The sequence below is a fragment of the Rhipicephalus microplus genome, chromosome 4, assembly GCF_043290135.1.
Source record: "Rhipicephalus microplus isolate Deutch F79 chromosome 4, USDA_Rmic, whole genome shotgun sequence".
Lineage (NCBI taxonomy): Eukaryota > Metazoa > Arthropoda > Arachnida > Ixodida > Ixodidae > Rhipicephalus > Rhipicephalus microplus.
In genome coordinates, this window is record NC_134703.1 from 11,850,577 (window position 1) to 12,138,934 (window position 288,358).

The 288,358-nt window shown below is 45.7% G+C and overlaps 6 protein-coding genes across 9 annotated transcripts in view; 4 read left to right on the top strand and 2 right to left on the bottom strand.

The window, feature by feature from the left end:
* The first annotated feature begins 217 nt into the window (after positions 1-217).
* LOC119171626 (uncharacterized) lies at positions 218-63,539 on the top strand. Of its 2 annotated transcripts, none has more exons than XM_037422408.2 (7): positions 218-356; positions 3,451-3,616; positions 26,389-26,570; positions 35,364-35,426; positions 51,682-51,856; positions 60,912-61,090; positions 61,447-63,539. In XM_037422408.2, exons 1-7 carry the CDS (start codon positions 351-353, stop codon positions 63,223-63,225), a joined length of 2,550 nt encoding a protein of 849 aa, XP_037278305.2. In that variant the 5' UTR covers positions 218-350; the 3' UTR covers positions 63,226-63,539. The 2 variants fall into 2 exon arrangements, with proteins under 2 accessions (XP_037278305.2, XP_075748304.1); XM_075892189.1 differs by having other exon boundaries at positions 3,464-3,616.
* Positions 63,540-64,057: 518 nt separating this feature from the next.
* LOC119171627 (protein disulfide-isomerase A5) lies at positions 64,058-70,130 on the bottom strand. Of its 2 annotated transcripts, none has more exons than XM_037422409.2 (8): positions 69,909-70,130; positions 69,623-69,817; positions 69,414-69,552; positions 69,275-69,337; positions 69,117-69,212; positions 68,918-69,043; positions 68,224-68,260; positions 64,058-64,239 (listed from the first exon to the last, which is right to left on the bottom strand). In XM_037422409.2, exons 1-8 carry the CDS (start codon positions 70,030-70,032, stop codon positions 64,126-64,128), a joined length of 894 nt encoding a protein of 297 aa, XP_037278306.2. In that variant the 5' UTR covers positions 70,033-70,130; the 3' UTR covers positions 64,058-64,125. The 2 variants fall into 2 exon arrangements, with proteins under 2 accessions (XP_037278306.2, XP_037278308.2); XM_037422411.2 differs by having other exon boundaries at positions 69,925-70,000.
* A 3,015-nt stretch (positions 70,131-73,145) lies between these two features.
* Positions 73,146-76,154, top strand: LOC142814123 (uncharacterized). Its single transcript, XM_075892052.1, has 3 exons — positions 73,146-73,493; positions 73,596-74,213; positions 75,974-76,154. The coding sequence occupies exons 1-3, from the start codon at positions 73,327-73,329 to the stop codon at positions 76,152-76,154; spliced, it is 966 nt and encodes a 321-aa protein (XP_075748167.1). The 5' UTR covers positions 73,146-73,326.
* A 4,676-nt stretch (positions 76,155-80,830) lies between these two features.
* On the top strand, positions 80,831-128,058 carry LOC142813850 (checkpoint protein HUS1-like). The gene is made up of 8 exons (XM_075891814.1): positions 80,831-81,107; positions 81,237-81,364; positions 81,478-81,654; positions 81,715-81,822; positions 94,183-94,257; positions 104,151-104,250; positions 125,957-126,064; positions 127,762-128,058. Exons 1-8 carry the CDS (start codon positions 81,056-81,058, stop codon positions 127,845-127,847), a joined length of 834 nt encoding a protein of 277 aa, XP_075747929.1. The 5' UTR covers positions 80,831-81,055; the 3' UTR covers positions 127,848-128,058.
* Positions 128,059-144,304: 16,246 nt separating this feature from the next.
* LOC142814171 (ataxin-7-like protein 3) lies at positions 144,305-157,741 on the bottom strand. Of its 2 annotated transcripts, XM_075892191.1 has the most exons (11): positions 157,529-157,741; positions 157,145-157,260; positions 157,006-157,019; positions 156,744-156,912; positions 156,155-156,237; positions 155,250-155,309; positions 154,940-155,014; positions 154,807-154,832; positions 147,833-147,951; positions 146,056-146,213; positions 144,305-144,595 (listed from the first exon to the last, which is right to left on the bottom strand). In XM_075892191.1, the coding sequence occupies exons 1-11, from the start codon at positions 157,595-157,597 to the stop codon at positions 144,456-144,458; spliced, it is 1,029 nt and encodes a 342-aa protein (XP_075748306.1). In that variant the 5' UTR covers positions 157,598-157,741; the 3' UTR covers positions 144,305-144,455. The 2 variants fall into 2 exon arrangements, with proteins under 2 accessions (XP_075748306.1, XP_075748305.1); XM_075892190.1 differs by lacking the exon at positions 157,529-157,741 and having other exon boundaries at positions 155,250-155,306; positions 157,006-157,160.
* Positions 157,742-173,220: 15,479 nt separating this feature from the next.
* The window catches only part of LOC119171529 (DC-STAMP domain-containing protein 2), a 134,518-nt gene continuing 19,380 nt past the window's right edge, over positions 173,221-288,358 (top strand). The window contains exons 1-8 of the mRNA XM_075892053.1: positions 173,221-173,504; positions 185,180-185,415; positions 199,519-199,689; positions 207,512-207,613; positions 233,023-233,220; positions 245,088-245,165; positions 246,575-246,788; positions 285,329-285,428. Of these exons, the coding sequence (XP_075748168.1) occupies positions 173,221-173,504; positions 185,180-185,415; positions 199,519-199,689; positions 207,512-207,613; positions 233,023-233,220; positions 245,088-245,165; positions 246,575-246,788; positions 285,329-285,428 (1,383 nt within the window). The remainder of the gene's footprint in view (positions 173,505-185,179; positions 185,416-199,518; positions 199,690-207,511; positions 207,614-233,022; positions 233,221-245,087; positions 245,166-246,574; positions 246,789-285,328; positions 285,429-288,358) is intronic.

A 288,358-nucleotide genomic window follows, 5' to 3' on the forward strand; every position in this document is an offset into this window, starting at 1 on the left:
ATTCATGCATCAACAGCTGCACAAAAGCCGAAACCGAAACTGTTTGTAATGTAGCGCCACCACAAAAACCTGCTGCAGCCTGAAAGACTTGAAAGCTCATGGCCGATCCTGGTCCCACCAATGGTAGCATTAACTCTATGAATGGTAGTTCTGTGGTTACTAGCTTACTGCTGTTTGCAATTCCGCAGGGATCGCCGATAGGCTGAATTTCGCATCTTACTTCGTGATGAAGCTTACGTAGTGGTTACAGTTATGTTTTATTATAATGCTGACGTGAGCCCGTGGCTCCTCGGGGACAGCAGTCTTTGTAAATAACTGCGCGAAGCAGCTAAAGGAGGACCGTTCTGCGGATGCTAGTAAGTGTTTAGTGTTTTGTGGAGAAATCAGGAATTTGTGCGCATTTTTTTTTTGCCAGATAATGAATGCCGTTTGTGATCGCTCCATTAAATACATAGTACCCGTGCGCATTGTTCACAGAAAGAGCAAAGTGTGTCTGCAATGATCGTTTGTTTAGTTTCTCGCGTTATTGAACAGCGTTTATTAGCATGCTAGCTCACTCGAAGTGTTGTGACAAAAAACGTTTTGAGTGTGTATCTGCGTTCTCCGGTACACAAGTTGAACAATTCGGCAAACGCTCTTGTTTTGAGGCTTCTTTATTTTTGGTATGGTCTCCAAGCTTTTCGATGCTTATAACAACTTACTTTTGCTCCGCCCGCCAATACTCTGCGGGAACTAACCTTCGTAGAGTTTAGTTTCAAGCTTTAATTATTTTCGATGCTTGCTGTTTATGCAGGTCTACCATAAAATTTCTTTTAGTCATGTGTGTGCTGTTCTAAATGAACGCGAATAATCTTGACCCAACGTAGACGGCACTTGGGCTTCATGTTCGTTTGTGATATTTTTGTCAAGCCTGCAGTTTCAGCTACACTGAACATCACGGCCGCTTTTATGAGCAGGCAGTTCTATGCAAAGCTTGATGTGCGCATGTTGTTGCATGATAAATCGCGCAATGCCCCTGTTATGTAGCGGAAAAAAAGGTATTGGTGATATTGGTGATTGATGGAAAATCCTACTACTTTTCTGTCAAGTGGGTGTAGGAAACGCTGGATAAGAAAGGAATTAAAGGTTATGCTAATATAACTGTTTAGTGATGCTTTGTATTAATCATAAAGTGGTGCTTAACGTTCAATGTAAATAATAATAATGCCAGATACATTTTCATGTGGACAAAATTATCCTTTAAACATCACGTACCATTTACGACCTTTCAAAAGATATGTAGATGCAGGCACACCTGTTCTTGTTCCTGAAGTTAGTGACAATTTGTAACTGCTTGCAGAGGCAGGTTTACCATCAGCTGTAATAGGTGTACCATGTTTCTCTTGAAACAACACTGATCGCCAGCCGAGCTTTGGACTCTCGAAATGTATTCCTCAATATCAGTGCCAGTGTACTGATGTGTAGCAGTAGGTAAGCTCATTCCCTACTAGTCATGCTGTCATTGCTGATACCTCAAGGAAATATCCTGGGACTCTTGCTGTTTATTTTATGTCAGTAGTGTATCATATAGGGGCCAAACAAAATATATTTGGACAGATAATTCAAGGCTTCTTCTCAAAGCATGCATTGTCTCCTCCCGGTTATCAAATAAACAATGCAAAAGACTAGTGCAACAAACTGTTCTCTCAAGGCAAAGGCTATGCTAAAATCGGAGCTCATTCTTGTTTGGCCACTTGATAGAGTATTACACAAGGGGTGCACAACACTTCAGTCTGTGGTATTCACGTCGGTTCTTTTATTTAGCAGAATGCATTAATGAAATTTCGTTCCTGTGTCACTAAAATTATTGTCCATAACAGTAATTTGCCTTCACATCTTAACTTGATTAGAGAAATACTACACAGTTTAATTTAAACATATTTGTGTGATTCAAAAGGAAGCAATTTGTCGTAGAATGTGATGTGTGCACTGAGAAGTTCCTCAAGGGTATTCCCTTAAACTCGGACGGACTGTCGGTAAATGTGTCATGTTGGCGCAATTTTATTTCAAGGAACTCAATGTTCTATTGCATCAAAGAAAATATGGTAATGCGTCAATTTGCTTACTTTCCAGTAATTTGTCTTACAGTGTAATTAAATGTCTATTTAGGCTAAGGTTGGTGTTTTTTTTTTTTTGCATGAAAAGATCGAGTCTCAGATTTGATAAACCTGTGCTATTTGTAACCGATTATATTCATTTTAAGCCAACGAAAATTATACTTGATGTATCCCGAAAAGCAGCATGTCGAACATAATGGTGCTCTCAGTAAAGTCTTAATATGCAAGAATACACATCAGAATCCTTTTAAATCACAGCACACTGATTATGCAGAAGGTTTGTTTAATCTAAAGCTCAATAAGCAATGTCCTTCCTTAGCCACTAGTCAACATAGTATCACAAACAAGTTCCAAACACAAACATGGCCACCGTTGCTGAGAGGGATATACTGGTTTCTGCTGTCTATTCTTGTGCTCTAGGTATGACAGTTTTAGGTATGATTGCGAGCATGCGTTTTTAAGTATGTTGCCTAAGAAGAGAGACAGTGTCTATTCCATAACCAATAATTCACACTCATCCTGTGACAATGCACTAAGCATGAATGGAAAGTCTATGTCATGTGGTTGTAACAAATTAACCTCCTCAGACATATTTTTTTGGTTGGTAGGTGCTGCATATGGAATATTCATTGGTGTTTCTTGATTTAGTTAATTTCATCTATAATTTACTTGTAAAGGAGCTATTATAGTTTGATATAGTTTTTCGTATTGTACTTTACACCATACCAGACTTCCTTTAGAAGTTTTAATTACTTGATTCCAATGCAATTTTGTTGTATTGATGTGATTGTTGTCTATGTTCAAATGAAATTTTGCCACTTTTGCATTCAAATGAAATTATGCCACTTTTTGTCTACATCGGAATTTGAACAGACATAAATTGAGCTGAAAAGTCTCACTCTTCACCTAGTAATTCATTCATCAACCAAATTATGCTTGGAACACCTGTGATCAGACATAAGCCACTCAATTGAAAGCAGTTCAATGAAATCGACTTGACTTGTTGTGCGCAGGTCAGCTCATAAAAATATCAGCGGACTTATAATCTCATAAAGAGGCTGCTAATTCCTTAAAATAGGCTTCATTTAAGAAAAAATTGGCGTAAAGATGTTTTTCCCTCTAGTTCTCTGTTAGATTATTTTTGCTTTTCACAGATGGGGCTATTTTCGAAGTAATCTTGTAGTGAAACCTACAACAGCTAAATTTACTTTATGCAAACTGTTTATATGACTGTCCGCTCTTCTCAAAAGGACGTCCAGTGACCCGAGCTTTAGTTGGAGGCCTGTAAATGAGGCAGGCGAATCCCGCATATGCATGGTACGCGAACATCACACTGAGTTTTAAACGGAAGCAGTTTGTGCTCTCAGCAGGGGGCAGAGAGAGCTGGCCCAGTGCAGATGCTGGTAGTTCCTGCCGTGTGCTAAGCATGGAGACCTCGCCTCCAGGAAGGGCCCTTGCGCAGCCTTTCTTCTGCCGCCACGGGCCATCTTCACTGAATGTTTCTTCGATGCACAGACACGGCAAGTACCTTTTTAACCATTTTTGAGCTGCAACAGAGGCATCGGAAAGAATTTGTCCTGGGGCAGTGCGAAGACATGTTGCACCATGTTGGGGCAGAAGGTTGAGTGGGTAAGCGCTCGTGTGGCTTGGAGGGGGGTCAGTCAAGTGCACCCCCTGCAATTGGCAAGATTAACCCACTGCAGTGGTTTTGTGGTTCTCGACTGCAGATCGCGGAATCAAACCCCAGCTGCAGCGGCCGCATTTTCGATGGAGATAAAAATGTTCGCGGCTGGTGCACTTCAATTTAAGTACACGTCAAAGAACTCCGGGTGGTCAGGCATCTCTCATTATCATATCGTGGTTTTGGGACGTTAAACTCCATGAATTATTGAAAGAAAGTTCAACAAGTTTCTCAGACATTTATTTAAACCAGCCATTTTCCAAATGTAAGCAATTAGCTTGAATTGTGACAGTCAATAGCGCCCACAACATTTGGATCTAAGGAAAGCAGAGCCTGAACAGGGCCTGGCTTTAAACTAATGTTACTTCGAAACAACATGTGCTTTATTCACTTGTCGTATTCCAGTGACATTATGGAAGTATTTGTGAGAAGTTTCTGTGAGATTGCTGGGATATGATGACAAGGGCTGGTACATATATGTGTGCTTTTGAACAAATCTTTGACCCTTCGAGCATTGATTAAAAAAAAAAAACTTCATTACAGTTTTTGAGTGTGTGAAGCCAGAAAACAAAAGTGTTAAAAAATGGAGGAACAGTATTTTGGTGTGAGTAGAACTCCTTGAAACACAGGGTTGTGTCCTATCGCAGTCTGCACGTAGGTGGCATCTTCTCCGCATGCCTTAGGCGGAGTTACCTCTGTAATTAAGAAGAGTGTCAATAAAGACGGATATCAACTTCCAATGCCCCTGCAAGAAAAATTTGATGAAGATAAAAATCAAGTTTCGCACACCTTCGTTGGATTCGCGTGGCGAAACCAAAACCATGAAAGAGTGTTGCCCATTGGCGTCAAAAAAAACTGTGCAATGTGTTGACCCTAGAAACTAGTACGGTTTTCTTCACAAGAAGGTCGTACAATTATATCCAACACTTTCTGTAAGTCCTAGAAGGTGGCAGCACATCCTAGTGAGCATGCTTTGTTCTTACAACACGAAACTTCAAGGGGAGGTTGGAGAACGTACCCGTTCAGCAGAGACACTGCAGGACAGAAAACATTTGTCGTACAGGTAGGGCAAGAGCACCCAAAGGGGTAGTGTTATCACCTGTTATGTCTCTTTATTTTGTTAGTTCATATCTTTATGTAATCTTTATATGTCGCTATGCTAATCTTCCCACCTTTTCACAATTGTCATTTAATAATTTGACCATGATAAAGGGTGGCACTCTATGTTATGGGTAACAATTATGCATGACAGTACCCTTAGAAACTGCCCTAGCATTATATAGAGGAGACAAGGGTCATTATATATAGAGACAAGGGCCATTATATAGGGGAGAAAATAAGAAATGATTTCATATATTTGCATGACAGTGGTAAGTAAAGAGCTAAAACACTAGTCCTTGTGTGATTTCAGGCTGTATTTTAACCATATTTATAAACAAAGGAGGCACTGATGGTCAACTAGAATAAATACTTGAGTGAGCCATGCTCTAAAAATGTTAAGTATCAAAGCAGAAAATTATGTCGGCAGACTGAAATGTTCACCTCAGAAATCGGACCTCTGGGGCTTTTAGAAGTACGAACTGAACATAACGCATCTGGTAGATGGCAATGTGGCAAACATACTCATCTCCATTTGTCTGCTTCCTTCTTTGGAACATACTTATGACGGTAAGCATAAAAAGGGCACAAAAAGTGAACAGTCCTGCTGTCGTTTATTTTCTTGTTTTTGTGCCCTTTATTGTGCGGACCGTCATGAGACTGGTGGATGGCAGCCGAGATAGCATAGAAGTCCTAAGGCTACGGATACGATCAAACAGGTACAATTGTCAGCGATTCCACTGCTGCGACAAAGTGTAATTTAATTTACTGCATCATCCTGATAATATTAATACCAAACTTCACCGAAATCCCGAGTTTGGAAGCATCTCATTACTGGCAGTTGCCACGCTGGCTCATCAAAACATATTTGAGTTGTTCTCGGGGCCATCAATGTCATAATCATGTACCATGAATTATTCTGCTGCAGCAGTCACGCATGTGTCTCACATTATCTGCGATGCTGTGATCTGTTGTGCACACGCGCTGCCATAGAGACCCATGAAGGTCAATCGATAGTGTATATGTTTGGCGGCAATACGTCAGTGGATGTTGCCTGTTCCACAAATGCTGCTGATAGTTCGTCTCTGGAGTTGCACGGATGCATTTTTCACTGATAACGCACATGCTTCCAGAATGTCTGTCACTTCTATTTCTGAACATTGTGGAATGAAATCTGGGAGTGGCATAGAAACAGATGTAAGAGAGTTTTAGTTTAGCGCGCGCAACGACTTAGCGCACGTATCGCTCCAGAGAGAGCACGGCTGCGCATGCGCTGTACGCAAGAGAGATGCATGTGTTTGCGCACACTAGGAATGCATACACTAGATCTCGGCTTTTAAGTTGCACATGATACAGTCATCGGGTACCTTAGCAGTGGCTCACGCGAGATCTTCCCCTGATGAGAGCATGAAAACCAAGATGGTCATGACCAACAGCAGCACAAGCAGCTGTGCGGTCATGGCTGTGAGTAAATCCTGCGTGCATTTTCCGATTGCCCTCGATTTAGAGCTCCTTGCTTACGTGAGGAGCTTAAATTCCGTTCCCAGACCCCGTGAAATGGAATGTTATCGCTGTGAAAATACAGGAACTGACAAGAATGCCTTTCAACGCCCGGAATGTCGGCAGACGGACGGCCCTGCTCGAGAAATCTTGGCATGTCTCATGTCTTGACTCATGTCAACTATAGTTGACTATTCTAGTTTATTGCTTAGTCACTAGGTGGTGCCAAGTAGCACTCCAAGAGGGTGTTGATGTTTAAGCACACTTCATGTGTCCGTTGTCGCGTATGCTAAACTAATACTGCTGGAAGCAGCCTCAGCTGTAACGTACGTAGCACGCTAACGGTTGCGCACGTACCGCCTTGCGTGTGCTAAACTGAAACTCTCTATAACGAAAATTATTGAATTTTCGTGCTTTGTGTCCGTACAAGATTGTGTTAATGGTAGGAATGCGTTGGCACTTTTTTCAAATATACTTTATCTACTGATCTTCATCCTGAAGAGCTTTTTCGTAATTCCTTCCACCAGCAAATCCAGGTTTGTAATCACTCTTGCTGTAAACACTCCATAAAAGGCTTGCCTCTTAGATTCCTGTATTGAGTGGGCCAATTTGAATTTCTCGCTTGCTTTTTTTGAAAATTCAGTTTTGTTACGTACAGCTGTCAGAAGCAGGCCCATTGCTGATGGCCCTGCTGTCATAAGGCTCACTGTGAATCAACTGCACCATGCTACACACACACACACACACACACACACACACACACACACACACACACACACACACACACACACCCTTAGCTTTCTAGGCTAAAAAATAATCACAGTATCGCATTCATTGCTTTACTCTGTAGGTGGGTGGGGGGAGGAGGCTGTGTAGCCCAAAATCCCTAGTTGCTTGTATATGCTGTCTTGAGGCATCAAGAGACTGCTCGTAAACTTGCTGTGCTCTCAACGTTTACTTCGGATTTAGTGATCCGACAGCATGAAAACCACTCCAACCAGTGTTCTGTTTGTCATGAGTAAGAGGGCATGAGGCTTGTGCCAGGCGCTGGAACGTGTCCGCAAGACTCTCATTGTTGCGTAGACGCACCACGTTCTTGTACTAGATTGGCCGGACAAAGTCTCGTGGCACGCAACCCGAGCCGTAATAGAAAATCCAGAAGTGTGAGCTGTCACTGTGCATTGGGGCTCAAAGCTTTGAAGACGTCCGAAACCAGCTTTACTACAGCAACGGGAGATGCATAGCTACCCGGTTTTGAAGGATGTCGGAGTGAGAAGCCCGGGAATTGGCCGTCGACCTCGGAAGTGCTCCGGAGTGAGGCTGCCCGGACTTGCCGAATCCTTGCCCAGCAGTTCCTGGTAGACTTGCAGCTATCCCACTTAGCGCTAGGATGGGAAAAGCCCACACAAGTCAGCAGAGTGGGCCGGTCAGCAACGGAGTCTATGACGAGCTAAGCGTAGCCCAGCAAAGCTGAAGATAAGGATCGGGACACTGGAGACGAGGGCAACTGGCTCGGTCAGCGAAAAAGACCTCAGTGGTAGGAACTCGCAGAGAATGTTTACATAGGACTCGACTAAGCATCGACACAGCAAAGGGCAACGTGGCAATGCGACAAACTGTAAGCATGTTCCATTATTGAGATGCCATATTCGCTTAGAAGTAGGGGCTAGGGTTTTGAATGGATTTAAACTGGGCTACAGCTAGTTTGGTTTGATTATGTACAGGCTGTTACTGGAGTAATTTTGTGTACTTGCGAGTGTTTGTTTTCGCTTTTGATTTTTTGCCTTTTATTATCTTTTGGGTGATAAAGTGTGTTAGTTCGCCACACCCGTCTCCTGTGTCTCTCTTAGTTCCATCCTTTGCAAGCGCTTCCGAGATAAATTTGTGACATTGAACTGGTGAGTCTGCCAATTAAATGTCACGAGAGCTCGTTTCTTGTGCCCTTTTCTGCCCTCTTGACCTCGGCACTGCTTAGTTACTCAAGATTGGGTTAAAAGAGCTGCTAGCCTTACCTGGTAGAACAGTTTAGTTTTTTAGTTCCTCCTAAGCTTGAAGCAACGAATGCGATACCAACAAATGATATTCTTTTATGAAGTAAGGCTTGCAGGTAGCCCTTTGGATCCGATCACGTGTAGCTCAAACTGCGGCTGGTTTAAAGGCCTCTCCAAGGCAAGCAACATTTTTAGCACAGTCCCTTCTCGCTGAGCACATACAAGGGTGCCTACTGTGATGCCTGCCAAGATAGCGCATGCACTGGCGATCGCAAGTGTGCCCTTAGAGTCAATTTGTGATATTGCTGCCCCCCACTTGCCCCCTTACATTCTTTCATGCAGCAATCCACGACCCGCCTAGCACGCTGTGTAGTGTTATCTAGTGCCCCCACTCGTGTGCTTTTACCCACATGTAAAGCACGTATACGATGTGTTGGAGGATGTTATGGATTTGGACGTTATGCAAAGTTTGATGGTGATGGCAAAAACCAGACGCTGGCTTTGGCCTTGAAGTCGTCTTGGGGGGAATGCGTTAGACCCAGTGGGCGATTGAGGTATTAGTTGCTCCACCATGTCTACTGATAAAGTACTCCAGATTGTGAAATTAGATGTATACATAGAGTATACTTTTGTTAATCCAATATTCTGTTTATTTGCTAGTGTCAAAAATAATTGCATTACAGGTTGTTCCAGAATGCTCAACGGTATGACCTCCTTATTTTTGTATTATCGAGTGAAAAAGGGAGTGCTCCTGAGATTACCAATGAATCGAAGCTCCTCACAAGAGGCCCATTATAAATATTCTGGCCCGTGAAAATTAATGCAACTTGCTTCTCCAGTGTTCTCTAGGACTGACATTATCGTAGCTACTTCAGGGTACTCCCAGAAACAAAATTATCTGCTTTAATGTGCTCTAAAATGGAAATTTTCACTGCTACAAAGTGCTCCAAAAATGAAAATTTCACTGCTCTATAAATCCCCCCAAATATGAAAACTTCAGTAGTATTGTTCAGTTAAGTAAGTATAGAAATACTAGAAAACAGTGTCCAATGAGAGCCCTATCGAGAATAGCTAACTGCCTCTATGGCATGAAAGAAGCCAACCTAACTGGTCTTGTGCAGGCCTTCTTTTTAGCTGAATAGTAGTACCATATCTGAACTTTAAAGAGGCCCTGCAACACTTTTTGAGCATGGTCAGAAAACGGTGCCGTTTGGTAGTCGAGGTTCCTGAGAAAACGCGAGCCTAATATTATCATAAAGACACAGGTACGCAGGTACAAAATAAAGCATTTACTTTCGTAACCCAAGGGCCAGAAACGCGAACACCAGAGCACGCACACACAGAACTACTTCGTTGTCCTCCTCAGAGGCTGATTACTATAGTTGCCAGCGTACCTTGCGTCAATTCCCCCTTTTGAAGAGCGATCGTCCCGGTTGATTGACTGAGATGCTAGAGGTGGCCATGAAAAAAAAAAAAATCACGTCAACGAAAAAAAAAAAAGCCCACTCTGTTGTGGATAATAAGGAAAAAGTTCGAAGTGTTCATAACTCGCGGGCGTGGTACGGTTTGATCCGTACTACATGGACTACTTCTGGGCGTGTCTTCGGTTTAAACTGGTGTCAGAGCTTTGGGGAACTACCTCGTAATTCATGTCACTGAGGCAGCGCACAACTTCGTAAGGGCCAAAGTAGCGTCGCAATAGCTTCTCCGAAAGCCCACGATGTCGAACTGGTGTCCACATCAATACATTGTCACCTGGTTGATAGTGGACGTTCCTTCGGCCTTGGTTGTAACGGCGAGCCTCGATATCTTGCTGCGTGTGAATGCTGTTTCGTGCAAGCTGGCGGGCTCCCTCGGCTTTCTCGACGAAGTCGTCAACGGTGTCATTTCCGTTGTTGTCCTGGTCCACGGGGAGCATAGCGTCTAACGATGTTGTGACGCGACGGCCATAAACAAGCTCGAATGGTGTTAGGTCTGTGGTCTCTTGCACAGCGGTGTTGTAAGTACGGCAAAATTTCATCCCACGTTTTGTGCTCTACGTCAACATACAGAGATAGCATGTCGGCCAGTGTTTTATTTAACCTCTCCATCAAGCCGTTCATTTGGGGATGATAAGCTGTTGTTTTCCGGTGGTTGGTGTGCGTCAGCTTGGTCACTTGTTGCAATAACTCTGCCGCAAATGCTGCTCCGCGATCGGTTATGAGAACAGCTGGTGCACCATGACGCAAAACAATGTCGTGGAATCTGGCGACTTCAAAGAATCTGGCGACTTCAACTGCAGTTCCCTTAGGCACAGCTTTGGTTTCTGCATAGCGAGTCAGATAGTCGGTTGCGATGATTATCCACTTATTTTCTGAGGATGAAGTAGGGAAGGGACCAAGAAGATCCATTCCCACTTGCTGAAATGATGCTCGAGGTGGATCTAAAGGTTGGAGGAAACCGGCGGGCTTTGCGGGTGGAACTTTATGTCTCTGACAGTCACGGCAGGTGCGGACATAGCGCTGAACAGACGAATACAGCTGTGGCCAGTAGTACTTCTGTCGGACGCACGCTAATGTCCTAGCAAAGCCTAAGTGACCGGCCGAAGGATCGTCGTGGCACTCCTGCAAAACTTCCTCACGCAGTGCCGTTGGAACGGCGAGGAGGAAAGTTTTTTTGGCTGCTCTCAAGATTTCTCTTGTAGAGAACATTGTTCCGCAGGCAATACGACCGCTCGAAATGGCCGGCCGTACAGGTAGGGTCGAAACTTGCTAATGGCCCAAACGACTGCTAGGCACTCTTTTTCGGTCTCTGCTTTTGTGAGACTGCGGCTCGCGTAAGCGATCACACGCTCTGCGCCGTTCTGCCATTGAACTAAAATGGCTCCGATTCTTACGTTGCTGGCGTCTGTGTGGATCTCGGTGTCGGCAGTGTCGTCGAAATGTGCCAGCACTGGAGCTGTCTGCAGTCGATTGCGCAGCTCTATGAAGGCTTGTTGTTGTTCTTCCGTCCATACGAAAGGTACATCTGGCCGTGTCAGTCTTGTAAGAGGTTCTGCAATTTTCTAAAATTTTTCGACAAAACAGCCGTAGTACACACAGAGTTTGAGGAATCGCTGAACAGCCTTTTTGTCTCTAGGACGAGGGAAATCGGCCACGGCAGCCAACTTCTCCGAATCTAGTCGAACACCCCCCGGGCTCACCACGTGGCCGAGAAACTTGAGTTCCTGATAACCGAAGTAGCACTTTTCGGGCTTGATAGTAAGATTCGCTCTCCTTATTGCAGTGAAGACATTTTTTAGCCTTGAAAGATGCTCGTCAAACGTGCTTGAAAACACAACGACATCATCCAAGTATACAAGACACGTCTGCCACTTTAGTCTAGCTAGTACAGTGTCCATCATGCGTTGAAACGTGGCAAGAGCGGAACAGAGACCAAAAGGCAGCACTTTAAATTCGTAGAGCCTGTCAGGCGTCACGAATGCGGTTTTCTCACGGTCGCCCTCGTCAACTTCAATTTGCCAGTACCCTGACTTGAGATCTAATGATGTAAAGAACTGGGCGTGGCGTAGACGATCTAAGGCGTCATCAATCCGTGGCAGGGGGTAAACGTCGCGTTTTGTGACTTTGTTAAGCCGTCGATAATGAACGCAGAAGCGTAGTCTGTTGTCTTTTTTCTTTACTAAGACAACAGGTGACGCCCACAGACTTGTCGAGGGTTCAATGACGTCATCATTCAGCGTTTCTTGAACTTGACGCTTAATCACCTCTCTTTCCTTCGGGGACACAGGGTATGGATGTTGGCGAAGAGGCCGCGCCGACTCCTTGGTAATAATGCGGTGTTTTGTAATGGTGGTACGCTGAACTTTCGATGCTGTGGAGAAGCAGTCCGAGAATTCCCTCACAAGGTTTAGTAGCCGCTCTTTTCGTGAATCTGGCAGGTCTGGATTAACGTGAATGTGGCTTCCCAGGTCAACACAAGCTTTTGCATGCGGTGAAGTCGTATCCAATGTGCCAATATCGAAAAAGTCGGCGATTTCACTGAGGAAAGCGACAGTAGTCCCTCTAGGGACGTGCTGAAACTCATTGCTGAAGTTGGTCAGCAGAACTTGAGAGCGTTTATTCTCTAACCGAACAAGGCATCGGGCTATGCATATGTTTCATTTGAGCAGCAGCGGGATATTTGCCTCTGCAATACCTTCATAGTCGTTGAATTCATCAAAAACATCGCAGGCTGCCAAGGTGAACGCGCTACTCTTCGGTGATAACGTGACGTCATCGTCAACAATTCTCAAATCATTGACGTAACAGTCGTGAGGGTTGCGCGCTAAAGCGTGTGCCGTAGAAAACGTCACCTGCAACTCTTGCAAATCAATCACGGCTCCACTATCACGCAGAAAGTCCAGTCCGAGAATTAGGTCCCTTGAGCAACTCGGCAATATTACAAAATCTCCGAGATACATAAATCCGTGAATACTGACTCGCGCTGTGCACCGCCTCACCGGAGTGAGAAGATGGGCCTCCTGCCGTACGTATGTGCGACCCAGCCCACTGGGTAGAAACCTTCTTCAGCCTGCAGGCAAGACCCATGCTCATAACGGAAGTGTGTCCTCCAGTGTCAATTAGCACCATTACTTCTTCGTCGTCCAAGTTACCGCAATGTTTGATGTTGCCACTCTTCGTACCACGTTTGACTGCGCCTGTACATCTTTTTGCTGCCGTCGCTGTCGTCGTAGTGGAGGATCTTCCGTAGAGTCAGCGTCGGCGGCCTCACCTCCGGAGATCGCTGAACTCGGTTTTCCCGACCTGCAGGACTGGGTGAACGGCGTGTCGGAGCGCCCCGTGAATAGGCTGGGCTCGGTGACCTGTAGCGAGCAGGCGACGACGAGTGAGGCTCTTGCGACCCATGTTCGATACTGCGACGATTCGAGATGAAACTCTCTATTTCCTGCGGTCGCTCGCCAGGTCATGGACGAGGGGCATTAGGCAAAAATCTACGGAGACCCACACAACGGTATGGACATGTTCGGTAGACGTGTCCGCCTTCCCCGCAGTGGAAACAAAGGGGCCTGTGGTCAGGTGTACGCCAGATGTCACTCTTTCTTGGTCTTGCTTCGGCAATCAACCGTGAGCTGCGAGGACGGAAGCCTACCTCCATTTGCTGAGCGTGTCGCTCATTGGGGTAAAATACGCTGGTGGAACTGCACGATGGAGGACGTCGCACTGCTTCCGCGTAGCTCATCTCGACGCAGTGCCTCTGTTGTGGTGCCTCGGACGGTTGGGGAGCGTGAACGGCTTGCCGTAGCTTGGCGCGTACCATCTCCGCAATGGAGAACTGCTCTACAGGTGAAGCAGTCACCTGCATCTTTTGTAGCTCTTCCTTAATGAGAGCTCTGATGAGCTCTCGCAATGTCATTGCCGAGAGTGACAGAAGTGACCTCACTTGGATGTACACCCCGGTTATACTGCCTGGCACGCTGTTGAAGGGCCCTCTCCATGGCAGTGGCTTCCTCATGGAACTCCGCAAGTGTCGCAGGCGGGTTTCGAATCAGGCCGGCAAAAATCTCTTCTTTAACACCACGCATTAGGTGGCGAACATTCTTGGATTTGGACATAGAGGGCTCCGCACGCCTGAAAAGCCGATCCATATCCTCTACGTAAGTCGTCACCCTTTCGTTAGGGCCTTGAACCCTTGCCTCTATAGCACGCTCCGCTGTCTCTTTCCTGTCCTCTCGGGCAAATGCCTTGAGGAACTGCCGGTGAAACTCATCCCATGACGTAAGCGCTGCTTTATGGTTCTCAAACCTATGTTTTCGCAGAGTCCTCCAGGAAGCAGTACACATAGCGTAGCTTACGCTCCGGGGTCCAATCGTTGATGACGGTGGCCCGGTCGAAATGCTCGAGCCAGTTGTCAACATCTTCAAAAGCAGCTCCGTGAGATGTCTTCGGTGTCTTGGGCTGGTTGATAACCAGGTGCGCTGGTGCTGGCGCGGTGACGTTAGGCGATGTTTGATTCATAGTCCTCTGACGTTCAGGCAGCAAACCGTGCTGTGGCTCGAGTCCCTGGAGACGACAGCTGGAACGTACGTGCACAGGGGTAAGCTCGGCTGAGCTACTCGATGGGCTTGCGTCAGGGGTGCTCTCGGGGGACCGTATCATCTACCGTACCCAGCACCTCCACCAGAAAATGTCACAAAGACACGGGTACACAGGTACAAATTAGGGCGTTTACTTTCGTAACCCAAGGGCCAGAAACGCGAACACCAGAGCACGCGCACACAGAACTACTTCGTTGTCCTCCTCAGAGGCTGGCTACTATAGTTGCCAGCGTACCTTGCGTCAATATTATAGGGCATCACGTGGCCTGGAATTGACAAAAATTCTCAAAGCTAGCTAAAAACCACTTTAACTTTTCTCGACAAATGACACTACAGACTCAAAAATCGGTTTAGTCACAAGCCAGTATCATGCAATTGGCTGATTTGAGCATGGTGTGCGTGATCACACTTAAAAGCCGCGCATTCGAAGGAATAAAAAAAGAGAAAGTGCTCAAAGTCACAAGGCAAGCGTGTTGCACCTTCTTCTCTTGTTCCATTCCAAGAGAGAAAGTAATGGCAGCTTACAACAAATATTTGTTACTTAGCTCATACTGGGCAGATTATGAAAGTTTTCAAGGCAGTCAGTTCGTGAGCCAGTAAGCTTCTTTACTGAATTCATTTCATGGCCACTTGAAAAAGTGTAGCCAAGAGTGCAGGAAAAGTAAAAAAAAAAAAGATGTAATGATCATACAAGCATATAAACAAACCTTAAAACTTCTCTTGAAGGGGCCCTGAAACACTTTTTCAAGTAACCATAGAATGAATTCACTGGAAGAGCTTATTGCCTCACGAATTCAATGCGACAAAAATTTTAAGAATCCATTCAGTGCGAGTGGTGTTGCAAAGATTTGTCGCATGCTGGAATTGCATTCTTTCTTCTCTCGTCCCAACGAAAGCACAGGAAGCTAAGCAGGGAGGGATGGCAGGGGCAAAGAAAATACGTCACTTATGCCTCATAACCTTGAGCACTTTTTAATTTTTTTCTTCAAATGCGCGGCTTTTTTAGGGTGATCACGCGCACACACGAAGACAAGTCGCGACTTCCCGCTGCCATCTCTGTAACGACCGAGTGCGCCATGTTCAAATCAGCCAATTGCTAATAGATGGGCTTTCTACGAGTGATTTTTGAGCGTATTCCGTCGTTTGTCGAAAAAAAAAAAGAAAGCAATTTTTAGCTGACTGATAATTTGTTGTAAATTCCAGGCCGCGTGCTGCGCTATAATATTATGCTCGCGTGTTGTTGGGAGCCTGTGCTACTGATTGGCAGCGTTTTCTGACCATGCTCAAAAAGTGTTGACCATGCTCAAAAAGTGTCCCTTAAGGGCAACCAACGACAAGATTATAGCACTAAGAGCCTTTGACCAAATAGAGCAAACAGACTGGCCAGGGAAAGCATAAAGGTTAATTGTGGTTAACTTGTGCGAATCTCAAAACGAGGAACACAAAGACACAGCAGATGTGGTGGAACGAAACCAAAACATTGTGTACATTTATTCAACTACTTTTTACGATATCGCTAGTTGAATCAAACAAGTCACTAGTGACAGGCTAAAGGAAACTTATGTAATATTCCTGAATACACTCAATCAACATAACAAACACAAGGTAACGTGAAGGCAACGTCACCAATACTCGATTCACCATGACCAACGGAAGACGACCCCACATTGTCGTCTCCTGCAGACCCCACCGCAGGAGACCTGCACCCTGCTCGTCGCCCCACTACTGAAGAGACTTGTTCATGTTTTATGTGTCAGCCATCCAGTCTCTCTTTCGGGCATCACTTTTCGTGCTACCGCACTAACCATAATGATGATGATGGTGCTGTCTATTGCTCAATGGTTGTTAACCTTAAATGGGGCCTGTCCACGAGACACGTGTGCACCACGAGGTGGAAACAACTTCACGGGGTGTGATAGCACCCCCACAAACTGTAATGTGACATAAATTGCAGTGGATGACAAATCACACATTTCATTGATGGGATCTTTGAGTTATGCATCCGATGCTCTACCAATTAAGCTACCATATTCTCTGTTGGCTATTTCGATGCAAGTATCCTTTGGGAGTTAGCCAGCACTACTCATAGCCCAGGCAACAAATGCGGAACACTTTTTTTCGCCAGAGGGCATCACACAGCACATGATCGTTGCATGAGATAGCAGCTGATGCTCGTATGCTAATTTAGGGCACTAAGTCTGCTATGATGAGGCTCTTACTGTGAATGAATGAGAGGATTTTGGCCTTGTTTATTGTTAGACACAATCAAATGGCTTGAATGGAAAAAATTAGGCCAGGGAAAGCATAGGAGTCCATACTAATACACTTTATAAAGCTCATGAAGCGTGCCTTTCGCCAGCAGCCTCGCCCGTGCATGCCTTTCTTCATAGACTGTTCATAAGCCTTCAATGGACTGCTGAACGTGCCAGAAAAGAACTTGGTAGGCAAGGAGGCCAACTGGCTTCTCTTTTTGGCTCCAGAGGTGTTTTTGTTGTAGCCCATGGGAAGGGACTCTACCTGGCGTCCATCGTAAATTTCTCCTCCCTTCCGCTTTGTTCGGACAAACTACTCTGGTCCAAGACTGGTCTGAAGCATTTTTTGTGTGAGGCACTCTATACACCAGCCATGTGCTGAAACATAACTGTGGAACTCCACACTTCAGAAATTTTAGTCATATTGGAGATTAATATCCTTGAATTCTCTTGCCAATTCTCATGTAGAAATAGTAAGTCCTTCCATCTGTCCCCCTCTCCAGCAGTGTCGTGGCCCTTGCAAGTCTTGCTACTGCGGCCCACTAGCTGAGGTGAGCTTTAAACCTGTGTTGTTAAGAGAACCGCGCAATACGAAAGACTATGCAAAGGCAAATACTCGGTCAAATAACCTAGGGTCCACCCTAGATTATTCATACTCTTTAAGCTCTTTGACTGTTTCATGCGTGAATTCCTACTGTTTTCTAGGTGTGCTCATCACTGACAAGCTCAACTAGTCTGAACACATCACGAAAGTAGTCGCAAAGACATCGAAAACACTAAGCTTCATTAAATGCTTCCTTGTTTTATTCTTGAGTTCCATAAGAAAACTTGCTTATGAAGTATATGTCAGACCTAAACTCAAATATGCCTGCACTATACGGAGCTTACATAAAAAAATCTTGATTGAATTATTAGAAAGCATCCATAATAGGGCTGCCCATTTCATCGATTCTGAATATAGTCGTGCTATAGTTGTGCTATCAGTGTTAGTGCTATCAAATCATCCCTCGGCCTTGACTACTTAGCCCAACGAAGAAAAACGCTGCGTCTAGCACTGTTTTATAAACTGTATCATAATCATACTGAAATTTGAACTTCTATTTTAATACCACCTGTGCAAACATTCCTAATTCCATGAGTGTGCAGCGTATAACTGACTCTACAACCGCATTCAATAAGTCCTTCTTACCCTTGGCCATAGACATTAATTGTTCATCAACGTGATAGTTCGAAATTCAGGCAGTATCAGCTTAACTGACTAAGTGAAACAGCAGACTGCTTTACTTCACCAAGAAGCTGGAAGCTTGCTACGAGCTGCTCTTTTTTTTTTTTTTTTACTATGGTATAACAATTCTGTCCTGTACCTCCTCATTTTCATTATTTTATGGTAATGTGCCTAAAAGTTACATTATTTCATTGTTCTCACCTCTGTAACAATGTGTAATGAAACCACTTTTCTTTCTAAACCAGTCCAGAAATCATTTTGTAAATTTGCTATGATATTTATTATTTTTCCTTTGTTGTGTGCTTGTGAAACCACAACGCAAATACTTTGTCAACACATGCAGGGACACTTAGCATGTGTCTTTCTTGTTTTTATTTTCGGTTGTTGCAGTGCACAGAGCTAACATGCCTCTTTTTCTTTGTAAATGTGACCTTGCATGTATTTTGCTACTCCCCCCCCCCCTACTCCTATTTAATGCCCCATCAAGGGCCCTTAAGGGATCATATATGGTGATGATGAACCTTGGCATAAAGTACACGAAACAGCACAGCATCAAGACAAGCACAAGTGTGTGTCTAGGCTGACGCACACTTGTGCAGCATGGCCATTGTGGTCGTAGGCAACTATTGCCGTATTTACTCGAATCTAGGCCGACTCCGATTCTAAACCGACCCCCATGTCCAAAGCCAAGGGCGGGGGCGGGGGACAACTTACCTCGAATGTAGACTGAATTAAACAGTGAAGGCAGTGTTCATAAAGATAAAACATTTATTTAACATAAAGATGAAACAAAGCAGTTGGTTCATGACGCAAATAACTTGAGAAACATACAGCTGCTAGTCCCCGCAGGGGCGTCTGCATAAGCAGGCATTTGGTGTGTAGCGACTTCACGAACCCGAGCTAACAAGGAGGTTTTGACTCCCTCCCATGCCTAGCCGTGCGTGGCTAAACCATGTTCGGGAAAAAGGAAATTCTGGGGGTTGAGCTGACGCTAGGTACTTGGACCTTCATGCCCCCCCCGGCAGAGGCAACGCACCCCTTTGGCCCCAGCTCCACGTAGACGGCACCCTTGGGCTGACCTACTCAGGGGAAATCGACAGTCACCTTTTCCTATATCTCTCTCCTTACATCTTCGTCTTTATCTCTCACTTTTTATCTGTCCTGTCATCTTCTTTTTTCCGTTTACTTTCAAATTTCCTGGCGGCGATGCTTAACCCTGTGTAGTTACCTAACCTTGGGTAGTTATATTTGGTTATAGCGACAATGCATGGCTGGCGTTTCAAAGTGCTCACTATTCAACCTTGTAGCGTCCCCTTGTTGGGCTCTGCTGTGGGTGGCCACCATCGCCGCTGAACTGTACACAATCTGTATGGCCAACTTTTTCCCCTCTTTCCCTGATTGTTGCCCGAAATGGTGGTGCACCTATGAACCGTTCCTTTTTTTCCAAACCAAAGCAGTATTTCCCCAAGTTTCATGTCATGCATAGCCAGAAAGAGAACAAAACAGTCCGAGAAATCTCACCTTTTCTCTTGTCTCGAAAACCCTCGCCGAAGCAATCGGCCCAGGATATTGTGTAACCAAGTAGGGAAGTAGCGACCTCCTTTTGGAAGTTCGCGACAAGCTCCAATATGACAATTTACCTAAACTGGTAGCGTTTGGGGATGTCCCAGTTTCAGTGGGCCTACACAGGTCAATGAACACAGTGCGCGGTGTGGTCTCTGATGACGTCTTGCTTGGACTGTCCGAAAGTGAATTATTGGAAGGCTGGCAAGACCAGAATGTAGTCAAGGTCTAAAGAATAATTATACGACGAGACAAAAAGAAAACACCCACAAAACACATAACCATGACCTTTGGTACCAGTGACTTACCTGATTCAATTGATACTGGCTACTGCAAGCTCCATGTCAGGCCCTATGTGCCAAACCCTCGCAGATGTTTCAAATGCCAGCGCTTTGGACATGGATCACAAAGCTGCAGAGGGTGTATACTTGCGCATCCAACGAGCACGCATCAGATATGTGTACCTCAACAACATCATGCTGTGCGAACTGTGAAGGAGACCATGCTGCCTACTCGAGATCGTGTCCAATCTGGAAGAAAGAAAAACAAATCCTTGAGATTAAAGTGAAGTTCAATCTGTCCTTTTAAGAAAATGGTTCTTCATTTATCAGTCCAGTCCCTCCTTCGCCGATGTGACGCGCCAGGGCGCCGCGCTGCATCGTTCCGTGCCCGTAAAAGTCGTACAGAGTGAGACTGCAGGCGCGCCACAAGCGCCCCCGGCTGGAGCAGCCAGTACTGCTCCGCCACCTGACAAAAAGGGCTGAAAGACTCCCCAGTCTGCCGTACCCCGAGCCACTGCAAGCACAGTGAGGCCCGAAACCACCGTGAATGTGTCTGTCGAGCAGGGACCATCCGCCACCTCACAAGAGGTGATGGATACAAGTCCCACTCTTCCGGTGCCCGAGATGCTGAAGGAGTGACGCAGCTTTTTGGAGCACACTAAAAAAGAAAGACTATGCATTACAGGGCCTCTTAAGGAGCCTGTAACCTAAGGCAACACTTCTGTACACACAGCACCACACAGATTAAAAATGACACAAATGTCTCATTCGAACGTCAGAGGACTGCTGAAAAACCTTGATGATATTCAAGAACTTTTATACAAACATACACCAAAAGTGCTGTGTGTACAATAGACACACTTGAAACTGAAACATACGAACTTTCTACGGTATTACGTTATATTTCAAAAGGATCGGAATGATGCAGTCGCATTATCCGGTGGTGTTGCCATTGTTGTGGATCCAGGAACTGCCTGTACACATTTACGACTTCAGACATATCCTAAGGCAGTAGCCGTCCGAGCCGTTATCTTGAACAAACTGGTCACAATTTGCTCTATTTATATACCTCCTCAGCACCAACTTAATAAACAAGAATTCCATGCGTTAATTGATGAACTTCCAGGACCGTATCTTCTCCTTGGAGATTTTAACGCACATAGCAGTCTGTGAAGTGACTCACGCTGCGATGCATGAGGTCGTCTGATTGAAGAGTTTTTTTTCTCGAGAACTCTGGCGCTTGTCTCCTCAATAGGAAAGAGGCAACATATTATAGCCTCGCCAACAATACCTACTCATCAATCGACCTAAGCATTGTATCTCCATCGCTTCTTTCCCTACTTCACTGGAAAGTCATTAATAATCCTTTTGGAAGGGACCACTATCCTGTAGTTCTGAGCTCAGCTGTAGCAAATGAATGTCCTCCGCAGGTTCCCAAATGGCTGATAGAAAAGGCCGATTGAGACCAGTTTTAGAAGGCTGCTAGCTTAAGTTAAACCGACATATGCGGTTCTAGCTTAGATGCAGCTGTACAATATTTTACTGCTTTTCTTATTGAAGTTGCAGTTAAGTGCATTCCGCAAACATCTGGACTGGGCGGAAAACGACGAGTCTTTTGGTGGGACAGTGAATGCCGCAATGCTCGCAAACAACAAAACAAAGTATGGAGTCTGCTGCGAGACTCACCAACCGCCGAAAATGTTGTCAATTTTAAAGATATCAAGTCCCAGGCCAGGAGAACACATCGACAGGCCAGGAGGGAGAGCTGGCAGAGGCTTTTATTTGGAATCAACTCATATACCCATGAAGCAAGAGTCTGGAGCATGGTCGGTAGGGTAGTAGGACGAGAAGCACATCCTCTTCCTCTAGTAAACACACAAGGCAATAGTTTGGAAGACCAAGCGAACTCTCTCGGTGCACACTTCGAACAGGTTTCCAGCTCATCCAATTATAGTCCAGCATTCCTACGATACAAAGGAAGAATAGAAAAACAGAAAATAGAACAAAAATCCCAAAAGAATGAGGCATACAATGAACCTCTCGTCTTAGCTGAGTTATAAGCATTGTTAAACTGCTGTAACAGAACCGACCCAGGCTCCGACCGTATATTATACGAAATGTGCAAACGTCTCCCTCCCGAAACCCAAAAAAGCTCTCCTTTCTTTGTTTAATGCCATTTAATTTTTCAGTGAGATCCTTCCACTATGGAAAGAAGGAGTCATTATTCCGGTTCTTAAACAAGGCAAAAACCATCTTCAGCATCAAGCTACAGGCCCACAGCATTGACAAGTCGCCTTTGCAAGATTTTTGAAAAAATAGTAAACAGACGACTGATGCATTTCCTTGAAACAAACAGCCTGCTTGACCCATGCCAGTGCGGGTTTCAAGTGGCTAAGTCCACTGTTGACCACCTTGTTTATATTGAAACACAAATTCGTGATGCTTTCATTCCTAAAATATTCTATTGGTGTTTCTCGATATGGAAAAGGCGTATGACACTAAGTGGCGCTTTGGCTTACTCCGAGACTTGTTGCACCTAGGTGTGTGGGGCAAAATGTTGGCAATAATCGAAGGCTACCTGTCTAATCGAACATTCCGTGTTCAAGTGGGCACTATGCGGTCCCGTACATTTGTTCAGGAAACAGGAGTGTCGCAAGGCGAGGTATTGTGTTGTACACTTTTAATAGTCAAAATGAACTCCTCGGCCCTCGTTATCCCCCAAAATATGTTTTACTGTACATATGTTGACGACGTTCAGGTCGGTTCCAAGTCCTGTAACCTCTCAGTTTGTGAACGTCAGGTTCAATTAGGTTTGAACAAGCTCTCTCAACGGGCAGATGAGAATAGTTTTAAATTGAATGCACAAAAGTGTACCTGCATCTTGTTCAGCCAAAAGAGGGGCGTTCATCCCGGTCCTGAGATTGAACTGCATGCTCAACGTCTGTCTGTGAAAAAGGAGCATAAGTTTCTGGGCCTAATATTAGACACAAAACAAACCTTCATCTTATACGTCAAGTATTTAAAAGACAGGTGCTTAAAAATCATGAATATTTTGAAAGTGTTGTCATGAACTACGTGGGGCAGTGACAGGAAATGTCTGGTGAATTTATTTAAAACCTCGTACGCATGCCTCTGATTACGGTGCTATAATCTATCAGTCTGTCACATCATCAGCCTTAAAGATTCTCAACCCTGTCCACCATCCAGGCATTCCCCTCTCTACGGGGGCTTTTCGAACTAGCCCTGTAGAGAGTCTGTACGTAGAATCAAATGAATGGTCGCTCCATGTGCAGAGATGTTAGCTGTCTTTTACATACTATTAACGCTTACAAGGAATACCCCGCTCACTCCACAATTAATAATCTGTCCAATTGTACCTTGTCAATAACCGTCCTTCGCTGAGACAGCCCTACTCACTTCGTGTCAGGAAGCTCGCTGCGGAAACAGCTGTGCCATTTTTAGAACGTTTAATGACTACCGCAGTATATTTGCCACCATGGAAGTGGCAAGTTTTCTGCGATACATCTTTCGTGGAGGTCACTAAAAACGCACCTACTGCACATATCCGCTCACACTTCCTCGAACTCCATCACAAGTAAACTTGCCCAGAATTTTGCACAGATGCTTCACAGTCTCACACCGGTGTGTCCTGTGCAGCTGTTGGCCCATCTTTCTCCAATTCCGGTATTCTGCACTCCGAAACAAGCATCTTCACTGCAGAGGCTCACGTGTTATCTGTGGCCGTCAAGTATATTAAGGAACTGCAACTACAATGCGCCGTAATATACACATATTCCCTGAATGTAGTAACGGCCCTTAAAACTCTGCGAAAACATAAAAATTCTGACCTTGTGTCTTTTTACTCTCTGTTATGCACGATCTATGCTCTTAAACGTCATGTTGTAGTCTGCTGTGTGCCAGGGCACCGTGAAATCGCTGGAAATATGTTGGAAATATCCCATAGGTGCTGGCAGCACCTATGGGATAAACAAACAGAAAACAAATTACATGTTATCAAACCGAGAATTGTAAATTGGTCAACAGTATCCAGATCACGCTACACACCAGTCACACTTACAAGACTACAGATAGGACACACACACTTGACACATTCATGCCTGGTGGCCATGCACCATTGTGTGAGAGATGTGGAGAACCGTGAGCAGTTCTCCACATCCTCCAGTGCAGGGATTTAGATTCTCTCAGCAAAAAGCATTTTTTCCTTGCCCTACCGACAACAGATACCCTTGCACCATCAATGTTCATCGGTAGAGAACCCCTTTTTCCTCATAAATCATTGCTGGCATTTTTAACAGATGTACATACTTTTAACGTCATATACCCAGGTGCTCCGTAGCACGATCTCTGAAGAGAGGTCACTGCCGCGGTGGCTGCATCATCGTTATTGTCTATCACGACGTTTCGCCATTTACTATTGTTGCACATATTTCACGTCAATATCATTTTTCTAATGCTTCTGTGTTTTTACTCGTGTTGGTGCGAGGAATTTCAAGGCCCTTTTACAGCTACCTATTATAATCATTGTTCGCATTACTTGACCTTAACTTGATTTGACTGACCTGGTGCTCTTTGGCTATGAAATGGCCCTTGCGATAAAACACCACACGTCATCATCATCATACAGCTGCTAGTCCTGTTGTGTGTGTTTCTTTGTTGTCATGTTGTCATGCTGCTTCTAGTTATTTGCATCATAAAGATGCAGCGCTTCTGTAGAGCCGTTGTCGCTGCTTCCCTCTTCGCTGACTTCTTTGCCCCCGTATTCAACACTGTGCGATTCTCGGTGCCACTGAGTGCATTGGATATGCCGCACTTCTTAAAAGCGCTCACAGTCAAAGTTCCCAGGTTGTCATCCCACGCTGCAGCCCATCCAGCGACGCACATTTTTTTCGTCCTCTCCCAAGTCTCGCCCCGCATCAACATTGTAGGATGATTCTGGCCCCGCCGCGGTGGTCTAGTGGCTAAGGCACTCGGCTGCTGACCCGCAGGGCGCGGGTTCGAATCCCGGCTGCGGCGGCTGCATTTCCGATGGAGGCGGAAATGTTGTAGGCCCGTGTGCTCAGATTTGGGTGCACGTTAAAGAACCCCAGGTGGTCTAAATTTCCGGAGCCCTCCACTACGGCGTCTCTCATAATCATAGAGTGGTTTTGGGACGTTAAACCCCACATATCAATCAATTAGGATGATTCTGCAGCTAGAACAACTTTCATTTTATATGCAGCACTATAATGATGTCGCCTGTTTGGCGCTATTTAGCTCTACCACACACAGACCACTCAAAGTGCGACTCGAATGACAAAATGACAACACTTGCCACAAGATCAAAATGGCGGCCTCACGTGTGTACTTAAGCGAAGTGTTGGCTTTGCTACTAGCGGCTATAATACCGTCTAGGTGGCACTAGCTGTGCACCACTTTTCTGAAAGAAAAATGGCACTTTAAGATCCTTGAATCTAATACCCCTGTCACACGTGGCAACTTAAGTGAACTTTGAGTGAGTGTATTTCCACTCACAAAGTGTCATATTGGCGTTTCGAGAAAACGAAGTGTACTTTAAAATTGATGGCAGTGGCACTTGGTGGAATTGTAGGGCAACATATATCTGTTGTTTTCGAACCCGTGTCTCATTACTGGACTACGTTGTCTTCATTGTAGTAGTGCCAGTGGCGCACACCTTCGCAAATGACTAGAGAACGACTCACCTATACTTGTGTAAGTGTGTAAGTGTGCAAGGAAGTCAACAACGCGAGGTATGCAGCCATTGCACAGCATGTGCTGCCGCATCTCCCAGGTGGATGTGGCCGCAATCTGCCCAAGGGTAAGAGTAGTGAGGTCTTTTGTTGTATTATGACTTGATTTAATACACAGCAGTATTTATTATAACCAAAACAATGGTTTGAATATAGTATGAGCACCACTTTAGGCAGGCAGCATTGTATGTCTGTGGAAGCCAGAGGTACCGAGGCTACACACTTCGTTGCAGTGAGGCAAGGTTGGGGAGTGCACTCACCGGCAAGTGTACTTTGCAGCGAGTAAACTTTCTCGTGTGACAGTGCACAAATGACACTCGCAGCAAAGTGCACTTGCTCAAAGTGCACTTAAGTTGCCATGTGTGACAGGGGTATAAGCCGACCCGGGAGTTTGATGCAAAAAATTAAAAAAAAACTTCAGCCAAGATTTGATTTAATATGGTAATAATGATAATATCTGGGGTTTGATGTCTCAAAACCATGATATGATTAAGAATGAGAGAAGCCATGGTGGAGCGCCCCGAAAATTTCAACCGTTTGATTTTCTTGCTCAGTACACAGGCCTCTAGCATTATTTCGCCTCTATTGAAATTGGCCACCGTGGCACGGACCACTGCTCCACCATGGTGGGTAGGATTCAAAATGTGGAAGCAGCAGAATAATTGGCAATCACATTGGCAATATAGTTGTATAAAACTCTAATGTGGATGAAATATATCGGAGAAGGCTATTTAATTAAAAACATACCATGCTTACCTGAATCATATTAGGACTAGGTAATGTTAGGCTAGGCTTTTTGCCTTCATGTTGGAGGAGAGCACTTTGCTGCGCTAGCTTGAGCCTTGATTTACTTGCAGCTGATGCAAGGTCATCCCTGTGGCTGATATGGCTACGCAAGTATGTCATCCTCTGCCTGGTATGCGGTGGATCTGCTGTCTTTGTTGGGGTGCTCTTCATCGCCATTTACTTCACCCTAAAGTCTTACACGTCGTCACTGCAGTTTTTCGAAACCATACCCACCTACGTACCTGCCGCGGTGGTAAGCACAAACAGTTTGTTCTTTGATGAGCTGGAAGCTCCCACATGTGATGCCATTGATTTTGACATTGCTTGGATTCTTCATTGCCGTATAAGGACTGCTTTATTCACAAAACGGGCCAGAAGACTGAATAGTAAAAAAGAAATAAATAAATGCTGACTTTATTTATGAACCAATTGTTAGGTTGGATGGAAAAATTTACAGCATGCTTATTTGGTGTTATTTTTTAGTGCCTCAGTGATTGGCTTAGAGACCTTCATGGCTTTTCTATTTTGTATAACAATAAAAAGCATTCTGTCTGCAACCTTGGAACAGTTTCTCTAGAAAGAGGGCAGAAGTTTTAAAAACAGAATTTTTTTACTTGCATTAAGTCTTCTTCCATTGGTTTGATGAATGTACACAACTCTGGTTGGTGAACGTGATGGCGATTATAGTGTCGGTGAAACTAAAAAACTGAAACCCTGTGCAGCTTTTTCAGACTTCATCGAGGTTTTTTTTTGTAAGGAAAAAATTATCATTGTGGTCATTTACAGCATCCAAATTGTCAAATAAAGTATTATTACCATGGTTTCTCCAGCTCTGTCTAGTCAGCCTAAAAAAACCACCGCAGTTGAGCGGAAGAGTTGGTCTGTCTGGCAACATTGGCGTGCGAGCATTGTAAACTGTAGTGGTTCCACTCATGCTGCTGCTTCACAAAAGAAGAGAAGGTCCTGCTATCTTTTTGTAGCCAGCATGAACGTATTGGAGAAACAATGTGATGGCACAATCTTCTTCAACCTAAGTTAATGCGCAGTTTACGCATGAGGACTCGCACATCGTGACTAAACTATGTTGGATTCACGGGCCTAATTCCCGTGCTGCTGTTTGCTCAAGAATTTTTTGTTTGTTTCTTTCTTACGAACTGCGCTAGATGCAGTGTTCGCGTGTCTATGCCCTAAGCGTGCATGCAAATGCGCCGCCACACCGGGCACCTTTTTGAATGCGTGAGAAAAAAAGGCAATAAATACTCTCTGGTGCAGCCTCAATCTACGTCAAGTGTATAAAGTATAGTTTCAAGTTACACATGTTTGTTTTTAAGCAATGTAAGTCTACTTATGAGGATTTCTTGTGCTACCAGTAGATTGACACTAGTGGTTATTTTTTGTAGACTTTGCACATGAAATTAAAATTATAATTCCTCTTTTCTGGGACAAAAGCATGCTCATTGCTGCTGATGTGATCAATGATCTTCTCATTTTTTCTACAATCGCAAAAAATCTTTAGAGTGTTAGACCATCCCTTTCAGTATGTGTAAGTAAAGGCTTTTCCAGCTGGTCATTTATCACAGCTGTGCTTAGCTTAGCGTGCTGCACCATAGCAATAATGAACGGGTCGGTGTAATGTTGTCTTTCACTTTTTCTGAATATGTACTATAGACTTTCGTTGAACAGAACATGAAGGGACCAAGCAAATGTGTCTTGTTCATGGAGAGATGAACAAGGGCGGAGAATCCAAGCATGAAACCAATCGTGCTAGAGGAAGTCGTTAGTTTAGTTAAAGCGGAAGTTCCGTTTAACAGATTTCCATTTAACGAGAGTCTACTGTATACTACCTGTGCTTTTGCGCCATGTTAAGCCAGTTACGTCTAGTGTGGGGAAGACTCCTTACAAAATATTGCATGAATAGATGGGTAGGAGTGGTAAATTCACTGTGGTCAATGACCATTAAACTGAAGTGTTGCAATGCTAAGCTTAGGGATTTGGTTTTAATCCTGGCTGTGACGGGCCTGAATTAAAAGAGCATCAGTTTACTTCGGTGTGAAGACTCTGCGACATGTAGAAAAGGCGATGATATGGCAAAAACTACTTTAATAAACTGAGTTACGGCATCAATACATTCATGGTGCACACGTTCCTAGAAACCACATACGAAAACGCATCACGTCAAGCTCAGCATGTAGCACAAGGTTGCCGAATTACTTGCTGTCTCACATCCGACCCCTCTTTTTTTAAATGCTCGATGGGCTTCTGACATCACCCCACCCATTTTTTTTTATGTGTCATAGTCTAGGAGCCACCAGGGCGGCTGAACGATACACCGAAGGTGGTCATGATGGCGTGACTTGTCGTATGTATTGTCCCTGGAAATAGAAGTAGATAGCTGAGTTGACAATCCCGAAGAATCATCACCTCCGGAAGCATTGTCAAAAACTGTCTCGGCTTGTGATCCGTCAGAAATATTAGCCATCGAAGTGCTAGGCTGGAAAGTCTGGGCTTGAAAAAGGGCTGAATCAATGTATGGCTGATGGAACTGCTTCAGTCGGCTGACATGGGCCACCTTTACGTCGGCTGCCGGAGAATTTTCAGTATCAGGATTGACACGGCGGATCACAAAAGTGACAGGTGTTTTCTTTTCTGTAATCTTGTACGGGCCTTTAAATGTCGGTGCGAGCTTTGTTGTACCATTGGTGATGGGCTCTTGACATAGGAGCCAGACATACTGACACCCAAGAAATGTCTTGTCTTGATGGGATTTGTCATGGGACTTGTGACTTTGTTGTGCTCATACAGTGTTTTCTTGTGCTTCAGCGCGAGTCTTTGCAAGGTCCAAAAGTCTTGCTTTGAGGGTCTCATCCCTTGGACAGCAAAATGTTTCTCTTGGTAGCTTTGGAACATAGCCATAGAGCAGTTCAAATGGCGAAAACTGTAAACTGGTGTTGAGACTTGTGTTCACAGCAAATGCGGCCAAAGTAACAGATCAGAGTGGCACATCTTCCTAAGTACTGAGACGAGGGTAGCATTGCTTCTTTCTGCCAGCCCATTACTTGCTGCGCAATAAGTGACGAAAAAATGCTGGTGAATTCCATGAAGATGAAGAAAGCGCTTGAATTCTTTTGACTCAAAAGAACGACCATCATCTGACAAGCAGTGGTCTGGATCACCGCAGCAGTAAAACACAGTATGCAAATGTTGGATTACTTCTCTCGTGGAAGTAGTGGAAACCGCAGCAGGAATTATAAAGCGTGTGGCAAAGTCTATAACATTAAGTATGTACCTGCTGCTGTCGGTGCAGGGCATCATCACGTGGTCCAGAGCAACAACCGAAAACGGAACCTCCAGTGTTGGCATAAATCCCATTTTGCCAAAATTCCTGTTCCCTGGCCGATAATTAATCTGACATGTCTGACATCTTTGAACATACTGTTTTATCAGAGACGTCATCTTGGGCCACCAGTAGCGTTCTTGCACATTCTTCAGCGTACACTTGGAATCCATATGACCACTATATCATGTGCCACTTCGAGGACTGCTTGGCGTAACTTGAGTGGAATAACAATAGTCTTCAGGCTGGGAAACGTGCGACAATACAGTATGTTGTCAATGATGACAAAATCTCGAGGTGCACCATTATTATCTAGTAGACGTTGGCGTATGTCAGAACACTCTTCATCTTGTTCTTGAAGGTGGCAAAGTGTGACCATGGGTTCAAAGACTCCACAAGAAAGACGTGATAGCATATCAGCGATCACATTGTGCTTACAAGGCTTGTGTTGCACAGTGAATTATAACTCAACGAGGTCCGTCAACATGCCGGTAAAGCGCCATGATGATTTCGTTTCTGAGGTTAGGCATGCTATGGTCCAGTTGTCTGTGAGAAGACAGAATTTTTGGTTGAAGAGATAACTGCGAAATTTGTGACAAATGGCCCAATGTACTGCAAGACGCTTTCCTACATTGCTATGCAGTTTTTTTTTCAGAGGGGGACAGTCCTCTGCTGGCATACTCGATTACGACATCTTTGCCATCTTGAGACTGTGAGAGTACTGCTCCAAGGGCTGAGGCAGAAGCGTCTATGGTCACAGTTGTTTGGGCAGAGGGATGAAAATGGCCAAAAATAGGTGTGGAAGTGAGGGCTTCACGGATGATAAAAAGGCTGACTCCCATTCCGAAGACCACTGAAAAGCTCCCGTTCTTACAATGTGTTGAAGAGGAGCGACCACCTTGGTGAAATTGGGGTGAAGCGTTAATAAAAGTTTGCAGTTTGAATCTACGACAGCACTGCCTTGGAAGTAGTATGCAGAAGCATCTTCAAAATGCTTTCTACCTTTGTTGGGTTTGGATGTTTTCCGTCTTTCAAAATGACAAAACCGAGAAATGTTAGGGATGTAACGGCGAATTGGCACTTACGAAGCGAAACTTTGAAACCACCGTTCTGCAAGATTGTAAGTACTTCATCTACAAGTCGATGAATTCCAGAGAAGTTGTGGTAAAGAGAAGAATGCCGTCTAAATAAACTCAAACTCCACGTTTTGGGTAACGAGGCTGCAGGCTCTCGAATACGGTGTGCATAGCCTTTTGAAATGTAGCAGGAGCATTCTTGAGTTCACATGGCATATGTGTCCAGTGAAATGTGCCACGATGCATGATGAAGGATATTTTGGGTTGACCTTGTACCCCAATTTGCCAATAAGCAAATTCCAAATTGAGACATGCGAACAGGGAGCAACTGGAAATGTCATCCATGATATCATCCGCACGCGGAAGTGGCTGTGCAACACTAATGGTTTGTTTGTTAAGTGGTATATAGTTTACACAGAATCGCTTTTTTGTAGGCTGTGAAACAACGACAATTGGAAAGGCCCATGGGCTGGAAGATGGCACAATAATACTTTCTTCGAGAAGCTCTTGGCATTGGCGCTCAATGAAGACTCAATCCTCTTTGCTGTATCGGTGAGGTTGATGGGCATATGGCGATGAATCCAGCCCAAGCTCGATGGCGTGTTCTGTCCCTTTGTATAGGCCCAAATTATTGTCGTCAGTGGCGAAGAGGTCAAGATACTGACGCGCAATACGTGTTAAACTGCCATAACTTCTTCTTGCAGCTGTGGACCTATGTGAGCATCACGTAGCTTGTCCAACGTAGCATCATTTGTGCAAATTGTTGCTGCCTTTGGTTGAAGTGGCTGCTTTCTAGGCAAATGTTCATTGTGTTTGAGGGATAACTATATGAGGTGGTTGTTGTCTGGCAATGGCGAAAACTGCAAGCAGCCTGTGGGAGACACAGTTTGTTTAAAGGGAGCCACAGGACTACTTGACAGCACAATGGCACTGGACATCCGTGGTAGCACCTTTTATAGGCATCGCATGACAATATCCCTGCCAGGATGGTGAATTTCCGTTGGATGAGGCGGTCGGACAAGGAGCTCAGCGCAGGCGGCCTCAAACCAGTCCTCTCCGAGGATTAAAGGCGAGGGATTTCTAGCTAGAACTGAAGTACTGCCGAAATATGCCCCACGGTGCCACTTCGGGAACTAATTGCAAGGTAATGAGTGTCTTGTTGATCCAGGGTTAACGACAAAATTCAATGTGGTGCTGATGTAGCAGTTGGATTGATTTGTGAAGAAGCTATGTCATTCCTAGAACCAATCTGCAGCACAGGCAAGAGAGGCACTCGTAACATTGATGATTTGGTTGCAATGGGCGACTGACTTGAAAAACTGAGGCATGCTTTATAGTTCGGTCGAGTTGGGTGGCGATGGCAAGAAATGCGCTCGCAGTTGGTGGCCACTGTGCAGCGATAGTTGTTGCCATTTGTACGTCGCACACGCCCTGTAGGGCATATTCAATGCGCTGAGGATCTGTCAGTTGAACCAGACATCTGTAAATTACGCGCAGTTTCGCCAAAGAGTAGTCAATGAGGCTCTCACTGAGTACTGGATGCATCTGGTTACTCTGTTCTGCCACTACAAAAGCATAAGTTTGTCTCTAAACTGGTTTTCAAACACAGCTTTAAATTCTCCCACGTGTCCAACTGGTTTTTTGCCACGCTTTTTCAATCTGCTGCAGTGCCATGGAGCTTACCAAGCGCTACGGCTAGGAGAGTAGATGGTGTCCATGATGCTAAGCCTTGAGTACGCTCGAGTTCTTCAAGACACTGATGAGCTGAAATGCTACCGTCACGACTAGAAGTTGACAGCGAGGCCGAAAGGCTGGGCAACGTAGTGATTTGAACTGGAAACGTCGGCCGTTGTGACGTCAAAAACAGCTGCCGTAGGTTACTCAGCACTTGCATACTTAAACCGACTGTGCAGCTGTCGAGTAGGGCTCCTGAGACGGTTGACGGTTCCGGACAATGTCATGAAACAAGCGTTCGATTATGTCTTCCTTTGAGCCAGTTATCTCCAGGTTACGGGGCGAAAGTTCATGGCGTGTAAATACGCTGTGAACCCGTGGAGGTCTTCCACAGTGGTCTCATTTCAATTTATCAGCGGCATCGTGGTCGATGGACGGGCGGGCAAGCTCAAAAATGGTTTAACGCAGGCAAATGGCAGAAATGCGAGCCGCTGGTACCAACCACCAACTCGCGCAAAGTAAACGAGTGGCTCGGGCTTCCGCCGCATGGTTCTTCGACGACTGCGCCAAATGTTTATTCTTTATTCATCTTTATTCATCAGATACCCCGCAGCACCCGAAGGCGTTATAGCAGGGGGGTTACATCAATAAATGACGTACATCTCCGTTCACCGACACGATACAACTTTGTTCACTCATAAATAACTGAAATACATTTTCGTTCACACACATAGTAGAATTTGTTCACACATAATATAACTTCGTTCAGGTTACAACACGGGTTTACAGCAGTGAATAAAATATATCTTCGTTCCCACTATGTACTTGCATTTCAATTAGCCTGTTCCACTGTTTAATCGTTCTAGGAAAAAATGAATTGGCATACATGTTCGTTTTAGCTGGGTATTCCCGAATTTTGCAACTATGATCAAAACGTTTTGAAGTGTAATGACGGTTGTGTAGATATATTTCTCTATTAATTCCAGTTTTATTGTAGTAAATGCAGTAAAGAAATTTTAATCTCTGCTTCTGGTGGCGGTCAGAAAGACACTCCCATCCTAGCTCAGCCTTCAGTGCAGTGCAGCTCTCCCCCCTTCCGTACCGTCCCAAGACGAACCTGGCAGCACGATTTTGTAATTGTTCCAGAGCAGCAATGAAGGTTACCTCGGCGGGGTCCCACACGACACAACCGTATTCTAAGATAGGTCTGATACAAGTAGTGTATGCCATACGTTTCAAATTCACATGCGAACATCGCAGGTTTCTTTGAATGAAATTTAAAGCTTTACCAGCTTTGGCTATGAGAGTGTCAACCTGAGGCCTCCATGAACATTCAGATGATAGTATTATACCTAGGTACTTATATGTACTCTCTTGTTTCAACTGTACATTGTTCAGATGGTACTGTGACTGAAATGGTTTCATCTTTTTGGTAAATGAAATATGTACACACTTTGTTATATTCAAATTCATTTTCCATTTGGTACACCAGCTATAAATGAGCGATAAGTCTTTCTGAAGTTCTAATACATCATTGTGATCAAAAATTTTTCTGTACACAACACAGTCATTCCTCTTTTGTGAGGACATCATGTGTGAGGACATCATGAGCATAGAAAAGATTATGATAGATTATGATATGACGAAAATGACTTAAACTGAGCTACGGCAACAATACATGCGTGGTGAACGCGCGCCTAGGAGCCACGTACAAAAACGCGTCATGACAAGCTCAACATGTAGCACATGTGAGACAGCACAACATGTAGCCAATGTGAGACAGCAAGTAATCTGGCAGCCCTGTGGGCTGCCAGATTACTTGCTGTCTCACATCGGCTTGTTTGCGTGTCAAGGTGCTCAAAATTAATCTTCACTAGAAATGATTTGCAGCAGCATACAAAAGTGGGCAAATTGGCTTATCTTCGTGCTGTAAAATGCAGTGCATAAAGACTACACTTTACAAAAAAGGGAGGACAAGTGCTGCACGCTGCATGATTCTATCCTGGTATGAACATGTAAAAACCGAGAACCGATCAAAAGATTAGATGCTTGGTGATGAAAATAAAGTTTTTCTCTTCCATTTCATGCTGGGTGGTGAGGCTCAGCGCATTAAGTAAAATTACTTAATGCTATTAGTGAAGGAAAGAAGTGTAAATGTAAGGGCTGGTTTTCTTTGTTAGATACACTATTACTGAGAACTAACCGACAGTGATGCCGAGGAAAGTGTAGGCGATGTTATTGGAAGTAACTGTAATCTAAATGTGAAGTAAGAAAAGCTAACTTAGGGACCGAACCTGCGACCTTTCAAATAACGAATAGCACGTTCAAAGCTACACCAACTGAGCTACGGCAGTGCTCATCCCTCCCTCCACTTTATAGGGTGTGCATTTAAACGTGGGAGCGTCAGTCAGCGCTGCCAGTAGCCATTACGGCAAGCGTGAAACACTTTTTTTTGCCTGTTGGCATCATTGATCTTGTCACGAGCCGGCAGCTGACCATTAATTTTTCGCATACTACCTGAAGTCACCAAGCCTGCTAGAACGAAATGAATGAAGGAAAGAAGTGTGCTCACCAACAGGCAAAAAAAGCATTCCACACTTGCGTAATGGCAGCTCACTGGCACTCCCATGCTTAAATGCACATCCTCTAATGTCGACAGAGAGATGACTGCTGCCATAGCATCAAATGTGTCATTCGAAGGTCACAGGTTCGGTTCTTGCTGGTGGCAAGTTATCTTTCCTCCCACTTTTGTTTATTCGCATTTACCTTACTTCCAACAACATCCCTGACTTTATTGTCTGTTAGTTCTCATTAATATTGGGGCTGTTAGATATTTTTGATTTGGTGTCTGTGCTGTGTGTATGGATTTTTACTAAACAAAGGAGCAACTAGCGAGGTGTGCTGCTGTAGGTGCTTTTCTGTTTACATTGTGTCTGCCTAAGTATGATTTTCCTTTTTCTAGCTAATTTTGACTGGACTTATGGTTATGTGCTTTGCCAAGCGAAGGAACCGATACACTTACTTGGTGAGTATGGTAGTCTTTCTTCTTGTTAGGTTGAATTGTGTCATTTCCGATGGAGGCAGAAATGTTGTAGGACCGTGTACTCAGATTTGGGTGCACTTTAAAGAACCCCAGGTGGTCAAAATTTCCGGAGCCCTCCACTATGGCGTCTCTTATAATCATATGGTGGTTTTGGGATGTTAAACCCCACAAATCAATCAAATCAATCAATAGGTTGAATTGTGCCGAATATGTCTATTTCAGACACCAATCATGAACTATTGTCTTCAGTGTGTATAACTTGCACTACTTTATTTGAGGGTACCTTTCTATTACAATAAAGATTAGGTGGTAGTGGGATTTGATTTGGGCATTTCTTTTAGGAACACATGTTTGATTTCTGGCTGTGGTGGCCACATTTCGAAAAAACACTTGTGTACTTTAATTAAGGTGCATATTCAGTTTCAGTTTATTTAGCTATCTTTTTCAGCAATCATGTTAAAGTACAGTGATTCAGTGTTTTCGTACTATGGCAATGGTCAACCCAAAGCAAAATGTAAATCAGATTAAAAAGTGAAAAATATGCAAAAACAGGAATTAAAAGCTGCTAGAAAGCAGCTTGACGAGATTCCTTACCCTGAGCAGATTGGTCGCAGACACGTGGTGATGTAAAAAAAAAAACAAGCGAGTAAAACAGAAAAAGTACAAGAACGCATAACACAAGCAAGTAAAATATCAACAAATTTAGCAGCAAACTTCAGCTGCAGACATAATGTAAAATCGCAAACACTGAAAGAATGCGGCATAATATGGGAGAGCAAAGTGAGAAGGAAATACAAAAGAACATAATTTATATATATAAGAAACACTACATTGAAACAGTATGCATAACGAAAACACAAATACATGAAACAGTTCATGTTTCTACTTGTGCATATGTAAAGGCAAAAATGCACTTCTATTCAAACGAATTATCAAATTGAATATGATACTATAAAATAATACATAGTGAAAATGAACTAGAGAATAATTGATCACATTCCCAAACTCTCTGGGGTTGCTAATTAAATATTCTTTCCACTGCTTATTTGTCAGCCTTTGTTGTTTAGGTGATTCAAAAAGTTTCGCATGATATGCTCAAGACTTTTAAGGCCGTAATTCGTTCGCGAAAACGGTATTTGCCATGTGTCTCTTTTCCTTATGTTGTAAGGTGCTGCGGGTGCCTCTTTGAGCTGACACAGTGTCAGAAAATTGGTTTTACTTTTCAAACTATGTTTGTATATCACGATATATCACGATACCCCAGGTGTTCTATGTTAACCTTTAATCCCTCCACTAAAGTGTGTCATAATCACTTCATGATTTCTTTCATAGTGACTTTTTTTCGTATTGTTGATCTCATTCTCTGCTTTGCCTCTCTTAAACTGCATAGACATTAAACTGTTTATCTGCTCCGTGCACCGCATGACTTGCCCAACTATTCTACTACCTATTGTCTCAGCTATCAATTATGCTGTCCAAGTTATGCGTATTGGGATATATGTGTCATGAAATTCTACTTAGTATCGCATGAGTCTAGTGCATCTTGTGTCATTCTCAGTTTTATGCTAGCTCACTTTGTCATCTTCCAAGTTACAGCCCCCATGAGTTGGTGCTGGTTGAATACGTGCACGTGTGTGTGAATATACACACACACGCATGCACGCATGCGCGCGCGCATGTGTGTCCTTGGCGCAATATATATATACTATATATATATTGTGTCCGTGGCGGCAATATATATATACATATGTGTATATATATATTGCCGCAACATCTTGCCTGCATTCAAACAACGCGCCCATCACCGCGCGCACACAGACACACATGCGCGCCACCTTGTGTTGCGCTGAGACGATGATGGCACGAGCACCCAGCTGGACCCGGCTGATGTGCGCCATGTGCTCAGGACTTCTCTGGGAAAGGAAGAAGAAGGCAGCGGAAGGACATCTTTGATGTTCGACTGAGACGTTCTACGACCATAGTCACCTTGAGTTGTGGGCACAGGTTCGCCCTTTTCATAAATACATTTTATTATACCCCCGAGTCCTTTAACATCGCTACATTTCTGGTGGACGTGCTTGGTAATAAATCGAAGCCAAACGAATGCAAGACAGCGTAGCCCCGACCACCAGCGAGTTGATCCTGTGGAGCTGACACCTGTGCATCAGAGGACCAGTCACAGAATTCAGTCCACTCCACTTCACGCCAAGGGGAACTCAGTCAAAAGACGTCACCATCATGACAAGCCAGGTAACACTACCGGTGACAAGCCAGGTGATCAATCAGCCTCACCAGCCGCCAGTATTTCATGGCGACTCGTATGAAGACGTAGAAGATCGGCTGAACCTCTTCGAGCGAGTGGCAAGTTTGAACGGTCGGGACGAGAAAGAGAAGCTCCGCCAGGTATACTTTGCTTTGGAGGGCTTTGCAAAGACGTGGTATGAGAACCATGAAACCACCTTTACTGTCTGGGATGAATTTCGGCGACAAGTTCTGGTTACTTATGCCAGCACGCATCGCAAAGAAAAGGTGCAGGCTGCACTTGAAACCAAAAACCAACTCACCAACGAAAGTGTCGCAATGTACATCAAGGACATGATTCTCCTGTTCAAGCGCGCAGATTCCCATATGGCTGAAGATAAGAAGCTGCGCCACTCCATGCGTGAGGTGAAGCAAGAGCTATTCGCTGTTCTCGTCTGCAACCCACTACGAACAGTTGTGGAGTTTCATACGGAAGCGACAGCCATTGAGAAAACGCCAGAACAGCGGGCTCGAAAGTACAATCGGTACGTAAACTGCGCACCTGCCAATGTCTTCTTTGGAGGCCAGCGAAGTGACATGGAAGGTCTGTGAGAACTCATCAGATCGGTGAGCAGGAAAGAGCTCAGCAAGTTGCAAGCACCCCGCATTACAGCAACACTGTCTGTCATCAACGTAGTACAAGATGAACTGAGGCAGATAATGTGCGAACCAGAACGTGAGCCACAGCCGATTGAACGCATCTCAACGAACTCTGAAATACTTAGACAACCCGCGACGCACAGCAATGCAGCAGTTGCGATGGCCGCTCCTTACCCACAGTTGGTACGAAGCGCCCCACGTCCACTGGAACCGATGTCTACGTACTTGCCATGAGCCCGTAATGTAGCTCGCTACGGGGATCAAAGGCCCCGGAAAAGTGACATATGGCGTGACCATGAGCGCAAGCCTTTGTGTTTCCATTGCGGGGAAGCAGGTCACCTGTATAGGTTCTGCCCTTACCGACAGGCAGGATTAAGGGGCTTTCCGTTGTACACACCATGCCCTCGAAACGGTGAACGGTCAGTGGAGATCGAAAAATACCTGTCCACATGCCAGAGCCCACTCACTCCACGCCAACATCAGCCAAGATCCCCGTAGCCCAGGCGTTACTGATCACCCAGCCCACGTGCTTCCGCACGGCCTGGGCACTGTTCTACAAGCCCGCACTTAGAAAACTGAAGCAAGCGACCTGTGGAGGTGAGGGCGCTGATAACTACAGTTGCGAAGATCCTCCATCACGGTTTCAAGGTGACGCTGCTGTGTTTACAGAGACAGACAGACAACCCGCACAGCAGTGCGAAGATTACTTCAAATTCGCGGTTAAAAATAGACAAATATGAGCTGAATGTTTTAGTTGACACCGGCGCTGATTATTCGGTAATGAGTCGCAAATTGGCAAAGAAACTGAAAAAGTTTGTGACGTTATGGAGTGGGGCACAGATACGCACGGCAGGTGGTTACACTATTACGCGCCTGGCAGATGCACCTCAAGGCTCGAAATAAGAGGCTTTACTTACGTTGCTGACTTCCTCATACTGCCGGACTGTTCAAGGGAGCTTATAATAGGACTGGATTTTCTGCCACCCAATGGAGCCATAATTAATCTGCGCAGATCCAGTGTAACGTTTTCGACCGTACAAGCTATGTCGGTGAAGGAATCGGAAAAGTGACGTCTTACTGCTCAGCGCATTGTTGATGATGTCACAGTGTCACCACACTGTAGTGTAATGGTGCTTGTCGAAAATGAGGCATTTTGTGACCACGAAGGTATAGTGGATGGAAATGTAGGGCTTTTTTTAAACAAAGGAATTTGCATGGTGAGGGATCTTGTTCACTTAACGAATGGCCGCTCAGTTGTCCTCCTTACAAATTTTGGGAATAAATGTCAGCACATTGCGCAAGATATGGCTATCGCCTATTTTCACGAGTTCTGCATGGCAACCGAACTATGCAGCTTAGCGACAATGCCAACCACTCCACAAGAGACCTGCAGCGTCGATGCATCAGTTAACGTCAACCATAGGCTCCCAGAATGTCAAAAGAAACGTTTGCCTTTATACAAGAATTTTCGGACTTCTTTTCAACGTCCTCTAAGGTGCGACACACGGCTATTGCAATACACAGGATTATAACAGAAGAAGCCAGGAGACCGATTTGCCAGCACCCATGTTGAGTATCACAAAAGGAAAGAGACGTCAAGAAACTACATTTGACCAACATCTAGAGCGAGCACAGTATTACAAGCCATTCGTTCAGCAGTCTTGACCATCAACCCACTTCCATTGCCATTTCTGTTTTGAAGAGCTGCGATTCCTTGGACATGTCGTCAGCTCCGAAGGCGTTCGTCCAGATCCCGAAATTTGCATCTATATTTGCATCTTTCTCAATTTTTCCGTCTCGCCCAAGATGATTATTTTTCGCTCACAACCAACGAAACCGACGCCGACGTGAGAATTTCTGCGAAACGAACTCTAACGCTGTAGCGTTAAAAATGGGCACAGATGCTGTGCCGCAAGGATGGGCGGCTGACTCACAAGTCCGCTATATGTGAGTGACATTTTGAGGCGGACGATAATGTCAAATATCATAAGTACATTGAATGGGAAATGAAATACTTCCACCTCGAGGAAAATGGTCGCTAGTGCCAAAGACATTACCTAGCTTTTTTCCCGGTCTGCTAGAGCGCATATCGAAGGCACATGTGACGACAAGAACAAGGAGGTCACACACACACACACATGCACGCACGTACAGACAGACACACGCACCCATACACACACACACACACGTGCTAGGGATGAGCTCATGCCAGAAAATGAAATAGGGAAGTCATGGTCATGGAGTCGGTCGAGTGATTTTAGCGACGACGCATCTCCGGGCAGATCAGACGTCTCGTCAGCTACACCGTTCGCGCTCAATGAAGCGATGAACAACTTGTTGCCTTCCGCGTGCAGGAGCCAAAAATTAATCGATGATGCCGTGTCAGGGATGACGTGCGGTGTTTTTCTATTGCAGAAATCTTGCACCAAGACCAGCTACTGCGAAAAACTGTTATTGTGGAATGAGGTGGTAGCTCTAGATTGTGCACACAACCATTAAAGTTCATCGTAAACACTGTACAGTGTTTACAAAGTGGCCTACTAGCTTTTTCTGCCTGTCTTATGGAGGCCACTGCTAGCCAGAAAGCCTGCAAAGGTGGTGAAAACCAGAAAACAAAAGGTCCGCAACCTTTCGAAGAGGTTCGCCCGTGCGGCTGCCTCAAAATGGAAGAAACAAAAGGAGATCCTGGCTCTTGAGCGAAAGCTTTCCGCAGTTTCGAATGAGAGAATCGAAAATACCCTTGCTGAGCTTCCTCATTTGCTAAGGCTTTCATTTATGACATCACTAATGTAACGAGTGTTCGGCAATAACCCAGCGAAATTATTCGAGAAAGATAGCTAATACTTTAGCCATCTTTCGCGCGAGAGTTGGCATGCTAACTACAATTTTTTTATACCCCCATGAGAGAATTCTCTTGCGAGAAAGATGGTTGATAACTACATAATATAAAAAAATGGCACCTTGAGCAAACTGTATTTCTAAAAAGTGTTTTCATTATAGGGCAGGCCACTTTTGGCTGGGACACTTTGCAGGCCGACGAACACTGGAAAGAACGTGAAAGATGCACAGCTGATTACAAAATAAAATACGCTTAAAATGAGCCACCAATATAAAAGGACGATTGCATACAAACAACTCGTCCTGTGTACTTCTATTCTGGCGTCTTGTGTTTCGCGCACTCTATTTTTATAATGTATTGCGAACTAGCGCCCAACACAAGCTTCTCGGGCATAGCCGATTCCGCCGAAAACAGTGTTCCGGGCACTCTTTGTAAATATATAAGTAAAGAAATAAATAATAATTAGTTTCCCGATTGGAAAGACTCCCGACGTTTAGTGGTGATTATGAAACAGATGTTTTACAAATTTTCGTTTTTGAAGTGTTTGAGTTTACCGCTCAAGTGTCTATGGCGAATCTCGGTTATCACGACTGACGAGAGTCGCGTCGAGAACGCGAATCACTCGCGCTGCAGCAGACGACGTGCGGGGCTTGAAGCAAAATGGCACAGCAGCGCCACTAGTTCTCGCGTCGACCACCACAGCCACTTCAGAAAGCGGGCGCCTACGGTGAGCTCCGAAACTGACCTGGTTCTAGTAACGTTGGCCACAGTGGCCTCCGGCGCCTGTCTGGCACACGCGTAGTGAGCCAGCGGTGACGCCATCCGCCCACTCGGCGGTTGCAGCCAGTACTGCTCCGCCATCCAAGAAAGACCCACCAACCTCCGGGCTGGGGGCCGCGAAGGTCTCGTCTTTTGAGGCGAGCTCCTCAAAACAAACGCAGCGCTTGCAAGAGCACGTGTCCAGCGCCTCGCAAGAGGCAATGGACACAACACCGAGCGTGAGGGCGCAGCCAGCGCCTAAGGATCGGCGCGACTCCGTCGACCGATCCAAAAAAAAAAAAATCTCTTGTCATGGCCCCTGGAAAGGGTCCATGAGCTAACTTTCCATCCTTGAGCACACAGCACAAAACACATCTAAAATGGATACACAGATCTTACAGACTTCTCCATAACCTCGATGATATTAGAAAACTTCTTAATAAACATACTCCAAAGGTGCTGTGTGTTCAGGAAACACATCTCAAGTCCACACAAACAAACTTTCTAAATCATTATGTCATCTTCCGCAAAGGCCGTGACGACGCTGCCGCTTCGTCGGGCGGTGTCGCTATAATAGTTGATAAAGTTGTTGCCTGTAAGCATTTAAACCTCCGAACTTCTCTTGAGGCAGTTGCTGTCCGAGCAGTGCTGTTCGGGAAGCTACTAACAATTACCTCTATTTACATTCCCCCGTGCTATCAGCTTTCAAAGACACAATTTCAAAGCTTCATTGATGAACTTCCTCCACCATATATAGTCGTTGGTGATCTAAATGCACATAATCCCCTATGGGGTGACTCCCGTTTAGATGCGCGAGGACGCCTAATAAAACACTTTCTGTTTTCCTCAGGTGCATGTCTACTAAACAAAAAAGAACCACGTATTATAGCACTACACACAACACATACTCTTCTATAGACCTGAGTATTGTCTCGAGTGCTATAATTCCATATCTGGAGTGGTTCGTTCTCAAGAACCCTTTTGGGAGTGACCACTTCCCGATTATGTTAAAGTTAACAAAAGAAGATACATGCTCGCCTGACTTTCCTCGCTGGAACACCAAGTCAGCCAACTGGGAACTGTCTCGAGAAATTACATTTTTATACAGAGATGAGATTGCTGATTTTAATATAGACAATGCTGTAGCATACCTAACAGGTTTTATTATTGACGCTGCAGTGAAATGTATCAAGCAAATCAATGGAATGACCGATAAACGTTGCATACCATGGTGGAACGACGATTGTCGGAAAGCGCGCAATAGACAAAATAAAGCTTGGAGACTACTCCGAAATTACCCAACGGCTGAAAATCTCAACAATTTCAAACAGGTTAAGTCCCAAGCCAGAAGAACGCGTCGTCTTGCAAAGAAAGAAAGTTGGAATAGGTACATCTCCGGTATAAATTCTTACACCGACGAAACGAAGGTTTGGAATAGGGTAAACAAGTTAATGGGTCGGGAGTCACACCCCTCTACCTTTGGTAAGTAGCCGAGGGGAGAGCCTGGAGGAGCAGGCGGACTGCCTAGGTGAACACTTTGAATACGTCTCAAGTGCATCGCACTACACAGAAACGTTCTTCAGATTCAAAGAACGCGAAGAGTGGCAACCCCTTAAATCTAAACGTCCATCCAGAAAGGCTTACAACTGCCCATTTTCATTAGCTGAACTTAATGCATCTGTTGCGTACTGCAACAACTCGGCGCCAAGTGGCGATCGTATAACGTACGAAATGATCAATTATATTCACCCAGAAGCACTAAAAACGCTCCTAACCCTCTTCAATACCATGTGGGAAGCTGGATATATTCCATTGTCATGGAAAGAAGCGATAGTCATCCCGGTACTTAAACAAGGCAAAGACCCATCCTTGGCCGCCAGCTACAGGCCAATAGCGTTAACAAGCTGTTTATACAAACTATATGAGAAAATGTTAAACCGGCGCTTAACCCACTTCCTAGAAAGTAACAGTATACTATACCCTCTTCAATGTGGTTTCAGATAGGGGAGGTCGACAATAGACCACCTTGTTCGCATAGAGACATACATCAGAGCTGCATTTATTCATAGGCAGTTTGTACTTTTGGTATTCTTATACCTGGAGAAAGCGTACGATACCACATGGCGATTCGGGATTCTACGCGATCTTGCCGCCATGGGCATCCATGGGAACATGCTAAACACAATTAAAAGTTATCTGTCTAACCGAACTTTTCGCGTAAAAGTGGGAAATGCTCCATCTAGATCATTTACCCAAGAGACTGGTGTTCCGCAAGGGGGCATGCTTAGTTGCACTCTCTTTCTTGTAAAAATGAACTCCCTGCAGTCAGTCATTCCAAGCGCGATGTTTTATTCTGTGTATGTTGATGATGTCCAGATGAGTTTCAAATCATGCAATATGTCTATCTACGAATGACAAGTGCAGCTTGGAATGAATAAATTCTCTAAATGGGCGGATGAGAATGGTTTTAAAATAAACACCCAGAAAAGTACTTGCGTACTCTTCTCCAACAAACGAGGGGTAATGCCACTACCAAATATTGCGATCAAGGGAGACCAACTCTCTGTGAGCAGCGAGCATAAATTCCTAGGAACCACTTTAGATTCTAAGCTCACGTTTATTCCCCATATTAAACATGTAAAAATGAAATGTCTGAAAGCGATGAATCTCCTAAAGCTCCTATCACGTACAACATGGGGTAGTGATCAGAAGTGTCTCTTGAATTTGTACAAAAGCCTTGTTTGGTCGCGCCTTGATTATGCTTCTATAATTTATGCCTCTATAATTTATCATTCCGCAACGCCAAGTGCTTTGAAAATCCTAGACCCCGTTCACCATCTGGGTATCCGACTGGCAACCGGTGCTTTCAGGACAAGTCCGATCCAGAGTCTCTATGTAGAGTCGAATCAGTGGTCACTCCACCTACAGCGATCCTATAGCAGTTTCACTTATTTTATAAAGGTACGCGCAAACATAAAGCATCCTTCTTATTGAGCTATAAACGATATGACCGCTGCCATCCTCTACCATAATCGACCCGCAGCGAGAAAGCCGTTCTCTTTGCGTGTGAGAAGCTTAAGTGAGGAAATGGGTGTTCCGCTGCTAGAACTTTGTTTTACGCCCACAACAAAACATTTACCGCCGTGGCAGTGGCAGCTCATACACTGTGACACTTTCTTTGCCGAGATCACTAAGCACGCACCAGAAGCACATATTAAAATGCATTTCCGACAACTCCAGTCCAACTACTCATGCGTAGAGTTTTATACCGATGCTTCTAAGTCGTATGCAGGGGTGGCTTATGCAGCCATCAGACCATCCTTCTCGGAATCCGGTGTACTGCACCCGGAAACAAGTATATTTACGGCTGAGAGTTATGCACTATTGTCGGCTGTGAAGCGTATACGGAAATAAAACATACAAAAATCAATTATATTTACAGACTCCTTAAGCATCATAAATGCATTAAGATCACTTTTTAGATTAAGAAATCCGGTAATAATTGAGTTGTATTCCGTCCTGTGTACTGCGTATATGTCCAACCAGCATGTTACTATTTGCTGGGTACCTGGCCATAGAAGTATCGAGGGCAATGTGTTAGCTGACCAAATGGCCACATCAATTATATTGCGTGCTATTAACCCCACCGCTACTGTCCCTGCAATAGATCTAAAACCCTTCCTACGTAATAAACTGCGAAACCACTGGCAACGCTTGTGGGCCACAGAAATAAATAATGAGCTTCACTTGATTAAGCCCCGGTTGGGTTACTGGCCCTCCGCTACAAGAACACGGCGAACTGATGTCCTATTCTGTCGCCCTCAGAATAGGACACACTTATGGTACCCATAGCTTTCTGCTGACTGGCGATGAACCTCCTACTTGTGGTAGATGTGGTGAGAGGCTAACCGTCCTCCATGTCCTCCTGGAGTGTCTGGAAGCTGAAAGTGAGAGAAAGAAATATTTTGCTTTAGCATACCGCTATAATCTTCCTTTACATCCGATTATGTTTCTCGGTGAAGAACCGCTTTTTGATGCAAAATCAGTTTTAAACATTTTAAAGAATGTAGTAATTGAATGTTTTTAGCCCAACATTGAATGTTTTTAGCCCAACAGGTTCATAGCGCATCCTCTGTTCAGAGGATGCCGCTGTGATAGCAGCTTTCAATGAGCCCAGGCCTCCATGCTCTTGTTTTAAGGGCTCTGTTGAGGCACTGGTGCTCCATGCCAAGTTTTTATTTCACATACATATCACTTTTAAACCATTTTATGTCTCCATAGCATACATCATTTGTCATTGCCATAATTTTACTATATATATATTTTTACGCACCTACAGCGACTGTTTTTTAGGCCAATTTACAGCCACGTCACATCTGTTTTATCTACACTGCACATCGCACAGTTCATTATCATCGCTCTGGCGCTCTTTGGCCACATCTGGCCCTTGTGCCAATAAACTCCACTAATCATCAGTAATATTTCAGTGAGCTAATTTGTCTTCGTGAAGATATGTTTTATAACGCAACGGAAGCATTGTCAACAATGATATATATATTTATTCCAATAGTTTCGGGAGAAGTCCTCCCTTTGTCAGGAGATGAGTTAAACTAATGTAGACGTTCAAACTTATTTGCTGCCGCGTCGCCCTCGCCTCGAAAGATGTTTGCGAACGTGAGAGAGAACTAGAAAAACCGAAAAAAAAGAAAGAAAAAAAAGAGAAAAAGACAGAAAGAACTAAAAAGACAACGTTACAAAAAGTTTTGAAATAACAAGGAAGAACGCAAACAAGTCTTTGAACTGTGAACAACGAAACCAGACTGTGCACAGTTCATATCTTGTTCTGCGGTGTAATTTTATACGCGTTCCATATCCGGACCGAGGCGTTCCGATCGATGCATCAAAAAGTCGGTGGTCCATATCAGTTGCGAAGATGAGAGAAAGTGAATAGCCAATGTGGGAAATGGAGGCCTGCGTTACAATTTTAATGTCGGCTTGAGGACCAATTGAGCGCAATAGAAACGTGAGGCGTCCAGCGTCTCTGTTGTACGCGCCCCGTGTCTCTGACGGACGCATCTGATGTCTGCGAAGGACGCGCCCAGTGTCTCAGCAAGTGATACCAGCACGCTCGTAACACCACGAAGTGAATGATTATGAGTGGGACGAAGCTTGAAAGGGTTTCATCGGTAAACCATGAATCCTCCATCTCTCCGTCTGTCTGTCTTCTGTCTGCGATGACACAGACAGACAGATGGGGTGGCTACGACAACGGACGGGGGATTGAGCTACGGCGTAAGTGCATGAAACCCGCTGCGGCATCATGTTCTCAATATACCCGAATACTGAAAAGGCGCGAATTGCTTATGTTTCAATTCAATCCATGCCACCTCGCAGCCATTTCAATCCATCCGTTTTGTTTGGACGGTCTCTCGGACTGTTGCTTAGCCTCCATCCAAAGAACGGACGAAAACAGATATATGACACCTTGGCTCACGTGACATAAAACGTCACGGCATTTGCCACGACTCAGATGAGCCAATCACGAGTGACTTGATGGAACGGAAAGTCTCCGTCCGTATTTGGAATGCGTATAAAATTGCACCACTGATCCTGTGCTGGCCGGTTCTCGACGTGTGTCGGGCTACCCAAAATTGTCGCCGCGGTAAGCAAAAGGAGACCGTGCGCTGCGCTTGAGGGAAGAGTTTCCCCTTAATAGAAAGAGCTGACCCATTAGAGCCGACCTATTAAGGGGAACTCTTAAACCTCAGTACTAAATATGCAGTTCTTTCAGCTCGTCAAAAAACTGAAAGAGCAAAACATTACAGCCAGTGAGGATTTTTTGCCTGCCACACGGCAGGCTTGCAAACAGCTTACTATCTTTGCAAAAAATCAACCCGGTGAATTAAGCTATTGGTTACGATACAAAAAATTTGTAATCAACAAGAAACAGTGCGCATACGACCCTTAAAAGAGCTTTCCACAATGCCCATGATTAATGCTCAAGCACACCATGGGCACATACATGTGTCACTTACAGCCAATGGTAATCAGTCAATCACAAACATCTACACACAAACTGCTACATAAGGGGATATTCAACAAAAAGTGTCCTTTGTTTTTTGCCACATTCATAGCAAAATGTGAACTTTTATAATTCGTAGTTAACGCTTATATCGTAGCGTTAACAGAAACATTTCTTCACTCTGATATTGAAAATGGCAAAACAGCACGACACTTTGAAATATATCGTCAAGGTGGTGGTGTGTTATACGTAAAGATCTACCTTCTCACGCTATCAATGTAACAAGCACTTTAGAGACCGTCTGGGTGACGGCCTCTTAATTGTTCTTGGTATTTGCTATCGTCCTCCTAGCCTAACACAGTGAATTACACGATGTGCTAAATTTTGTCGCTTCTAACCACAGCCATCTTCCTATTCTATTGCTCGGTGATTTTTAACCGGTCGTGCGATCTTCCCTTCTTTCTTCCATCTTTCTTCTTGACTAAAGATTTTCTAGACTTATGTTCTCTTTTCTCATTAGCCCAGCTTGTTAAGCAGCCAATTCGGATAACAGAGTCATTATCAAACATTGTGGACCTTACAACTTGTACTGATCCTGACATTGCGCGCTTGCCTGGTCTTAGTGGCCATGCCCGACTTTTATTCAAAATGAATACAGTTCGACCTATGCTTTCTAAACAAAAGGAAAGTATTAACGATTACAAAAATGCTAAATATGCTGCTATAAACGATGAGCTTGCAGTCTTTCTTGATAACTTCATGATCGGATTTGAGAGTAATAATGTTGAAACCAATTGGAGCAGGTTTGTAGCAAAATTAATTAATTAATTAATAGCTAAATGTGTACCTGTTATCACCATCAGTACGGATTTGAATTCTCCGTGGTACAACGAGCACTTAATGCGTTTACCAAATAAGAAAAGGCATCTTTTCAAGTCCGCTAAGAATTCACCTATGCTTCATCACTGGACAGATTACACGACAGCAGTGAACCAATACATAAACACAGTGAAAGAAGCAGAATATGACTTTCTGAGGAACACTCTGCCATTGACACTCTTTAGCGAACAAAAAACAAAAAAAAAATTTGGCACACGAATAAACCAAGCAATGATCATATCACCTTGACTGTATCGTTCAGACAACACCATCTCTGACTACGGATGCTGTGATGAAGTATTTTCAAATAATTTCTCTTACAGCACAAACACAGCATGCCAACATTGTGTACTTACAACTACACAACCTTGCTTCCGGTACAAATAAACATTGAAATTATTTTCTGCCCCTGGATCCAACCAAATTGAAGCAATGTTTTTGAATATCACAATGACCTATTCATCTGTCCTCCTGACAATGATATTGAGACATTGACGCTGCTTCTCTTCCATCAGACTGGAAAACAGGGAAGGTTCTATAAATCGTGTAACAGGCATTCCCCTTTTAACTACCGGCCAATCTCGCTTATTAGTACACCATGCGAAATTCTCGAACATATCCTGTTCTCACATATCCTAAACTTCCTTGAATCCAATTTGTTTATTCATCACAACATGGCTTTCGCAAAACCTACCCCTGCGAAACACAACCAACGTCTTTTACGCACAAACTACGTATCATTCTAGACAACTCTTCATTTGCCGAGTGCATGTTCTTCGATTTTTTTTAAAGCATTCGACAAAGTTCACCATAAATCAATTCTTTACGAACTTAGTATACTTAACATTGACTCTAAACTTTCGACCTGTATTGAAGGTTTTCTTTTTACCCATATCGATTCGTTTCTGCAAATAACGCTATTTCAGGACTGTAAAATCTGGTGTTTCACAGGGTTTTGTGCTTGGTCTTCTTTTTTTTTTAATTTAGATGAACGCCCCGCTGCGGTGGTCTAGTGGCTAAGTTACTCGGCTGCTGACCCGCAACCCGGCTGCGGCGGTTGCATTTCCGATGCAGGAGGAAATGTTGTAGGCTCGTGTGCTCAGATTTGGGTGCACGTTAAAGAACCCCAGGTGGTCAAAATTTCCAGAGTCCTCCACTACGGCGTCTCTCATAATCATATGGTGATTTCGGGACGTTAAACCCCACAAATCAAATCAATCATTCTTGCGTTTCCTCAAATATTCATCTTTTTGCAGACGATAACATAATCTTTAGGAAAATAACTTGTGACAATGACATTACTCTTCTTCGATCTGACCTTAACGCAGTCTCATTATTGTGCAAGGATTGGCAAGTGAAATGAACATAGCTAAATGTAAATTTATGTGAGTTACCTGATCGAAAACAATTCAACCTGTTTACAGACTCATTAGTGAACCATTAGAACCTGTGTCATTGTCCAATTATCTTGGTGTGCATATTGCATCGAACCTTACCTGGAATGGTCATGTCACACACATTATGAATAAAGCAAATAGCATGCTCGGTTAGATTTGTCAAAATTTTTTAAGATAACCTCCTTCCTAAAGCTTCTCTTATACGAAACACTAATCAGATCTGAACTTGAATATGCTGCGTCAGTATTGGATTTTTTTCATGAAGATATCTCACACGCACTAGAAATGATTTTGAACAATTTTACTCGTTTTATTTGCTCTCAGTACAGTCGCACTGCCAGCATAACAGCAATGAGAAATTATCTTAATTTACAGACTCTCGCCTCTTGGCGTAAAACACATTGTCTAGTTCTTTTTCATAAGCTTCACCATCATCTACACTAATCAGCCCTTCGCAGTACATTTCCAATCGACTAGACCATATACATAAAGTCGAAATTTCACCATGTAGAACTCGGGCATTCTTGCATTCATTTATACTGCGTACATCAAAAGAATGGAATTGCCTGCATTAGTGACTCTGATTTAATGAAACATGGTTTACCAGTGACACCGAATTTTTTTTTCGACATGTTGTACATGCTATGTGCCATTTTATATGATGTATGGCCGTATTTCATTCTACACTGCTTCATTACGTTACTATTATTTATTTTCTTTGTGGTCTTCTGCCAATTATCAATGTAAATATTGTTCGGTCACTTATTGTGTTATTTATACTAATAATCTTTATAGATTGTGCAAATTTATTCTATTATTGTATAAATTGAACACATTTTTTGTAAATATAACCACTTCCCTCTGTAATGTCTATTGACCCTGAGGGTAAATAAATAAATAAAATAAAGAACTAATTAGCTTCTCAAACGTCTTGATCCGGTTCTGCATTGAGGCAGAAATGCTTTGCAGCAGCCAAAGTGACATCAAAGTGAGTGACGTTTTTAATATGGACTATAAGGTGGTTGTTTATATTCGGAGATTGTAATCCGTGACAATTTATGGCATGCTGATTTCTTAGAAATCGCATAATTTGCATGTGTTTGAAGATATTCATAATCAAATTTTGATTCTTTACCACACCAAGGGCCATTGCAAGAGCCTTATTTAGCTCTAACTTCAAGGATCAGTAAAAGGTAGTGATTGGGAGGCAAGAGCCTGGCTCGACGGGCGCATCTTGGAATAAAGAGGTCTTTTATGGCGAAAGTCTTAGGTGCCTCATCTAATGCGAAAACTGACTGTCGGCGTGCAGCGTTGGTGCTGTCAACATCACAAAAAAATCTTTTCCTGATGACGTATCACGTTGTCATGACGCTTGGTCACAGCTGGAGGCATAAGTGGATGGCTCCTGTCATCTGAGGTGAATGCATTATCTTGGTCCAGGTGAAGTTTGCGGGTGGCTGCTGCCTGACTTGTGTGCTCCTCTGCGTCGTCATCACCGTCACGACCACAGTGGTGCACATGAACCGGCTGCAGACGCTGCACAAGTGTGATTACTCAGCCAAGGACAGGGCCTGCATGTGTCTGTCGGCCATCGCTGAGACACCCGCCCACGATGGTGAGCTTTCTTCGAACACACGGCTTTTAGTGAAAGCCAGCTGGTGAATACAAACTCCTGATGAATACAAATTCATCAGGAGTTTCCCAGGGTTCTGTGCTAAGTCTCCCCTTATTCCTGCTTTATATTAATAACCTATGTACCTTTACACAGTTCTGTTTTGCAGATGACTGCATCCTGTATTATACTGTTAAATCTCTGCTGGATCATGCTGTTCTTGACAATTTATTTTCTCATTTTCAATGCTGGTATAAATTTTGGCAAATGAATAATAACTTCTTCAAGACGGTCATTTACCAGACGTTCATGCCCGTTGACTTTTGTTTACGGTTTCAACAATGTTAGCTTGTGCAGGGTGTTTGAACATAAGTGCCTTCGTATCCTTCTGACACAAAATTTATCATGGTCCAAACATATTGATCTCGAATGCAACAAAGCCCCAGGAGTTTGGGTTATTTACATCTGTCTTGCTCCTCAGGAAACCAATACGTAAAGATCTACCTACATACTAAACACTTATTTAACCCATTCTCGAATATGGTAGTGTGGTTTGGAACCCCCCATAAGAAAGATGACATCAAGAAACTAGAAGCTATTCAAGAAAGAGCTGTGCACTTTGTGCTCAAGAGATACGACAGGGAACGAATTCCCTTCCCCAGCTAGGTCTTACTGCACTCGCGAAACGTCGCCATGTTGAATACCTAAAATTTCTGAACATTTTAATAATTCCTCTCGCTTCAGCACTCCCGAATCATATCTGAAATTTTCCAAATCTTTGTCTATGAGGAATGACCATGCTCTTAACATTGCAACTTTTTTCACTCACACTGGCATGTACAAATACAGCTTTTCCCTTCAACTATAGAAGCCCGGAATTCGCTGCAGGGAAGTGTTCGTTCACTACCCCTTCAAGAATTTCTGGAAGCCTGTTGATGAATGATGATTTGTTCTTGCTGTGTTTCCCACTCCTGCAATAGTCTCATTGGGGCAGCAGTGCTTAAAAATAAAATAAAACAAATAAATAAAAACTACAGCAAGCAATTCACACTAGACTGATATCGGCGAACAGAGCGTTGGCCGTCCATAATCTGATCCACGGCAGCACACATTCGAGTGTTATCATTGGTGGCCCCATTTGTTCGGGAATAAACCCAGCTGCTGGCGTTTTAGGCTCAAGTCTAATAGATTATATGAAAACTATTCACATTGCCCTCTCACATTCTAGAGCGGATTGTGCAAGGCAGTATCTACACATGCAATATACCGGCAACATAAAACATAGAACGCGTGTCGCATGATTCTTCTACCCAGATATTATGTGAGGCATAGCCTTTCCACTGCTGTGTGGGCCCACTGGATTGCCCACATTTGTGCGTTTAGATCTGCGCTAGTTAGCGCCCTGAGCCATCGCTCCTTAAGAAGGTCTAACCCTATATTGTCCTCTCTGTATATTACTGTGACTTGTGTGCACTATGGGCCATATCTGCGTGCTCATGGTTACAGAGGTTTCTGCTTTTGCGGATTTGTCCCAACCTACTAGCCTAATCTTGTTTTTTCCCTTCGTGGTGGGAGGATCTCCTCAGCCGATCCTGTGATTGCACCCAGGTCCTCAAAGGTGTTCTCCCAAGTGAGTCTCTATGAGGGCCGATTCTGATGGGCGAGGCTGGCTCGTTGAGAATGGTTAGGCCCGTCTTTTCCTTTCCTTGATGATATCTCCGCTGCATGTGCGGAGCAATAAACTCTGTTCTTGCCCATGATGGTCATCGTTTCGATAATTCATTCTTGAAAATTATGTATTAGGCCCTTTTTTGAATGGGGTGCTGTATACGCTCAGGACGAAAGTGCTGCTATCCCTCTTGCTGCCTGGCGCCACTTTTATGAAGATGTCTGTGATTTGTGCCGTTATACATGGGATAGCGACCAGCCCTTTCTACATTAATGTAGTCACTACTATGCCTCTCTCCCCGTCGTTCCTTGTGCCCAGTCTGGACTTGAATGTGCAGATTGATGAATGCTATTGTGTCTTGCTGCTTCTGCAGGTGTGCTCGACTAGTGAGCTGGCTTGCTCCTAGAGTTGATCCTCATTTCTCCTTGCAGTCCAACTTATTTATTATACCAAGTACGGTGTCTTAAATTTAGCCCGGAAAGTCCGGTCTGCTATGGGGTGTACCTCTCCGCAGAGCTTGCACTTGGGTGTGCATTCGTGATTTTCGGCAGGGTTTTCGGCAGGGTTTGTGGCACCACACCCGGGGCAGGACTTGTCTTTGGCACATGCTCTTAAAAAAGATTTATTTGTTTCCTGTCGAGGGAAACTCTCACCATGATGCTGTTGAAGTACGCTCACACCCTGTTACCCTGCCCAGTCTCTTGGCGTATGCCATTGCAGGGTTTCTCGTGTTCTCCAGTGTGCACAAGCTGATCTTATGTGTCGAATCTGTTCTGGTGCCAATATGTACGCGTTGGTCTCATATTTGTTCCCGTTGATTCCTTGGTTTTGGTTAATTGTGCTGATCACCAGAATATTTTGTATAGAGTTGGGACAGATTGGGATGATTTCGTCGCTGCTTCATAACGTATCGCTTCGTCAAGGCTAGCTGCGCACATGTTTCTGGTGTTGAGATCGTCCGTTGGTCTGGTGATTATCTTGATGTCATCTGCACGTAGCCCGGGCATTTGCTTGCTAATAAAATCTTGTTCACAATGCTTGTTTCACCTCTGTGCATCAGGCTTCACGAGTGGGTGCCTTACTGTGCTGTATCTTATCTAGGGCTCGAACGGCCCTTTTTTTGTATGTGACTTTTGCCTCATCTACTTCCATCTCGGAGGCACTTTCTATTCCTTGGCTTACAATGTGGCACTATCAGTCACCCTGATGGAGGCCGGTGTTGGCCTTGTCGGTGTAGGCTTAGTATACACACACACAGTCTCTTGCCAAGGTTCTCGATGGATTTACTCTGTTCAGTGGTGGTTGATTTCAGATATTTGACTTAATATGACTGCGGAAAACATTGGTAAAAGGTATAGCCGATGTGAAGTGTGCCTGCAACATTGTGTTGAGAAATGAGGCGCATGAGACTTTTTTTCCTCTCATTTTTTGCTAAATGTAGGTGGAGCCATAGTTTTGATGATCGTATTGCAAACTAGTGCTCACGTGTAAGGGTGCGCTGAAGTTGGAAGAAGACAGCGGTGCACACACATCTCACTTGTTTCATTGTCGGGTAATTTAGTTATCAAGGGTGTAGGCAGAACATCCGTTCAAGTGTCGCACAGGACGTTTGTATCCCTGAAAGTTATCGCTACCTGATGCTGTAGCAGTTTTACTGAAAAAAGAGTTGTCTGTGTATAATTTGTTCACTAGGTGAATTTCTGTGGTACCAAGCTTTTTCTGAAAGGGTGCCCTTTCTTTCAGCATGCGTGATAAATGATTTTAGTATGAATGCATAGGAATAAAGGCAAATAAGAACTGTACAGCATGATGAAATAAAGAAAATAAAACATGTGTCATTATTACTGAGCTGGATATTTGGCAATTAACTGGTGAGCTTGATTTGTGGTGGGCAAGGCACAAGGAACTCTATGTAATACAGTCACCCAACAAACTTCATTAGTTTCACAAAACCAGCAGATGTGGCCAAGGAAGGTATAGGGGACTATTGTAGTAATCGTGAAGAAAGTAAAGTGGACGAAAAGAGATGACGTGCATGGTGCCCTACCAATTGAGCGACAGTGTCAATTTTTATCGGCTATTTATGTGCATGCAATCGTGGGAGCAAAAGTCAGTGCAACTGGTAGCCATGATTGCGAGTGTGGAACGCTCATTCTTGACCTGCTGGCATCATGTGGTACAAAAGGACGACCACCGAGTCGGTAGAGCATCGGGCACTTAAGGTTTCAGCTTCGTTCCCCGCCGTCAGCAAGTTCTCTTTTTGTCCACCTTACTTTCTTCACATCTACCATCACAATTTAAAAAAAAAACTGAACAATTAATGTCCCCTATGCCCCACTTAGTTTTGCTATCTGCTGGTTTTTCATTAACGTTGTGTAAAAAAAAAAGAGCCCTCAAAATTTTTACCTATTTCACACTCTTCAGGAATTTTGATATGAGCCCCTATCTGCACTTGCCCAAGAGCAAATTATCAGTTGCAGTGATATGTCAGTTGCCACCGCAACATGTGGGCTACTTGCATGCCATTCCATTTTTAAGATGTAGGGTGTGTTGGCATTTCCACCATGCAAACGGCTAGGCTTTGTTTGTTTTGCCTTGGTTGTCTTATAGACAATGTTCAGGTGATAAAAAGGAATTCCAGCATTTCTACGAAGTAGATGATCGTGAGGTGGTTGAAGCTCCAAAGGTTTTCCGTGATACAGGGGTGAGATGGCTGAATCTAAATTGGGAGTAGTTTTCGGAGCAGCGAAATTTCAATCTTGGGGCAGAAGAATCTTGCTTTGGAGCAGTAAGCGGCACTTGATATGTCGTCCTGGGAGCTTTAAAACACAAAATTGTTAGCAACAGTGGGGCATATTTTAATTGACTAAATGTGCACATAACACTGAAACAGATATCGAAGGAAGTTTTTGAACAGATTATCGCTAGGCATGAACAGCACTACCTTTTTACATACCTCATGACCTATCTAGCTCTCATAAAAAGCGTGTTTAAAATATTTAAATAAAGAATTTGTTGAAAACTAGGTTCCCAGGAATCATTTAAAAAGAAAAACGCATCACACTCAAAGAGAAATTCAAAAGTTGTCATCGCACAAGAATCGTAGTTACATAACAGTGGGTCTCCGCTTATAGAAAAGCCTAACATGATAGCGTCAAGTGTAATTCAAGCGTTTAGCACACAACAAAAGCACGTTGCACCGTCGGTCACGGCCGCCTTGTGCAGGACCACCTTCAGGAGTGCTGCACGGGAACGAAGAAACCTCACTGCACCGACTATCTCGTAAAGCGCACGTGTATGGCATTAAGTGATAAGCGAATAGTACTGATAACCCCTCTCCACGCGAGCAAGCATACATTATTTCACAGCCCACGTTGGCCTGTTCGATTTTCTTTAATATCGTAGCTCATTACCATCAATATAGAACTCCCGATAATACATCGACTTGCGATTGTCGCCCGCCACGCTCCACAACTCGCGCAGCGCAGCTAAAAAGTTTGTGTCCATGAACCGCTGAACGTATAGAAGCTGGTTTTATTGCAAAAAATAAAAAAAGTATGGCAGTCACACTGTGGACCGGCCGCTAACCAAAACGTCGATTGAACGTAAAATAAGTCTAAAAGCTCGTGTAGCCCAGTGCTGGCACGTAGCAACGCCTCTTAAAGTGCTTGTTGTGAGTTTAGAGTTTTGGTTACAAAACGGAGCAGTGGCAAATCACCAATAATCTGTGCCCATGTGATTGCCGACACGACATGAGTCACGAATAAATCGCCAAAGTGCCCATTAATATAGTTTAAAATGGTTTGACCACGCATTCTGTTGCCATGGCTTCGCAAATAACCAAGTGTTTCTCTCTACCTGCAGACACGGATGTGTGGATTTCGCATGCGATGGCTTTTTAAATGCAAAATGTAGCAAGAACTCGCTTGTCTAAATAAATTGGTAGCTAATAGGCGTAAACCGGGAATGGGTTTCACGCGTTTTGTCGCCCACAGAACCCATTTTGAGAACCTCTGTGCATGTGCGAGAGCATCCAGGAGACATGTCGCATGCAGGAAAATGACTACACATTTACAGTTACTCGCTCACGCCAAATACGCACGCGTAGGTGACCGCACGCAGCGGCGTTGACATGAAAACTGCAGCGACCGAAGGAACGGGCTATGCACAACAGAGAACCTGAGAGTCAACCCCGCTACGCTTGTCACTTGACAAGCTGGTTATTGCTAGGCGCCAGTGGCACCAGAACACACAGCCTAGTACTAGAAGCAGCACGCTCGATGCACGGCAGCACATTTTTTCCAGGGCACGCATATTTACTACAGTTAAGGGAGATTATTTTTATTTATTTATTGCATAGCTGCATCGCCCCGTAGGGAATTACAGCATGGGAGGTTACATACAAAAATATACAAAGCAATCACACTCACAAAGCGTGGTAAAATACATCGTTATCCAAAATGTTTACAACATCAGGGGATAGGGCATTCCATTCTCTAATGGCTTGTGGAAAAAAAGAATACCTGAACACATCAGCCTTGAAAGGGAATTCGGGAACTTTCATTGCATGGTCGCGTCTCGGTGAGATGCAAGTGGGTAACTTGATGTAGTTTTCTCGCTGAATGCCGGCTTTAGAATGGTGTACAGCATAAAAAAATTTCAGTCCAAGGCTTTTCTGTTGATCTTGAAAAACCTGTAACGATAACTTGCGTTTGCTTTCCGTCATGCTTATTGTTTTGTAACTGTTGAGTTCAAACCGAACCGCCTTATTTTGCACCCTTTCAAGCTGCTCCATGAGGTCAACTGTATGCGGGTCCTTACAAACACAACTATAATCAAGTATGCTGCGAACGTACATGAAATGCAGTTGCTCTTTCAATTTGTGAGGTAACTGACTGAAACTACGGCAAAGAAAAGCCAGTGCACTTATTGCTTTATTCTTAATGTGGCGAATGTGCCTATTCTGAAACTTTAAATCAGACGTTATAAGAACACCTTGATATATATACTCTTCAGCTTTATTTAAGGTCATATTATTCAGCGTATATGTGCAAGAATAAAATGTGCTTTTCCTTGAAAAGGTGACGTGAACACACTTTTAAAGATTTAAGGACATTTTCCATTTATCACACTATGATCCTATAGTGTGATAAATGATCCTATAAATGATCCTATGATCCTATATATGCTCTTACTTACATTCTGAGGTTCGCTTCTCGTTGAGCCCGTTTCGCAGCAGCTTTCATGATGTGCACCGTATCGGGATACGATTTCTCGTTGCTATGATCCAGGCGAATGAGAGATAATGGGCGCCCAACACAGCCAATCAGAAAGCAGCGGCACCTCCAACGCCATCTAGTATCCATTGACCCAACTGCCATATTGTGCACCTCTATGCAACAACGTCATCAAAGAAACTAGATTAGAAATGGTGGTGACGACACAGAATGTGTGCAGCGCCATCTAGTATATCATCATCCAACTGCAGTTTGCATGAATCTATACAGGACAGTGCCATCTATTGTATGATAATGCAGATACTACTGGGTACGCCGGAGGGACGAGGGATTGCCCAAGACCATAGGAAGCTTTACCCCTAAAAAATGGACTCTAAGTAAGGAAGTAACTTTCCTTTATTAATATGTTTCATGACCTTGAAGCATTTCTTTTTTTTATATTGCTGAGTGTGCTGTAGGCACCTTGTTTTTATTTCTCCGCATTCTGGGGTCTGAAGATGAGCCGCACTCATGGAACAAATGGGCACAACTCACACCGTTGAGAAAACGAACATTGGTCATGTGCTAAATAACCAGATACAGAATACCAATGCTACACACAGAGAACATACACACAAAACAACATGACATGTCCAATGTACCAGGAATGCAGTGTTGTCAATGTTTGACTCGCCACACGTGTCTGCAGAATTGAGCCATGGGAGGCACCTGTCGCTGAACGCTACTAAGCTCCTAACACTGAGTGCTCATCCACGTATGACCTGGCTCCCTTCAGGCAGCTCTATTGGCGATGTGCGAGCACAGCGCACTTCTTCCTCAGCAGTGAAACTAACCGCACCAACTACGACTGATATGCTGGATGTACCATGAGGCGAAAATGACCCTGTAGGATGGGCTAGCACCCCTGCATCTCCCCAACTTTATTTATATCTGCATGTCCCGATCAAAAAATATTTTTTGAAAACAAATAGCTACACCAAGAGACAACATTTGCAAATGCTGCCAAACCCCGAAGACCATTGAAGGCTCATGCACAAGGTTAGCCTTCCTCCTGCAGGGCAGCATTACCTCTCACTTGGTGATGAAGCTAAGCACGCCAATCGCGACTGATCCGCTGAATGCATATGGGTCATGAGGTGAAAACTACTGGGGTTGATAGCATCCCCACGGTTTTGATAGGGCTTTTAAATTTCGCATATTGTGTTTTCTTCGGCTATTGGTACATATCAGCCAGCGCAGCTATCTGAGATTTCTTGCCCAGCAGCACTGTGCCTGCCTCATTAATAATTGTTGTGGTTTTTCAAACATGCTCCTAATTCTAGGTCATAGTAGACGTGTTCAGACACTAGTGGTAACACCATATGTTTGTCCCTTTCTACAACAGCCATGAAGCATCTCATGGAATAAGTGTCAACATTGCATGGAAGGTGCCGATAGAGCTATGCACTAACTAGCCCAGTGACTCGTTTTAGTGGGCTGATAAATTAGGCATCAAAAACAGCATAGTCTACGTCATTGTTCTCAATGTAACAAATGTTTTAGGTTCACAGCGGCTCCACTGTAATTATTTATGCATTACTCGCCTCAAATCTCTAAATCTTGCACTACTGAGCTTAAAATTGTGAGTTCCATTTTAGAGGATGCATCATGAGCTGGAATCTGCAAACAAACTTGTTTAAGTGCACAATAAGAAAATGCAAGTGTTCAAAATTTTAAAGGATTTCCCTGTTATGACATACCTTGTAATCTCTAGTGCTTTAGGCACATGAAACATTACAATTTAAGTCAAGTGTGTCATAGTGGGTTTCTAGCTAAGGTGCGCGGCTGCTGACCTGCAGGTCGAGGGTGAAACGGTAGTCGCCCGTGTTCTGTGTAATGTCAGTACCCTTTTAAGAACACCAGATGGTTGAGATTTTTGGAGCCCTCCATATGGTGTCTCCATATCATAATTTTTAGAATCAAAAAGTTTTTTATTTTCCAACAAAATTGTCGGAAAATAAAATATATCTGGGTCATAAAACCCCAGATATTATTAGAACTTAATATTGTTCGTTCCTAAAAAAATAGTTTTACTTGTCCCGTTCAGTGGTGTCCTGGTGAGCCTTTTCTCAAAGATAGAAGCTATCTACTGACTTTTACAATCTCTGTGCAGGGGAGCACCAGTTTGTCTTTAACGACACGCCTAGCTGCGAGGTGGTTCACGGCAGCCTCTATGGCTGTCTGCGTGCGCTTTTCGGCCTGTCAGTGGTTGGCATCTTGGTGTGCATCTTCTCCTCCATGCTTGTCTACCAGCTGCTTAGCCATGAGCGCAAGAAGGTCTACCTCGAACAGGTGCTCATTCCGTTTCTTTTCATCTATTTGTCATTGCCCACAGTGTTCTGTAGTGTTACAGGGGGAAGGAGACATGAGCAGGCCAATAGCCATCCAAGGTGCAGCTATGACAGTCAGCAAACAATTGTGAGACTAAAGTAATGATGAAAATAGTTCGTTTTTGTCAAATTTAACTCGCATAATAAATGCTCCGTGTGTTCTTCACAGGAATACGTACAGTATATCGAAAACAAACAATGAAGCCAAGTTATGAGCAGTCTGTAAAGTTGTTCTTTCTACCTGGACCTCCTAGTACGAGAAATATGCCTCTAAATTTATCCTGTTTTGGCTAACCTCTGCCATGCCCCCTTGTGCAGCTGGAACTGCGTCGGAGGCTTCTGTACCGTCGTCATCCCAACCATGGCATGTGTGCCTGCTACGGGGACATGTGCCACCCGTGGCCTCTTTGGGATGTGCTTGACTATCATCTGCTGGCACCCCACCAACAGAATTCACACGACCGTCCCAGCACAGAAGAGCTTGTCGGCGTAGCTGGCCACTCGCAGAGCCGCACAGCTGTCCTCCGCCGTCGCCGACCGCCACTCTGGTGGCTGCCATGGACACGCCGCAGCACTCGTTCCTCTTCGTCGCGGCCTGGCTGCAATGCTGCCGAACGGCTGCTCGTGCGAGATGGCTGGCGTTGCAGCTCACCTGCCGAGCTCATCAACCCTCCTGGTAGTTCGCTGAGCCCATGGCGGAATGGGTGCACCCATGGCAACGGTTCACGCACTGGCGAGGCCCGTGGCGTGTCTTCACGCAGTGCAGTGACAGCGGTGGCACGTGCAGCGCACCGACGCACACGTTCCAACGACGGTGTGTTTCACCATCTTCAGATGAATCCCCGATATGGCCCTCAGTCTTTCCCTGACCCACCGTGCAGCTACACGGAGATCCCTGCATATCTGTGGGGTCCGCCACCACCCTATTCACAGCCGCCATCTTTGGAGGACGTGGCATGCCTCGGTGCGGAAAGCTCACCACCTGGAGCCAGCCACTGCAGCGTGGCAGAAGGTGCACTCCAGGGCGAAGGCTGCTCCTCCAAGAGAAGCACTCCCTCGGCCGAGAGGCACGTTGTGGTCACCATTGGCGGTGACTTCCCAGAGGTACACTGCCGGGCAGAGACTACGGCGCATGACGGAAAGCACGGCGCTATGGAGAGCAGCTCATTCATTGTTGAGGTGCCTTGCTTTCTTCACAAGGGTGGCCTGGTTTTCCACACGTTGCCCGCTCGCAGTCGGCGTAAAAAGCAGCCCAGCCCATTCAAATCTTTGTCCAACATTCCTCTCTGCATATCAAGGAGGCTAAGTCTATTGCGACACGAGAACATTCGCAATGGTGGAAGCCTCGCATTCCTCCGTGGTAGAAAGACATCAGCCTTAGAGTGGCCAGAAGAGAACACCATAATCTCTGAACTGGGACACACAGTTCGCGTAATTTGCGAGAAGCCTCCGAAGCAGACGTCCATTGAAGAGAGCAGCAACAATGCCACAGAGACCGCCACGCCAACTGTTGTGACATTGGAAACGAGTCAGCTTGCACCCACCACTGAGCCTTCCTGGGTGCCTGCGGCCAGTGTGAAGGTGCTGGCCCCGGTGCATGCACATTCCATGCCAAACCTCAGTATAACTGCGTCGTCTGGTTCCTTGCACGTTTCGCACCACAATGACGAGGAGGAAGAGGACGAGGAAACGTGGACGTCACGAGACTTTGCCGACACCGGCAGCGACGGCAGCCAGCTCTCGGATGCCACGTCGGCCCCCTCCATTCCCGACGAAGAGGAGTACGTTTATGAGGCGGAGTCTAGTCAGGCCAGTACAGTGCCTCCGCCGTTGCCACCAAAATGTCTCACTTGGGGTGAGAGGCGGCAAAGGTACGTAGTGCTGTCCAAGCGTCAGGGTTTGCCGCCTCTGCCCATGGCCAGGGACCCGGTGACATTCCTACTCGAGACTGGCAGCTGTTGCGCATGTCCTTCGCAGCCACAGCCACGTGCTCCCGCACCAGAGACAATGCCCAGCTCGGCAGCTTGGGGAACGGAGCTTAACAGGCATTTCGGCAGTGATGTGGGACACGAATCGCTGAACATCTCACGATGCTGACGTCCAGCCTCCACACATCTGTACAGTGCACCTGCTCGTACCAGCTTGCTTTAAAAAGGCGGTGCTGTTCGTGTGACTCGAAGTACACAAAAAAAAAGAGAAAAAAAAAACAGTGTCTGGTACTACAGTAATGTGGGCGGCTTTGTTGCGCCAGTGGTGGCAACTGTGCCGGATTGCATGCCAGCAGTGTTGCCTCCTCTCTGTGTGGATCTTCCATATCACATTATTGGCAAATTGCATTACATTGCCCATGTTGCAGACTGATCCAGCAACCCTAGTATCTGTAGTACAGAGTTCCCCCTTCTCATTGAAGTCTTTTAGTTTTTAACCAAGCATCAATTTTTTTTATGGAATATTTGAGCTTCGAAAGCATTTATTTGCAGTGGTGTCATGCTTCAACAAGCATTGTTGGTTGCAGCATTAATGAACAAACTGTTTTACTAAAGTATTGTTGCATTTTCTTGCATTTATATTTACTCTTGATGTAGTGTAATGTCCAGTGTGTGCTGTACTTAATGCATCAATTGTGCTGATCCGATGGTGCTTTTAGAAAATGCTGCTCACAGTTATTTCCTTCTTCATAGTTCAACTTGCACTATTTAAGATTAAAGGTTACCCATTGCTTTTGAGCTAGAGTTGGAGGGTCCAATCCTGGCCCCATTTGAGATGGTGTTGAAATAACAAAAAAAAAAGTGTACGTAGATTTAAGTACACAAACATGCCAAAATTGGTAAACAAAAAATTATTTATAATGCAAAGTTTGTGAGTTGACTTCTTTGAGAACACATAGGCAGTTTGCAGTAGAAATAGAGCTATAAAGCAAAGATCACACTTGGACAACTATGTAAAAATTGTTTATTCTAACAACCACTGCTAAGGCACGAGAGGCAGGTTCAAAGATCACTCTTTCTTCTTCACAACTTTCAGAGTGTTTTGAAATAAGAAAACCTTGTATATTGTGTATGTGACAGAGAACAACGCCACAATACCCAGCATCACAGTTCTTCTGTGTTCCTGTAAAAGAATAAAATGTGGTGTCAACAGAACTTGTGTTGTGTAGGCTTGCAGAAGTTCAGCAGTAAGGACGACTAAGTTGGCTTCGATTACGATGCCTCTGTACAATTTGGAATGCTACTCTAGTTGAGCTTGCCATGTATTCTTTTTCATACCTTTATTTTTTTGTTGAAAAACAGGTCACCGACCAATGTCAAACAAAACAAATAACATTTTGGGATTTGTACAGATACCTTGTTCACTATGGAATGACAACTGAGCAACAGGTTCTTATGTAGCAATGAGCGCATGATGCAAAGTCCGGCAATATGCTTGGTTCAGAGTGCCAGATGATTTATTGATTGTGCTAGTACTTGTCGTCTGATTAGTGATTCGAGGTTCAGTCTTCCACAGGCAAGTTTTCGGTATCGGAATGGCAGCATCAATTTTGGTCACAACTGTGAATATCACAATGGAACTATTGAACAGAAGGCATTCCAAGCATTTCAGCCGAGACCCAAGGTTTTTCTGAGGTACGTCAACGACTGCTTGTGCGTGATAAAAAAAGAAAGACGTCCAATCGTTCCTTGACCGCCTAAATGGCGTTGGGACTTCCATCAAGTTCTGAAAGAAGAGAAAGACAGTTGCCTTCCTTTCATGGATGCAGTTGTAAAATGTGCTCCCACAGGCTTCACCTTCGCTGTGTACCGAAAGCCAACACACTCCAGTAGATACGACTATGAGTCAGTCCATCCAATAGCCCATAAACGCTCAGTGATTCGGTCTTTAGTTCAGCGAGCGATTCACACCTGTTCAAATGAAAGAAGCCTGCAGGAGTGCCAGACCGTTAAAGATGACCTTATCAGGAATGAATACCCCCAGACTTTCATTTGAAAACAACCAAATCCATCATGCATAAGCAGCAGTCAAAAGGTGCATAACACATAGTCTACGCAAAAACGCGCATCGATTCCTTCCATTCGAAATGTAAGCAAAGCCCTAGCCCATCTATCCAGAATATGTGGTGTACAGATCACACACGTTTCAGCAAGCAAGCTTAAAGGGCCCGTAAACCACCCAGAGGTTGAAATTTGGTTGTGGTGGGGAAATTGTGTACAAGTGTATGACAAACACAGAGCTGTGAGAATTTTTTGAAATGGTGCAGTAATAGCGGAGTTCCACGCGATTGGGTATCGAAACCACATCAATCACTCATTTCGCTCTCTCCCACGCTTTCCTCCTCTGTTACCCTCTTGCCAAGTGCCTCCCCCAATCTTGCATAGCATATGTCATCGCTGATTCGCTGCTTGAAACACCATCTACTTCCGGGTGCCACGACTGCAGACACTGACTCCATCAGTTGCGTTGTAGCTGCGTGCTTGTTGATGAACCGTGGTTGAAGTAATCGCGCCGGTATGGACTCTGTGTTGCGCGCACGCCTTCAAAGGATCGCCAACGCAATGGACATGCCAGCCGCAGTAGCTGACTTGTGAGCGGGCACACGCACGCGGGACAGAACAACAACCAGCAGCTCGTACAAATGCTGACAGACTGACCGGAAGTCGTAGGCGCTTGCTCGAACAATCAGCATAAATGGCACGACGCGTCACGCGGAGTACCCAAAGGCCTGAAAAAGAGGAAGAATCATTTCTCAAAATTTGTGGCGCGCCGGCGGCTCGTAGCGCTGCGGCGTGTAGAATCGTTGATCGCGATGGCATTATGCATACGATGCACGTGTTTACTTGAAATGTTTGAAAATATATTGGAAGTGGTTCAAGGGTCCTTTAAGGCTGACTTGCTAAAAAATGTGAAGAATCTTCTCCCTCGGCAACACTTTGCTGGTGTGGTCTACAAGATACCATGCACCGATTGCAAATCGGTGCACATTGGCACAAGTGGAAATTACCGCAGAGATCTGAGGCAGCACAAGAATGACGTCGCCAAGGGCCACACAGTGACAAATGCACTCACAGAGCATGCCGAGAAGACGGGCCCAGTTTAAGCGGGGACGCATCGTGGCCACAAAGAAGAATTTTACGAGACTGAACCTCGAATTACTAATCATTCAGAAACAAGTAACACAATCAGTAGATCATCTGGTACACTAAGCCACGTGTATTTCCTGACTGCCTCATGCGCTCAATGTGCATACGAACCTGTTGCTTAGCCGTTATTCGATTGTGAACAATAGATCCGCACGGATCCCGAAACATCATTTGTGTTGTTTGACATTGGTCAGTGACCTGTTTTTCAACAATGCCTTTACCTGACCAGACGGTATTCCATCCAACTCTTCAATACCTTTATTCAATATCATGTGCACTCTTGGATGCTGACAGTGGAGTCAGAATGAGTGGAAAACGCCTTCCAGATGGGGCCCAAGTAGAGTGGACGCTTACCATGGTAACGCATTTACTCAGGCTGACATTACCTACCTAGTGCGTTTGGCTGCTGGCCGTATCACATTGTCGTTTGTAGAGCAATCTTCTTACAAACCCTTCATATGGTATTGGGGTAGCATTTGTTGTCTATACTGGTAGCCCACATGGTGAAGCATGTGCTCTCATGAGGTGATACATATTCACAAATTTTGGTTACATTTAGAGTATTTTTAAAATAGTGCTTTCTATTTGAATAGCATCATAATTTTTAAAATTTCTATTTACACCTCCTGAAAACAAATACAGTCAACGTCTTATTGGCAGTGGCCCTTTCAGATTTTTTTATATGCTTCAACCTTTCATCTTCTCACATTGCGGCAAAGCTGCCTTCCAGAGTGATACAGTGCAGAGTGTATAGATTCACGAAAACACTGGTGTCAACACTGAGATGATGAGGGTGTCAGATTAGGGTGCAATTAATGCCGTTTTGGATCTGAAGTTAGGGCAGAAAGTCCTAAAAATCTCAAAGATTTTTAGCACTCAAAATTACAGATGTTTTTATATGTTCATGTCTGTGAGGCAGAGTAGGAACTCTAAGTTCGAAGAGAGTGCACCCTTGTCCACCACATCAGTGGAAAGAGAAGAGGCGATAGCGTCTCTGCCTTTCACGTGTAAAGTGTGGTCGGCTGCCCAAAGCTCCCAACATCTTAGTCACTGACAAGGGACACCAGTAAACTGGCAACAGCTTTTTCTCACAGACTCACTTGTGATGGAGGAGCACATGGCCTAGCAAGCTCGAAATATTGCACATGACTTCAACTTGCCATCATTGTTAATACTAAATGTTTGCTCATTTGGAGTTTTCCATGCGTGAGAGAATGGTGCTTAGTTGTGAAATTGATGGCTAGTGGAAGCCATGCGCAATCTTGGAGCTCGTGATGACACATGCCCTTATGTTGCGAGTTACGAAATCATGCAGCTCAGCTGTGACCCAGCCTTGAGCGATTTGGTGCAAGCTGCATCTTAACAAGAGAGCAGCTCTGAACAAGCAAGCCAAATCTGCTGGGTTATTTCAATAACTGTGAGTGCTTGATTGATTGATATGTGGGGTTTAACGTCCCAAAACGACAATATGATTATGAGAGACGCCGTAGTGGAGGGCTCCGGAAATTTCGACCACCTGGGGTTCTTTAACGTGCACCCAAATCTGAGTACACGGGCCTACAACATTTCCGCCTCCATCGGAAATGCTAACTGTGAGTGCCATTGTGTCCTTTCCTTTGTCCTGTTTGATGTGCAACACTAACCCACTCATCTCAATGCAGAACTAACAAACTTAAAACCATTATCAACTTTGAACTGGTGAAGGTTTGAATATTTTGCCTTCTTTACCGCATTCGACAGTATTATTTAATCCTTAGGTAGAATGCAGCACCTTCAGTGACTGAGACTGCAGATAATAAACACTTAGGCACTTGATATAAATCAACAAATGCAGCATTAGTAATGACGCAGTGTTAAACAAAGTTAAAATATATAGAAGAAACGTTTCCATTCCCACAAGGGAGTCTTGTAATCCTGTGTTTCTTTCGTTCTTGCCCAGGTGGAATTCTGCCAAACTCACCTTCAAGAAGTCCGCAATTCTTTCAACCATCTTGTCACTAAAATGAAAGGAAATGCAGAGTTGATAACAGCATATAAAGATACAATCAATATAGAACAGTCTGGAGTGGCAGCCATCTCGTGTTCTTGGATTATTAGTTGAGGCCACGTGAAAGCTCCATTTTGTGTGAAAAGCAAGTCATGCCTCATGGAACTCGCAAATTTTCATCTCTCCTCATATGGAACATGTTTTGAACTAGACTGAATATTCCCTTTGTGGCTTCTAAAACAGACTTCAGTGTAATGGGTATGAAAAATGAAATTTCTGTTTATGTTCACTGGTGATGGGGAAACATGCACCAAGTATGTCAAGAATCGCAAGACCTAACGTGGTGATTGCAGTTCTAGTACAATATGCACAATGTATCCACAGTTATCTAGTTTCTGGGATACCTGCACTCTTGTGCAGTGGCGTAGCCATGGGGTTGAACACCGGAGCAAAAAATGACCATTTCAAAAAGGTTTCCCAAGAAAAATTGCTTCTAATGCGCCTGTGTGATGGTGCAATGCCTCACTTGAATGTTCACAGACCGTGACCAACGCCATGTCCAGAATTCATCCCTGGCTGCCATTGATGCAGCTTCGTCTTTCCAAGAACACAATCTGTCATCACCCAGAAAGTTCTTCAGTAATGCTCATCAGTAAAGCTATCTTACAATGGAGTTTGGGGCACTGGCACTGGATGGGCCTTCATGTTTTTGTACAGGCCGTCCACAAAATTCCTCAGAGATTTAATTTCCAGCTTCTTGAGGTTGTACTTGTACATTTTCCCCAGTCGGAAGCTGCAAATGAAAAACTAAGTGATGAGTATCACACAACACTGACCATGCACTTCAAATGCCTCTCTGCACTTACAAAAAGACCGTGGGGCACTCCTTGATTGCAAACCTTTCTGCCAGGCCTGGAGAACGATCAATATCGACTTTGGCAACATTTGTGGTCCCTTTAACCCTAAATATTCGAAAAGGATTGAGTGCAATGGTCGTGATACATGCTGGCTCGAAGCGACTTACTTGGACGACAGGCCCTCCAGCACGCCTGTTGCCGCATCTGGTTTCACACATTTATCCGTGTGGCTGCCAAGCAGAACAGAAAAGAAACGGAGCCGGCAACTTTCGTATAAATTGGTGTAGGCTAGTGACCGTAACTCACAACAAGACAAGCCAGTTGCCCGTAGTTGCGCCTGTCGCAGCTTGCGTAAGATGTTCGAATGATTCGTCATCCAAGGCTTTTACTGCCGGGTCCAAGCTCTGGCCAATCCATTCCATTATGCTGTCAGGATCGTGATGACCTGTGAAAATTGAGAATGAATTTGCTGTCCCATCCAGCTGCATTAGAAAGACGAGCAATAAAAGCCAAACCTTCGAAGAGAGCCGGAACCGACTGCCGAAAGAAGAGGATCGCCGGCCGTGACGTGATTCCGTAACGTTCTTCAATCATCGGCTTGCTAACCACTTTCACCACACCGACTCCGTAGTAATCGCTCAGCTCCTCCTGTTTTGCGTTTAGAATCTGTTCCACTTCGACGCACTCCGCGCAGGTACAGCATTCTTGGGCTGAAAAGAAGTCGCAGAAACACAATTCGCAAAACTTGCGAATCAGCACACCACGTCAGTATTCGATCGATAGAATCAGGATAGTACTAACTGAATATCACAATTACTCGATCGTGCTTCGCAACAGTAATGAGCAATTTCTGGAGATCGGAGTCGGCGAGCACCCATTGCGCTGCTAAGAGTGCTGTTAGCGTCACAACCGCGCTGTTGATCATGGTAAACACAGCGCACAGGCGTGAGAAAGTTGCCGTGTTTTCTTCGCTTGTCGACCCAGGCGCCGGGCCATGCGCTTGCTTCCAACACGACACAAGCAAAGGTGGTCGACGTTTTTTTTTTGTTGTTGTTGTTAGTTTTCGTTATGGGAAGAGCAATAATGAGCTGTGGGCGTGCGAAGTACAAGAACAGTGAGAGCATGTGCTCGTCTCTGTGCGAAATAAAGTGTCCCGCTTTACTTCTTGTTTGGCAAATGTGCATACACGTGGAGACGACAATGCGAAATACTTGGTGCCGTTGTCACTTGGTACTAGCCATTTCATGTCCAACCCAAGCCTAAAATGCTGGAGCTTGGCCAACGCCTCCTCTAAAAAGATGCCTGCCGCATGAGAAGAAAAACAACTGCCACACCCTTTCTCTCCTTCATTCTAAAAATGTTCTCGGTCGCTAGCGTCACTTGTGGCGGACAGTGCAACAATGCAACACTTTGCATAGCCTCCGAAACAGTAACGCACAGTTGCAGGTCTCGAACAATTCTCGACTGACGCGCCCCTATGGGCCGCAGATGAAAAACGTTTAGCTGGTACTAGAGTGTACTAGAATGGGGGAGTGGGTCCACTGTGGCCGGCGGCAAGCGGTGCGGGTGAAGCAAAAACGGCGGAAAATTTGGTGGCGCTGCAGTAGCCTTCTCCTGAAGTGACGTCAGTTTCGGCGGGAGCGTGCGAGTCGTGCGGCGGTTCGGGCCGCACGACGCGCTGGCGGGGACGCTGAGCGCTCGATGTTGTCGTCTGCTCGACGCGCCGTCGTCTGTTCGATGCACCGTCGTTCGTGCGCTGTTTTCACAATTTGTCTCCTGGTTCTTTTTTTACACATTATTAGAGACAAAAACAAGTGACATGAAATAAAATGTATGCTTTTTTTCGTGAACGCGTAGGTTTGTATTTCCCTTTGAGCAAAGCCGTCTGGACAAAGAATACGCGGCAGACGGCACGTTTGCGTGCGCAGATATGTGTCTGCTGGTTGCATAACGGAGCGTTCCAAGCTGCTTCAAAAGATTAGAGGATGAGCACGTCTAGGCGTAGAAATTACTGTTGTGTCGTAGGCTGCCAAACCGGATACAGCAGAGTTAAAAACCAGCCCAAGCTCTCACTCTTTGGAGTACCTCAAGACGAAGAAAGACGCCGGCTATGGGACCAGAATCTCAACCGCGCTGATCGGCCCTTGCAAGTCACCGATGCCATTTGCGAGCTGCACTTCGAGCAAAAATACATACTAAGGCAATATGTACATATTATCGAAGGCCGAGAAGTATATATAGAGCGGGGAAAGCCGGAACTTCGCAGTGATGCTGTACCCATAATTATACCTCATCTCCTGAAGTGTCCTGACGAGCAGCCCACACCGAAGCAGTCAACGAAGAAGAGAGCGGCTTCACCACCAACCTGTGAAGACCAGCCGTCAAAAAGAACTGCGCTGCAATCAGTTGAGCCGCAACTGAGATTTGAAGATTGCGAAAGTGCGAGGCAAAGCGACAACGCATTTGAACTTGAAGACGTTGTCCGGCCAAACGACCACTGGGCAATGCACAAGTTTCGTCATTATGACGGAATTGCTTATGTTTCGGCCTCCCTAAGTCGTGAACTCGTAAGCATCGAAAAGACTGTGCTCATGAATTACGGTACCGACCGGAGTGAAGTGATTTGTCGGACATATGTTCGGAAGACGCTGATCTCCGAAAAGGTCGCCTATAACCTTGAAGATGCCAAACAAGTCCTGGACTGCGCAGAATCTCTTCACCCTTGCAGAGGAGCAGGTAGGGCGAAGGACTTCACCTATGACGTTCTTACGAAGAAACTGGAGCAGCAAATCTCTCATTCCGACGGCCTTGTCTTCAGTGTCACGTGCAAAGGAGCGGTTAAACAACAAGGTGAGTGCGGCAAACGTTTATTGAGACGTCACTTGTAATTGTACAATTAATCAATCAGTAACCTGTTTAATGCTAGAACATTTGTGTGGCCCCTAATTTTTGTAGTACTCATTAACATTTACGAAAGAATAGTTTGCCTACAGAAAGTGAAAGTGCATAAATTGCGTTTCAAACATGCATGGTAAAAAACTGGAAGCTCTTCATAATTTTTTTCTCGTATACTTCCAGGTTCTTCATGCATTTCATGCAAGTACGTGAGGAAAGTAATACTCACCAGAAAAAGCTACCTAAAACGAAAAGAGCGAAGAAACTCAGTCTCCACCAAACTGCGGGTCCTGAGTCAGAGAAACAAGCGGATGGCGACAAGGCTGTTGGACATTGCTGGTCGTCTCGAAGAGATGAGGGCAAACAATGCGAATGTCGCGGATAAAATACTAGAGGATAAAATATCGTCACTACCGCGAAAGCAGCAGGCAAGTGTTCGCGCTTGCTTTCAAGCTGCCAAACAAACCAGCAAGCAGGGCATGCGCTACAATCAGGAGTGGATCCTCGAGTGTTTACTCATGAAACTAAAGAGTCCCCGGCTTTATCAGCACATCAGAAAGAACGAAATTCTCATGATGCCCAGCAACACTACTTTGAAAAGATACTTGAGGTCATACGAGTCGGCCTTCGGTTTTAATCAAGCAGTAATGAACACTCTAAAGAAAAAAACCGCGAGCATGTCAGACCTCGAAAGACACGGCGGACTATTGGTGGACGAAATGAAATTGTCAGAACATTTCAATGTGACGGCGTCTGGCCAGATTCAAGGCTTCGTGGACCTTGGAGAATTTACGAAGCCCGAAGACAAGTACCAGCAATGTGATCACGGCATGGTCATCATGTTTGTGCCTTTCGCTGGAAAATGGAGCCAAATTGTGGGCGTTTTTGCGACAAAAGGAAATGTGAGAGGAGACATTTTATTGAAAATTCTCATGGAAGCTATCATCCTCGTGGAACAGGCGGGCTTGTTCGTCGACCACATCACTTGTGACGGAGCCCCCTGGAATCGAAAAATGTGGAAGCTAGCGGGGGTGTCGGCGTCATCGAAGAAAATAAATGGCGCCATACAGCATCCTGTCGACGAGATGAGGAAATTGCACTTTATCTCCGATTTCCCGCATCTGCTAAAATGCCTCAGGAATGGTCTTCTCCAGAAAGGCTTTGCAACACCAGACGGATTGGTACGTATAGATTCATGGTTGACATTTTACAAAGATTGTGTTTTTTGCATACATTGCATTACCTCAACCTATATTTCTAGGTGTCTGTGCATCCGGTTCGGGAGGCGTACCTTCTAGACAGAAGTGTTAGGACACTGAAAGTTATGCCCAATTTGACCGAGACGCATCTGGAACCAAACTCATTTGAGAAGATGAGAACCCCTTTCGCCTTCCAACTATTCGGTCCATATGTCCTACGGGGCCTGGCCTTCTACAAGGAGGACATCGAGAGAAGGTGTGGCAGCATCGAGGCAACTCAGCTGTTCTTCTCGTGAGTTGCGCCTACGTTCCAAATGAATTAAGTGTAATCGTAAACATCTCAAACGCATGATGAGCGCTCTTCTGACATACATTCTTTTTGTTTATTTTGCAGGAAGATCCAACGACTGATCACCGTGATGACTTCCAGGTTTCGGGCCGAAGCGCTGAGACCAGCTTCTACAGACGCGGCATTCCTGTCCAATTTTCTGGACTTCCTGAATGACTGGGAATCATTCAGTGACAACAAGCGGCACTTTCTCAGCGAGTCCACTGCCATAGGTTTTAGGGTCACTATAGCAAATACCCTTTCATTGCTGAAGTACCTGACAGAGAGCGTTGGATTCAAATATCTCATGACATCTCGACTTAGCACCGATCCCGTGGAACATTTCTTCGGCATCGTTCGCCAGTCAAGTGGCTGCAACGCGCACCCCTCTCCGGATGAGTTTCTAATAACCGTCAACTGCTTGTCCTTTTATAACTTGGCGCACAGTGTGGACAGCGCAAACGCAAACCCTGACATGATAAACGCTCTTGTCACTGTGCATGACAGACAGGGTCTAAAGGTCACGCACAAAAAAATTGATGATCTTATATCACAGGGAAAACTTGGCGAGGTCGAAAGCACGATTGCCACGATGCCAGAAAAGTTTGCTGACCACATCGATGTGACTTTGGAGAAGAGTGACTCGAGACTCATTTACTACACAGCAGGGTACGTGGCCAGAAAGTGTGTATTGAAGTTGGCATGCGTACAATGCAAAGAAGTGCTTCTGTTTGAGAAAGCTGTCGCGGTTGCTGAACAGCTCCCTTCGCAATTCACGGAGCAATGCGACTGGGGTGGACTTCTGTACCCCTCACGACAGCTGTATGATTTCATTGCCTCACTTGAAAACTTGTTTACTGAATGTTTCAGTGTTTCCATGTTGCACACAGATAGCATCTCTGACATCCTTTCATTGGTGAAAACTAATTTTCTGAACTCGAAAGCGGTCGGCTGTCCAGACCACAAAGATGCAGTGAGCACAAAGCTCGTTTCGTTCTACGTGCTCACTCGCCTTCACTTCTTAGTGAAGGGAATGAACAGGGAAAACGCTTCGAAACGAGCGAGAGCAAAACACTTAAAGCTTAGCAGGACAACATAGAGCCTGACGTTCCTTGAGCGACGGTGTCGAAGTCTTTCGATGATATTTATTTTGTTTTTTATATTTATGCGAAAAGCTTGCGCAGTCAATTTAAAATAAAATATTTTGCGCATATCACTTCTTTATTGGTGTCTTTCAGACTTCCTATCTATAGGTGAAAACACGTTCATGTTTCGAACAAATGTTTGCATGGACACGTACCGCAGGCACGAAGAGAAAAGGTAAAATATAACATATTTCATTAATACCTACAACGTATACCAGCACTAGATGCCGAACAAAAACTCATCATAAAACCACCGCGACGGACGTGCGTCCGCCCTATAAGTCATTTCCTACGAATAGCACAGTTGCCGTCCGATGTGACTAAACTTCCTTTGCCAACACCCTCACGTAATCGCAACAGGACTGGTTCAGTTTTTCAATAATATCACGCGTCCCTAACGAATAGCTGCAAATTTGCAGAAGGGTTCGCATACTTTAGCTTTAATTCTCGTGATAACAGCTGGTAACTTTAGTCTTGCATCATATTCAATTTGCTGCCGTGAGTCTAAATTTGCACCAAACGCAAACTTACTTATATATCCCAGTTATATTGACATTTTTAAAAGCATCGCAGTTAATGCTCATATTACACTTTCGATGCGTACGTTTTCGCAAAAGCCAAATTCAACTTACGCTCTTGATTGTAAACAATTACCGTGGAAATCACGGTACTTGCGTGCGTGACTACCTATACGAGCAGGGCGTTTCGCAATATAAACATTTAGATTTTGTTGAACTGGCGCGGAAGCACGGTGCGACGCCGTTCACGGCCACGCACGCACGAACGAAGCAACAACGCTGCGAGACTGCGCCAGACGCGCGAGCAGCACGCGAACCGCGCGAACTATCAGACTACCCACCCGTCGCGAACCGCGTGGCAAAGGGGACTTGTAACCATGGCAACCACGGCTAAGTCTTCAGGTGAAGGCGATGGTAGCGCCACCTGGATTTTCCGAAAAAAACGCCTCAGCGTGGAGCCTTCAGTGGACCCACTCCCCCATTCTAGTACACTCTAGCTGGTACCACGGAGCAGCTTCCTCCGTGGCTGGTACAGTGCCTCCTGTATAACAATCTGTGCCGGGCACACCGCCGTCGGGAGGCCGTCGAACGCCACTATTCTCCGCTGCCGCTAGGGGCGCTGGGTAAACAGGAGGCCGCTGCTGCCATTCCGTCCGGGTGTTGCGCGTGCAGCCCATTCAGTGGTGCGCAACTTCGTTTTGTGGGACAGTTTTCGGCCAGTACGTGCATAGAAAGCTTTACGATGGCATACTGCTGTGTTCCGCTGTGCAAATCGGACGAGAAAAAGAAACCAGCAGGGCTTTCCTTTCATGAACTACCCGCTGACGCAGACGCTCGAGCGCGCTGGCTTGCCGCAATACGACGAGACAAGTGGTGGCCGAACACCACCTCATGCTACACCAAAGTATGCAGTCGCCACTTCGAAGAAGAGGACTTCATTGAAGGCAAGTGGCGACGCCTAAAGAATGAGGCTGTGCCGTCAGTTTTTGAAGAATACCCGCCCCACCTCCAGCGGAAATCAACTCCGGCGCGAAATACAGCAAGCATCGACAAACGAGTGAGTGCTACATGGCGCGCAGCGACTCCGCGAGCGGCAACGTTGCTTCAGCAGTGGAGGATATGTCGGATTGTTGCGCTATGGACACATCGTCGGAGGCCAATTTGCGTGATCAAGGCGTCCAGGTAGCCAGCAGGTCAACTTCAATTACGTGTGCTTGTCGCAGAGAAAGCGAAATGGAGAAGAAAAGAAAAGTAATTGAGGAGCCAGCTGCTTCGGCTGCAACAGACCATCGACAAGTACAAAATGGAATTGAAAAAGCTGCACGAGGACGCCCTGGTTGCGGATGTTTCTTACATCAAGGAAAAAGCGAAAGAAAAGGAACCCGCAGCTTTATTCTTGATTGATCAGATGGAAAACTTCAAGATGAAGAGGCCCAGCTGGTCTGAGGAGACAACCCGACGTTGTGTAGTTTTAAGGCATTTTTCGACAAGGGTGTACGAACGCATCCGCGGTGAAATGCTTTTGAAGCTTCCTTGCAGAATGACTTTGAGCAACTACTTGGGAACCACCAGTGGAGAAACAGGCCTCAGCAAACTCGCCGAAGCTCGCCTTAGAGTAGAAGCCGAGAGCTTGACTGTACCACAGTCAAGGGTGTGTTCACTCATAGTCGATGAAATGAAGATCAGGGAAAAACTGCAGTACAACAAACAACAGGACTGCTTTGTGGGGCACGCAGATGTCTCTTTGGAACAACATGGTGGGGACCTCACCTTAGCAAACTCTCTTCTCTGCTTCCTAATTACAGGACTCTCGACGTCGTATCGCATTCCAGTGGCCTACTATTTTAGCATGGGGTTAACAGGCCCACAGCTTCACAAGTTGTTGATTTTTGTGCTTGAATGAGTAGAAGCCCGTGGTTTCTGGGTAGTTCGCTTAGTGAGTGATAACTACAGAGTGATCGTCAATGCCATGACACTTTTGGGCGATGGTCCTCTTACGTACCGGATAGAACATTCCTGTGACTGTGACAGGCTCCTCTATTTAAGTTTTGATCCCTGCCACGTTTTAAAAAAAACGTGCGCTCGCAGTTTCTAGCCCACGACATTGGTCCGAAAAGAGAGGTCTCGTCCTGCTACATCAAGAATCTCTACGACCTACAGAAGGACCTGGTTGTAAAGCCTGTCCGCTACCTCAGCCGAAAACATGTCTGTCCGAATAACATAGAAAAAACGAATGTCGCAAGGGCAATTCAGGTCTTCTCGCCTGATGTTACTGCAGCCCTGGAGCATCTCAGAGACCAAGCTGGGCATACATCGAGTGTATCATTCGCAGCTGCAGGCCAGACCATCGTTTTCATGCAAAACATCCATCGTTGGTTCGTGCTGCATGATACAAGTAATACGACCCAGCACATCCACAAGAAATGGCCTGACACTCGGCAATTTGACGATGCTGAATATGCAAGACTGGAGTGGCTCGAGGTTACGCTGCCCGTGTAGTTGATGAACTGGAAAAAAGCTGTAGAAGTCAAAAGGAATTTTTGACGAAAGAAACGTATGGAGCATTCCTCCTGACCACATATTCCACAGTTGCCTGTATCAAGTACCTACTCAAAAAGGAGGAGTTCTTGTTTGTGCTCACTCGTAAGTTTAATAGTGATCCCATTGAGTCGCTGTTTGGAACACTGCGGATGTCCTCTGGCTGCAATGACATGCTGAATGTTCGTTCTGTTTTGCAAGGGCTGGAGAAGGTATTAAAAACTGGACTTTCCGCATCCAGCATGGCATCAAACGTTGCACACAGAAAATGTGCCCAAATGTCAACAGGCACACTGCTCACTGAAACTTCTTTTCTAGCACAGCAGCCGCCTCAGCTACAGAAAGCTACATGTGCTTTGCAACGGATCAATGCAACAGTCTTGCCTCAGCACTTGCCATCACTTGAAATTTCTGCAACTGTTTATATTGGGGGCTATACTGCCCGTGTCATAAACGAGAACATGTGTTGTGGAAGTTGCACTGCAGTCTGCACAAAGCCAGCGAGCAACCAACCTATCTTGCAGTTCACTCGCAGCCAGGACCGAGGTGGGCTACTTTACCCGTCAGACCAGTTGACGTGCTGAGGACATTTGCGGATTGTGCTCTGAAGGACAATCCGACTCTAAAAAAGTCATTTTCTACCCTGGTTAAGTAGGCTGTACCAGCACTGTGTGCTTCAAACCGGCTCAAGTGCAAGGAGATGGATGACACTCAAAGAGCTACGCTCATGGAGCTGATATCTGTTCGGTTTTTGCGGCTTCTGCTGGTGAACTATGCATTCACTGTCAGTGACAAGCATGATGTTTTCAAGTACATCGCGAAAAAGCCCCTGTCAAAAAAATATGCAAAACTGTGAGGCTACCGAAAATAGAGGTACTTACAAATAAATGTTCCTTTTTTTCGTATCGCATCAATTGGGTTCATTTTGCAGAATGTAGAGCTGCTATGCATGGCAAGTCAACGTTGGAAATTCATGTACATTATGTCCAAGCATGTAGGTGTGTGCGTTCGCAGCATGTTTTTGGTATTCATTTAGCGAGGCGTTCTTCGCTTGCGGCTAGTACGTGAAAGCTGGCAACCAGATCTCTGAAACACTCGGTAACATAATTCAGCGATTACAGCCGCGATATATTGAGGTTTGAGCACAGAACGTTAAGGATTTAATCTGTTTAACTTTGAGTGCGGCGCCAGAACCACGGCGGCTGCGGCACGTAGCGAACTCCGGCACCCTGTTTAGGCAGCGGCACCTGGTGGCGAGGCGCCGTACTCGCGTTGACAAAGTAGTCCCATTGTTCTCTTCCGCTTTTACCGGGCACTGAAAGTTATAAAGGAGGCACTGGCCGGTACTGTCCGTCGCCGTGATAATAGTCTCGGTCGCGAGCGCCACCGCGCGGCGCTTGCTCAAAACTGAAGGCAGGCCAACTCCGCTGGGAGCGCGAGCCATTCGGACCATTCCCCAGGCATTGTTATGGTGGCTAGAATTGGGAGGTGACGCCAGCGCCCGCATATTCGCCGAGCGCGCGCGATCCTCGTTTTCAAGCGCCGCCGCGACGGCCACCACGGCGCTCCTGTCGGCATAGTGATGCGGGCGAAGCGCGCGCTCCGCGCTCTCTCGTCGACTCGCCGCTGGGTTCGCTGGTTCGCCTCTGGAAGCGTGTCTGGGTGTGTGCAGTTTTCCGCGTTGATGTCTCGCTTATGGCAAAATGTATTTAGTTAGGGGCTGCGTGTTACCTTATCAAGCACGCTACACCTTCTCCGCTACCTGACGATGAAGTTGAACTTCAGCTATATGATGACATGCCGCTTGAGTCAGGACCCCCTGGAGAGGCTGTTTGGAATCGTCCGACAAATGTCTGGATGCAATGATCATCCGACTGCCTCCCAGTTCCTAATCTCGGTCAACACTTTGAGCTTCCAGAATTTGGCAAAACCACCGAAAGGAAGCAATGTGTCCTCAGGACTGCTGAGAAGTCTGCTGGGAGCTGACAACGGAAAGGACCTCACTCCTCGGAGGAAATTAGACGAGCTTTTTGACGTAGGAAACCTTGCCGAAGCACATGAAGTGCTCAATGAATACGGCCACGGCACCGAGCATGCAGACATGGTCGTGCAAAGCAGCGATGCCAGACTCATATTCTACATGGCTGGATATGTGGCAAGAAAAAGCGTTGCAAGCACCAAATGTGCAGAGTGCAGCCAGCAGCTCCTACAAGGCGAGAACGATCCATCTCCAGCTGCAGCATCCCTCACGGCTGCTGTTGACCGAGGAGGCCTGCTGTACCCATCAGTCAAGCTCAATGAACTCGTGACCACTCTCGAGAACACTTTTACCCACTGCTTCAGTGTTACAGAAGTCAAACCTGACAGCATCATGGACTTGGTTTCCTTCTTGCAGTTAAGAAAGCTTACACTTGTTGGCTGCCCTGACCACAGTATGTCCCTCACAAACAAAATTATCAAGTTTTATGTTCTTACTAGGCTCCACTTTCATGTCAAAGCCCAGAACAGCAAACGAAACGCTAAGCAGGAAAGAATGAAATTGCTGAAGCTTAGACGCGTGCTCTGAGTTTGATATTGTAACTTTAAGCTCTATTGATTTTTTTTTTGCCGAGTGGAAAGTGATTGTATGCCTCTTATTACTTAGTGCCAAGCGATGCGCTGTCTGTGTGCAATGTTTCAATGTTTTTAACTACTCCCGAGCGTATGTAAATGTGCGTATTTTTTCATTTTATTTTACCCTGTATTCCATGATGTGCAATAGATCTTCCTAATAATATGATGTGCAATAAATATTTGTTTTATTTTCCTCGCCCAGAACTTTGGTAATATTTAAAAAAAAAACGCCGTCGCCTTGCACTCCAAAACACTGCAGGGATATGCGAACGAAAGCTTTAATTTGCGCAGATTCAACGTCACAGAAGTCTTGCAGCGGCAGCCAATTTCTTTTAATGCTTGAAATGGCGTTCTATCAGCCATCGTCACAGTGAGTTATCTGAATCGCCAATTTATCTGAATCATGCTTCAGCAACAGCATCTTTGAAAGGTCCGCGCGCTCAAGGCGCGCGCGCGTAACTAGCATCACCATTCCGCCGACAGCGCCACCGCCGCGCTGCTCGAAACGAAGGAGCGGCTCCGAGCTCCCGTTGGCGTCACCTCCCAATTCTAGCCACGCATTGTTTAGAGGAGGCGTTGGCTTGGCTACAGTGAACTAGAACCTTCTAGTTCACTGTAGCTTGGCCTAGTCACAGAACACGTATCTAGCCATCTTATAGCCAATCCACGACCAACGCATGTCGCCCGCCGCTGCTCGAGTGTCAAATAAGGTATGAAGTTTCGCGGACGAATAGTCGACGTTGTCTGCATTCAACAGTTGTCAAGTAAGTTCAATGGCCTATTTGTGAAAAAAAAAAAAACTGTCTGTCAAATACATGCATTTCTGTGGCATTGCATCTTTGTTGTCGGGGATATGCCGGTATGGCGCATTTTTTTTTTTTTTTTCATTGCAGAAATCGTGCACACCGTTTCTAAACTAGCCAAGGATGTCACCTTACGCATCACTGCGGACTGCGTGTATTTCATTCTAAACGAAGACGCTGTGAGCGGCGGTGGGTGGCTGTGGGCTGACATACCACAGGTACTAATGCCGTATACTTATGCTGCAGTGTTTGCGTGTCTTTTTTTTCTTCACCACTCGAGATTCAGGACAATTGGGGGAAAACCGGTGTCTGCAAATCTTCTTTTTTCCAGGAAACTTTGTTTCAGGAGTACAACATGCAAGGTGTTTCAGAAGAGTTCAACGAGATATATCTCGACATTGTTGCTGATCACATTGTTAAAGCTCTCAAGTCAGCAGCAGCTGCGAGGTCGCTAAAAGTCAAGCTGACTAAAAGACAAACTCCTTGCTTAAGCTTTGAAATTGAAATGGTAAGGAGTGCTCACTTTTGACGAGAGCCCGAGATTGTTTCACATATACTTCCCTCGCAGCCATCACTAGTCTCAACGTCTCGCACTGTGGTCCATGACGTGCCAGTGTCTGTGATACCGCGGAGGCTGTGGAATAACTTTGCTCAACCAGATGTGGAAGAAGGAGATGTGAGTTCTGCTGTTTCATGAAAATCCTGGTAATTTGCAACATCACGAGTGTTTATGTAGCGAGCGTGCGGGCAGGTGTGCTTGTCGAAACTGTTCCGCTCGTAACAATGAACACGAGGCAGAAAGTAAATGCAGCTGTAAGTACAGTGCAAGAATTGCTTACCGCTCATTAAGAAAAACTTGTGGAAAACTGCAGCTTCTGTTCAAATTAAATAGTTTTTGGCACTTTGGAAGAACTTGATGAAACCGAAGCGATACTACGGGACAAGGTTGTTCGCAATGTCTTTCAAGATGAATTAGGAATAAGTTGTACATCTGTGGCGTGAATTCACAGACTTGGGAAAGCGTCCTTAGGAAGACCAGTTATTACATTCTTTCAGATTTATTCTGAAAAAGCGCTATTAAAGAATGCATGGGAACCAAGGGGAACAGGAATATCATTGCAAAATGATTGTGGGTAGACACACTGTGCAAGTGCTGATATTTGTAGAGCAGTACACAATACGACAGTAATAAAAAAGCCAAACTCGTTCATGATAAGATTTGCACTGACGATGCTCTGTATCTTTGGGTGGGATGTTGTACAGAACAGGGGGTGGGGTGGGGAAGAGAATGCTGAAATGTGGATGAAAAGTACAGAATAGCAGCCACAGTTTCAACTGTTGTCATTAAATGCCCAATATATTGTAAAGAAAACAGAGAAGCTGCATCACATTTTACTGGTTATAGTAAAAGTTACAGTACAGTCTGCATGTGTGCGTTGCCTGTCAAACCCGGTTGTGTAACAGGGTGCGTGATGATGAAATTGTTTTGCCAAGCTACCAGCTGTTTAGGAAAGATAGGTGCTCCTGAGGTGGTGGTGTTACTGTTGTTGCAAGTGTTGATGTAAGAGAGCTAGATCAGATTGGTAACTATGGAAGTTTGTTTTTGAGTGTCATTATGTGCAGCCTGTCATTCTATTATGTCTATGAAACACCAAATGCAGATGATCAGTATTTATTTCATCATACTGCAGGCCAAGGTTGTCGGCCCAAAGCAGGAAGGGTATACATAAGAACAGTAACGTGAAGAAGCATATATAAATGTACTCATTCATAAATAGGTTTAGTTCGCAAACTAACAATTACTTGCATAAGCAGCACAAAAATAATGCTATCACAGGCAAGTTATAAGTTGTGCAAAAAGCCAATACAGCAACGAACACATCAGAAAACAAAACACTGGTATCAGATTCGCCGACAAATATTCTTCCAGACAGTGAGGGAAATCTTGTACCTAAATGACAAACTCTGGGCGCTTATTCCATTCCGATATTGTTCTTGGAAAAAAAAACTGTTACTGAAAGCAACTGTACAAGCAAATATAGCCATCAAAGCATGGGTCAATGTGTGATGCGTTCTTTTTGACGTCAGCTGCGCTAGAAAAGAAGGCCACTTTATATTTACTCTTTTGTTCACCATGTTATGCAGAAAAGATAGACGGGCTATCTTTCAACGTTTTTTCAGGGGCATAATCTTTCTATTCCGCATTAGATCTGAGATTGCCTCGTGTCTTCTATACTTTCCATTAATAAAACGAACCGCTTGCCTTTGAATACTCTCAAGCTGGTGCATGTCATTTTTGCATGTTGGTCCCAAAGCCCACAAGTGTATTCGAGCTTTGGCCTTATTATTGTAGAATATGCTTAATGTTAATGTTAGAAGGTGTGTCTTTAAATTTACGTCTTAGAACACATCACTTTCGAAATGTTGAAGAACTAATATCGGTTATATGAGCTGTCCATGTCAAATATTTGGTCAGTGTGACGCCTAGATATCAATATTGCGTAACCTGTAGAATCATTGGTTGCTATTTTCATGATGCTTGTTTGCTATTTTCATGATTTCGGAGGAGAGCCGACTTTGAAGCATTTAATTGCATTTTAGAGTCCCGGCACGATTGATCTATTTTTTATAGCCATTTCTGAAGAATGTCATGGTCTGTAGTTGAATTCACTTCTTTGAATATGAAACAGTCATCTGTGAATAACCTTATGCTAACTGATTCAGGCAGTATTTCTGTAATGTCATAAAAATGAAAAGTAGTAATGGACCAAGTGATACTCCAGACAAAAGCGGATGATAAACAGCATAAACAGTCATTTATGTCTACGAATTGTGATCTGTTTCACAGATGTGCATTAATCCAGTTAATAAGATAGAGGAAGCCCAATAATACTTAGTTTACAAAGCAACTTCTCATGTGACACTTTGTCAAATGCTTTACAGAGTCTAGTAGCAGCACATCTACTTGTCCAGATCTATCTAATAGTCCTGCAAATTGATGGACTGTAGATACGAGCTGAGTAACAGTGGACATACCTCACCTAAAATCATTTGGATGCTGAGACAGAATATTATTTTCTGGAATAAATGCAAGAATTTCACCAGCTACAATGTGCTCAAGAAACTTGCATGATGTAATAGACACTGGTCGATAGTTTCCTACCATGTATTTGTCACCTTTTTAGAGGATAGACACAACTCTTGCGTTGTGCCAATCATCTGGTACATCCCCAGATTTTAATGACTCTTGCAATATTCACCTTATGTATTGGGAAATCTGATCTGTATAATGCTTTAAAAATACATGAGAAAGAGCAACTTGTCCAGCACTTTTTCTAATGTTGAGATTATGCAACATTTTCAGTACACCTTAGACCGACCCCTCAGGAACTCCTCAAAACAGAAGAATTTGGCACAGAGGCTGCTTGCTGTAGGGCCACTATCATTATTACATATGCTCTGAAAATATTCATTAAAGCACTTAGATATTGTCGCCTCATCAGCCACTAGTTGTCCGTCAAGTTTAATTTCTTTTATGCAATCATTGCTGTTGGAAATAAAGCGCCAGAACTTCTGTGGATCGCTCAATGTGCTCTGGGAGTGTGGTCCTAAAAGAGTTGCTCTTTACTAGACCAATCTTAGTGGTTAGAAAGTGCTTAAGTTTTTAAAAAGTTTGATGATGCCGACAGCAAAATCCAGCTGACAGTGTACATATAATTGCTATTGCAGTAAGACAAACAAAAAAGACCTACATGATTCAATTGAAATGTGCGCCTGTGAAAAACATCTTCACTGCAATACAGCAATGACACGCGGGCAGAATGTCGCCTGCATCTCACTGCGTCTGTTGGAAAGAGATCAAAGACGAAGACGACGAAGTGTTCTGTTCATGCACTGGAGTTGGGCTGCGGTTTATTGTAAATAAACCCCTCCTTCTACGCAATGGGAAGCTTGATTTTTTTTCCAGTGGTGCTGAAACTCGGGACAGCGAACCACGTCGATGAACCCAAGGTAATCGGCTTCCCGCTTACAGATTCGACCGACCGACTTACAGCTGCTAAACGTTTCGACACTACATGAAAGCTCTCAAACTGAAGCGCAAATTTGTGAGAGTTCAGTTGACATGCATTATCAACGAGGCAGAGGCAACGCTCACTCAAGAACACGCCACGGAAGAGGAGCTATGCATCCTCAACAAACGCGTCCACCAGCTGCACGCCAGCATGAGGGCCACCGACTTCAACATCGCCCCTCTGCTATCAACCACGGAAGCGGAGGCAGAGTTTGACCAGGTTGTGGAATACAACGATCGAGCCACAACCACGTCAGCGAAGCTGAAGTGCAGGCTACGCCAACTTCAAGATTCGCAGAACTGTGCACTACCACCCGCAGCACCTACTGAACACATGTCACGCATGCCCCAGCTCACCATCTAACTTCCAAAAATCGACCTCATGAAGTTTGATGTCCAACCTTCAATGTGGATGCCCTTTCAGGAACAGTTCAGTCAACTGATCCACAACAATGATGGGCTCATCAATGTAGACCAGTTGGCTTTGCTACATTCAGTTCTGACCGGTGACTGCGGCATCGGTTATCGCCGGACTTCGAGCAACGGCAAGCTGCTATTCAGAAGCCCTAGAAATTTTGAAACGGCACTTGACCAAGACCGACGTCATCATTCGGGCTCACATGCAATGACTCGACACGCGACTTATCTTTGAAGACTTGATGCCTTTATGGCACGGTCCAAACCCAGACTCGTGCCCTCAAGACTTTTGGAATACTGGAAGATGATTACTTCGTGATGTTCTACCCAATCCTGCTGAAGTCGCTTCCTCACGACTTTGTCCTAGACTTCAACAAGAACATCGCACGCCAGCGTACCGAGCACACCTGCTAGCAAGGACAAGACACCCAGAAACAGAAGGCGAGGATTCAGTATTTACTGCTGTATATTCAGTCTTTACTGGAAAAAAGATTGACAAATAGTTCACGCCTTTAGATCACACGCTGCAGCAGCAACCTGCGGAGTCGGGCTGCGGTTTATTGCAAATAAACCCATTTTCTACGCAACGGGAGGCTCAATTTTCTACAGCGTCAGCACGTCATGATATGACCATTTGCCCATTAATTTTAGTAAAATGAAGAATTTAATAATGGCCAGTGTGATGAAATTTGCGATGTGTTTTTGCTGGAAAACATGATCATTGAAGCTTTCGAACAGAGTTTTCGAAGTAGGTGTTGCAGGCAAGAACTCCGTCAGCAGTGCAAGTGTGAAAATTGCTGGAGCAACCGACACTCAGAGGTTCACATACGTCGCGAATTTCGTCGGACTGTCCTTTATTACTTTGTTTATATTCTCAGAAAGAATGGGCAAATCATGATGCGCTGACGTATTGAGATGAATGCAATATACTATCCATGCATCCCAGCTGCGTTGCAGTGAAGCACATTTTGTTTTCCATAGGCACACATTTCAGTGGATCACACGATCGTTCTTGTTTTTTTTTTCACGATTTTATTTTTTTAGCTGGAAGTATCAAAATTAGCATGCCTCAGCTGCTACTCATTAGTATTGATACAGTACATTGCCTAGTGGCTCTTAAGGGCTGTTGTTTGCGCGGATTTGCGGCAAAATTGGGATCGGGAATCGGCACACTGCACTCAAAGTTTTCGAATGAACTGAACTGGTGCTAACTACTGCTTAAACTATCCACTCAACACTTACATTGCAAAATATGGGACATCGGAAATACTTCGAATCAAGGAAGACTTTGACATAACCGAGTTTGAATAATTGAGGTTTTACTGTACATTATTAGAGGAGATATTCAAGGGCAAGTTTCATTTGAAAATTTTGTGCCAATAACTCCGCGCGTGACATCAGACATTTCAAAACGTATTTTTGGTATCAGATAGTATCGGCTCGATGAAAATTTGAGAAACTTTGAATGTTATGTCTCTGGCACCAACTACTTCATCGATCGGAAGCGATGTAGGACCCAGTAGACGCCTTCAAAATTTGTTATGTCACTGCTTTTGGTGCGGGAATCTCATGGCTACGTCGCCACCCATATTTTTATTTATTGCTTATTAAGCATCGTGTCGCAATAAGAGTGGTGTTTTCGGAATTGTGAAATTGTACTTTACTAACATGCGAAAAACCATTTTACTCCTTAGTGTCCCTATAATTCTAATGTCACCAACAAAAAAGATGAAATATCATGTGTCAAACACCCTTTTCCAAGTTCTTTTTTTTTCCTTGGGATGCTTTTTTTTTCTCCCTGTCGTTTCCAATCTGTTCATTGCATGGAGGGGCTTTTAAATTTTTTGACAATGGTTGACTTCAATTATTAAGGAAAAGGCTTTATATGCTCACCATACACTAAATGTGACACTCGACATCAACTAATGATTTCACGGGTGTCTAAAAAATGCTCAAGTCTTCCTCTGGCTCTGTAGCTCTCCTGCATACAGCGTTCTTAATTGTATTAGGCAAGAAAATAGTAGGAATACCTTTTAGGAATACGAAAAAAATTTCTTTCTTGTGCAGCCTTAAGTCGCTAGCACAAGGTTCACAAATCACCTGGGGGGGGGGGGCTGCGTGTCAATACCCCTGCGTTATTATGTCCGATTGTCGACCTATTTATATTACAAGTACTGGCAGTAAATTAGTAGAGCACATTGTAACAAGTTTTATTCGACAGTATTTGAGTGATTACAATGTGCTATCTTTTTCAACATGGGTAAAATTATCAACTATAGCTGAACATATGTCAGTACATGAAATCTCTGAGGTGTTGGACTCGTGTGGACAAGTTGACATGCTAGTTTTTGATTTTAGTAAAGTGTTTTATAAGGTCCCTCATGGAAAATTAGTCTATAAACTCAAGCGGTTTTCCTTCAGGTTTTCCTTCAAATTATATATAATGGATTGAGGCATATCTTCAGAAAAGGCAGCAGTTTCTGGAAATCAAGAGATGCTCCTCCAGTGTGCGCCATGTAAGCTCATAAGTGCTGCAGGCAGTGCACAAGGATCATTGTTATTCGTGATCAAGGTAAATGATATATTAGAAAAAAAATCTTTGGTGATGTGCATGTGAGTTTATCTGCAAATGACTGTGCCATTTTTAAAAGAGTAGCATCACAACATGATCATAAATGCTTGCAGAAATCGCTAAGCGATTTCCGATTGGTCATTCTTGCTTCGAGTAACACAAAAAAGGAGCCTAGCTTATTCTTTTAAGCTCTAAACAAATATTACAGATGTTCACAAATATTTCGGCATCACATTTAGTAATTGATTTACTTGGCCAGACCACACCTCCCTTGCATCTTTGGCAGTCTTTCACAGATTATGGCTTTGAAAAAGAAAACCTAGAAAAGCACTATACGAAACTTTCAGCGTACAACATGACGACATTAGAATTCAATCAACCAAAAAACCAAGTAGGATGTCGGACATGCTACTCAACAAGAGACCTTATTCATGCTAAAAAACCAAGTAGGATGTCGGACATGCTACTCAACAAGAGACCTTATTCATGCTATCAGGGGTGCAACAGCTGTGCCAGTTGTGCAGATTTTATACAATTTCCCACTTTTATGACGAGCTGCGCCAAAACCAAGAAGTTTGGTGAAATCCCGCCACACTGCGCTGAATGCCCGACCTGCCTCAAAATTTTCTCAGTTGCACTAATTTCAGCAAGAAATGTAGGCCACGTTTCCCACCTGCAGTTTGAGTCGCCACTCAATCTAAGCGCGCAGATTCTAACCTTAAACCACGGTAACCTGACCATGCTAACCTTAATCCCACAAGGTCAAGAAGCTCGCGAGATGCGATCGACCAGATAAAGTAACAAAGCCGTGTGCCCATCAGTCCGATCGCAACAGATACCTATCGGCAAATCGACGCAAATTCAAGACAAAAATGCGTTGCCGTAGCCACGAACGCTTGGCAGGAATTATGAACTTTCTAGTCAGCAAAAGCGGCTATGGCATGTTAGCAACTAGATCTGGGAGCACATACCGTGTTTTCCACACCCAAAGAGAGTCGACATGCTGAAAACACTGGCATTTTCAACGACCACGTTGGTCGCCAGAGAAGTGGCACATAAAACATTTTTCGTCTTGAAGTTGCATTAGTTGTGTTGTCCTGGCGATAGATATCCAGTGCTGTGGCCAGACTGATGGGCGTGAGCCGCTTTTACTTTATCTTGTAAAAGGCACGCGCCTTTCAAGTGAGCCGAAACGTTGTGCCCTTAAACCTAACCCCCATCCTAAAAAGGAGGGGCGGAGGCGCGTAACGGTGTTCGAAAATTCCTTGGCCTTGTTCTAGCCCGTGCAGAATGCTGCTTAAACCACCTTCATCGCAATACACTGGTGCCCTCTGGGTATTAGGATTTGAAAGGGGCTATCAGCACGACTCACGGGACAGCTAATTTCATTCAATTAATCATGCGTGCATACTACTGCATAATTGTGAATACTAGTATGATTACTGACTTCTGAAAAAAGTTACTGGCAGCCATGTGGAGCAGTGGATGATGACACTTCTGTTGCCCTAATCTCGTGAATTTCAGGGTCACTAGCGTGGCACATCTACATTTTGATTCACGATTTTTGTCAAAGATTTCACGAACAGAGCAAGTGCTAATGGGTACTTTATCATCGTTTGCTCAGTGGGGTAGATCAAAATACTAGTTTTATTGAAACAGCAGCGCTTCTGTTCACTCTGCATGATTTAGGTGATGTTGAATGGCCTGCACATACTTTTTTTCCCCCTCAATTTCAGCCTTCTTTGCTCCAAATTTGCTCTTTCGTGATAAAAAATAAACATTCTGTTTTCCGTAATCTGCTCGAAATTTGAATTTTATTGCTCCAAGAGTAAGATTCTGCTACCACCCCTGTATTATCAATCAGGTGACAGAGAAATGAGCAGAATACAACCAACCTCTATATATAGCCTTTGTAGATTACGAAAGACATTTGATTCAGTAGAGATATCTGCAGTCGTACAGGCACTGCAGAATCAGGGCATCGAAGAATCATACATAAACATACCGGAAGAAATTTACAGCGTATCCACAGCCACCGTAATCCTCCATAAAGCGACGGAATACCAATCAAGAAAGGTGTGGTGGGGAGACACTATTTCTCCAATGCTCTTCACTGCACGTTTATGGGGGGGGTTTCAAGGCCCTAGATTGAAAGTTTTAAGTAGAAAAGTCAATGAATAGTATCTTAGTTACCTGCCATTTACTAATGACATTACATTGATGAGTAACTCAAGGAACAAATCACAGCCCATGATTACTAAACTGAACATGGAAAGAGAAGAGTAGGTTCAAAAATTAATATGCGTAAAACTAAAGTAATGTGCTACGGTCTCGGCAGAGAACAGCGCTTTGCGATAGGTGGTGAGGCACTGGAAGTTGTATAGGAATATGTCTACTTACGACAGCTAGTAACCGTGGTGCCAAACCCTGAGAGTGAAATAACTAGAAGAGTGAGGATGGGGTGGGGCACGTTCAGCAAACATTCTCGAATCATGCATGGTAATCTACCACTAGCCCTTAAGAGGAAGGTACATAACAGCTGCATCTTGCCAGTGCTTACCTACGAAGCAGAAAACTGGAGGCTTACAAAGAGGTTTCAGCTTAAATTGAGGACGACGCAGTGAGCGATGGAAAGGAAAATGATAGGTGTAACCTGAAAGGGCTAGGAAACAGGCTTCGAATTGTTTTTCTACACCCTGCAAACAAGCTCGCTAACTCGTACAGTAGACTGCGAGGATCACATTTTCCGAATATTAGAGCACTGTGCGGACTCTTCGTTTCTAAAAACAATCCCGCACCTGTTTTCTGTGCCTGACCAATTCTTGTCGTACGCGCACAGTGACTAAAGCTTGCGGATGAACAAGTTTACATCCCACTGCGCTTGTTGATTGGTCCTTTGCTCAATGAAACTGCGCCTTGGCCTTGCAGTTGTGGCCGCGCAGTCCGCATTTTTCTGTGCTGCCCTCCGTCGTTTTGTAGAGCCCAAGAATTTTAGGAGAAGCGGTATTGCCAAAACGAAATCTTCCGTCATAAGGAGGCGTCTTACTTCTTCACCGCTAGGGGAGGGGTGCTCTTGGAGCTGCGTTTTTGTCTCCCTGCACCGCTATGACACTTGCTCATGTCGGCTTGCTCTGCTTGGTCGTTGGCTGCATGCTGATGACACATTGCTGATGACACATTGCTGACATCCTAGGACATTGTCAGAGTGGGCAAAGTCATCATGACGGGCTACGCCTTCGCCTCCCTATGGCAAAGAAGGATGGCGAAGCTGTGTGAATATTCAAAACTCGCTGAAACGAATATAATAACTTCTGCAACGTTCTTATTATGTCATGCACTCTAAAAATTTTTGTGACAGCATGTTCACATAGCAAAACGGTGCATATTTCTCTTCAAAACATTTTAAAATCTCAGGGTTGTTTGCTGGCCTTTCAGAGGCGGGAAGAGAGCAGAGTTGGTCAGGGAACAAATATAATATAGTTGAAATCGCGTAGCGCGTCGGCGCGATAACCACTGGCTAGATTCTTAGAGAAGCCGAACGCAAGAGACAGAAAATTAGGTGGGTAGACCAGGTTAAGAAGTTTGCAAGTACAGCAGAAAGCACAGGACCAAGTGAATGTCATGGCACAGGACCAAGTGGATGTCATGGCACAGGACCAAGTGGATGTCACTGAGGACATGGGAGAGGCCTATGTCCTCAGTGGGCGTAGCCAGGCTGCTGATGCTAATGACTATCATTCGTTTGAAACGGGAATATGTGGCGATTGTCTGGGAACCCCGCAATAAGAAGGACATTGTGAATTTAAAAAGTGTGCAGAAAATGTCGTGAGATTTATCTTTTTGAAATATAAGAGAGAATCACCCGTATTGACTAATGCTTGCTTGAATGTAGACGTGAAATGATTCGACTGCAGTTTCTACATAGCATCATATAACAGAGTTCATACAGGTCCTTGAAATCCTTGAAAACCCTTGAATTTGAAAAATGCGTTTTCAAGGCCCTTGAAAGTCCTGGAATTTTTTGCCATCCTTGAAAATCCTTGAATTTCCTGAGAAGTGCACTCTCATATTGACATTGCGGCCTCCTAAATGTGGTACATCGGTGAAAAAAAAAAGTTTGTGGCGAGGCTGAAGCAGTGAATGTGATAGCAAAAAATTACAATCTCACACGACCATACATGCAGCGCGTCGCTCAAGCACAAAGGATGCACGTAAAGAAAGCGCACAGGACAAGTGCTGATGAACGACTGTCATAGCTCGACACTGGAAGCGTGCTGCTTAAACAAACCAAAAATGGTGCTAGAAAATAACACATATGTATCCACAGGATGAGTGTAAATTATTCACTGTCACAATCGTTACTTCTTGGTTGTTGAGTAATGAGCTGCAAGTGTAAACTTTGCACAAGACGGCACAGTTGTTGAAGTGGTGCCATTAAATTTCAAGGCTATAGCAAACACCTTGTGGTTTTAAGAATATATTTTAAGTCACTTCCCAGGTGTACCTAAAAGGCCCATCGCGAGCTCGTCCAACGCTGACGTAGCTCTACAGGAAGGGCAACAAAAGTTCTTGTGACGTCACACCAGATCTGTATTGAGCTGAGTGACCTTGAATATCTCTTACATATCGGCAAAGCATCGCGGGTGCTGCAGGTAGAAGCGAGAATGTTTTACAGGTGCTTGTGTGGCACATGTGTGCGAAAACTGACGATACTCAGCATGATGCGCGCAAAGCTTTGTGATCACATGACTAAGTCAGATACACTGCTATGTACCTGCACAACTCTGTCCCTATAAACAGGATCTGAAAATTGTCCATACAAAAAAGGTAACAAATTATATAGGCAGAATAAATGAATCTTGATTCGTGTATCGTGCTTATTAGAGCTATAATTAAAGCTTGCAGCAAAGAGCACACAAGCCACGAATATTGTGGCACGACCGCTTTAAGGCCTGACTGCACATGCGCGTTGCAGCCCATCAGCGCTTAACTTTCGGACATGACATCGTGCTCTCTCTCTATGGAGAGGGTGCGAGAAGTTAATAATACTGTGCTCTTTTTTATAATTGTGATATCCATATATTGTAAGTGTAATGAAATTGATCATTTTTGAAAATTTTTAGAGTGAAGAATTCCAACTTAGCATGCCGCTTTGAGTCCTTAAAAAACTTGCTACAGGTTCTGAAAAGTCCTTGAATATCCTTGAATTTTCGCTTTGGAAGCCTGTACGAACCCTGTATAAGCATTAATTATTGCATTATGTAACTCCTCTGAACGCACGAACAACTAGACACTGACAGCTTTTCGCTTGCATCAACTTTTGCTAATCTCACATGAGCAGTTTCTATCCGCGCACCATGATTGAATGGAAGTCCTTGCCTCTTCCTGTCATTTAATCTAAAAATTTAAGAACAAGTTGGAAAACCATTTTCCAACTCCTTTGCAAAATTTAGAATAAATCTTGGGGAGTGCTCGAAACCGTTATAATTTTAATGGGAATGTTTGTTACACTTAGTGCCCTGTTATTGATTGAAGAGCAGTTTTTTCTTATCAAATCGTTACTTAATGTGTGATTTGTGTTTTTCATTGTGTTTATTGTGCCAATTTTAAGTCCCTACGTTTTCTCAACATTTTTACACAAATTCTTTTCACAGAAATGTAATTTATTTTATTGTGCCAAGCAAACGTTTGTTTTGTGAAATATGGTTATTGCTTGCATCAATTTCATGTAGTGTGTACATTTATTTATTTTTCTTGCATTGGCTCTAGTCCTTCATTACTTCGTCACTGTATCACCTCTCTGGCATCGGCGAACATATTGGCCTGCAGTATGAATAAGTAAATAAAAGAATAAAATGTGATAGCAGGGTTCAGAGCAAACATTTGCTACCTTCAAAAGTTCTGCAGTGGTTTTAAAAAGAAATGGAGGTTGACGCAGAAGTGTGGTAATCTTTGTGTATTATCATTTTGTGCAGATTGTTACCCACATGCCATCGTTGAAAGTTATGAAAAATGTTGTGGACAAAATGAAGAACCTAAGTTCATATGCGGTAAGAACACTGACAGTTTCTAATAACTTTCTTTTTATGTCTACTGTATAAAAGATGTGTGTCCACTTTATGGTACACATTATGCATGTTTAAATTTGGTAGCTGTATGCAACTTTGGTAAATAACAATTATTATGTCAGGACAATATCAATTATGATTACACTATTGGCTAACTACTTTGATAACAATGAAATATATACCTCCTTGCAATTTTTTTTTGACAATATCATGCAAGCACAAGATATGGTAGCTCTCATAGAGTAAAGAGATCTGGTGACGATGTGCAGGTGCTCAAAACACTCAGAGTCTGATACGCTGTTTCTTTGAACAGATGTTGATCTAACAGCACCGTACGACGGTGCACATTGCAGAAATGCGTGCGCTCATTGTGTACTGCCAAGTGCAAGTGTCCTCTACTGTGCTGTTCTGCTAGGCCCATTTATTTCCTGTGCTTCCTTTTGATTTTTAACACGAAAGTGGTTCATACCCGATTCCACCATGAGTATTTCAGTCACCGATATGACATTGTAAAATATAATCAACATTCTTGTAAAGAAAAAAAAAAATAACGGAAAAGTTGGGCATCAAACTTACCGCTTCTCACTAGTTAACCACGGAGCATACGTTCTCCACCTTCCTAATGGTGAACATCATAGAGTTTCCTATTTATACTTTGTAACTCATATTATAGAGTTTCCTAAATATACAGTAGAGGAAACTCTGGTGCTAGTATCTATGAGAGCTGCGATGCATGGTGCTTTAGCGAACATGTGAATTATGGGTAGTACATGGATTTGCCGAATCTTCTTACTATAGGTCCGGTTTGGTTCCACATGGCTTGAAGCTGTTTTGTCACGAAACAGCTATCAGCAATGGCTTATCAGTTACATTTCACCACCTTAATCTTTTAGGCTCACCAATTCTTATCTGGTCATGAAGTTCAAAATGGCTTGTTTTTTTTTATTCGAAACAAAAATGAAACACTGCAATAAACAAAGCCACAAGTGCGATTTGAGGCCCACAAGTACGAAGACTAGGCAAATACATATATTACCCATAATTGCCATGGTCCCTGAACAATCGCAGTGCCAAAGTCCCCTCTAGTTAATTTTAGAAAACTCTATGATTTATATACCCCATGTTCCACTGGTGGTCTTCAGAGCTAAGTGATTTTATTGCGTTTTTGCATCACTAGCGAGATGGCACGAGAGCGAGCTCTGAAGGTCATTTCCCTGCGTGTTGTAAACCGTGCACACCTTCATAGGGCATGGTCGCTTGTGCACGTTGTGGGAATTGAGGCTAGCCCACTGCCTTAGCGTGGGCTTTGCCGCCTTTTCTGCCGTTCTCATGTCCCGACATGACTCCCCTCCTCCGCTGTTTGCCGCGCTAGGAGAGCAAAGAATGACGTTTAACCCCTGTCACCAGGTAGCGGATGTTGGCTGTGGCGTCGCCCGCAAAGTCTCCCGGGAGGTCTCGCGCACGCGTCATGGAGTGAGAGAGACCTCTCGGTAGACGACATGGGGGTAAGCACGCTTTTCTTTTCCATTTGTTGGCTCCCTTTGGGGCTCGTTCGGACTTCGCCAACGGTGCCTTGCTCCCGCGGTCGCCAACGGTGCCTTGCTCCCACGCTGAATGCTTACCTTATGTTGCCCCCCCCCCCCCTCCGAATGCTGGGCCAAGGAACGAAGCGCTGTCCTAGTGCGTGGCAAGGCTGCGCCAACCCGTATCTCTCCGAAGCCAACGCGAGCGCCTTTGCCCTCGCTCGAGCAACCGGGCATTAGTCCCGGTGTCTCCGTGAATCACTTTTATCATGGAGACATGCTCGCGGCATCCCTATGTAGTACTTTTTGCCGTGAGGGGGGGGGGGGGGGGATAAGCCCATTTGCCTTCCCGCCGCGCTTATGCAACAGCCTGTATTGCGTTTTTGGTGTTGCCGCAGGCAATAAAGTGTCGTGACTTTAAACAATATCGTGTTATCGCCACGGCGATGGTTAACGTGTGCCCTGCGACTCGCTGAGGCCGGCCCCACGTTGGGCGCCGCACTGCGCTTGGAAAGGGGCCATGACCTTTCCCCAACGGCAACAGACCCTTGGCGCCGCCTTTGCGGCTGCAATTGGCTGTGTGTGGAAGTTGAGCGATCGCGCTCTTGATCCCTTTACTACAGAACTTTTCTGCAGTAAAGCGTCCCTCCACACAGGGACGCTTTCCGACCCAACGTAATGTGGGAGGTGATGCTCGCAGAAACGTATGCTGCGATAACGTAGCGAGCCGATCACGACAACTAGAGGCTACACCGTCTGGGAAAATGGACAGGGATGGAGTGTGCTGTTACCGCTGCCATGAACCAGGGCACATAGCAAGGGAGTGCACTGGATCTAGGCCTCCTGTAAGGCAGGGGAACGGGTTTTCGGGTCGTTGAATGCACGAGCGACCGACCCTTTGCTTCTTCTCTCTGCATGCAGGGCAAGCACTTTTCTTGCTGATACGCATGCGCTGTTCATTCCGGTCACTATTGAAGGCCGTGAATTTTCGGCATTGCTGGACATGGGCGCTAGCGCTTCGTTGTTTGGCGAACTGGTGTTGTTCCACTTGCAGCAGCACTCAGTGCACTTGCAGGACAGCCAAACGACATTCACCCTTGCGAAAGGCGAGGCCCATTCGGCAGGCGCTGCAAGGTTGACTGTCAGATGGGGAGGTCGAATGAGACGCTGCCATTTTGTTCATCTTCCAGGGCTCAATGTTCCAGTGATTCTCGGTCGCGGCTTTGTCCTTAAAACAGGTATCGTTGTGGACATTGCGAATGGCAGCTATCGTGATGGCCCATTTTGCTAACTCAAGCCGTTCGCCCGCCGGCGCTTACCGTTGCCTTTGCCGCAAATGCGTCCGAAACGTGCCTTGCGCAGAGTTCGGGGCCAAGCCCCTGCTCAATGCATTTGCCCTCTCACAGTTCCCTTCGGGAACGAGAGGCGCGTCACGAACCGTGTCGGGCGCCAATATCGGGGTCGTACCCTGGCGTTCCGGGTTCGTCGGCTCGAAACCCCTGTGTGGATCGACCGACACGAGACGAAGAAGCACTGCAATCTTTGGTCGCTTGCACGACTCGGTTGGATGATGCACAGAAGGCTCGTCTGTCGAATTTGTGTGTGTGTGACACGTCAGTACGACGAGCTCTTCGCCGATCAACCAGGCTGCACCGATTTAGTGAGCCACGTGATCGAAACTGGTACGCGCTTCCTTTAAAGTGTAACCCCAAGCCCGTCAGTCTCGCCAAAAGGCAGATCATTGATGGGTTGCTAGACGGCATGCTTGCTGTTGCAGATGATTGCGGTCGCGCGACAACAAGCAGGAGAAACGAGGAGAAAGAAGAATGGTGAGGCGCGAGCTGTCAGAATAAAGGAACGTTCTTGGTGTAAGGCTCAGGTCTTGAATACACGACCATTGCGGCTTGCAAAACCACATGGCGCGTTTTTGCCGACGTGCACGCAGCATCACTTGTAGTAAGTGCAACCGACGACACCTCACTATCCTCTGTGAATTGTTCACACCTGCAGCCCCAACCCGTACAAACACGACGACAGTGCACCAGGACGACCCGCGCATCGCCGGGCGAGGCACTAACACGCCTTCAGTAACATTAGCCCCAAGCGTTCTTAGCGGAATCAACGCCGTTCTTCTTCGAACAGAACGAGTCTGAGTCGAGTGTGGGTCCCGAAAGCGTCTCTTGCGCATTCTTCTTGACAGCGGCAGCCAGCGCACATTCATGCCAGTGGATGTCTCAAAAGACTTCAGATGCCGGTTATTGGAACTGAAAAACTTTCTTTGGTTACGTTCGGCCGCTCGAAGCCTCGCGAAGTAACAACCCCCTGCAGGGGCGCCTGTGTAAGCAGGCGTTTGATGTGTAGCGACACTACGGACCCGAGCTAACGGGGGAGTTTCGACTCCCTCCCACGTTTAGCCGTGCGTGGCTTTGCCGTGTCCGGGGAAAAGGGGATCCTGGGGGTTGAGCCAATGCTGGGTGATTGGACCTTTAAGGCCCCCTAGCGGCGGCAACACACCCCTTTGGCCCCGGCTTCACGTAGACGGCACCCCTGGGCTGACCCACCCAGGGGAAACCGGCAGTCGCCTTTACCTGTCTCTCCCTCTCTTCATCTTTGTCTTTCCCTCTCACTTTCAATCTTTTCGGTTCTCTTCTCTCTTCAATTTACTTCTGTTTTTCCTGGCGGCAAGGGTTAACCTTGTGTGGCTATCCAAACTAGGGTAAACCATATTGGGTTATAGTAACTGCGTACTGCTGGCGTTGCGCAGACATGTACATATGCTCTACCATGTCCCCTTGTTGGACTCCGTGGTGGGTGGTAGGTGCCGTTACCGAAAAATCCAAAATTTTCCATGGGATCCTCGACCCCCTCTCTCACTGATCGTGCCTCGAAAATGGTATGCACCGATGCAACTTCACTACTTTGGCCCCAAAACAGAGAAACTTTCCCAAAATACCATGTCCTCCACTGCGAACAATCATCGACAAAAGCTAGAGCAATCTCAGCCTTCCTTGTGGCCAAGTGCCTCAGTGACCAAAATAAAACACAAAAATAAAGCATATCTTTGAAATGAATTATGATAAGTGGGCGAAGCACTGGCATTGTTTTATGTTACTGTAAGTCACCCGTGACATTGATCACTCATGCATGTAAATTAGTGCCATGTTTATTGGTCATAACTAGTATGTTGTGATGAGTTGTGAATTTTGCTTTGCCTTCATTTTATTGCTTTGTCGTATCGGATCTAACCTCAAGTTGACGAGGTCTAAACACGTTTTCCTGGTAGTTGTGAGCTCCAGCTCCAGAGATAGTGGGTTCAAGAAGGAGGTCAAGCAACCCTGGGTGTTACCCCACAGTTTCCGGGGAAGAGCAAAGAATGCGCGTCTTCTTTCTACCACAAAAGCTTCTCCTCCCTTTCGGCCTGCCTCGTTCGCTCACATATGGCGCACTCGAGGTCCTAAACCTGCTACAGCCACTTTGCCGCCAAGTAAGTCGCCGTGGCTTGGACCAAACTTTGTTGAACACTAAATGAGCCATAAGCCTAACCAGCCCGGCGTGTCAACGACGATGTCGCTCATCAACTGGCGTGTTGCCACCACCTTGCCACTGTGAGTGTACATTTAATTCGAACTGAATCGCACCGCCACAGCCTCTCCACCACCGGCAAAAAAGAGGAACTCATCGACCGACTTTTATTTGATATCGGGAAAGATTCACCGCCAGCTCAGGAACCCGAGGCAAGCGCGTCCAACATTTCAACGCCGCTAGCGTCCATGCCAGCACTAATGGTGTCATTCCCAGCCATGCCCTCCTTCACGTCAGAAACAGCGGAGAACATGCAACGTATGGCGGCCTTTCTTCACCAGAATATGGCCGTGATGATGACAACGATGGCATGTCATACGAACCAAGTGCATGTAACAACGCTGCTGGATCTATCAGCTTCGCTGCCTACCTTCAACGGAAGTGGTACCCCGAGTTTCAAGCACTGGATAGAAGAGCTCGAGCACGTTCAACAGCTTGCACGATGGGAAGATGTGATCCTTCTCGCCACCGCGCAAGGGAAGCTTCGTGGAGTCGTAGCAGGCTGGCATGCCTCAACAGGGCGTCGGCTTACCACCTGGACCATCTTGAAAGCAGGACTCCAAGAACGATTCGGCGAGCTACTTTCAATCATACACTGGCAACAGAAGGTCACAGCCCTCACATAGAAAGTGGGAGAGCCTGCAACAGTATGCTTATGCAGAACTCAAAATCGTGTCTTGCGGCCCAGTTCCCATTACTTACAAGGAACGTATCAAATACCTCGTTCAAGGCATTCGAGACGACCAGGTAGCCACATTCGACGCTGTTTAACGACCTCATACTGTGGACAAATTTCTCAACATCGTAACAGAAGTAGATGGAACACTCGACCATGTACGCCTGATCTGATCTCCGCAGTCGACAGAGCAATTCGTAGAAAAGTTGAGACTGCCTTAGTATCAGAGTGCTACTCTTGGAACTGACAGAACTGTGGACACCTCACAGCATGCTCCACCATCTACGTTCCAGTATACCACATGTATGACGCAGCCTCCTTGCATTGCCAGCCTATCATCTAATGACCAAGAGTCAAAGTATGAAGCAATTTCAGCCAAGTATGGTTTTTCAGCATACAGTAGAAGACAAGACTTGAGAGACGCTGTTTGTTACAACTGCCAACAGAAGGGTCACCTTGCGAGTAAATGTACTGCACCAAAGCACCCTTCTAACGACAAGCAGACAGTCCCCAAAGCACCAACTGCATTTGTGGGCAGCGTCGACGACACCCTGTACGGATTGAAATTCTGATGTGCCATGGTTACTGTTGTAGTCAATGGAGTTGGAGAAATCAGTGCCTTTCCTGACAGTGGCTCAAATATTACAATTGTTGCAGCAAGTCTAGCATCAAACCTTAAAATTTAGCCGTGGACCAAACCTCCTTTGCTCGTCGTCAGCGGAAACTCCGTTGCGCCTGAAGGATCATCCTTTTTAAAAATACCATTAGACCACTATCTGCAATTGTCGAAGCAGCCATATTTGAACAGAACACCCTTTCCCTTATTCTAGGAGAAAATTGGTTTTACGCAACTCAAGCCAAACTCCACTTCATACCTCCTATGTTACCAGTCATCTGCCAGCCATCGACCAACGTTGTCGTGCAGTGCAAAGAACTATTGCCAAGGATGTCAAACGCAGTAATTTTGATGTCTGCATTGTCACGTTTTGACCCCTTGCGGTCAAGAGCAGAGCCTCTCCAAGTCAAGTATGAGCCTGACGAAAACAAACACCTGTGGAGCCAGCTCAACAAACCTGCCCTAGTTTACCTCCGAACATCATGTCCCACAAGCCCATTTCAGACAAGATCTTCCAGCCTTCAGAGGTGCCATGTTCATCACCGCTCCAGAAAGCTGCGATCCCAGGAATACTACGCCTTTGCAAACCTTTAGGCACTAGCGAGCCCTCACAGCACAGCTACAAAAATTTGCTTGGACTGCATTCTAGTGAAGCATACAGCACAAACCTTGCCACTGACTATTCGCCATCTGAGACTGACGACAAAAAGGACACTGTAGCTACTGACCGCTTTATGTACGACATGAAAAATGCACAAGAAAACAAAGCATTCGTACAGGCACTGCCATTAACTGATCTTCCAACAGTATCCCAGAATGCAGAGGTGACCTGCCATGTGTCCGTCATCATTCCAAAGACATTGCAGTCCTTAAAGGTCTGCGAAGAGCAGCTCAATGGCATCACTGTTGTGCAGCCTAGCAAATATTCCGCAGTGCAGCCAGACTGTCACGCGACACCGACAGTGCCACAGTCAACGCGTGCCCCTGTGCACCCGTCACTTGCAGTCCTATCGCAGTTCCTGTCCATAAAACAATCAACTGCATACGTGCCACAGCAAGTTCCTCCCTCAACTTGATTCTTTGCATTTTGTGCACAAGTGTCAAAGCCGACCCCTGGCAATGTGCCCCCTAAGGTACATAAAGACTGCATGAAGAAGAAGTGGTCTACACCGTCACCCAATGCCTTGCAGTCCACTTCCAAGGCTCACTTTTCAAACGGTGGTGAGACTACATTGAAGTCTGAAAAGTGTGGCACAACATTGGGCTCTTCCAGCCATAAGAAACAGTGCAAGAAGCACAAGCACAAAAAAGACTGGAAGATGCACAGTCCCAAGTATAGTTCTTAGAAAGAAAGCACACACACCGAAACTCCTGACAAGAAAGTGACGATTTCGAGCAATATGACAGCCAAGTCATCAGGACAGAGCAGCAAGGAAGACCAGTTGCGGCGGCTGCATTTCCGATGGAGGCGGAAATGTTGTAGGCCCGTGTACTCAGATTTGGGTGCACGTTAAAGAACCCCAGGTGGTCCAAATTTCCGGAGCCCTCCACTACGGCGTCTCTCATAATCAAATGGTGGTTTTGGGACGTTAAACCCCACAAATCAATCAATCAAGGAAGACCAGTTCCCAAACGAGAGGAAACCTCCATTCTGTCTTGTCATGACACCTCCCCTAAACTCGGATGAGTCCCCTTCAAAAGAACATGTCCCAGCTCATGATCCCGCTGATCTTGTGGACGCGCATACCTTATGTTCATGCGCACATGAAGCCTCAGCCCAACCTCCAAGTCGACGACCCCAGCATCATCGTACGCAACCTCGAAATCTGCAGGACTACGACCTATCGACACAAAATTAGTTTTTTTCTTTTCTGAATAGACTTGGACTTCTGAAGGGAGGTGGGATGCTAGATAATTTTTTTTTCCAAGTGGACTTGGATTTCTAGGTGGGGTGGGACGTGAGCTCAAGCTCCAGAGATAGTGGGTTCAAGAAAGAGCTCAAGCAACCCTGGGTGTCGCCCTGCAGTTTCCGGCAAAGAGCATTGAACACGAGTATTCTTTCCACGATTAAAAGCTTTTCCTCCCTTTCGGCCTGCCTCATCCACTCACATTGTTTAGTTTTACAAAATGCATCGTAGAGCATATCGAGACGTCATGTACTGCACAAGCTTGTCATTGTTTGTGATCATCATCATGGCATACAGTAGGTACCTTGCATGTGCTGTGCCGTGATGACGGAAAGAGATTGTGTGATCTGAAACGCGCTTGTTCTTAATCGTCATCGGCTGGCTACAACAAAGGGGTGGTGCGGGGGGGACAAGCCTTTACCATAAGGAGCTTGGCCCCTAAAAGAAAATTGGGTACCTGGGAATGCACTGAATATGTTTTTAAATGCGTTGCCTAAAAAAAAAGCATTCTTGGTATCGAGGAAAAAGCTTTTCTATGATGTTTTATCGCAGTGTGACGTCATAGAGAGGCAGCAACTCCGAGCGTATTAGCAGCAAATCTGTCATCGACACGTGATGCATGTAAACAACGATGAGTGAATGGCTGGCCAGTGATTACAACAGTGATAGCGGGTGCATAGGAAGTTCGAAGACATTTCATGCATATAATTGCTCATTGTTGAAAGTATGCTACCCATTACACAGACTAGCCATCTGTAAAAACTTCACTGCCACAAGATTACATTACAGTAATTCACAATTTAAACTTTTCGAGTAACATCACATAATAAAAAAGTATGCACTACAGGGACAGCATATTGCTATGGCCTTCAACGCTTCAAAGCAAAGCTCCCAATTCTTTTTTTGATCTGCTGTGTCGTATAACACTGTTTTCTTAACGATTACTTAATGAAATATATGTTGAAGGAAACAGCGTATCAGACTGTGCTTACCGTTAAGGATGTTCTGTGGGCTCACACATCATTGGCAGATGTTGTTACTTTACCAGAATATTAAAAGCTACCATACCCTGCTCTCTATGCTCGCTTGGTATTGTAAAAAAATTGCAAGTGTGTACTCCCATGCATACCAAACTAATATTTTTGTTGGCTGTGTTTCACTCTGTGTACCACAAGTGTATGTTTTTTGCATGTTTGCTTTACTTATTTATTCTGGCACTGAAACGTGGTTGCTGCTAAGAAGTCAGCTCAATGCTGAGAACCAAGTTGTTGTGCATTTTAAAGCTAATTCTCATAGACTTGCAAAAGTTCTCTAAATACTTTCCACCATTATGCTTGAATTTTCCTTTCAATCTTTAAAGCTAGTGATCTACTGTAGGATAGTTTATGTGCAGAAATGCTTGTTTTATATATGCTTGCCATCGTGTTAACTAGACATGTTTGTATTTTACTGCCTTGAATGTTTATAACCACAGTTATGGCTAGCCTTAAACAAGAAGCTCTTAAAATTGGTTGAGTGTTTTGTGCTGCAATAATAACTCAATAATTCAATTTTTTACTTCTTCGTACCAGACGTTAACCATCTCCAGGGATCATGCAATGACTCTGTCAGTGCAGACAGACATGGTCACCGTGACTACACATTTCAGAGGACTACAGTTCCCTCTCTCTCGTAAGCATCTTGCAGAGCTTGTCTTTTCTGCTGTGTGTGAACAAATTACGAAACATGTATGTACTGCTGTGACGGTGTGATTTTTTGGTTCAGTTCAGCACTATAGTTGCCTCAGATTGCACAGGATATTGTTACGAGAAGGAGACCGACTTGGAAGAGCAGACACAGATACATTTTCAGCCGCTTAAGCGAGCAGCGCCAGCGATACAGATCAGTTCGTGCCAGTCCTCCTCATCTCCATGCCACTGGTACGTAGCATGACGCCCTGCGGTGGGGGAACCGTCCCAAAGCTCTAAAGGTTGTTATCTGACGCTCTCTTGTAGGGCTTGATTCGCGAGACGTGGACAATATCACTGGACTGCAGAGCAGATGATGACAGATAGAAGGGGCTGATTTTATAGGTGACAGGTCTGTTTAAAAAGGTTGCCAGGAGACTGCCACAATGAGTAAAGGTATAGAAATAGAATGGAAACAAGGAACAGGTAGTACTTGAGAATTTTAGTTGGAAGAAAGCCGAAGGAAAAATTCCTAAGTGCACTACACCGGGATTAGATGGGGTCCACCTCATTAATGAACTAAGACACAGAACTAAAAAAGCACTGCTGAAATCTGTAGAAAAGTGCTTACGGAAGGAAATACCAGACACTTGGCGCAAAAGCAGAATGAACCTAATCTATAAAGGTAAGCGAGAAAAGGCAAACATTCACTTCTGTAGACTGCTAGCCATTACATCTGTGCTATATAGGTGGATGATGCTAGCAGTAAAATCAAAAATAGAAATGTGGGCAGAGCAAAATAATATTTTAGGACAACTTCGGAATGTCGAAATCGACAGGTTAAGGTTAGATGATAACCTTGTAGGCCCGTGTGCTCAGATTTGGGTGCACGTTAAAGAACCCCAGGTGGTCAAAATTTCCGGAGAACTCCACTACGGCGTCTCTCATAATCAAATGGTGGTTTTGGGACGTTAAACCCCACATATCAATCAATCAGGTTAGACGATAACCTGTTTGTTCTTATTCAGTGTATAGAAAAATCTAAAATAAAAAAGAGGCCCTTATACGTAGTTTATCTGGACATCACTGGGGCATATGACATTGTTAATCAGAAAATTTTGTGAGACATATTGAAGGAAGTGGGCATAGGTGACGACTGTATACAGTTTTGAGAGAAGTATACCGAGAAAATACTGTTTGCATAGAAGGGGGTGGAATAAGTAGCAGTGACATCGTTGAAATTAGCAAGGGGCTGAGACGGGGATGTCTTTTGTCCCCGCTGTTACTCATGCTGTACATGGTGAGGGTGGAAAAAGCGCTGGAAGGTAGCATCGTTGGGTTTTATCTGTCACATAAACAGGCTGACACGATGGTTGAGCAGAAGCTGCCAGGTCTATTTTATGCAGACGATATTGTTACGGCATGGGTGACTACTGTACAAGATGCATTTACAGAGGAAAGCCACAGGCAAGAGTCACACTGGCAGGTTGGCACACTCGCGTGCATGTCAGCTGCTTCTGATCTTTGTCTTCCTTTACTTCATCTCTGTAACAGGACCCCCGGGCGTTGGAACGCCGTCTTGACGAGAGTCCGGAGAAGTGCGAGAGAAGTAGGGTTTCATGCGCAAAACATAGACAATGTCAACAAGTGACGAACTTGGTGACGTATTGGAGTGCACTGGCGCTATCTCATAGTTCACATCGCTAACTTGACGTAAGGCCAAGTAGGGTCCTGCATATCGAGACAAGAGTTTTCTGGAGAGATCTACACGGCAACACAATGACCAGAGGAGCACATGGTCACGTGGGGCGGACGTTATATTACGATGCTGGTGGTCATAGTGGGCTTTTTGCATATCCTGTGATTTGGCGAGTGAGCCATGTGAGCCCGATCAGTAGCTTCGTGAGAGTACACGAAATCAGATGGCATGAGAGGCAAGGTAATTTCAGTTGGCAAAATGGAGTCATTACTATACAAAAGATGAAAAGGTGAAAATCCCGTGGTGTCATGTCGAGAGGAATTATATCCGAAAGTCACATAGGCCAACGTGGTGTCCCAGTCTCGATGATCTTGGGAGACGTACATCGAAAGCATCTCTGTGAGCGTGCGGTTGCGATGTTCAGTTAGGCCATTAATTTGTGGGTGGTAGGCAGTAGATAGCTTGTGGGCTGTGGCACACGATCGAAGGAGGTCGTCGACAACTTTGGACAAGAAAGTGCGGCTGCGGTCCGTAAGCAGCTGTCGGGGGGCACCATGATGTAAGATGACGTACTGAAGAAGAAAATCCGCGATGTCAGTGGTGCAACTGGTTGGCATGGCCTTTGTTATCGCGTAATGGGTCGCATATTCTGTGGCAATGGCGATCCATTTATTTCCCAGTGTTGTCGTTGGAAAAGTACCAAGAAAGTTGAGTCCCAAGCGAGGAAATGGTTCAGAGGGTACTTCAATTGGGTGAAGATATCCAGCTGGCAGCAAAAAAAGTCTTTTACAGAGCTGGCAGAGGTTGCAAAGGGCGACATATCGACGCACGCTGCAGTACAGTCCTGGCCAGAAGAACCGACGTTGCACACGGTCGTATGTGCGGGATACACCAAGGTGTCCCGCCGTTGGTGTGTCTTCAAGTATGGCAGGTTGTAGATGACAAGGAATGACAAGCAGAAGCTCAAGGCCTCCAGTGCTGACATTGTGGCGGTAGAAGACGCCGTAATGCAGCACGAACGTACGGGATTCAGCGTCACGGCTGTCAGACTGGATAACGTCGATGATAGTGTGCACTGACTCATCGTGTAGTTCGATGCGCATATCACTGATGTCAGTAAACGCCATTACGCTGCTCTCCAGGTCAGGTGCAACGGGATCAGGAGGATCCACCAGATGACGAAAAAGAGTCTGCATCCTTCTGCAAATGGCCAGACTTGTAGCTGACGCCAAATGAAAATTCGTGGAGTCTCAGAGCCCGGCGACCCAGACGTCCAGTGGGGTCCTTCAGAGAAGCCAGCCAGCAGAGGGCGTGATAGTCGGTTAGGACGGAGAGTATGCGATCACATAAATATGGCCGGAACTTGGCGATGGCCCAAACTAAAGCTAAACACTCACTCGGGGTGATGGAATAATTCCTCTTGGGGGGGGGGGAAAGCAACCGACTGGCGTAAGCTATCACGCACTGTCTGTCGTGGTGCCGCTGAGCGAGAACTGCGCCAATACCGTGGCCACTGGCGTCCGTGTGAACTTCTGTGGCAGCAGAAGGATTAAAGTGGGCGAATAGGGGGGGCGTAGTTGAGTAGCCAATGAGAACCGTGAACGCTTGAGCCTGCTCAGGAACCCATGAGAATGGGGTATCCTTCAGCAAATCTGTGAGTGGCCCGGCGATGTCGGCGAAGTTTTTCACAAAACGACGAAAGTACGAAGATAAGCCGGTGAAGCTCCAGATGATGGATGTAAAATGGGGCACCGGAAAGCTGCAAATGGCGCGGATCTTTTCGGGATCTGGTTGGATGCCATCGGCGTTTACAAGATGGCCCAGAAGGGCAATCTGACGGCGGCCAAATTGACATTTCTTGGAATTAAGTTGTAGCCCCGCTGTTCTGAAGACTGCAAGAATTGCAGTGAGGCAAGTCAGGTGGCTTTCGAAAGTAAATGAAAAGACTATCACATTATCTAGGTAACAGAGACAAGTAGACCACTTATAGCTGCGCAGGAAAGAGTCCTTCATTCGTTCAAATCTTGCAGGGTCGTTACATAGTCCAAAAGACACGACCTTAAACTGGTGTAAACCGTCCGGTGTAATGAAGGTTGTCTTCTCGCGGTCGACTTGGACAGAAATCTGCCAGTACCCGGACCGAAGATCAATAGACAAGAAGTATGTAGCGCCGTACAGGCAGTCCAACGCGTCATCAATGCGTGGTAACGCGTATACGTCTTTTGTAATGGGTATACATGTTGAGGTGGCAATAGTCAACACAGAAGCGCCAGGTACCGTCTTTTTTCTTCACAAGGATAACAGGGAAGGCCCAAAGACTATTTGATAGTTCTGTGACACCTTTGTTGAGCATTTTGTCAACTTCAGTTTGGATAACTCTGCGCTCAGTGTGGGAGACACAATAGGGGCGTCGGCGAATAGGACTGGCGTCACCAGTGTTTATACGGTGCTGAATGGCGGATATTTGCCCTAGAGATCTATCGTCGAAATAAAAAATGTCGGTATATGCCTCGAGAAGGCGATGGACGTCGTTGGATTGCGCAGGGTTGAGGTCGTGTGCAATCATCTTTGAGAAGCGGTCCGGCGGAGAACAAGTGCTGTTAGCTACAGGAGACTGAGGTAAATCAATCTCGGTGGTGAGAGCCACTATTTCAAATTCGTGAGCATTAGAGATATTGGCCAAGAACATGCTACGAAGAAGCACTTGAGTGCACAAGCTGAAATTGAGAAAAGGGAGCGAGGTACAGTTGTCAGTGACAGTCACAAGCGTATGGGGAATGGCGATGTTACGGCTCAAAAGAACGTCGGCGAGAAGAAGGAGGACATGTTGTACTTGAACTGGTATAGCGCATTACGGGGAAGAAGAAACGGCCGAGCAGACCGACAAAAGAGGACAGAGCGCTAACTTCCAACTGAGCTTTATTGTCAAACTGCATCAAATATGTAGACCGGCGCAAGCATACGAAACCACCCTAACGCAACGACAAGATAACACACAACATCACACCGTCACATATCACAGATTGATAGGTGGTTATCCTGATTAAGGAAGGCCACTTCATGTTCAGATAAAACCGAAGAAGGGGCGCTAATACACGTGCTGCCAGCTCTTGCTATACAATGCGCTTCTATAATTTCTCGAGTCAATTGTGACGGGTGCTTTTTTATCACTTCACATTGATCAAACATGGGGGTACATCCACAATCGCGGCAGTGAATTCCAATGTGGCCTTGGATTGCTTTGTGAGCATTATAATGGTGCTCTTTTAGCCTTTCATTAAGGCATCGCCCCGTTTGGCCGAAATACCACATACCACATGAGAATGGAATCGCGTAAACACCCCCACTACACACGGCACAAACCGAGTTTTGTGCTTAGTTGCGCAACCAGTGGTACGTGATTTGAGAGGGTTGACTGCTTTGCAAAGCCGCTGTAACTTATCCGGTGCTGAAAACACCACTTTGACGCTGCATTTCTCCCCTATCTTTTTTAGCCGGTGGGAAATGTCATGCACGTAGGGTAAAACTACGGGTCTTTTTGAGTCGTTAGATTCCGGCTGAGTCTCGGAGTTGCAGTCTTTCTTTATCTGTTTTAATAGCTTTTCAGCTATAGATGCCAGTAGGATAGCTGGGTACCCAGCACTCAAAAGCCTTTCAGCTTGAGCAGCAAAGCTGCGCTGCATGACATGATGACACGATTTCCTAAGAGGATTGATGAGAGAAAGATTTGTGATGCTGCGCTTAACTAACTTGGAATGGGAAGAGTCATAGGGTAAAGGAGGTTTTCCAGTTCTAGGTTCAAATAGCCAGCACACATGGTCAGGTGAAAGAATTAAATTCAAATCTAAAGAGCGTAAGCTGTTGTCAACTGGCATCTCATGAGTCAATAAAAGCGGTTTAAAACATTCTTTAAACGTCCTTACAATACCGTCGGTAAGGTGCTGGCAGGCAGCGTCGCTGCAGTCGATGAAAATTAAAAAGTCGTCTACGTAACGACATATTTTGGTGACAATATTTTGATCCAGCATGCTCATCAGCAACCGGTCATGATATGCAAGGTATATGTCACTAAGGATTGGGGCGAGGCATGACCCGATGCAGACACCACTATTCTGTATGTATTTACGATCATTAAAAGATACAAAAGTCGACTTAATGTAAAAGGACAGAAGCTCTAAGAGGTTACTGTTATGGACACCCGTGAGATTCTGGAAGGCTACAGCACCAAATGAGTCAATGGCATTGTCAACACACTGTAACAACTTCTCATGCGGCAAAGAGTAATACAAATCTTTTATATCGACCGAAAGTGCTTTTAAGCCCCTGTCGTCATGTTCCAGAAAGTTGACCAAAATGTCCGAATTCCTAATTAAAAAGGGGTCATCGATGGTGAGCAAATTGAGTTTTTCTTGCAGAAATAATGCCACAGTTTTTAGGGGCGAAGCTCCTTAGGGCATGGGCTGTGCGTCCCCTGTAGCCTGTATGTAGCCACCTCTAGTTTAGTTCTTGCAGTGTTCACTAGATGGCGGTACCGTCCCCTGTATGTAGCCACCTCTAGTTTAGTTCTTGCAGTGTTCACTAGATGGCGGTACCGTCTCCTGTATGTAGCCACCTCTCGTTTAGTTCTTGTAGTGTTTACTAGATGGTGGTACTTGTAGCTGATGATGAAAAGATGCAAGATGTTATAAACTAGAAAGCGGTACTTGTAGTTGATGAAAGACGCGAGATCTTATAAAATAGGAATGATGTCACATATGGCGCGTGTCATTGGTTGAAGGCAATCGTTCGATTTAGTGCGGCGACGTACGCTAGGGGGAGCGATGTAATAAAATCGAGTGGGCAAAATGTACAGAGGATTCATGGTTTACCAGGTTTACCTCCGGAGCTTCGCCCACTCATCATCATTCACTTCATGGATATAGCGGAATTTTTTTTTTGCCATGTTCCTCTCTCTGTCACAATTACCCGCAGAGGGCGATCGACCTTGTGTGTTTTGGCCGTAAAGAACACATCAAGGCTAAGCTTTTTGCACTTATCAACTGCTTTGGCAAGTTTTTCGAAACCTAAGGTGGCACACAGCTTTTTTGCCTGGGATTTAACTTTGCTGAGGGAAGTGTCATCCTCAGCTCTAAAGACGGAGTGAACAGCTGTGGTCGCTTTCTCAATAAATAAAGAGTTCGGTAAAACGACAAAACCTCCCTCTTTGTCAGAAGGTAACAGAGCTGGTGAATTGTCTTTTAAGTGTCCCACGACTTTCTTAAATGGCAGTTTTTTGGTCGAAGGCATGAAACGCGAAACCACATCAACGCCATCGGCAACACACCTGTCCCTTTCACCCTCAGGAATCTGTCGAGCCACTTGCCTGACGTAGGTGAGCAGATCGTACGGCGAATTGGCTGGTTCTGTGGCGAACTTCGGTCAGCAGCACAATACGCGTCGAACCGCTTCAGGGAGCACAACACCGCCCAGAGTGTGTACAGGGTTGCTCGTTGCAGTCACCTTCATGGGGGTCATGGCACGAAGGTGGAAAAGCATATGCTACCACAGGTACTCCGCTTTTCGGTCAATTGAAGCAGACGCTTCTCGCCACTTCATTTTCGCCTTGATGATGCCTTCAGCTGTCTGGAGTTTGAGGCATAAAGCATCCCTGTAGAAGCGAGCCTGGCGCAACCACTCGGCACGAAGAATCTTACAGATTCTCGTTCCGGGACCGGCAGACGGTGTGAAACCTGCTAGGAGCGCTTCAACATCGAGTGGAAGGATCTTGACTCGAATGCAGTACGCAAAAGAACGCGCACGACACACGGCGAGCGCGACAAGGTCACCAATGAAAGATGCATTTGCGGAAAGAGCGCCATTATAATGCTCACAAAGCAATCCAGGGCCACATTGGAATTCACTGCCGCGATTGTGGATGTACCCCCATGTTTGATCAATGTGAAGGGATAAAAAAGCACCCGTCACAATTAACTCGAGAAATTATAGAAGGGCATTGTATAGCAAAAGCTGGCAGCACGTGTATTAGCGCCCCTTCTTTGGTTTTATCTGAACATGAAGTGGCCTTCCTTAATCAGGATAACCGCCTATGAATCTGTGATATGTGACGGTGTGATGTTGTGTGTTATCTTGTCGTTGCGTTAGGGTGGTTTCGTATCCTTGCGCCGGTCTACATATTTGATGCAGTTTGACAATAAAGCTCAGTTGGAAGTTAGCGCTCTGTCCTCTTGTGTCGGTCTGCTCGGTCGTTTCTTCTTCCCCGTAATGCGCTATACCAGTTCAAGTACGACGAACCAACTCGCCCAATCTTCAACACTCGAGGACATATTGACCATCAGGAACCTGTGACTGTGTGGTCAAAACGGCGTAGGTGGCTCTCTGAGGTGACAGTCACACATCCTAAAGAGAGCACATGTACGGCGGGGCAGTGTGGGTTTCAACAACTATCTGAGGCAGCTCTAGCTGAAGGACGCTGGTAGCACAATCGATAAGAGCAGAATGATTCGACAAGAAGTCCAGGCCTAGGATAACGTCATAAAGGCAGTGGTCAATCACGGCTAAAATGGCAGAAGTAGTGTGGTCATTTATACTTAAGCGGGCAGAGCACAGACCGAGAACCATCGGTCACACGGAGAGTTTGTGCAGCTACTGGTCTCAGAACTTTCTTTAAATGTGTGCGTAGGCTTGAACTTATGACCGAAATGCTTGCTCCGGTGTCAACACCGGCTTGTATGGGTACGCCGTCTTTTTCAATGTCTATTACACTTCGTCTGATTGGAACGGAGAAAGGACTTGCTGCGGAAGTCGTCAATGCAGCACCACTTCTGGGGGCTGCATTTCGCAGTTTTCCGAGTCGGTGCGATCGAAAGTTACGGGGGACGAAAAGCGCCGTGGCTTCGGTGAATGGGATGATGGGCAACGTGTTTGTGGCGAACGAGACTGGTGCCCACGTGGTGAACGCGAGCGGCTGTACCAAGTGTTCCGAGAATGGTGAACAGCGTTGGACTCATGGGTTTGGTGAAAATGTGCGGGCGGTACCATCAAAACTGGTCATATTGGTTGTTGCACGAGGTGCCGAGGACCATGTGTTGCGGCAGTAACCAGCTAAATGTCCAATGCGGTGGCAGTTGAAATATATAGGGCGTTCACCTGCAGTTCTCCACTCGGGTTGCAAGTACGTAGAGAAAACCGTCGGTTGGAGGAGGGCATCGCGAAAGGGCATTCGCTGACTCTGGTCGTGGTAACATGGCACACAGAATGCACTCCGATGTTTTCAAGCTCTTGGCGCATGATGGCTTAAACAAGAGGAACAGTAACAGGAGTGGCATCGACACTGCACGAATAGAACGCTGAGGGCGTCAGTGCTTCCAGTTCGCGATGAACAATGCGTGTCAGGTCTCCCGGTGGCGATGGACATTGTGGTGCGAACTGGTAATCGCAGGTCGATGTTGCAGCAGTGTTTGGAAGCCGGGCGAATGTTTGCGGAATGCGGCAACTTTTCACTTGCTTGAACTGATGACACTCTTTGTTGATCGCGTCCACGGTGGAACAGCCCTCGCACATCAGGAGATTGAACGCACCGTTGGCGATCCCTTTCAGGACATGCCCGACCTTGTCACCTTCTGTCATGTCGCTTTTGACCTTTTGGCAAAGGGCCAGCACGTCTTGAATGCATGCAAGGTATGATTCCTGGGGGTAGGGGGGGGGATTAGGCACGGCAAGTCAATTCCTTTTTGGCGGCGATCTTACAACTGGCGGTTCTGCCAAACATCTCTCGCATCTTTTCTTTGCATTGGTCCCAGCTTGTGAGTTCTTCTTGGTTGTTTTCATACCACATTTTGGCCATGCCTCTCAAGTAAAAGAGCACATTAGCCAACTGAAGTGTGGGATCCCGTCTGTGCGGCACATGGACTCGTTTGAGTATGGCCAACCAATCGTCTCTGTTCACGCCATCGGTCCTGCAGAATGTACTAGTATCCTTAAAGGGGTTGTGACGCCAAATTTCGAGGCTATTCCAAGCCTGTTGTGGTTTTCCTGTGTATCTAAGGATTCTCCACACGAAGAGTTAGACACAACAAACGCGTAGAATATATCTTAATTGATTTCTAAAAGGGTAGCTGAATGCTCACTAATGCGATCTAGGCAAATCGCTTGCACAGCAACACTAACATTTCAGAATAGGAGAAGCAACGGCAGTTGTCGTGACGTCGAATCAATTTTGTTGTGACGTGGGTGACCTCCACCATCTCCGAAACACATTTTGTGGACAAGGAGAGAACTAGCATGCCTGCTGTTACGAGTGCGCTGCCGTGCCTTGCAGAGACACTGTGTACGTCTGTCAAGGACTCTGAGTGCTTTCAAAAAGACACTTGACTCGTCATTCAGAGACGCTGCACGCGTCTGACAGCGAGGCTGTTCATCCTTCATCAGCATCTCGACGCCTATAAAAGGCCAGCACATCAAGCGTCGGGCGGCTTCCTCATCCATGTTCTGTACATACGTTGTAAATATAAATGCTTTGTTTCCTTCCTGCTGCCTTTTGCCTTGCCACTGCCTCGATGCTACTTCAGCTAGCCATGGCAACTGTCAGTGCGTTTGTTTTGCTGGCGCTTGGTGTGGCACGTGTGTATGAGAGCAGATGAAACTCAACACGATGTGCATCACAGCCTTGTGTGCTCACGTGACCAAGCCACCTATGCATCGACGTCCCTGCCCTATTCGGCACTGCGAAACCAAAACCGAGAATGGTCCACATAAGTAGAGCGATAATAAGTTATTTAGCGAAAATACACGAATCTTGGTGTGCATATTATGCTTCCTAGAGCTGAAGGAAACACTTACAGCAAAGAACACGCATGCCACAAATTTGGTGGCACCACCCCAAAACGTATGGTTGCGACGCCGTGTTCGTCAGAGATGCCGACGTTGAGACGGAGAGCTCAGCATTCGCCATGGCTGGAAAAGTGATGCGACGTCCGCTGCAGAGCTCCGTAGCCTGATGGTTACCCAGAATGTCTCACCAATATGTTACGGGGTTGGTGACTACTGTACAAGGTGTGTTTACAGAGGAAAACCACAGGCAAGAGTCACAATGGTGGATTGGCACACTCTTGCGCTTGTCAGCTGCTTCTGCCCTTCGTATTCTTCTACTTCATCTCTGTAACAATACTGTCCTATCTGTGGACAGTCAAGACGATATACAGTGGCGAGCAAATATATGCGGTAGGGAAGGCGAGGCTCTAGGACTAAGATTTAGTTCAAAATGTGGATCGATGGTATTCAATAATCACAAAGACCAGGCGGTCTCAACACAGGGCTAAGAAATACTGAGGGTAAGCGAGTACAAGTACCTCGGAGTATGGATAAATGAGGGAGATAGTTATATGGAGGTACAGGAAAAAAAAATCAGCATCAGAGGGAAAGAGGAATGTTGCAATAACGAAGCACAGAGTGTATGGGGATACAATAGGTACAAAGTGCTTCGAGGTCTGTGGCAAAGAGTAATGATTACAGGGCTTACATTTGGAATCTCAGTGGTGTGCATTAAGTGCAATTAGGAATGAATGTACATGAAAGGACTTTGGGCGCTCATGGGAATACGACGAATGAGGCTGTAAAGGGGGAAATGGGATGAACAGGCTTTGGAGTAAGAGCAAAATGAGATTTGAAGACAGGTTTAGGGAAATGAAGGAGAGTAGATGGGCCGGAAAGTGTTCAGGTATTTGTATAGGAAAAGCGTGGGCAGAAAGTGGAGAAAAAGAACTAAGAGGCTCACCAGTAAGTATGCGGCTAGCAATGTGGGCGATACGGCAACAAGGAGCATTAAGCGAAAAGTCAGAGAGGCGGAGAGGATTTATTGGATGACAGCGATGGAAAATAAGCCGGCTCACAGTAAGGGTAAGAGCGAAATAAGTCGGGAGAGGTTATATTATTCAGGAGGAAGAGTTTTACTGTTCGAAGCGAGGTCGGGTTGCCTGAGAACGCTTAGTCATAAAGCGAGATTCAATAAAGAAGAACAATGTACATGCTGTGGGGAAGTTAAAGAAAGGAAGGAACATGTTCTGATTGAATGCGGCGATGTCCACTCAGGTATACGTGTGCGTACAAGCCTACATGAGACTTTGGGTTTTAGAGACACATGAAAAGCTGAACTTGTCCATGATAGAAGCAAGTAAGGGACAGTTAGAATATTGGTAACAGAAAATTAGAGATAAAGGACAGAGACAGTGGGAAAACGAGGTCATTTTTCCTGAAAAGGCAGAGAGATGGAACATAAATTTACATTTATTTTTGTTATAATGATAGACATTTAATCGAAGTAGATAAGGCATCAGGCCAACAAAAAAAGTTTTATTGTCTTTTTTTTTTTCTTGAGAGCTTGGTGGCTCACACGCCACCATCCCGTTTTGAAGGGGACGCTCATGACATCCATCCATCCAGGCACAGGTGTTACTTGACGTAATACGTGGTAATATCCCTTGTAGTTAGACAAAAGTTTTCTAATAGGCCCACCCGACGATGAAGAGACCAGAGTAAAACGAGGGTAATGGGAGTGAAATGTACATCTTGATGTTCCACATCGTACAGGCGCCATGGCGAGCCTGGGTGAGCTGACGGGCATGATCGGCTCAAGCGATCAAGTCGCGAGCATACTTTCTGGGGGTCGAGGTTCGAGCTGAGATGACTGTGTCCAGTGGTAAAGTCTGTTCTCTTTTGTACAATAGGTAGAACGGGGAAAAGCCCGCTGTGTCGTGACGGAATGAATTATACCCGAAAGTTGCGTAGGGTAGGGCAAGATTCCCATTTCGGTGTCCGCGCGACACGTACATGCGAGCATATATGTGAGAGTACGGTTACAGCGTTCCGCGAGGCTGTTGGTTTGAGGGTGGTAAGTGGTGGTCAGTGTGTGTTGCATGGAATAATATTGCAGAATGTCGGTGATGACTTGGGATAGAAATGTACGGCCACGGTCTGGGAGGAGTTGAGTCAGGGCACAGTGAACCAATATAACGTCCCCTAACAAGAAGTAAGTGACGTCGATTCCACAGCTTGTCGGTAAAGCTCGTGTAATAGCGTAGTGTGTAGCGTAATCTGTAATCACGGCTATCTATTTGTTTTCCAATATTGATGTAGGAAAAGGACCAAGCAGGTCCAACCCAACACGGTAAAATGGTTCTGCGAGTATGTCAATTGGTTGAGGATGGCCAGTGGGTAGCAGCGACGGTGTTTTACGACGTTGCCATAACTCGCACATGGGGATGTATTGGCATACCGAGCGAGCAAGGCCTGGCCAGAAGAAATGACGCCGTGCTCGCTTGTACGTGCGAGAAACTCTAAGTGTTCCAGCTGTGGGAAAGTCGTGAAGTTCGGTGAGGACACTGTGCCACAAATGCTTAGACACAACAATGAGAAGGTCAGGCCCGTCAGGTCAGGAATTACGGCGGTATAGGACATCTTTTTGAAGTACAAAGTGGCAGACGGAAGTGTCGATTGGGGAAGATTTCGTACACTTGATGATGTCAAGCAGCAGTGCATTCCATTTTTATTCTTCACCAATATTAAGGAAATTGGACACTTACAAGATAGAGTGCTCTGGGGGGGGGGGGGGGGGGGCGTGTTTTCGGTATCGTCGACAGGGTACCGGGAAAGGCAATCGGCATCATGGTGCAGGTGGCCAGATATGTAGACGACCAAATTGGAAAACTTTTGCAGGCTCAAAGCCCCGCGACCAAGCGCCCTGAGGAATCTTTCAGAGAGTTCAGCCAGCAGAGCGCGTGGTGGTCGCTAACTACCGAAAATGGGCTTGCTTATAGGTAAGGTCAAAACTTCGCCACCGCCTAAACTGGAGCCAACCACTGACGCTCTGGAATGGAATAATTATGGGCGGGTAGGAGGCGGCTGGCAATAAGGCAATCATGGCCACGTTGTTGTTGACTGCTTCAATGCAACTTGCATCTGTCTGAAGGTACCAGAATCGGAGGAGTGTTGGGAAGAGAGTCGAGAATGCAGAAGCCTCTTTGGAGGGACGTCTTGTTTGTGGAGCTGTGTAAGAGGCCTGGCTAAGTGCGCAAAATTTTTCACCAAGTGTCGGAAGGAGGAACATAGTCTGATAAAGCTGCGTACATCCTTTGCAGATTGTGGGACAGGAAAGTTTTTGACGACGCTGATTTTTGATGGGTCAGGTTGTACACTGTTTGCGTCTACTAAATGGCCCAGTGCTGTGATTTGGTGGCGTCCAAAGTGACATTTGGACTAGTTCAGCTGTAGGCCAGCACAATGGAAGATGTCTAAGATGGCTGATAGGTGCTCTATATGAGTTTCAAACTGCATGAGAATTGAAACATGAGAACGTGTTCATCTTAATTTTAGCAGTGCACTGGGGGACGAGGACTAAGAAGAAAGAAGAATGTGCACAACACCAATGCTGACTTGCAACTGAATTTTATTAAGAAAAAAACAAGCAAATACAAAGGCAAAACTGAACAGAAAACTGATAATTTTTGTGATCAACATGGGCAGGTGGCGCTTAGGTACTCTATCACGCTAAGTGACGCTGAATTGGTAATTTCTTTTGGTAATTTTGTTTCGGTGTCAATAATGGACACAGAAACGCCATGTGCTGTCTTTCTTACGGACTAGCATGACATCTCAGTGACGGACTTAACAAGCATTTTGTCGACCTCACTTTGAATAATGTGACGCTCGGTTGCCGACACCCGATATGGATGCCTATGAATGGGATGCCCATTACCAGTGTTTATGCGGTGCTTCACACCAGTAGCTTTCCTCATTGGACGGCTGCTAAGGTTGAAAACGTCGATGCAGGACAGCAGAACCCGCTGGAGCTCGTTAAGAGGGGAGGCTACACTTGATGAGCAACTTTATTTATGTATAGACCTGAACGAAATTTTCAGTTTGTGTATTTAGATGTGCAAATACTAAAGATGTAATTACTTCTTTGATAGGTCAAGTAGTTTCTAGGATACTCCACAATCAATGTATAACCTGGGTTCTTTGTTTGGAGCCAAATTAGCATCTAATCAAGAAGCACAAAAATATTGACGACAGTGTAGAAACAATGTAGGATGTTTCAGGAGTGCAATATGCTATAAATAATTTGCTGGGCCAATTTCAACAAGAGCTAGAGCACATCAGTGTTCACAATAAAAAAGCCACCTTCACCTGTCACGCATGTGACCCTGTTAAAAACATTTTTGATCTGCATATTGCCTTCAAAATAGCCATATTGTAAACTGTATGCATTTATCTTTCTGGCAAAAAAGAAATTATGATGATAGAAAAATGAGAAAAAACGTTTAAAAACACATTTATTTAAAAAATACTAATAAAATCTTATGAAAATGTACCAGGGGCATAATTTGGATGCATCCCATCCTTATGCTTCTTCTTGACCAGCTTTCTGGGACTTTAGGTCGCTTCTCTCTATTTATTTAAGGTTGCACTTTGACGACAGTTTTCCCTAGCCCTCAGGGATGTGCTGCTAAATATTGTGACGTGCTCTAGAATCGGAGCAAATGCATTGACATTGTCCATGTTGAAGCACAGCACATCTTCTGCAACAACAGCTTGCATAGCAAAAAGAGAAGCGTTCTGCTCCTTTGATACCGAACTCCAAATCACGGATTGAAGGCTTTAGTGTGAATTCTGAGTTTGCTTTGCTGGCATTTTGCCTCGCTATCGCACCACTTGACTCCGAAAAGCGCTCAATTTTTCACGCTGTTGCCGACACCGACGAAGCATAGTGGTTGTCTCGCAGGTGCGCGCGTCGAGAACTTCACTGGCACCGATCACATCAGGCTCTACACGCACACAGCTGGAGTCGACATCACGCACGCTATCGGGGAGGCCCGTGTCTACGCGCACTTCACACATGCCGGTAGCATCGGCGCGATCATAATCCACAGAGCGTCCGCTATCCGGGGAAGTTATCTTGCACAATATCTTCAGTACATGGGCAGTCAGCGTCCGGGCCAATCAGGTAGCGCCATTTTGATCATGTGCATCAAGCAAGCAATGGAATCATTCGCTGTGCGTGATTTTGACTTCGCTTTTTTTGCTTTTGCGAGAAGCACATAGTTGTCTACTGGAAAAGAAAAAAAAAAGCTAGAAACGTGACCTTTCCAACAAGACCAAAATGGCCCTGGTGGAGCACGTAGTTCGTGTGCCGTCGGCGATTGAAGTACGGCTAGTTTACACTTCAATTTAAAGGTCCGCTTGCACGAAGTTGTTTTCTTTATGGGTTATAACTTGAGAAATAAGTGGAATTTCGAAGCCAGACTTTGCTGATAGGTGCGGAAAGGCATCGGGAACGTGAAAATGATGAGAGAGAAAATGCTATTTTTGGGCTAATTTTTTACTTCCAAGTGCCACGTCCCCCCTTAAGTTGGAAACAGTCATCGACCTAATAGCGCTGCCAGAGCAAGTGTCCGATTGATGTTGAGCATGGGTGCCAGAAAGAGTGGCCATCGTGAGAACATCCACAGCATTGTTTTCTAACGTGCAAATCAATGCGAAGGAGATCCCTTGAGGTGTCAAACTAAAGTTGACAACTGGGAGTTCCCTGCGATGGACAGAATGGTGTGCGGTAATGTGATGCCGCGGTTGATGAGGATATTGATGATAAAGGTCAGAAAATAGTCACCGTTGGGAACTGGTGGTAATGAGACGAGCTCTACGTAGCTTAGTGCTTGTGAAGCAAGGCACGCATGTCCCATTGTGTAGAGGCGACTTGGCTGTTGTGCAAGAGGTTTTGTTGCGTGCAAGTAGAGACGGAGTGTACTAGTCGAACGGTCTATGAAAGTAGAATGTGCAGACATGAAGTCGAGGCCTAGGATTACGTCGTGGGAATAGTTGTGTGTCGATCTACGATCTTGCACAAACGGAGCTGCTGACGATAGATGCTATTCCGCTATCAGCAACATGGTCTGAGTGGTCGCAGGTGGGAGAACCTTCTTGAGCTTGCTGCGAAAATCATTCGTCCTAACGAAAAGTTGAGCGCTGGTGTCGACAGGAGCAGTCACATGCACGCCGTCTACTTGAACGTCGATAAGGTTCAGTTTCGTCTGTATGGTCAAGAGAGGATTTTTGTCAGTCCAAGCAATGCAGCGTCACTGCTGGGAGCTGCAACACTTATTTTGCCATTGGAAAACCTCGTGGAAAGGCGGCGGAATATTGTCGGCGGGGCAGTGGAGAATGAGACTGGTGAAGTGGGGGAGGGGGGGAGTAGCGGTGTTCAGGAGCAGGTTCCTGGCAAAATGGTTGGGGCTGGAGCCATGATGATAAGAGGGAGGAGCATGGAAGGTACAAGGCGAAGCTTGCGCAGAAGGACCGCAGCAACTTCTGCAATGGCGAGAAATGGGCCCAATGCAGTGACACGAGAACCAGCTGGGCTTGCAATTGTGTGTTCGTCATGCGGACCAATTATGAAGTGTTGAGGGAGAACCGGTCGGGAATGGACAGGCAGGCGTGTGCTGGGGCTGGAAGTCGGTACGGGGAGGTGGTGAAATAGAGCAAATTCCCAAGCTGGCAATTTCCTGCCAGATGACTGCTTGAATGAGGGGCAGCTTAATTGAAGGAAAGGGGTTGGGGACGTTGGTGCCCTCGTAGCTGGAGAAGCCGCTTCAAGTTGCCACCTGACGAGTCGCGTCAAGTTGTCACAGGTGTCTGGTGGACGATATGCGTCGAGACACGAGGACGTCGCGGCGGTATTCGGAAGGCACTGGAACTGATGTGAGATGCGCCTGCTTTTAGCTTGTTGGAGCTGGCGGCATTCTTGAATAATGACATCAACAGATGACACGTTGTATAATACCAACAGGTTAAACGCATCGTCCGTGATAGGTTTGAGTATATGCGCAACTTTTTCAGGCTCGGACATGTTCTCGTCGGGCTTGCGGTATAGTGTGAGGACATCCTGAATGTTGCTTATGTAGGGCTCGATGGAAGTTTGTGCGCAAGTTGATAACTCGTTCTTCGCAGCTTCTTCATGACCATACGGGTTTCCAAAGAGCTCACGGATCTGTTCTTTGAAGCTGTACCAGCTGGTAATGTTATGCTCATGGGTGTCAAACCAGATACAAGGGATTCCGTCGAGGTAAAAGGTGAGGTTTGCGAGCAAGAGCGTGGTGTCCCACCTATAAGTAGCGCTGACTCATTGGTAGAGGTGTGGCTTTTTGTCGACGACGGAACCCTCGTGGCCCGAGAACAAACCAGGGTCTTTGAGGGCAGGAAGCGTCATGAAAGTTGTTGCGGCCGCTGGGTTGGCCACCAGAGAGGATGTAGTCGAGTCTTGAGTGGTTATGTTGAAAACCGCGAGTGAGCGTCCGCTTCAGAGATCTTCAAAGAGGAGGGGGATCACACCGCTCCATCAAATATGTTACGAAAAGGAAACTGACTCGCAAGAGCAGACACAGATATATTTTCAGCTGGTTAAGCGAGCAGCGTCCGTCTTTGTCCTCTTCATCTCCATGCCACTGGTATGTAGCAATATGGTTGGCATATGTACAGTAAAATCCCGAGCAAATGCATCCCCTATGGTGAAGGATATTTTAACAAGATTTGGAGGGGGGCCCTTGCTTGCTGTTAGATCAAAATTCTAAATGGTGGGGGAAGATCCTTTAAGAATGAGAAATGCACACTTGTGCTTCTGTTTAAATGCTTTATTGAATACATATGCATTAACTGTTTTCATTCACCCTCACGAGGTGAATAATACAGGTGAAAATGGTGGGAGAAGATATTTTAAATCTCCTGAAAAAGGGAAGGGGGCACTTAAAAGGTTTAAACGGTAGATTTTTTAAGGTACATCCAGTATTTTTGCCAGCGTTTGCCGAGTGTTTTGTTCCCCAGCATCACTTGTCAACGTTGTTGATAAAACAACGAGCCGCCATCCCCATGGCGAAGCCGATCACCTCTTTATTAGATGTTGATGGTGCCGGCACTTCTTCTCTTCTACACAGTGTTCAAAATCCTCCAAGCTCCCACAAAGACGCTGCACGATATAGAGGACTAACCCACATGGGTTCTAAGTACACACATTTTTTTATGAATGTTTGCATCGTGTTGAAGTCAATTCAGGTGGGGCCATCCAGTTTTCACCCGGTGTTCCAGCGATGGTTCCGACACTTATTCCACAGCCGTCTTTTTCAACGTGTTGACCTGTTTTCCTTGGCTCGGACATCCATCATGCACTCTCTTTCATGAGGCTCTTAATTTTCTAGTCTTGGATGCGTTCAGCCGGAAGCATGCTCCATCAATTGCCTTTTCATTAATCGCTGTGACACTGTCTCGGCGTTTGCGAGCTGCATCTGTTCGAAGAAGAACGTGAGTGGCGGTTTGTAAATCCAAATCCTCAAAGAGGAATGGCTTGTGCATAGACTTATGCTGCGGCTCATGTTTTTTTTTCGAGCAGATGCAGTTTGCTAATCGCTTCAACTAGTGTTCACTTGGACCACATTTGAGGATCAAGGGACAAGACAAGCATTTCACAATTTGTGTGGGCGTAAAAAGTGTCAATTGACAGGCTGAAGCCTGCTTATGTACAGACCTCTGTGAATGATACCATCTTTCCTGTTTCTGCTCTTCACCTTTCACGAAGCCATCTACAACAAAGAAAAAGCATGTGCACTGGTCTGACCAAGATTTTATCTATATGGGGGAGGGGGAGGGGCTGTCACATGCTGACGTGCCTGGGCAGCAACGACAGTATTGGGCAGGTAGAAACCAACCTTCATTTCCATGAGCCATATGGCTGGGCTCCTTAGCCGAAATTCGGGCGATTCCAGCGGCAACAGGATGCAGAGCACCATGGTTTCATTTGGTAGTCGGGCCATGGCGATGGGCAGGTCAGAGGTTGGTTGGCTCAGAGAAATCTTTTGGAATGTTTATGTTATTCCATGGTCTGGAGTCACGACTGCAGCAGAGATGCAGGAATTGCTGCATTAGAACACGAAAATCAACTGATTTATCTCTAAGTTCAAGCGCTCACTTCTCTGTTGACCTTATCATTGTCGCTGCCCCAGCACGGCAGCACACAAGTTCATCAGTAGTCTTAGCAAGGGACTGGAAATATTGGCTGTATGCATAACCACAAGGATGTGTGACAAGTGCTACTGTGAGGATGTGTGCAAGTGAAATGGAATCGGAAGAAGATGGCATGCCACACCTACTGTAGAGATGAGACGCTGAACCAATGGGCATGATGGCAAAAAAAAAAAGGAGATTCCAAAGAATAGCGGAGTAGCAAAGCAGATGCGGCCAGGAGAAAACGGTGTCCAGGATGCAGGAGTTGCGACCAGACATGTACCGGTCTGAAGGTCCACATCAACCTTCCTTCTGGTGTGTGGCGCTTGTAGATCATTAGGAGGATCCAAGCCCACTTGCATCTCCATAACAGAGACCAAACCTTGACTGGCAAATTCCGAAAGGGTGTCCAGCCATTGCTGTGAGCCAGGTCCAGCATCTACCGTCACGTCTTCTGCAGTGCCACACTTCAAGTGCCATCGCCGCTCACACTTGTGTCCCCAACGGAGTCGGTGCCTGTTTACCCTCATGGTGAAACTCTTTCTTGAAGCACTTTCTTCTGTTTACAACGCCTTTATTATTTTGTTTTCCTTGCTCTTGTGCTCTGTAAAAATAGTGTGTTCATAAACAAAAGGCCTCATGTTTCTCTTACATCATCGCTTTCCTGCATTAAAACGAAGCGCCGTAGCTTCGTGACAGCTACTTCAAGCTCAGAGGGCCATGCATTACAAGTTAATCTCAAGAGCTGGTGCCACAAGTAAGAAAGAAACCTTTTGGCAGCTCGGTCTCATTTTTGAGCCTGCGAAACTGCAAATGAGAGATAAAACCAATATTCAGGGATATTTTGTGCAAGTCTGTTGACAGAAACTGCATTGTGAGGTTTCATGTTCATTTCCTCAGTGCCCCACATGTGGTTGGCCACCCTCTTCGGCGGCAGAAAGCAGAAAACACCAGCTAAAACACTGCATGTGGTGGAAAAATGGGATAGCTTGGTGCCTTGTCTAGTACACTTGCTCTGACTGTTATGTTACAATTTATCCTTCAAGTTTGATCAGTTCAGCCATAATAAATGCAATTGCACACTCTCTAGAACCATGGTTAATTGCTTATTGCAGTTTTACTTACACCAGTATTAATTTGTTTTGTGGAGTTACTTTAATTTGGCCACTTACTTTAATTTGGCCACTAAAACTGGCACTGTTTACATTGCAGACCCTAGTTAAGCGTGGCCTAGCTTGATTGATTGGCCCTTCAATTGATGAGTATCTGCAGCAGTACTTGGGAAGAAAACATGTAGTTTATACATTTCATTGTGTGAGGTTAAGGTAGATTGTGACATTTTGTTAGGTATAATTGCACAGGAATCGGTGCTATGGCGGCTGAACTTTTGCACTGCTAAGCACAAGGGTTCGATTCTTGGCAGTCCCATTTTGATGTTGGTGTTTGGCCAAATTGCCTGAGAACGTACAAAGAAAGTTCTCCCCTTTGGTAAAAAATGATCCAACAAAATTGGGAGAGGGGCTTGATCAAAATTCAATATGGTGCCAGAAGAGCAATAAAGAATTTTCTCATTTGCCTGCATGGGTGAAGCAGTGGCGGATGTATTTCAAATCTTCTGGAAGCTTGCTTGTATGGTTCATTTAGGTGAAAGAACCTCCAGGTGGTTTAAGGCTTACTGCATAATCATATGATGGCATGAAGCTGCAGAATTTTATAAATTGTATCACATTGCTCCCCAACTCAAGCAATTTACTAGCAAAATTGACAGTGCACCTGCCATTCAAGTTCCCCTCAGTTGCCAGATGAGGGACGAATAGGCTAGGTGTCATTTGAGCCATGGGCGTCCTGGTATACAGCTGGTTTCTGATGTCTACTTCAAAGTGTGACCACATTATGGATATACTTTAAGGTTCTGCTCAGATTTCAACTGCTTGCACAGAACCGACATCACTAATTAATCTGTGTTTTGCAGGGGATGGGACCATTACTCATGATGGTTCTTATGAAGCTCGCATCGACCTGCGAAAATTGGTACCGGTTCTTTTGGCACAGCAGTTGAATCCGAGACAGGTTACGTGCAGTAAGTTGGCTGTCTTATCAATTTATGTTGGTATATCTGTGGTTATATACTGTAGGACCCAAGTCCACCAGTCCTGTTATATGTATCAGGGTAGTGTAATGAAAGGAACAGCATTGTCATTCAAGTCACTTGGCTAGAGGAACAACTGAGCTTGGTTCATGTAAAGTGCACTATGAAGCTGTAAAACCAGCTAAAAGATCAAATGGCACAGTAGTGTGGTAGTTTATCCCAATTCATTGAACGAAGAAGGCCTGACTAGAGTTTTGTCTCCAGTTATATCTATCCAAGCTTGTATTCTCGTCATTGTGTGAACTAAATATACTACTGAATAACGGCTGCTGTCTTAAAATCTCACAAGAAAGTTTGTTTTGTGCAGATGCTGTGTGCATTCTCACACTTTTGGAATTCCTAGAGTCAAATGTTAATCACTTGCTTTTTTTCTTTTTTTTTTTCAATTGAGAGACTGCCCTTTGGCATAGCTTGCTTTTTGATGGGCAATGCTTGCAGGCTAGGCAGCTCAACACTTATGGTTCACTTTATTGAGACATGTGTGCCATACATTGCACAACAATACTCAGCAGACGTGTTAACGTAGTTATGCTTGCAGCTAAACCGAAATGCTGCGACCAAGCTAAAGATAGTTGGTTCAACATAACGCCAAGACATTCTGCTTCAAAGTCTCTTAAACAACACGCAGGCAATGTTAATTTGTGGTTTCAATCTTAGTGAAGTCTCTGCATATAAGACATTTGGCAACTAAAAATGGAACAGTTGCCGGTTTGTGCATCACATAATCAATGTCATCTTGTTATTAAAGAGGGACTGTCACAAGCATTTTTGCCCCTAGTTTTTATGTTGCAATGTGTTGCCTGTTAGCCATAATGTGGCACATTGTTTGTTACAGTGTGCAACAGAATATAATGATAGGTTCCTTATTACCAGCCAATATCAGTTTCTGTTTTAAGAGAGCCCTGAAAACGCCAAACCGCCGGGTGCAACTATCTCTAAGTAGTGTGTGAAACGCTCACCCCCATCAAACAGGAAACGAGGAAGCAGTGCCGCCAGATACAAAACTTTCAACATGTGTGCTGTGCTTGTGAGCAGTTGCTGAGTAGTAGTCTGCTAGTGCAAACACATGGTAGAAGAGTCTTTGATGTCAGCATAACTTGTATTTGGCTGCAGCGTGTCAACGTGGGGGGGGAAGTGGAGTCATTGCTGAGTCACTTTTGAGGGTGTTAAGGCTGTGAGGTGCGACGTATGGTGCTTGGTCGCTCATGCAGACTTCAAGATTGGTATTTTAGGCCAAAATTTTGCAGATGATATATGCACGTTCACCCAAACCGATCCCACAGGCTATCTGGCCCACGAGATTTTGTCAGTACCCAGTCTTTTAATAGACAGCGCATCCCTCGCTCCGAGCATGCCGAGTATATGTGGGTTCTTTTGTTCCTTACAGCCAAGCTGACTGTGCAGCACTTGTGTCCTCATTTATGAAAAGTGCGACTTGAGTGTGCTTCTTTGCGGAATGATTGCAGAGCTAGAGCAGTGTATGCATTCTACCATAATGGTCCTTGTAAAGTCAGGCGGCTGTGAAGTATGAGTGTAGAAAGAAGTAAAAGCTTAGTACAACCTAAAGCAACTCCACATTTTGTGCCACATCTAGTGCATCCTCTCATGTGCTCTTTTTTTGCTTTCAGAAATAGCTCACAAGAAGTTGTGCCACATTACTTTCAACCACGACCACGGCTCATTGCAGTATTTACTACCGTGTGTTTATGGTTAGGCAAAGTGGGAACATGCAGCTTTTCTCTGGCTTTTTGCAACAGTTGTGGACGGTTGTGGACACTCCGCAATGTGGTGATGCCCTGTGTGATGGCTCTATTAAATAATAAGCACAGTTATACTGAGCCCTGGCTAAAAATACTACAATTATTACATTGTATACAAAGTCATTCCTATTTATTATCACACATTAAAGCTGAAGTTGATGATGAGTGCAGTTGGGTTTTCAAGTAACTGTATATAAATGTGGGTGTGTTGAAGCTGGGTTCACAAGATTATTGCTTGCATGATTGTTGACCAAAGATACATGCAACTTTTAAGAGAAAACGGGAAGTGCATCTCTGCTGTGTTTGTCTTCGGGTTTTAGAAGACGGTTGACGCAAAAGCAGTTCTTGTCTCTTACGCGAGGCACCTCTTGTATGCAGCCTACCACGTTCTCATTCTCTTATATTCAAGTGCATGCACACTTGTCTCTTGCATGAATGTTTGTTATAAAGGGGCTCAACTGCTGTTGCCATTAAATACATGTTCTTGTTAAATCTGTGCCACTAAGTACTGAAGGAAGTCTGCACTGGTAATGTCACCACAGTAGTGCCTCATAAATTCATTTCCTAGCCAACACTGCTGCACTTGTAGGTTCTTTTCAAATATTTAGTGATTTATCAATATTCAGTGTTTTCCAAGAATCTCCAGTGCTTCCCACGGAATCCACAATCCTTTTAATAGCAATCCAACGCTGTAGCTTTGCTTAGATATTATGAAAACTTAAATATGAAAAGACTGGTATATGTTGAAATGTGAAGCATTTCTCAGCAAACTTCGAAAACTTTGAGCGTATTTGTCTGTCTGTCTGTCCGTCCGTCCGTCCGTCCGTCTGTCTGTCTGTCTGTCCGTCCGTCTGTCTGTCTGTCTGTCCGTCCGTCCGTCCGTCTGTCTGTCTGTCTGTCTAATCTGGCCGCTTATGTTTGGGTGCTCTCCTGGTCACCCTCTTAACTTGGCATGTACCAAAATTAGCGTGGGAGGGTAACATGGTTTCACGAATATGATGCGCCGGTCAAGACATGAATAATGTCACAATCCCGTTGCGTGTTTTCAAACACTTCCTGCCAGACAGTGGCACATACCCATGGGCCGGTATGTGCTGTTGGTATGCGGGTATGTGCCACAGGTGATTGACATTTAGCATCTACCCAGGAATGACGAGAACACATATAGGCAATTTTAACACGCGAGCGTTAATAAATACCCAACATTGGTAGCATTGACCGGACGAATGCAAAGAATAAATGTTAGGGTCCCAGCTGGAATCGAACCCAAGCACTCTGCGTGGCAATGAAGCATTTTACCACAAAGCTACGCTAGGTCTCGGAACTACTTTTCATGTAGACGCTAATCTTCATGAAATGTCAATAGTAGCTGCAATGCTGCCTACATAATTTTATAAACATTACGAATGTACTCCTTTGATACAGCCGCCATGTCGGGTTAACGTCAATTTTGGTTCGTTTTCATGCGCTGAAGTTGATTTATGTAGCAGTGTCGAAAGCCAGCATCCTCGTGAGCATCAGCACTTTATATTAGTTTTTGGTGTTGCTAATATGCATCTTCCATTTACCATAGTTACCATAGATACCATACCAACTGCTTCCATAGTGCTTCATAAAGAAAGCAACAGAATACCAATCAAGAAGGGTGTAAGGCAGGGGGATACAATTTCCCCAATGTAATTTATTGCGTGCTTCCAGGATGTTTTCAGAGGTCTAGAATAGGAATAGTTCGGAATAAGAGTTAATGGAGAGTACCTTAGTAACCTGTGCTTCGTCAAAGACATTGCATTGCTGAGTAACTCAGGGGACGAATTGCAAGTCATGATCATGGAGTTAGACAAGGAGAGCAGAAAGGTGGGTCTTAAAATTAATCTGCAGAAAACGAAAGTAATGTACAACAACCTCGGAAAAGAGCAGCGGTTCGAGATAGGTAATAGTACACTTAAAGTTGTAAAAGACTATGTATACTTAGGGCAGGTAATAACCGCAGAGCCGAACCACGAGATTGAAGTAACTAGAAGAATAAGAATGGGGTGGAGCACATTCGGCAAGCACTCTCAAATTATGACAGGTAGATTGCCACTATCCCTCAAGAGGAAGGTATATAACAGCTGTATTTTGCTGGTATTTAGCTACGGAGCAGAAACCTGGAAACTTACAAAGAAGGTTCAGCTTAAATTGAGGTGCAGCGAGCAATGGAAAGAAAAATGGTAGGTGTAACCTTAAGAGACAAGAAGAGAGTAGAGTAAATTAGGGAACAAACGGGGGTTAAGGATATCATAGTTGAAATTAAGAAGAGGAAATGGACATGGGCCAGGCATGTAGCACGTAAACAGGATAACCGCTGGTCATTAAGGGTAATTAACTGGATTCCCAGAGAAGGCAAGTGGGTTAGGGGGAGATAAAAGGTTAGGTGGGCAGATGAGATTAAGAAGTTTGCTGGTATAAATTGGCAGCAGCAAGCACAGGATGGAGTTAACTGGCAGAACATAGGAGAGGCCTTTGTCCTGCTGTGTACGTAGTCAGGCTGATGACGATGAGGAAAATTTTCCACTTAGCATCGTTGTGCAAGTTCAAGCAACTGGTTAAATAAATATCTGCAACTCTTCAATTTATGTGTGTGGATGCAACATTTGTACATATTGTCGCGGTAATCAACTGAGTAAAAGTAACAACAGGGCGGTAAACAGCGGAACAGTTCCGACCGAGCAGCACGAGTTCTTCCTTGTCTTTCTCCAGCCCAAACCCTTCAGCACACACAAGTAATGAAACTATAGTCATGCAACAGCCACAAATCCACTATATGCCTGTGCCATTACTCCCCCTCTCCAAAAGCATTGAATCGGTACTTTCAGATGTATGAAGACAAGAGAAATTCTTCTGTATGAGTGATACAGCTTCATTGTGGCCACATGGACGATGTCCAACTGTGCACCTCGACAGAAGGACCGCACACTGGGCTCTGCGGTAACTTCGTAGTTGACATCGCTGAGGCACTGAAGAGTGTGGTAAGGGCCGAAATAATGACGCAAGAGTTTCTCAAAACGGCCGCGTTGGCGTGCGGGACTCTAGAGCCATACTTTTTCTCTGGGTGGGGTAGGTGACTTCTTTGTGGCGAAGGTTGTACCTGTGAGCATCGTATTGGTGCTGAGAGCGAATTCGCAAGTGAGCTACTTGTCGAGCTTTTTCGGCGCGCTGCACGTACAAAAAAAAGAAAAAAGTTTTCAGTGGTGGTTGTAAAGGTGTCAGGTAAAAGCATAGCATCGAACATCGTAGGAACTTCGTGGCTGTAAATCAGGTGGAGAGATGTAAATCCTGTAGTTTTTTGCATAGGGTTATTTTATGTGAAAGTTATGAAAGGGAGGACACTGTCCCAGTTTCTATGGTCCACATCAACATACATGGAAATAATTTCTGTGATAATCATGTTCAGTCGTTCTGTTAAGCTGTTAGCTTGCGAATGGTAAGCTGTTGTCCAGCGATGTACGGTGCCACTGAGTGTCATCACTTCTTCCAGCTGTTGGGCGGTGAAGGCCGTGCCTCTGTCGGTTAGAACCTCGCCTGGTGCACCATGGTGGAGAACAACAGCATGAATGAAGAAGTTCACGACATTGCTTGCCGTACCGCGTTAGAGTGCTCGTGTTTCGCATTGACGAGTTAACTGGTCCGTTGCAACCTTTATCCAGCGATTACCTGTTGAAGATTTCGGAAATGGACCTAGCAGGTTGTGGGGAAGCACGCGTGCCCAGCCTTCCTTTCCCCGTTTTACGGCAGCGCGAAAGCCGTTTTGGTGGTGGTAGTGGTTAGGAGAGGAAAAAGGCGCCTAATTTCTATAGCCTAGTTGGGAGCACGGGGCAGTGCCTGTTGCGCGAATACCCGCACGGCCGGCGCTCGCGATTCCCCCCTTTCCCGGCGCGCGCAACAGGTTTCCCTCCCCTTAGCGAGAAAAGGTATTATTCTCATCAGGGAGAGGAAAATTGGGGGAGTGACAAAACTGGCATGCGGATGGCCGCACAGTCTCTCTGACACCGGCCTTGGAAGAAGGAGGTCGAGCCCGCAACCCTCTTTGAGCCTAGGACATCAATGACCAAGGAGTAAGCTAACGCCTAGCAATAAAGAGTCATTATGTTGACCTAGCCTGTTGCCTTATTCGCCCGAACCCGTGTAGCTGCAGTGAGACAAGCTACGGATAGGGGAAGTTAATCGTGCACGGTACGACTGTGTACGGCTGGGGCTTTAGATAGGCTTCTGCATCAGCCAAACGTAGGACAGACCCCCTACAAGGTCCATGCCAACTTGTTGAAACGATTCTCTGGGTGGATCCACAGGGTGTAAAAGACCCGCACGTTTCATAGGCATAGTCTTGCGACGCTGGCTGTCTCGGCAGGCTTTGACGTAGTGCTTGACTGTACGGGACAGCTTGGGCCAGTAGTACTTGTGGCGGATACGAGCCAGAGTGCGCGTGAACCTTAAATGCCCAAAAGAGGGTTCGTCATGCCACGCCTTGAGGATGTCATCTTGCATAGTAGATGTACGACCAGTAGGGCGGTTCGAGCGTTAGGATCAAAGCTCCGCTTGTACAGGATGCTGTCACGGAGATAAAATGATGAAATCGTGCGCCTGAATGTTCGTGGTGGCTGTTCAAGCTTGTCCTCCAGATAGGCGATGATTGGGCGAAGTTCTGTGTCATCACGTTGTTTCTGAGCCAAGTCAGAGGCTGTGGCGGCCATGAGGAAACTTTTGTCGTCAAATTGGTCGGGAGGAATTGACTTGACTGGGGCACGTGATAGGCAGTCAGCATTGGTTTGCTTGCGTCCTGACTTGTAAACCACCGTAATGTCAAATTCTTGTAGGCGGAGACTACATCGAGCGATGCGGCCTGAGGGGTCTTTGAGGCCTGCAAGCCAGCACAAAGAATGGTGGTCGGTGACTGCTTTGAATGGTCGCCTATACAAATATGGTCGGAACTTGGCTATGGCCCACACGATAGCTAGGCATATTTTTTCTGTGGTGGAATAGTTCACTTCAGCTGATAATAACGTACGACTAGTGTAGGCGATCACTCGCTCGATGCCTTCCTGCCATTGCACAGGGACAGCTCCGAGGCCGACATTACTTGCATCAGTGTGCACTTCAGTGTCGGCATTTTCATCGAAATGACTTAAGATTAGAGAAGTTTCGAGGCGTCATCGTAGCTCGCAAGAAGCTTCGTGTTGTTCTGGGGCCGACAAAAACGCAACGTTGTCTCTCGTGAGTTGGTGTAAGGGTTCTGCTATTTTCTAAAAGTTCGGAATGAAGCGACGATAGTACGCACAAATGCACAGAAAACGGCGTACATCCCGTTTGTTTCTTGTAGTTGGAAATGCAGCGACAGCCAGTGTTTTCTCGGGGTCTGGGCGAATTGACAACATGGCCGAGAAACTTCTGCACCTCGTAGCCGAAGTGGCATTTTTCGAGCTTGAGTGACAGGCCAGCTGTTCGGAGCGCCTCAAGTACTGCACAGAAACGCTGAAGGTGCTGCTCGAAAGTCACTAAAAAAACGATGACGTCATCCAAATAGACAAGACGCGATTGCCGCTTGAGACCAGACAAAACTGTGTCCATCATTTGTTGAAATGTCATGGGAGCAGACAGAGCACAGTCCAAAAGGAAGCACCTCCTTGAATTCGGAGAGCCCATCATGAGTAAGGAAAACGATCTTTTCACGGTCACGCTTATCGACCTCAATTGGCCAATAACAACTGCATAGATCCATGGACGAAAAATATCGGGTGTTTCGAAGGTGGTCAAGTGAGTCGTCGATGCGAGGAAGTGGATATACGCCTTTCTTTGTCACGATGTTCAGTTTGCGATAATCAACACAGAAACGCAATGTGCCGTCTTTATTTTTCACCAACACTACCGGTGATGCCCATGGGGTTATAGATGGCTGAATATCGTCGCCAGCAAGGATTTGTTGCAACACTTCGACGTGAGTGGGGTCTTTTTCTCTGCAGGAAACATGATAAGCATGTTGTCGAATAGGCCTTTCGTTGGTCTCTGTTATGATTCTGTGCTTCCTGACGGGCATCTGTTTGATTTTGGCCGTCGTTGCAAAGCAGTCACTGAAGGAAAGCATGAAGGAGCAAAGACTCTTGCTTTGAAGTCGATAGTGCACAGTTCACAAGCTGGCTCTCGTGTCCCTGATTTCTTCGAAGTAAGCAATGACACACTGCCTTATGAAGTGCTGGTATTCATGACTGAAATTTGTTAGTAGAATTTTCGCAGGCTCTTGTGTCAGTTCTATGAGGCTGCGGGCGACGTATACTTGACGAGACAAGAGCACGGACACATTGTCTTCCACAACTCCGAGAGCCGTTTGGTAGATGTCACTTAGCACGTTAACCAGAACACTTGAACGGGGCGGTACTCTCACTGAATCGTCGGATACATGCAACGCCATCATACGCGATTCGCAATTCTGATAATGCGTGTAACGTGAAAACGTCACCAGCAATTCCCAGAGATTTATAATAACCCCATATTCTCGAAGGAAGTTTAATCCCAAAATGACCTGCCTGGAGCATTCCCGCAGTAAGACGAAAGTCCCAAAGAAGGTCGAAGCGTCAATATGTACTCGGGCAGTGCACCTCCCAACCAGCGTCACTAGATGATTACCCGCAGTACGGAGCTGCGGGCCGTTTCATGGCGTCATCACTCTTTGGAAAAGCAGCCGCGAAGTCGTCACTCATAACGGAGTAATCGGCGCCAGTATCTACGAGTGCGGTGGCCGAGTGATTGTCAACGGTTATAGAAATATCTGCGGAAACTGCTGCGTCGCGTTCAGAAAATTTCGTGACAGGAAAATCGGAGCCGTCAACGTGTCGTGGTGGAAGATGTTTGTCAGTTCGGTCAACAGCAGCCCCACCCCCGGAGGCCGCTGGCCTCAGTTTTCCCGACGTGGGCCAGGACTTGGGGACCTGTTTAAAACACCAGAAAACGTGGCGTAACGACTAGGCGAGCCGAGGCGCCGAGGAGAAGGTGAGCATGGCCGGTGGCTTTGTGCAGGAGGGAATGGCTGCTGCGCTGCTAGGTATTGTTCAATCTCACAAGGACGCTCTCCGTTGCTCGATCGACGTGCGTTGTGGTGAAACCCCTGAAGGCCCATCCTGCGATACGCAGACTGGTGGTACAGATGGCGCGCTTCGCCGCAGTGTTAGCAAAAGGGACTGTTGTCAAAGGTGCGTCATACGTCAGATTTACGGGTGACTCTGCGCGGAACATTATGCTGGAAAGTGCTCTCGTAGGTATTTGCAGAAGCAAATTGATGAGGCGATGGTGAAAAAGTAGAGGGTGGCCGGCGTCTGGTAGAAGGTTGAGGACTCCTCAACGCTTCGGCGTAAGACAAAGCAGGAGCTTCTGCATGCATTGGGAGCAATGGTTGGGTCACATTCCCGAGTTCATCGTGAATGATGTCACCCAGAATCGTCACACTCGGCTGAGTAGAAGTGAGGCAAACTATGGTAGTAGCTTCAGCTCTAAACTCATCGTCAGTAGTTGGGGGCTTACTCATGAGTCCAGCAAAAAGTTGCACCTTGACACTCCGCAGAAGCAGTCGAATTTTTTTTGTCTCAGCCATCTTTGGGTCAGCGTGTTTGAACAAGCGTGACATGTCTTCGACAAACATAGTCACGTTGCCATTTGGTTTCTGAACGCAGCTCTGCAGAGCCTGCTCTGCTTTCTCTTTCCTTTTGGGATTTCTGAATGCCTGGCATAGCTATCGCTGAAATTCTTGCCAGCTGGTGATAGATGGCTCATGATTCTCAACCAGGTGCGAGCATAGTCTTCAAGTGCGATATAGACGTAGTGAAGTTTCTTGGTTTCATTCCATTCGTTGGTGGCTGCGACCCGGTCGAAGTGGTCTAGCCAGTCATCCACGTCCTCGAACACATCATCATGAAACGGCTTCGGAATGCATGCTGTGTAGTTGGTGCTTTGGGTCGATGTGAGTTAGTCCATGTTTCTCTCTTGCGTCCGACTTGCCGTTGTGGTGATTATTTTTGCCAATCTCAAGGGACCGAATTCACGAGGTAGTCCTAGCAAGCAGCGGCTGAGGCAAAGTGCTAGGTTTTCCTCCGGAATCGTTGAAATGGTGGCAGAGGCTTAAAGCGGCTTGAGTTCAAACTAGCGACTTGGGATTGTACTCCGCACCTCCACCAGTTTGTCATGGTAATAAATTGAGTACAGGTAATAACAGTGCAGCAAACAGCGGAACAGTTCCGACCGAGCAGCACGAGTTCATCGTGTCTTTCTCCAGCCCAAATCATTCGGCATGCACAAGTAATGATGAAATTATAGCCATGCAACATCTGCAATTCTATTACATGCCCGTGCCAATATATCTAGCGTTATTTCATGATGTTACGCTCAATAAAGAAAACTGCAACACGGTCACCTTTCCTCTGCATGCTTCGCATAAAGTTGATTCCTAGGTACGTGGGATCTGCCGATTTTTTTTTTTTTTTCATATTTATGCTTAGGCATGGAGTCTGAATTTAAAACTAAATAACTACCAGGTGTCTTCTGAGGCTCTTGCAGAGCATGTCGCAGGGTTGGAATGCAGCAATATCTGCTTTATAGTTATCGAACCTGCATACGGTGCCAAGAGGCTAATATGTTGCACTACTGCTTTGCAGTTGGCTCTTCGTAGAACTAACAATAAGAATTTGGTTTGTGCTGGCGGGACCCTAATTTAAATTGTGCTTTATTCGGCAGTGTGAAAGAGCATATAGATTTGTACAAATTGAAAAAAAAATTTGTTTGACTCGAGGCAGCATTGCTTCTAACTTGCTACCTGCATATTATTCAACTGTAATTTCAGGGTTGGATATTTGTAAAAAATTATAGTTAAGGGTGAATGCCATAAACAAAGCAATTTCAAGACTGCCACAAATGTGGTGAAGTGATATGCAGTGTAAGTAGTGAATGAGCAAAGCATTTACCACTACACTTTGAACAGTTAGGCTGCTGTATTGCTGTTTGTCATGTTTTTCAGCAACACTTGTGTGTGGCGCAAATTATGCACTGCCATCATTCTTTCACTTGGTTCACTTGACAGGCCTATAGAATTTTTTTATATTTTATGTAGCCCCTCAAGCGTAGAGCTTATTATTTTCTAGCTTCTATCCAGTCATGGGCACATTACCAGTGAAAGGTAACACTGTTACTTTTTACTGGTATTATTTAGTGGTCAAACCTAAGCCAAAAAAGTAACCCTGTTTCAGTTACAGTTGCCTTGACATAATTGTCTGTTAAGTTGCATTAATATTGTGTCTAACAAAGAAAACAAGCTTTTAAGTGTACACCTCATTCCTTAATATTTCCAAAAGTAACTTGGTTACAATTGCTCTGAATAAGTAAGGTCGTCACTTATACATTACCATGTAAAATAAGTAATTGTTTACTTACCATGATCAATTTATGTATGAAGAATGTAATAGGAGGTGCAGGAAGTCTCTAAGGAGTGAAGACGACATCTATTGAGCATTACCATCTATTCCCTATGTTCTTCCAAGTGTATCAGACCCTGTTCACTGATCTTTGCATCCGTTGACCATACAAAGCATTGGGACATGTGTTCGCGAAACCCAAAGACTGCACACCTACAGAACATTGGTGTTAAATCATTCATGTGTATGATGCAGGGATTGCAAAGTGGCATAATTACATCGACGAAATGGGCAGTAAAGGACCAGGAAAGGAAAAGTTGCTAATGTCAACGCCGCTTGTTCAACACTGCTTGACAAGGCACTGCTTTGCCCTAAAAATGCTATGATGGTGGCTCACGAATGACAGTAAGAATGGGGGACTTCTGGAAACGGGGTTCATTTCCCACAACACACATGATTGCAAAAGCAACAGCAGCTCTCCACATAACGTTTGCGAAGACGTGTGTCTGATGGATGTCAACTGACTTTTCCTCCCTTTTTTTCTTTTCTGTGACCAGTGTATACAGAGCTTGTATAGGAGGCAAAACGTCTGTTCTGCTAATAATGGTTGTGTGAAGTCTGACAATCAAAAGTTTTCTAAAATTGTTGCACTAGTTGACGGCCTTCTGGCTTTTTCAGCCGCTTCACACGGCTGTTGACAAGCACAATAAGCTCAGAGCCTCGGAATGCTCCACCGAGAACAGAGATAGCACCTCAATGTAACAAAGAACATTGCAAAAAACAGAGGGGCACGAGTGCTGACTGGTGTTTCTAAACCAACAAGCATTTACAATTTAAAACCTCAAGTGACAAAAAGCATATGTGACCCCCTCACACAGTGGACGTGAAGCTGTTCTGTTCACCTGCAACATCATATGTATCTTATAAATATTAACTCTGAACCAATGTTCCGCAGTTGCCACTCCGGAAATGGAATGACTTCGAAATCATTCCATATTTTCGCGACCTCGGAACGGAATGGGAGTGGAATAATGTCTTTGGAAAAAAATAGAACACGTTTTCGTCTGCTTACTGTTTTTCAAACTTTAAACATTAGTCAGAGCCTTGATTTAACAATGAAGCAGTGTACTTAAAATGGATTAGCTGATTACAAGCATGGTACATTTATAAGCAGTGTGCCTACTACAATTTTGTCCATATAAAAACTGTGTTGCTCCGAAGCACCTCTTTCGAGCAGCTCATGTTAGTGAAGCGGAACACATACAGGTAGACTGCAATAGCTTTATCTCACTTTTTTTTTTATTTAGAACCAACTCTGAAGCAGCGGTCCATTCACACTTTGGGTTTTTAAAACTAAACGACGAAGTGCCTATCTAGCTCAATACATTTCTATAAATGAGACCAAAATAAAGCTTCATTTGCACCTTCTATTGCTTGCGATCTATATTGCTGCATGAAAATGTTGCAAGGGCACCTAAGCACTGTTTATTGCCAAATAACGAGTGGCCAATTGTCAGACATGTTGTTGTTCTATCAACATTTGTTTGAGCCGATAAAAATAAAATAAAGGTGGGTAATCTCTTCCAAGTTCCGAAAGCTCTTAGCGACCTCTGCTGCTCTAGCTCGAGAGATTTATCTATGTATTTATAGAAAATACCTCAAGGACCTTGTACACATCACAGGGTTTTGCATGAGGAGTAGGAAAAACAAAGAAGTTAGTTAATATTTACAAAGTGTGACTCAACGGAGTTCTTGAAGTCAGCATGGCTGGTGTGAAAGACGAATACTGGGGGAAGATTATTCCAGTAGATGGCAGTCTTGACAAAGTATGATTGCAGATGCGTGGCAGTGCAGGCACGGGGACGGCTTAATCATGGCTGATGCGATGAGAGATGCGGTGAGCTGGATTGATGGGAGAACACTTGCGTAGGACTTGGAAAAAACTTGTGAAAGCCTTGCGATTTCGCGCAGAGTCTGAAGAGTAGTTAGACCTGCCTTTTCTTTAAGTTAGTTACACTAGTCGTGTAAGAATAATCTGAATAAATAAATCTCACCACTTGGTTTTGTACTGATTCTATTAGATCGGTTAAAACGCAATCAGGGGTATCTCAGACGAAACAAGCATAGTCTAATTTAGGTCGAATTTGTTTTATAAGCTAGCAATTTCACTGGAGGGGATGCATGTGTTAGATTTTGCTTAAGATAGCCTAAAGTATGATTAGCAGCATTTGTAATATTGGTAATGTGAGTAGTCCAAGCGGGGTGGTTATGAAGGTTACCCAATTACTTAGCCCTAGGTTCTGAGGAGATGAAGCTGCCGTTAAGAGAATATTTGAATGCCGGGTAGGCACGCCATCTATTAAATGAAACCAGGAATGTTTTGTTAGTGTTCACCACCATTAACCAATCTCTACACCATTTATCTTTTTTGTTAGTGTTCACCTTAATTAACCGATCACTGCACCATTTATCGAATTTTAGTAAGTCGTTTTGGAGCGCTACGTTATCGGTGACGATGATCGAGTGATGAATGACGCAGTCATCGGTGAACAGGCGTTATGTTTGAAGAAATGTTACTGGGGAGATGGTTCATGTAAATGAGGAAAAGGAGTGGACCCAATACAGTGCCTTGTGTTACTCCGGATAAGACAGGGGATGGAGTTGATGAATTATTTGCACGCACAAATTACTGTTGATTAGTGAGGAACTCCTTAATCCAACGAAAAACAAAAGTCACAAAAGTTTCAATAGCAAGCCTTTATGTGGTACCTTATCGAAAGCTTTTTCGAAATCGGTGAAAAGTGCGTCTACAGGTATGTTCCGATCCAGGCCAACATAGATATTGCAGAGAAAAAGTGCAAGTTGGCTTTTGCAGGAAAAAAGCTTTTGAAACCCATGCTGACCTTGATTACAAAAGTTCGCAGAATTTAGAAAATTGACAGTATGGGTATATATAACATGTTCCATGATTTTTGAGTAGACACTGGTTAGAGAGATCGGGCGGTAGCTTGAGGGCCCTTTCTTAGGGACTAGAACAATCTTACCCTACTTCCAATCTTGTGGCAGGGTGCTTCATGACAATGACCATTGCAACATATGAGACAAAATAATGCACTTGGTTTTTTTTGTTAACACTTTGGAGTTAATACCATCAGGTCCGGCACATGAAGTTACCTTTTGAAAGTCAGTTATTTTGACAATACCTTTTGGTGAAACTGTGTTTTCAGGCATGAAGGGGTGATTTAAGAACGGAAATCGAGGAAGGCGATTATGAATTTTTTTAGTGAATATAGAGCAGAACATGGAATTTAGGGTGTTTGCCACTGCGGCATTGGGAATGACATTACCAGTGTCTTCTTTGGCATATACGAAGGATTTATGCTGTTTCGGATTGATAATCATACAAAATTGTTTGGGGTTATAAAGCGAAAATTGAGGCAGAGTGAAATTAAAAAAAAGAACGCTTGGTCTGGTCTAGGGTAGCGTTAGCTGTAGCTGTAGTGCAATATTTTACCCATGCGCACGAGTTGTTAGAAGTTCTTGCTTGCTTGAAATATGTTTTTTTTTTAATTCTTCAGCCTTTTTAGCTTACAGTTAAATTAGGGCAACATTGTACGGTCTTTAACGGAAACTGTGGGAATATACTTTTTGATAAGCTTGTGCATTTTTCTTTTAAAAAGGGGCCTATTTGTTTCAACAGACCGTGACTAGAAGTCAAGTGATAAGGAATGCCAGAATTCATTAAGCTCCCTGTTCATGCTTTGATAATCTCCTTTTTCATAAAGTGTTAGCATTTTTTCAGCTTTTGGGGGACGTCGTTTTTGTCATTCTTCTGAGAAGCATGGTATCCGCTAAACACTCAAAAGGAATTTTGTGCCATTTGTTCATGCAGTGGCTGACGACGATGAGGAATTATGACTGAAGTGGTATGCGCCACAGTTAATAGGGGAACAAGAACAAGCTTTCGTGATAGTTTGGAGCATTGGACGGCCCACTCGTTATGCTATTCGCATTGTGCGACGACTCGTTTTTTTTGCTGTAGTAAAACGCTTTATACGTCGTGTTAACGCGATTGCTTTCCCGACATCAAGCCTGTCTAAGGCAAGTTTGACAACAAGTCACAAGTACACGTGTAGCTCAGTGGTAGAATACTGCACTGGCACCCAGCGGACCCGGGTTCGAGCCCCACTATGCCATTGGTGCTAGTTCATGCCTGCCTAAAGCAAGTTTGCCAACTAGTTACAAGCACCGGCACAACTTAGTGGTAGAATATCGGGCTGGCACCCAGCGGACTCGTGTTCAAGCCCCACTTTGCCATTGGTGCAAGGTTTTTTTCTAATTTCGCGCGATGTGGTTACGGACACCGGTGGCGGCGGACAACAACTGCGCGTGACCCGAAAGGTGATCTCATAACAGCTTTCGCTGTTAAAGACAAAACAGCCACAAAGTGAAGTTATCCGCCGGCATAAGCGTCTACTGACCTTCACTAGAGCAACAAATCCACACTTCTTCAAGCTCCCGGTGTGGTTGCTTCTTTAATAGTTTTACTGCATTTGTAAGTTAAAGAACCAGTCACAATAACTACAATTCAGTGAGCAAACAGCACGGCGCCGATGTGAGGGCTGAATGCCCTTCCCATTGGCCTCCTAGTGCTGAAGGAAACTTCTGAAACAGAGTGTAGAAGTTAGAGTAAATTGCCATTTATGAGCAATGGCTGTTACATTGGCAAGATTCGTGCAGTTGCAACATAATTTAAGGGTAGCTTGAAATATGCACTGTTCCGTCTATCTTATATGACAACAAAAGTGACTCTACAGCCAATGTATTTCTTTGCGAAATTAAGGAATTGTCTGTGAGCTTTCGTGTCCTAAAGTTTCATTACTACACCTTGTGAATTAGTTGGCCACAGTATGTAAGGTGCAATATTTTCGATAGCTTTGAACATAATTGGTAAAAATGCTTGTCTGATATGTTTCTTATGCAAGTAATGCCCACCAATTTGGGACTCTCGGACTCAACATTGTGCGGTCGTGTTGTAGTAGAAATGTATGGCCATATATGCAAAAAGTCATTTGAATTTTGTTTCTGTTGACTTGCCTGACCACCCAACTTCACTGCACTTTTCAAGTTGTTGCTATGTTTTAGTCAATTCTTCTTCAGTGAGCATGTTTTATCTTGTGTTGGCTGCATTTCATAAACATGACTGCATTTGATTAAAGTTGACATATGAAAGCACAACTCTTAACAACATTTTGAGCTGCATAAGTTGGCTAGTTTTAGACAGCATTATAATGACTTCACAGGAAAATTTAATCTGAAATACAAGCCAGTGTGTCATGAAAACCTCATATTTGTTAATGTAATGTGATGGTACTAAAAGGTTGCATTACTACCGCATTCCAGAAGTAATGCGCAACTGTGAACACGTGACTCCCAGGCATGGCATCCAAAATCAGCATGCTAAAGAATCGCTGAGGGCATTAATCTCTGTTGGCCTCCTAGCTTGACAATGTAGCAACCGCGAGACAAGTTGCGTTAGTTACTGCTACAGGAAAGCATGTCTGGATGGCAAAACATGGTGGCAGTACAAAATGAGGCAACTTTATTCACACTTTTTGCCTTTCCAAGCATACATGATCCCACGTCAACACATTCCTGTGCATATCACAGTTGGAAAGAAATAATGAACGATCACACTGTGTCGGCTTCATTCAAGTATTTGGTTATGTTGTTACATGCACTGAAAAAAAAAAAATCCAAGGATTTTCTCACACAGTTTTGTCCTTTTAGAGGCCAGTACGATACTGCTGCCACATAAAATGCTTTCCTGTTAAACAAGAAATTATTGGTTATACTGAGCAATGTGTAACACAATCCACATCATACATCGTATTGAAGAACAAGTACAATGCGCCACTCTTGTTTTTACATTGTGTCCCCCAAGTTGTGAAGCCTAATCTTACGTGGCAGCAATGCCTTTTCAGATTGCTGGTCATTGAACACCTTTGTGTTAAGACTACCCTAATTTACCAGCTTATTCCTAGTGACACCAAGGAATATCACTTAAATGAAAGAAGATAGGTTCAGTACTCATAGACAAAAACACAACTTAACAAACATAAGACAACCAACAAAACAATGAAACAGAGGCTACTGAAATTGATGACAGTGCCACCCTTACAACAACGAGATTCCCGACAGCACACATGCCTCTACACACACACTTTCGTGACCTTGTTGTTATGAGAAGTAAGAGAGAACAAGCTGGTTGCCTCAGCGAATATCACAGACAAAACAAATGTGAGAAGACAAAACCAGTGTCCACTTGTTCCCTCTTCCCATGAAGGGAGGAAAAAAATAAACAGCTGTTACACCTGAGCTGAAGTGTTGCCCTGCGCACATTTACGTGTTGCAAAGATTTCCATCCCCTCTTGCCTTTGTATTGAGAACAAGGGAAAAAAATGCAGAAATAGTTGGCCCTGACATTAATTAATGGAAGATCCTAGCAGAGTGACAGTGCTTTCTCCGATCAGGGGTAATCTAGTGTTATTGGATGTATCCAACGATATACACAAGAAAAAAATGAAGGATGCAAATGCCAATGAACACAGGCTGTTGAATTTCAAGAGCCTTTGCAACAAAAACGAGGGAATGACCAAAAGATGTCACACAAGTTTTCCGAAATATAGCAAAACACTGTGCCGTCCCGTTGAAAATGAAAGAACGCATGTTGCGTTTCTTTGCTCTTAACAAAAGACAAAGCCACCAAATCTTTTGCCATTTTCTACCCAGGACAATGCCCCCGTAACCGCAGTGAGAGGAGATAGCTAGAGGTGCAAGACAACTCGCACTAACGTAGGGAGAGTTTTGCACAGGGCGGCATGGAACTACCACAGCCATAAATACACATTGTGTTGCTGCGACGTGGTCGTCAGCCGCAAACACCACAGAAGAGCGCAAGGGGGCCGATGCTTTTTCCCAGCGGGATGACTGGTGGACTAACGAGGAAGGCAGCTGCTGAGAATCCTCCTTGTGGAAAACCAACGCGTTGTAGCAACGAGATGCGAAGTGAAAAGCATTCCTCACACCGCACGGGCGAGACGTTTGGCACTGAGGCACGATCACCCCTCCCAGTCAAAGCAGATCGGAGCTCACTGGTTCGGCGGCTGCGCTTGAAGGGCCACCACTGCTGCTGCTGGGCCGTGACTTGTTGGGTTTCTTCACTGAGCTGCCGAAGGGCTGTAGACGTTTGTCCTTCTTTTTTCCCACGGCACCTGCATCAAAGAAGTAACTCAATTTAATTTCATTCACTTTGGCTCAAGAACATTTATGTTGGAACTTGTGAGGAATTACTCTCCTTTCAACTTCTATTAACACAATAGAACAACTAGAGATGGTTATTTCACTGCATTTCCAGCAACCCTTAAACATCTTCCTGTCAGCTCAAATTATGTTGGAAAGACAGTTGAGCTAGTGATTGTAGCAAATAAATTCAGTGCAAAAAATTAACACACACACACACAAGAACACATGTTTGTCCTTATCTACGCTCTTTCAAGCACGGGTGCGTGCATTTTAAAATTGATCAGCGAACTGGGAGTGCGAGAGGAACATGCTCGCAAAAAAAAGAAGACATACATAGAACGAGCGCTCAAATGATGAAATACCAACTAGCCCACCTTTCTATCTTGTTGCATTTTTTACAGTGAATTTATTTGTTACATCGAAGGCAAACCATGAACTTGCAGGAGTTAATTTCCCCACAGTATCTGTATTGTGGCTTCATTACTGCATGCTTTCCTTGCCAAAGTTGCTTCCAGATTACACTTCTAGCTTAATTTTGTGCAATCTGCACTTTTACGTTGCAAAAAAAAAATACTTCCTTTGAAAATTTAATCGATTAACATGACCAGTTGGTGCCTAAGGTTTATGAGAATTATTTTTCAACTTAAGTTAACAAAATAAAATAATTTCCCTGCATTTCCTGCAACCCTTGCCACATCAGCAGTGAAAAGCGCTTTTCAAGATATTATTAGTCCTTGTTTCATTCAGAAAATAAAAATGCACTCCATGTGTGTAGTGAAATGGAGGATGGTGTTTAACTGCACAACCATACAAGACTAGTTGCCTCAATGCTTGCTTTTTAGGTTTATTCAGTTTGGCAGTGCCAGTTCATTTAGTTGGCTAATATTTAAAGGAACGAGTGGAAAGAATCGCAGACACCAATGTTTCCATGTCTGTGAATCTGGCTTAATTTGCGACATGACTATTCTACACTAGTTCTTGCTAAATGTACTGTTTTAACATGATAGCTACATCACTGAAAAAAGAAGTAATTGCAAAAATACAATAGCACACAGTTTGTAATGTAGAACAGGCATGTGAAACGCACACAAAACTTGTGATGACAAATGACCACTGAGAATTTTTGTTTCATGCATTGCTGCTCAAGGTGGCTATCGCAATGAAAAAAAAAAAAGGCGAACCTTGACATAATAGATGTGAATATAACCAAATACCAAATTATTAAAGCAAATATAGAACATTTTCACTGAATTTGTAACTCTTGACACAAATACCTGACTAAGCAAGGCATGAATGGTAACAGGTAGTGGCAGACTAACTCACATGGTCACCAGATAAAAGCCACGTTAATAAGAACTTTGGTTGTTAGTGATGTTTCAAAGCTTCTCTATTTTTGACGATTAGCCATAGTGAAACAGTGCATACTTACCATTGTTTCCCTGAAAGCTGCCATCTGCAGGGGAGGAATTGGTGGAACTGACAGTTTCCCACATCTGCCCGATCGTGTCGTGCAGTGCATGGTTGTCGGTCTCGTCAAATGTGTCGACGTCAATGTGCACTTCATCACCAGTGTCTGTAGAGTGTGTGCTGCAAAGCATGAAAGCTCTTTTATGCACTGTTCTTAGTAGGCCTGTGCGAATATTCGAATGAATATTACTGTATTTAAATTTGCTTCGAAATTAAATTATTAGAAATTTCCAAGTATTCGAAATAAACAAGTAAAAACTCATTAGTCTGCATGTAACCTTCTGTAAAGGTAGTTTCACTGCAGTGAAGAGATGCTAAGCGGTGAAAGCACTTACCCAGGAAAAGTACACACTGCCACGAAGCTTGACTTCCAAGGTGAAGAACCGTTGCACCAATTAATTATTTAAGTTTCGAATGTTGTTACATCATCTGATGTGCTGCTCTAAGTATAGTAAATTTTAAAACGTACGGTATTTTGCAGGTTACCCCAGCATTCTACTGAAAGTCAAATTCTGCAACTATTCAACCAGAAAGAATAGCAATTGCTTCAATTCATTTTTTTAAAAAAGTGCAGCCTAGCTTAGCAGGGTCATGGAAATTATGTTCACATTTCTTTGTGGTATGTACTATTCGATTGAAAATTACTAGACAAAAATCACTGTTCACACAAGCCAATTATAATGATAAAATGTATGTGAATATTTGCTGTTTGACTTGACAACTTTCCACTGAATGTTTGCTGTAGTCGTTTACAATTGGGATGCAGGTGACAAGAAGCACCAGTTGCTGAATGAACATGTGCATACATGAGTAGCTAATTTATGCCTAGTAATATGCAGCCCTTCAATAAGCATGCTTTGACAGTATAGAAATTTATGAAAAGCACTGTGTGTTCGATCTTACCACGAAGCCCTGCATATGAGATGCTGATGCATGAGACACCAGTGTGGCTACAATAAAATATAAGAAAATGCACATGTGGCACCCTGCTTATAAGAGTTATAAGGGTTCAACTGTATTTGCATCCTACATACATTGTTTCTCTGGTGATGTGCTGCTCCTGTGTTTTAATTAGTGTGCCAGACATGAACTATCAGTTACATCCATCTACAAGCTCATCAACTGCATACAGGTCCTATTGTGACCAGTGTATGCAATCACGTTGTACAACTCTAATACTTTGCATTGTTTAGAGATAAACTGTTTACGGTCGATCAACAAGATGAATCAGTGCACGTACAAAAGCAGAAGGAAACATCAACTGCCGAAAATTGACAATGCAGGCAGTGTATCCTAATGACTTCACACACATATGAATAAGCATTGCCGGTTGGAAGATCTTGGGGTTCATGCAAACCAGCATTCCATGCAACCCAGCTTTCTAGTAATTCATGTGCCCTTGCAGATTTCATAAAATAAACAATAATGCACAGCAAAAGTAAGGTTGGGAAATGCGCATTGCTAGTTAATAATTCATAGGCAGTCAGCAGAGAGTTCAAGATTGCACATTAAAGTACAATGACAAATGCGTGTAGCTCAGCTTTGTAGGCAAATACATTCGCATGTGGTAACGAACGCATAGTCATACTCATCATGGTTGACAGGTTTGTCTACTCCTGGAAAAAATAATGGGCGGCTAGTTTTCGCATTCGGTACACAACTCCAGACTTCATGTTCCAAACGATTCAGTTGCACAGTAATGGCAGTGTTTGCAACAATCAACAAACAAACACTCGTACCCAGTGGCTTGATTCAAAAGGAACTGCCTGACTGCCTTTCGTTGCTCGTCCGTGTGCTGTGGACAACGCTGGGAACGAGTGCACATTTTTTTCGTGTGCTCCGAGATCACTCCGCACATCTAGAAGCAAAGGGCACAATGAAGAATATGATTTTACTACCACAAGGCATGCTGTAAAGAGATATTTATGGCCCTGACAAAGCATACTTAAGAATAAAACCACATTTGCTAAGAAAGCTTGAATATAAGACCGTCTCATGCAATCAATAACCTTCTTTACTGTAGCGAAAAGAAAAAAGTTCAGTATTTGCATCAGCCAATTACAGGAACGCTGAAGATTACAGTCACGTATGCAGTGATTACAAAGTGCACCGCTATGAGCAAAACAAGTTAGAGAAAGAAAAAAATTCACAGACAATTACAGTACTGCCTAATGCTAATTCTGAGCACAGCTGTTTAGATGTTTCGATTTTGCATTCAGATGAGGAAAATGCTTCCATTTCAGCGGTGTGCACCACTGGATATTGGCACTGGTGACATTGAGCCTTTGCTCATTATTTCGCAGCAGCTGCAGACTTTCACTCATTGCATCGCTCGCTGTTCAGAAAAAACTGGCTCAAAGTATTTTGTGTATCAGTGCACGGTTTGCATTGAGAGAATCCTGCGAGTAGCATGGCAGACAATGCCATGAAGCGTATTTCACATCAACCCCCGCAGACAAAACAATGTGCAAGCAGGAGACCATGTAAACACATTCTACAACAGCTGACGCACAATGGCATGTGCCACCATGGATGATTGCCTGTCGTCTTGCCGCTTTTTTTTTTCTCCTTCTTGCTATCACCAACTTTCATGGTTTTCAAGAAAAAAGCACACTTTTGCAGCTACAAATATTTTAAATATTACTCTTGCATGACTGTCTTTTGCACACGAGAAGGTCTGTAGCAAGTTAATGAATGAAAGAAGTGCGAATTTTGGGCTTATTATTTGTTTTTTATGCTCAATGAGAACTAACAGTTAGTGATGCCAAGGAAAGCATAGGGGGGATGTGAATAGAAATTATTGCAATGCAAAAGCGGATGAAAAAATAACTTGTGGCTGGTGGGGATTAAACCTACGACCGCAGGTTTGGTCCTCGCCTACGACCGCAGGTTTGGTCCTCACCAGTGGCAAGTTATCTTTTCGTCTACTTTTCTTTCTTCGCATTTACATTAAAATTATTTCGAACAACATCCCCTATACTTTCCTTGGCATCATTCTCGGTTATTTCTCATTAATATTGTAACAATTTAATGTAGTATAAAGATATGGCTGGAGGCTAGCCACAATAAAATTTCACAAAGTAGATACAAACAGCAACTTGAATAGAAAAGTTCTTGACAAGAATTAAACTACTGCTACTACCTAAGAACAATGAGAGATAATGTGGCTCCTCAACATGACCTTACTGGTCAAGCCATAGGCATAATGCAGTTAAAACATAGTTGAAAAAAAGTGCAGAAGTTTACGCTGCTTCTACAAACCACAAAAGGTCCCTGTAACACTTTTCCAAGCAATTGTATTCATCATCAGCCTAACTACGTGCACTGCAACGCAAAGGCCTCTCTAATGTTCTGCCAATCAACTCGGTCCTGTGCTTTCTGCTGCCACATTATACCTCGGAACTTTCTCATCAGCCCACCTGACTTTGTCTCCCTCTGGCACGTTTGCCTTCTCTAGGAATGCAATCAGTTACCCTTAATGACCAGCGGATATCTTGCCTACACGCTACGCGTCTAATCCATGTCTAATTCTTCTCAATTTCAACTATGATACCTTCAACCCACGTTTGTTCCCTGACATACTCTGTTCTCTTCCCGTCTCTTAAGTTAAAGTTACACCTATCATTTTTGTTTTCATTGCTCACTGCGCCATCCTCAATTTAAGTTTAACCTTCTTTGTAAACCTCCAGGTTTCTGCTCCACAGGAAAGTACAAGTAAGATGTAGCTGTTATATATTTTTCTTTACAGAGACAGTGGTTAACTACCATTCATGATATGAGAATGTTTGCCAAATGTGCTCCACCACATTCTTATTCTTCTAGTTATATCGCTCTCATGGTTCGGCTCCACGGTTACTACTTGTTCTAAGTAGACATCATCACCAGCCTGGCTATGCCCATTGCAGGACAAAGGCCTCTCCCATGTTCCGCCAGTCAATGCAGTCCTGTGTTTGCTGCTGCCACTTAATACCCGCAAGCTTCCTAATCTCATCTACCCACCTAACTTTCTGTTTCCCCCTCGTGCATTTGCCTTCTTTAAATATCCAGTCAGCATAACTAACCACTTGAGGACCAGTGGTTATGCTGCCTACGTGCTACGTACCCGGCTAATGTCCATTTCTTCTAGACTTCAACTACGATATCCTTAAAACCCGTTTGTTCCCTGATACACTCTGCTCTCTTCTTGTTTCTTAGAGTTACACCTATCATTTTCCTTTCCATTGCTCGCTGCGTCGACCTCAATTTAACCTGAACCCTCTTTGTAAGCCTCCAGGTTTCTGCTCCGCAGGTAAGTACTGCAAGATGGAGCTGTTATATACCTTCCTCTTGAGGGGTAGTGGCAATCTATCATTCATGATCTGAAAATGTTTGCCGAATGTGATCCACCTCATTCTTATTCTTCTAGTTACTCGAGTCTCGCGTTTACTGCCGGTCCTAAGTAAACATACTCTTTTACAACGTCAAGTGCACTGCTACTTATCTCGGAAGTGCTGTAAGCGCTGTTCTTTTCCGAGGTTTTTGGACATTACTTTCGTTTTCTGCGGATTAATTTTAAGACGACTTTCTGCTCTCCCTGTCTAATTCCGTAATCATGAACTGCAATTCGTCCCCCGAGTTACTCAGCAATGGAATGTCATTGGCAAAGCACAGGTTACTGAGGTACAATCCATTAACTTGTATCCTCAACTCTTCCTATTCTAGGCCTCGGAAAACCTCCTGTAAGCACACAGTGAATAGCGTTGGGGAGATCGTATCCCCCTGCCTTACACCCTTCTTGATTTCTTGATTGGTATTCCGTTGCTTTCTTTATGGAGCACTATAGTGGCAGTTGATCCACTGTAGAGTTTTTCCAGAATGTTTTTGTATGTTTCATGGATGCCTTGATTCCGCAGTGTCTGCAGGACTGCTGATATCTCTCCTGAATCGAATGCCTTCTCATAATCTATGAAGTCTATGTATAGTGGTTGGGTGTATTTTGAGCACTATTTGATAATACGAATATGGTCGATTGTTGAGTGGCATGTACGAAACCTTGCTTGATCCTTTGGTTGATTGATTCTAGTGTTGTCTTAATTCTGAGAGCAATTACCTTTGTATATTGCTTGTATACGACGGGGAGCAAACTGATCAGCCTGTAATTCTTCCAAGATTCTGGTACCCTCCCCGTCAAGACACTTCGTAAACAGGGTGGCTAGTTTTTCTAACACAATCTGTCCTCCGTCTTTCAGCAGATCTCATGTTACTTGATCCTCACCACCAGCTTCGCCTCTTAGCATACTCTCCAAGGCTTTCCTGACTTCTGTCATTATTGGTGGAATGTCATCTGGGGTACTGCCAATGCTTACATTATGGCCGCGGTCATCCTGGCTACAGTGCAGATCTCATCAAAATTCCTTACATTAACTATCCTATCCATATTGCTAGTTACCCCACTTTCCTTGTCCCCTTAGTGCATACATCTGGTTTCAGCCTATCCCAAGTTTCCTCTTCACAGCTTTGGCACTTCCTCCATTCTTCAAAACATGTCTGATTCTCTACATGTTATAGCTTCTTACATGTAAGTAGACATGTTCCTTTACAACTCCCAGTGTCTTGCCATCTATTACAAAGCACTGTTCTCTGCCAAGACTGTAGCACATTAGTTTTATGCATATTACTTTTCAGACCTAGTTTTCTACTTTTCATGTCCAGTTCGATAATCATGAGCTGTAATTCATCCGCAGATTTACTCATCAATGCAATGTCTTCAACGAATCGCACGTTACAAAGAAATTCTCAATTGACTCTTATCCCTAACTTTTCTCAATGCAGGGCGCTGAAAACACCCCGTAAAGACACAGTGAATAGCATTGGAAAGATAGCGTATCCCTGCCTTGCACCCTTTTTTATTGGGATTCAGTCGCTATCTTTATGGAGGACTATAGTGGCTGTGAATGCACTCTAAATTTCTTCCAGTGTGTTTATATAGGCTTCATTGATGCCCTCATTTCGCAGTGCCTGCATGACTGCTGGTATCTTGACCGAATCAAATGCCATCTCATAATCTATGAAGGGTGTGTACTGAAGTTGATTGTATGTATTCTGTACGTTTGTGAGTCACCTGATTGACAATTATCTAGTATATTGCTGAGTAGCCTGTATGAAACCCTGCTTGGTCCTTTGGTTGGATGAACTCTAAAGTTGTCTTAATTCCATTAAAATTATTTTTGTAAATAACTTGTAGACAACGAACAGTAAACATGCAATCGTCTTATTGCCTCGCGAACTGGCAGCTGTGAAATTTTATAGAATCTATCAAGTATGAGGAGTTTCCACATGCGTTCAGCACTTTGTCTCTCTTAACGCAGCAGCAAGCTGAGCTATGCAGAGCGGGGAATGACGAGGGGGCAAGAAAACGTGTCTCTTATGAGCATGCATCGTGACCTTGAGTACTTTTAAAAAAATTTTTCCTTCGAACGCGTGGTTTGCTTTCAGTGTGATAGCGAGCAAACGCGTGGGCATGTGGCGGCCACGGTATTGTTGCTCGCAGTGCTCAGATAGGCGAATGGCCGTGGACTTGTAGAAAAAAAGAACGAGCGATTTTTGGTCGATTTTGAGAATTAAATAAGTTCCACGCCGCATGCTAGGCTAATTTTTGGCTTGTGTGTTCCCAGGAGCCTTGACTTCTGATAAGCAGCATTTTTTTTTTTTCATGCTTAAAAATGTTGTAGGGCCCCCTTCAAGTGCTACGTAAAGGGACACCAAACGCAAATATTTAGTCGGTGATTGCTGAAATAGCAGCCCATAAACCTGGTAATGCTACTTTTGCACCAGGGAAGTGCTTATTTTGAAATAAAATAATGTTTTAGTGGTCCGTATTGCGTTAGCACACTTCAAATCCCTCGTACGAAAGTGGCCGTTTCACATCATTGTTGCAGAGCACAATGTTGCCTGGCTTTACTGCGCAGCCGCTGACACTAGTAGCAGTAGAACGAAAGTACCATGAGCCACAGAAGCTTCAACCACCAATGCACAATTTTTAGCCATGGCCTCCCAGATGGTAGGCGTGCTTTGTTCAACTGAGCCCTGCTAGATGGCACAACCTGTCCAGTTTAACCAGGTGAAAATCGAACCTTTGAACCACTTGTGCCATTCCCTAAGTAACGTCAGGCGATTCTTTTTTTACATGAATCAAACAGAAACGAACAAGCGGCATTTTATAACGTCTCTTGATGCACAGACGGCTCTTAATTCATTGAAGCTAGCTCAATTTACAGAGATTATTTGTAGGTGATAAGTCTGACGTCATAGGGATCATTTTGTGAATGACCTACTCAAGGTGCATGTGTTCTCGTGCATTTACATTAATTTCTCGGCACTGGTGTTGGTGATATTGCCGTTTTAGACATTGTCATACATTGAGCTTTCACTCTGGCATAGATTGTTATTTGACTTTACTGTCCATTTAAAGGCTATTCACATGAAAATTAGACAACTGATATGCATGCATGTTTTACAAGAGTGCTTCAATTGCATTTGCTACTTAATAATCACCAGTTGATCAATAACAAGATTGCAAAGCTGTTGGGTGTCAGCTCAAAACATCAAAGAAATGTAAGGCAGTGATCAATTGCTACTTAGCTTTCTGATACAGTGATGTGACAAAAAATGACACGAAGCCATAAGTTAAGAACCATGATAGATTGAAGCACAAAAATTAATGACCCTTTGTGGCACTTATACTTGAATCAATATCACAAAGCTCCAAGGTTAGCCACAACTGAAAACAAGCTGCAGTGGGGGGAAAAAAGAGAGAAGGAGAGGGCGGGGAAGGGACCCTTAAGCTTTGCTTTTAAGAGTTGAACGTGATAGCGAAATCCTGTTCCTAGTGCATACTTCAACCTCTTAGTGCATACTTTTTAATTTTATAATTTTACTCGAGAAGTTTAAATTGTGGATTAGTAGAATGTAATTGATAAAGCTGAAAGTGGCTTGTGTCAGTGCCGCTTTCGCATGTGGCTGCATTCTGTGTAATGGATAGTATAACTTCAACCACGAGCAATTATGCGCATTAAATCTTTTCAAACTTGCTATCCAGCCACTATGTAGTCGTATGGGAATACACGCAGTAACATGTGTGCTTTTTGTAATGGTTGAGTAACAACATTGTGGTTTAAAGAAATCGTAAAGTTGTTATAATAATTACATGCTCCAAGGTCTAATGGCAACGTGCACTTGTAAGATGCAATATTACTACGATACTTTATGTTGTATTGTGAAGCCTGTATACCAGACACGTGTTTGTAAAGCATCAACATTATTTTCACTGCATTTTCAAGCAGAGAAAGTTGTTTAAACCTAATTTTTAATGCAGACACATGGCTGTGCTGTAGAACACCTGCTTCGCACGCAAGCGGTTTGATACTCACTTAGATACGAAAATTTTATTATATATTTAATTTGCATCTTAATCAGTTTTTCTGTAATGCACAAAATTTTTTGTTTACAACCAATGATGCTTATGCAGACGGCAAAAGCTTTTCAAATGCTATCGCATTTAAAATCTGGTGTTTGAAATATATGCATTTGTTTAAAAGGAGGTTTACAGTACGCCTGAAAGAGCTGTAGCTCATCAAAATGTGGAGTCATCATACAGTCGCATTGTTTTCTTTGGCAAACCTTTTGAATCTTGGTTAAGGCAAACAGCAGCTAAGGCATCAGCAAAACAACTTACCTGTGTCAACAAGGCCTTTCTTTCCTCTGTAACGAAAAATAAAATTCATCAACCAGTGCTGTCGGTCTCACACATGTACATATGAAAAACCCCAAAAGACAAAACAAGACAAAAATATGTTGCAGTTCAATACCCATAGAAAGACTTTCATAAGTTGATATGCTATTTGAGGTCTCTCCTGATGTGCTGCTGGTGCTTGCTTGTTCTCCTGAAAAGAGAAAAGTTCAGTGCTGCATTTGAAAGAACAGAGTGGAAACATGCCAAGCATTCTTACTTAAAACGATAAAAGAATAAAGGGCAAAATTGTGTGACTGACTGTGATTTTGCCACGATGGTTCATGATAGAGAGATTGCAACAGCAAGTACATCTCTCAATCATGTCGATTAGTACACTGATGCATAAACTCAACAACATTAAAATAATAATTATAAAGAAACCTTACCATTTTTAGGCTTTCCTTTAATTCTTCGTGGGCAGTTTTTATCTTTCCTTTTCTTGGCTGCTGAAGGTAAAAAGAAGGTGAAGTGCCTTTGCTTCAAAACGGAAATGCAAAAGGGCTTGAGGGGTAGTCTCACACGTATGTTTAAAGAACTTGTAATATTTTGAAACTGTATGCAGTTCTTCAAGTTAACCACCAAATCATAAACAATTTGTATTTATGCCACAGCTATTATGCCACAGCTGTTGTGTTAATACCAGTTGTTCTTCGATTTGAAGCAGATCTAGTAAAAAGACTTGACACAAGTTATTTGTGTCCCACAGAAATGATTAAAATGCAATCAACCTGTATAATACCTGCTTGACAAGCTGCACTGTGAAATCATTGAAATGTTGCTTTACAAGAAACAACTGTCTATGTAGCAGAGATCTTAAGGTTCGTTCAAAAATGTGTGCCACTAAAAGTGTAACAATAAACATCTTATGCAGCCAGAAACATCAAATATTAGGAAAATCCTGCTTAATGATTACAGGAAAAACACCTGAGGCAAATACACTGATTGAATTATTTTATTGTTAAGTTATCGGCAAAGGAGAAGAGGCAGGTCTAAATAATGCCATAAACATAGGCTAGATTTTCAATTTAAATGGATAGTAATGCTATGCCTTATATATAGTTAGTACCACTCTTTTTCATAAATAAATTTGGGTTAGCTGGGCATATCACTTTATTCAAGTGAAGTTGCACAACTGCACCATGAGCCAAAATAAATTTTCACGTGGCATGAATAAATAGCTGTTGCTGATGTGAAAAGAAGATTGCGAAGAAAGCTACTGTTGATGAAACTTCAAGTGCACAACAGACTCTGATTTTGTAACATTAGATAAAGGTAGAATTTCGCTACTCACGTTTTCGATCAGACAGGTAGTTCCAGTCACTGTCATTGTCATAATCGTCTACATCACTTTCTGCTCTACCAGTGTTTGCGATCCTGTAGACGAACCAAGTGTCAGAGCAGCCATATACACACACAAGTCTCATAAGTTAATTAAATGTCTTGTTGGGTGAGTTAGTGCATGTATAAATATAAAAGTTGAGTGAAAAACAAAAACAAAAAGAAACCGACAAGGCAGAGGAAAAAGAGTAGACAGCATACAACGCTCTAGACAGGATAGAACACGTTCTACCCTGTTTTCCTGATGGAGGCGGAAATGTTGTAGGCCCGTGTACTCAGATTTGGGTGCACGTTAAAGAACCCCAGGTGGTCAAAATTTCCGGAGCCTTCCACTATGGCGTCTCTCATAATCATATGGTGGTTTTGGGACGTTAAACTCCACAAATCAAATCAATCAAATCAACCCTGTTTTCCTGTGCCTCGTTTTTTTTTTTGTGCTGGACTTTTAGGTCAAGTCTCATAAGGTTTGGTCTCTAGTGAAAGTTCTTCAGTTGTTTAGTCATGCCCGGGAAATCCATTCTCACACAGGGGCATATTCTCACCTCTTGCTCGCGATCCTTGAGCTGTTTCTTCCCATACCCATACATTTTTCTAGATGTGGCGCAAAGCGCGACGCAGCTAAATTTCTTTGACAGTTTGGACACACGCATTCGAACTGCTTCTTCAGAGGAACTTGACCAAAAACATCCAAGCCTACTTCATCCACTATTTCTGCAAAGAAAAAAAAAACGCGCAATGGCTCAGGCATCTCCTTGACTGCTATCACAGCTGTGGACAGCGTTGTTGACCGCACAGAGTACGTACCGTATTTCTTTTCGCTGCAAAAAGAAAAAGAAAGGGGGGGGATCGAGTATGAGATTGGTGCAGCTGATAACACACACGTCATCGTTGAGAGAGACTGATAGCAACGGTTTGTAACGATCAACAATGAACACTGGCTCACTCATCTGTGGCTTCGTCCAAAAATAGGATGCCCAAGTTGACAGAACGGTGAAGCTCGAAGCAGGCTCCCAGTATGACGTCGTCCACAAGCTCTTCGAATATGCTCGCACTCTGCTCCTGCAACGATTCAGGCAGACGGTTGCATGGGCGCAGTGCGCAAGCTGACAAACTGTGTGACGGACACGTCGGTACGCTTCCAGTGTCAGCCTTGCTAGCTGTCAAAACTGCGTTTGTCCGCGTCTCGTCCTGCTACGCTAATCTCGTTGCGTAAAAGCACCGCTCGAAGGTTACTTAAGTGCACGTACGTGCACACATGCACAAACGAAAATAAACGACCGAACATGAGAAGCGCGTCGGCTGAACAAAAGAAAGCGGTAGCACTCACGTCCAACACCTTGTTGGAGGTAGTGGCATTCGCTGTCGTGCTCGCATTTTCAAGGTGCGGCTGCTGCATCCTTCACATCGAAAAAGCCCAGAAAAGTTCGGGTAGTACGAGCTACCGTAGGAACTCCGCGTCGATCCTCCTAACGCATCATATCTGGAATGCATACACTTCCCTTACCGCACCACTTTCACAATACGGTTCCATTTAGAACGTCCCTCGGGAAGAGAGGAGAGCTCGCCAACTGCATCCCTTCCCTACGATAGATCACCGATCGAGCTAACCCACTTTAATAAAAAGACCGGTGCAACTGGAACAGTAGTTCATTAGGGCTCGGCCGAAAAGGTGTACTATTACGCTATTCTAAAAAAAACACAACCCGGCATCTCCAATCGAGCGCATTACAAAGAAGTTCGCGAACGATGAACCGACGCGAGCGACGCCTTGCGAATTGATGGTAACGAAACCGAAACTGGGCAGTTTGTTTTATTCTAAATTTAGCTTTGAAGGGGCTGTTGTCGTGATAAAACATTTCTATGGAGGGCGTTGGTATTTCTAGGCAAACGCTATGTAACATGTTTAGCATATTTAAGGTGTTTTTTGCTTCAGTTGCACACGCATGTGGGCAATCTCAACAAGGGCACGCCTTTCTGTTCTGTTCTCGCGCTACAACTATCGTCATCTCATACCAACTAGCCCAAGCTGCCACACTTCTTTGTAACATAAAGTTTCACACAACAATACCTAAAGGGCACGGACCTCCGTGCTAAAAGGTGTCTGCCCAACACCATAGAGAAATAAAAAAAAAAGGGTCTTCTTCTTTCTCTGTGCCAACACCTCCTAGATTTCCCGTGCCTACCGGATTATCGGCGGTCACTTGGGAAGCGGCGGTCGTCGGAACTACGGTGGTGGCGCTACTCAAGTAGGGGTGTCGGTGGCAGCGGAAGCGGCCGTCTTCAAATAAGCTTTTAAGTTTTTGAACCTTATATGCAACAAAAATAACGTAAAAACTTTTGAAAAGGCGTAAACGTAATTATAATAACCCATACGTAAGTGACTCCGTCATCATGCAAGCAACTTTTTAAATACAAAACATCCTCTAAAATTAGTAGCAAACGCTAAAATTGCCAATCTCAAAGGGTAAGTACAAAGACCCTTATTCCTACGTAGGCAGCGCTACCATAAATGACTGGCGTTTCGCGCTCATCCGGCAGGAACGAGAAATCTAGGAGGCGTTGGTCTGGCGCTACGCGGCCAGCGGGTAGAGTGCACTAGAAGTTCTATTATAGTACACTCTACCGCGGGCCCTTTCAGCGGCGCTTGTACAGGCTTCGAATCCGCTTCGAATGGATTACGTTTTTTGATATTCGCGATGCTTCTTTTCTGACTGTAGAACAAAATGATATGAACTTAGATTTATTTGAAACTTACACCAATTATTTGTACGCGAACTTTATTGCAAAAAGTGTTCGTTAACAGGCGGCAAGAATGAAACCTGGGCAAATTCAACCATTTGGGCACAACCTACTGTACTCTTGACCTGCTCAGATAGCAAGGTTCACTCTCGTTCAACCGCTCACCATTGGTGGCGTTATTTATAACCTGTTCGTCTGCTAACCTGCAAAGAGCGGTTGTCAACGCAAATCAAGAGATATGGCGAATGAGTCGAGAGAAAGGCTTTGAGGTGGTGGAAATAAACAGAGAGGTGCATAGGTGGGGTGGTTTTCAACGAGACAGAATTCACTTCGATGGGCGGCTAAGTCATGAGGTGGGTTGGCGACTTGCAGGACGCGCGGTAGCTTTTTGGGGGGCAAGCGAGCCCTTCGGGGTGCAGGATAGCTAGTAACGAGGAAAACAAGCAGGGAGACTCTTCGACAGGTGGTATGGACAGATACGATTCCAAAGTGGCACCAATCTCTAAGATAGGTAGAGTCCGGGGCATAAATAGACGTAGCCACGAGCGCCGAGCCAGTTCAGACATAGGGTATATTAACATGCAGGGTGGTAGGAACAGACTGAAGTGGGAAGAGATAGAAGAACAGCTAAGGGAAGAGAGGCCGATGATATACGGTTTTGTAGAAACACGTCTCAGGGACATGGAACAACCTCCGAACAATCAGGACTACGCGTGGGAATATTGTAATAGAACAGAAGGCAGCAAAAAGGGGGGTGGTATTGGGGCATTCATTCATAAAAGTACAGACTGGCAAAGGGTCAAGCAGGAGTGCAAAGAACATTTATGGCAAAAGGGGAAAGTGGCAGGTCAAATGACACTCCTTGGTTTCGTGTACTTGTGGACGGGAGCGAAGGCTAGAGAAGAAAACCAGGCAATGGTAGAGTGTATATAAAAGGACATTCAGGAGTTAGGAAGAGAGTGCGAGATAATTATACTAGGAGATATGAATGCGCACATAGAAGATATAGATGGGTATACCGACCCGACAGGCAAAATGATCATGGATATGTGTGAAAGGCTTGATTTAATCATTTGCAACAGTACAGATAAGTGTGAAGGGCCAATAACATGGGAGGTAGGAAGGCTGCAGTCGACGATAGATTACGCACTGATGTCACATAGGATGTATGATAATCTCGGGGGAATGCACATTGATGAAAGTGGCTCCAGAAGTTTGGGTACTGATAACAAACGTATCAAGCTAAGTTTGGGAAGAGCAGTGAAAGTGGGAAGGGGACAAGATGAGCAACTACAGGAACATTTTTATCCAGAAAGGCATTTGAAATAGCCACTAAACAAATTGAGAAAGTAATCACGGAGGATAATAAGACAGTGTGGACATACACGAATCTAATTAGACTTTGAGCTAGAGCCTGCTAAGACGCGTGACAAGTCACCCCGGAAAAGAAGACACAAACCCAAAAGTTGGTGGGATGAGGAAGTTAAGAGAGCCATAGCAAAACGTCAGGAAGCCTCTAGGGAACACAGACATGCTAAGCAGCGGGGTGAACCGACAGATGATGTTGAAAGAAAATGGGCAACCTTTCTAAGCTGTAGAAGGGATGCATCCCTTCTGATCAATGAAAAGATTAGAAGGAAGGGAGCTCAATGCCTGGCAGAAGTACATAAAAAAGATAGAAAGGCAGCTGCGAAATTTTGGAACCATCTGAACTCTTCAAGAAATGAGACGAGCCTAGAGCAGAGTTTTATAACTACAGCCCAAGGTGCTAGGCTAGAAGGGGCGAAGCTATTGAACATATAAGAACAAGGGTGACAGAAAAATTTTAACAAAGAAGTACTTTATGCACCACAATAGACAAGGACGAATCAAGTGGTGAAATGGCTCCATTTTCACAACGAGAGTGGGAAAAGGCTGAGAAAAGGGTTCCTAGTAGTACATCAACAGGCCCAGATGGCATTCCAATTAGGCTGATAAAGACATTAGGTCCGAAGTCTAAGCAGGCTTTGAGAGAGGCAGTGAGCAAAACAATAATCGATGGTGAGGTTCCCGATGGATGGAAACTTAGCAGGATGAGCATGATCTATAAAGGAAAGGGGGACAAAGCTGACATAAACAACTACCGTCCTATAACAGTGACATCAGTGTTCTACAGGCTGGCGATGCAGATTATAAAGGAAAGACTGCATGCATGGATAGATGATGAGGGGGTGCTGGGGGAACTGCAGAATGGGTTTCAGAAACACAGGAGGTTGGAAGACAATCTGTTCTCATTGACGCAGTGCATCGAAATAGCAGAAAAGGAACACAGGCCCCTGTGACTAGCATTTTCGAATATCAAGGGATCGTACGATAGCGTGGTTCAAGAGGAATTGTGGGGAATACTGGACACACTAGGCGTGGAACATGCAGTCACTAAAAATTTTAAAGGGTATCTATAAAGGTAACAAGGTAGTTATAAAGTGGGAAAAGCAGGTATCCAAGCCTGCAGAGGTAAAACGGGAGCTTAGGCAGTGGTGCCCCTGTCACCCTTATTATTCATGATGTACCTACAAGGATTAGAGGCAAAATTAGAGGGAAGTGGACTGGGCTTCAACCTCTCTTTAGTCAAACAAAGAAAACTTATTGATCAGGCACTACCAGCATTAATGTACGCAGATGATATAGTGCTAATGGCCAACAACAAGAAAGATTTGCAGAGATTGATGGACATCTGCAGTAATGAGGGAGAAAGGTTAGATTTTAGATTCAGTAAGGAAAAATCAGCAGTCATGATTTTCAATGACAACGAAGGTAGTGAGCTCAAAATACAGGAGGTCATGCTAGAGATAACAGATAAATACAAATATCTGGGCGTATGGATAAGCAATGGGACCGAGTACCTGAGGGAACACGAAATATACGTGACGACTAAAGGTAACAGGAATGCAGCAGTGATGAAAAATAGGGTACTGTGGAATTACAATAGGTATGATGTTGTGAGAGGAATATGGAAAGGGGTCATGGTTCCTGGGCTGACGTTCGGCAATGCGGTTTTGTGCATGAGATCAGAAGTTCAAGCAAGATTAGAAATTAAGCAACGTAGAATATGTAGGCTTGCTTTAGGAGCTCACGGGAATACACCAAATCAGGGAGTACAAGGTGATATGGGATGGACATCTTTTGAGGGTAGGAAAGCTAGCAGCAAGATAAAATTTGAGAAGTGATTGAGAGAAATGGGGGAGGAGCGTTGGGCTAGGAAGGTTTTCAGCTACTTGTACATGAAGAATGTCGATACAAAATGGAGGAAGCGAACCAGGAAGTTGACTGGAAAATACTTAGAAAACAGCGGGTGGCCAAACCAAAAAGAACTATTGGTTAATAAGAAATTGAAAGAAACGGAAACCAACATGTGGAGAATGGGCATGATTAAGAAGTCCGCACTAGAGATCTATCGAACTTTTAAGCAGGAAATTGCCAAGGAAAGGATCTATGATAATACTCGGGGTAGTTCTCTACTGTTTGAGGCCAGGACGGGAGTACTGCGAACCAAGACATATCGGGCCAAATACGAAGGGGTAGACACAGTATGCAGTGCGTGTGGAGAGGAAGAAGAAACTGCCGAACACTTGATAATGTTCTGTAAAGGGCTTCACCTTATAGTTCAGGATGATGGCGCAGAGTTTTTCAAAGCATTGGGGTTTAGGGACCGGGAGGGCAAAATAGACTTTAAGCGGGTAGACTTAACTAGAAGGAGGTTATTTGATTGGTGGCTAAAGTCAAGGCACGAGTGAAAATTAAACCATTCACTGCAAAGTACGAATCCTCAAACTCACTTTTTAAAGAAAGAAAATCTGGTTTTTCGTTCATTAAGTACTACGGCTTGGTGGCGCTAGCCACCGCCCGATCTAAAGGGTACAGTCATATCCATCCATTCATCGTCTGCTACTTTACGGTTGTTTTGACGGCTCTGGAATAAGAATACCTGCATTATGTGGTAAACTGTCTGCCCATATGGGACTATTTCGTCCCTTAGATTGCTGGCCAAGTAAGCTGTTGAGTGCGCTTAAGTATTTATAGCACACTGGTTTACAAACGTGGGAACGCGTAGATTTACATGGTGTAGGACAGCCTATGCGTTGTCACGCCATTTGATTGCAAAAAAAAATTGAATGACTTTTAGTATGTTGTTTTTTGAATAATTTTAAATTGTGCACAATAAATACGCAATATGAGTGCTTTGTTGGTCAAAATTTGACCACAAGTAGGGAAGGTGACGCCAGGGAGCTGACTGACGCCACACCACTCGTAGGTTACGGCCCTAGCGGCAGAGTGTATGAACTAGAACGTGGGCGCTGGAGAGGGGCTCTTTGAGCAGGCCAGGAGCAAGGAGGATTTAAAAAAAAAATCTTTTTATCCTCCTTGGTGAGGTGTAGAGTTGGTCGTGCATCAGGGTATGCATCGCTTTGTCTTTGCATTCCTGATTGGGCATTAAGATTTAATGAATAATGTTTTACAACACTTGAAAACAAACATGCTTGTTTTTTTCTCGAAAGTATGCATTGTCTACTTATGGAAATAACAGTTCAGTAATAAGTGAGAAACACTTATCGTTTTGTCTTCTGCAACGCTAGGTGCGTCTGTCCCAGTTGTCTGCCCCCAACGCTCCTCTGGTTTTGTTGTGAAGTCGAGTCAGCGGAGCGTGACGATGCGTCTACTTAGCTTCGTCATTGCTTTGCAGTCGATTTAAGACGAGTTTAGGCAAGACGCGCTCATGAAAAACATGAACTCGAGGTAGTATCCTACACTGGCATGAGACGCTACATCTAGGCGCAGCGGTGAGTGGACGACGCTTTGTTTAAGCTGTCAAATACGACTCGTAAAGCTCCAACGTCGCAGCAAATCAGGAGATCTAGTGGTCGTCAGCATTTTTAACCACACCCGACTACCCGCGCTGCACGAAGAATGAAACTGAAACTGTATAGAAAGGTCTGTAGACAGTTCGCTGGCTACCCTATCCAATTAGAAACCCTTACTTCCCATTATTCCCATGCAGGTACATGATCGCAGTGCCATGTTCCTCTCTAGGTATTATTCTAATAAACTCTATGACTAAGGGGGAGGCCACGCCATCTGCCCTACCACCCGGTGGCCATGCCTATGGGTGTGTTCCAATATTCACCGTTGACAGCTAAATAGACAGCTAAATGGACGGCGGCCATCTTAAGTCCCATTCCAAATGTCACGTAGCCGGCAAAATGGACAGCTCCAAAAAGACCGCATCGTAGACAAATACGATGCAGGTACGGAGGAAGGAAAGGTAGGAGAGGGCATGCCCAGCCGGCACAGGCAACACCATCTAGAACTAGGTGGTCCTAGTTCTAGGTGGTGTTGGCACAGGGCATAAAATGTGGCGGAAATTACGTCACAGCGGCCATATTCACTGGGCACAATGGCGGCGTTTTGTTATTGTTGATGTAGTGCGGTGCGGCACCGTTCAGGTGGTCGAGCGGTGGTGTGCACGTTTGCATGGGCCTCGCACATAACCGTGGCGTACAGCAGGTGTTCGACAGCATCCATTCTTTGTGCCGCATTGTTAGCTACGCGATTTTCCTCCGGTGGTGGTTGTAACCAGGTGTCTGAACTAGAAACCACGGAACGAGCGCGCGCATACGTGCTCCGAATTCGCAGCGTCCGTCAAAATTATGCTGAAAAGCCATCATAGAAGATAACGACTGCGCTCAAGAATTCGTTCAATGAATGCCTTGCAGGTTAGTGACAGTTATGCGGTGTTGCTTCTTATGACAACGGACGATGCATTTGCGGTCCACAGGCCCTTATTAAGGCTGTAATCTAATTTTGCTTTTCATGTTCTTGTACAGTTACCACATGCTTCTGCGCATTAAAGTTCCTGTTCTGCTTTGCTTAAGATGCTCGCTTTTTATCGTTGTGTCTAGCCAACAGCCTGACCGAAAATTTCATAAAGCCTAAAAAGAAGCGCAAAAGGGAGAAAAAGTGATCTGAAAAAAGCTGTACAAATTACGGTGCCTGGTTCGTCACGCGGCAATGTCCGAACTATCATCTTTATTTTCGCAAAGAACACATCAAATAAAAAAAAAGCTTAACGTGAAACTTGCCATGTTTATCGTAAACGCCGACAGTGCAAGAGTACAACAGCCATACGCAGAGATTTCGTCAACCGTATCGCGGCAGGACAGCGTGTTGAAATCCGTTCCATTGGTTTCGGATAGCACCGGCACACGCGGTGCGCAGGCCACGTGCTTTTTGAGACAGAAAGGGAGTCGCGCCTTCCGCTTCGAATTCATATGTAAACAAGAGAGGAGAATTCGCCCAGTCAATATGGCCGGCTTCCGGCTTCATCGCGGCTTCACAACGGGTGATGTTAGGGCCTCTCCTACCTTTCCTTCCTCCGTGGATGCAGGCTACTTTGCTGTCTAAACAAGATGGCGGCTCAGCGAATCGTTCAGATAGATCTTATCTCGCCGGAATGGTCGTATGAACACAAGCAGATGCTCCCCCACACGCTCAATGCGAGTAACGTTTATTTGTTTTTGATGTCAACACGAAAGAAGCCAGAAACTACAACTGTTACGTTTGTTTATTTTAGCTTTTTCTTCTCGACGTGAGGTGGCGCGTCGTCGCGTAAAAGCTGTCCAGACGTGTTCCATTTCTCGGGCAGCATGGGCTTGGTGCTGTCTTGTAAGCAGTCTGCGTAGACTGTCTACGTGCTGTCTGAGAATTGCAACACAGCCTATGTTTTGTCGTATGTGATAGAATTGAAATGAATAAATGAATTGAAGTCATAACGAAAATCTCACGACTCGCGTGACGCGGTATGACTGCGGTCTAAGAATGTTGGACTATTTCGAGTGTGCGTGCTCACAAAATATTAACGTCGTCCTCCTCCTCCTTCATCTTCTTCTCTATCCCCTCCTTTTTTGGTCGTTCAGAACGCTGCTGTTTATTGCGGTGACGGACTGCTTTCTACTTAGGTGAGTTATTACTTGAATCTCAAGTCCAACGCCTAATTATATCTCTGCTGGTTTGGATAATTTTGCTGAAGCTTGCTTGATTGAAATTTGAACCATGTGCTGTTTCCCTGCTGCCTGTGTTTCACCGTGAAACGCTACACGTGAAATAAGTGAGAGGTTCACTCGCCGCCATTATGAATGTTTTTATGGCGTGCAAGCTTTGCAGCTCGTCCATTTTGTCGGCGTGCACATGACGGGTAGTGCAGAGGAAACACTGAAACACATTTTTTCTGACATATGGTACTGAAATCTCGTGAAGAAAGCTAGTAAACATCACGATTCGTTTGTAATAATACTAACAAAGTAACAATTATAATATGTTAGCAGATACGACACTGTTGGCGCACGTAAAGCAATGCACCAGATCAGTGAGTGGTTACAAGATCCAACATGTATGTGGTCCAGCTTAGGCCGTAAACAGGCAGGTGCCAGAGACCTTCTCTCTCTATAGCCTCCATGGACTGCTGGACAGCTCATTGCATTAATTTTACCCTGACCAAGCTTAATGCACGCTTCAAAGCAAAACCATTTCGCTGTCAGTGCAAGCGCGCGAGCACATCTTATATAATGCGCCGCGCTTCCTATTTCGTTATTTCAGTAATATGGTAAATTATTATGGCTATTATGAGAAACCTTCATTCAAATCATGAGAATAAAAAAAGCTGCCATTACTCCGAAACATTTTTATTATAGATCATAACTGCGTTTAGAATAAATTGTGGGCGTTTTAGAACTATGCATTCTACTACGGGACATCCATAAGCGGTCTCAGTTAAAACCTCCATACGAAAACTTTGTTTTGGTGTGTGTTAACGTAAAAGGCTGCTGGGAAAAAATGCCGCACAACTGGAATCTTTTTTCGAACAGCGTGGTGGCTCAGGCGGATGCACTGATGACGCAGTCGTTTATTTCTTATGCGGGCTGGTTCGATGAAAGTGGGCCATTTCTCTTGGGAACATAAGTGCGTACATCATTTCTTTCGTGGACAGCGCAAATTAAAGGGGGCGGGCCTCAGTATATGCGAAGGTTGGGAGATAAAGACTGTGACCAATTTGGCTGCATGGTCTGCATGTAATTGATTATCTACGTTACTCCTTTCTCCCCCTTTAATTTGTGGGGTTTAGCGTCCCAAAACCGCTATATGATTATGAGAGACGCCGTTGTGGAGGGCTCCAGAAATTTCCACCACATGGTGTTCTTTAGCTTTTCCCCCCTTTACAACATAAAAAAAGGTATTATTTATAACTGGACATTTAAGAGGCCCGGTATGCTTTAAATTTAATGTTGCTTTGAGTTTAACACCACATAGCAACGTACAGTGGCGATCAAAGTTTTACAGACCACGGAATCGCGTGTCAAACTAAAGTCCCTAGATAAAACAAGTTTTATCTAGAGACCATATGTCAAACTGTCAAATTCCATGTTGAACTAGAGTGCCTCGATACCTTTGTCAAACTAGGGAACCTTCATGTGCGCGCGTACCCGTGTTTTAGGGTGATGATGACTTTGATCATGGTTGCTTACAACTGACTAAAAAGGCCGTCATACTTGACGGGCCGCTATGTTGGTTCTCGGTGGATAGATGGATAGGGTGGATGGATGGATGGATGGATTGATGGATGGGTGGGTGGGTTATGTCATGAGTAGCCATGTCATGGGCGTACTGGACAGCCAGGACTTGGAGGATATGGTTGTGAGATTTTATCATCCCTGTAAACCGTTTCCGGGAAATACCACGGCCAAGCGACCCACACTCCCAGAGCATATGCTTAACGTGCATACTGTGCGAAGTGCAACATGCTGCATTTCGCACCCATGACGTTACCCAGCTCTACCCAGACAGCACAGCACCTGCCTCTTTTCATTATGGAGGGACGCCGGGCGTGCTCAAAAGCGCATGCGTCAAAGCAACGCAAAGTGGCACGCGCCTGCAAGTATATTGCAGGCAGATCAACGCCTGGCGTGGCATCGCCGGCGTGACGCGACGAAACGAACGCCGGCAAGCACGCATGCCGGGTCAGGTCGAAGTTTATTGGCGCATTGAGTGTGTCGTATAGTGATGTCGTTACATGACCCGCATGTCATGATTATGATGTTTGCGCCAGTCACATACCTTCGTCTTCCATTGACGTGACGTAATACCGAATTTTGCACTAAATTTTGCATATATATGTGAAGCTAGCAAAACGGCTGCAGCGCATCATGAGTGTGTCATGTCGTCATGTTGTTACATGACACGCATGTGATGCGTATCATGTTTGGATGTGGTGCCTCGACCAGCCGCAAGTACGTCTAGAAATTCCGGGAATCAAAAAGAAAAGCAGTCACTCCAGAGTAGCATTGAAGCAAGCAACACTGCTATTATTACATGAGTTGTACTTAGACCGAACGCAGATATACACTGATGGGTCCGTCTCATCCAGCAGCTCATCAAGTGCCGCTGTAATTCCGGCTGCAGAAATGACAATCAAATTTAAGTTGTCACATATGACTACATCTACGGCATCAGAGCTTGCTGCTATAAGGGCTGCTTTACAATATCTCGTTCAAGAACGTCCAGGAAAATGGGTCATATTCTGTGATTCAAAGGCAGCGCTTCAGAGTTTGCAGTCTGCCATGCGTAGGAGGAGCCATGACCAACTGGTACAAGAAATAAGACATTGCCATCATGAAGCTCTAGCACGAGGGCATGATATTATATATCAATGGCTGCCCGGACATATCGGTATTACCGGAAATGAACTAGCCGATGATGCAGCCCGCTCAGCCCATGAAGAAACCCGTGTAGTTCCGATTCCTCTATCAAGGAATGATGCAGCAAGACAACTTTACCTGCTGGCTCGAGATCTCACACGCACGTTCTGGTCGTCTACCAGCTTCCAAAGGTGTCAATTTTATGAAGTGGATCCTTCGCTAAAGCTAAAACTACCATCACAACTTTCCCGCTCCGATGCGACACTGTTATGCCGCCTTTGGTTGGGTGTTGCATTCACAAAGGTGTACTCCTTTCGCATTGGTATGGCAGACACTCCTACATGCGACTGCTGCGGAGATGAAGAAACCATCGAACACGTCCTCTGCAGCTGCGCTTGCTACGACACACAGCGATGCCAGCTACGGATGGTTTTGAATCGACTTGACCCCGGACCATTTTGTGTGCGGAAGATACTAGGACCTTGGGCATCTGCCTCAGTTGCGCAGAAAGCAACTAAAGCACTGCTTCTTTACCTGAAGTCAACAAACCTGAGCGACCGCCTGTGAACTGTGTGTGCTCACCGAGTGTGCTCGTGATTGTGTGTACCTTCTCATCTTTGTGCCACCTCTTTTCTCCCCTTTATCCCTTCCCCAGTGCAGGGTAGCAAACCGGATGTGCGTCTGGTTAACCTCCCTGCCTTTCCTTGTATCTTTATCTCTCTCTCTCTCTTGGATGTGTCCTTTGCCCATGTCGTCCGTTTGCGTCACGTAATACCAAATTTGGTAGAAGTGAAGCTAGCGAAACGGCCACGAACGCATCATGAGCGAAGCATGTAGTCATGTTGTTACATGACATGCATCTCATGATTACCGCGTATGCGCCAGTCTCATACATTCGTCATTCATTCACGTTCAGTATTATCAAACTTGGTATATGTGACGCTAGCGAAACGGCCGCGAGCGCATTATGAGCGTGGCATATAGTCTAGTTGTTATGTTACATAACACGCACCTGCACTGATGATTATCATGTTTGCATCAGTCACATACCTTCGTCATCTATTCACGTCCCGTAATACCAAATTTGGTAGTAGCGAAGCCAGCGAAACGGCCGCGAGCGCACCATAAGCGTGGAGTGTGGTCATGACTTGTCATAACATGAAAATAATGAAACGCATGTCATAATTTCCATGTCAGGGTCTGTCACTTATGTCCGTTATGCAGTCATGTCATACCTTGCCAGTTTGCAACATATCATGTGAAAGAAACCACCGCAAGAGCATCAAAGCCATGACATGTAAATCATGACATACATGTCATGATTTTTATGTTATAACTAGGCACTTATGTTCGTCATGCAGTCATGTTATGGCATACCAAGTTTGGTATGAGAGAGAGAAACGACTGTATTGATGGCATAGCAAGGTCGGTAAACTTAATTTGCCGGTGGTTCGAAGGGTGGTGGCCAAAAGCTTGCCAAGACCGTTTCGGCCCAGTTAACCACTTCTGCTTGAAGACGGTAGTCAGCTGACGACAGGAGCGACTCCCACGCCTCGTGTGAGGAAGCTGGCAGTATTGTTCTTGGTGTGCGGTTATCCTCGCATTTGGGTAGCTTTTACGCAGCTGCAATGTCGACAGTTTGGTGTAATCTCTTCTGGGCAAATTTTAGACAGCCGATGAAGGCTGGGCAAAGAATCTGTTTGGATTTTCCTCCAGACCGTGGCCTTTCCTTGACATATGCCCTGAAATATCTGCTTGAGGGGCCGCGTATGTCTTGCGGTTCCCTCGGTAATACGCTGTAATTTCGTTATACGTGGTGATCCCTTCCTGCGGGAAGTCCAGGGTGGAGGGGTCCACGTCCTGGTCGATTAAACCTTGGGCTACGTGGTGGGCCGCCTCATTCGCTGGATTCCCCGCGTGAGTGGGCACCCATATAAGTTGTATTTTATTGTCTCGTTTTTTATTTTTGATAATGTTGGCCACGATCGGCCCAACACAGCCCACCATAAAATTCATGAGTGCTCTTTTCGAATCACTCAGGATGGAATTGGTAGCCGGAATTGAGGTGACCAGTGCGATGGCGGCTTCTTCTGCCTCTAAAGCTGAGGCCGTTTTTACGGGGGCTGCCGTGATAAGTTCCCCACTGCCGGTCACCGCGCATGTGTTGTACGTTTGGGCGATACTGAAATTGTTTTGCGAGGTTTTCTGCTCTTGCCTTTCGTCTCTCGTCATGTATTCCTGAGAGCATATTTTTGGGCAGGGGTTTAATTATAATGTCTGCACGAGGTGTCGCTGGCAGGAAAACCTTGTTGTTGAGCGTGCAACTATAGTGCGTCGTCCGAGATGGTTGAGTATGTGCAGGCCTGCTTTGGTTCGTGAGAGCCTTTCTCCTTGGGTCGTTAAATGCCCTTCCGTTAATTCCTCCACTGTGTTGGGGATACCGAAGCGCAGTAGTTTTTCTGGGACTCCTCGTTCCCTTACTACTAATTTAGAAAGAAGAATGCGGAAAAACTGAACTCCCTAAATAGACAACTTATAAACGTGCCCAAGTTTGGCATCAATACCATATCGAAACGGCCCGGAGAGCTAAAAGTTGTAAGTGGCTAGATAGATAGATAGTTAGATAGATAGATAGATAGATAGATAGATAGATCAACAGATAGATAGATCGATCGATAGATCGATAGATAGATATATCAATCGATAGATAGATGGATCGATAGATAGATAGATTTATCGATAGATAGATAAATAGATTGATCGATTGATAGATAGATAGATAGATAAGACGCGCATTGTGGACGCGCCCCTTATCCCGGTATTCACAGAAACGCTGCTTGACTTGATCTTGACTTGCCACTGACTCAAACGCAGCACAAACGCCTTTCGAACGCTCTGTCCTCAGGCCGTGCCAAGGCAGCACAAACGCACAGACGAGTTTTAAACGCGCTGCAGTGAGGGTGGTTTCAAGTCAAGTTCAAGACACGTAGCATTTCTGAATATGGGGGCTTTTTTTATGTTAACTTAAGAAAGCTGCGTGAACATGCCTCTTATCGAAAGCTGGCCCGGGCTTCCCACTGGTTGGTTTGCAGGGTCTGACCCCCGCATTCAGAAACGTTGCTTGAACTTGACTTGCCATCGACTTCAATGCAGCGCAAACGCGTTTTGAACGCGCTGTCTTTAGGCGGTGCATAGGCAGCGCAAACGGACAGACGCGTTTCAAACGCGCTGCATTGAAAGTGGTTTCAACGCAGGAAAGAGCGATTCAGCGGCAAGGAGAATTGTTTACAAGAAGCGACGCGGCGATGTTCTGTAGTGCAATGATATTGCTTTAGCGCAGCTCAGTTTGAGCGTGAATAGGCTTTGGGCGTTGTAATGCATTTTAAGACGTGTGGATGCACTCCAATTTTTACAAGTGTGTCATCTTGGGCAGCAGTCGTAACCAGTTTACAAGGGAAATTATTGAGGCGAACGCTATTGCAAAATGTGCGAAGCTGTTTGTGAATAAGCCGGCTGTGGCCTTATCTCAAGAAGAGCTTGATTTTCTGGAGTGTGTGCTGTGAAGCATTAGTATAGAATTGATAATTTGTAACCAGATCACAACTAGGTTTCCTTGATAATGTGCTGTGCCACACGCGTGCGGTTGTGTCATGTGTGTGGCGTCACGTGAAATTAGCTATATAATATGTTGTAAGGGCACGCAATAAACAAAAGTTAAGAGTTAGCGCTCACACTGTCGTCTGTTTTTTCCCCTTCTTGACTGCATAGTATCTTTTCTTCAAGCTCAAACTGAGCTGCGCTAAAGCAATATCATTTTATCATGTACCACCTCGCCCAGTCAGCAGTACTTGTGGATTTCAGTTCTGTTGTAATCGTGATATCCGGTTCTCTTCGATTTGCTTGGGCACACCACTAGAGGTCCGCGTCGTTTGATAGCGGGCAATTAGAGCACCAATTGTAAATTAAATACGTGACTGTAAAATTTTTCACTGTCGTTGTCGTAACTTACCGTATACTACGTATTTATGGCCGCTTCAGCCCAAGTAAAATTTCGTTCCAGTTGGCGTTTAAGGATAACTAGCTGGATTACCAGAGAAGGCAAACGCACGAGGGGGAGACAGAAAGTTAGGTGGGCCGATGAGATTAAAAGGTTCGTAGGTATAACGTGGCAGCAGAAAGCACAAGACTGGGTTCATTGGCGTATCATGGGAGGGGTTATCGCCCTGCAGTAGGCGTAGTCCGGCTGATGGTAAAGATGCACTTCCCCACCCCTCCCGACACACACACACACACACACACACACACACACACACACACACACACACACACACACACACACACACACACACACACACACACGCGCACACGCACACACACACACACACACACACACACACACACACACACACACACACACACACACACACACACACACACACACACACACACACACACACACACACACACACACACACACACTAAGCATATTTTAACCATTACGCAGGAGAGCCGACGGTTGCCTTTCGTATACGCAAAGGACGCAGTGATCAGACGCATGGCCACAACGCTGTGCTCGGTACTGTTGCGCAAGCTCTTCACGGGCCGAGTGATGTTCTGGGTGCAGCAGCAACGCTACATGTACAGCGTGCGACGTGCTCTGGAGCGCTACAAGATGGAGCGGGCGAACTCGTGGAGGCGCCGGTGCGGCCTGCAGCCCGTGCACCCACCGCTCTACCGGCTGCAGCGTTTCATAAGTCGAGTGCTGTGCGCTTCTTTCTGCGCCTGCTGCCACAGAGGACGCCTGGACAGAGTCGACTTTCAGGGTGGAGGATGGTTACTGTGAGTGCGCGGAGTCAGTCGGCCTTGATGCTTCCACTTTTAGGAGCAAAGCTCCTTATGGTCTAGGCGGTTCCTTCCGGTGGTGTAGCCAGCCCGACATATCACCAGACAGACAGAGGGCCGCTTCGCCCCACTCATTCACTCCGTAGATATGCTGTAACGACGCAGGAAGAAGTCGACGAGCATTCCGGATTGAATACGATTGCAGTTATTATTCGCGTGCTGTAGCTTTGTCTAATGTTGACTAAATGATGGCTGAAAGTGGCTAACGCTCTAATGTGACGACTATTTGCATGAAGCAGCAGTTATAAACGGGAAATTCCCATTACCACTGGCGTAAATCATGGCGTAGTCGAGGGGTTACTGACCCACCCGCTTCCCTTGTGATTAGCTTAGGATACTGAGGGAAACTTCTAGATGCCTAAACCACCACAGGAAGAGAGACACACAGAGAAATAGCGAGAATGACTATCTTTCTCTGTGTGCTTTCTTTTTTCCTGTGGTGGTTTAGGCGTCTGGAAGTTTCTTTCAGTATGACAAACCAACTAGCCCAGCAACAAGTACTTCCAAGCTTAGGGTATGTGTGTGCCGCCGCTGCCACTTGTTTTTGCTCATGCCAAGTCCCGTGAGTCATAGAGTTTCCTAAATGTACACTAGAGGAAACTGTGGCGCTAGTGTCTATGGGAGCTGCAACGCATGGCGTTTCAGCGAGCATGGGAATTATTGGTGGTGCATGAATCTACCTAGTCTTCGTACTTCTCGTTCCGTTCGGCTTCGCGTGGCTTGAAGCTGCTTTGCCACGAAACAACAATCGGCTAATGTTCGACAGTCTGAGCCATTCTACGCGCTACCCGCACAGCCACAACGCACGTGCCGAGACCCCTGCCGCAACAAAGCGGATGGTGAAAGGGCGTCGCCGATTCGTTCATTTGTCCCGCGCTTGGGTGTAGCAAGTGTCCCAGCATGTGCGTTGTGGCAGGGCGGGGAGAACATGGAACTGCCCTTACGCTTCACCACCTTCACCTTTTAGGATCAACATTTCAAATCAGCCAAAGAAGTTCAAAACAATTTGTTCCTTTATTCGAAACAAAACCGAAACGCAGCAATAAACGAAGCCACAAGTGTGATTCACCGCCTGCAAGTACGAAGACTAGGCGAATCTATGTCATACCTACAATTCCCATGGTCGCTGAACGATCGCAGTGCCAGAGTCCCCTCTAGTCTATTTCAGGACGCTCCATGCCGTGATTGACCACGCTGCCGCCGCGCAATAATTACGGTGCGCCGCCATTACACTTGAATGTGAAGCAGCTCAATGCTGGCGTCGTTGTGGTTGAGCTCAATGCGGCGTGACCACCCTTACCGTATATGCGCGTCCCCTACCCCCCTCTCTCTCTCCTACGCTCTTCCTTTCTTGGCTCGCAACCCCGACGCAGGCAGCATCTGCTAGCGTACGTTCGCTCCCCCTCTCTTTCCTGTGGTAGTGGTGGTGGTAGTGGTCAGAAGAAGGTGCCTAATTTCTGCAGTCCAGTTGGGAGCACTGCGCAGCGCCTGACTCCTGTGGGGATTCTTCCCAGTGGTGTTTACACCAGCGTTGCGAATGCGCAACGCTGGTGTTAAAAAACTAGCCACCCTGTTTACGAGGTGTCTCCTGACGGGAAGAGTACCAGAGTCTTGGAAGAATGCTAACATCATCTTAATACAAAAGAAAGGATATGGCAAGGACTTTAAGAATTACAGGCCGATCAGCTTTATCTCTGTAGTATACAAGCTATTTACAAAGGTAATTGCTAACAGAGTAAAGAAAACATCAGATTTCAATCAACCAAAGGATCAAGCAGGATTTCGAACAGGCTACTCAACAATCGACCACATTAATACTATCAATCAAGTAATAGAGAAATGTTCAGAATATAACCAACCACTGTACATAGCCTTCATAGATTACGAGAAGGCGTTTGATTCAGTAGAAATATCAGCTGTCATGCAGACACTGCGGAAATAGGGCGTCGATGAAGTATATATAAACATTCTGGAAGATATCTACAGGGGATCAACTGCTACCATAGTGCTTCATAAAGAAAGCAACAGATTACCAATCAAGAGGGGTGTAAGGCAGGGGGACCTTATCTCCCCAATGCTATTTACCGCATGCTTGCAGGAGGTTTTCAGAAGCCTAGAACGGGAACAGTTAGGGATAAGAGTTAATGGAGAGTACTTTAGTAACCTGCGCTTCGCCGATGGCATAGCATTGCTGAGTAACTCAGGGGACGAATTGCAACACATCCCTACTAAAACGTTCCGTATGCGAGTCCAATAATTCCATATGTTTCCATAAAAAATGCGTATGTTTCCCATATATTTTTCATATATTTCCGTAAGATTCTTACGGAAACATACGGAATTATTAGACATCGCATACGGAACGTTTCAGTAGGGATGATTGAGGAGTTAGACAAGGAGAGCAGAAAGGTGGGTGTAAAAATTATTCGGCAGAAAACGAAAGTAATGTACAACAACCTCGGAAAAGAGCAGCGCTTCGAGATAGGTAATAGTGCACTTCAAATTGTAAAAGACTATGTCTACTTAGGGCAGGTAATAACCGCGGAGCCGAACGAGATTGAAGTGACTAGAAGAATAAGAATGGGGTGGAGCACATTTGGCAAGCACTCTCAAATTATGACAGGTAGATTGCCACTATCCATCAAGAGGAAGGCATTTAACAGCTGTATCTTGCCGGTACTTAGCAACGGAGAGGGTTCAGGTTAAGTCGAGGACGACTCAGCGAGAAATGGAAAGAAAAATGGTAGGTGTAACCTTAAGAGACAAGAAGAGAGCAGAGTGGATCAGGGAGCAAACGGGGGTTAAGGATATCATAGTTGAAATCAAGAAGAGGAAATGGACTTGGGCTGGGCATGTAGCGCGTGGACAGGATAACCACTGGTTATTAAAGGTAACTAACTGGATTCCCACAGAAGACAAGCGGGTTAGGGGGAGACAGAAGATTAGGTGGGCAGATGAGATTAAGAAGTTTGCGGGTATAAATTGGCAGCAGCAAGCACAGGACCGGATTAACTTGCGGAATATGGGAGAGGCCTTTGTCCTGCAGTGGACCTAGTCAGGCTGGTGATGATGATGATGATGATGCGGGTGCGCGCCCCCTCTCTCGCTTCACTACGCCGATGCAGGCAGTGTCTGCAAGTCTATGCCCCCCCCCCCCCCCCCCATCTCTTCTCGGGGCATTCATTCTTTCTTGCGACGTTTGCACTTCCATTGCACATGCTCGCTTCTCCCCTCCTTTCCTACACTCCCCTCTCTTTCAAATTACAACGCCAACGCAGGCAGTGTCCGCTATCGAGTTTCTTCATTGAAAAAACAAACTGCTCTCGCTGCACAACCACTCACTGGCCGTGCAGCCCGCATATTGTGAGCACCTATAATATATAGACGCTGGATCTTGACCTACAAAGGAGTGCCGGTGGGAGATTTTTCCTCAGCGTTGTTGGACAATAAAAAATTCACAACATACTCATGGAGTCAATGATGAGTGGGGCGAAGCGTCCGTCGGTTCGTCCGTCCGTCTGTCTGTCTGTGTTTATGGCCACCTGTCTCTTCATCCGCCTGTCTGTCTGTTTGTTTCTGCGCCTGTCGGTCTCTCCGTCCACACCTATAACACTGGAGCACGCATCGAACAGACGGACAGACGGCCCCACTCATCACCATGCACTCCTTGGATATGCTGTGAATTTCTTGTCATACAAAAAACACTGATGCCATCCAGTGATATTTACAAGGACATATGCACGCAACGCCATCTAGTGAGCAATTCTTAAAACTAGCTAGAAGTGGCTACTACGACATGCAACTACGAGGGAATGACTCACACCATAAGGAGCTTCGGCCCTCTAGTTCGCAGCGTGCGCTTTAACTAAAAGCGGACTGCGGGTCTCCGTGTACAATCATAGTCTTCTCTATCTCTGTGCTCCATAGAAGTGATTGGAATGCTCCAGTAGCAAGCACTGGTTCATCACTGCGTGCTTTGCGCCTTCACAGGTTTCTCTGCTGCGCAACGCCGCGATGAGTGCCAGCGTCAACGTCACCACCAGTGTAAGCGTAGCACACGCTGCTTTGCATCTATACATGATTCCATTCAGTGGGATATGGTGTATTTGTTTTTTTTTGAAGACAACAGTGTGTTATGGCGGTGTTCACCATGGCTCTGGTTAGGTACTTCCGTCCCGGATATGGATGGATAGACGAATGAACATTTCAGATCCTTTGGAACGTGCTTTAGCACGTTGCAGGCCACTCCCACGTCGCCACAGAAAGACCAAGTGTTTCTGCTGTGTCACGGGTCCGTCAGACTGCCCATAGCGTTCAGAGCAAGAGAAAGCACCCTCCCATTTGGATGTCGTGGTAACTTCACCACAGCGTAACGCGAGGCACCGCCAGAGCGTGTGCAAAATTAGCTTCATCATTGCAGAAGGAACGTCTATTAGTGGGCTGTATTTCGGGATAAATCTTGTGTAGTAGCTCGGACTTAGGGCGCACCCCAACTTGAAGAATCCTGAGTGTTAGAGCTTAAGATATGCTTAGTTTTCTGTGTGGTGGTGGGTATTGTCTCCACGCCACGTGAAAATGTTTTGACGATTCGTTATACGGGATGGGAGGATCGATTGATTAAAACTTTATTTTGGTCCTGAGAAGACGCAAGGGAGACCCCGCGCCACCAGGATAATCGCACTAAGGGACCGTCAAGCCGAGCCTGGCGGCCCGTTCCCCGGCACAATGGACGGCCAGGGTTCGATCGTTAAGTTCGCGGCTTTGTTCGCGTTGTACTATCACAATATATTAGTAAAGTTAAAATAAATATTATAAACAAAAAATGGTTGCCACTGCAAAATGTGTGTCCCCTCGTGCGATTCTTTTGGATTTACACCACTGGAATTTATTAAATTGGTTACCCTATTGCTTCCGCATGTGCTTTTGTTTGATGGAGCGGCAGTGCACAGTGTTCCCCTTCCTAGATTTCACGCCACCCTCTTAGAGGCGGCTAAGTTCACGAATATTCGAACTATTTTGAACGTATCGAAGACAGATAGGACAGAGCGAACATTTAAAACCATTTTGAAAGTTGTCTTCACGGCAAAAAACAAGCTGGGCTTTCTATGTAAAATGGTCAACTAGGAAGGATATTCAACTGTCGGGGCAATAAGAAGCCCACAAAAATATTTGTAGAGTGTATCATATGCGTCGTCTAATTTATTTATCATGTGGTCGATACTACATCGGTCAGACGGGGCGCTGCCTGAACGTTCGCCTTGGAGAGCACGCAAATCTGATGCGTGGATCAGTGGGCAGCCACCTGGCAAGTGATTGGGACAATTGTGGGTGGACTCTGAAGTTTGATGAATACCAAGTAATGGCAAGATATAGTGATAAGAGGGCACCTGAAATGCATAAAACGTTTTTGATTCGTAAATAAGGAATAGAGTGTGTAAATGATCTTTCCGTTAGTATGTTGGACAACGAATACAAATATCTTTTTCATTTCAAGATTTGATTAAGATGTTATGGCACATGTGCCGTCATTTGTTCCTTTTTACGTGTGTCATACCTCGCCTTGCTGACTGTGTATATTGTGACGTAGTCCACTAACGCCTTTATTAGGCCTGGAAGACGTGGCCAAAAACAGTTACCTCCGAGGCACAGAACAGACTCAAGAGTGACCCCCATTAAGAATGAAGATGAAGAACACTAGGTGATGATGGTTTTATACATGTGATGAAGAAGCGTGCTTTAAATGCCCACACTAGCTCTCCGCGCATGGGAGCGGCCATCCTGGCCGCAACTTATAGATGCGGAGAACGCCTTGCGAAAGGCTTCATACGCGAGACATGCACTACCTCGGTACCGTGACAGCGCCGGTCACTTGGAGCAATCACACGTTAAACGCAATGGTTAATGGGCAAGGTCTGTTCTAAGACGTGTATGGGCTGAGGAACTGAAACTGAAATTTGTCGCACAAGCCAGGAATGCGAACTGGTGTCCGGAGTAGCACCTCGTCGCCGTGGTGGACGGTCACAGTGGTGTGGGATGCGTCATGCAGATTTTTACTGGCTTGTCTCTCCTTAGTGTTGAGAGTCTGGCGAGATGGCGACAGTGATGGAGGCGGGACAGATATTGTTCACAGGAGGATGTATATCGTGTAACCGGGGCTGTCAAGAACGATACGTCCAGTAAGAAAGATTGCAATCGGCCATAAACAAGGTAGAACGGCGAGTAGCCAGTTGTGCGTTGTACGGCGGTATTATAAGCGAACGTTACGAATGGCAAAATCGCATCCTAGTTGGTGTGGTGTGGCTCAATGTACATGGCTATCATGCCGGAAACAGTGCGATGAAAGCACCCAGTGAGTCCGTTGGTTAGGGGGTGATAGGTGGAGGTTGTCTTGTGACTGGTGCCGGAGGCTTTTAGTAATTCCTCCACAATTTGCGAAAGGAAAGCTTTTGCATGGTTACTTAGGATGACACGAGGAGCACCGTGACGCAAGATCAAGGCTTCAAGCATAAATGTAGCCACGTCAGAAGCGGAGGCCGAATTCACGCAGAACGTTTCAGCGTAACGTGTCAAGTGGTTGACAGCTGTCACTATCCACCGATGGCTACTGAGAGTCGTGGGAAGGGGATCATATAGATCGATGCCAACGACTTCAAACGGTGCTGATGGACATGGAAGTGGTTGCAGCTCTCCGGATTGAGGTGATGTTGGAAGCTTTCAGCGCTGACAAAGGTTGCAGGAGGCGACGTACTTTGCTACGCTGGGGAACATCCCTGGCCAGTAGAAATGACCTTTAATGCCATCGTACGTTTTCTGGAAACCAAAGTAACCAGCAGTCAAGTCGTCGTGGTAGGCGTTAAGAATATCGGCTCGACAAGAGCGAGGCTGAACGAGCACCCAGCGTTGACCATCCGGGTGATAGGTGTGATGGTAAAGAACGCGGTTATCGAGCTTGAAATGCCTGAGCTGTCTCCGAAGGCGGGCATTAGGCGGTCGCGATTTCCCCTGAATGCGATATATGATGCGTGTACAGTAAGCGTCAGCAAGTTGATACGTTATGATGGAGCCGTGGTCGTCAAGAGGGATCTTGTCAATGGCGGCTAAGGACGAAACAGATGTGGAAGGACTATCCAAGCGTTCATCGCTGAAGTTAGTAACGGAAGCAGTGGAAGGCGCCGTAGGAAGTGGGCAGCGAGAAAGGGCATCGTAGTCCTGGTGCTTTTTACCACACTTGTAGGTGATAGTGGAGTCTTATTCTTGAAGACGTATAATCCATCGACCAATGCGTCCTGACAAATTGTTGAGTGTGGAAAGCCAACATAAGGCATAATGGTCTGTAACTATGGTAAAATAACGGCCATGTAGATAAGGTCGAAATTTCTGCACCGACCACGTGACAGCTGAACACTCCTGTTCAGTAATCGTGTAATTTTTCTCGGTGTTGTGAGGACACGGCTTGCATACGCAACGACCCTTTCACGTGATGATTCATTACGCTGCAGTAGAATACCTCCGATTCCGTGACCCCTTGCGTCAGTATGCAGGAGTGTGGGTGCTGTTTCATCGAAATGGCGTAGTACTGTTTCAGGTGTGAGGGCGTTTTTCAGATGGCTAAACGGTGATTCGCAGGCAAGAGACCACTCAAAGCTAACACCGGAACCGAGTAATTTGTGCAAAGGTGCCGCTATCGTGGCGAAATGTCGTATGAATCGGCGGAAGTATGAAGCCAGGCTAAGAAAACTGCGGATGTTTTTTGTCCTTTCAGGGCGAGGAAACTAAAGAACGGCCGATATTTTATCGGGATCAGGACGAATGCCATCCTTACTCACAATGTGACCTAAGACCTTAATTCTCTTACTGACAAAACGGCACTTTTTTCGTGTTCAGCTGAAAACCAGTTGTACGAGGGCACAAGAGGACTTCGCCTAAACGGTGTAAGTGTTGAGAAAAGGTTGTCGAGAAAACAATGATGTTGTCCAAATAGCACATGCAAGTTTTCCACTTCAGGCCACGCAAAATGATGTCAACTATGCGTTAGAATGTCGTGGGTGCGTTGCAGAGGCTGAAGGGCATTACATTGAACTCTTAAAGTCCGTCTGGTGTCAAAAATGCCGTCTTTTCTTTATCGTCCTCTTGCATCGGTATCTGCAAGTATCTCGAACGTAGATCGAAATTCGAGAAGCATTGAGCTCCTTGTAGCGAATCCAAGGCGTCACATATACGTGGCATAGGGTATACATTCTTGAGCGTGATATTATTTAGCACCCGGTAATCTACGCAGAAGCGCAAAGAACTGTTTTTTTTTCAAATAAGACGACAGGTGAGAACCAAGGGCTAGCAGAGGGGCGTATTAAGTTCCGTCTCAACATGTCGTCAACGTTTTCAAGAACCTTCCGCTCAGCTACTGATACGCGATATAGCCCAAGATGAATGATTGATGTGCCCTCAGTCTCGATGCGATGCATGGTGACGCACGTCTGTGCCAATACAGGTGAATGGTCGTCAAACAAAGCTTCGTGCTTAGTCAGCAAGGCAAACAGTTGTTGGGTCCGCGAAGAGGTCAGGTCAGAGCTGATGGTAGTTTTGAGGGTGGAGGTGGATGGGGAAAGTGCAACAGGGAGATCTTCAGGAGGAGCATCTTGAAAAGTTACCACAGAGAAAGGCTCCAGTGTAGCGACGCAAGCACGTTAAGCCCTTCGGAACCAGAATTTTTTCGGGCGTCGGGTTTGTTGCGCAAACGAGTGCAAAGCCATCGTCGGAACGTATCAGACCTGATGCGAATGATATTCCTCTGGTGACACAGCGTACGGAGGGTTGTACGAGCACATCACCGTAGTCAATGACATCAGACAGAAGTGTAACAATTCGCTGACTGTGCGGAGGTAGCTCAGTGTCTTCTGCAGCATAAAAACGAAGTGGTGCGTCATCTGCGTGAAGCGAATAGGCGGTATCGCTCATGTGTAGGACGCGTTGCCGGCAGCAGATGAACGCGGACGCCGTTGAAAGTCCCATCCTAATATTAGCTGTTGAGTACATGAACTAAACACTGCAAATTGCACATAATGGAGAATTCCATCAATTTAGACACTAACAGTGCACATGAATGAAGGTAGGATGGCGTCTCTTTGAGCAGTGAACAACGTAGGTCTATCGTACGGCGTAGTAACTTTGCGGAGACGCGCACACAAATCTCTGTGAAGGACTGAGAAACTAGCACCAGTGTCTATTAATGCTTCCACTTCTATGCCTTCTACCGAAATAGATATCATATTACGAGGATGTTTTGGAGGATTTTTTTTTACTTCCATAATGTAGCTTTTCCCCCAGAAGCTGCGTAATTTAGTTTTCCGGGCGACTGTTGGCGAACTGTGAGGCTGGTCGAAGGGGCGACGTAGAGTGACGGAGAGGGGACGGCAAGCCATGCCTGGCACCACGGTATCGAGAAGCCCTTTCAGGCGTTATTGATGGCGAGAAAGAGCGACCGTGAAGTGAAGTGTAGTGTAAGGACGGTGCTGCAAAGTGGTCGCTGTGGTATGTCATCCCGTTCGTAAGTGTGAAACCCATGACGCTCGTCTCGCTGACGCTTGCGACAGACACGTGCGATGCGTCCACGATATCTGCAATAGTAGCATGTAGGTCTCATCGGGCGCCATGATTGATAGTAGGGTAGGGTGTTTACGCTGGGCACCATGGAAGCCAGGTGTGCTGACACTGGTCGTGCATAGTAAGGCTGGTTTTGCGTGCAGGGCGCCAGGGACGCCAAATGGGCTGGCGTCGTCGTCAGCGGTATCGGTGGAACGAAGGCTGGAGTAACTGCGGCGACTTGCACGAAGGTCAGTGGGGCTTTAGAGACGTGAGGGTCTGTGTACGCATTACCAGTCATAGCCACCAACTCCTCCTTAATGACGTCCCGTAAATATGTATTGGAGGTGTCAGAAGGAAATTGACGCGCTGGAAACCCGAGCGACTGCAGTTACTCTCGTATCATGGCGCGGATCATGGCTCGTAACGAGGGGTCGGCGTTAGGGCTGACATAGATGGCTGCAGGAGAGTTGTCTAGCTGCAGCCGTGCGAATTCAAGCTCGTCCAGTGCCCCGCCGCGGTGGTCTAGTGGCTAAAGTACTCGGCTGCTGACCCGCAGGGCGCGGGTTCGAATCCCGGCTGCGGCGGCTGCATTTCCGGTGGAGGCGGAATTGTTGTAGGCCCGTGTGCTCAGATTTGGGTGCACGTTAAAGAACCCCAGGTGGTCTAAATTTCCGGAGCCCTCCACTACGGCGTCTCTCATAATCATATAGTGGTTTTGGGACGTTAAACCCCACATATCAATCAATCAATCAAGCTCGTCCAGGCCCTGGCACATAGCTACAATGTCAGCAACGGTACTAGGGTCCTTTACGAACAAAGCATTGAAGGCGACAGGCCCTATGCCTTTGAGCAGATGGCACACTCTGTCTCGGTCATGGAGGCGTTGACGCGTTGACAGAGAGTGAGAACACCCTCGATATACGAGGTATAAGACTCGCCTAGTTGCTCTTTGCGACCATCAAGTGTTCTCTTCGCCTGACTGGCTGGAACTGCCGGAGTAGCGAATACTAGTCGCAGATGTTCTTTGAAGACGTTCCAATAGGGAAAGTGGATCTGGTGGTCAAAAAACCAAGTCTTCGCCACGCCAGTAAGATAAAAGGAGACGTGGCGGAGCTTGTGTGGATCGTCTCAACGGTTCGCCGCGCTCATTTTGTCATATTGGTGTAGCCAGTCGGCCAGGTCTTCATTTCGAAGTCCAGTATATAGAGGGGGCTCATGAGAGGGTCCATTGACGATCCAAGAGTGAGTAGCTGCGGCTGTCGTAGCGGGAGGGGTAAAGGAAAAAGCGCCTGAGGGTTCGTCCTGCGGCATGCTGGTGGACACGTAGCCCAAACGATGATCTAAGCGAAGCTCCAGGAGGTAAAGCGGGCGAGCAAGAACGGGGAATCGAGGAGCAACCTCCACCACTTGCGACGTAGTCCTTTACACGCCTTTATTAGGCCTGTAAGACGTGGCCCAAAACAGTTACTTCTGAGGCACAGAACCGACTCAAGGGTCATCCCCACTAACGATGAAGATGAAGAACATTAGGTGATGATGGTTTTGTACAGGTGATGAAGAAGCGTGCTTTAAGTGCCCACATTATATATTTCCGCCATCTGTACAATAAAATGGTTGTAAGTGCGAGCTCTGTCCTATCTGTTTTCTTTCCGATACGTTCCCTGCGCGCTAAGAAAGTATATTTATTTCAAAAATGCAATATAATGCAAAAAAGAGGCGCAAGCAGCCACTTTTTGGGATTAAATTATGAAGTGAACGTTCTCTTCGTGTCATATTTGAAGTATAAATCATGAATTTCTGCAGCAAACTCGTGTAATCATCTGAAAAATACGCGAAGTTGTGAAACTCTACTGTAGATGTTGGAACAGAACCGGGCGGGGTGAGAGGCTATATTATATATACACAGCAGAAAAAAAAAAGACTCATAGCGCAGAGAGATAAATTGTTAAACTTTTCGGGAGAATGTAGGCTGTCTGTGAAATTGCGTATGTACACTCGTTGGATTGGTGACGAGGGGAATTCACACGCAGCAAGTCCTTGCAACCGAGCGCGTTTGAGAACCGAGTGCTCAAGAGTTTCCTGGGATTCAGTTCCGGTGCGCTGCTGACTGTGCTCATCAACGTGGTCCTTGTGCGAATATACCAAGCAACCAGTTTCCTTCTCTTCCTGGTCGTGTTCGCCTGCGGAACGTTTCTGATGCTCGGTGCCGCCTTCTCGGACACCGTCCGATGTCTCATGCTGCTCACTTTGCCTCAGCTGTTCTCCAGTGAGTGTACAGCTCGACTTTCTGCGCTGCATGCTGGGCGTGTTTCAAGGTCCTCACGGGATACCTGCAACATACAACTTTACAGCAAACGTCGTAAGGAAGGTCGGGATTATTCCATAAGGGGAAGCGGAAATGTTTTCATTATGTTTGCTCTCAAGGCTAGCTGTTTCTTACATGAAATTATCTTTCTCTGCATGTAGCCTCGGTGTGCAATAAAAAAATGGAACTTCTACCTTTTGGGAGTTCGAGTAAAGTGTTTGACGAAAAAATTCGGAACATCCCATGTACCTTGCGAGTCGATTGATTCACATGTGGGGTTTAACGTCCCAAAACCATCATAATATTATGAGCGACGCCGTAGTGGAGGGCTTCGGAAATTTCTACCACCTGTACCTCGAGAATCGGTGTCATGCGAAGCGTGCGGAGCGTGCGGTAGGAAGGTGACTACGGTATATTTTTAGATGCGGAGCATCTAATACTCGAGGCTTGTAGTGCGGCGCCGTCCGCAAGCTTCCTCCTCCTTCTTCCACCATCTGTGCATCCCTTCCTCCTGTACACACCGCGCGCGCTTCACTCCTCCACCATCTGTGCACCCTTCCTCCTCTACACACCGTGTGCGCTTCTCTTCACGAACATTCGCTAGCTGTATAATGTAGCGCGCATGCGCCGTCACGCTTCGAGAACATCGGCAGCTGACGCGCGCGCATGCGCCGTCACGCTTCGAGAACATCGGCAGCTGACGCGCGCGCATGCGCCGTTGCGCTTCTCCCCCTTCTCGAACATTCGACAGCTGACGCGCGCATGCACCGTCACCCACCATCTGTGCCGCGCGCGCTTCTCCCCTTCGAGAACATTCTACAATTCTCCTGATTCTCCAGTGGACGCGCATGCGCCGTCGCGCTTCGAGAACATTCAACAGCTGACAGTGCATGCGCCGTCGCGCTGTATATATACTCAAGGTCGGCGCTCGCTCGCTCAGTTGCCGCTCGTCGGTTGGTTTGTACGGCGCGTCGACGTCCAAGGTCGCGGTGAAATGAATTCCAACGAATCCACAAACACAATGATCGACGTCCCTTCGACCAGCGCCGCCCTTTCGCATACGTGTGTACGTGTTCACTCATTTAACACCCCCTCCTACAACCACGTTAACCAATTTAGCCATCGACCCAAGTAAGTCGCAATTTAACACCCCATTTCACAACCACGTTAACCAATTTAGCCATCGACCCAAGTAAGTCGCACTTTAACACCCCGTTAACCAATTATATGCTCCGCATCCTCCTCAGTGTTCCCCCGAGGGAAGCTGCGGGCAATCTTTTTGTTGAGGGATACGTTACAAGATGACGCTAAATATTTGTACGATTATTATACGCACAGACATGTATGTTGAACAGTCGCATATGTTTTATATAACCAGTTGTTTACAGTTGCGTGACGATGCTAGGAGCAACGTGGGTGTTACTAACACCAGGTGGAGCTTGTGCTTGCGAGGATGGTGGTCCTGGGTACTTGGGTTTGATTCTTGGTTCGGTCATCACATTTATTCCTTGCTGTCATCGGGTCCACGCGGCCGATATCGGTCTTTCTTAACACCTACAGATATAGTTTACCAGTGTCTGTTCTTGCCGTGTGTAACATTTGGGGCACACACCAGCATACCATGGCATACGGGTATGTGCCCCAAGTGTCGGGATGAATGGTCTCGACGTTGTATTTTCCTATTATTCATGTCATCACCAGACAGTCCGAATGATAAAACCATCTTACTCTCTCATACCAATTTTAATTTTGGTCTGCCCCAACATAAGTGGGTGATCACGAGAACTCCTAGACGTAGGCGGCTGGCGAGACAGACAGACAGACAGACAGACAGACAGACAGACAGACAGACAGACAGACAGACAGACAGACAGACAGACAGACAGACAGACAGACAGACAGACAGACAGACAGACAGACAGACAGACAGACAGACAGACAGACAGACAGACAGACAGACAGACAGACAGACAGACAGATAGATAGATAGATAGACAGATAGACAGACAGACAGACAGACAGACAGACAGACAGACAGACAGACAGACAGACAGACAGACAGACAGACAGAATTATCACACCATCTTATTCTCGCATACCAATTTTAATTTTGGTCTGCCCCAACTCAAGTGGGTGATCACGAGAATAAAGAGCACAGTGGTGCCTGTAGCGGGAACAGTGAGCACTAGCCTACATACAGGCGCAATGAGAGCCCCCCCCCCCTTGTCAGCAAAAGGAGCAAGTTTCTAAAATTAACGACACAGTCACCTTCTGTGCGCATATTTCGCATAACATCGATTCCTAAAGTAAGTGCGATTTGCCGAATTTTTAAATATAACCAGCTGTCTTAAAGTGCCGTAAAGATGCAAACAGCAACATGAATATTAGCGATACCAGAAGCAGTATTCTGATTAAAATGCTGGAGCTCCCGAGGATGGTAGCGGGGGAAGAGTTTATGTTTATGAAAGGGAAAAGAAAAGTGAGCCCCATAACTGTCTGAATCAGGGTGCGACACCTCAACAGTAGCTCACAAGAGATAGGGGTGAGGAGAAATTAAAAGGATAGAAGTAAAGGTATATATATATATATATATATATATATATATATATATATATATATATATATATATATATATATATATATATATATATATATATATATATATATATATATGTACGCTTGGACAGTGAGCGAAGATATATCGAGGGATAGGAGAGATAGGAAACACGGTCACATGGGTCAGAGGACGCGGCACCACTTGCGAGAGCTCTTGTCTTTATTCTCTATTCTTTATTTATTCTTTACTCGATGATTACCCCGCTTAGCCCGAAGGCGCTGCAGCAGGGGGTTACAATGTCGAGAAAAACACATCTTCATTAATACGGCACACTTGTTCATTTGATAAGTGATTCCATTCTCTAATGGAACGAACAAAAAACGAATTAGCATACAAATTAGATCTGGTACGGTACTCTAAAATCTTGAAACAATGATCATTTCGCGAAGAGATATAGTGAGGACTGTGAAGGTACTTTTCTTTTCGAATGCCGGTTTTACCATGAAATATTTGGTACAGGAGCTTTAGCCGCAGTTTCTTTCGACGCGATGAGAGTAATTCCCACCCTAGTTCATTTTTCATATTGGTGCAACTGTCATTTCTTGAGTACCGGCTTAGGACAAAGCTTGCAGCTCTATTTTGTATTTTTTCAAGTTTGTAACTTAAAGTACTTGGCCAGGGGTCCCACACGGCACAGGCGTATTCAAGCATAGGGCGAATGTATGTTGAATACGCCGTTGATTTCAAACATGCCGGCGCTTGTGTCAGGCTGCGCTGTATAAAATTTAGTGACTTGGCGGCCTTCGCAACAACTGAATCAACGTGTGCATTCCATGAACAGTCGGCTGAAAAAGTTACACCTAAATATTTATAATGCGGTTTTTGTGTTACTATATATACTATTACAGATTACATACGCTGAAGCTAACTTGGTTTTTTTTAGCGTGAAAGTAACATGAATGCATTTATTGGCATTTAATGTCATTTTCCACCTTGAACACCATTCTTGGATGCGCGATAAGTCGCTTTGGAGCAGGGCGACATCACTGTTATTTCTAGTTTTTCTGTACAAGACACAGTCATCTGCAAACAACCGTATATTAGAATCATTTCCTGAGCAAATGTCATTTATATATATTAAAAATAAAAGTGGCCCTAGGACTGAGCCCTGTGGCACCCCTGAAGTGATGTTTACAAAACTTGATTTTTTTGCCATTTAATACTACACACTGTTGGCGGCCTGAAGGGTAATTATCTATCCACACCAGAACTTCGCGGTCAATGTTTAGCGCAGCAAGCTTACTTAAAAGAAAAGAGTGCGACACATTGTCGAAAGCTTTTTGGAAGTCCAGGAAAAGGCAATCGATTTGTCCACTATTGTCTATTTCAGATACTAAATCATGGTTAAATTCAATTAATTGTGTTGTACAAGATAAGCCCTTACGAAAGCCACGTTGTTGAGACGCCAGCAAGTTGTTTGTTGATCAATGTGCCATTATTTCTTTATACAGAATATACTCTAATAACTTGCAGGGTATGGACGTAAGTGAAATAGGTTGATAGTTGGTTACGTCTTTCTTGGACCCACTTTTATGAATAGGAACTGTATGTGCAATTTTCCAGTCGCCTGGGAGGGCACCGGAGGACAAAGACTTTGTGTATATTACGTGCAGGTAAAGAGAAATTGACTCAGCACACTGCTTTAAGACTCGAGGTGAAATTCCGTCCGGTCCAATTGCCTTATTATCGGTAAGTTTGTTTAGTAATGCCCTAATTCCATTCACACTTAACTCTACTGATCGCATTTTCGGCATGGAACTTGTGCATTGCGAAGCACTAGAGCTATATTTCGGCAAGTATACGGAAAGGAAGTAGTTGTTTAAACAGGTAGCTTTCTCAGTGTCGTCTAATAACTCCTCATTATTGAAGACAATTTTCGTGATTCCCGAGCGGTCTGCTCCATAGCCTTTCATGTATTGCCAGAACGCCTTTGAATTAGTTTTTATTTTGTTTCCAAGTTTTTCAAAATAGTGCCGCTTAGCCACCTTTATATTGAGCTTAAACTCTCGAGTCACATCATTCAAGCTTTCAAAGTGCCGATGGCATTTAGTCCTTTTATATTTTAAATATATGCGCCTTTTTTTCCTTACTATTCTTAAGATACGAGCAGTCATCCAAGGTTTCTTTCGCTTTCTAAGTCTACCGCTTTTGATACTGGGTATGTAGGTTTCAGTAAGCTCTTTGATGTTTTGTTTAAACTTAACCCATAAATCTTGTACGTCACAGTCATCTCAGAGACATTCAAAAAGCGGCAGATGATCGAGAAGCTTCCTTGATATGCTAGCGTAATCACCTTTGTCATAGAGGTACACCGTTCTCCTCTCCTGTTTCGTTTGTTTTTCATTTTTCGTTTGGGCAATGGCGACGACAGCATGGTGGTCACTTATTCCTGGTACGACATTTACTGAACTCACCATATTTGGCAAGTTGCAAAAAAACAAGGTCCAATGTACTATTGCCTCGTGTTGGAGCATCAACACATTAGATTAACCTGCAAGAATCTACAATGTGCTTCATCTCAAGGTTTAAGGTTCCCCCCGCTGTCATGTCACAAGTTCCGTCACGCCAAGATAAATCAGGCAAGTTAAAGTCTCCCGCCAAAATGAACATGTGACAAGAAGCTTCCAAAACAATTTCATGCAAAAGCTTTAACGCGATTACGGACGAGTTTGGAGACCGATAGAAAGTACCTGCTACAAACGAGGAATTGTCTCGCATGGTAATTTTGCACCACACGGATTCTACTTCTTGATGACCTATATCTAATTCAAATGAATTTAAAGAGCGACGAACTAAAGGAAAAACGCCCCCACCCGTGCGGGATCTATCTTTTCGATAAGCAGCAAAGTCGCTGGGAAACACCTCGCTATCTCTAATAGAAGGGTCCAGTCATGATTAAGTTCCGAATACTAGATCAGCTTTTACAGAATCGATAAGAGCCGCGAGTTCATCAGCTTTATTGACAACGCTTCTGCAGTTCACTGTCAGTGTTATCAGATGTTGTATTTGACGCCCCCTTTTTTCTGGCAAGGGTCTTTTTTTTACAATTTGAACGACTTCTTCCTTTTCTTTGTCCCACCTATATGTTTTACCCTCCACAATTATCTTATCAAAGTTCAACCTAGCTCGATGTTTTTCGTTCATGTTGTTGGTTTTAACATATTCCCAAAGTCTTTTCCGAATATGTCTTGTTTCAGGTGCATACTCTTGCTCGATACTGTACGTCGTTCCCTTGAATTTCTTAGCTTCGGAAAGAACATGGGACTTTTCTTTGTAGGAGGCAAAGTTGACGATGATAGGCCTGTTTTTTGATACATTACAACGACCTATACGATGCACTCTTTCCACTGACTGCAATTCTAAATTCAAGTTTTCTTTGCAGATGTTTTTGAGCAGTAGTTCAGACTGTTCCCACGTTTCTGATTCAGAATCGCTGACCCCCCAAAAGACCAGGTTGTTTCTTGATTGATTGATTGATTTGTGGGGTTTAACGTCCCAAAACCACCATATGATTAAGAGAGACGCCGTAGTGGAGGGCTCCGGAAATTTTGACCACCTGGGGTTCTTTAACGTGCACCCAAATCTGAGTACACGGGCCTGCAACGTTTCCGCCTCCATCGGAAATGCAGCCGCCGCAGCCGGGAATCGAACCCGCGACCTGCGGGTCAGCCGCCGAGTACCTTAGCCACTAGACCACCACGGCGAGGCACAAGGTTGTTTCTCCGGTTTCTGTTTTCCGAGTCGACGTCCTTGTCATGTAGCTGCTTAACTTCTTTTGCTAATGTCCTAATGGTGTTTTCTTGGTCGCTTAATTGTTCTTTGAGCGTAGTAATTTGACCTTCAGTCACACGTAATTTACCGTTAATTTCTGCCATCATTTCTTCGTGTTTTGCCAATCTGGTGTCGATGTCTTCTAAGTTACTCAAAATTGTAGCCTGACCAGTTTGTAAGGTTTTAAGCAGTTCGAACTCTTGGGCATTTAGCGGACCGGGATTCAACTCAACATAACCGGAAAGTATTAACGATAATGCAAGGTACAGAACTTATGCGTGAAAAAACGAAAGCGGTTGCTACGATACATCATCGGCTTTTGCGTTCGGCAAACAGATACGTCACTTGTGGGACATGGAGCCGGCAATGCACGCAATAATCTACAAATTGTAACTGGGCAATTATCACTAACCTGCAGCAACAGAAGAAACGTTAGCTGCATGTCGGCGAGTGTGCCGGCTCCAAATCCCACGTAGCCTACGTGCCGCTCGATTAAATACGGTTCATCCGTGTCACGTGGTTGTCGTCGGCCCATGGCGATGTGATGGCTGTCCTCGTTGATAGTCGCATTCCTATGTGGCTTGGCGCTGATAATCGTCGGAAATGTCCCTGTCCCGCCGGCCGCTGGCGCTATCCATGGTGATCCTGTCGAAGAAGGCACGTCGCGGGCGTGTGCGATCGCTGGCCCTCCGTCCAAACTGCAACTGTACGTAGATGCAACAGCGCCAGCAACCTGCAGCAACAGAAGAAACGTTAGCTGCATGTCGGCGAGTGTGCCGGCTTCAAATCACATGAATGCAGGCGTCAGGAGATGACGTAGGGCAAGTTAAGTAGGTCAGAGCTAGGCTGTCGTCGAAGATCGGCGTCAGGAGATGACGTATAGGGCCAGCCCAGTCGGCCAGAGCTACGCTGACGTCGGAGATCGCGAGGGCACAACCGGTCGGCATGGAATCCAGCGAGCGAGTGATGGTAGTGCTGGACACTGCTACAGAAATCAACTTCAGTGGATAGCGCTTAACTATAGTCGACGTTAGCCTGACGAGACGGCTGTATCATAAAAGTACATTTGTAATGTTAATAAAGTTGGATAGTCAGCGCTGCAACCACAATTGGCGTTTCACGAACGGTAGGGTTTATTTGAGAAGCACATAAGAAAGCTGGCGTGGCTCCGTGGTAGAATACTTTATTGCCACCTGCAACGCTGGCATACGATTCTTGCTAAGTCCCTGACATTTATTCTTTGCATTCATCGGGTACACATCGTGTTAAAATTACCAATGTTTTTACTTGCTGTTCCTGGGCAGATATAAACTGTCGATTACCTGTAGTACGGGTATGTGCCACACGTCTGGCGGGAAGGATTTGACGATGTACGCGACGGGATCGTGACAATATTACAGCGAGCGCTACCATGAGATCACAATAATGGTCGCGTGCGCCATAGTTGTCCGCTGCCGGTGTCGGTAACCACTATCGTACGTAATAAAAAAACTATAAATATAAACATCGAGGACGCAGCGAGATTCGAGCCCGGGTCCCCTGCGTGTCAGCCCAGTATTCTACCGCAAAGCCACACTGTTTTTTTTTTTGCTTTGTTGCCTGCTCCTAGACACTATGTACATGAACAATGACGAGAAAAGAAATTAAGTTGAAGGCGAGTAGTTCGCAGGGTAATCGTCTATCAATGTTTCCGAGAGCAACGGTTTGCAAACTGTTATGTGTCTTGAAACTGTGGTACATGATGCAGGTGTTGCCATGTTCACGGACTAATATACAGAAATTTCATTGTGTCTTCGTGGTGTTTGCGTGGGCCTCAAGTTTAGAACGATGCAGTCAAACTAGTTTATTTAGGCGAGTGAAAAAAGGTGGTTTGGGACTACCACATTCATTCACAAAGCAAATCAATAACGTGTTCTTCTTTTTTTTCGTAACGTGAGTGATCCTTTCTTGCGTACGGTGTGCCAACTGAGGCCGATGACAGCTTTACTTGGATATGTAGTTGGCCCAAGACCACATGACTGGCCTTGTCCGCGGATATGTCAGGGAGTATTCTTAAAGGTACACTAAAGGCAGCTATTAGGTCGACTTTGCGGAAAAAGTGGTGCAGAAACCTCGTAGTGTTAGTTTTGTGCCAATGAAGGGCTAATTTTGAAATAAAATCACGTTTTAGCAACTCGCGTCGGGTTAGCACACTTCAATTTATCCATGTCAAGAAGCGGACTGACTCATGTCACTATTGCCGTGCACAAAGTTGCCCGAATTTACTGCGCGGTCACCCACACTAGTAGAGAGAACGAAAGCAACGGGAGCCACAGCAGCAACAACGGCTATTGATCAATTTCTTGCCATTGGCTGCGAGATGACAGACGTGTTTTGGTTCAACTACGCCCAGCTGGATGACACGACCTGTCCAGTTTAACCACGCGAAAATTGAATTTTTCGAACCACTCGCGCCAACTCCATAGTAATGTCTGGTGGTAATTTTTTCCATGAATGCAACAGATGCGAACAAGCAACATCTTGTTGCATGCTTTGATGCACGGAAGGTTTTTTATTCAGTGCAGCTAGATAGATTACTAGTGAATAATTGCAGGCGGTTCATCTGATGCCATCGGTATCATTTTGAGGATGTCCGGCTGTGGCACATGCATTCTTGTGCATACACCTTAATTTCTCGGTATTTAGGGCAATGCTGTTGATAATGTTTTCGTTTTAGATGTTGTCATACATTGAGCTTTCACTCTGACGTAAATTGTTATTCGACCTTAGTGTCCGTTCAAGTATCCGCTTTTTTTCTGTCTGATTTTTTAATGAGTACCTGTTTTCAGTGACTCGCAAGAAGCTGCAGAAATGTCTGCGATGTCATTTTTTCGTTTCTAATGTACAGGGCCATACACAGTGAAGGTCAAGGTCAGGACGTGCTAAAAAGGGTTAAAAGAATGCGAGTGGCTCCTGCCACAAACACCCTCTTTTTTAGGCTTCAAACTCGCCCTTTGCACATGAGGGTATTTTTAAATGAGCGGGGTGTATTTCGATCTTGTGGGTCAAATTGTCTCATTTGTAATAAGCCAGAAACTATTGACCACGGTTTTTTTTTTGCACTGCTGGAAGGGAGTGTGTTTTTTGGATGTATTGCAGAGAACAATCAAACAGGAATTCACGCAGGACGCATACAATATCAAATTTCTTCCGATAGATAATGAGGATGGTTTTCATAAGACTTACTAACGTTAAATCCTCCACTGTTTATGGCAGGCCAGTGTGACAGGATTTCACTGTGATTCGGATGCGCGACCCGCAAGAATGTATAGCCGTGGCCACGCCTGTGTAGAGTGCTCGAGGAGCCGGTTTTCACTATGCGGGGCGGAACCTCGAGGCAGGTTCGGGTTCTGATGTGGTCAGCCTGACAGCTAGGCCGCAAATGCTTCTGATACAGCTCTTCAGAGCCAGAAACTGCCTTGAGGTTTCGCCCCGCAGAGCGAAAACCAGCTCCTCGCGTGCTTTACACATACGTGGCCATGGCTCTACTTCCGACAGCGCATGTCGAAATTTGTGGAACTTCAGGAAACACAGGAGTTTGTTGAGTAGTGGTTGTCGAGGGTGAAACCCTTGACAGCTCTTAAGAAATTTTAAAATTGGTGTGTATTCGGTAGGACTACCACTACTTGTTGTTGCAGAGCCACGATGATGCTTGAAGCTCCGTTGCAAACTTGCCTTAGGCTGGCTTGATGTCGGGAAAGGAGTCGCATTAGCAAGAGTAATAAGCTGTTTTATTACCGCAAAGAAACAAACAGGTTTCGCAGAATGCGAATAGTACAACGAGTGGCGCGTGCAATGCTCCAACTCATTACAAAAGTTGTTCTTCACCTATTCACTGTGGCGCATACCCACATTGGTCATAATTCATCAGTGTCGCCAGCCTCGGCATAAAAAACTGCACAAAAGTTCTAGCAATTGTGCAGCAGATGCCACGATTCCCTTAAGAACTTCGAATGAAGGACAGCATAATGAATTCCGGCCTACTACACAAAAATTATAATTAGTTAACGCGTTGTGGGTACCCTGCAAGAGGGCTTGTAGCAGTTACCCAAAGAGTGTTTAGAAAAGGCTCTAAAATGTCGCTTTTCTCCCATTCACTGTGACTATGCGGCGCTTTCCGTGCAGTTCTGGCAGGTTTTTCATAGCATGACGAGCGAGTCATATTTGTCAAACCATCTTTCACTCCCATAATGATTTCAGTTTACCTGCGAGCTGAGAGGGGGATCATGAGAATGAGAGCACCCGGACGTAGGGTGCGGGATAAATAGATAGAAAGAGATAGATACATAGATACGTTGATAGGCGCTCAAAGTTGTTGCAGTACGCAAAGAAAGGCATTAAAAAAAGCAGCGATGACGCGTTTGTGATGATCGCCTGCACTTGGTCCACCGCTTTTCGGCAGCGAACATGGGAAGTAAACAGTCCTCGGAATTCTTCAGATAAGTCTTCTGGCACCGTCATCATCAAAGACCTGCGTGGCCATGTCTATTAAAAGAGTACTTACACGAGTTTTGAATATCATCTTATTGTTGCTCTAAAAACCAGAAAAAAAAAACAACTGGCCTCGTATCTGCATGTTTTACTGCATATGTCGTCGAAAGACGATAGTATTGCGTGTGGAGATAGTGAACAAAACGTTTATTTGATGTCCTGCGCGAGAAAACTGGTGAATTGTATTCTGGAAGCGCTGCGTTGGAGAGTCTCGATCCGTGCAGCGAAGACGAACGAGCGCACTGAGGCAAATTTGACAGGAGCACCATCTTCGAAAACGAAAGAAGCCGTGTGCGCCCGCGGATAAAGATGCGCGCCTGTCTCGGAGGCGATAAGGTGTAGAACGCAAAGCGACAAGCAGGTGCCACCACGACACGGTAGAAACACTCGCCTTTTTGAGCATCGCGTTGCGCAGTCAGTACAGCGTGATTTACGCTGTGGTCCTTAGAATTACTTATGTGCGCCTTTTCTAGTATAAAGTCAAACATGGCAAATGTCGACTTGTTGTTATGGTGCCTCAGATATGCGCAATAATTCGTTTTGTATTGACAATTGCACAAGTATAAACGCTAAAACTTGAGAAATGTTGGTGGGTGCTGGGGATGTGGTTGGCCGCTTAACGTATCGTTAAGTCTGTTGAAGATATCGTTACCGCGGTCAAACAGACAAATGTACACACAGACAGGCAGATCAAATTTTTTGCGTCGAAGGTCCCCAAGAAAAACTATCGTGTTCAAAAAACACTGGCGTAGAGAACCCTAAAAAATGGCAGAATATCCACGGAGTGAATGATGGAGAGTGGGGCGAAGCATCCGTCCATCCATTTGTTCTTGCTTCCGTCCGTCCATGCATCCGTCTGTGAGACCGTCCATGCATCCATTCGCCCGTCCGTCTGTGCGTCTGTTCGTGCGTCCGTCCCTACGTTCGTCCATGCATCTGTCTCTGCGTCCTTCCATGCGTCCATCCGTCGGTGCAGCCATCCGTGAGTCCGTCCATGCATCTGTCTGTGTGTTCGTTCGTCCATCTATTCAACACTCCAAGTAATACCATCTCGCATCTTTTCATCATATATTCCTGATATAGAAGCACCGCCATCCAGCGGACATTCCAAGGACTAAACAAGAGGTGGCACACGCAAACTTTCTTACGGCTTGCGCTTCGTATCTACTTCCCACCTTGAACCATCTCGACTTCATGGTATATACATACTAGTTCGCTGTATTCATGGCACTGCGGCTGAACGCTCGCTAAACGTTTATAAAACGAAGGAGGTTACGCCCGGCGAGTATAACGTAGCAACCCTGTCTTGTCAGATGTTTCTCAATGTACATGTGAATGGCTGCTTATGGGAAATGACAGACAGCGGAATTCGGCTTTTACTTTCTTACGGCTTGCGCTTCGTACTTACTTCCCACATTTAACCACCTTGAGTTCATGGCATATACTACTTCACTGTATTCATGGCCCTGCGGCTCAACGCTCGCTAAACCTTTCTAAAACCAAGGAGGTTACGCCCAGCGAGTATAACGTAGCAACTCTTTCCTGGCAGATAGTGCTCAATGTACATGCCAATGGCTGCTAATGGGGAATGGGAGACAGGAAAATTCGGCTTTTAGTTAACGCGCACGCTAGAAATTTTTATTGTTCAACAACGTACAGGAGAAACCTCCCACCAGCACCACCTTGCAGGTCAAAACGTAAGATTGGTTACACACTACGACTACGACTACGAGGGACGAACGGGTGCCGCTATAAAGAGTTTCACCCCTAAAACATCTCTGCATATATACGAGGAGAATGATGTTGAGAGTGGTTGAAGCTCCGGAGGTAATCTGGTAAACCAGGAATCCTCCGCACATTTTGCCCATCATGTGAAGACATGACAAGCACAGGGTGGTACAATATACCACTGTTTTATTCCTTGCCGTATATGGCATCTAGATGCGGCTTTCGTTGACCCTTGATTATGAAAGCTTTGCGGTCAGTGAATTGAAGCGACAATGGTTCTTGAATCGGATACAATTGAAGTATCGGCAAAGACTAGATCGATGTAGGCTCCCCTGGTCATCGTTGCATGTAGAATGATCTGCATCGCACAGTGTATCTGGATGTCATATATGGAATGAGCCAGTTATACGCCACAATATCTACGTTAAAATGTTCCGCTGGTATGAAGGGTGCGATCTTATATTTGGTTTCGTGCTGACGCAGTGTAATGCCGATGCACTTCATGACGTTTCCTTTAGAGAGGCAGGTACATAGTCTTGAGGACAATTCTACAAGAGAGTTTCCCTGGTGGTTGTCGGTTCTTTCCGGTAAGAAGAAATGCATCTTGTGATGACTGCACAAGCTTGCCATTGCTTGTGATCATCGTCATGGCACATATTGGGTACCTTGCATGTGCTGTGCCGCGGTGACAGAAAGGGAATGCGTGGTCTGGAACACGCATTATCTTCATCGTCATCAGCTGGCTACGACGAAGGGGGGGACAAACCTTTACCATGAGGTGCTTCGACCCTAAAAGAATATTGTGGTGCCTGCAAATGCACTGAATATGTTTTTAATACCGCTGCCTAAGAAAAAAAACATGCTAGATATCGAAGTGGGGGGTGGGGAGCTTCTCAAGGACGTTTTATTGCAGTGTGACGTCATGGAGAGGCAGCAACTCCCAGCGTATTAGCGGTAAATCTGTCATTGGCTCGTAGGCAATGATGAGTGAATTGCTGGCCAGTGATATTAGCTGAATGCAGGCACAAAGTTCGCAAACTCACCGGAAATACGCTGGGATAATGTCCATAGCGGTGGGGCTGGCTCGCAAATGCTCAGCGATGCCTTTTGCGATGCCTTTTGCGATGTATTTTTGCGATGCCTTTAATACGTGTCAGAACTATGACGGTCTAGATATTAATGGTATAGGGCAGACATGGTGGTCCCCCTAGGCGACTAGGACAGGAGTTTCCCTAGTGTGCCCGCCTGTGGCGAGACGGCTTATCTAAACATTGTGTAGTCAAGATGGTGGTCACATGGCACGTCTGACTGTTTTATGATGATGTACCATGCGACTGGACATGACACGAAACCTCAGCAGCTTATAGCCAACTTTAATAACGATACGAGTGTTGTAGCACATTACTATCGTTTTACAGGGGAAGGCCGGTTGGCGCTGATGGCGTACATCTACTTTCTGGTGTTGACGGGCCCCGCGGAGAACTTCGCGGCCAACGTGGAGGTCCTGTCACGGGGCCTCAGCTGTGGCCAAGAGAAAGTGGCCAACGAGACGCGACGAATGCTCGAGGTGGCCACCTCACCTTTCAAAGGTGAGAGACCGAAGCAGGGCTCTGCTTCACTAAACACAAGGTCTTGTGCTTGGTACATGGCGCCTTGCAAAGCATACAGATTAAAGTAAAAATGTGCTTGACCTAAATATGGATGCTGCCTAAGTAACCTCAAGTAAGCGAAGCTAATCCAAAACTTTACACTGCGTGACGATAGTTATAGCGCGAGAACAAAACGACGACACAGAGACAAGAAGGACACGAAAGACACTGTCTCTGTGTCGTCGTTTTGTTCTCGCGCTATAACTATCGTCATGCCATACCAACTAGCCCAAGCTGCCACACTTCTAATTTACACTGCGATTCGGCTTTTAGGGGCAAAGCTCTTTATAGCGGCACCCGTTCGTCCCTCGTAGTCGTAGTCATAGTCGTAGTGTGTAACCAGTCTTACGTTTTGACCTGCAGGGTGGTGCCGGGGGCAGATTTCTCCTGTGCGTTGTTGAACAAATATCGCGTGCGCATTAACTAAAAGCCGAATTCCCATGTCTATCATTCCGCCTTAGCAGCCATTGGCATGTACATTGAGCATTATCTGCCAAGAAAGGGTTGCTACGTTATACTCGCTGGGCGTAACCTCTTTGGTTTTAGTAGGTTTAGCGAGCGTTGAGCCGCAGTGCCATGAATACAGTGAAGTAGTATATGCCACGAGGTCGAGGTGGTTAAAGGTGGGAAGTAGGTACGAAGCGCAAGCCGTAAGAAAGTAAAAGCCGAATTCTCCTGTCTCTCATTCCCCATTAGCAGCCATTGGCATTTACATTGAGAAACATCTGTCAAGAAAGGGTTGCTACGTTATATTAGCTGGGCGTAACCTCCTTCGTTTTAGAAAGGTTTAGCGAGCGTTGGGCCGCAGTGCCATGAATACAGTGAACTAGTATATACCATGGAGTCGAGGTGGTTAAAGGTGGGAAGTAGACAGGAAGCGCAAGCCGTAAGAAAGTGTGCGTGTGCCACCTCTCGTTTAGTCCTTGGAGTGTCTGCTGGATGGTGGTGCTTCTATATCGGGAATATATGATGAAAAGATGCAAGATGGTGGTACTTGGAGTGTTGAATAGATGGACGAATGAACACACAGGCAGATGCATGGATGGACTCACGGATGGCTGCACCGACGGATGGACGCATGGACGGATGCTGGGGCGGTTGCATGGACGAACGCAGGGACGGACGCACAGATGGACGTGCGTACGCACGAACAGACGCACGAACGGATGGGCGAATGGACGCACGGACGGTCACACCGACGGACGCATGGACGGGCGGAAGCAAGAACGAATGAACGGACGGATGCTTCTCCCCACTCTCCATCATTTACTCTGTGGATATGCTGCCATTTTTTTAAAATATTCATCTGCGTTTCATGAATTTATCAGCAATGGCAACATGTTTTGCTTCGTCATTCGATGTAATGAAGGGGAGAGGCAGAAGAGACAAATTACGCCACCATCGTTTATGTGTCGGTTGATTATCTTATGCTGTCATCGCTTGGCGTTACGCAGGTGAAGCCAGCTATGCAAAAACGGGAAGCCAGCCACAAATAGAAAAGAAGGGAGAAAAGAGGAAGGAGGAGGAAAAAACTATATTCAGAGTCCGGCGAGTAGATGAGGTGGGCGATTGGCCCCGCCTAGGTTACGGCCAGGAGTCCTTGAATCCTGGCGGCTTCCTCGGCCCGCTGGACGGCCCACATTTGGTCTTCGAGGACGGAACTGAGCATTGCGGCTTCCCAGCGCGCGCGAAGGCTGTCAGCAGAGGCCGCATACTTGTTATGAGTACTAATCCCTCTACATTCCCATAACATATGCTCCAGAGTGGCTCTGGAGTCGAAACGCTTGCACCTGTCCGTTTTGTATATATCAGGATATATAATGTGCGATAGTGCAGGATTCGGATATGTCCTAGTTTGTAACTGCCGCCATTCGACAGACTGTCTTTTTGTTAATTTTGGGTGAGGGGGCGGGAATATGCCCCTCTGTAATCTATAATGTTTTGTAATTTCATTGTATCTGGTCATTCTGTCTTCCCACTCCCACTCGTCTGCCACGCCGTAATCACCGGAGGAGGTTGGGGCGGCAATTGAGAGGGCAGCTCGGTCGGTGAGCCCTCGAGCTGCGTCATGTACATCCCCGTTGTTGCTGTCCCCCGCGATGGCATGAGCAGGTGTCCATATAATATATGTATTTCTGGGGCTTGTTCGACACCCTCCTTTGAGAATACCTAGTGCCTCCGGGGAGATGCGGCCGTTGGCAAAGTTTCTCACTGCCGTTTGAGAGTCACTGACTATCACGGTTGCGTTTGTCTGAGCTACAGCGAGCGCTATGGCTACCTCTTCCGCTGTCTCGGTACTTGTGGTGCGTATCGTTGCGCATGTCTTACAGCGTTTGTTGCTATTACGGCTGCGGTAAACCCCCGTTTGCGCTTGTATCGAGCAGCGTCTACGAAAACTGCGTCCTTGTCATTACCGAACTTTTTAGATGCGGAAGCATCTTATACTCGCGCCTTGTAGTGCGCCGTCCGCGCCGTCCGCACCGCTTCTCGAACATTCGACAGCTGACGCGCGCGCATGCGCCGTCGCGCCGTCGCCCACCATCTGTGCCGCGCGCGCTTCTCCTTCGAGAACATTCGACAGCTGACAGCGCATGCGCCGTCGCACCGTCGCCATCTGTGCCGCGCGCGCGCTTCTCCTTCGAGAACATTCGACAGCTGACAGCGCATGCGCCGTCGCGCTGTATATATACTCAAGGTCGGCGCTCGCTCGCTCAGTTGCCGCTCGTCCGTTGGTTTGTACGGCGCGTCGACGTCCGAAGTCGCCGTGAAATGAATGCCAACGAATCCACAAACACAATGATCGACGTCCCTTCGACCAGCGCCGCCCTTTCGCATACGTGTGTACGTGTTCACTCATTTAACACCCCCTCCTACAACCACGTTAACCAATTTAGCCATCGACCCAAGTAAGTCGCAATTTAACACCCCATTTCACAACCACGGTAACCAATTTAGCCATCGACCCAAGTAAGTCGCACTTTAACACCCCGTTAACCAATTATATGCTCCGCATCCTCCTCAGTGTTCCCCCGAGGGAAGCTGCGGGCAATTTTTTTTGTATTTGTTTTGCTCTTGTCTCTCGTCTAGCTTTATAGTGTTCGGGGTGCATGTTTTTTGGCAAGGGTGGTATCATCATTGTTTCCATGGTCTCTTTTGGAATGTCCACTTTAACGCTGTGTTTTGTGTGATACGTTATGCCTAGTCGCTCTAGAATATGTCTTCCTGCTCGTGTCTTAGAGAGACGTTCATATTGCGCCGTACGCTGCGCCTCAATAAGCTCATCTATTGTATTGGGCAGGCCTAGCTTTAACAGTTAGTTGGTGCTTGTGCTAATCGGTAGCCCTATAGCTAGTTTGAATATTTTTTGAATGAGGCAGTCTAGCTTGATCTTTTCCGCGACTTGCCATTTTAAGTATGGCGCTACGTATACTATTCTGCTTATCACGAATGCCTGTATCAACCTTATCGTGTTTTCCTCCCTCATGCCACTGTGCTTAGTTGCTATCCTTTTTATGAGTCTCATTATTTGGGCTACAGTTGCATCCAGTCGCCTGAGGATTTCTCCATTGTTGCCCTTGGCTTCTATGAGCAGACCCAGTACCCTGATCCTGTCGACTATGGATATGGTTTTTCCATCGGCTGTTCTTAACTGTATTTCTTCTCTATGAGCAAGACCTTGCAGGCAGTTGCCTAGTTTGCGACCTCTATGAGTAGGTTTGTACAGCAACAGCTCTGATTTTTCCACAGAGCAGGCTAGCCCCGTACCTTCCATATACCGCTCGACCGTTTCGACTGCTGTTTGAAGCGTTTCCTCTATTTCGCCATCACTACCACTTCTCACCCATAGGGTGATGTCGTCTGCATATATAGTATGATTCAGTCCTTCGATTGCTTGGAGTTTGGTTGGCAGTCCAATTAGAGCCAGATTGAATAACATAGGTGATAATACCGAGCCTTGCGGCGTACCTGCACTGCCCATCTCGATTTCCTCTGAAACTAGGTCCCTATCATGATCTTTGCCTTCCTTCCCGTCAGGAAATTACGCACGTAATTGTACGTCCGTTGTCCCAGATCTAGATCGTTTACCATTTTTAGCACCGTTGCATTGGTGACATTATCAAAGGCCTTCTTGAGGTCTAACCCTAGCATGGCCTTTGTCGCTGTTCCCGGATTATCTATAATCTGATGTTTTAACTGTAGCATTGCGTCTTGCGTTGAGAGGTTCCTCCTGAACCCTATCATTGTGGGTGGAAGCGCATCCCAGTCCTCGAGATAGGTAGTGATCCTCTCCAGAATCACGTGCTCCATGAGTTTCCCCACGCAATATGTGAGAGATATGGGTCTCAAGTCCGCAATCTGCGCTCGCTTGCCTGGCTTGGGTATTAACACGATTTTTGCCGTCTTCCATTGTTGCGGAATCTGTCCTGCCTTCCATGATTTGTTAATGAATTCAGTTAACTTAGTTATGGACTCGTCATGCAAATTGCGTAGCGTTTTGTTAGTTATGCCATCTTTTCCAGGTGCTGATCTAGTATTGAGTTTTTGCAAGACGGCCCTCACTTCTGCCTCCCCGATCTCGTTGTCTAAATCATCATTTGCCAGCCCTGTGTAATCAGGGTGTGTAACGGGAAGCGCTTGAGATATGTATGTTTTCTTGATTTCATTCAGGAAATCCTGCTCTGTACCTTGATATATATCTTTGAATTAATCGATTAATATTGTGCCTTTCTGCCAACTTGTTTTCGTCCGGCTTTAACAAATGTCTAAGGATGGTCCACGTTTTCGCCATTCCTATCTGGTTGTCCATGTCATTGCACTTTTCCTCCCACTGTTGTCTGCACAGCTGCTGGGCGTATTGCTCTATATCTCTGTTCAATTTAGCTATCTTTCTACGAAGTGTCCGGTTGTGCCTTTGGTTTTTCCACCTCCGTTGTAAACCTTCCTTAGCTTCCCACATGTGGAGAAGCTTATTGTCTACATACTCTAGCTGCGCCTCCGGTGGCACCGTTTGCGTAGTGGCCTCCACGTCTCGTTTTAACTTTTCGGTCCATTCCTCAATACTCCGTATCATTTCGTCGGGCTCCTCTCTGATGTTTCGGAACTTGTCCCAATCGACAAGTTTAAGTTGTCTGCCTTTTGCCTTCGGCGGCCCTGCCCTAACCGTTATTTCAAGTATAAAATGATCGCTTCCCAAGCCATGTTGCGTATTGGTCCATTGCGTGTCCAGTATATTTTGGTGAACGTCAAATCTGGCGTGGTATCCGCGCAAACGCTTGTACCTGTTCTTGTAGGAATGGATGGATCGGTCACGAGCGTCAGGCCCTCCTCCTGTGCGTCCAACCACAAGTTCCTGTCTTTCTGGGTTTCGATCCTGTATCCCCATGCACCGTGTGGGGCGTTGAAATCTCCTCCAATCACTAGCGCCCGGTTACCCGTTATAGCGATGGTTTTTCGAAACAGCGTGCGGAATTTGTGCTTTCTGCATTTAGGACTGCTGTAAATATTCAATACAAAAAGACTGTCTTCTGTTTTTCGCGCGGGTATGAGTTCGAGGAGAATGTGATTTATTGCCTTGATTTCCGTGTCATGTTGCACCACCGCGTGATTTCGCTTAACCAACGTTGCTAATACCTTTGTCTCCCCATCAGCACTGCCGAATGACTTATATCCCGACAGTTTGACCAGCCCGTGCGTTTCTTGCACCATTATAACATCCGGGGTGCTGGTGTCTTTAAGATGTTGTTGCAAAATGTATCGTTTTCGATTATATCCTCGACAATTCTATTGCCAAATCGTGTAGCTATTTTGTCTGTCCATGGTGGCGTTACAGGCTTTCTAATCCCTCGGTGGGCACCGAGGTCCTAGCGTACGGTTTAAAAGACGTCTTCACTGGGCCCCTACCAATTGACTGCGATCCCCATATTGCTAGCTTGGCGTCGAAATCAGCCACCATTTGCTGCACTTTCTGCAATATCGTCTTGCCTAGCTCCTCGATTTTGGCCTCTATGTTTGCCTCAAATCTAACTTCTTGTTGTTCGAGCTTAGTTTGCAATTTTCTTTCAATTTGTTCCATTTCGGCTTTCACGGTGTTTGCGAATTACTCCTGTCTTTCTTGTGGCGTCGCCACTGCTTTTGGTTTCTTTACCACGCTTTTAATCGGAGCGTTCTCTGGTTTACGTTTACCAGGGGTGAGGGCTGCTACCTCTTCCTCCATTGCTGCGCCTTTTTCCTCCATTATAACTTGTGAGGTTTCCTCGTTGCGTGTAACCCCTCTGTTTTTCAGAAAATCATTTTCTTCCCTGAGTTTTCTAATCTCATTCATAAATGCAACATTGTTCTGCCTGATCCGCACCAATTGGTTCTCTAGCGCCTTAATCCTACATTGAAAATCAGCCTCTGCCTCCAGGTGAGCAATCACTGGATGGTCGTATGTACCGGTCACTTAACACGGTACTGCGAGACGGCTGCTATACCATCGGCAACTGAAGCTGACGTGCGTTCATGCTGCGTTTTGTGGTTCTACGGCATGGACCCCCTAAAATTGTTATCAGTGATCGTGGGCGACAATTCACTGCAGACGTGGTGGAAGAGATGTTTCGTCTCTGCGCTTCAAGCTTTCGGCACTCTACGCCATATCATCCCCAAATAAACGGCTTGATGGAACGAACTAACAGGACTCGCACGAACATGCTATTTATGTATGTCGCAGCAGATCACAAGAACTGGGACGGCGTGCCACCTTTCATAACTTACGCATTTAACACCGCACAGCATGAAATTACCAGCTACAGTCCGTTCTTTCTTCTGTATGCTCGGCCGCCTCCCTGGATACCGTCTTCCCGTTTTTGGACCACCATGATTCCGGTATATCCGAGATCGTCTGCCGTGCAGAAGAAGCCCGACGTCTTGCTTACATGCACACCCCCGCTTCGCCAGATCGCTCGAAGACACGTTTGGACCGTCAACGCCGACACGTGACGTATAATCGCGGAGACCTCGTGTTGCTGTGGGCGCCAAATAGGAAACGTGGGTTATGTGAAAAATTGCTTGCGCACTATGCGGGACCTTCTGCTGTTCTAGACCGTATAAACGATTTAACTTATTGCGTAGCACGTCTTCATTCTAATGGCCGACGGTCTGCAAAGACAGAACTTGTTTATATCACACGTTTAAAAGTGCTATATTCCCAGAGAGACTCTTTAACTCGCCCGGTGGGCTTCGTCTGCGCGGAGGGAAATGTTGCTGCATATGTGATTTGGATATGAGCCTCGAGGTAGGGGGGGGGGAACAGGCAGGTTAGAGAAGACGACGTTCGGCTAGCGAGATAAGCCTCTGGTGCACGACACCTTCAAGTCTACCGGTACGCCACAGTGGAACCAACACATTGCTAAACGTAACAATATTTACACAGGTGAAGCACACCAGGCGTCGAGACGCGCCTTTACGCGGGACACGACCGGCCGTAATGAAGGCCATGGAGAGGGAGCTCCAGTGCACTTTCGATGCGCTCCAATAGTATTCAAGGCATTGCAGCAGCTGATTTTTACTATCTAATTCTGGAAGTTATTGTTGTATTTATCAGAATCTGGATTAGTCGTCATATAATGGGTGCGTGTTCAATAGGATGAATGTTATAGCTTTTAATGGTTCGAATGTGTTCTTCCTAGACGTGGTTGACCATGTGTAAAGCATTTGTATAAGAGCAGTAGCAAATGCTTGAAGGAATTTGGTTACCATGCTTTTGTTTGCCTCGTTTTCGCAGCTGTGTATGACCGCGTGAAGAAAGTCGTAAGGCTTCTTCTGGACTTTGGAGCTCTCATGAAAAAGGCGTTCCTGTCAATCAAGAACCTCTTCACCGAAATATGTATGTATCTCATCCACACTGACATTAAGGTCCTGATAATGCATGCGATCACTTTGTGTATTTGCATATCTCAGCAGCCGCGTGAGCGTGTGCGCCAATTCATCGATTCTCAATAGACTCGAGTTCTGTGGTCGCTAATATCATGCAGCATGACTTGAAAAAAAAAACACACCGTGCGTATTATTCTCAGTGTACTGTAGTAGCCACTACTAAATGTTTCGTTAATGAGATTTAGATAAACAGTCTTAATTATTTTTCCAACTCAACAAGTGCTCACCTGATTATTAACATGTCCATTAGGAATTTCCAGCATGTTCCAAAGACATCTGACTGTTATTTTCAGTGACGTAATTATTACGTGCTCATTTAGTTTCCGCTTGATGAAGAAAGCACGAGAAATATGAAAAATAACACTGGCCAACGCTCTCACCCACAATAGGTCTGGAATTGCTACCTGCCTGTCATACCCTTCGACTGCAGTCTTGTCGCGTGACATTTTTCAGATTTCGCGTGCGTTCTTTATTAGCCAAAAAAAGTCAGTACCTTTTGAGAATAACGCAGTTAGATGTTATTTAATTATGCTTTCATATGCCCCAAAGACATTTTAATGATTAATGAGTATTTGACGATTGAGAAACGTAATATGGTCTAATTACTAGCCAAACAGTTAGTGTCTACTACAGGGAACAGTATACACCAAGTGTGCTCCGCGTAACGATGCCCTTATTTTTAAAAGTCGTGCTACGTGATTTTGGGACACCCTGCAAATGAAATCATGAGTCTCAAGAGACAGGAGCTTTGACCGATGGTACAAAAAAAGTTTCAGTAGTTTATTCTGAGAAACCTTCGCAAGTGACAGGCGCACGATTGATTGGTGGTGTGTCCACGAACTTGCCTGTACACTTCGTCCTAATGTTTTGGAACAGATTTCCGGCCCTTTAAACGCATCGTTTCATAGATCTAGAGCAAAATAATATCACGTCGTAATGATGGCGAAGAATAAAATGACTTCGAACAATGAATCGTGATTAGACTTTCTATGGGGCGAACATGTACCCTGAAAAAAGCAATAAACAATATAGCACTTAAATCACAAGAATACCGTCAGTCGTTGGTCCGTCTGGACTCAGCAGTGCGCGTGAAATGCGATTATAGGGTAGTGCGATGAAGCACTGTGTACAACAGAAATAAATTGGGTTATTTTCTTCGATCACGAACTTTTGTTTCATCAGTGCAAACTGATGAAAACAGCTGCTTACTTTTAATGACAGTAACGCGATAGCGTTAAAGAGCTCTTTCGCAGAAATTCCGGCATCAGCGTCGTTCGTTGTAAACAAAAAATCACCTTGTCCATGACCATAGAATTGCGAAAGATTCCAACAAAATAACGAACTTTGCTGGTCTGAGTGAAGATCGAACCATGGTCAAGTATTGAGGGACCATGATCGAACTGAGGCCATGTGCGGGACAAGCTGCCACTCAGTCACGCGTCTCCTCTTTTTTTCTCTTACATGATATTTACTACGAATGTGCTTTACGAATATACATAACACCTGAGGCCGCTTCGGGGTGCACGTTAAAGAACCCCAGGTGGTCTAAATTTCCGGAGCCCTCCACTACGGCGTCTCTCATAATCACATAGTGGTTTTGGGACGTTAAACCCCACATATCAAATGCTGAGGCCGCTTCGACAAATAGGCATTACATAACAAACCCTATACAACACTGGGTCTAAAAGGGCAGTGCTCTTCATGAACTCCGGATACCAGTGCGGCTGAAACAGAAGTTGTGCTTCAAAGTCTTTTACCTGCACAGTCACTTGTAGAAAGAGGGTTTGCGAAGACATCATTTATTTATTTATTTATCTATTTATTTACCCTCAGGGCTTTCACTTTACAAAGGGTAGGGGTACGTTACATGTCAAAAATAGGAAACAACACTTAATAAATATATACAAGAACAAAACTTCAAATTTGACAGAATTACACAGAAATAGATTGCATAGAAACTACTTCAATAAAAACAACGTCGCAGTAGCGATAATGCAGGTAGTACATGTTCAAGAGCTAAGCGAAGAACAGGAAATACCCGAAGAGAAAAACAAAGAAGACATGACATAAATAACACGAAGGAAAAATCAAGCAGCGCCAAACATGCTTTGTAAAAGAACCTTAAAAGGTGATGTGTCGGTGATAATGGTAGCTGAAAGTGGGAGTAGATTCTATTGAGATGTAGTTCTTGGTGTGAAAACGCGCGAGTAGGTAATGGTTCTGCTTTGAAAAATACGAACTTTTTGTATATGGTCGATTCTGGGTGATATAAGTAAGGGGCGTTTAACAAGATGTTCGCGAATGTTATTGTTATAATCATTACGCTAATGGAAGAGACTGAGCCGGGCTATTTTACGCCAAATGGCGAGTTCAGGAAGGTAGAGCTGAGACTTCATTAGTGTAACACTGGCCACGCGGTTATGATTGGACAAAATGGTGCAAACTGAACAATTGTGAACTGCTTCCAGTTCATGTGTTAGTCTAATGCCACCAGGATTCCAGATGGATCATGCGTATTCAAGTGATCGACGAATGTAGATACTGTAAAGAAGCTTCTTAAGGGATGAAGGTGCCATGTAGAAGTTTCTGCGAAAAAAAGCCGAATAGACGCTTAGCCTTGGCGATTATGTACTTCAGATGATGGTTCCATGTCAGGTTATTGGAAATACGAACACCTAGATATTTGTAAAATGAAACAGCCTCGAGGTAGGTATCATTAAGATACTACTGTGGTCAAACAAGTGAAGTGTGGCACACGCGCATTGCTTTGTATTTTGAAATGTTAAGTTTCAAGTTCTATAATTGGCACCAGGTAAATATGGCGTTTAGGTCCGTCTGAAGTGAGGCAACGTCGTCTTGGTTATTTATTTTCCGAGAAATCACGCAGTCATCAGTGAATAGGCATACTCTTAAAGTAAACATTGTTAGCAGAAACAAACTGTGTTCGGGTAGAAAGAAAGGCTCTAATCCAGTTAAGCACGTTATGATCTAGATTTAAATGTTTCAGCGTAAGAAGTTGCACCTGATGACTAAACTTGTCAAACGCTTTCGAATAATCTAAAAACGTGCAGTCAATGGTAAATCCAAAATCGAGTAAGACATGCAGGTCGTTAGTAAAGACTAAGAGCTTAGGAGAAAGTTTTACGGAAGCCCTAGTGGGAGGGAGTGAAAAAGCGGTTACACTCGAGAAAGTTATTAAGGGGAGTGAAAATGATACGCTCAAGTATTTTGCACAGGACAGATTAGAGTGATATCGGGCGGATATTTAAGGGATTGTGTGTTACCCCCCCCCCCTCTTGTGAATTTTTACTATCTTATCAACCATCCGGGCACCAGGTGGCGTAGAGCGGAGCAGTCGGTGGTCTTTGCGCTCCCGCTTTGGCAAACGATTTTTGCGGTTTTTTGTGCTGTGCCTCAGGATCTTGCTACGAGTCGACGCATAAGCTGCCAAGGTTCACGTCGGTAGCAGACGTTCAGCGGTAAGTGTGCATTTTTGAGCGTTTCTCGGATTTTTACACCACCGACTACGCCTCGCGTGCTTGGCCGATCAACCACAACGCCGAGTTGGCGTCTGCTGGGCAGGACGCGCCCTTCCTTGGGCGCGCCCTTCGTTCCACCTGCTGAGCCAATATGCTGGACGGCGCCACTGTTATTATGGACGGCGATGACCTCCCTCTGGAAGAGTTTGGAGAAAAACACGGCTGGCGCTCCACCACGGTGAAGAAAAGCTCGAGGCGCATGAACGCCAGTGCTACAGAGTGTGCCAATGCGTGCGGCGGGAACGCCAGGGGCCATTTCAGTGCTACAAAAAAGGTCTAAACTTGAAAAATGAAGTTATCAAATCATCGAGAATGGCTTGATTGCCGAGCGAACACTGGAGGATTGTCGTTCGTCCAAGGTGTGGTTTGCACGGCGAGAAGCCGGCTCAGCTATACTTGGTCGGGCAATCGCAGAGGCAGCTGGAATTGCATCCACGCTCCTCGGTCAGGATATCGTCTACCCGAATGCAACGCAAAATAATATAGTTATTAGCATGGAGTCCCGGGCGAACGCTGACTCCTACTTCAGGATGAGCTGACTTACATTGGGAATGAAGAAGTATGACATCAACACTTACGAGGCTTCCCCGCATGAGACGTGCAAGGGGGTCATCCGTAAGATTGACGCATCGGAAAGCCACACGGAGCTGGAGAGGAGCATGCTCACTGAAAGAAACCTCTCAGCTTTGGGAATGAGACGTATTAAGAACACTGAAGCGGTGGTTATTGTCCCCGATGGCTACACAGTTCCCAACTTCATTTATTTCGGCACGGCGCTGGTCAGATGCTCGCTTTACCATCGGCAGCATGACTGCTGCTATGCCTGTGGCAGACTGGGGCACAGGGCGGATGTCTGTCCGACTCTGGACGAAGCTGTGTGCAAGAGGTGCGGAATGAACAACCCTGATAAGAACCATCAATGTTCCCCACCTGTGGATTCTGTGGTGGTCCACACGCCACGACTGATAAAAGTTGCCAGCAAAGCTTTCAGCTTCCTTTTATTGTGCGAGGGTGGCGAAGAGAGCGCCACGCGGAATCTGAGCGTCGTAGTCAGCATACGGTACCTGCGAACGCCGACGAGGGTGTGAGCCAGCCTGCGCACCGCAACTCCTGTTGAAACGATCGTTCTGCTGCAACTGGGGTGGACAGCCGTGACTCATTGCAACGGGCAAGCAGCCGGTCCAGATCCAGATCTCGGTCCAGAAGTCGCTCTTGAGGCCAGAGAAATGAAACGTCGTCTAAAGTCACGGTCCAGAGATCGTCGTCAGTCCCAATCTAGAGGCCCGTCACACTCGAGGAGCTGGTCTAGGGACCCGCATGGCACAGTCCGTTTCCAAGGCCCGCCCCAACCCGAGATGCAGGGTGGCACCTGGGCTGACCGGGTGCGTAGCGAAGGAGGTGGAAAGGTAACGGGGGTATCTGCGCCAGAGCATGGTCTCGTGGAGCTAAATCAGCTTAAGAAGGAGAATGCCGAAATGCGCAGCCTTATTGAGTCGCCGAGAGCCGAAATGGCTGAGCTTAGATATCTCAAGCTACTCAGGCATCTGCTTCTCAGTCGGTAGGTTCTCCCTCTCCTCAACCCACGGATGTTCCCATTGTCGTGGAAGCGGGCCCCTCGGGCAATTCAGGCAAGCGTAAGGCTGCGTCTTAGGCCGAGAATGTGCAGGCTAAAGCTAAATCTGATATCAAGGAGACCTTAAATTCGATTTTCCTTGAGATTCAAAGACTTAATGAGCGTTTCTTGGCGGTAGATCAACGTCTCACAGTTATGGATCAGAAAATAGATATTCAACATGCCATAATTTAATGTGTGGAGACTAAATTATAGAACGCCGGCCTTATGGTGCAGAGCCCCAATATCAGGGGAGCAACTAGGATTCACTTGGACTTCTTTCTAGAGGGAACGCCTTTATCGGCGCCCATTTCCATGAGTATCCTGAGTACGAATAGTACGGCTGCTTCTGTACAGAACCTGACAGTAGGGTCAGGTAGCACCTCCAACAATCAAGATCACCTCGCATGCTGAATTTGGTATGTGGCAATGGAACTACCGGGGGATCCTTAGCAAAAGAGGCACCTTGCAAACATTTGTACGCTCTCATAGCGAGAAGCCGCAAGTGATTCTACTCCAGGAGACGCTGTCTGATAGTGTGATCCTCCCGGGGTACAAGGCACATACAGTTAAAGGGGAAGGCAGAGGGATTGCCACGCTAGTGAGCAACAAGTTCACCTTTGTGACACATGATCTAGGAGTAAGGCCTAAAAAAAACGGAGCTCTCCTTGGTTGAGGTCATTCCGAGTGCTTGCAACCTTTTCAGTATTTTTACACTGATTATACATAGTAGTCCTAGTGGTCATAGATTAGCGTTAAAGACAATCATAGCTAAGGCGACCAGATTAGTTGGGATCTCCCCTTTGGTTGTGGCGGGGGATTTTAACGCACTTTTACAGGCATGGAACTACCCGTATGATTCTGTTAAAGGTAGCAGCTTTTGGCAGGAGACGGGAGATGCGGATGTCTCGTTAATAATGAACCCAGCGTTTCCTACTAGACGCGGCACATCCACCACCAGCGACTCCATCCCGAACATAGTTTTCGTGAAAAATGCTGGCTTGGTAGGTTGGAAAATCTTCTGACGGATTTAGGAAGTGATTATTATATTACACTTACTAAAATGCAGATGGACGCAAAATCTAAAAGAAAGTTTACTTACGTGGATTGAAATAAGTTTCGGGAGTCACGCAGGGCTCGAGCGGAACAGGGGCAAATCCCGGACTCTCTGGAGCAATGAACGTAGATGCTGCTGCAGGACGTTAGGGTAGTTACCAGGACCGTTGAGACAGAGGTATAGACAGAAAAAAATGGACAGCCGGCTTGCGCATTTACAGGAGGCAAAGCAGTCGCTATCGGTAAGATGGAAGAGTCAGAGGCTTAATCGTAAGCTTCGAAAAAAAGATTGCGACGTTCAATACACTGATTGAAGAACATGGCCTAAACTTGTTGAGGCAGCAGTGGGATGAACTTTGTAACTCAGTCATTGGATAAATGCGAACCAGAGGTAAATGGAATCTTTTCAAACACCTGCTTGACGAGTCGGGCACTAAATATAATCAAAGGAGGGTTCGCGCTAGAATACTCCATCTTGCTCAAAAATCCTCCTCGTGGTGCGGAGCTGTTAGGGAAGCTTGCTAAGATGTATCTACCGCAAGCAGTCGATTCCAACATGCAAGCTTATCTGGCGTATGCGGGAACACCTTGTACCCATTTGGATGAACCCTTCGCCATCAGCGATGTACGACGTGCCCTGCACGAACTCAATGGCCAATCGGCACTGGGTCCGGATAGGGTCACCAGCAAAGCGCTTCAGAACTTGGCAGAAGACTCTGTTGAATTTCTTACTGATTAAATAATAGGACTTGCAAGGGAGGTGACTTCCCGGAGCAAGGAAAGTTGGCCAAGGTGGTACTGGTTCCTAAGGCTGGTAAAACACCAAGTTTGGATAATCTGCGCCCCATCTTTCTCGCGTCATGCGTGTGAAAGGTGGTGAAACACGTTATCCAGAACTGAATGGCGGATTGGATAGTGCACAATGATCTCTTTCCTCATTACATAATGGGGTTTAGGCCAGGCCTATCTATGCAGGATGCTATGGAAATCATTAAGACTTAAATTTTAGATAATCATACCAGAAACACCAGGGCGATCCTACGCTTGGATATGAAAAAAGCGTTTGATAATGTCCATCATGATTCTATTTTGAATGCGATTTCTAGTCTCAACCTAGGTTCGTCATTTGACGCGCTTGTCAGACCCTTCCTGAATGGTCGAAAAGCTACACTTCAAGTTCGAGATATAGAATTGAATGTGCAAGTGCTTGGAAATAGGGCCACCCCACCGGTATTTGTTCTATCACCTTTACTTTTTAACTTCGCCATGACTGGTCTCTCGAAGCAGCTTTCTGGAATTTGAGATATTGGTCACACAATTTATGCCGATGATATCACCATTTGGTGCAAAAAAGGGAGTAATTTATTTATTTATTTACAGAATACTTCAGGCTCAAATCAGAGCCCATGCAGGAGTGGGAACAAGCACTTGTACAAAAAAATCACAATCAATCAGTAGTCAACGTGCGCATTGTACACTCGAAATTAATACTCTCATACAAACAAGTACGCATGGTAATTCATACAGTGAGCGCGAAGAGTTGTCGCACTTTCAGTGCTGCCCTCCTGAATTCCAAACAAAACCAGGTTTGAACGCCTCCTCCTATCTTCAAGGTCAGTTACCTTCGCTTGAAGCGATTTGACCGCCTGTTCTAGGCCAACTACTCCAGCGACATGCGTTCCAAATTCGGTAAAACGCTTGTTAAGGTCTGAAATCATTTTTTTCCATGGGGGACTGCTGATCCCTCAAAGTGGCTATCTCTGTGACTAACTTATTTCGGCCTTCTAGCAGTTTGGACTATAAGGTTTCAGTGTTCAGCCCAGGGTTCACTTCAATATCCCCGCACAACAAAAGTTCGCACGCACAAAAAAAAAAACATCGCATAAAATTTGAAGACACTGGCGTAGGCATAGCAGAACCAGGAGGCCGCGATTGTCACTTTTAACTGAGCTACAATAAACACTAACCTGCGCACAATGCAGCTTAACGACTTATTAGGCAACATCGCTTAGTCTGGTCCGCCACACCCACTGAAGTTGAAGCGATGCGGCATGGCCCTTATAAAGGTGTCTGATGAAGTCACGTGGTATGGCGGGTTGATAACGGGAAGCCAGAAGCACTGACGATACGGTGCAGTGCGTATTGTTGGATCCACGCTGGCATGGATTTGAGTCCCGTCCGGCTGAATCCCGACCGGCTGAAGAGCGGCCAGCTGTGCCAGTAGAACCTGCATAACGCAGGCGAACGACTTTTTAGGCAACATCGCTAGGTCTGGTCCGCCACACCCACTCAGAGAGGCAATGTAGAGGCTTCCTTGCAATAGGCCATCGACACTACCGAGACTTTTCTGGAGGACGCAGGACTTTCCAGCTCTCCGGAAAAGTCTGAGCTTCTCCTCTATAACCCGGTAAGAAAGGGCCGTCGACCACGAGGCTGGGTGCCACACCTAGAGACAGACATCCACCTACGTACCAAAAGTGGACAATCGATTCGCAAAGTCGCTTCTATTCGGATCTTAAGTATGACGCTAGAAGCAACGCGCACCAATAACATCACGGTTCAACGGTTATTAAAAAAGACGGATAGTGTCATTAGGCTCATAAGGTGGGTGGCTAATCGAAGGGTTTGACTATCAGAGGACAACTTGGTCAGGCTTATACATGCTTTTCTGCTGTGTCATTTTGCATATGTGGCGGCAATGCATGTTTGGAAGAGACAGGAAAGGAACGAGCCTAATGCAATGACAAGGGGAGCGGTAAGGAATGCCCTTGGGCTCCGCAACTACACCCACGCCGATCGTCTCCTGCAGTTGGTAATTCATAATATATTGAAAGAGATCGCGGAAGCGCAAGAAAGAACACAGGTGATTAGGCTGTCTGGCTCAAAAGCGAAGAGTATGATTCTCGCGGATATAGGTATTCCACCAGCTCAGACTGACGTTCTGCACCAAGGGTTGACGAGGGATCAGAAGGAGAACATCACTGTCTCGCCGGCCCCGCGGAACATGCTTCCCCAACGAAATGTTGGAAGGAGGAGAGCGCGCTCAGGCTTTTCTCCGCCAAGTTGTGGATCTCGACGGGGATGCCTGTTTCGTAGACGCCACGTAATATGATGACCAAAGACAGATTCATGGTAGCTGCAATCAACCACAAAGGGGTTACAATTAACGCGGCATCGGTATGCGCCAAAACTGCCAATGCAGCTGAGCAGGTTGTCATTGCCTTAGCTCTTTTAGATCAGCGTCATGAACATATATTTAGCGATACTAAAGGTGCCATTCATGCCTTCAGTGTTGGAGCTGTGTGCAAAGAGGCGAAAAACGCACTGGGTGAGAATTTGCTTACAACTCATACCCTTACATGGTTCCCGGCTTTAATCGGAAACATGGACAAAGGGATTATCAATCTCAATGAATTGGCCCACTCCAGCGTGTGAGGGTTAGCTGTCCGCGGCCATGGGGGACCTTTGGGTCGAGCTGGAGATTTCCCAAACAGGGATCCACCAACTACATACAATGAAATTGGTCAACACTTCGCTATGAATAGGAGAATCTTTCCACCTCCACATAGGAAGCTAAAGAGAGCGCAGGCACTTGCATTGCGAGTACTTCAAACAGAAACGTACCATAACCCTGCCTTTCTCCACAAGCTTTACCCTGAAGTTTATTTAACCAACTCATGTACAAAATTTGGTGGTTTAGCCACCTTACATCACATGCTCTAGGAGTGCCCTTCAGTGCGCGGCACTGATACAGCATCATCTAGATAGTGGGACTCCGCTCTCTGGAGTCCGGACATAACATCGCAACTTTGGGCTGTCCAGAGGGCCCACGATGCGGCGCTAGGTCTCGGCCTTGCTCTCCCATCGTGGGAGTGGCCCGACATGTGCTAGGGCGCACGCCTACGGACTTCGACGATAACGTTTTTCAAACCAAACCAAACCAACCAGCCAGTCCTCCGGAAGGCTAGAGTGCTGCAAAGACTGCGAAAAAATGCACGACAGGATAATACAGCAGTATTCAACAGTGTCTTTCACGAATTTAGTATTGATCTCATCAACTCCACATGATGGTGAGTTTTGAAGTTTTTAATGACCGCATGAATCCCTTGGGAGGTAACGAAAGTACCGTCTATGGGTATAGGGTGACGGCAAGGCGCTTTGGTTATTGATGGCCGCCTGGTGTGAGAAAGCGTTTATGAATGTGTCGTTCAGTTCAGATGCGCATTCTCCGTCAGGCACGGGACGCACGTCAGCAAGGCTATAGCGCGGTTCTCGCCGCGACGCACGAAATCCCAAAACTGTCTAGGATTACCTTTTAGCATAGTTGTTAGAGTTTGTTTCAATGCAGATGAGTAAGTGGCAGCAGAAGATTTGCAAGTTTACCAACGTTTATCAAACGGGGATTTGACAGCAGCACAATAAAACCTTTTCTTACGGTTAGAAAGATGGTTAACGGATCTGTTCTACCATGGAGCACCATTACTACGAAAAACTTTGTAGGGGGATATATTTAACGATTAGCTCAGATACTTTAGCTCTCAACAAGTAACAGTTGCTCTGCACTGAACTTTTGGTGTAGGTGGGCAAGAACTCATCTAAGAAGGCGCCCGAATCATTGTTGATTGAGTCACAGTCAGCCTTTTTGTAGTCGCGTATTGTTTTAAGCTGCTTACGCATGCGTGAGAACGGTAGTAAGATATGCGTTTGAATATTGTGATTGCTGATGCCAGGTACATTGGTCACATATGATACTGTATCTGGTTCTGATGTCAAAATAAGGTCGAGAATGGATAAAGTGGTATTAGTAACACGTGTAGGAAAATTAACAAGTTGCGTAAGACCAAAGTCGGAACAGATGTTCCGCTTCAGCTGCGTTAGGCAACGAATAAGAATGTGACCACACAATGTTAGTGAAATTGAAATTGCCAAGTAGAATTACAACTGCGCCGGGAAACAAAGCTTTCAAGTGACTCAGAGAATCATGTAAGTCGTCGCAAAAACTTGAATAACTGGATGGTCGGCGGTGACATACGCCAATGACAACTTTTTAAAAAGCCACGCTGAAGCAACATCAAGTTGCCTCTAATACAGAGTCCATTTAAAAAGCATAGCTTTTATTTATCTCATTCACTGCGAGAACAGCACCGCCACATCTATTACATCTGTCGCAGCGATATATTTTGTTTTTTTTTTGATGTACAGCAGTTCTTCGTTTTCAATTTGGTCACCAAGCCACGTTTAAGTTAACGCAATAATATCGGCGTTACAATTATTGACTGCTGTGCAATTTTGATCCTTCTTGGACAGGATGCAGCGGACGTTGGTCGAAAGCATGATCGATTTTCTGTGATCATCGCAAGTGCCGCTATCTCTTGCTTTTTCCTAGCTTCCCGAGGAAGCAACTATTTGGCGACCAGAACGAAATTGCCGCGAAGAGAAGTTTGCGACACTAGCGGTGTTACGCGTCTGGATGGCCCGATTTCATACACACCATTAGTAGCAGCCATAGCATTTCTCCTTAGCGACAAGTGTGTTGTAACGCAAGTTTAAAGGGAAATCAAGCTCTTTGGCGAAGTTAGTCATAAATACTCAAGCACGGCGATTGTTGACAGAGAAATCTCGCATAACCACTTTGCTTCCTTTGAGTATGACGTTTTGAAGAAAAAAAATAATAACTCAAATATTAACTCAACGTACGTGTAAATTTGGGTCTTCATCTAATATTATAGATTTATTATTTCTCATTGATCACCTTCCTTATAATAGAGTGAGAATTGACGTCATGATTCGTATAACAGGCCATAAACATAACTTTTGTAGTATACCCATTCGCTGCATCATATCATACCTAAATACCCCAGCCACATACCAGGATTTCTGTAATGCTGATGACACCAACATCTTTGATCACCTCATTGTGGAATTTCCTGCCTTTCTAGAGCTATTCAATTATGCAACGTCTGACATTGAACAACTATGGCATAGATTCAAAGAAATTGTATCTCTCTGTTTAGACTACTTTGTACCAATGAAAACGAAAAAGACATTCGCTGAATCATTCATGCTAAACGCAAGGTAAAGCGCTTAAGGAAAGCATAAATCTATTCCCAACAGCACATCTCGAGGAGACCTTTCCGCTGCATTCGTAACTTGAAAGTCTAATAAAGGCAACTAAAACAAACTACTTTAACAACATAATTTTGAACTTCCTAAAAACATCGCCACAGAAGTTCTGGAATTATTTTAAACCTAAAAAACCAAGTGGGCACCCGGATCCCTCTAAAGACAACCTTTATAAAGAGAATAATTTTAATCAAGATTTTTAATCTTTTTTTATCGTGGATGATGGAAACATTCCACCCATGCAACCAAACACGATTCGAAGCATTTGTTGTAACTGAACGTGGTCTGTCTCGACTTTTGCTAAACATAGACACTAAAAAGGGACTAGGACCAGACAACGTACCTAATATATTCCAAAAAAAAAAGATCTGCCGAATGGTCAGCCAGATACCTGCGCTTAGTTTTTACTTAATCATTATAGTCATGTACACTACCACAAGACTGGAAAGTCGCAAAAATTATTTCAACATACAAGTCCACTGACAAAGGTGACGTCTGTAATTATTGGCATATCTCCCGAATCAGCTCAGTCAGTAAATTCCTTGAACACACATTGCTCAAAAGCATAACCACACACCTTGAAGAAGAAGCCATCCTTTCAGCTTATCGAGACGGTTTTGAAAAGGGCTATCCACAGTCACCCAGCTTGGTGATCTAATCCATGACATATCACTTAGCATTGATGACGAAAACAAATGGACCTTCTTCGAATATATTTTTCAACCTTTTGACCGGGTCTCAAATATTAAACTGACGACTAAAATTGAATAAACTTTGAGAAACAGACTCATCATCTCTTTCTTGCATACAAGATTACCTCACCGAAGGTTTGCAGTTAGCAGAAATTCGCCTTGAGTCACCCACTCAATCACGTGTCACACCTGGAGTGTGCCAGGGGTGCGTACTAGCTCCAGTTGTTTTCTTAATTTTAACCATTCTTATCAATCATCTTCCATCTAACATAGGCGTTAAAAATAGATTGTTCCCTGATGGTTGTATACTTTATCATGTCATTAGCTCTCACGAGGGTCACATAACTCTAAACTAAGCGCTGCACTCTGTTTCTAAATAATGCACTGACTGGAATAAGACCCTTAACATTTATAAATCGGCCGCCCTAACAATTACCGAATAAAAAAACACGTGTGAGTTCGCATATAACGCAAGTAACATACAGCTAGCTCGAGTTCAAGAACACAAATACATCGGTTCATTACTTACACATGATATTATAAGGGATTCCCACATCAGCACCATCACATCGACTGCCTTAAAAAAGCTCTTCTTCCCCAGAAGACACCTCCGTCTTACGCCACCTGACATGAAGCTTTTAGCATACAAAACTTTTATTCGAACAGTTATCGAATATGCTAACATTGCATGGTTCCCTTGCACTAAACGTAATACTAATAAACTCGAAAAGGTCCCGAGAAAGGCCACCAGGTTTGTATTTAAAAAATTTAAAACTTCAGACTCACCGACTGAATTACTAAAAATGGCTGGCCTTCTTAGCTCTGAAAACAAATCCAAACTAACTAGATTAGCTACTGCACAAGCAAGTAAACATCGACACCACTACATATATTTCGGTAACTTCATGTAGAGCTTCACGTAACGCACACTCTATGCCACTAACTGAGTATTCATACCATGCTGACTGCATTAAATATTCCTACTTCCCGAGAGCCATAACAGACTGGAGCGAACTAGGTCCATCAACTGCTAACATCCACTCGCTATATAGATTCGTCACGATAATTGAGGAAACCTTACTAGCACAGCATGGTTGAGTTGTGTTACTCCTGATTTATTTATTTTTATGTACGTTTTTTTGTGTTACTCTTCTTTCTAGTGGAATAATTCCTATATTATATAATCAGTAGTTAACTTATGTTTGCATTTATGTATTTTAGCGCATTGTAGTACAACTAAGTGTAGTTTGTTTACCATTTTTGTGTGTTCTGCTGTAACCACCTCCCCTTTTCAAGCCTTGATCTCGTTTTATATTAGCAGTACTTCTAAATAAATAAATAAATAAATAAATAAATATTGTTGCATTTAGGTGATAGAGGATAACGTATGCTATGAGAAATTAAATTTAGTCGTCAACTTCTACTACACTAAAAATGGCACTGCTCTGACCATAGTACACAAACACAAATGTATAAGCTTAACAATAACGTCCGACGTGATGTGGAACGAGCACTTTAGTCAAATTACTTCATCTGCGACCTTTTAAACAAAGCTCCTAGCATGCACAACATTCGTCAGGCCAATCCTTGAACACAGGAGTACAGTGTAATTGCCTCCCACCTGCACAAACAGAAAAGAAACAGAAGCAGTACAGAGGAAGGCCATAGAATTCATTAAGAACAAATTTAAGCGTGAACCCACTAATCTTCTAACTATATTGGACTTACAACGCTTGAAGTACGAGCGAAATAGGCACATATAAGATTTAGTCGTAAGCTCCTGCATAGCCATTTTAAAACATCCATTTAAAGGGTCTTATTCTCCGACACGAGCCACCAGAACTCAAAATACAAACACATTAGGACAATACAAATGCAACACTCATGTGTTCAAACATTCTTTTTCCCCGGTCGCCATCCATGAAAGGAATATGTTGGCATCCCACATTACTAACACTGAGTCATTCTCAAAATGCACAGCATATTTACATAGCCAGTAACATTAGTAATCAAACGAGTATGTACTTGTATGCTCTGTAGGTAGTCACATAATTATCCTTTATTGTGTTGATTGATATGTGGGTTTTAACGTCCCAAAACCACCATACTAATATGAGATACGCTGTGTGGAGCGCTTCGTAAATTTCCACCTCCTGGGATTTTTTAACGTGCACCCCAATCTGAGCATACAGGCCTACAGCATTTTCGCCTCCATCGAAAATTCAGCCGCCGCAGCCGGGATTTGATCCCGTGAACTGCGGTTCAGCAGCCGAGTGCTTTAGCCACTGTGGCGGGGTGCATTCCTTCATTGTTGAACTTGCCATTTCGTTCTGTATTTAGCTTTGTAATAACTCTTTTTTTGTTCAATTTACCATTTTGTATGCACTCGCATTTTGTTTGTAAATTATGTTGCGTAAATGTTGCTCATGAACAAATTCCAAGTTGACGTTACTCTCGTTTCTGACGAGCAATCATAAATCTTTAAAGTATGTCCACCTACTATGGTCTCAGTAAAGACTGGCCGTGTTGCAACTAACTAACTAACTAACTAACTAACTAACTAACTAACTAACTAACTAACTAACTAACTAACTAACTAACTAACTAACTAACTAACTAACTAACTAACTAACTAACTAACAAAATAAATAAATAAATAAACAAATAAATAAATAAATAAATAAAAGCTTTAGGAAGGACGTCCTAGAGGCGAGTGGCGTACTACAAACTAATAAAACAATGTTATTTCGTTTATAGGACTTCACAGAGGCGGCAAATAATTAAAAATATAACAATACAATTTCTGTTTAACCAGGTTTTTACAGGTATTGTTTCTGTATGACCTGATGTGATGAGTGAAGAAAACGATGACAACGACGGAAGTGCGGGGCAAGGCGCGTGGGATTTTGAGCCGGCTGTGCGCGTGAGGTCAGCCAATCAGCTGATGACCTGTGGTGGCCCATAGAGGTGGCGTACGACGATTGGGCCACGTGTGACCATTACGTGGCGGTAAGCTTTGTGGCTGGGGATGAGCCAAAGCAGCGGCAGACGGAAGACAGCGGGCCGAAGCGTCGGACGCGGGCGATCCAGGTTCCGGCCAGGGAACGCGGCTGTCCACGCTACTGCCGTCCAACTGCCAGCTGGAGTGGGGTTGCCGGCACGAGTACTGCATCTCGGGGCGCGGACTGGCCTGCTGTTCTCTTCCTTGCCGAGGGCATCGCGGATCTCGGCGAGGCGTCCCCACGGTCAGCCGTTCGGCACAGCGACGTACGTGGCCTGGCTAATGGTCACGGTTGCGCCGAGCATCGCGTCTCGGCGCAAGCTGTTCGCTGGATGGGCTGGCCATTTACACGCATGGAGCTTCGCGTCTCCGATGCGGGTTGACTGCTCTGGTGTCGTACCCACGCCCCAACTCAGCCAAGCGTCATCGTCACCATAGCGTCACACATCGAGACGCACCCCGCTCCCGATCGATGGGTGACGCTCTGGTGACGACGGCGTTTGACGGCGTGGGTGCGACTACGGAGCAGTCAACCCGCATCAGAGACGCGATGCTCCACGCGGGGAATGGCCAGCCCATCCAGCGAACAGCTTGCGCCGAGACGCGATGCTCGGCGCAACCGTGACCATTAGCCAGGCCACGTACGTCGCTGTGCTGAACGGCTGACCGTGGGGACGCCTCGCCGAGATCCGCGATGCCCTCGGCAAGGAAGAGAACAGCAGGCCAGGCCGCGCCCCGAGATGCAGTACTCGTGCCGGCAACCCCACTCCAGCTGGCAGTTGGACGGCAGTAGCGTGGACAGCCGCGTTCCCTGGCCGGAACCTGGATCGCCCGCGTCCGACGCTTCGGCCCGCTGTCTTCCGTCTGCCGCTGCTTTGGCTCATCCCCAGCCACAAAGCTTACCGCCACGTAATGGTCACACGCGGCCCAATCGTGGTACGCCACCTCTATGGGCCACCACAGGTCATCAGCTGATTGGCTGACCTCACGCGCACAGTTGACTCAAAATCCCACGCGCCTTGCCCCGCACTTCCGTCGTTGTCATCGTTTTTTTCACTCATCACACCTGACAAAATAATATAGAGGGAGCAGTACAGTAGGTCTAGAAGTACCATCCATATCTGATACATCATATTATGAATCTTTTATTGAGTGATGGAAGAAATATTCATTAGAGAATATGGCTGCCAGAAAACGCACTGATTCGTATAATCTCCGCATGAATTCTTGTTAATAGGAAGGCGATGCAAAATTAGTAGGTGCCAGTAAATTTGAAAAAGATAACATTGCCGGAATTCACTTGCAAGAATGTTCGAAGCAGTTGATGAGCACAGTCACGAAAATAGGAAAACTGCCACACCAGTTGTCTGATGAAGAGGTGTATCAACTCAAAACTGCCTGCACAAACTGGTTTAAAAACAGTGTCTCACCTCATTGGTTCATAGGCTGATGACCAATAAAGGTAGCAAATATGCAGGGAAACTTCTGTATGTAAACCCTCGAACAATAAATTATTAGCAGTGCAGAGAACATTTTTGTTGCCAGAAATAGGTTGCGTGCTTAGCTCTGCCAAAGATATAGAAGTTATGTAGATAAACGTCTGGGCAAAGGGCTTTAGGGTGGGTACACGTTCTTTTTAAAAATGTACGCTTGATCTATATGCGCTTAATGAAACGCCTAACTATTTTGGCGGCACACAAGGCCATTAAATGCCCTGGAAATGGGTTGGTTTAAAAGCACACTGGCCAAACCACAGTCCGAAGCTTTTATGGAAAAGTTCAAGCGCGCCCAAGCGTCTACTTGGAAATACAGTTAAAATACCTTCCTCTGCTTGTAAATGAATTGAAAATAACGTTTATGCTTCGCAAACACACGCGTTCTCTATACAAGATTCATGGTACAACATGTGTTATCGATGCCCCACCGTGGTGGCATAGTGGCTAAGGTACTCGGCTGCTGACCCGCAGGTCGCGGGATCGAATCCCGGCTGCGGCGGCTGCATTTTCGATTGAGGCGGAAATGTTGTAGGCCCGTGTGCTCAGATTCGGGCGCACGTTAAAGAACACCAGGTGGTCGAAAATGCCGGAGCCTTCCATTACGGCGTCTCTCATAAACATATGGTGGTTTCGGGGCATTAAACCCCACATATCAATCAATCAACATGCGTTCTCGTGGTGATATAGCGAGGTAAAAGCGTGAATTGTCATCGGGCGTTAGAGCATGTGATAACGATTTCGTGGTTTGAAGCCGGCCACCCATTAGAGAAGGCACACACGTTACTGCGCTCGTTCCCACAAGAACACGTGTAGTGGGTGCCTAGCAAGTTCGAAAACATTTCACACGCACAATCGCTAATGGTTGAAATCATAACGCAGCCCATTACACAGATTGCAGCCGCATGCTTCACTGACACAAGCCACTTTCAACTTTATCGTTTACATTGTAGTAATCCGCAATTTAAACTTATCGAGTAACATCACACATTAAGAAGCATGCACCAAGTGGTTAGGGACAAGATATCGCTATCGCGTTTAATTCTTAAAGGCGTCTTAAAGATCCCTCAGTTTTTCGCGTTGACTATCAAGGTACTTGGGAAGAAAAAGTGATTGTCTTCATATGATCAAGCTACGGGTGTTTCAAGTCATGCTAGGGTATACGCACAGCATGATGCAGCGTCACGAAAAAGGAATACGAAAATGCAGAGTTACGTATACAGATTCCGTTAATAGACAGATTTATTTGTGCGTCCGCAGGAGCCGTACGGCCTGTCAATTGAAAATGGCCAGCAGGCTGCGTTCTTACGGCTGCTACGGACGCGCAACTAAATCTGTCTAGTGTTTGATGCTTGCGACCGCGTCTGCAGTCTCGCTTCTGTGCTGCATAATTTAACAGTCGTCGATGCAATGACTTTCTTCACTGCACTTGTAGTCCCAATCATTGCAGTATTCCACAAAGGAGCGCTCAAAAGCGGTGAAGCTGGGCATTACACGTATCTCCGTGTTCTTGGTGCTTTCATGGCTTACAGCGCGGGCCAGTAAATAAGCCTGCATAGTTCGACCTTTAGTAATGTCTATAGTACGCTGTTCCCAGCCTTGCTTTAGGCGTTTCAGCGGTGATCACGTCTGGGCTGAAGGAGGGGCCTATCATGGGAACTTTCTGACTACCTCTCGTTTTGGTGATTACTACCCGACACTATACACGTTATAGTTACATCCATGCCGATGTGATTCCGATGCAGGACAAAGTTTACCGAGCTCTGGGTCGTGCTGTAAATATTAAATGCTCGTTCGCATAAGGTGACGAGTCGGCTTCGAGTTGCCCCGCCTATTCACGGCCCTAGCAGGTTCTGCTATCGGCCAGCATCGTGAAAAATTCACTTGTCATGGGCTCTACACTCCCGCCAAAAGCCAAAATCCGTGAAATATTCACGCCCCGCAGTCTAAACAGTCTTGCTTTCAAACCAGACAGTGTGCGCTCGTAAAGCTGATTGCTGGCGTAATGTTTACACGTGAGAGTAACTGACTCTTGAATTTACTTACACATTATTTTATTTATTCTGTAAGTTCCAACCTGTAATTTGAGGTTGCTATGAGCACATACAGGGATGGAGAGGGGGGCACTTGCTACTAAATTTTCGAAGGCTATATAGCCTAATAAACACAAGTTGCAAACATCTTCACTAATGAAGTTTTCGACGTGCTGCTGATTTTCACGTACAAAGCTTTCTTAAATCGACTGTGCGCCACGGCAGAAAGAATCACTAATCGTTCGGTGGAGCGTAACGCTGCGTACCGGGCGACGAAGTGTAGAGTCGGTACGCGGCGGTGAAAACAGCATGCATATATAATGACGTAGTATCAGTGTCTCAAGAGCAAACTCTTTTATCACGTTACTCTCTCTGATCACAAGCGTGCATGAGCAATGAAGTGTGCTAAAATCGATGTTTGTACTATTCCTGCTGTCTTTAAACCACACGCACACGCATGGTAACAAAATGCCCTTCACTTTGATCACTATACGCAGGTGGAACAATAACACAGGTGAAACTGCTGAAGGAATAAAAAAAAAACAACCAGTGAGGCAGCATCTGCCCCATTATGCCCTTTTGTGTTAATGTTCAGAATAACGGGCACAAGCTTTTGCAACCAAATCGCTTGCCCTTTGATTTGTACGCTGTGATTGTTTCTTTAAAATGAGAAAAAGTATAGCGAGGACAATGTTCAGATAAAGTGGTTGGGCTATTACACTGTTCAGCATATTGCCAAGGCAATCTATATCTATATATATATATATATATATATATATATTGCCATGTTCTTGTTCTCAAGTTTTGTTATCGTCCTAATACACCACGTAATTCTCAGCGCAAACCACGCCTGCAGTCTTCGAGAAGCTTCAGGACTGTAGTAGATAATTTCGATAAGATCATGCCCACTCTGCGAACTGTACAGCTTATTCTGGAGCCTACGTCAACGCTATAGCGATAACGCTAGAACATTCGACGGCAAGTGTATAAATGCCAACGCGCTTCGCCGCTTGTCAGTTGATGGACGACTGACGATACGTTCGCCGCTATCAGTGCAGGTCTGCTACTGTGATCCGACTTTCCGTTTACCGGGCACAAGTTCGCCCAAGTAAATAGTCATTCTATTGTCAGTTTCTTTTGTCGACGTCACGACCCTGTGACTATATATATATATATATATATATATATATATATATATATATATATATATATATATATATATATATATAGACTGCTCACGCAGGATCTACTTGACTACTTGCAACGCTACGGCCACTCAACCACCATGCTTGCTTATATATATTGTCGCGGTTGAACGTAAGCAGTGCACCGAGACGTTGAGTCCGAGAACAGACGGCGTGTGTTTTTATGCAGGAGCCAAGAGCAGGTGAGCAAAACAAAACACGTCGTCTTCTTCGGTGCCCCTTTTCACGAGGCTGTTGGCGCGCACATCGTCTTCGTTCTTTGTTTCGGGTGTGGCAATATATATATATATATATATATATATATATATATATATATATATATATATATATATATATATATATATATATATATATATATATATATGAAGGCCAGACTCTCTCTCTCTCTCTCTCTCTCTCTCTCTATATATATATATATATATATATATATATATATATATATATAATATATGCAGGCATGGTGGTTGAGTGGCCGTAGCGTTGCATATAGTCCAGTAGATCCTCCGTGAGGGGTCACAACGTGGTTTATTTCGACGTTTCGGCCTAGAGTCTGGCCTTCATCAGGATTACAGATACAGTTTGTTGGTGCTCAGCTTTATACAATCTCAAATTGGAGGGCAAGAAAAGAGGAAAAAAGACATTGAAGAAAAAAAGAAAAAAAAGAAAAAAAAGGAAAGAAAAAAAGAAAAAGAGAAGAAGAAGAGAAAAATAATATACGGTGGACGCCCCTCGGGTGCCCCCTTCCACTCTTCCTCCACTTCCCCCCTCATCTCTCTCCCCCTCTCCCCTTCACCTTTCTGATGTCAGCGGTCTGTGTATGTTTCCGTTCCCCAACGCATTCCTCCCGATCAGACCCCTCCTGGCACTGGCGGTTCGGTGTGGGGCAAAAAAGAGCTTTTTAGGAAGTCCTAAACCTTTAACTACTCGGGGTCCCGTAAACAATTCGTCGTAGAAGGAGGGGTGCCGCGTATTGTGGCAGAGGCTGGTAAGCGGGCATTTTAAGAAGTTCTAAGCCTTTAACTACTCCGTGCCCTGTCAACATTTCGTCGTAAAAAGAGGGGTGCTCAGTATTGCGGTAGGCTTTGCAAGCGGGTGCAATGCAAATTCCTTGCCCGCTTCTAGATTACGCGTGTAGTGGGGGCCTCCCGGCTGTGCACAGGGTTGCTTATATATATATATATATATATATATATAGAAGGAACACAACTTAGCGGTTGTCTTAATTTTATTACCAGCCGTTTCGACCGGCCCACCGGTCGAAACCGTTGGTAATAAAATTAAGACAACCGCTAAGTTGTGTTTCTTCTCTTCCCAAGTACGTTTGACCCATTGGAAAAACAAAAACTTCATATATATATATATATATATATATATATATATATATATATATATATATATATATATATATATATATATATATATATATATATATAGTGGGAGTAATAATTCAATGGGCCAGTTAGTCTTCGTGAAGGTATGGGATATGGCACAACGGGAGCGTTGTCAACAAGGATAAATATATTTATTTCCCAACAGTTTCGGGAGGGCTCCTCCCTTCATCAGGGGATGAGTTATAAATATATTTATCCTTGTTGACAACGCTCCCGTTGTGCCATATCCCATATATATATATAAATATATATATATATATATATATATATATATATATATATATATATATATATATATATATATATATATATATATATATATATATATATATATATATATATAAACGGTAGAAAAAGAGGTCGACAAACGTGTGAAAACACAAGTTTTACTAACGTTTCGGCAGGTGGGCCTGCCTTCGTCGGATTTCATTCACTCCGATGAAGGCAGGCCCTCCTGGCAAAACGTTGGTAAAACTTGCGTTTTCGCACGTTTGTCGACCTCTTTTTCTACGACATTTTCCACCGGATCCATTGAATTTCACCCCCCCATATATATATATATATATATATATATATATATATATATATATATATATATATATATATATATATATATATATATCCGCTGTGGTAGCTCAGTGGTTAGAGCATCGAACGCGTTATTCGAAGGTCGTAGGTTTGATTCCTGCTCCCGGCTGGTTATTTTTTCATCCACTTTTCTTTCTTCTTATTTACATTCGATTGGTTCTAACAACTTCCCCTGTACTGTTAGATCTCAATAATATTATGTTAAAACACGAAAAAATGAGCCCTTAGGTATACACTTCTTTCCCTTATTTCATTAAACGAGGGTCTCATACTGGCAGACTTGGTGTCATTAGGCTGTAATCGAGGGACTATTAATCAGCTGCCCACTCATGCCAAACATGGGCATACAAGACTGTTTTCACACTCGTCGCTTGGCTTATAGATGGCGCTGTCACTTCTACTTCTAAATTCACATATAAACCCAAAAAAAGTGGATGGAGGCAGGGCCGCTGTGGTAGCTCAGTGGTTAGAGCATCGAGCGCGTTATTCGAAGGTCGTAGGTTCGATTCCTGCTCACGGCTGTTATTTTTTTCATATGCACTTTTCTTTCTTCTTATTTACATTCTATTGGTTATAATAACTTCTCCTGTACATTCTTTGGCATTACTGTCTGTTAGATCTCAATAATATTGTGTTAAAACACGGAAAAACGAGCCCTTAAATATACACTTCTTCCCCTTATATATATATATATATATATATATATATATATATATATATATATATATATATATATATATATATATATATATATGTATATATCGTAAGACAGTAGCAGCGTTGTGGTCGCAACGGCGTCGTTTATTAAGCTGAATCGCCTGATGAACGCTACGAACGAAGACGACGTTTTTTGTCATGATGTTTATATACAGACAAAGAAGATGAAGGTAAAACGCTGTGAATATTGTGCTTACTCTTGATTTGATATCTTGGCTTGACTTGACTTGTGCTTACTCAAATTTCCGCCTCACGCGGAAACGGCCAACGTGGCCGCTGTTTATGACGGTGGTGTACGTCGCACGAATGGTTTTAAGCGCGACACGTGAACAACCTCTGTACCACGAAAACGGCTGTCGGAAGGCATGACAACAGGGGTTACTCGGTAGATAACAGGAGACGTGTGCTCGACTATGGCGTAGGGGCCGACGAAACCTGAGTGACTTATCACACAGGCCGGGAACCAGCGTTAGGGTCCACAGCAGTGCTCCAGTATGAAGTGAACTACGCGGTGGACGCCATCGTAGCGAGTCTTCCGCTCTTATTGGCTTGCCTCTGTATTGAGGCGGGCGCGTCGGCGACCATCGGCCAGGCGAGAGATTACGTGCTCGCTCGATGACTATGACGAGTTCACAGGGACGTCAAAAAAGGAGATGTCGAGCACAGATGTCGGTTGACGGCTATAGACGAGAAAGAATGGGGAATAGCCCGTGGTGCGTTGCGTAGTGGTATACAAGAATACTGGAATACAGGTTTTCTTTTTTTCACCGCCTCCTACTCCCAAGTTATACAGATTTCCCGAATCTCAAGGTCACCAGCTTGCCAGATCAACATCTGAATTCTCCGAGTCCTTCAAAGCATTCTACAGGCGTGGCAAGTGCTAATGTGGACTTCATCATTGTTTGGTGGGAGGGGTGGTTCAAAATACTACTTTTATTGAAATGGCAATGCTCGTATTCCCTTTGCACTATTTAAGGAATGTTGAATCGTTTTTACATAATTTGTTTCTAAATATAGGTCGTTTTCATACTGCATCAAATTCATTCTTTTGTTTCAAAAATGCGTGTTTTTTTCCCGTAACCTGCTCCAAACTTGGTTTACTTAAGGTCAACAGCGCGGCCCCGCCGCGGTGGTCTAGTGGCTAAGGTACTCGGCTGCTGACCCGCAGGTAGCGAAATTGTATCCCGGCTGCGGCGGCTGCATTTCCGATGGAGGCGGAAATGTTGTAGGCCCATGTGCTTAGATTTGGGTGCACGTTAAAGAACCCTAGGTGGTCGAAATTTCCGAAGCCATCCACTACGATGTCTCTCATAATCATATGGTGGTTCCGGGACGTTAAACCCAACATATCAATCAAGGTTAACTGTGCGAAATTAACACATGGTGGACAACAAAAAGACGGAACAAGTGCTGACTTCCAATTGAGATTTTATTGACAAGAAGGCTGTTTTATATACCCGAGTGAACAGAACAAATAGTGGCAAAAAAAGATGAAACATGCAAAGATACGAAATAACAATCACTGAGCCTGCTACATTCGCATCGCAAAACCGGATCTCTCTTTCTAGCAGAGCAACTGTTGAAAGCTTTAAAAGACTCGTATTTTCATTATTTATTTCCGGTAAACCAGCCCCTTCCGTGCAAATTTCGGGTGGGCTATGGGTCTAGTCTAGGGGTTACTAGAGGATGCGCAACAGGGCGAGAAAGTAGTTCTAGAAAAGATTAGTAAAATTGGCTAAAAAAGAAAAAAAATGATGGCTTTCATGCACTTCGGAAATGTAGAGCGTAGCAGACTAAATATTTTGCCATAGATCGTGTCTATGAAAGATTCTAGCATGCTGCTAATGCACTGATCAACAACACACATTCTACTTCACTTGTGTGAGGTTGTTTACGCATCTTATCGCAGTCGCTGCGATTCGCCGAGCGATCCAGTGGCTGCGCAACCTGGTGAACGTGTGCAACCGGCGCATGGGCGAGCCTTACGAGAAATGCCGCAAGCCGCTGGTGGAAGCGTACGCTGACTGCCTGGAAATGATGCCAGACCTTCTCGAGTGGATCTGCTCGCCCGTCAAAGTGATCGAGCATGTCTGCTACGTAGCGAAAGGTGAGCACGCCTTACATTGGAACTCTGCCAACGCTTGCTTTGCAACATGACTCTTGTTGTGGGGTTCAATAAATTCTCCTAATTGATTCCGGCAGTGACACAATGAACGGCAGTAACGTATCTTCAAGCTCTTTCAGCTCACAATTGCGGCCTGACGAATAAGGTTTTCGCTCACGAGTGACTTCATTTTCGTCACCAAGTTTTTAGCTATATTCTTTCTCATCATACGCGAAATTCACATAAAAAATCGGGCCCTGTTCGAATGAATATGTATTTTCGTGTGTCTCGTTATGCTATGTTTAATGCAAACAGGTATATAGCGTATACAACTTATGAGGCCATAGAATAGCAAGATGGGAGCCGACAGAAGGAAACAACGTAGTGGGGTAATCAGGGTGAACAGTGGAAGTGTTTCAGACAGGCTGGCCGACGTTTCGGTAGGATGACCTAACTTTCTTTCTAGCTTTTTTTTTTACTTTTCAGACGCCGATCATCAACAGGGACACGCGCCACCACCAGGGGATTATGTCACTACTAACCCCTTTAAAACTAACACGCCAAGGATGACACTACGCCTTTGCGAAAGATAGGTCCTCCTATCAGAACGTCGGCCAGCCTGTTTGAGGTACTTCCACTGTTCACCCTGATTATCCCACTATATAGAATATCAGGGAATACATAGACTGTAGAAGGGCTGATAGGCAGGCTCCCAATATTTCATTATGAATAGACGGTAGCCCTGACTACATCATAAAATTTAGCATGGATCATAGTACAGACTATGTACTCTAGCATAAACATAGACATGAGCTATAGACAACTTTTGGAGATACAGTATGTGGGACGAATGTACTATAAGGCAGTCGTCAAATTGACATTTTATACTGACTGGGTCCGCTGAATAACAGTGATACTTTCGAGCAGATACTGGGCATTAGGATTTTTTACGGTGGAAATGAATCAACATAAAAAAATTCTTAAAATGGCTCTTTTGCTTGCTTAACAAATTTTCGGAAACCCGAGTGGACGGACACCAAGAGCAAGGAGAGAGCGCCAACCAGCGGGCTTTTTCATTAGCCTCAAAGGGAGGCTCGAAATGAACGAGCAAAAGACACTAATGATTTTGAGTGAGTTTATCAGCTACCGCTGTAAGTGAAAGGCTTCAGCCAAGCTTTAATTTTGCTTTACATTTGTGTTATTGCGACAGTAGCTTCACTTACGTTCATTTATCTGCGCGGACATCGTATGGATGGATACGCGTGGGATAGTGCGCATCTATGCCAACGAATGTAGTCGGAGAGCTCATTATGCGCCCGAGCAGTTTCAAAAATGGATCTATATTGAGCTTCGATGACAAGGGCGTGGGGGGGGGGGACTGCAAAAGTTTATTGCAGTGAAAATCTTTGCACGTTCGAATACTATCAGATATGAGAAGCACCAAAGTTCGGGAGTGGGGATATAGAACAGCGCGTGTGAATTGCCTTTGGCCGGGGAAGTTAGTTGGTATCTCGCTGTGTACGGTGCCTTTTCGACATTCCATTTATACATTTAATGTACGCGGAAGAACTGCTTTGTCTTTGGCGATACTGTGTGCAGAACTCGCGGACTTGCATCACGTGCAAGACACCTAAGTGAGTATTTATTTGCAGAATACATGATCAATAATGTTTAGCCTTGGCGAACAAGTCATTAAAAAAAGTAAGGTTCATATCAAACTAGAAAATAAAAATGCCAGGCGTGCGCGGAACGCGCTGCACAGCCACAGCGAAAAATAGAAGAGAGGCCTTTTGAGAGCCTTTTATAAACACACTTTGGGTAACTGCTACAAGCACACTTGTTGGGTGCCCACTTCGCCATAAATAAACAAGATTGTTGCGCAGTAGGCTAGCATTCACTATGCCATCCTTCGTCATTCTTCTGAGAAACGTGGTACCAGTTACACACTTGCTAGAAATTTTGTTCATTTTTTATGCAGTGGCTAACGACGATGAAGAATTTCGCATGAAGTAGGTGTAAGTCACAGTAAATAGGGGATCAAGAACAGGTCTTTGAATAGGTTGGATGACCCACTCCTTACGCAATTCGCATTCTGTTACGCCTGGCTGTTCCTTTGATGTTCTTAAACGCTGTATTACTCATACTGCCACGCGCGTTTCTTATTTACACTTATGTTTCATCCGGTTTTCACCCATAAAGCCTGTCTGGAATGCTCAGGACAAACTGCGCCTCGGTGTTCTAGAAGGTTCACGATTATTGTAGATGATGTTGTTAGGATTACGGCCACGTCGTGAACATCCCAGATTATTCTGGAGGCTGTGTCGCTGCTAGAGATAACGCTAGGATATTCAGTGGCAAGTGAATAAATACCGACATGTTTCCCCGCTTGTCAGTGGATCGACGGCCGACGCTCTGTTCACCGCTATCAGTGCGAGTGTCTTGGTATTCGGGGAACTCGGATGGTGGGCTCGGGGTCACTCGTGGCCGTTTCGCTAGCTCCACATACACCAAATGTGGTGTTACGTGACGTCAATGGAGGACAAAATATATGACTGGTGCAAATATGATAATCCTGACACGCGTGTCATGTAAGAACATGACAACATTCCATGCTCATAGCACGTTTGCCACCGTTTCGCTAGCTCCACATATACCAAAATTGGTAGCATGTGACACGATGAAGGTAAAAAAAGTGGCAGATCCCACGTACGGTGGGAATCGATGATATGTGAAGCACAAATGACGAAGGGTGATAGGTCATTTTAAAATTAGCACAACGTTATGAGGCGGAAGTGAATTATGCCGTACATTTCTTCCATGCCATGATATCATGTTTACGTGTCATTTACACTCATTGTCCATTCACGTCAAGTAATACCAAACTTGATATATGTGGAACTAGTGAAACGGCCGCGAGAACGCTGTGAGCGTAGCATGTGGTCAAGTTTTACATGAAACGGATATTTTGATTAATCAGGTTTGGACGTTTCATTTAGCTTCGTCATCTATTCACTTCCCGTGATGCCAAACTTGGTACATGTGGAGCTAGCGCAACGGCGGTGAGTCCGTCATGAAGGGCCCAATATACTCCGACGCAACGTGGACGCACGCGCAGGCAAAACGTGGGCACTCGATAGTATGACGCCAGGCGCGACAAGCGTCCGTCAGCGCGGCCCGGTAGCAAACGTCGCGAAACGTGACATGCTGCATTTCGCGCCGACGACGTTACTTAGTAAACAGCATCGTGTCTGCCAATCTCCGTGACAGAGGGAGGCCTCGTGCGCTCAAACGCGCATGCGTCAAAGCAACGCAGCGCGCGCGCACCTGCGAGTATATGGCATGCAGATCCACAATGAAGGTCAGTGGGCAGATCCACTGATCTCTACTTGGGGGATATGTTTGCAGCATGTTTGCACCAGTCAGATACCTTCGTCATCCATTCACGTCCCGCAATACCGAATTTGGTTCATGAGAAGCTAGCGAAACGGCCGCGAGCGCATCATGAGCATGGCATGTAGTCATGTTGTTACATGACACGCATATCATGATTATCATGTTTGCACCAGTCATACAACTTTGTCACCCATTCACGTCCCGTAATAGCGAATTCGGTATATGCAAAGCTAGCGAAACGGCTGCGAGCACATCATGAGTGTGGCATGTAGTCATGTAGTTACATGACACGCATTTCATGAGTTTGATGTTAGGGTCTGTCTCTTGTGTGCGCCATGCAGTCATGTCCTACCATAGCAGTTTTGCAACATATCATGTGAATGAAACCACCGCAAGAGCAGCAGGGCCATGACATGTAAATCATGACATTTGAGACATACGTGTCATGATTTTCATGTCTTCACTAGTCAGCCATGTTCGTCACACAGTCATGTTATATCATACCAAGTTTGGTATCGATACCGTTATCCAAGCAGCCAGAAAAGCTAAAAGTCGTTGGCGGCTAGATAGATAGATATGTTCAAAGTCGCCGAAGTTCGCCAAGAAATGCTTCGCATTTAATAACGCGTCAAAACATAATATTCATGACATGGAAGTCATGTAAAGCATGATTCACGTCTGTCTCGTGACGTTGTGCTGATTTTATTTGACATTCCTCATTCGTGCTTCGCATATTTCGCAGATTTTTTCTGTATCTCACCAGAAATAAAATCTGTTCATTCATTCATTCATTCATTCATTCATTCATTCATTCATATCGTTTTCCATTCTACGTGGGATCTGCCATTTTTCAGAGAGAAGAGGCAATGCCACGTGCATTTCTTATATACACTTATGTTTCAATCAGTTTTCGCCCACAAAGCCAGTCTAGAATGCGCAGCGCAAAATGCGCCTCACAGGTTCACGATTATTGTAGATATACGCCCACTTCGTAAACATCTCGGATTTGTCTGGAACCTACTTCGCTGCTAGTGATAACCCTAGAATATTTTATGGCAAGTGTATAAATACCGCATGCTTCGCCGCTTTTCCGTTGATCGTCGACGGACACTCTGTTCGCCGCTATCAGTGTCAGTGTCATGCAGTAATCTGACTTTTTTTGTGGGGCCACAAGTTCGGCCCAAATATACCGTTTCATCTTCGACCTGAAGTCTGCTCCCTTCGTTCGCGTCATGACCTAGTGAAAAGTTAGCGCGATATTGATTTCCCGACATCAAGACCTGCCTAAGGCCCGTTTAGAAATGGTTTCCAAGCGCCGGCGTGACTCAGTGGTCTAATACTGGGATGGCATGCTGCGGACCCTGCTTCGAATCTGATTGATATGTGGGGTTTAACGTCCCAAAACCACTATATGATTATGAGAGACGCCGTAGTGGAGGACTCCGGAAATTTCGACCACCTGGGGTTCTTTAACGTGCACCCAAATCTGAGCACACGGGCCTACAACATTTCCGCCTCCATCGGAAATGCAGCCGCCGCAGCCGGGATTTGCACCCGCGACCTGCGGGTCAGCAGCCGAGTACCTTAGCCACTAGACCACCGCGGCGGGGCCCCTGCTTCGAATCTGATTGTGTCCATGTTGTTTTTTATATACTAAGTTTTTTTGTGTTTCTTGCGATATTGATTACAAAGACCGGCTGCGGCGCAGCGGTGGCGGTGGACAACTACGGCGCCACGTGACCCGTGTTCCGATCACATAGCAGCTTTCGCTGTAAAACGCTCATTAACTAGTGTCAGTGCACAAACCTTGCAAAGCCTGGAGAATAGAAACAGAATATACGTGAAAGCTTAGCTGTTTGACGCCTCAGGGAGACCATTCGTATACATAATCAATGAAGTCGAGGCTTGCGTGGTGACTGGCCGTAGAATCTGCCTGCGGAGAATGAGTTCATAATGCTGGAGAATTCTGGAGAATGAGTTCATAATGAGGTATTTTGCGTGGCCCATCCTGTGGCGTGTCCGCCACGCTGGACCAGTGGGTACAGAGCTGCTGACCCGTAGGTTGCGGTTTCGATGCTGGCCACGGTGGTCACATTTCAATGAAGGCGACGTCAGCGCATGTTAAAGAACCCCAGATGATCGAAATTTCTGGCAGCATCCTTCACAATCATCTCGTTCTGTCACGCGGGGCCGTCGCGAATGCATTCTGCGTATTTAATCTACATATCTCAACATCGCTATCCGCTGCAGACGTCACGTCTCTGCGGGCTTATTCTGGCATGAGAGATTTTGAAGCTTTGCTCTCCGGAAGAAATGGGCACGCAAAAAATGTGCGAATGATATATTTAAAATATCTCGTCGCGAGCGTGACAAGCAGTAGTTCGGCATTTACGTGTTGAGTTGCGCTTGTGTCCAATACAGCAATGTTGCAGTGGTTTATTTATTTATTTATTTTACTTTTAACTGACATCTTTTGGCGAAGTGGACGTGCTGATAAAACGCGATATTATTAGCACTACATGATCACAAGTGTGCAGTTATAATGACAATGGTTACGGTTCTGTGTCTGTCATAAATAAAGGAGAGGCGCGTGCCAAACGTGGAAGTGCTGCGACGGTTCGGGAGAAGAAAGAACCCGAGAGCACCAGCCGCGTAGAGGCCAGAGATTGGTCGCGTCAAGACTCGTGGCACGTGACCCGGGCCGGGAGGAAAACCCCGGTGGATGAGCTGGCACTGTGTTGTTCGCACGCCGAGCAGCAAGGACGTGGAGAGCGAGCGTTGCTACCACGACGGGAACAGCATGATCACACGGTTCCCAGGATGTCGGCGCGAGAGGCCTGGGGTATCGCCGTTGACCTCGGAGGTTGCGAGCGAGGCTACCCGGACTTGCCGCACCCTTGTCCAACAGTTCCTGCGTGGTCGACTTGTAACTCACCCACTTCACGGAAGCACGGCGACTGTCCACACCAGTCAGCAGAGCGGACTTGTCATCAGGAGAAACCACGACGAGGCTAAGCCTACGCTAGCGAGGCTGAAGAAGACGAGGTGGTCCGGACGTCGGTGACGATGACGAGCGGCTAGTTCGGCGGGACCGACCGATGGTGGCAGCGAAGAAGTTGAGGAGGCAGTCAACAATGTATGTGACGAACCTCGACACGGCATCGGATAGAAGCCTACGTGAACCCTAAGGTCGTGCGATTGTGCTAATGCCATATGGGATGAGGAGCAGTGGCTAAGGCTAAGAACACATTTAAACTGGTTTGCAGACTATTTTGTTTGCACTGCTATAAGGGTAATTTTTGCGCCAGTGAGTGTCAGCTGCTGTCGATTTTCTGCCTTTTATCTTTTGGGTTATACAGTGTTTGTTGTTTGTGCCACGCCCGTCTCCCGACTCTCTTAATTCCATCCGACGCAAGCGCTCCCGAGATAAGTTTGTGACAGTGTCAGAAAAACCACGGTATGATTGTCAGAGACGTGTAGGGCACCCGTGATTCTGGCTGCCTCCGGTTCCTAAACTTTCTCATAAATGTGCGCACACGGGCCTCATGCATTTTCGCCTGCATCGAAAATGCGGCCGCGGCGGCTGAGAACAATTAGTGTATTGTTTGAAGCGGGAGCTCATACACGGGGCTTTGAACAATCTCGTGTTCTTCCATTTCACGCGGAATATTATCTAGCCCTCTAAAGAAACGCCGCGTCATTACGAACGTGAATTCCAAAACATGTACCCGCATATTTATTCCATGAGCGGCGTCATTCTGAGCGGAATATCAAAACCGAATTGAATTGAATTCGATAAACTGAATTTCATGGACATAAAAACAGTGTACAGAATACAACAGTCTAAAATACAGCTGAATGATTAGCCAAAGGTTACTTCGGATTCATTTGAAAAGTAATATTGAAAAAGGCACGTCATTTACCCACGATAAATAGAGTACAAACTCAAATATTTTACTAAATTTATAACACATGAAAAACTGAATACAACATGATGTATGTAATGAGTTTAACGAATGCTAATAGATACTGGCAGAGGAAAAAGAAGCAAAAGGGTGTAAGACATTGTTTGAAAAGAGCATATCAATCTTTCAAGTAATAAATGAACATATGAAAAAAGTATAACTTCGATATCAAACTACTAGAATTCAAACTTCGCGTCCGCGTATACGTTTTAAAGAAAGTCGAGCTGTTGCAGCAATGAAGTTTGCGAGCACTCGTGGCACCATGTGCTCTGAGGTGCTCTGTGCCTTGGGAACTCTTGATGATCGGTAATGCGATTTTTTCCTCACATAGTGGCACCGTGTGGGGGCAGCGTTCGGAGACAGGTTCGGCGCGGGCACACGATATATGCGTGGAACATGGAGTGGCTGTGAGCGTTATCGTGTCGAATTCTATTTGATACGGGTTCCCACGCCAAACTAGCTGTACTGGTTGTCGCAGTTATACATTGGGATTGCATTCAACGTACGCTCCTATATTACGACATTAGTCCTATACATGCGCGCTCTCTTTGTATATCTCCCATAAGCGCAGCTTATTCTACACATATGAAGCCAAGAACGAGCAAAGAGGGTTTCACTTGGATCACCTGTTCTCGTTGTTGTGGAGGATAGTGTGGTTTTTTTCAAATATATACAATAGACCGGAACAGATGGAAGAGTATACAGCTATACCGAGACACCGTAAAAGCTAGACGTGCATTCTACTTCTGCAATTAACGGAAGCAGTTAGCCCGTGCGAGTGCCCCCCCCCCCACACACGCACAAACACACGCACACACGCACAAACACACACACATTCACACACACGCGCGCGCACGCGCACACACACGCACACGCACGCACACGCACACGCATGCACACGCATGCACACGCACACGCACGCACACACGCACACGCACGCACACGCACACTCGCGCACGCATACACACACACACACATATGCACGCTCGCACACACACGCATGCACACGCACGCGCACAGGCACGCGCACAGGCACGCGCACACGCACGCGCACACGCACACGCGCACGCGCACACGCACACGCACACGCGCACGCGCACGTGCTCACGCACACGCACACGCACATGCACACGCACACACACATGAGAAAGTCGTGGTAGACGCGTGCGCCTAGCTGTTCTGGTGGCGGAGTGGTTGGACGCGCAGTTGGGGATGCGGTCGTGCCGCGGAACCTTAGTTCGATTCCCGCTTTATTTTTTAATTTCTTTGGTGATGCGTCAATATTGATGACACTGCTTTCAAGGAATCGTAATTTTGGTTGTTTATAGGAAAATCCCGTCGCTGTTTGTGAAGGTTGTTAGCCCTACCGCGTTGATTTTTCGAGGCGCCGTGGGCACGGTCTTGGTGTGCAACATGATGCGTGGTTGCTATGCGTGTGACTTCAGCTCGAGTCGCGCTGACCAACTGAGATTTTCTTTCTTTTCTGCTTTCAATATTGTTTCGAGTAATGTTGCCGATTTGAAAGACACCACCCTACAGTAAAGGAGGAGCCACTGGCCAGCGAGAAGCTGGACGATCAGCTGAGTCAAGGTTCTCACTGACTATGGTATTCTTGAGCCCTGAGATGCAGGAAAACCAAGTCACGAACAAGAAATACATTTATTGACCTCACACACACAATTACACACACATTGTCTGACTGAACAATCCAAATATCTCTTAAGTTCTAATCTGGAGTCTTTAACCCACACGCGATAGGAACGGCACGTCCTGACGTATAGGTCCGTCGAGCGTCATTCACGGTACCGCACAGAGGTAGCGACGGCGAAGTGGACAGTTGCAGTGATGAAGTCGTGCGCAGGTGCAGGAGTAGACGAAGACCTGCTCGTCGTGGAACGTACAGGCCCATGCTGGCCACGGCCCACTCGAACGTGTCACCACGGCCACGGTCTTAGCTCGGGTTGTGCTGGAACGCCTGGGACGTGGCACCGAGGCCACGATCTCGGCTCCTGGTCCGCACGCTCAAGCCCCACAGAAACAGCTGCTAAGCCCGGCCCGTAACGCTAGCTCGTTCCTGGAACACACCAAGCTCATCCCGGCTGGTCTGGTCACGCCAGCTCTGCCCCTGTGGTCTCTCGGACCGAACGTCCGGCGCACTGGCTGGCTGGCCACGTTCTTTCAGCCCGGCGATATTCACCTGCTCACGGGCTTCGCGAGCGTCTCTTTCGCGCACGCCGTCATATTCTTCCGATAGGCTCTTTCCGTTGTGGGAAAGTAGTAGTAGTAATAGACTTTTATTCAGCCACAATTTACAGGCCAAGCTTTTCGACCGCCTGTGCGACCAGTCGACGCTGTTCTTCTTCCCCTTCGGCGCCGATCCAGTCGAGCCAGGAGGTGATGGAAAGGGATGGGGGAGGGTAATAGCTTGATTGCTGAGCAGTTGGGCAGTAAAACAGGTAGTGTGACAGGTCAGCGTATGGGGAGGGGCAATTAGGACAGCAGGGGTTAGACCTATATTTATATAGGATAAGGTGAGAGGGGGTTATCAGGCAATTCATTTGGATGTGCCGTAGAGTTCGAGCCTCGAGCGCAGTGAGTGATGGATGAGGGGGAGGGTAAAGACGCTTGTCGAGCCGTAGCTGGAGATATACCTCCTTGATAGTGCGACGCAATTGGAGATCTGCCCTTCGTTACTCACGGAGATCTCACTGTCTTCCGAAGGTGTGGGCCAGGGAATGAACGGTGCCCGGTGCAATATATCGCGGGCAAGCTGATGAACTAGCTCATTGCCGTTAATACCTGAATGCCCAGAAACCCAGCGGAGGAAGACAGTGGAGTGTTGAAGAGCAGAGGTCGCTCGCTCGACATCCTGTTAAAGAGCAGGGGGCAACGTGTTGCTCTGTATGTGACAGATGGCGGCGTGAGAGTCGGAGTAAATAGTGTACTCGGGAAGAGAAGGGAGGGAGGAAAATGACTGCATGGCGTGGACCATGGAAAGGACCTCGAGCGAAAGTACATTTGGCGGGTGTAAGTATGGCCCGCTGGTGTGCGTGTCAGGTGCCGAAAGGTGTGGATGTAGATAACGTAGCCACACGAGCCCCGAGGAGCCATGTATGAGGCATCCGTGTAGGCAACTCCCTGTGTAGAGAGAGGAGGAGAATGATGCTGTGCTGCCGCATGACGCGGCAGCACAGCATAGATAGCTGCTTGTGCTCGAAGCGCGCGCCAAGACAGAACGACTTCACGCACCGCCGCTCTGCCTCGGCCCTGAAGAATAAATGTGGCGAGATTCATCCCCCCTACTCGCTACACTATCTTAGGACATTGAGGTTAATAGTGTACAGGTAGCAAAGATAGTAGCAATATTGGCAAAATCTGAGTCGCACCGCCAACAGTTTTGAAGCTTCATATTTGGAATGTTCTATTTCTTTCCCACTTAAGCTATCGCTGTTTAGTCTGGGGCACAACATTAACTAACCTCAGCCACTTGATTATATCACAAAAGTAAGCACTGCGTAAAATTGCGTGTCTTCCAAAAACTTCCAACGCAAGACCCCTGTACATCAAATAAAATATCACGTCAGTTCACAACATGCATGCCCATTAAAACTGGCCAGAAAGTGTCAGCATGATACAGACGGGCTACTTCGTACATTATTTACGCTGACACCGTTTACAAGGGCTTATAATGCAAGCAATGATGATATTTAGAAAACTCTAATTTCACACATTACACGAACAAAACAGATTCTTCGTCACACGCTTCCAAAACTGTTGAGTGAACTCCATCAATGTGATATCGATGTAGAAACAACTGGAAACTTTCAAATCAAAGTGTTTTTTTTATCGTGGCGCATTGATGCATTTTTTTCTTGCAAAGGCTACACATTATGTTCAACTCATTCCCAAGTTTTATTGTTTTATATTTATTTTTCTTCACTTCGACATTGTATGAAGGAACGCTCATTTAACTGTCATGATTAGGGAATGAGTTAGTGTAACACAGTGTATATAGATCAAACTGTATAGTATTTATTGTAACAATTGTATTGTGTTATTCTATTATTATATTTATTGCATTCTATAAATACTCTATAAGTACTTACACGCCCTCACTCTGTGGCATATAAAGTGGTGTTTCGATGCTTCACTTTTTTTTTTCAAGCCTTCGTGTTCCACAAGACGCAATCCTGTGGACAAAATTTGGTGTTCTTTAACACCAGATGGTCTAAACGACATCACACAACACACGTGCCATAGTCAGGAGACTTGTGTCACTCAAGAAAGCAACGCAAGAAAACAGTTTCAATGGGCTTTTTAGGCGGGTTTGCTGTCGAGGCGATTGTTTACCGATTTTCTCTTTTCGTTCTTCAACACTCGCGCCACCGTTACCTCTCCAATCAGTCACTTGACATTACGATTGACCAACGAAGCATAGAATTTAAATACAGGACTCTTTGCAGAATTGGTTCATCTGATTCGCTTTCAATTTTTCACTTCTATTTGCTGTAGTGATCACCGTCCTCTGTGCGATACCAGCTATCATTATCGACTTCGTCAAGGTGCAAGTAATCGACAGGATTGAGGAAGGTGAGTGGTTGCTCAGGTTTGAATCTCTAAACAACAACAACAACAACAACAACAACAACAACAACAACAACAACAACAACAACAACAACAACAACAACAACAACAACAACAACAACAACAACAACAACAACAACAACAACAACAACAACAACAACAACAACAACAACAACAACAACAACAACAACAACAACAACAACAACATTATTACCTTAAAAGTAATGAAATTTTATCTTTACCTTCCTAGACTTTGCTAAAACGTCATTACATTGCATTACGACCTACAACTGGCTGTAGGAAATGGCATAATGTATTTGTTACTTTTGAAGGGCAATCAAATCACGTTGTAATCAATTTAACCAAGGTTCGAATTAGGAATTCTAAGGGCTCATTGTTTTTCTTTGTTAGGCAAAATATTAATGATACCTAACAGACAACACTGCCAAGCAAAGAATAGGTGATGAGATAAGTAGCAGATGTAGTGAAAATGCGAAGAAAGAAAAGTAGACGGAAATATAATTGGCCGCGGGCAGGGACATAACCTGCGACCCCTGAATAACGTATCCGAAGCGCTATGCGGTCATCTGCCTGTTCACCTAATTGGGCATACATGTGCACGTAAATGAGCGTCACTCGGCACCGCCAGCCATGACGCGACTGTGGAACATTTTTTTTTGCATATTTGCAAACAAACAAAAAAACCAACAACAGCAAATTGTGTTCCACTGTGGCCACCATGGCGGCACTGACTGACGTGCTCCCGCGTTTGAGTGCACATGTACACCCCATAAAGTGGCAGCGTGATAGCTCCGTTGGTATAGAGCTTCGGATGCGTTATTCGGAGGTTGCAGGTTCGGTCCCTGCCGGTCAAGTTATCTTACCTTCCATTTTCTTGCTTCACATTTGCATTACATCTAATACTAATACCATCCTCTATACTTCTCTTGGCAATGCTGTCTGCTAGCTACTATTAACAAAGGCTAATCATTCATGATGGAGTTACCTCACGTGCACCCTATTTACAGAGCACGGACGTTGCAATCTCTGGTGCACCGCAGAAGCAGTTGCCTCGTTCTTATGCTCAAAATATGGCCCCACATGAACTTGTCCTTATTTGTCACCTTTCATTAATTGGCTAATTTTATAAGCCATTAGGGATGACATGGTACACTTTAGAAAAAAAAACTGACTTAGAAAATAATTTGCAGTTTTTTTGTGAATTGCTTCCTCGAGGTAATTCACTGCGTCCCTAAATTAGCAGCCTACATAAGAAGCTAACTGTATCACTCCAGTAGTTTAATTACTGTCAAGTATGGACAACAACAACCGTAACTCTGCGGTATAAGCTCAATTTTCTTTATATGTGGAACTATGGCAAGGGCTCAACAAAAAACCGTTGATTTCTCTTTCAGCAATGCGCAGCTTTCTCGAGCGGGTGTACACAGCCTTCTACGTGAACGTGACGGTGACGCATCAGTACAACTACAGCCTCGAGTTCAGCCGCACGCCCGCAGAGGTGCGAAGTCACGTGGCTGGAGAACTGAACTCGCGCGTCGCCCTCTTCGCGGCTCTCTTCAAGTTGCTAAGCAACGGGGTACTATTCGGATTCATATACGTCGCTTACGGGTAAGCAGCTGACCAGTGCTTTCAAATTATTGCACGTGATAAGCAGAAAATGCACCACTTCGTATGCGAGCGAAAATACAAGCAATAGCATTTTTAAGGGAAACGAATGGGCGCTTAATCTTAGACATGACTGCCTTACTACGCATGGTATTACGCTGCATAATTAAATACGTATATTATAGACACGTGGACTTGTTTATTTTTCGGTTAATGTTACCGAAACATTTTTTGCTGTTGGTGGCATTATTGTATTCATCGTGTCAACTCATTGACCACCCGGCATTGCAAGCAGCACCCGCGTGCTCGGTCTGTTTGGTGGACAAGCTAATCTTTTTGTTTATTTCGTTTGTTCCTCTTCAGCAAAAGTGAAAAATCTCAGCAGTGCCAGCTCAGCGTAGCGACGTGAGGCTTACTTTGAGAAAACGGCCCTTAGTGGGATGCTGCTCGAATCTTCTTAAGTCGTTCAACAAGCTGAATCAAGTTTATCCCGTATTGCCACAATATATTCGCATAACTGCAATATTGGGAGTAGGCTGTTCTCACTTTCGTACGTTTATTGTGCTTTTATAGACCGCGAAGGGAAAAAAAGACGCCCATATAATTTCTTATTTCTTGTTCTATCGCTTTATTTTTTGTTTATACAAGACTGATGGTCCAAGCAGGGTAGTAAATAAAATTACTCAATGAAAACCTGTGCTTTCGAGAAATCTCTCTGACAGTCTCCGTGTGCATTGATTCTGAGACAATTTCCTGATGTTTCTTTATCTTGACTTTTGTGAGCTGTGGTGATACGTGAAACCTCTTCACACATGCATACGCTCAAACTGCATTATTAAGGGTTTTATTCACTATAACCTCGTAAATATTTTCCATTCTGATTTCGAATGGGAAGCATTTTTGGTGACATTAAGTGACTTTGAGCGTCTCTATCTATCTATCTATCTATCTATCTATCTATCTATCTATCTATCTATCTATCTATCTATCTATCTATCTATCTATCTATCTATCTATCTATCTATCTATCTATCTATCTATCTATCTATCTATCTATCTATCTATCTATCTATCTATCTATCTATCTATCTATCTATCTATCTATCTGTCTATCTGTCTGTCTGTCTGTCTGTCTGTCTGTCTGTCTGTCTGTCTGTCTGTCTGTCTGTCTGTCTGTCTGTCTGTCTGTCTGTCTGTCTGTCTGTCTGTCTGTCTGTCTATCTATCTATCTATCTATCTATCTATCTATCTATCTATCTATCTATCTATCTATCTATCTATCTATCTATCTATCTATCTATCTATCTATCTATCTATCTATCTATCTATCTATCTATCTATCTATCTATCTATCTATCTATCTATCTATCTATCTATCTATCTATCTATCTATCTATCTATCTATCTATCTATCTATCTATCTATCTATCTATCTATCTATCTATCTATCTACATTTGGGTGCTCTCGTGGTCACCCCATTTACTTAGCATGAGAGGGTAAGATGATTTGACGAATACGACGCAGTTGTCGAGACAGGAATAATGTCACAATACCGTCGCGTACGTCGTTAAACACATCCCGCCAGGCTGTGGCACATACCCACAGGTGGGTATGTGCCTTTGGTATGCAGGTATGTGCCACAGGTGATTGACAGTATCTACCCAGAAACGACGAGAACACACACGGGCAATTTAAACGCGCGAGCATACACAAGTACGTGACATCGGTAGCGTTGGCCCGATGAATGCGAAGAATAAATGTCCTGGTCCCAGCTGGAATTGAACCCAAGGATTATGCGTGGCATTGAAGCATTTTACCACAGGCCTACGCCAAGTCTCGGAACTACTTTCCAAATAGACGCTAGCCTTCGTGAAATGTCAATACTGTTACAGTGGTGCCTACCCAATTTTATAAACATTTTATATCTACTGCTTTGGTACAGCTGTCACGTCGGCTGACTTTCAATTTTGGTCAGTTGCCATGCGCTTAAGTGGATATATGTAGCAGTGTCCAGGGCCAGCATCCTCGCGAGCATCAGCGCTTTATATCAGCTTCTGGTATTGCTAATACGCATGTTCCAGTTGACATCATTGCGCAAATGCAAACAACTGGTTATATAAACATCTCCAACTCTTCAACTTATGTCTGTGCATGCAACATTTGTACATATATTTAGCGTTATTTTTATGACTTGTCGCTCAATAAGAAAATAGCAGCACGGTCACGTTCCCTCCACGTGCTTGGCATAACGTCGGTTCCCAGGTACGTGTGTTCTGCCGAATTTTTTCAGACACCCTTTAGTTTGGGATACTTGGTGCATTATTGAACTCATCATTGGGCTGAGCAAAAATACACAGACGAATGACAATACACAAAATGGAAGGCCAACGCAGCTCAGTATTGACACGTGGTCGTGATGTTCATGGATTCAGCAGACTGAACATTCAAGATGAAACTTTATTTGGCCGAAGTTGTGGCCAGGAAACTGAAGGTCAGATTAAAGTAACTCACGGGCGCTGATAGCAGCGATTAGATCGTCGGCTGTCGATCAACTGACAAGCGTTGACGCGCGTCGGCATTTATACATGTGCCGTCGAATATTCTAGCGTTATCGCTAGCAGCCACGTAAGTTCGAGAAGAATCTGCAATCTTCGCGTTGTGGGCGTAATCACATCGGAACGCTTGTCTCGAAGATTCTTGAGCCGATTGGCGTGGTTGTGCAAAGCAGCACTTACCGTGCAACGGCGCGATTACACAACTTTAGAAAAGAGCTTGGCATCGCCCCCTCTGAAAAAGACATTGCCCCGAAGCTTTACCTGTAGATAAGAGTAGAATAAAATGCAAGCAATAAATTACAATACAGCAGCAGTAACAACAGCTGAATACTGCACTATTTCGAATTGTTACCGCGCATAAAACCGCTTGAGGTGTGTGACATGGACGACTTTAGGTCACGATCGGCGCCGTTGAGAGTTAGTGATGCCGCAGGGACAAGCTCGCAGAAGAGCGAACCGTGGCGTCGGGCTACCCTGTACGGTTCGAAGTACAGACACTGAAGTTTCCCACTCAGTGCACGTCGGCGTATCGTCGTCCATACCGAAACGCGGTAGCTAAGCTGGTATTCTAAGACACCTCACCATAGATTGTAACGGCGGCTTGCAGTCGTCGGCTGATTCCTGATGCGCTGGCGGGCGAGTTCACCAGCTTCTTCAGCGCGCTGTAGATAGAGGGTGACGTCGATATTTTATACGTCAGCGAAGTTTGCGAGCGTCGAGTGTCGTTGCCGGGTTCCTTCCGTACACCAACTTGAATGGTGACATGTGAGTCCTCTCTTGCACCGTCGTTTTGTATGCGAAGGTCACATACGAAAGGATGGCGTCCCACATCTTGTGTTGGAGGTCGACGTACATGAGCAGCATGTACCTCGGTCTTATTTACCTGTTCAGTGAGGTCATTGGTGTGTGTGGTATGCTGTCTGGCTTGTCTGGCTGTATGCCAAGATCACCTAAGTGGGTTTGCCGTACCTCTGTACGGCAAACCCACATGAGAGCCTCCGGGACGCAGGACGATGTTTTTCACAAATAATTTAGCTACCTTGGTGGCACTACCTTTAGGAAAGGCTATTGTATCGGCATAGCAAGTGAGGTAGCTGGTGGCAACGATGCTTTGTTCGTTTTGGAACTCAAGGTTGGAAATGGCCTCAGCAGGTGCATGCCAATTTGCTAGAATGTCTGGCGAAGTGGCTAGATGGGCTGTAAAAGTCCAGCTGGCCTAGTTGGCGGTGTTTTCTGTCGGTAAATCTCGGCAGGTGCAGCCGTAACAAGTGATGTCGGCGACAAGTAGGCAGTAGTACATTTCATGTATTCTTGCGAGCTTACGGGAAACACCAAGGTGTCCAGCCACGAAGCTCCACCAGACGTCTTCCAGGACTTACACGAGGGCTGTCGGGCTGTAGTATAGAGCCTGGGGGACCTCTGGTCTCGCTGCTGAGGGAACCACGAAAACGTATTTGGCTCAAAAGGGGAGAAGTTCTTTAGGAGAACTCTATCTCGCAAGAAGAACGATGCCAGTCGTCTCTTAAATACCTTCGGAACAGTGGTGTGGTCATCCTCGAGGTATTCCACAAAACTTCTGAGTTCCGGGTCAGCTCGTGGTCACTTGGCGAAGTCGTCGGCACTTATGGTTCCCAAGCAGCAGTCATCATCAAGGTTGTCCTGAGGGGGTGGTTCAACGGGCCACGAGGCAGGCAGTTGGCGTCGGAGTGTTTTCTTCCAGACTTGTAAATGACGGTAACGTCGAATTATTCAAGCCTCAGGTTCCACCACGCGCGGTGACCCGCGTGCCTTCTTTTGTCCGTGTCCTTTGTCTGCGCTACCATTCATTATCATGCTACTATACCAACAAGCCCAAATCGCACCCTCATTGACCCGAAGGGTCTTTCAAGTTAGCCAGCCAACCCAAGGCGTGTTGGTCGCTTACAACTTTGAAGGGCCTGCCATAGAGGTGGGGGCGAAATTTTGATGTAGTCCAGATGGTGGCAAGGTACTCCTTTTTCGTTGTAAAATAGTTGGCCTCTGTCTTCGATAGCGACCACCTAGTATAACTGATGACTCTTTCCAGTCCATCAATTCCTACACATCAACGGCTCCGAGCCCTATGCAGCTTGCGTCAGTGTGAATTTCCGTGTCGGCGTGTTCGTCGATGTGTGCAAGTATCGCCGACGTCTGTAGATGTCGTTTTAGTTCTTGAAATGCATCATCCTGCGGGGTTTCCCGCATAAACTCAACGTCGGTCCTTGTAAGGTAAGAAAGTGGCTCGGTGATGCGGGCAAAGTTTTCGACTAATTACCTGTAATAGACGCAAAGGCCAAAAATTGACGCACATTTTCTTGATGGGCAGGGGGAAGCCGGTGATGGAAGCTGTTTTCCGCGGGTTGGGGAAACTCCGGACCTGCTGTTGACGTGGTCCAGGAAAAAGAGCTCCTCGCATGCGAAGGGGCACTTTTTTGGCTTCAGCGTGAGTCTAGAGATCTTTATTGCTTGTAATACAGCCTCAAGACACCGGAGATGTTCGTCGAAGTTTGAGGAGAACACAACAACGTCCAGGTACACAAAACAAGTCTGCCACTTCAAGCCAGCCAGTACAGTATCCATAACGCGTTGGAAGGTAGCGGGGGCCGATTAAACAGCGAAAGGCACGACCTAGAACTCGAACAAGCCGTATGGTGCCATAGAGGCAGTCTTTTCTTGGTCTCTCTTGTCAACCTCGATTCGCCAGTAGCCTTTCTTGCAATAGGTCCATCGGTGAAAAGTACTAAGCGTTGTGGAGTCGATCCAGGCCGTCGTCTATCTGTGGGAGAGGATACACGTCCATAGTCGTGACTTTGTTTAGAGGACAGTAGTTGACACGGACACGTAGGGTTTCATTTTTCTTCTACGAACAGTACGGGAGATCTGGATTATATCGTTGTGTAGCATTTGGTTGAGTTGTTTCTTCAGGGCTTCGCGTTTTCCCGTCGAAACACGACACGGGCTCTGACAGATTATTCGGGCAGTTTCTTCGGTTATTATACGATGTTTTGCGACTGCCGAATTCTTGTCAACAATGAGAAGCAGTCCTTGAACTGCAGAAACAGAATTTCGAGCTGGTCTTGCTTGTGCTTCGAAAGGTTTAGGTTAATTTCAAAATCGGGTTGGGAATGTCTTTTCGTGGAAGTAGTGTTGGAAGTATCGGACTCGGAGAGGGCAAAAGAATTGCTGGTGCCAACACATTTTTCCACGCAGGCAATCGTCGTACCAATGTGGAGTTGCCTGTATACATGGCTGAAGTTAGTCAACATTACCTTCGCTTTCCCATGACTCAGCTCGACTATGCCTTTTGCAACGCAAACCTGATGGCTGAGAAACGAGTGGTTACTGTCATAAATGAAGCTTTCCATTTTTGCGGGTGTTTTGGTGCTAACAGGAACGATGAGGCTTGATCGAGGCGGCATGGCGACTTTGTCCAACACATTCAATGCCCGATTCTTTGGCGTCTTAGGCGTCAGCAGCGTGTTTTCGGAGGTTAGTGTTATTGATTCAGACCTCAGGTTAATGACAGCACCGTGTTGTCTTAGGAAGTCCATCCCAAGTATCACATCCCTGGAGCAATTTTGCGAGACTACAGAGCTCTCCGGATAAATATACTTATTGATAGTGACTCTTGCAGTGCAGGCTCCAGCCGACGTTATTAGATGACCTCCAGAGGTCCGAATTTCGGGGCCTTGACATCGATAAAGGCCCACTTTGTCGCAAGAGGCCCAATGACAACGGAATACTCGGCTCCAGTGTCAACGAGAGCAGTGACGTAGTGGCCGTTGAATATTACGTCCAGGTCGTTTCTTTGTCGTCTTCCGTTGCGGTTGGGTCGTGGCGTCGGGTCACGGCTACGTCATTTTATTCCGCTGCTTCCACGTTGCGTTGTGAGGTCTTCCTCGGGCTTTGAAGTTTGGATATCAAGCGGGCATTTGTCTTGCGGCGTGTGCTTTCGGCTTCGTTGTGGCGTCGTCGTCGGCGGCGGCGGAGGATCTTCGGTAGGTTGTCGTACAGCAGCCGCATGCACCTTCATCAATTGCTGCCCTTAGTTTTCCCTAGTATGAGCTCAGGGAACGGCCCGGAGTAGGGCCTGTGTACTGCCGGTGTTGTGGTGACATGTAGCGGCCTGGCGACGGTGAAAGGTAAGGTCGTAGGGGTGTCTACTGCACTGCTTCGAGGTAGTCGGCGATGTCTTTAGTTCGTTAACCTCGCCGTGGACATGGCGTGTTCATGTCGATACCGCGTAGCCCCATTTTATTGGTGCTGGCAGCGGCGGTAGTTACGGCCAGCTTCCTCGCAGCGGTGGGGCCGTTCCACGCGCTTCCTGCACAGCCACAACGCACGTGCCAGGACCCCTGTCCTGGCACGTGCGGACAAATAAGCCAATTGGCGACGCTCTTTCACCCTCCGCTTGGGCGCGGCAAGTATGCCGGCACGTGAATTGCGGCTGTGCGGGAAGCGCGTGGTACAACCCGTGCCATAGGGTGTGGTGTTCGGGAGCGCGCCAAACGTCGGTCCTCCTCGGCGTTGCTGCGTGCCGCTTTCAGCGACGGGTTCGGGACGGGCGCGCAGGTGCCATAACTCGGCTCCGCCGAATGCGGTGGCTCTTACTGGAAGCTGGCCATGGTGTCGCAAGACGGGCGTGCTGGCGCCATAACTAAGCCCCGCGGAATGTGGCGGCTGTTACTGGAAGCTGATCTTGGTGTCACGAGAGACCTCACGGAGGGCTAGTGGACTGGTAGATTTAACCGGACTAAGAAAGCGTGCCCTTCGAGCTGAGGGGGAGTAGGGCTCCGTGTTGACAATTCACACCCCTTGATACCCCTCTTACTGCGAGACGTCTCTGCCTTTCGTGACATGGACGGAGGTGCCGATGGAGAAGGAGAAAAGGCGGGAAACGACAGGAGAAAAGGAAGACGAAAAAGAACGAGACACGAGGGGGGCCCGAAAAAGACGAGATTGCGGGCGCCGAAACAACGAGGACGAGTAAACAATTTCTCTACATGTGAATAAATCATTTTTTCCAAGTTTCCTCACTGGAAGCCATGCTTTCGTCACCGGCCTGATCTAGGTCATCCCACCTAATCTACCCCACAACGCTACAGCGTGTATCGCCAGCCGGCTGGCGGGCAGTATGACGATAATGGGGCTGGTGATGTGGTTTGGCGGTGAAACTGCGACGATGTGGTGTCTTGGCATGGGCGTGAAGGAGGGCGATTATGGCTGTCTGCTGCTTCATAGTTCATAGATTGCACTTGCTGCTGTGGAAGCTGAGGAACTCCCAGCGATTGCTAGATTTCCTGGCACACAACGTCCGCAATGGAGTACACTTGACGGTGCGCTGAAGTAGCAATTTTCGCTGCTCCTCTTGCACGATCACTCGGATCGTCTCACGCAGGTTGGTGGTTTGTAGCGCTTGGATGTCGGCGTAGGTTGAGGCCGAGAAGCTGCGCTTGTGTTGCCGTGTTCGCATTTCGAGTGTTTCCTCAACTTCATATGCTTCCGAAGCGAATTCTGTGACCGCTTTCGGCGTGTTCCAGATCAATTCGCCGAAGATTTCTTGCTGGACGCCCCTCATAAGGAAGCTCACTTTCTTCACTTCGGTCATGCTGCAATCGGCGTGACGAAACAGCGGGTCATCTCTTTGAATATTGTCACGACGCAGACACAGCAGGAGTTCAATATAGAAGAGCTCACTTTAATTAAAAATGAAAGGTGCTCGGAAAGAGGACCGGGCAAGAGCTTCGTCTTCTTCTCTGGCTGTGCGAGCTCTCCTCTGCAGGTTGAATGCGGCATTTGCCTCCCTGCAGGAAGAGCATCGACCCGATGCTCGGCTACAGAATACGCGGTGTATCTATAGTTGACGTATTACGCAACTGGCTCACTGCAATATGGCTTCATCCGCACAACGTGTACGATTTCAGATTTTTGAGGTCGCGAGGAACTGTCAGGGATGACCTCATAATTCACGTCACTTAGGCGCCGTATAACATTGTAGGGACCAAAGTACTTCTTCAGTAACTTTTCACAAAGGCCGCGTCGGCGAATAGGGCTCCAGACCCACACTTTCTCGCCTGGTTGATAAGTGACGTATCGGTGTCGCAAGTTATAACGTTGTGCGTCGTAACTCTGCTGTCGGGCGATTCGCACGCGTGCTAGCTGCCGTGCCTCTTCAGCTCGTTGGGTAAAGGCTTGAACATCCGTGTCTGTATCCTCACAGTCGTGCAGCAGCATGGCATCAAGCATTGTCGTCACTTCACGGCCATAAAGAAGACTAAATGGCGTGCTCCGTGTAGTTTCCTGCTGCGCCGTATTATAGGCAAACGTCACGTATGGTAGAACGTCGTCCCAATTTTTATGATCCACGTCGATGTACATACTAAGCATATCAGCAATTGTCTTGTTGAGGCGTTCTGTTAAGCCGTTGGTTTGTGGGTGGTAGGAGGTAGTTTTTCGATGCGCTGTTCCACTCAACTCAAGCACTGACTTGAGGAGCATAGCCGTGAAAGCGGTACCTCTGTCTGTTATTATAATTCTAGGAGCGCCATGCCTCAGAACGATATTTTCAATGAAAAATCGTGACGCTTCTACTGCGGTTCCACTTGATAAAGCCTTTGTTTCTGCGTAGCGAGTAAGATAGTCCGTAGCGACAATTACCCACTTATTTCCAGTATGCGAAGTCGGAAATGGTCCAAGGAGATCCATTCCGATTTGTGCAAAAGGCATGGTGGGCACTTGAACTGGTTGCAACAATCCGGCTGGTTTTAAAGGTGGCGATTTTCGTCGTTGACAATCGAGGCACGTGCGGACGTAATGCTTTACAGTGCCTGGAAGCTTCGGCCAGTAATACTTTTGTTGGATTCTGGCCAATGTGCGCGTGTATCCGAGGTGGCCGGAGGTTGGCTCATTGTGGCAAGCGCTCAGGATCTCATCGCGAATGGATGTCGGGACGACAAGTAAGTGGGCATTTCCGCTGCGGGCAAAGTTCTTCTTCTATAGGACACCACTGCGCAAGCAGAATGATGGCAGGCTCCTTGCAAATATCTTGGGAACGCTTGTAGACTGGCCGTTAAGAAAATTAATAAGAGGGAGCAACTCACTGTCTTCTTTCTGCATAGACGAAATGGTGACCGTGTCGACCACTCCTAAAAATGCCATGTCATCATCTTCTGAGACATCGTCTTGCTTTAGAGGCGACCTGGATAAGCAATCAGCATCAGAGTGCTGTCGTCCCGACTTATAGACGACCGTCATATCGAATTCTTGTAGGCGTAAGCTCCAGCGCGCTAGCCGACCGGATGGGTCCTTCAAGTTGGTCAGCCAGCAAAGAGAGTGGTGGTCGCTGACTACGTGGAAGGGACGGCCGTAGAGGTATGGGCGAAACTTCAGAACTGCCCATACTACAGCAAGACATTCCTTTTCCGTTGTGGAATAATGGGACTCGGCACGGGAAAGCGTCCTACTTGCATATGCAATCACTCTCTCGGCTGAGTCTTGCCACTGGACGAGTACAGCGCCTAAACCTACGTTGCTGGCATCAGTGTGGATCATGGTTGGAGCGTCCTCGTCAAAGTGAGCAAGCACAGGGGGCGTCTGCAGGCGCTGTCGTAGACCGTCAAATGCTGCTTGTTCCTCTTCGCCCCATAAAAATGGAACATCGTCTCTCGTTATGCGTGTTAAGGGCGACGCTATGTGCGAGAAATTGGCGATAAATCTGCGGTAGTAGGCGCAAAGGCCAAGAAAACGTCTTACGGCCTTCTTTTCTGTTGGCACCGGAAATTTTCGGACGGCGTCGATCTTGTCGGGGTCCGGACGAACACCTTCATGGCTCACTACATGTCCTAAGAATCGGAGTTCCTTGAAACCGAAATGACATTTCTCAGGTTTCAGTGATAAGCCAGCGGACCGTATTGCTCGAAATACTAATAGCAGCCGTCTTAGATGTTCCTCGAATGTTGGTGAGAAAACAATGACGTCGTCGAGGTATACCAGACACGTCTGCCACTTAAGGCCTGATAGGACGGTATCCATCAGTCTCTGAAATGTTGCTGGGGCTGAGCACAATCCGAAGGGCAAGACTTTAAACTCGTAAAGCCCGTCAGGCGTAACAAAAGCAGTCTTTTCTCTGTCCCGCTCATCGACCTCGATTTGCCAATAACCGCTTTTCAGGTCCATCGGCGAGAAGAAGCGTGCATGCCTCAGCCTGTCAAGTGAATCGTCAATACGCGGTAGTGGATATACGTCTTTCTTTGTAACGCGGTTCAGCTTGCGGTAGTCCACACAGAAGCGTAAGCTGCCGTCTTTCTTCTTAACTAGCACTACCGGTGATGCCCAAGGGCTTTTTGACGGCTGAATGATGTCATCATTGAGCATTTTCTGGACTTGTTCTTGGATTGCTTCGCGTTCTTTCCGTGCCACGCGGTATGGGTTTTGTCGAATTGGTCTTGCCGTCTCTTCCGTTATAATTCGGTGCTTTGTCAGTGGCGTTTGATTTACCCTCGAGGTCGACGAAAAACAATCTTCAAACTGGCCGAGAATATCTAGAAGACTCTGCCTCTGCGCTGGCGATAAATCTTTGCTCACGTCGACAGGCAGTGGTGTTGAAGCGGCCGCTGTCTCTGCCTGTTGTACTGCGAAGCACTCGCGGAATTCTACAATTTCTTCGAAGTATGCAACTGTGGTACCCTCTGCAATGTGTCGACGCTCGTTGCTGAAGTTTGTCAACAGGACCTCTGCTGGCCCAGACACTACACTGACGAGACTTCTGGCAATAGCGATTCCTCGAGAGAGCAAAAGCGTCGATATTTGTTCCGCGACACCTTCTCCACAATGCTGCGTGTTACACGTGACAGAGACGAGGCGGCATGACAACGGTGGCATGGTCACGTCGTCAATCACGCGCATGGGCTTGCGCTGCAGCACTGCGCTATGGTCCGCTGAGAAGGTCAGTACACCGTCCGGTATATTTATAATGGCACCGTACTCCCGCAGGAAATCCATACCCAAGATGGCCTGTTTACAACACTCAGCAAGAATAACGAAGGTTGCCACGAATGATGAATCCCCAATCTTGATTCGTGCGGTGCACTTTCCGGTAGGTGTCAGCAGCTGGCCTCCGGCTCCTCTAATTTGCGGCCCCGTCCATTCCATTTTTACCTTCTTGAGTTGGTCGGCCAGATTCGCACTCATTATTGAAAAGTCCGCACCAGTGTCGACCAGTGCGGTCACGTCGTGACCATCAATTGAAAGTGTAATGTCGGCGGTGACAATCTCGTCTTTCGTCGGTTCATTCGAAATGTGCGGCACTTCATGCGGCGGTAATGGGGGATTTTCAAATCTTCGGCAATTCGCAACCTTCCCCCCTAAGGTCGCTGCTTTTAGTTTCCCCGGCGTGGACTGGGAGACCTTCCTCTTGCCATGTCCGTGGTGCTACCCCTATTAGATCGGGGAAAATGACCTGGGGAGGGCGAGCGTGACCGGAACCCAGGAGAAACGTCTCGCGGGATCGTCGCGCTCGTTTGAACGTTGCGTCTTCCGTCGAAATAGCGCCGAGGGGTAGTGGACGGAAATCCTTGATACCCGGCAACGCGATGAGGAAAATACTGCACGATGTGGCCTGCTTCCCCACAATGGAAGCACAGGGGCCTGTAGTCAGGGGTACGCCATATGTCGGTTTTGCGGAGTGGGGGTCGCATCGGCGTCGACGTTTCCCTGTAGTACCAAGGCACTGTCGGCGGCTGTTGCTGGTGGTACTGTTGAGGTGGCGGCACGTTAGATCTAGGCTGTCGACGGAGAATATCTGCGTATGTTGGCCTAACTATTTCAGTGTTCGGCTCGGGAAGTGAAAGCGCTTGCCTTATTTCTTGGCGAACAACTTCTGTGACCGACGCAATCGCGCAGTCATTCGGTGTGGCAGCGAGCTTCTTCACCTCTTCTTGTGCAATTTCGCGTATTATGTCACGCAAGGAACGCTCGTCAGGTGTTACGGTGGTCACGGCGGTTGCGCTGATTTGTCCGCTGTTGTTTGGACGGTCGTACTGGCGGTACCGTAGCTGTAGTGCGCGTTTTATGGCGGTCGCCTCCTTCGAAAATTCGTCGACGCTTGAAGGTGGGTTCCGTACGAGACCAGCAAACAGCTGCTCTTTAACACCACGCATGAGGTGGCTGATCTTTCTATTCTCGGACATATCGGGATCGGCTCGATGAAAGAGACGAGCCATGTCCTCAACAAACATTGCAACAGACTCGTTGGGCTTTTGTATCCGTGATTCAAGGAGTCGTTGTGCCTGCTCCCGCCTTTCGGTGTTTGCGAAGGTGTCCAGGAACTTCCGCCGGAACTCGTCCCACGTTGACCACACGCGATTCGTGAACCACGTGCGAGCCCCGTCTTGAAGAGGGAAATACACGTACCCCAACTTCTGCGCGGCGTTCCACCCGTTAACGTTGGCTGTGCGCTCGAACTCCTCAAGCCAGTCATCTGCGTCCTCATTAGTGTTGCCATGAAAATCCACAGGAGTTTTAGGGGTGAAAACAGTCACCTGTGTCGTGCTTGGGCTCGTCATGGTGGGGCAACTGCTTCCCGGCGCGGTCATGTTTTCCGTCCAAGGACCGAACTCTGGGCTCAGGCCTAACAGGCGGCGGCTGGCGCGGTGAACGGGTGTTTCGACGAGCGGAAGTCTTTGTGGACTAGATCCCGGGCTGTTGGAGGGTGTCCTGGACATGTACCCAGCTCCTCCACCAGTGTCACGACGCAGACACAGCAGGAGTTCAATATAGAAGAGCTCACTTTAATTAAAAATGAAAGGCGCTCGGAAAGAGGACCGGGCAAGAGCTTCGTCTTCTTCTCTGGCTGTGCGAGCTCTCCTCTGCAGGTTGAATGCGGCAATATGTTCGTGTTTTCATTCGGAAGATGCACACATGTCTCCAACGCAGTAGCGGCACATTCCTTGTGGACGACGCCCGAGATGGTGCTCATAAACGTTCCAAGAAAGAGATCCCAGGTTTGTACCATAGATTCCTGGTCCTAGAAATACGTATTTGCGGTGTCTTCTAGGTAAAAGTAGACGTGGGGCAGTTTTTCGTCTGGGTCCAAGATGTTCAAGGTGGTGATGCGGTGTTAGGTCTCCAACAAGTTTTTGGGTCTTCAAAGTATGATCTCTGAAAAGTGGGAGGCTCCTTAGGCTGCCGGAGAAGAATTAGTGCTGGCTGCGTAATAACAGTCATTGTCAGTGCAGTCGATGTCGTCATTTGTTGGTGCTTGGCCTTTTCGGGAAGCTGCCTGTACTCTTAACGCTGACGCAGCCAAGACTACCAATATTTCATACATGGTGGAGGTGGATTTTCGGTCCCCTGACCTCCCGCAGTCCGCTCTACCCTCCGGAGCTTCGTTCAGGCCGCCGTTTGCACCCACAATCAGGCAGCATGTCCCAGACCGAGCCTGCTGGCGCTGATGTCATCAACCGCGCACCTCCGCAAGCTGCCCCTCCTACTTGCATACACGGACATCAGCGGGAACCCCCGCTCTTCGCTGGTCTTTGGGGAGAAGGCGTAGAAGACTGGCTCGATGAAATCTTGGTAGTCTTGGCTGCGTCAGCGTTTATTTGAGAAAAGACCTCGCAAAACGAACGGGCAGAGCCAGTACACAGACGATGACGATGATGATGACCCCGAGTGGCAATGAGGACAAAGAGACAAGTGGATGATGGTAATTGTGGTCATGCAGGGATGAGGACGATGTAAGTAACAAATGCCCACAGTAGTAGTAGTAGTAGTAGTAGTAGTAGTAGTAGTCATCGTCGTCGTCGTCATAGTGGTGGGTAGCCACCTACACCACCGGATTAAAGGAGCGGCACGTGCGCACCTTTTTTTTAATTGAAGAGGAAACCCGCGCACGTTGATCATAAATAAAAACGATAGTTGTTTCTGATGAAATAACCCACACAGACGAGTATAGATCACCTAATCTCCAATAAAGTTAGCTTTGATTTAGATGCCTATTTAAAAAAAAAAACTAGTAACCGAGGACGCACTTTGAGCACTATCTGACCAGAGAAGGTTTCCACGTTAAACTCGCTGGGCGTAACCTCCGTGGTTTTAGCAAAGTTTAGCGAGGGTTGGGCCGAAGTGCCATGAACTATATATAAGCGGTGAAAGGTGGGAACTAGACACGAAGCGCAAGCTGGGAGAGAGTGTGCGTGCGCCGCTCCTCTAGTCCGACGGTGTCACCTCTCGTTTAGTCCTTGGAATGTCCGCTAGATGGCGGTACTTGAAGTGCTCGCTAGATGAATGCACGGATGGAGAGGCTGATTGATAGACATACAGACAGATGCACGGACGGATGGACGGACGCACAGATAGATGCACGGACGAATGGATGGACGCATGATGGATGGACGCATGGACGGACGGACAGATGCAGTGACGAATGCATGGACGCACGCACGCACGGATGGACGCATGGATGAATGCACGGATGGACGCGTAAATAGACGGATGGACGCACAAACGGACGGATGGACGCACAGACGGAAGGATGGACGCATGAACGGTCGCACAGGTGGGTGCATGGACGGACGGAAGCAAGAACGAACGAATGGATGGAAGCGTGGACGGACTGACGGATGCTTCGCCCCACTTATCATCATGCACTCCGTGGATATGCTGTGATTTTTATTTACTGACAGCCCACCATCGCTAATGCTATATACCACTCCGACAGAGTGGTCTTTTTCTCCGTCCGAGCCACCTAACTGTTGACTGGCGCGTCGACAAGCGTCGACCTATGCGTCAGAGAGAAGCCGACGTATGCGTCAGAGAGAAGACATCTTGGTTCATCGAGTCGCTAAGCTGTCAGCCCGAGTGCCGAATATGTAATGCCTCTATTTCTATGCTGTACATAAACCTTGCCTTAACATACCGTTGTCTTGACCGCTAGTCTATCAGCTCTGCGCAGAAGCAGTCGCGCGTTAAGAAACACACGCTACCAAACGGCTGGTGACCTTGGCAGTGGTGAGTTTCGGAGCAGTGGCGCCTTCGGGACCTTGTTGGCGTCGCGCCTCGTAACAGTAGATAGATAGATAGATAGATAGATAGATAGATAGATAGATAGATACGCTCAAAGTCACGGAAGTTCGCTAAGAAATGCTTAGCATTTAAATCTCCGTCCATAAGCTGGCTGTGCCATGAATGCTGTGCCTCTGTTCGTTATTACGCTAGAAGGCGCACCGTGATGCAACACGATCTGGCGCATGAAAAATTTCGCTACCTCAGAGACTGTGGCTCGTGAGACCACCTGTGTCTCAGCGTAACGTGTTAAATAGTCGGTCGCTACGATCACCCATTTGTTGTCGTCAGCAGAATGGGGAAATGATTCGAGAATGTCCATGCCGGCTTGGCCGAATGGTGTGGAGAATACTTCAATTGACTTAAGTAGGCCAGCCGGCTTAACAGATGATTGCTTTCGGCGCTGGCATTTCCGAGAACCTTTGACGTACTGTTTGACACTTGCCGAGCGTCCGTGCCAATGGTACTTTTCGCTTACTTTTGTAAGTACTCGTGAGTAGCCTAGGTGACAAGACGTGGGTTCGTCATGGCAAGCGAAATAGATGTCGTCTCGCAAGTCTCGAGGAACCACCTGGAGGTAAGCATGGTCGTTTGAACGGGTGTTTTTCTTGTATAGAACGCTGTCTCACAAGCAAAACGACGTCAACAAGCGGGAGAAATGACGTGGTATGATTGTATTGTGGCTCTCTAAATGATCAATGATCGGCCGAAATTCTTCGTCATTGCGCTGCTGTCTGCCTGAGTCTGACGAGCTAAAGGCTCCCAAGAGCTTTTATCGTCCTTTGCACCCTTACTCACAAGACGAAGGAGTGCGCGTGAGAGTGTGTTTGTGTCCTCATGCTTACGGCCGTAATTATAAATGATGGTGTCGTCAAATTTCTGCAGCCACAAGCTCCACCGTGGTAATTGTTTCGAAGGGTCGCGCATACTTGCCAACCTACAGATGCGATGGTCACTATTTTGAAAGGATGACCTTGAAAGTACGACGAAACTTGGTGATTGCCCACACCACTCTTTCTCCGCGAGGCACTCTTTCTCCTTAAGTGGAATAATTGACCTCGGCATGGGATAGGGAGCGGCTGGCGTAGGCTATGGCTCTTTACCGAGTCTCCTCAACAAACTGGGTGACGTACTTGACCTAAATAAGAAAACTTCCAAAAATAAGTTCAAGGAATTTCTCCTTTATAATTGTATTGAATACACTTAATACAGAAATTTGGATTATTTATTACTTCCTATGTCCCAATTGCTTAGAGTACACTATTCGTGTCCTTTTGTTTTTTTTATTGTTTGTTCAAGGTGCTTAGGAATGTATGTGTCTTCTGATGCTTTTCTTACCTCACCTATCTTATATATTGCGATGTTTTTTAGGTATTTCATTACTATTTACTGTCCTGTTCTTTCTTTATATTTGTGATGGTTACATGTGTGATCAGAATTTGCAAATTGTATCTGTATATAATGATGTTCTCTAATTACGGCTATGTTGTGTATGACATGTTATTTTTAGTTTTTATTTTATTTTGCCAGACTATATTTCGGAGCAAAAGCCTCCGTCAGGCTATGTAGCCTTTTGCTTTTGCTTCGTTTTTTTCTGTTGCACGTACAGAAAAATAAATCTCAAATCTCAAGTCAAATCAAATCAAATCGATGCCATCTTGGCGCTGAATGAGCACTCCATCGAGACCAATGTTACTGGCGTCTGTAGTGGCGGCGTGTGCCGCCGGTTAATGGAGACTAGACAACTTGAGTGCCCATCGGAACAAAAGCCTTTTTTTATTCCAACTTGCGCATGCTTATATGCATAAACAACACTGGCGCCACCAGCGGCAGTGATCGTGGAACCGAAACAAAACAGACCAATATACGACAAATTCCCTTCCTTAAAAACAGCTATATGAATTAGTGATTTAGTAGTTTAGTGTGTTAGCACATATGCAAAAAACATTACAAAAATACAACCTGTACAATGAATTTAACAATACATAGTACTACAAAATCACACAGTTTACAAAAGGAATCCACCGCACTGGATACGTCCCTTTCATTCACTTTAGCACAACTTCTCTTGCTACGCCCAGTAGCCATAACGCTCTGGTGGTAGTTTCTTGGTGGTTGCACCCTGCGTTGTTGTGTGACTGCTCCTGGAGACTTGGCTGACTGCGTCGCAGCAGGCGACCCGTGCGCCTGCGCAGCCGAAGGAGACGTAGGTGTCTGCGCAGCGTACGCAGGAGACGTGGGTGCCTGCGCAGCGTGCGCAGAAGACGCGGGTTCCTGCGCAGCGTACGCATAAGACGTGGGTGCCTGCGCAGCGTACGCAGAAGACATGGGTGCCTGCGCAGCCGAAGGAGCATCAGCTGAAGTCCTGGTAGTTATTTCTGGGGTGGGTCCCCCGCATGTAGGCAGAGATCCTCCTCCCCTAGCTGTACCGTTTCCTCCCCACATATAAAGGGCGGTAGAGGCTCGTGGCCCCTTGAGAACTTGGATGCATTCCATGTTTTGCCGTCAGCCAGGCGAAAAGAAGATGGTCCCTTCCTGCTGATCACTTCTCTTGGGTGGCTGAATTTTAGGTCGCCTTTAAATCTAGCTGTGGGTTTCTTCACTCTGACGAAGTCACCAACGTTAACTCTGGTTTCTCCTGCTGCCCTCCGAGCGTCCGTGTATCGTTTGCTGCTCTGTTGCTTTTGCTTTACCCGCTCACGTAAGCGCCGGAGTTCCGAATTAGGGTCATCAAAGAAGGTTACCGACGCCCTTGCCGTTGTAGCATGCGGTGTGCATAAACAACACTGGTGCCACCAGCAGCAGTGATCGTGGAACCGAAACCAAATAGACCAATGTACAACAGCGTCCTCATGCGCGTGCGTGTCAGAATCAGGTCGAATTGAGCGAAAAATGGCGCTAACTGCATGAGCTATCACAGTTCAGCCAAAAATCCATCTCTGGTTGCCCGTCCATCACTACCTTTTCTTACAAATCCATTGCTGCCATGTAGGTGGCTGCAGGGATGCTACGGTGCTCGATTATCCACCTGTTTTCGGTGGTAGACATTGGAAAGGGACCTAGAAAGACCATACCAATTTGTGCAAATGCGGTTGTCGGCACTTTAACAGGCTGCAAATGGCTGGCTGGCTTAGCTGGTGGTCGTTTGCGGCGCTGACAGTCGAAACCCGTCTGCACGTAAGCTTTCACGATCGTGGCAAGTTTCGGTGAGTAGTGAATCTGCGCAATCCTTGTCAATGTGCTGGTGTAGCCCAAGTGACCGGTGATCGGCTCCTTGTGGCAGGCGTAGAGTATTTCATGTTGAAGCGATGACAGAACGATGAGCAAGTAGCTGCTGTCGTAGGTGAAAAGTTCTTTTTGTAAAGTACGTCATTGCGCAAACAATAGGATTCTAGCCCTCTTGCAAATAATTTTGGCACGCTATTGGCCTGTCCGTCGAGGTAACAAATCAGTGGTAGAGGTTCAGCGGTGTCCCGCTGCTGGCGTGAAAAGTCGGCAGTGTCCACAGCGCCAAAACGGCCATCTCGTCGTCGTCTTGCTCCGCTGCTTTAACGGGAGACCAAGAAAAACAGTTGGCATCAGTGTGTCGTCTACCCAATTTGTAGGCAACAGTCAAGTAGAACTCCTGGGGCCGAAGACTCCCGTATGCGAGACGGCCGGATGAATCTTTCAAGTTCATTAACCAGTAGAGTGATCGCTGAAAACTGAACGAGTGACCGTACAAGTATGGATGAAATTTGATGACTGCCCGTACTTTTGCGAGACTATCTTTCTCAGTCGTCGTGTAGTCGGCTTTTGTTCGGGATAGCGTCATGCTGACACAAGCAATAACCTTTTCCACGGTTATCCTATCATTGTACGAGCACTGCTCCAAGACCGACATTACTAGCGTCTGCGTGCAATATAGTCGGCGTGTCTTCATCAAAGTGGACGTGAACAGGAGGAGTTTGCATGCGCTGACGAAGCTCGTGAGAGGCCAGCTGTTGGGCTTCACCCAATCAGAAGGAGATATCGTCTCTAGTGAGCCGGGTCAATGGCCATGCAATGCGTGAAAAATTGGCAATAAATCGCTCGTAATATGCACATAGTGTGAAAAAACGCTGAGCTGTTTTTTTATCTGACAGGTTTGGGAAGTTCGCCAGGGCTGTAAGTTTATCTGGTCCAGGTCGGATACCTTGGCTACTGACGACGTGACCGAGAAATGGAAGTTTTTGGAAGCCAAAGTGACATTGCTCGTGCTTCAGGGTAAGGCCGGCCAAATGTATCGCGTTGAAAACCGCTTCTAGCATTTCGAGTGCTCATAGAATGTCACAGAAAAGACAATCACGTCATCAAGGTACACGAGGCAGGTCTGTCACTTAAGCCCCGATAAAATGTGTCCATTACACGCGAAAACGTGGCTGGCGCCGAAGACAAACCGAAGGGAAGCACCTGAAATTCGTAAAGTCAGTCTGGCGCGAGAAAGCCTGGAATCGCCACTACGCGTCAAAACAGCGGTGCACCGTTTCAGTCGACTTCTTTTAAGCCCACCGCTCTAGCTTAATCTCCTGCCGGAATGTTCCAGCAATTGTCCTCCAATGACCATGGCAACTGCAGCTTTATCGCACCACCTGACACTGCAGAGTCTTACGATTCCCGATCGCTTCTATGGTGAAGCCTATGAACATGCTTAAGGGCTGTTGGATGGCCTAATAACACTGTCTTCAAGCATCGTTTTCACTTGTTTTTTATATGTCTCGCACTCGATTGGAGCAACGTTGTTAAGATCTTGTCGAATGCGTCTGGCGTTAGAATAATTGATGATGCGGTGTTTTGTGGGTGGTGTCTGATCAACTCTGGAAGTGGAAGATAAGCAGCCGTCCATCAGCTCAAAAAGTCGGCCTCATTCGGCGTTTGATAACGTCGGGCAAACGTCAACAGGTACCGTTGTTAGGATAGCAGGTGGTGCCGCTTCCTCCTCGCGATGGCAATATTTTTACACGCGAGTTCGTTGAAATGGCATTGGCAGTTTCCCCAACAATGTTTCGGCGTTCTTTGCTGAAATTTGTCAACAATACTTCAACTCATCTATCGATAATATTGACGGAACTACTGGCGATGGAAATGCCACAAGTGAATGCTAGCTGGCTGAGGCTTTCAGCGGCGCCAGTTCTACTTTGTAGGCTGTCGAAATGCACAGGTACAAAAGAGCAACTTCGTGGCAGAAGTATGACGTCATTGCCAACGATACATAAACGAAGTCGCTGATTTTCTTCAGGGTTAGGTGTGTCCCAGTTGGTAGCAAACGTTACGCTTCTTGCACGAACGTTAATCACTGCTCCGTATTCTCGCAAGGAATTTATTCCAAGAATGTCTTCCTTACAGCATTCACCAAAAATCATGTATGGGGCGATGAAGGGTGAATCAGCGATTACAAGTGAAGTCCTTCACCCAAGTTATCCAAATTATTCCACGTTCCAGCAGGACCTCTCTTTTTGTATATTCGTGCACAAAAAGTATACAGCCAACCAAGTGGATTTGGAACTTAATACTGAATATTCTTATGCGATGGTCACCCTGCTTCCGCTGAAAAAACGAGATGCACCATTACACATACTCAACATCTACTGTTCTCCAAAACTTAAAAATATTTCTTTCGCAACACCCTTCAGTCGCGCCCTGAAGGCGTTGAGCAGGGATTCCCTTGTGATCGTGGGCGATTTCAACGCTCACAGCACACTCTGGGGGTACATGCGTAAGGAGAAGCGTGGGCGCAAGCTGCGGAACTTGCGTCCACGCTGGGCCTCACTCTTCACACTGACCCTGCATATTCAACGCGAGTGGGTAACTCCATGACTCGGGACACGTGTCCAGACCTTACCCTCACCAAACACATTAGACACGCTGACTGGGCCAATACCAAGAAAACCCTTGGCAGTGACCACTGCATGCTAAACACAACCGTCACAACCACACCACTGGCAAGACCCCACGCCCAAGCCCGCCTACCCGACTGGACAAAGTTCTGGAAAAATTACACCAATGTGGCCCTGATTCCCGATAGAGGTTACCACGCGTGGTCACAAGAATTGGTTACCTACCTTCGTTCGACGGAAACTCAACTTCAACTCTCAGAGGCTACGCCAGGGGTGGACAACCACCTCATTCACCTCTGGGAGGCGTGGCACAGCCTCGTCCGCAGATGGCGCCGCAAAAACACAATCGGAAGCTCAAAATTCGCGTTGCCGAGCTCTCCCAATGAGCGGCTGAGTACGCGGCCCAGCTCGACGACACAAATTGTGTGCAACGATGCAACACGGCTGCTAGACAAATGTCCAGCCGGAACACATGCGACCTCTTTCACCACTTGATTGATCCGACTCAAACCAGAGCCGAGACAAAAAATATCTCTAACGGGCTATCCATGCCTTCAATGGAGACACTTTAGAATTATCATGCAAGCTATGCGATCAATACCTCTGTGTGCGACGTGACATACAAGGGCCAGCGTACTTGTATGCAGGTTCCGAGAACGTGGAGCTGGATCAGCCGTTCCGGCTCCATGTCCTGAAGGCGGCCCTGGCTGAAATGAAGCGAGGAACGGCACTGGAGAGGGACAAATTAACAGTGAAATTACTTGCCAATCTTCCCGACCACGCGTATGACGCACGTTTTGCGTACATAAACACTATCTGGCTTGCTGGGACACCCCTCTCAATCGAATGGAAGACTGCCCTGGTCACTTGCATTCCAAAAGCTGGGAAAGCCATGAACACGGATAGCCTTCGCCCCATCTCACTCACGTCTTGTGAGGGAAAGCTGATAGAGAGTATGGTTTGAGATCGGCTATCCGAGTTTTTGGAGAACCAACACGTTTTTGCTGACACCATGTTCAGATTCCACCAGCACCGGTCCGCACAGAATGCCTTGCTTCAGTTAGACAGCGAAATTTAAATCCCGTCGATTACCCCCTTAATGACAAGGCAGTACTCGCCCTCGACTTGATAAGAGCTTTCGAAAACGTCACACATGAGATGATTCTGACACACCTTTCCCAAACCAACTGTCGACACAACACGTTTCGATAAATTAGACAATTCCTCTCTGACCGACAGTCATACACCCGAATACAAGATGAAGAACACAGCCCCTACCAATTAGGTACGAGAGGCACCCCATAGGGCGCAGTCCTCTCACCCCTACTGTTTAATCTGGCTGTGATGAGCCTACCAGCTCAGCTGGAGAGTGTTGAAGGCATACAACACGCACTTTATGCCGACGATATTACCTTATGAGCTAAACACGGATCGGTAGGAGACATAGAAGCCAACGTGCAGCAAGTGGCGGAGATTGTGGATACCTACGCCCACCGCTATGGCCTTGAAGGCTTCCCGACCAAATCGGAATTCGTGCACATTCGTTCTTCGCCAAAGTGCGCTTCCAAAATTCAACTGCCCTTGCAAAGCAGACCCATCCCAGAACACGATGAGGTCAGAGTACTGGGTCTGTTCACTCACAAAGATCGCCGAGTCGATAAAACAATGACAAAACTTCGTAAGGTGGGGGACCAGGTAGGCCGTATGGTCCGCTGGGTTTCCAGCAAGCACGGGGGGTTACGTTGCAGAGACGCCTTGCGGCTGGCGCATGCATTCGTAATCAGTCAAGTCCTCTTCTCGGCTCCTTACCTCTACCTGCGCAAGTTCGACGAGAACGCCCTTGAGGCGATTCTCAGGAAGATGTACAAGCGTGCCCTCGATTTCCCTATAACTATATCCAACCAGTGTCTTATGGGCCTAGGGATGGTAAACACTTTTTCAGAGCTCCGGAAGGCACACTTGACCAATCGATACAAGAGACTTTCAAAAACATTGTCGGGTCGCTGTCTATTAGCCCGACTACACATCCACTATCAAACAGTGACGGAGGAGCGCGTAGGCATTCCAGAAGTCTGGAGGTACGCACTGCATGCGCACCTTCTTCCGGCCTACATGACACGTGATGACCACAGTGACAGGTGCCTTGCGCAGGTGGAGGCACTAGCTCGCCACTATATGGGAACAAACATGGCATATCTTAAGTGGACGCTTCCGACCCTCACCAAGGGGGGTGGTACACGGCTGCAGTCGTCCACCGAAATTTCGCGGTGAATGGCTTCACATTCAAAGCACAAGACATAACATAGGCGGAGAAAGTCGCAATCGCATTAGCTGCCGCACACCTGGACTCGCGCGTCATCATTACAGACTCGAGAGAGCATGCCGAAACATTCAACGTGCGTATGTCCCACACCTGGCGTACCGCCTCTTACAAAACAGCAATTACATCGGGGCTCCCGCGCCCCGAAGGATCATAAGGGTTCCAGCTCACATGGGCCTCAGGCAATGAAACGGCTGACGCCGCCGCCCGCGCACTTACTCTCCGGGCAACGCCTTCAGACCCTTCCGAAATGGATCTCGAACCCAATCCGGTCTTAGCATTTCGAAAAATTACGAAATTGTACCGATTAGGCCAATCAATTTATCCTAAACCCTGTAAGGGTCTTACAAAGGCGGAGGGGCGTTTACTTTTCTGCCTTTACACCAAAACACTGCTGTTCCCGGCAGTTTTAGGGGCGAAGCTCCTTATAGCGGCACCCGTTTGTCCCTCGTAGTCGTAGTCGTAGTGTGTAACCAGTCTTACGTTTTGACCTGCAAAGTGGTGCCGGTGGGAGATTTCTCCTGTGCGTTGTTGAACAATAAAAAATTCGTAGCGTACGCGTTAACTAAAAGCCGAATTCTCCTGTCTCTCATTCCCCATTAGCGGCCATTGGCATGTACATTGAGAAACATCTGACAAAAAGGGTTGTTACGTTGTACTCGTTGGGCGTAATCTCCTTCGTTTTAGAAAGGTTTAGCGAGCGTTGGGCTGCAGTTCCATGAATACAGTGAACTAGTATATACCATGAAGTCGAGGTGGTTAAAGGTGGGAAGTAGACACGAAGCGCAAGCCGTAAGAAAGTGTGCATGTGCCACCTCTCGTTTAGTCCTTAGAATGTCCGCTGGATGGCGGTGTTTCTATATGGGGAATATATGATGAAAAGGTGCGAGATGGTGGTACTTGGAGAGTTGAATAGATGGACGAACGGACACACAGACAGATGCATGGACGGACTCACGGATGGCTGCACCGACGGATGGACGCATGGACGAACGATGGGGCGGATGCATGGACGAACGCAGGGACGGACGCACAGATGGACGTGCGGGCGCACGTACAGACGCAAGCGCAGACGGGCGAATGGACGGTCACACAGACGGACGCATGGATGGACGGAAGCAAGAACGAATGGACGGACGAATGCTTCGCCCCACTCTCCATCATTCACTCCGTGTATATGCTGCCATTTTTTTATTATATCGATCCTGCCTGTACAGGAAAATGCTCCCACTGTGCGGAAAAGTCTTCGGACATCTTTCACATGGTGTGGGAATGCCAGTCAACCCCTCACCTCACACCAAAACCGCACCCCACCCGGGAAAACTGGGAGGCGGCCCTGCTCGGCTGCTCTGACCTGGCGAGCCAGAAGGCCCTGGGTAACCGAGTCCCAGTCGCTTTGGACGCCAATACGCTTCTGTAATGAGGAGCCCACCTAGTGTTTGTGAGAGGTGGATCGCACCAGGCCACCTCCCTCATACTCCCAGTATATAGATATAATAAAGTTTTTTTTCTCTCTCTCTGCATTATTTCCAAATTACAACGAGATGACAGTACATTCGCGCACTTGTTCAATAGGCCCCTGCCACATACTTATCACCGCATTCATATTTTTTTCTTTTAGTGTTGAAACGCTTTGCCTGGGGAGCCTCATTTCTCACCTGCTATGCAGCCGTGTCAGCACATTAGTGTCGGCGCAGTTAAAGAATGCGTAGGCCCTGCACTGTGCAGGTCCCTATTAAAATTGCAAAATAGTTCAGCACATTCCCACGGATTATGCTGCCATCTTTAAAAGTGAACACAGCATCAGGAGTGCATAATTACAGTGTTTGGAGTTCGAGGAAAACATTTTTTTTTCTGGAACGCACCCGCATACGACAATCCAATGGCCCGTTGTGGTTTTGAGTTTTTCCACGGGGGCTTTTAGAAAGTCATTCTGGATGAACTAGTTCCAAAAAATTTGGCTTAACAGCCTCTGGAAGGTGTTCTTTATGAACGAATGGTTCACTATTCAGTTGGGCTTTGTTGAATTGACACAGTCTCGGAGTCCTTCGAGAAAAGGTCGTGGGATTGATTGGTATTCTTTGATTCCATGTGAAAATATGTGGACCGGGCAGCTTTTCGCATGTCCTGAAAACTGTCTATATTTCTTTCATTGGTCTAATAGTTTTGGTGCCTGCCAATGATGACAAGACTAAGACTTCACTGACCAGATATAGATTTCCCGACGAAGGCTTGATGCCTTTGCTTTCTTTCGTTTTCGCAACTCTGGGCACATTCTTTTCTTGATGTGCCACATGCACTCCTGTTTGCAAACTGTAACTTCTTCATATGATTATGATGCTTGAACTGCAATGGATACCTTGCTACGTAGGTATGTGCCTTTGCAGTCCGCCTCACATGTTTTAAATTGTGTAATTTTTAGAGGTAAAAACTGCGCTAAGACAAACAAATGACTTATTATAATTCTGAAAAGGCTGCAGATTTAAAATGCAGCAGAAATAAAATAACGAGTTTTTGAAAATTTTTTGCCCACCCTATTCTATTAAAAACGCGATGCTGTCGTACCAATCGCGCTATTGTGTAACAAAACGTATATATGTAAACTATCACGTTTTCGGGTCAAGATGCACATACTACACTTCTTAGATACGAAAAGAAATTTTGCTGCTAAATGATCGATCTCGCTGAACAGCTTTTCCATATGCTTTTGCGAGTCGATCCGAACTTCAACAGAAGATTTGTTACATATATGAAAAATAGACATACCTTCTTTCCATTGCTCTTGATACCTCCACCTTGATTGCAAAAAGGAAGACAGCAGTGTTGCGGTATCTTGATCACGATAAAATAAATGGAAAATGACAGGTGTTGTGCAGTCGCATTCCCGACAGAGTATGCGAAAACATTTGCTCCGCGCGCCCGCGCACGGTGTCGTCTGCTCCACCTGACCAACGCCTCCTCTATTTTATCAATGTCGGCCAGATGCGCCTGACCCAGCCATTCACCACCCTCTCTCTAGCCCTTTCCGCCAATGACCTAGCCTTCATGCGTGCTTTGGGATCGTGGGGGAGAGAACCCATCATGTGGTGCCTCACTACATAAATCATATGGGGTAATTTTTCGTTCAATTGTGTGCATATTCGTGGGGAAGCTTGTTTTACATTCCTCGTTTAGGGAGCCTTAATTGGCGTGCCGACTCAAGCGTAGGCGGCCCGCACATGAAGGCTCCGTGTCCTCGTTCGCAATGTTGGCGGTCACGCTAGCTCTGGAAGAGATACGGTGTTGTGAAATAGCGTCTTGCCTTTCGTAGCGCTACGCGGGCCACCAGTGGGGAAGCGTGACGACAACGCTACTGAATGCGCTGCGCTGTGAGGCGCCCGTGGCAATGCTCCGAGCCACAAAGACGCAGTACGAAGGAAAAAAATCTGACAGGCGTGTGGTATTGGAGTGGGAAACACGCCTATCGCATCTCCGGCAGAAAGCTCTCGGAAGCACGTGTGACGCAAGCAGCGCTACACTCCATGTAGCGTCGCATCACAACCGCTCTCCGAACTAAGGCGGACCGACTTGTCCCGTTGAGGAGCGCGCGTCATCACTTTATTTTGAAGAAATAGGGAGGCGTTGACCTGATACAACCATGATATCACCGGAGATTACTGCGGCGTTAACTAGGCGGCGCTGCTAATTTCATTAGAGGTCGTTTACTCGCCAACTGATTCGCATCACATCAGTTCCCACAAGGCGTGGAATGTGCAGATTATTATTATTATTATTATTATTATTATTATTATTATTATTATTATTATTATTATTATTATTATTAGGTCACGCCCTGCTAGTCTAACACTCTCCCTAGTGGAACGACGGCCCTTTACAGGCGTAGGTATTCGTTGCGATAGCTGCGCGTTCTTCTTCAACTTGGACGCGGAGTTGTTTGCCTCTCCGACTTTCCTTCTGCCTTGAAGCATGGCTCAGACGCGAGATGGTGCTTCCGCCTTTTGCACTCCTACACAAGTTCACCGGGGGTAACACAATTGATGGAAAAGAATGTACTGTAATATATGCCAAGTCACAACTACATTCTCTGTGTCTTTATTTGGCACCTTCGGCTGCAACTCGGTCTACCTTGGCGCGGCGTGACTTTGCTGCATCGAGTGAGGTTGGATGACACCTTATTAGTGGGACGGACAATGTGCTTCACGCCGCATTTCCATTGTGACGAGACCCGCAAACAAGTTTTAGATGCGGAGCATCTTATACTCGCGCCTTGTAGTGCGCCGTCCGCGCCGTCCGCGCCGTCCACACCGCTTCTCGAACATTCGACAGCTGACGCGCGCGCATGCGCCGTCGCGCCGTCGCCCACTCTTCCACCATCTGTGCATCCCTTCCTCCTCTACACACCGCGCGCGCTTCACTCCTCCACCATCTGTGCACCCTTCCTCCTCTACACACCGCGTTCGACATCTACAATTCTCCTGATTCTCCAGTGGACGCGCATGTGGCGTCGCGCTTCGAGAACATTCAACAGCTGACAGTGCATGCGCCGTCGTGCTGTATATATACTCAAGGTCGGCGCTCGCTCGCTCAGTTGCCGCTCGTCGGTTGGTTTGTACGGCGCGTCGACGTCCAAGGTCGCGGTGAAATGAATTCCAACGAATCCACAAACACAATGATCGACGTCCCTTCGACCAGCGCCACCCTTTCGCATACGTGTGTACGTGTTCACTCATTTAACACCCCCTCCTACAACCACGTTAACCAATTTAGCCATCGACCCAAGTAAGTCGCAATTTAACACCCCATTTCACAACCACGTTAACCAATTTAGCCATCGACCCAAGTAAGTCGCACTTTAACACCCCGTTAACCAATTATATGCTCCGCATCCTCCTCAGTGTTCCCCCGAGGGAAGCTGCGGGCAATTTTTTTACACACTGGCCATCAAACAAAAATAAAATACAGCCGAATACAGACTTTACGATAACGCTTCCCCCTAAAAGAATTGGCAGATCGCTCGTACTGCGGGAATCGATGATATACGAAACACGATAAAGAAAGGTTGATATGTCACTCTAAAATCAGCACAATGTTACGAGGTGGAGGTGAATGAGGCCGTACATGACTATTGTGTCGTGATTATCATGTTTGAAGTGTCGTTTACCTTCGTTATCTATTCACGTCACGTGATACCAAATTTAGTATATGTAAAGCTAGCGAAACGGCCACGAGCATGCTATGAGCATGGTATGTTGTAATTTTCCTAAATGACACACTTGTCAGCATTATGATGTTTGCACCAGTCATATACTTTCGTCATCCATCGACGTTGCGTAACACTAAATTTGGTATATGTGGAGCTAACAAAACGGCCGCGAGCGCATCATGAAGGGCTCGATGTACTCCAATGTAGCGTTGACACGCGCGCACGCTGGGCACAACGAGGCTACGTTAGAATAACGCGAGCACTCTATAGTCTGACGCGATGCGCAACCAGCGTCCGTCAGCGCGGCCCAACGGCAACTGGCGCAAAATACGACCTGCCGCATTTCGCGCCCGATGTGTTACCCAGACAACACTGGGTCTCCCTCTTTTCGTGACGGAGGGACGCTGGACGCCCTGAAACGTGCATGCGTCAAAGCAACGCAGCGCGGCATGCGCCTGTGAGTATATGACAGATCCGGCGCCTGGCGTGGCAACGCTGGCGTGACGTGACGAAATGAACGCCAACGAGCACGCGAACCGCTTCACGTCGAAATGTATTGGCGCATTGACTTTGGTATGTAGTCATGTTCTCACATGACACACATCTCATGATTATCATGTTTGCACCAGTCACATACATTCGTCATTCATTGACGGCACGTAATACCAAATGTGACATGTGTGAAGCTAGCAAAACGGCCGCGAGCGCATCATGAGTGTGGCATGTAGGTATGCCCTGTTGTTACATGACACGCATGTCATGATTATCATCTTTGGATGTGTAATTTACGCATTTCCTCCGTTCGCGTCGCGTAACACCAAGTTTGGTACGTGTGAAGGTAGCGAAACGGTCGCCAGCGCATCATGAGCGTAGCATGTAGTCATGTTGTTGCATGGCACACATCTTGTGTTTATCATGTTTGCACCAGTATCATACCTTCGTCCTTGATTCACGTACCGTAGTACCAAATTTGGTATATGTGACGCTAGCGAAAAGGCCGAGATTGTATCAAGAACGTGGCATGTAGTGATGTTGTTACATGACACCCATGTCATGATCTTCATGTAAGGGTTGGGCACTTGTGTTTGGCATGCAATCATGTCATACCATACCTGTTTTGCAACATGCCATGTGAACGAAACCACCGCAAGAGCTGCAGTATCATGAAATGTAAATCATGACATTCATGACATACATGTAATGATTTTCATGTTATGGCTAGTCAAATATGTTCTTCATACCATCATGCTAAGTCATACTGAGTTCGGTATCGATATTATTATAGGAACTGCCAGGAGAGCTAGAGCTAAATGTCTTATGCGGCTAGATAGATAGATAGATAGATAGATAGATAGATAGATAGATAGATAGATAGATAGATAGATAGATAGATAGATAGATAGATAGATAGATAGATAGATAGATAGATAGATAGATAGATAGATAGATAGATAGATAGATAGATACGCTCAATGTCGCCGAAGGTCGCTAAGAAATGCTTCGCATTTAAAAAGGAATGCTAGAATCAAGGTCCGGATCATCATCTGCGTTGCTGGCAAAGATCAGTGGTGCGATTACTTCTTCATAAGATCACTTCTGCATAAGCACAACTGAGCCCACAGGCCGTATGCGATTGCACAATTAATATCACAATGTGTGTGCACCACTTGTTTTTCATCTATCCATCCGTTTTTGTGTCCGCTTTTTCGTTTCCTTGGGCAGGGAACAACGTAATTAACCTTTCAGACCTCTATTTTCTGCCTCTCTTCATTCTCAAGCGCGCATGCGTGGCCAGATTCCCAGCATTTTTCCGGCAGATACTGCACGCCTGATAACTTAGCGATAAAGCATTACACCACTTCGCCCGGACTTTCACACGCCACATCAAGTGCGGACTCGCTCCTGATGTCTGGTATTAGTTTGGGTTCTTCTTCCGCTCGGAGTGCAGACTTTTTAAAGCTGACCAGCTTTATTCGTACGTACACCAGGGGAAGGGACGGGCCGCTTGTGTTTTTTTTTTTGTTTTCATGCATCGCACTCTTTTCGTAATGGCTGGGAAAACCACTGGTCCCCCATTATAATGAACGCGGCGCGATTAGCACGCACGATCCGGAAGCGTCCCGCTGACCCCCGGCTGCACTTTGCATGGGCCTCCGTGAAACCTGAAAGAACTCTCGCTGTTTCCGCGCTAACAGGAACCGACAGTGAGATGCCCCTCACACACCCGCTCTCGAGTCTTCCAGCCTCGTCGCGCCACAGCACGCTTGAGAATCAAATTTGACGGCGATACTTGAAATCAGATCAATTGCCGGAGGGGCGCACATGCTCGCCCTATTCTGCGCCACGTATTCATGTGTGATTGTTTTTGAATCGCATGTGCCTACGCGCGCTTCGAACAAGTTGACAGCATTCTTATTAGCTCTCTTTGTTTGCTTTATTTAAAATTTTGTTGCCGGAAAAATAGTTTGTTTGAGGCTTTAGGCTTGTCATGTGGCCAATTCAGAAGTATATCGCTTTTCTGCTCCCGTGTGCTGCCCTTTTTTCAATAAACAGTTGCTATGTCTGGAATGGCAGTACCATTTGCCGAAACCAGACTGTGTGATCATTCGGTGTCCGAGACGATATTGCGACTCTGTAGCTTCCACATTCTTCTATATTAGCTTACGGGTTCCATCGGTCTGTCACGTTGAAAAAGAAAAATTGCGCGAAGAAACAAAGTTAACGCACAATACGTCGCCCGAACCCAGGGGAGGCTGTTGCTTTTCGCGTCGGCATTTCCACCGAGAGGCTCTTATTGTGCCAATCGCTTCGATTGGCCCACGCACTTTGTCAAGAGCAGGCATAACAACCACGTCAACTGATACCGAAAGCGCACGTATACCTTGGGATAAGTTAGACTACAGGGTGTGAATTTTTTTAACGCGATAGCGGTAAAGAGCTCGTATCGCAGAAATTCTGGCGTTGGCATCATTGGAAGTGAGCGAAAAATCATCATCTTATGCGTGTCCGAGAAATTAAGAATGATGCAACTGAAAAAATCCTGGGTCAGAGTGGGGGTCGAACCCAGGTCGTTTGCGTGGTAAGTGGATGTTCCACACAGCCATACATCTGCTTGGGAACACAGTGGAAATAACTTCCTCTTCTTGGAAATGCAAATAAAGTAACTTTCAAGCATTACAAGCACATGCGTCCTGTATACATGCTTCAGAATACAACATAAAATATTGCAGTAATAATGCGTGGCACAAGCGCCCATTGCTGTCGGGTGTTAGAACATGTGATTATCATAATTGCTTCGTGGTTTAAAACCGGTCACCCACTACAAAATGCACACACGCAATTGCACCTAATCCCACAAAGGAAAGGAAAGTTCATGTTTTTATTATCAAAACCTTTGTCACCCTTTTTACTATGCATATCACGCCACTGTCATGATCTTAATACTTATGTTTTTACCCGCATTATCGCGAGGAATTTTAAGGCCCTATGCAGCCACGCAACATATCATTGTCCGCATCTCTATACTCATCGAAATGGCGCTCTTTGGGCATCAATTGGCCCTTGCGTCACAAAGCGCCACACATCATCATCATCATCAAAGGAAAGTTCGAGAAGGTTTCATAATGACACTATGTGTTGAAAGTACGCACTAAGACAAGACTATCGCTATCCCTTTCAAATCTTAAAGGCGGAGCTTTAGCAACTCCTAACTTTTTTTTCTTTCTCGACCCTAAACGCACCCGAAGGAAGTTGACCCGAAGTTCAGTGGACCTCTATGATCAGCGGGACTTGTTCTTAATGCCCAATGTTATGGCTATTACGATTGTCAAGTGTTCCTGATGCAATCTTAGAGCTTCACACATTTAACCCCGAGGCGTCGCTTCATTTTAATTTTGGCATCCGTTGCGGATTCTCTTGGAGTCATCCAACCTTGGAGAAGCAGTGATGCTGCAGTCGGTGGGACTCGGCTCCACCCAGCCCATGCGTTCTCGGGCCACCGAGTTTTTTCGAAAAGATACAAGGGGCTGGTGATAGTGGCTGTAGGAGTGGATAAGTCGACCTATGAACGATGATCAATGTATGTACTTGCCTGGACTTCGTCGCTCTAACTTTAAACTATATGACATACTCAAAACACATAGCCTCTATGAAACCGTGACGGTCTTATGAGTCACACAGGATACGGTTAGTATGAATATCTCATGGTGTAATTGCTTCCAGCATTAAAGGATATATGATTGATGCGGAGTTTAGATGAATGTAGACAGACTAAGCGCGTAAGCAAAACCACGATAACATTGCACCTCCGCTGCGTTGGTGTAGCGGTTACGGGGCTTATTGGCAGCTGACCCCGCCATATGAACGGTACGCTGCTGTAAGTGAGGAGGGCATTTCTAATCCAGACATCGAACATCTCTTATGAGGTGCCACGTGATTATGTCTTTGAAAAGTGGGTATCGCCGTCATTTCGACGAATCCTCTTCAAGCTGTTTGCCGAATTCAAGGAGGTAACATCACTTCTCGAGACGTTGGCGGCAGCTGTTACCTGTCTCTTAAATCATCCATGTTTTCCCGAACTTGTGCCTCGTTTGCATAGTCACTTCGTGGTTCGTGATCGAAATTGTCAATAACATAATTAAATTAGCAACCAGACGCTGTTGTAATTGGACGTGCAAAAAACGCGGCGACTTAATTTTCCGGGTTTCGGAACGGCTTACGTCATAGCAGGAACAACCAAATGGCTACACTGCCTTCATCAGCGTCGTCTTGGCTTCTCCCGCTGATCTCGTGAGCCCATGGAGATGGACCTACCCACATTGTTGCGTCATACCAACTGCACTGGTTAACACCCAGCGTGCACAGTAGTGCTTACCCAGGAAGTCATCAAACAGTCGCTGTCTTGCGATGCTTCTTTCTCTTCAATGCGAAGCCTTTCTTTTCGTATCTGCAGACAATTTGCTATCTATCTATCTATCTATCTATCTATCTATCTATCTATCTATCTATCTATCTATCTATCTATCTATCTATCTATCTATCTATCTATCTATCTATCTATCTATCTATCTATCTATCTATCTATCTATCTATCTATCTATCTATCTATCTATCTATCTATCTATCTATCTATCTATCTATCTATCTATCTATCTATCTATCTATCTATCTATCTATCTATCTATCTATCTATCTATCTATCTATCTATCTATGTGTCTGTCTGTCGCCTCATTTCTTCCTTAAGCCAGTTACACAACTTGAAATTCTGGGCGTAAACCACGCCTGCAGTGTTCAAGAAGCTTCAGGACTATAGTAGATCGCTTTGTTAAAATTACGCCTACTTCGCGAGCATTACAGACCATTCTGTAATGTTCGGCGAAACAAACAGTTTCATTTGACCAAATAAAGGCTGGCCAAATAAACAGAGCAGGTTCGGCCAAATAAACAGTTTCATCTGATTATCCAGTCTGCTCCCTTTGTCTGCGTCACAACTCCGTGACATCGGGTAGAGGTGCCTTTCTATCCATGTACCAAACGCCCCCCTCCAGCTGCGGGCCGAGCCTACACCGTCAAGGGGACATCGACACCAACGCTGAGCAGTGAGGCAGCCTCAGGCAGTAAGGGCTCCCACCAGAGTTTTGGCCTCTACCTGACCCAACCCGGAATCCTAAAAACCTGACCTTGCCCACTGTGACGATGACAGCCCCTGTTGCACCCATCCTGCTCCAGCAGCCAATGAGCCTCCCATTTTTCGTTATCACCCAAGATCCAAAAGCAGGCTGGTGACCCACGATTGAGTCGCTGCCTTGAACAGTTGGGACCTCGAACAAAAACTGCACAGCGTCCACCTTTATCTAGAAGACGCCGCGAAGACGTGGTTTGATACTCGGGAATCCACACTACGAACCTGGGATCTCTTTCGGACGACGTTCCTGAGCTCCTTAGAGAGCGTTATTCATAAGGAACGTGCCACTACTGCCTTTGAGACACGTGTGCAACTTCCCAATGAAAACGTGAACATCTTCGTCGAAGAGATGACCCAGCTGTTTCGTCACGTCGATCGCAACATGACCGAGGAGAAGAAAGTGAGCTTCCTTGTGAGGGGTGTCAAGCAAGAAGTCTTCGCCGAATTGATCGGGAACCCACCCGTGACGGTTGCCGAATTCGCTTCGGAAGCATCTACAATTGAGGAGACGTTCGAGAGGCGGACATAGCAATACAACCGCAGCTTCTCAGCTACAAGCTGCGTCGACTCAAAGTGCCAGGAACCACCGAAATGCGTGAGACGATCAGAGTAACCGGCAACGAGAGCTGCGGAAATTGCTACCTTCAGCACAACCTCAAGTTAACTCCACCGCGGACGTCGTACGCCCGGAGATCCAGCCATCGCAGGGCGTCCCGAAGCTTCCACAGCAGCGGGTTCAAGTCATGAGCTATGCCGCAGCCACCCGCCGTCAGACCCCTTCTCGTCGCCGACACCAGGATGCTGCATCGCCGTAGTTTCGCCGCCAGACAACACTGCCATCCCCACCGTCCTCATATCACCCGTCAGCCGACTAGCGAAACACACCGAAGCAGACCGACGTTTGGTGCGCTCCCGACCACAGCCCACTACGGGGAAGCTGGCCGCCGCTGCCAGAACCAACAAATAGAGCTGCAGGATTTCGAAGTGCACGCGCCGTGTCCGAGCTCAAGTGAACAACCTCAAGATATCACTGACTACCTCACAGGACTAAAATGGAAACCCCGACGACCATACCGTTCACCGTGGCCAGGCCGCTACATGTTACCCCAACGCGGCCAGTACACCGGTCCTACTCCAGGCCCTTTCCCGAGCCCATACTCGGAAAACTAAGGTACGGAACTAAGGGCAGCAACCAATAAAAGTGTGGTTGCTGTAGGACGAACTGCCGAAGATCCTCCACCACCAACGACGATGCCACGACGAAACTTCAAGAACCCGCCACCACCTCAACGTAGCCCCGACGTCGCAAATTTATGCCTCAAGAAGACCTGATGACGCAACGTCGAAACAGTGGTACAATCCGTCGTAGCCGGGATCCGACGCCACGACCCAATCGCAACGTCAGGCGACGAACTAGCAACCTCAACATTCTCATCGATGGTCACAACGTCACCGCTCTCGTCGACTCTGGCGTCGGCTATTCCGTTATCAGTGGGCCGTTCGTCTTCGAGCTGAAGAAACTAAGGACTGCTTGGAATGGAGCCGAAACCCAGGCTGTTGGAGGCCACCGGATAACGCCGGTAGGAGTTTGCACAGCCAGAGTCCCAATGAACGACCGGACTTATCCTGCGAGTTTTGTTATCTTACAAATGTGTTCCAGTAACGCATACTCGGAATGAACTTCATAAGGCACCATGGCGCCGTCATTGCTCTGAGGTCTGAATCAATAACACTAACCTCAGAAAAAGATCTGCCACCCTACACGACGCCGGAAAATCACGCAATGAATGTGATAGAAGAGCAGGTCACCTTGGGGCCTTTCTTCAGCATGACCATTTCCGTCGGCACCAAAAAAGCCGACAACCTTGAAGGCATCATCGATGGTGATCAGCACCTGCTCTTTAACCGTCAGATTTGTATCCCAAGAGGCGTAGCTGAGCTGCGTGACGGCCACACAAAGGCAGTGCTGACAAACTTCGGCCACGAATAAAGGCACTTCAATGTTCGTATGACGGTCGCCTACTTCGACGAATTCGCGAACGCCAGAGATTCTCTCACTGTCTTCGATGCTGCCGAAGCTTGACGAATCTGGGCCCCCAACCAGATTTCTACGTCAACCCGAGCCATCCGAAGCGCGAGCAAGACCAGCTAAAGACCCTGCTTTTCCTCGTCTTCATCAAGAATTTGAAAAACCACAGTCATGAAATCGTATCACAACTGGAGAAAGTGCCCGAAGACTTCGACGGAGGCCGTATCGAGTTTCGACACGTGAACGCGAGGCCATGAGGAAACATGTTTAGTCGACGAAATGCTACGTGACGACAACATTCAGCCATCCAACAGTCCGTGGCGTCATCAGTAGTGTTAGTGAAGAGAGAGGACGGAACCCTACGTTTTTGCGTCGAATAACGCCGCCTTGACAAAATCACTAAAGAGGATGTGCACCCTCTCCCACGTATTGTCGACACCCGGGATCCACTACACTACGCGAAGTATCTTTTGTCGATGAACCTCAAGACCAGCTATTGAGAAATTGAAGTCGACGAGACAGATCGAGAGAAGATTGTGTTTATTACACCAGACGGCCTCTTCGTGTTTAAGGTAATGCCATTTAGTCTTTGCTTGACGCCCGCGACATTCCGGCTAGTTATGGACACCGTGCTGGCTGGATTAAATTCGCAGGCTTATTTTGCCAAACTAGTGAATGAAGCTGTAGAAAATCAGCGGGCTATTTATTTGCTAAAGCTTTTGTTGTCTACCAATGCTATCAATGCACATCGGCGTACAAAACCGGATGTCTTCTAGGGCCTGTGTTTGTAAACATTGAAATTGCACATCAGCGTCCCACCACTCGTAGAAGCAATGCTTCTTCATCAGTCAATAAATAGGAATAACGAAGATGAAATAACAATGAAGCATTCCCAAGCCATACCCAATTACGCAACATTCACGCGTTACACCCACCACTCTGCGACGTATTTACTCGAGTTCCCCACTGTGGCGGAAGTGGGCGGCATTTCTATAGGTAACGCCTTCTATTTACGTAGTATCCACAAGAGGCGTTGTTTACGAAACTTCACTGTGACGTGAAAAAAAAGATGACGTCGGCAAGACTAGCAGATGCCTGATCGAGAAGAGCACTAAAGTGTCAATGCTGCCGTAGTGGACCACTTGCTGCAAATGTGACCCGCATGTCGCGGGATCGAATCGCGGCTGCGTGGTTGCATCTTTGATGGAGGCGAAAGTGATGGCCCCGTGTTCTCCAATTTGGGTGCACGTTAAAGAACCCCATGAGGTTGAAATTCCGGAGCCCTCTGCTACAGTGTCTCTCATAATCATATGGTGGTTTCGGGACGTTAAACCACACTTATCTGTCCTACTTGTTGCCCATTGTGAGAAATGTGGCGCTAAGCTCTCTTTTAGCGTTTGCCTATCTTAAATCAGACAGTTTCTTCTGCACCGCCCCTTCAACCAGATTACGAGCGGAATCGCAGAGGCGTCTAAGATATCATGGACATGTAAGGAGTGCGTCAGCATGCTGTCTCTTTTTTTTAACCTAAGAAAGAGCTTCATCGTTTGGCTTAGACGACATGGGTCGATTCACCTTCTTGCTTTCTGTCAGTTGTTTTCCTGTTGTAGTTTCGGATGCGTGTTTATATATGCGCAGGATCAGCAAAGTGATTGTTCTGGAGTCATCCCGTGTTGTGTTCGGGAAGTGCGCTATGGTTTCTGATGTACGATGAAGTTTCAGCACACTGAAACGTGCTCCTGTCAGAATTCTGCAGCTGTCAGCTCCGAGATATGTCTCACAACGAGTGCCATCTTTTTGTTTTTAAATCCTTCAGGGCAATGCAGTACCGTTACCGATACATGCGGGAGGACGACTTCGACAATTACTACATTACCTGGATGGTAGAAGCCGTCGACAAGCGCCGTGCACTCCAGGTTTGTTCTACGTGATGTACAGCACCAGGTTTTCACATATGATCGTCACCTCTGACATGAAGGTACCAAAACGAAAAAAAAAAAGGAAACAGAAACGCACTTTCGCGCTTGTGACGCAATATAAACGAGTTACCACTCGAGCATTTGATCTGTGTAGCTGACTAATATAACTGCTTTCGCAATTTTTCCCTTCGCATGCTTCCACAACGTAGCGAAAGCTCAACGTAAACTTTGACAGCTGGGTGCAGCTGTTTGGTTCAATACGCGTAACTTCATGAAAAAAAAAATAATCAGAACATGGGGGGTTAAACTGTGCTCCGGCAGTTATTGGGTTATCCTTCAGTTCTGTAGCTTAATAAACGATGGAGCTGTTTTTAACTGTGAGCTGTATTAACCAGAAATTATCGGAACATAAGCCATCGCTGATAGGAGCCTCACCTTCTAATCTTTCTTTACATTGTCGATAGTGTAAGCACACTTCATAATTTGAACAATGCGCAGTTTTTTACCGACGTAGAAATGATGATTGATTGAAACGGCGTATGATGATTTAGGGTTGACATATCGATGGCCAACCGTCAGTGACCCTGCATAAAGGGGAAACCAAATGCATCTACGATTGTCCCCTGCGTAGAACAACGCCATACTGAACGGTTCGCATATTGCAGATAACTTTTGGTGCCTTCTTTTTTGTTGTATGCTCCTTCAGTTGTTTGCCGTGTTCTATTTGCACGCCCTTCCTTCTTTACTCAGCTCTGTGTGTGTTTAAAAGCCTGCAGCTAGGCTAGCAATGCTCGAGACCAGGTTAAAAAAAACAAACAGCGTGTGAAGCAACATAATTAACCAAAGAAACGGAGCAGTATTTAACTTTTAAGAACACTTCGGCCACATGCCGCTGACAGCCATGCCACACAGAAACAAATGACAGATCCCACATACAGCGGGAATCGATTGACATATAAAGTGACTTATCAACCTTCTTCATTCGCGTTGAATAAAGAAGGTTGGTATGTCACTTTAAAATCATCCCAGCTGCGCGAAGTGGTGGACGTAGTACCCCGGCCGCTGGATAAAAAAAAAAAAAAAAACAAGATACGGCCTGCTGTGTGCCGCCGAAGCGGCGGGACGCGCCTAGTGCATCTCGTCGACCCGCAGGTCGCGGGTTCGAATCCCGGCTGCGGCGGCTGCATTTCCAATGGAGGCGAAAATTTTGTAGGCCCTTGTGCTCAGATTTGGGTGCACGTTAAAGAACCCCAGGTGGTCGGAATTTCCGAAGCCCTCCACTACAGCGTCTCTCATAATCATATGGTGGTTTTGGGACGTTAAACACCACACATCAACCAAATCAAGCGCCTAGTTCACCTCGCTCCCACTTTGACGCCACCGCTTCTCCCAGAAGAGGCGCTTTCACACGCATCGGCACAGTGGGCTGCAAATAACGCGTTTCGTAGCTGCACATCACAGGTTCGATTCGGAATTGTTATTAGGAGTACCTATTGCACCAAATATGTGAACAGTTTGCCCTAGGAGGGCCAGTCATTCGTAGAGTATAGGTCTCAATACTCTCCATGAAAGCTGCCCGTTTGACTCACCTGAAATGAAAAGGGTCACTGATTACGTTCTTGGGCAGGCAGTCATCAGGCAGATTCCAACGGCTGGCGTATCGGCCCACCTAAAATCACCACGAAACGAGGCATAATTTAAACGTTGGTTTTTTTAGCGTATTAACAACGCCCGTGGCGTTCCAAAGACCGAGTTAAGCAAAAGCTTGCGACAAAAACAAAGTTCTCAGCAAAAGCATCACACAACTTTGCAGTCAGAAGCTACCAAGTAAAACTCACGAAACCACTTAGCAGGTATTTCAATCAACGGGAACAAACTTGCCGCTCTACAAACGCAATCTCACGCGTCATAAACTGCGCAAGAACACTTAGCGGCCTTAAATATTTTCTATACGTGTATACTCCACTATTTTTTGATCGTGCCTCGAAAATGTCTCTTCAAGGAAACGCTGAAACAAACTCAAACGCTTGTCTTCGTCCCGGTGACAATCTTAGTTAATTTCTTTCTCCTAGACTATCTTCTTCCCTAGCTTAGGAGGGAAAGTATTTGAGGTTCGGAATTGGTGCTCCTCGATGACTCGAGTGCTCTATGGCAGTCCGAAGGAAAAGCTGTAGTCCGGTAAAGAGACGTTTTATTGCAGTCTCAGGCGTCTGCCCGAGTCCAAGCCCGAAGCTCCGCTTCATTTCACGTTCAAACACACTCTTTTCAATCCTCGGTTGAACAAAGGGTCTCCACACAAGGCAGTCAAACCTGTGGGCTCCCATTGCCACAACCATTTGCAAAAACAATTTTATAACAGGCACTGAATTGGTAAAAAAATGGCAGCATATCCACAGAGTGAATGATGGAGAGTGGGGCGACGCATTCTTCCGTCCATTCGTTCTTGGATCCGTCCGTCCATGCGTCCGTCTGTGTGACCGTCCATGCGTCGATGCGCCCGTCCGTGCGTGCGTCTGTTCGTGCGTCCGTACCGGCGTTCGTCCATGCATCCGTTCATGCGTCCATCCATGCATCTGCCTCTGTGTCCGTTCATCCATCCATTCAACACTCCAAGTACCACCATCTCGCATCTTTTCATCATTTCATTTCATTTCATTTCATTTATTTATACTGTTAGCCCAGAAGTGGGCCGTTACAGGGTGGAGGTACAAACAATTATTTGCGAAAAAGAAGTACCGTACAGGTCTCGAGATAATTTCTCGGTATTATTGTGAGCAGCAACTCGAAGTTATACATAACAAGAAATGGAACACACATGCAATGCAATACATACGCGCAGAACACCACATGACGCATTTGAGGCGGCACTTTTGCACCATGCTGAAGATTTGAAAGACAACTACTACAGTCTCATGCAACCAAAAAGT

Bases quoted from the DNA above. Each gene is read 5' to 3' on its own strand.
- LOC119171626 (XM_037422408.2), top strand. The intron at 3,617-26,388 runs GCAAGTACCTTT...ATTTACTTGCAG, and splicing joins TTCTTCGATGCACAGACACG to CTGATGCAAGGTCATCCCTG. The intron at 51,857-60,911 runs GTGAGCTTTCTT...ATCTCTGTGCAG, and splicing joins TGAGACACCCGCCCACGATG to GGGAGCACCAGTTTGTCTTT.
- LOC119171627 (XM_037422409.2), bottom strand. From the start codon at position 70,032: ATGATCAACAGCGCGGTTGTGACGCTAACAGCACTCTTAGCAGCGCAA. The intron at 69,338-69,413 runs GTGAGTTACGGT...TCTGCTTGGCAG, and splicing joins GGCAACTGGCTTGTCTTGTT to CCACACGGATAAATGTGTGA. The intron at 64,240-68,223 runs GTGAGTTTGGCA...ATTCTTTTACAG, and splicing joins GAATTGCGGACTTCTTGAAG to GAACACAGAAGAACTGTGAT.
- LOC142814123 (XM_075892052.1), top strand. From the start codon at position 73,327: ATGCCCAATTTGACCGAGACGCATCTGGAACCAAACTCATTTGAGAAG. The intron at 73,494-73,595 runs GTGAGTTGCGCC...TTTATTTTGCAG, and splicing joins GCAACTCAGCTGTTCTTCTC to GAAGATCCAACGACTGATCA. The intron at 74,214-75,973 runs GTGTGTATTGAA...AAATCGGACGAG, and splicing joins GCAGGGTACGTGGCCAGAAA to AAAAAGAAACCAGCAGGGCT.
- LOC142813850 (XM_075891814.1), top strand. From the start codon at position 81,056: ATGAAGTTTCGCGGACGAATAGTCGACGTTGTCTGCATTCAACAGTTG. The intron at 81,655-81,714 runs GTAAGGAGTGCT...CTTCCCTCGCAG, and splicing joins TAAGCTTTGAAATTGAAATG to CCATCACTAGTCTCAACGTC. The intron at 126,065-127,761 runs GTAAGTTGGCTG...TTTTGCTTTCAG, and splicing joins TCCGAGACAGGTTACGTGCA to AAATAGCTCACAAGAAGTTG.
- LOC142814171 (XM_075892191.1), bottom strand. From the start codon at position 157,597: ATGCAGCAGCCGCACCTTGAAAATGCGAGCACGACAGCGAATGCCACT. The intron at 155,310-156,154 runs GTGAGTAGCGAA...TTTTACCTTCAG, and splicing joins CTACCTGTCTGATCGAAAAC to CAGCCAAGAAAAGGAAAGAT. The intron at 147,952-154,806 runs GTAAGTTGTTTT...CTTTGCTTCTAG, and splicing joins GAAAGGCCTTGTTGACACAG to ATGTGCGGAGTGATCTCGGA.